Source organism: Rhinolophus ferrumequinum, chromosome 8 (genome assembly GCF_004115265.2).
Source record: "Rhinolophus ferrumequinum isolate MPI-CBG mRhiFer1 chromosome 8, mRhiFer1_v1.p, whole genome shotgun sequence".
NCBI lineage: Eukaryota > Metazoa > Chordata > Mammalia > Chiroptera > Rhinolophidae > Rhinolophus > Rhinolophus ferrumequinum.
This window is the reverse complement of record NC_046291.1, coordinates 7,743,632-8,016,518: the sequence shown is the minus strand read 5'-3', so window position 1 is coordinate 8,016,518 and position 272,887 is coordinate 7,743,632. Positions and strand designations below refer to the sequence as shown.

The following is a 272,887-nucleotide window of genomic DNA, read 5'->3' as shown; positions in this document are numbered from 1 at the left end:
GTTTTACATCCCCATGATTATTTTGTAATTATCAATTTGTACTCCTTAATGCCTTCACTTTTTTCACCTTGGCCCCCAACCCTCTCCCATCTATCACCCCAACAAATCTAGTACCCATCTGACACCATACATAGTTATTACAATATTATTGACTATATTATTTATGCTATACCCTACATCACCATGATTACACTGTAACAACAAATTTGTACTTCTTAATTCCATCCTATTTTTTCACCCACACCCCCATCCCCCCTCCCATCTGACAACCATCAAAATGTTTTCTCTATCTATGAGTTTGTTTCTGCTTGTTTGTTAATTTTGTTCTTAGATTCCACATATAAGCGAAATCACATTGCATCTGTTTTTCTCTGTCTGACACTCCACACAGCACAATACCCTCCAGGTCCACCCATGCTACCACAGATAGCAAGAACCCATTTTCTTCCATGGCCAAGCAATATTCCATTGTATATATGTATCACCTCCTCTTTATCCATTCTTTCATCAACAGACAACCAGGCTGCCTCCACATCTTGGCAACTGGAACAATGCTGCAATGAACATATGGATGCACACATCTCCTCAGAGTAGCATTTTGGTTTTCTTCTTCAGTTAAATGCCCAGAAGTGGGATTACTGGGTCCTTCATTGTCTCTTCTTATAGCCTTTGTTTTAAAGTCTATTCCGTGTGGTATAAGTATTTCTACCGCAGCTTTTTTTCTTTTTTAATTTTCATTTTCATGAAATATCTTTTTCCATCCTTTTACTTTCTGTGTGTGTCTTGCAATCTAATGATTCTTTTGTAGGTAGCATATGTAAGGGTTTTGTTTTCTTATCCATTCAACCCTTCTATGTCTTTTGAGTGGAGCATTTAATCCATTTACATTAAAAAGAATTGTTGATAGATATGTAGCTATCGTAATTTTATTATTTATAATTTTTTTTTCTGTCTTAAAGATGTCCCTCTAACATTCCTTGTAATACTGGTTTGGTGGTGATAAACTCCTTTATTTTTCTTGTCTGAGAAACTCTTTATCCATCCTTCAATTATAAATGATAGCCTTGCTTGGTAAAGTATCCTTGGATGTAGGGCCTTGCTTATCATCACATTGAATATTTTGTGCCAATCCCTTCTGGTCTGCAAAGTTTCTGTTGAGAAATCAGCTGACAGTATTATGGGAGCTCCCTTATAAGTTACCAGTTGCCTTTCTCTTGCTGCTTTTAGAATTCTCTCTTTGTTTTTAACCTTTGCCATTGTAATTATAATGTGTCTAGGTGTGCGCCTGTTTGGGTTCATCATGTTTGGGACTCTCTGTGCTTCCTGGATCTGTATGTCTATTTCCTTCACCAGGTTAGGGAAGTTTTCAGTCATTATTTTTTTCAAATAGGTTCTGTCTCTTGCTTTCTCTCTTCTCCTCCTGGTACCCCTATGATGTGAATGTTGTTACATTTGATGTTGTCCCAGAGGCCCCTTAAACTATTCTCATTTTTTTGGATTCTTTTTTCTTTTTGCTGTTCCAATTGGGTGTTTTATGCTACCTTGTCACCCAAATTGCTGATTTGATCCTCTGCTTCATCTAGTATGCTGGTGACTCCTTGTAGTGCATTCTTCATTTTTCAGTTGTTGTATTCTTCACTTCTGACTTTTTTTTAAAAAAGGTTTCTATGTCCTTTTTTGTGCTTTCTACCTCTTTGCTGAAGTTCTCACTAAATTCCTTGAGCATTCTTATAACCATTGTTTTGAACTCTGTCTCTGGTAGGTTGCTTGCCTCCATTTTGTTTAGTTCTTTTTCTGGATTTCTGTCCTGTTCTTTCATTTGGGATGCATTTCTTTGTTTCCTCATTTTGGCTGCCTCTCTGTGTTTGTTTCTATGTATTAGATAGATCTGCTATGTCTCTGTCATGCAGGGTGTCAGGTGGGGTCTCTGGTCCCACTCCCCACATAAGAACGCAGAACATGGTGAGGCCAAAAAGGAACACCCACGGAGCCATAGATAGGGGAGTCATACCACTATATTCTCACTGGCGGCTGGGGTGGAGACATAGGAAGCAGGAGCCACACTATCTGTAACCTGTCGTCTACTTCTCTCTGCCAACCAACTGCACTTGCTAGCTGCAATCCGCCATGCTACCTGCAATCTGCTCTTGCTAGCTCAGCCACCATACTCTTGGTAGCCCCCATTCTCTGCTAGCATAGCAGTTATATTAGTGGCCAGTGGCTCACTGGTCACAGCTGACGGTCAACTAGCCATAACTGATGGTCATCCAATCACAGTTGATGGCTATTTACTGCCTGAGCCAGCACCTTTCCACGTGAGGACGAGAGCCTGGAAACTGCACTCCTGGCTCTGTCCCCACAGTCTCCTACCACAAGCAGGTGGGGGGCGCGTTCCACGTAGTCACCCCTCCTACCAGTCTCAATGTAGCTTCTTTATATTTTTAGTTGTAGGACTTGTGTTAGGCTAAACTTCAGATGGTTCTCCAGGTTGATTGTTCTATAATTCAGTTGTAATTTTAATGGGTTCATGGCAGAATGCAGGCACAGTGTTTATCTACTCCACCATCTTGGATCTTTCCTCCAATATCATTCTAATTCAATCGTTCAGAGACTAGTCCAAGTTTTTTTTTTTTTTAATATAAAATGTTTTTATTCATTTATATGGTAAATACTGTTCTTTACAAAAAAATGATATGTCTTTCAATTGATCAAGCTTAGCTAGAAAATTCATGTGTCTCTTTTTTATATCGTATGTTGGCATTGTAGAGTTTGCAGTGTGCAAAAATCAATTTAATAGGCATTATTAAATAATTTCAGACATATACAGAATCTTAGATAAATGGTTAAAATTTTGGATGAACATTAAATGTGGGCACATAGATATTCCATATATACCAATGAACTTAGAAGCTGTTTTTTGCACTGATTTCTAATAACCAACTTGCTTACTGTAAATCTTTAAATACCTAATTCCAAATCTTCCAGCTCCTAGACAAGGGTTTCCTCTGTTTGAATTTTCTCCAACTAATTTTTTTCTAGCTGTTTTCCAGTTGCTGCTTGTTCTTTCAATTGTTGGATTGCTTTCAGTTTCTTCTTTAGGTTCTGATTTGTTTTTTGTTTTGTTTTTTCTCGTTTTCTTTTTTTATCTTTTTTCTCTCAGGGTCTCCAGAAGTTGACTGAGAGGTAGTATTTTCTACTGAGCTCTGTGGGGCAGGAGTAGGTGCCAAATCTGGTGGGCTTTTTTTACTTCTTGCTTCCTGCTTTGCAGCTTTCTTAGCCTCATGCTTCCTTTGTTTGGCTGTTTTTGAGCTTATCATTTCCTGGTTGTGGTTTCATATTCGGAGGTGGTTCCTCCTGATGCAATTTGGAATTGGTGACTGGTTTATTTCTTAAAGCTGGGGGTCTATAACCTGTTGCAGCTTTAGGTTCTTCACTGGGTACGTCACTTGGAACTGCTTGGTAAGTTATTGTTTTTGTTGGAAATATTCCATCTAAAAGTGGCTGCCAAGAAACCTGCCATAATTCTGCATTCGATGGCACATCATACTTGTGCAAGATAGCACAAGTAAAATGCCAAATGTTGTACCCATTATTCACACGTAACCTGGGAGCACACGTGGCTGTTAAAATATGCTCACCATCTGGGCATCAAGCAAAATATGTAGAATCAGAGGCCACTGGTTTAGAAATAAGTTTGTAATTTTTAACATCCCACACTTCCATTTGTCTCCTGAGATTTCCAAATCCAGCTAGAACTAATATATGTCCATCAGGGCTATATTAGGCTGCATTATGAGGACCAGTTCCGAAGTCAAACACAGGATCACATTTTACGTTGAACATTGTTGCTTTAGCAGGCATAAAACCATAAACAGCACAGAACTCAGTAGAACTAGAATTCCAAACTACATCATAAATGGGGTCGTGTTTTGGTAATTGCACTACAGCACTCTTTCTGTCTGTTGCAATGTAGTGCCGTGTTTGTTGCCCATAGTCGGAAGCTCCGGTCTTGTCAACATCTGTACTAGCTATTACCAACACAGCGGTAGCTTTTTTATTCCATAACATTGTAACCTTAGCTGCCTTAGAGAAACTTTTATTGGCTAGAGCTGCATGAGGTCTATCAAAGTTGGGATACTGACATACGAGTAATCCAACAGATGAAGCTGTGCCCTTACTTCCTGGAACATAGACAGCCACCTTGTATGTTGCGGTCCAGGTGATAACACAAAATCATTAATTTTTTTGCAAATGCAATGAATTTGCAATTGTATTTAAATTGTTTCCAAAGAAGTGAACTTCATTGTTAACATTTGGGGCACACATAATTTCATCTTCTGACCAGGAAGGACACAAATTTTGCACTTTTTTCTGGATGGAAGACTTTAAACATGTCCCTGTTTTCACATCATAAAGTTATAGGTTGGAAATTGTAGCTGTGCCATCTTTAGAAGTAGTATAAGGCTGCCATGTTGCCAGGACAGTGTTTGTTGGCAAGAACTCAAGGCAAACTGCCTTTGGGAGATCGTGGGAGTTAGTAGTTCCTTGTTAGTGACACTGATAATATTTATTTTTTTTCTGTTGCCCCAGGCAAACAAGGTCCCATGCTTACTAAAAGTATAGACTTTGCAATTTTTCCCACATTCCCTTGGAAACACTGTGATTTCTGTAAAATGTGGTGGTCCGTTCACAGTCCTTTTTTTTGTTTGTTTGTTTCAGGACTTTATTGGGGAACAGTGTGTACTTCCAGGACTTTTTTTCAAGTCAAGTTGTTGTCCTTTCAATCTTAGTTGTGGAGGGCGCAGCTCAGCTCCAGGTCCAGTTGCTGTTTCTAGTTGCAGGGGGCACAGCCCACCATCCCTTGCAGGAGTCGAACTGGCAACCTTGTGGTTGAGAGGACGCGCTCCAACCAACTGAGCCATCCGGGAGCTCAGCGGCAGCTCAGCTCAAGGTGCCGTGTTCAATCTTAGTTGCAGGGGGCAGAGCCCACCATCCCTTGCGGGACTTGAGGAATTGAACTGGCAACTTGTGGTTGAGAGCCCCCTGGCCCATGTGGGAATCGAACCGGCAGCCTTCGGAGTTAGGAGCATGGAGCTCCAAACGCCTGAGCCACCGGGCCGGCCCCTACACAGTCCTTTTGATCCTCGGATTGTCAGGAGCGGCATGGACGGCTCCATGTTGTCTCAGAAAGTGAGAATAGTCCAAGCTTTTGATGAACTAAATGATTGCCCATTTTTATGTAAAGTATCATAAGTTCATTTAAATAATAAGTAAGGAGTGAGTTCTTTAATACGCTCACACACTCTTAGGGAAAACTAAGGATTGAGTAAAGGAGTTGAATATGCCTCACTGGTATGTTAATAACACATTTCTATGAAAGTAACCATATTTTCCCCGAAACATATTTAGTAAGAATAGTGGCATTGTTTTACATTTTCGCAACTCTCTTTAATGTCTCTGGTACTTTTCCAAACTCAGTCCTCTCTTCTTCCTGCCACTTTCCTCCACTTGGGAACCAGTGGAACTCTTACCTCTTCCTGCTTCACCTGACAATGGAAGAGCCTTCCTCAGAATTAATTGGAGACCCTCAACCCAAACTGCTCTGCCTTTCGTTGCTGATGGCCCACACAGTTCATCTGTAGCACCTTTAATGCATTGCCAGCAATCTCTGCTCCCTGCCATGACTCAGTTTCCCTTTCCTAGATGACAAATGCTGCTGCTTTTCGGTCTTTGCAATTCAACATCAGCATTTCTCACCCTATCTCCTGTTCTCTGAATACGTTGAGTTTGGAGATTTCCAGTTCATATAAGCCATGCTCCATTCATCATTGTGTTTAAGGATGGGTCATTAGCTTTCGAAAGGGAGATTAGAAATCTTGCCTTCTTAGCCCACAGCTGCACCATCTAAGCCTAAAGATGCTGAAAAGATGGCATTCAAATCTACTAATAAAAGTGTAAATCTGAAACAAAATATGATTCAAAGGTATCTTTTCCTTGAGTTTATGATGTTAAAATTTTACCTTTTTTCTGCCTTTTTAAGTTGTGGCATCGTTTTGAGAGTATTCATTCAGAGTTTAAAAAAAAAGGAATTGAATATTTTAAATGTAGATGTGATGAGTTCATTAAAAGTCAAAAATTGATCATTACAGCTTTTCAAACCAGCAATGTAACAGCCATTGAAGTACACTGCAGGGTAAGTGAATTGCCTGGAGAAAAGCATATTAAGCCTGTACAGCTGACGTTGCCGAATGTCTGCTGGATGGAGAGTCAGCAGAAGAAATCATAGCAGTACCACTTTCTAATAATACAGTAGCTTGTCAAAGTAAAGATTTAGCTGCAAACATGAAGGCTGAGTTAATATCTTGACTACAGATTTGTCTTACAAATGGACAAATCAATAAATGTGGCTGGATTCGCTGTTTCGCTTCTATGCAACTAGTATCACACCAACTATTAATAGTAAAAGATCTTTTTTCATGTGAATGCTTGGAAGAAAACACAAGTGGTGCTAAAACAGGTAAAATACAAAATACTGAAGAATGTTATTCACTCTCATGGTTAATCCTGGAGCGACTGTTCATGTTTGTGCTGACGGTGCAAAAGCAACGGCAGGTCAAACTGCTGGTGAGTTAGTATGAGTCAAAGCAGTGACACCAAAATGCACTGAAGTCACTGTGTTCTTCACTTTCATGCATTGGCAGTTAAATAATGGCCAGATTCATTTAAGGATGTCCTTGATGAAACAGTAAAAACCATCGCCTTTTATTAAGTCTTTACCCATGAGTCCACATCTTTTTAATGTTCTGTGTGACCGAATGGGAAGTATATATACACGAAGCACATCTGCTTCAAATCACAGAATCAAAGTCTAATGGCCGTCTTGAGGAAAAGCACTTGTGTAACTGAGGTGCAAACTGAACTTCTGCTTTTTTCATGAAATGCCATATTTTTGTTTGGCAGACATGTTACTGAAAATCAGGCTGCCACTTCAAGGAAAATAACTGCAGTATCTGTTGTCAATGATAATATTCAAAAGAAAATTAGAATTTTGGAAAACTTCCATCAACCTCCATACATTTGTCCACTTCCCAAATGAGATATAACTCACAGACCATAAAATTCACTTTTTAGAGGTGTATAGTTCAGTGTTTTTATATATTCACAAAATTTGGGCAACCATCTCCATATCTATTTCCAGAACATTTCCTCACCCTACGCCCAGCAGTCATTTTCCATCCCCCTCTCCTTCCGGACTCTGGCAACCATTAATATACCTTCTATCACTATGGATTTGCCTATTCTGAACATTTCATATAAATGAAATCACACAATAGTCATGTGGTGTCTTAAAATAGTGTGTGAAATATGAAAACATTGGGAAGATCTACAAAACTCAGTGGGCCACTATTTTCCAAATGACTAAAGCATTATGTTACAAAATCATAAATGGGTAAAAGATCCATTCAAAGTGTAAGGCAGGTCAATGGCTTTTAATGTAACATTTTACAAAGTTTATTGATATGGTGTCAGATTCCACACTGCAACTAACCTTTAGAGAAATACCACTTGTTGAGTGTTGGTGTAGTGTTAAAAAAAACTCTACAATTACCTGAAAAGACTATTAAAATACTCCTCCCTTTTCCAACTACATATAAGTATGAGGCTGGATTTTTTTTTTTTTTTAAAAGAGGGCACAGCTCTCAGTGGCCCATACGGGGATCGAACCAGAAACCTTGGTGTTATTAGCACCACCCTCTAAGCAACTGAGCTAACCGGCCACCTGAAGCTGAATTTTCTTAATATATGTCAATCAAAACCACATATCACAACAGACTGAATGCAGAAGCAAATATGAGAATCCAGTTGTCTTCTATTAAGCTGGATATTAAAGAGATTTGCAAAAATGTGAAACAATGCCACTATTCTTACTACATTTTTTTGTGAAAATATGGTTATCTTCATAAAAATGTGTTATTAACATAGTAGGCTCATTATTGTTATTTTAAAATGAAGTAATTTCTCAGTGTTGCTTTCCAATAGGGTAACTATCAATCAGGTAAAACTTATAAAAACAAACTATCTTTTGGTCTTCATTGGCTTTTAGGAATATAAAGGGGACCCGAGACCCATGAGGTTGAGAACTGTAAGTCTAGCACTTGTAGTCTGTAATCTTTCATTTGACAAGTACACAAATAGTGATAGTTCTTCAATAGTTTTACTGAACCTTTCTGTATGTTTTATATTATCAATTACAGTTTCATCTAAACAGGTTGGGAGTCAGATTTCCCTTAGCTCTGTTATTGCATTGTCACTTTTAGTGCCATGCAGTAGCAGCTTACTTCTGTGTGCAGGCTACATGGGGGCAGACACTGGCATCAGCTTGCCTTGTTCTTATACAAACCCAGTTTACATTTGTTGAATGGAAAAGGACCATGGAAACAGAAAGATTCAGCAAAGTAAAAATATTATATACTATGAGTGCTCTGAAGATAGTAACTGACTAGAATGTTGTCTAAAAGGAAATAATCAACCCGAAGAGAGTCAGGACAAGTATTTTTGTCCTGAAATTGATTGGAGTGTTTTAAATATGTTGAGAGTAGGTCTCCAACTTTAGTCTGCATGAAAATCAACTGATAAACTTATCTAAAGGCAGGTTTATTGGCTCCATCCCCCCAAATTCCAATTCATTAAGTTTTTAAGTAGCCCCAGAAATCTGTATTTAAAATAATTTTGGAAACAAGTTTTAAACTGAAAAAACATTGTGTGCATCAGGAAAAAAGTCAGACCCACCCCAGTCCCCAAACTTCTCCCAAGAGCCGACCACTATTAATGTTTTCTTGTTACCTTCCAGAAATGTTCTGTACAAATACCAGCCATATGAATAACCCTCTTTTGTTGTTAACAAAACACAACTGGGAGCAAATTAACCATATTTATCGTGCTATTTTCTTTTAGCAATATATCTTGGATATTGTTTTCTAATTTTACATATGGATCTGTCTTTGTGAAAAAAAAAATTGCGTAAACACCATACTTTGTTTAACAGGTTCATATTGATGGACATTTAAATTGTTTCCAGTCTTATATAAGAAACAATACATAAAAAAATCTTTGTTCATTTGTCTTTGTTCATATGATGGGAAAAATTTTAGAAACGCAATCCCTAGATTAAAAGGTGTGTGCATTGCAAATTTAATAGCTGGACTTGGCACTTCTAACAATCACCCTAGGTGATTCTCTCCAGGTGGTTCTACAACTACACCTAGAGAAAACCTTCCAAGGGAAAGAACCAAACAGATAATCACCAGTTACACTTTAGGAGTTTTCCTCTTAAAACTAAGAAAACAGAGATTTTATATAAAAACTCACTGACCATCTTTAAACAGGACAAAATTTATTTAGTTGTATGTGAATAAAAATTACTTGGACATGTGAGGGGAAAACTACAAAGCACCTAACATAAATATACAACTAACCCTTTATAATATTTTCAATAAACTGTAAATAATAACATTTTAAACAGGAAATATTAATATATTTGCTATAATTCTTTATAGCATTCTCTCTTATTCTAGTGTTAACATGAATATTGCAAGCAGGTTTTACTCTATTTTTGTAAAATAGGAACTTCTGATGTGGTAGAAATTACCACTTCCATAAGTACAGTAAGTCAACAAACAGCTGTACAGACTGAACATGGGTAGGTTTAACTTGGACATAACCAAAGCTGGTTTATTGGATAAAAAGTTCATATGTCTGATGGTATGACCAGCAGTGCAAGCATCAAAACGCATCACCTATAGCACCATTCAAAATATTTAACACTGCCTCTTGTCAATTTGGTGTTTATAGAAAATGCAAGTAATGAAATCATGTAGTCAGTTTTAAAACACACAGCATGTTTTTCCATCTAACCATCCGAATTTTATGGTTAATATATAGCTAGAGATACAGCATTGCCTCAGCATTTAAGTTTACCTTAATCAAAATGGATTCTTTAACAGCAGCCAAAGCTGTAACGATACCAAATTGGTCATTGTGTTGAACCAAACAGAGTATGACATGCAATTATCTATAATAATTTGCAGGCAATCCTTGAATCATTGGAGGTAATATTGAGTGTGTATATTAGTCATGCTTTTGTTTCTCCGTTCCATCAGCTGCCTGTTAGTATTATTGTTATTTTGAGGGTCCCTTTCATTACACAACCCTTCCCCCTAGCCATCAGAGCAGGAAATAAAGGAGATGAAACAAAAAGGACACTTGTCCATGTAATCACTTGTTAACTGCTCTGAAGGGTTTGGTGGAATAAGAGACTGAGAATTGCTGGCTAGTGTTAGGCTTAGGGTACCATTCTGTGATTCTACTTACTGGTACCATTCCTGCCTCTAATTACCAAGGATAACTGAGAATGGTCTATACTCACTTTAGGTAAATTTGACCCAAGACACTGGCAATGATGTTACAGGATTTTTATGTGTGATGAGCAAATTGTGAGTAGAAATTTAAACAGCTCTGAAATATGTGTAAACAAGTAAGGCAGCCAGAAATTTCAAAATGATTCTGGGAAGAACATTCTGCAGTCTGAAAAATGTTTGGCTTAGAAAAATAGAGATCTTAGATAAAGGAAGAACATTATTTGATGTCATGGATCCCTGTTGTCTTCTGTATGGAATCGATCAAGAGAACTATTTTTAAAACTGTGCGGAGCTCAGGCATTGGAGAAGGGCGACTTGCTACCACTACTCCAATGTCAGGTGTACAGACACCTAGACCAAGGGCATTCCGTTTGTTACCCTCACAAGTTCATAGTCTTATATTCTGGATTAGTACCACACTTTATACAAACGATTTAAGTGCCAACTTCACAGACCAACCTGCAATGAGTTCTCTAGTTTATTTACTGGACAGGAGAAACTCAGAAAAAAAAGTTACAGGCCCTAGATTGTGTTAATAAACAGAGGCCAACGACAGGAATAAAAGTGCTTGAACCATAGCCCTTGATTCAATAGTTGTGTGGACAAATACAACTTCTGCTCAGTAAATTATTATTTACTTAGGCTTTGTCTTAAGATTCAGTTTATAACTAGATACTATTGAATTAGGATTGAGAGCAAAAGCTTTTCTTAGAGGAAGATTGATAAACTGTACTCCCTAGCTGCAGAATTCTTTTATAAAAATATAATTTTTTTCTTTAATTGTATTAAATGTATTACCTTTGAAATTGGAGCCAGCATTTATTTTACACTGGGCGAGCAATAGCTCCCTGTAACAATTAGTTTCTGAAATCTAATCATGCTCCTGTGCTTAAAACCCATTTAACTGTGAGCTTTCCAGAAGCACTTTATTTTCACCTTACAGAGAAGTAGTAGTTGGACTGAAAAGCTTTTATTCCTTGTCTTTGTTTTAAAAGCTGTATCTAAAACCCTAGTCTCAGTGGATGGCGAGAGAATAATTTTTACAAGGGCATTTCTACCAATTACTTAATAGGCTGTCTTTGAAGGACATTGTCATCTCTAAAATGTATGTAGTCTTTAATACTGTCCAACATTGCTTCTCCCCAAATGGACAGGCAGTGCTACTTTCAAATAAAGCAATGACAATGGCATTTACAAATGACAGTGACAGTTACCATACAAATCGCTTTCCCACGATGTCATAGGCGCCTCACAGCAACCATGGGAGGTAGGCATGAGTACCACAAAGAAATCCTACATGAAACATCACATGACACTAAACATGTGTACCACCTACGCTTTTTTTCCTCGATTGCTCTATAATTTGAACACATGGTTGAATGAGTAAAAAGAGTAATCCTACCAGGTAAAGTAAACCACATATATAGAAGGAAAAATCATATTTTTGTGTCATGTCGTAGATCCACCCTACAAAACAAAAACAAAGATATTCAGTGTAACGTAGTTGATAAAATAAAGCCAAGAACACCAAGTAAGCATTTATTGCTAATATAAATATTTCTATAATTTATTTATATGACATTTAATGCCCCAAATGTTTCATGTAGTCATTTGTAAGTCCGGGCTATATAAACCAGAGTTCTCACCATATAACCAAGGATGGCTACATTTATCTTTTAAGTCACTAGGGTAGAACTTTCTAAATCACAATGTGCCTGGATCAGTCCAGGTAGTAATGAAAAACAAACATGCTACTAAATTACACATTTATAGTTTTTTAACCACTCAAAAGCTATGAATTCTATATACTTTAAAAGTCAAGCTTTTGAGTTTGTTATTTGATATAAAAAAGAAAATATCAGCCTCTTTAGATGTAGCTTAATAAAATGCTCTACCATCTTTTTTTAACCTCCAATATGAGACAAGAGGAATAAAGAAGATTAAACGTATAATCCAAAAATAATGACTCAGCTTCAGAACTGAATCAGAAAGGCCCACTGACATATGAACAAAAACACACCCAACTTCTGCTCAGTGTCACCATTTGTCAACTGCGACTGTGTGAATTGTGACAAAGTGAATGATTCACTTGCAGATAACGCAGAAAGGTCTGTATATGTAAGCAGCGTATATGACTGGACTATCCTTAAACTACAATTAAATAAAAAATCAGTAACTATAAATGAGGTTCACATATTCCACTCATCCCATAGGAAAGCTGACCTTGTCATTTCAATAGTTAAATCCCCACTTTTTGTGTGATCAAGTGACTAAGAGTAGAAATGATGGCTCTAAATAACAAATACCAATAGCTGAAACGAGCTGAACGATCACTGCTGCTTAACACGGACCTCTGAAATAGGACAAAATTAATTTGTATTTAGTTCAGACTATTTATTTACTTTTTTTGTTTGGAGTGGCTGAATCTAAGCTCCAGGGCTCTGTGATGTCGCCCCAACCCACCTCTATCCCCTACTGCCCCAAACTTAACCATAAGCACAAAGCATATTGAATATTTTGGAGTTTCAAACACATTTCTCTTGGCTCCTTGTCTGTACGTGTACTTTCCCTCGTTCTTAGGGGAATGCTAATAAACACGACCACTCTTAGAATACTCTGGCATCTCCTTCTCACGACTCCATTCTCCTTCTGGTCCCTGCACACTATAGAAAATGTCTGCTAAGTCTATTACATATTGTTACAGTCTTAAATTGAATTTATTATATTCAAAATCTTGCCTCTTTCCCTTAAAAGTATAATCATTCACTATATGGTGATGGAAGGAGAACTGATTCCGGGTGGTGAACACACAATGGGATTTATAGATGATATAATACAGAATTGTACATCTGAAATCTATGTAATTTTACTAACAATTGTCACCCCAATAAATTAAAAAAAAAACACGTATAAACGTTTGTAAAAATATCTCCACACTCCCCAATCTTTAAAAGTAACTCATGTCAATTTTTTACGAGCACCCAACTTCACCAAACAACTTAACAGCACAAATTGGAGGAGTACCCAATTTTATGTTAAACTAATCCCATAGGTTTCTCCAATCTACCTTTAGAATTTATTTTTAAATGACTCTGGGTCCTGCCATCTCTCTCTGGTGCCTGTTTTAATATTTCCACTAGTTTGAACTCAACTTGGTCCCGAGTCAGATGCAAAATCTCACGAGAGATTGTACTTGACCACGTGTTTTGACCCAGCCTGTGTGGATGAAACTTCAGAGACATAGAAGGTTTCACACAAGCTGCCTATCTCATCTTCCTTCATCACCTTTCCCTACAGGTCTGATCTCCGTTCTTTGGTTTCCAACCTGGGATCCTTGGCAACCCTGATCCAACCATCAATTCAAATCAACAGCTTCAAAGTAAAATCCAGCTCCCCATTAAATTGCATTCCCTTTTCATTTGAGTCTGTCAAATGATGAGTGGCAGCTGTTTTTCTTATTTATGAAATGTGTTCCCAGCTCTCGGTGAAAAAACACTGCAAATTGTGTTAGGGTGTTATATTGTATGTGAATGAAGGTGATATGTGTAGATTCTGGGTCAGTCGAATCTGGTGGCTAAGTTTTGCTGTATTTTACACTGGAAACATCTAAAAAAGTATCTACTATTATTGCATCTTTAAAGCAGAAGAAGTGAATGCCCAGCAATATTGTAAATGAATTAGATTAAGGAATTCATGTTGCTAAGTGACATGGTTGAAATGTTGGTTCATCTTTATACATTCTTCTCTTAAGTGGAAATGTGGTTGTCTGGCATGGTACTAAATTGTACGAGAATTTTTGGTGCCAGTAGAAACTGCTTTGAAAAATGAAAAACACATTCATTTCTAAACCCATTAAAAAAGAAAAAGGCAATGTGAACAGTAATTTTCCTTGTAGCAAACTGAGCTAAGTAATAATTTCTAGCCCACCTGGAATTGCTAGCAAGAATTTAATGTGGTTATTTAGTCCCTTATATTGCCAGTCACTTCTGAACTACAGTGCATAAAGGTTGGGTTGCCTCTCATTGGCCTGGAAAATCAATGGATTAGACACATTGCAATTAGCCAGTGGTGACGGTCAGCATTCCTTAGTATGTGAGTTCAGTGGAAGGAGAAGCAAAAAGGAGGAAAGCCCTCTTTAGGTTGCTGGTCTAGAGATGCACATCAGAACATTGAGTTTAGAGTCCCCACAGCAGCATTTGACACACATTCATAGAAGGTTCTTAACCATTAATACAACCGTTTCTGCCATCATGGTGGATCACAGTCAGCTAGAGTCCACTTCTAGGGAGGGACCTTGAAGCAGGCAGAGGTAACGCCTGATAACAGAGGGCTGGTCATAACTCCTTGTCTTCTAGTGGCAATTCATCTTTTTTCCACTCAAGAAAGAATGCCAGAATGCAAATGAGTGACAAGAACAAGACCATAGGAATGGGACAAGGAAACCATGCTGGCAAACTTTGGTGCTTTAGTTAACACTGATCATGAATTCCTTATGCCATACCACACAGCTGTTATGCTGCTATTGAAATCTGATGGATCAGTATAAAACAACCCCAGAAAGAAGCGGAAAGTATCTTGGATCATGCAAAGAACTGTCAATGAGATTCCGTTTCCACATATAATATATGAGCTGAAGGATCTCCAACAAGAAGGTGGATGAACCACTGATACACTGATAACGTACTTATTCCCTTAATAGATATTTCAGTTTAACATCTCTGGAAGATACCGTTATCTGACTGATACAACCCCCAATACATTTTTTCCCCCTTTTCCTTCCTCTAGTACAGAGGCTAAAAGGCAAAATACTCCAATTCTCAGTTCCCTCTGAAGCTTGGGCTGTGTGACACAGTCCTGGCCAATCATATAAGTGGAAATCTGCTGGGACTGAGCCTTTCCTTCCTTCTTCCTTTTTGTTATAAATGAGGCTGCTGTGGCCGGTGCCACAGCAGCCATTATGTGACCATGAGGTAACTACATGAGGAAAAGGCCAAGCGGATCTTGGAGATACTATCCTAATATTATCTAGTCCCTAAACTCTAGATTCCTGGCTATATGACACAATTAAGTCTTCTTTTTAAGCTACCATTGGCAGGGTCTTCTCTTATAGCCAAATGCATCCCTAACTGATAGAGAATTCTATACAATGAGATTATTTTGTAGATAAGGATCAAAAGTTCATCTACATTCTATATGGAAGAATCACCTTTAACTTGCTAAAACCTACAAGTGAGAAGGGGGGGGGGGTCAGGAATGGGGAGAAAAAAAGAGCATGTGCACAAATGGAAACTTCCTTCTTATTAATCTTGGCCTTTATAACACAGATGAGAACACAACCTGACCCTCTACATGCACTCTGAGCTGGAAACCTTGCACGGTTTACCTGCAAATGGTGGGCCCAGCAGTGCGGAGACGCCGTTAGCACAGATGATGATGCCGTAGGCGTTGGCCAGGTGCTCAATCCCCACCAAGTCTTCAGTCACTACGGGCATGAGGGAGAAGTAACCGCTGGAAAAGCCTATCAGTGCGCAGATGACCGCCAGGCCCGCATAGGTGTGCATCAGGGGCAGAATGAAAATGCTGAGGACGAGGGTGAAGTTGGCCATCAGGAAGACATTCCAAACGCTGATGCAAGGTAAGTCGGCCACGGCGCCCAGGATCACCTTTCCAAAGATGTGAACTATTGCTATAATTGACGTCAGAGGGAAAACATCGTTTTGCTCTGATAAATTATACAAATCGACTATTTCTGGGAGGTGAATGAAAGGGATGACAAAGCTGCTGTATGCAAACAAAGCCCAGAAAACAAAGGCTACAAACATGCGATTAGTAAAGAGCGAGGCTGCTCCAAAATAGCCCGAGTACCAGTCCTGGAAGCCCTTCCTGACCCTCATGGTCAGCTGGCTCACGGTCTTCAGAGCCCGAAAGGCGCACATATTCTTCCGGTGGCCCGCCTTCTCTTGGCACGCCTGGGCCGCAAGGTCGTCGAGGGCCTCCTCGTGCCCGGGACTGCCCTCCTTCTCTTCTGCCCTGCCCAGCTGCGCACTTGACTTCACGGATTCAGGGGAGTGAGCCGGGAGGACTTGCGGATCTGTCTCCCCTGGGTCCTTTCCCTCTTTCCCAGGAGAGAGGGGCCTCATGAGCGCGCCACAGACACACAAGTTTAAGGAGACGGCGCCTTGGATAAACATTGCGTTGCGCCACCCGTACTCCGCGCACAGGTACTTCAGCAAGACGGTCATGAGGAAGGTGCCAAAGCCGGTCCCGGTGGTGCTGAGGCCCTGGGCAAGGGCGCGTCGCTTCTGAAAGTACCTTCCCACCATGACCACGGCCGGGAGATAGGCCATCCCGCTCCCAAAGCCTGCGCAGTTGAAAGAGGAAGGCAAAACACACAGCACAACATAAACATATGCATAAACATAAGCCATATGCAGAACTGGCAGCATTTAAACATCACCTGCATGTCATTATATTCGTCTCTGCTGTTTTCTCAAACAAAGAAACAGTAGTGGTTGTAAAAAAGCACCTCGTAGGTGAGCACCGAAGGGTCATCCACCGAACTTTCTAGCCCATCATTTTCTCCAACATGCTTTGCGGCACAGCTTACCGCAGTAAGGGAATAAGGCCCATTCTCACCTCAGAATGTGGTAAGTTCCAGGGCAGGATTTGTCTGTCTTTTCACCCCCGAGTCCCCTTGCTGCCCCAAACACGCAATGTGTGCTTGGTGATTTGCTGAAAGAATGAATGTGTTCTGAGGGCTCTGCCGTCAGGGCTTAGTGCACCAAATACCCAGGGAAGTATTTAGGTACAAGGGATGAAGAGGTGCCCGCAGGCAATTTGCAGAAGCCTCAGGAAGGGGCCAATCTATTCACCAATTAACTGCAAGAATAAAAGGAATTATAATGTTCCCATAGACATACGCAGCCACTCGATGCCATAACCATAGAACATTTATTTGTATCTCTGGTTTTTAATTGTGTCTTTCTTAGCAAATCAGAACACTTTGTGATTTACACAGACAAAATTAAAATGCTGGTGGGGGGTGTTGGGGCCACAGGGTTTGGGGAATTCTCTGTACTTGCTCCTCAATTTTGCTGTGAACCTAAAACCACTCTAAAAAATGAAGTCTATTAAAAAATTAACGGGGGTAAAATGAAATAAAACAAAATGCTGGCCAAAAGGTTGTAGGTTGTGTTCTCAACTTCTAGGTACAGAGGGAAGCCATAAGCTCCATTTCAATGATCATGGTACCCCATTTGAACCTGCCAACGTTAGGATGGCAGCATGACATAAAAGAGTTGACCAATACCACTCCCCAAAGCGGATGCCTCCCTAGTTCAGCATCATTTAATAGTTTCAGAATTACTTTAGTTTGGAAGGAGACTAGAGCGATCACACATGCAAATGCTGTAATAATTACCAGTAACTGAGTGCCCATGATGGGCGGTTGCTTTACAGGCTTTATCTGACTTAATTTTCACCATAACCCTGAAATCTAGCTGTGGTTATGCTCATTTTATAAAAGGAGGTATTGAACCTCCTGGAGATTAAGTTACTTTCCCAAGTCCCTGTAGCAAGTAATCGGAGAATTCACACCCAGCGTCGGAGCCTGGTCCCTTTCCGTTGCCCATGCTGCCTCCAACACTGCACCGCTCACCCCCCACCCCCAGCTGCCTGCAGGTAGTTGCAGAAGGATTTTGCTTTTTTATTGTATGTGTTGTTTCTGAGCTGACCCCTTCTCCCCTTTTGCTAGACTATAAGCTCCATGGGGGCAGGGATCTTCTGTTTTGTTCACTAATGTATCTCCCAAGTGCTGGGAACAATGCCTGGCATACAACAAAGGAATGAAATAAATGAAAGAAAGTTCTATGGGAATGGTCATATCTTAAAATAAGAGCTGCCTTTTTATACAAGATTAATTTTACACGTCCACAGTTAAGGTACACAAAACTCAGCTGCAAAATGGTTGTATCAGTGGCTATTTTGGGGAAAAAAAACTCTTTGTGAAAAACAACAAGAAATTCTTCAATGTTAAATATTGTGGTACAGAATTATTGCCCTGCTCCATATTATTTTGAAGCAAATCCCGAATATATCATTTCATGTGCAAATGTTTTAGTATAGATTTCTAAATATTGATCATGGCCAAACAACTTAATCCTATCATCTTATTTGAAAAAAAAAAAAGACATTATGAAATGTCTAGAAGGTGTTCAAATTTTCATTTGTCTCATAAATGACTATATTCTTTTAAAAACTTGTTTAAGTCAGGATCCAAGAAAGGTCTATACATTGCTCTTTGTTGATTTGTATTCCATCATCAGCACAATTATTACATGAGCTTATAGGAGACGTCTTGAGGACGTGTGGGCTCAAGCTGTCCAGTCCGTCAAAGCCTGGCTAATGTCCAGCCTGTGCAGGACCCTGGAGCAATTCTTCACCACACTCAGGTTTAGAGGAGGGCTTTACAGCCAGATTAGTGAGTGGAGGAAGGAGGCTCAGAGGGGAGAGAAAATTCTGTGGTCCTGGGTCAGCATGTCTTCAGGAGCCAGGCTAAGACACTGGAGCTCTGGCAAAGCTGAAGAATTTTGTCCAGACTCCCTTGGCTAAGTAAAATTGCTCAAACAGACATTAATTTTTAATTTTCTGCTTAATAGGAGGACACTCCCACACAATTGTAATTGCCTAGATGATTTAAAAAAAAAAGATATAAACAAATCTGCCTGAAATGCTTTTAGGAATGAAGAAGGATATCAGTAAGGTTTCTTTCAAACATACATTGTACAGTGATATAAATATATATAAATCACTTGCTTTCTGCCGATTTTTGCACCTAATTTGTTTCTTTTCTATTAAAAAGGGATTAGATTGCCAGTCAGCTTCCACATGCCTCACTAATGACAGCCCAAGAGCATTTTCCATACATAAGCTAACGGATCAAGCTGAAGTTCCCACTTCAATGCAGTTATATATATATATTTGTGGGGGAGGTAGAGGAATTTATTTTCAGACTTTCTTTGGGCTTTTCCTGTATAAAACGTGGGAGCAATACAGTGTCTCAAGAAATACTTTCACCAGCCTCCTAATTTTCTTGCCACATCCTTGGATCCACAAATATTTGTTGAATAAATAGTGAATGAATAAATAAATAATGAATGGATATGGAGATATTTGATGATCAATAAGCAATTAATTACAGGAAACAAAATTCCATTGAAACAAAGAATCTAACCATAGCGATCTCTAAATGACCAGAGTGTATCTCAAGTCCCGATTATTAGGATCACGTCATAGTCCATACAACCAAAAAACACCAGATCAAGTTCATGGTGGGCTTATGTGTCTGCCCAGAGACCCCAGTGTGCCTCCTTAGTCTCAGCAGAAGGAATGTTTATTTCCTCACCTACGTATTTCACAAAAATCCTGGTGCATGCTCTATCCATTGGACTGTTATGGGGAAAAGTTTCTGAAACACTCAGGGAAACTATCTCAAGCTTTTCTTTAAGAGCTACCAGGTCCTTCATAGCAATGTTTTTCAAACGATGCTTCAAAAAGATACAGAAGAGGGGATGAGGGTGAGGGGGATCAAATGTATGGTGATGGAAGGGGAGCTGACTCTGGGTGGTGAACACACAGTGTGATTTATGGATGATGTGATACAGAATTGCACACCTGAAATCTATGTAATTTTACTAACAATTGTCACCCCAATAAATTAAAAAAAAAAAAAAGGATACAGAAGTGCTTTCAGTGTTTATGGGGATAGATGTACTCATACATTACAGAGAACCAGCTTGTCGACTTAAGTGGACGGGTTTTTGTGTTCACCATCTCACACTGTCATAAAGCATGTATTTAAGCTTGTAATGTTATACAATAAGAATGTTATATTACACAGTTGCCCCTTGAACAATGTGGGGATTTGGGGTGCTGAAAATCCACATATAACTATTGACACCCCCAAAACTTAATTACTAATAGCCTATTGTTGACTGGAAGCTTTACAGACTACATAAACAGTTGATTAACACACACATGAATTATATACTGTATTCTAACGAAGTAAGCTAGAGAAAGAAAATGTTCCTAAGAAAATCGTAAGGAAAATACACTTACAGTATTTATGAGAAAAAAATCCATGTATAAGTGGACCCATGCAGTTCAAACCCGTGTTGTTCAAGGGTCAACTGTATATATATAATAACAATGACCTATTGGCTAACATTTACTGAGCACTTTACTATGTGCCCAGTGCTTTATACAGAGTATCTCAAACAATCATTCGACAACGCTGTAAATCATGCACTCTTATTTATTCCATTTTGCAGGTAAGGAAACTGAAGCATAAGTAGGGTAGGTAATTTGCCCAAGTTGCACAGATAGCAAGTGGAAAAAAAAGAAAAAAAGAATTCCCAACTCTAACTTTTAACTCTTAGTCTAACACAGCTGTCATTGTGTCAATTATGAGGATTGCAAGTATGTACTCAAAAAGAAAGTCAGGCTGGACCTGGTTCATTGAAATAAATTGTACAAGTAAGAAACTACTTTGTATCTGTGTGAATTCTGCTACCTGTTGATAAAGGAAATTATGGCTGGGAATATATTTGGCAAAACGGATATGCAAATCGCGCTGCCTGGCAGCCGATTTTTCCCTCCTCACTGGGCACTGCCACTCCAACTGTGTTCTAGATTTGCTTCTTACAGTCTCTACATGTAGGTGGGTTTTGCTGCTATTTTATTAATCTGAATGGGGTGAAGGAGAAAATGATTATTCTATGATTCATACTCGATTCTGTAGTTATTAAATGAGAGAATGTTATTAATTTCCTTAATATTTGGTCTATTCACTTATACCTATATTTTTACCTTCCTTTTCCTGTTCCTTAAAGAGAAAAAAAAGCACTTGGAACCAGGTATGGAAAATTTAATTAAGTTCTATTAGTGAGGCCAAGTACAGTTAGGTTGTTTTGGCACTCTAAGGACATGTTTAATATTTTACATTAAAAAGTATTTCCTGACAGTGGAAATGTATTGGCGATGTCAGAGGGATAGTGGACGGGGGGTTGACACAGTATAAGAGATATAAATGATAAACGTCTAACTAGTACTTTGTTTTATGCACCTAAAACTAATTTTAAAAAATCCATAAAATAAGCAAATTTTGCAAAAAAAAAAAAAAAAAAGTATTTCCTGGAGGATAAATGGAGGTGGGGTGGAGGAGACAAAAGGAGAAAATACTTTAATGGATCTCTTTTCTGCATGATTAAATGTGTTGCCAAAATGCCCAATAAAAACATTTGAAATCAGGTTAAAGTAAAATCAATACGCTTACCAGCTGTCACTCCGAAGGTAATAAAGAGATAATGCACGTTTGCCGCGTAGGCACTTAACACCCAGCCCAGTGAGTTCACCAGTCCTCCTATTATAGCTGTCTGGCGGCAGCCACAGGTGTTAATGAACAAGCCGATGAAAGGACCTGTCACGGAACATTGGAAAAGAAGTTAACTCTAACAGCATTGTGTTTTCCTGCTTTCTTAGTAAATCCTCATACGAAGACAAAGAATAAAACATTACTAGCACTGTTAAACAAAACACACCAAAACCCTCATTGTTTTATAAGCAAAAAGCTGTTAGCATGCACACATGGATTTTAAACATTTCACTGGAGAGCACAAGATTCTAGGTTACCAAGGAAGAGAGACCTGAAATCAATAGACATATTGGTTCACTCTTGTCTAAACAGAGGTCTAAACTCGTGGTCTAGGGGCTCTACTTAGTCAGTAGATGCATTTTTTTTTTTAAATCCCAAAGGTTTAACAGTGTTCTCAATCAGTTGCCACATCTAAAAATTAAGAGAATTCACAAAAAAATTCAATGGTAACGTAAAATATCTTCCCACACAGTCCAAATCAGCTGGAGCTATGCAGTAACTGATCCCATTTACCGTGTTTCCCCAAAATAAGACCGGGTCTTATATTAATTTTTGGTCCAAAAGATGCATTAGGGCTTATGTTCAGGGTATGTCATCCTGAAAAATCATGCTAGGGCTTATTTTTCGGTCAGGTTTTATTTTCAGGGAAACACGGTAGTTGCATCACACCCTCTCTAGCTTGCCACACTTTCTCCCCTTCCTGTTAGTCTTATACCTGGCCTCCTGCCCTCACTTACATTATTTACTTGGCCTCTGTACACATTTTGAGTTTTTGACTCCAGACCTAAAGGGAGTACAGGAAGAGGGTTCTGAGGACTCCCAGGCTTTAGACGAGGAACTTACAGCCTATTTTCATGCAGACACGCAGATGCCAAGCAAGCTGAAAAGGACTCATCGTTGCTTCATACATACTTCAGCCCCTGGTGACTCTCAGCCCCCGACTTGACCCAGCAGGCTGTGCATTCATGACACCACGTGGAGATTCAGGAATATACTTGGTTGTGCAAGATATACTCACAGCAGCACAGTGTTATATGATACACGCTGTGATCGCTTACTGCACTAGGACACTCTAGCTCTTGTCAACTCTTTTTTTTCTTCCTGAGTTGATGGTAATTTCTGTCATTGAAGCTTAACGTTTGCCTTGATTGAGGATTCCTCGTCCATACAGCAATGCAGATTTTAGCAACACAGTGTGAGGCTGTACTCAATATTCAGTAAGATGGTGCATTTTAAACACCATCTTATTTTTTATCACGATTACTTTACATAGTTAGAAGCCCTATATTCCAGGTGGGACTACTTCAGGTTAAAAATTTATTGAACTTTAATTCCCCTTTCAGCCCAAACTGAAATAAAAATTTCCTACAAATTTCTAACTATGTTCATGAGCATCTTTGGGTACACAGTCAGAAACAGTTTTTTGGGATTTTTTTTTTTCCTGGTTTAATGGTTTTGAGAGGGCCTAATTCTAAAAATTATAAAGGTAAAGAACTATTCATTTAATTAACTGTCACATTACAGAAAATAATTCAGTAAACAAACCTTAGAATAGATTTAATATAGCAAATATATTCTACACAATTATATTGTTATAGGTATTATACAAATAAGCACATTATATAAATAATATATAAATGAGGCACACTGATATAAACATCTGAGGGAATTACTGGTGGCACCTGAAATTCAGAAACCATAAGTTGAAGATATTTCTTTGATTTCTTTACAAATATTTTTAAACCCGTGGTCACTTTACTCCTCAAATCTTGAATGAATGCATAAAAAAGAGAAAAATGCATGACTCATGGGTTTGCTGTTAATAGGCTTTTGGGATATGAAAGGTCAACGAATCACAGTTCAGGAGCGTGATCATATTTTCCACACGACAGAAGGGCCCAGAAGCAAGTATTTCTGCAGTACTGCATACTTACGAAACACGGCATTAAGAACGCATTTGAAGAAAAAAGGAGGGAAATCCCCAAGTGCACATATTCTTGTCTGGAAGAATGTTATACATATCAAAGAGAAAGTATGAATTGCTCTACTGATAAGAATATGAAGTCGATAATGGTGTCTGGCTTTTTAGTTCACCAACTCTTATCCTACGCATACTGGAGCTTCAGTCATTTATGATTTGCAGATTGGACAGTCAGACCCAGAAATGCCAGCGCTCCTACAGTTACAAAGTAAAGATATGTCATAAAAAAGGAAGTCAGACCCAAGCTTTCTTTTCATTTTCTAACTTTCATTATCTAACCATTGTTAGAAACTGTTGGTTTCTAACAATGTTGCCAACTGTTGGTCAGTTGGCATCTCCAAGATGGAACTGCCATTTTAACAAAATGAAAAGAACTCCCTAGGCATTCTAAGGAAAGGTGAGATTGAGAGGCAGTGCTTTGGCTATGAGTCCCAATTTTGTAGAGGAACTCAGCATTTTGGAATGAAATTACACTCATTATCAGATTTTCTCCTTTTCAGGAGGAATCTGAATCTCAGCCCATTCCCCACATAATAAAGTGTTACATTGTTGCAGGGAACACCATGAGGAAGTCATAATTTCTTGCCCAAGCCAGCATCTCGTAATTTGAAAAAAGCTTAGGTGAGGAGAGACTCTGAGGTGAGCCTTGGCACAGAATCATGGATGACAGTAGGTAGTCCACTGAACTCCTGGTCTTTTGGAGTCACCCCTCACTGCAGTAAGGCGTTAGGAGCCTCTATTCAATGGCTCTCTGCCTTCGCTGTACACTGGAGTCACTTAGGAGCTTTAAAAACACAAACAAAAGAACTCCCACAAAATCCTGATGCTTGGGTCCCATCCCAAGAGATTCTGATGTAATGGTCCAGGTGCAGCCTGAGTATTATGGTTCTTCAAAGCGCCCCGGGGGGCCTCTGACATGCAGCCAGGATTGACAACCACGGCTCTAAATCTACTTAGCAAGTCACAGGTCTTTTGCTGCCCATCGAGTCCCCTAAAACATGGCTTCCACCAAGAATTACTCTGAGAGCCATCACAAAGGCTGCAACCAAAGTGGTTACATTTTGTTAAAAATTAGAACCTTCTGTAGGAAACTGGCAAAATCCATGCTAGCAAAGAATAAAACAAGAATGAAATTATTGAATTTCCCAGGTGCAGCTCTCTGCCCAAGAAGAGAGGTGGCTTTCCAGTCCGTAACATAATTCACAGATTTTTTTAAAATTTAAAAGAGGTAACCCAATTGTGCTTAGTGATTAGAAAATGAAAGCAATTTATATTTATTCACTTCAAACATATTTTCAGTTCTCATTGGATGTCGTGGCAGGCAGTGTGGCACAAGTATAGTAGACACAATTTTGGAGCCCAATGGACCAGGTTTAAACCTGCCCCACACTTACTAGCTGTTCACCCTTCAGTTAGTTACTTAATGTCTCCGAGTGTTGCGTGTTCTTTCTGTCAGATGGAGATGATAGTCTGGGCCTAGTGTTGCTATAGGATCAAATGAGATCATGTACGTAAGATGCACTTGACACGCAGTAAGTATTAAATAAGGGAGAGCTGTTCTTGATGACCCTGGCTTACAAAAACACTCAACATCTACAGCCACCTTGTACCAGGCAGCTTAAGATAATGAACAGCAATTCAGAGTCATGATAGAGTAGGAGACCGTTCGTTTATATAACTCGGAGCCTTTCTGTGGTATGATTTCTGAGCCCCAGAGCAAAAGATGTTTATCAGGTGGGCACCTTTCCGGTACAAAGGTTAGTCTACAATCTGCAATTCCACTGTCTGGAATTTGGGGACTCTGGATTTTCAAACAGAATCCTGAATATACAGTTACCTCCCAATTAACCATGACAATCGCATTTCACCATCACTATTTTGGGGATCGTCTTTAAAACGATATCCAATAATTTCAGGACTGGATTCCATTGCTTATTTCGGTAGAAATTGTGAAACATAAAATAATGCCTAAGGCAACCTTATTGGATGGTTTGGAAAATATTGGGACATTTCACATTCTGGCTTTTTGCTAAGTCTTTTTTGTTGCAGACACACACTTCCTAGACTGACTCTATAAATGTTTTGTTTCACCTATTAAAAATTTATTTTTAAGAAGGCAACACAACTGGATTTTTAAGTATTCTAGAAGCAAAGTTTTCCTTTACTGATTTATTGAATCATATTCAACAAAAAACCGGCACTTTACCTACACTGAAGTAAACCTACCTGCATTCTTCATACAACAAGCAGTCCTGGTTTTAGCACGTCAACGCGGGGTTGACGGAGTCAGTTCATTCAGCTTATGAGCAAAAATGATTGCTCCACAATTCTCACGCACATATAACGGTCCCCTTATTTAATTTTAAAACCAGATCAGTGTTAGTTCCCTTTGATAAACACACACACCCCACACACATTTTGAGAAATAATACTTTGTCCTTGTTTTCCATCATCAGCACTACCACTGTTATTAGTGTCATGTGTATTATCCAAAATAGCACCGATTGAATGCCAGCCAAGATCAAAAAATCTGAATTGGATTCAAACAATTAATTGCTACTGTGGAAATCACTGAGAAGGCACAGACTCTTACCACACACACATATGCTTGTCATACACGTACTTTCACAAAACCAGAAAAAGATTTGAGGCCATTTATGTTTCCAGTATAAAATAGATCACAAATGCTTTAAATGAAAAAAATTTGATATAAAAGTATCGCTGTTACTTTCAAGTGAAGCAAGTGAACAAAATTAGGGTATAGTGGTAAATTATTAAGACAGTTGAATAACATTAAATGAGACAATGCAAGGGAAAGCACCTGGTATCTAATAAACACTTACTGAATATTAGTTGACAATGAAAGTTGAAAGTTGTTTAATTCCCAAACTGAACCTCATTAGCTGTAGGAACATATTACATTTATAATAATTTTCTGGGTTAGTATCTCCAACTGGCTAAGAATTGGTTTCATAGATGGTTAGACTTAAGTAGAAAATGCAAGAATATAGTATTATTCCTTCCTGTTAGCTGTATCAATAACCTTTCTAAAAACAGTTTAATAGATTTTTTAATAACATATGACCAGTATTTCCAATGTAAAATATTAGAACCCTGAAATAAGATTGTTAGTTGACTTTTATAGTATTTTCCCTAAAATTTTATCTTTTGAAAATATTCATAAGTGTTAAACATATTTGTAATGATATATAATGAATTAAATGGTTAACATGGTAAACTGTGTTATGTGTATTTTACAATAAAAAAACAAACCACATAACATCGACCCATGTCAACAATATAAAACATGACTTACAGTGGGGAATCATCATTTTATAATTATTCAGTTTCACAACAGGTCACAGGCGAACGTACCCACAATCAAGGTGATACCCATGCTGAGGGAGCTGACCCATGCGGTCAGACCGCGGCTCTGATGGAATTCTTCCAGCCACTCCACATTGAGGACTCCCAGGGCCATCTGGGAGCCCATGATCAGGATGTGGACAAAGAAGGAGGAGAGGACCACCATCCAAGCCCATCCGCCATCAATGTTTGGGTCGGGTTTAAGTGTCTTCTTATCTTTGGGGTCATCTTCAAAATCATACCCAATATCTTCATGACTTGCATACATTTTCCGAGATTTTCTGAAATACATGTGACAAATCATTTCACTGAATGTCAAAACAAACTGTTCATCTTCGTTGGCCAGCTCTACCACCCCATCCTAACGAAAGTGGCCCCATTGTCACATCAGACCTGTAGACGAATCTTCGTCATGATGCAGATTTGGGAACACGACTCACTTTTTCACAGGACCAAGTGCTTTTAGGAAACTTGTGTTATCTTTACAGTCATCCTATATGTAAGTACTATAATCCCTATTTTAAAGAGATGGAAATAGAGAAGGGAGGCAACTCTCCCAAGGTCTCACGGCCAATAAGTATCCATGAGTCAGACAAGAGTCAGACAAGCATGGTCAGACAAGAAAGAAAGATTTGAACCCAACTCTTCCTGACTCCAAAGACCATACCTTGGGTCCCTTATCAAGATAAATACTGACAGGTGACGAGAAGGATATCCCAGAAGGAAAAGACCTGGCCTCAGGCAGCCTTCCAGGGTAGGTTTGTCTTGATGGGGCCCCTGGCATAGGATCTGCTTCTCATTTTGCGGGTCCAAGTGCTCAATTGGTTTAGCACAGCATAGCCGCAGGGAGACTGACTCAGGTGTACCCAAGTCAGGAGAGACTGATAAAGTGGAAGGTCAATTTATTATCTTACAGTGGGAGATACAGCTTTCTAATGATGGTGATTTGAGCTTTGCATAGATTTATCCCTCAAAATGTTAGGAGAAGAGGAGGGAGGCTGGATGGCGTTGGGACGGCATTGATGCCAGGTCAGGGGAGGTCTCTGGTTTTGTTTCTCTTTTTTAGGATGACAATTAAGTGTGTGCATAAGAACTGAAAAAAGCAAAAGAAGGAGACAGACAGAAGGAGAGAGGATGACTAATCCTGGAGGTGGTGGGTTAGGAGGGTTTGTCTGGATCAGGGGGAGTAACCCATCCCGAGACTGGATGGAGTTAAGAGGGTTAGTAGTAGGATGGAAATTACACCTGTTGGTCTAATTTCTTTGATGAAGTAAGAAGTTAGGCTGAGAATTAGGAGGATGGTGATCATGAAGGGGCCTCAGTGTTCAGGATAATGGAAGCGATAGCTGCCTATAATACGTGGAAATGATTGTTGGGCAGCTCCAAAGGAGCTGAGCCCTGCAGGGCCCCACAGGTGGTGGAACAAGGAGACAGAACAAGGAGACAGCGGCAGGAGCTCTGTACCCCAGAAACAGGCAATTAGGTGGAGCATCATCAAGGAGAACTTTAAAACACCAATCAACTGAAAGCTGGTCTGCTTCACCGTGATCACCTGGTGCCAGAACTTCTAGACAATGTCACTGATAAAATACTCCTCTCCGAAAAAATCTTATGCAGGTCAAAGTTCCAAACAGTTACAAAGTGTCAGTGTTATAGCCGGAAGCTTCAAATTAGCATGCCTTTATTATTCATGCTTTCTTAAACATTGTATTCTACACGGAAGTTATTTCAGAGATCGCTGGTTATACAGTTGAGCCCAGCACATATGTGGCCCCAGCTACACACAATTTTTTGAGGGAAAGTTCCTAAGAGTTCAGAATTGTTGGTGCTCACCTCGGCTCATCCGGGTCTGCAGCCCCTGCATTGCCACCCATCACTGCCTTTGCCAGAACGTTCCGGATGGGCTGGGAAGCACAGTTATTGTGGAGACGAAGACCAGAACTCGAGTTACTTCACTCCTGCCACTCTATGTGCCCACCTGGAGATTTTATTTTTGTTTAAAATTTAAAATAGCGAAACAGAGTGTAAGACTGTGAGGTGAAAAGCTTTGGTTCGGAGAGTGAAATTTGTAGTCAATACATGAAATGTTGCACTCAATTTGAATCATGTCTTTAAAATGGAAATCTTTCTTTTCAATTAGTTAATTTAAAACAGAAGAACAAATAAGAATATCATGATTATTATGGACCATTACCTATGATTATTACTGAAAATCATTCTTCTGCAATGGAGGAAGTGGTGTACAAAACAATCCCAAATACACTGGGAAAACCTCCAATTGTGGGACTTGTCCCAGCCGTGTTTTGGTGTGGACATGAAAGACAGCAGACAGTGGCAGATTGCACAGTGCCTACAGCCTCTTTCTAAGACTTTCTAAGAATTCTTAGCCTCTGAACTAAGAATTATTTTTACCTTTTTACGTGGTCCGCAAAACCTAAAATACTTACTCTGACGCTTTATAGGAAAAGTTTGCTGATCCGTAGACTAGAGTATTGGTTCTGGTTAAGTTTGTTGGGAAGACATGGGCACTGGGGAACCAGGAATGCCTGTGGAAGAGCAATTTTAATAGATCTGTCTTGGGCTTCATCATGATTTTTCCTGTCTCTCATATCATACCTCATTATTATTTTTTATCGGTTAAATGATTCTATCTTCTAAACAGCCGTCCCCGTTCTCAGCCACTACACTCTTTGCCCCAGATGCCGCTCTTTGCCTGAGGCTGTTTCCACTTCCCCATTATCCAGACAATGGGAAGTGATAAAATGCTATCTTACCATGTAAGTACCCCACCCTGTCAAGTTACCTTTAAAATCAAATCTACCCTCCCACCCTCTCACTAATTCCCTCCCGCCCCCACCTGTGGTTGCCCCAGGCTGCTCCTATGCTCTGGCTGCCGCCAGGTTCTCCTCTACCCTGTTTCCCCCAAAATAAGACCTAGCCAGACAATCAGCTCTAATGCATCTTTTGGAGCAAAAATTAATGTAAGACCCGTTTGCGGATACACAGTAGCACATTTCCCCACACCCACCTGGTCCCTCACCCCGTCTCCCACTTTTGCACTTTGCTCTCCAGCCCCGTGAAGCACCCGCAGCTCCCTAAACTTGGCAGTCTCTTTTAAGCTTTATGCACGACCTTCTCTTTTTCCCTCCTCTCTCCTCCTAACCTCCTGGTCCTCCTCTGCTGCTCATCCTTCAATACTCAACTAAATTATAATAGTGAACCTTGAAAGAGTAAGAAAAAAAATCCTCTGCAAACATGTCAAATATCCAACATCAGGTAGAGCAGGTGTTAAATAAATCAATCATGGTACAGCCACACAATGCAAGTCCACCATCAAAAATAAAATTGTAGCAGACTCTGAAGACATGGAAAGTGTGAATTACACATGGGGGTTACAAAATGGGACACATGGAACGACCCCTTTGTTGTTGTTAAAAATTCTAAATAAACATATATTAACTTTATGACAAGAAAATAAAGGTCCCTTGCTGTATCTTTTAAACATTATCTGGATCAGCTTCTTGCCTCCAGTAGATCAGTGACTAGATTGTAAAAGAAGGGGAAAAAAAGAAAGACAGTTAATTCAAAATTCACTTCCCTTGGGAAGTCTAGTCTGCTTTGGGCTCCAGGCTTGTGTGTCTGTCTGCCACAACCATCCTCTCCCCTAAGGACAGAATAGCCTGCCTGGGGATAGAAAGAGATGGGGAAGCCATTCTCACAGTCAGAAAAGAGTTGCGCTGGGAGAAAGAACCTGCAAAGGGTGTTTGGTGTTTGCCTTCCTGCAGGTCCTGCTCGTTGCATTGAGAATCCCAAGGAGCCAGCAGAGAATCAGGCAGCTTGACAAGGGGTGAGACTGGCCTCTATGAGTAATATTAGGTTGGTGCAAATGTAATTGTGGTTTAAAAGTTTAAAAATTATTGCAAAAACCGCAATTACATTTGCACCAACCTAATAACATTATTTACAATCCATGGGACAGTGCTCAGCTCTGTTTCCTTAAGTTAAAACAACACAACTTGACATTTTCCTAAAGTCTGTCTACCTCTAAGAGTTTGAAATAATGATAAAACAGTTTTTCAACCCATGAGTTGAAATAGTAAGCATTTTTCTAAGCAGTGTTAAGAACTTTCTAGTCTTACTGAATTATTTATTTTGTGGGTTAAGAGATGCAGTTGCCATTGATTTGCTCTTGATATTTCCAGTTTATTTGATCACAAATAAAGGACACTGAATACCATTTAATGGGTACGTTTTATTCAAGAGGCACAACCGTGGATGTAGAACACAGTATCAGATGGAGAGCACAGGTGGGGGTGGGGGTGGGGGCGGAAGTTCTATCAGGTCCTCAGGAGGTCCCTGAATAGTCATCTATGACTCTAGGCAATAAACAGAGCCATCTGTCTCACACCTACATCTCTCTGAAAGTCCTGTTTTGACTAATCACAGTCAACTTACTGTCCAACCAAGTTAACTGAAAAAAAAAACAACCAAATCAGCAGAAGAATAAATGTCTATCCCTTCCACCCCCAAGTTTGCTTTTAGCATTCTTAGCATTAATGGAACTTATAAGGTACAAAATGATCAGTTGAGTATTTTGATTCTCCTGTGTACCTAGAGAGTATTAGAGAACGAGGAGAGGGTTTCGGGACCACTGAGGCCCCAGGCTACACGTCTTTCTCCACCATAAGGCCTTTATGCTCCCCCACCTTTCCTCCACCATTCCTGACACACATGTAAAAGGACAACACGCATGTGACACACTGGGGTAAATGGAGGAGTGAGTGTGGGGCTTCGGGTAAGGATCAATGTGTAAAATGTTACCCATCCTAGTAGGTTCGCCGGTTGGAAGCTCAGCATAGAACATTAGGGCCTCGGGCTAAAAAAGGTGAAGGAAGGAAATGGGAAGATTATAGGACCAATAGCCAACCTTCCACTCCCCAAATGCGTGTTCATAAACCGTGAAAAAAGAAATCATAAATGGGGGCAATGAAGTAATGGGGGCTATGAAACGGAGGTCAGCTACATATATACGTGCTAGCAGGCAGAAATGAAAATAATTTAGGGCCTCTTGGAGCGTATCAGAGATTAAAACGGAATTAAATTTCCACAGCTCTGTTAGGAGAGTAAGTTTCGTAAGCAAGTCGTTCTTTTTTAATTTGGCTATTGTGATTATGTTATCATGCAGTGAGCTCATTAAAAATGAGAAGCAAAGGGGAAAGCGCCAAGTTATAACTAAATCTTCCCCGAAGGAGGGCAGAGCATGTTGGTAGCGGCTCTTCATTAGATCCAAGTGTGGGGCGGATCTACCTTTGATTTGGCTCTGTCAATTTTGCCTCTAGACGTGGTTGTTCAGGAACTCTTGGGCCTTTAGAGGGCGTACGTGAGACCAACAGGCTGAAGAGGACCGAGCAGCCAAAGCTGGGGAACTGAGCTAGGGCAGAGAAGACAACGTCGGAAAACCTGGAACCCCAGCTGGGGGCAACGAAGCATATAAATGCCTTCTATGGGTCAGGGGCTATGCTGGCTTCTCCACAACGTTCCTGTGCAGTTGGTATTAATGTCCCATTTCACAGATGAGGAAACTGAGGCTATTTGTTGAGTGGGAGACAGGAAACTGCGGGGTCAAACTAGCAAGTTAGTGGAGCCCAAATTTGAACGCAGGCCTGAGGGATTCCAAAGCTTATTTTACACCAACACACACACACACACACACACACACACACAACCACAAAGAAGCCAGACAAGGCGAAAAGGAATCTTTTCAATCACCAATAATCTTCACTCATCTTTGCTAATAAGCCTGAATCAACTTTTCTACGGAAGGAAAACGGCTTAACTGGTAAGCGGAGTTGAGTTCCTAAGACCGTGTCAATGGCCTTGGCGGCGTTTGGCCCCGAAATGGCCGTCCCCAGTCCCTTGCCCCATTTTAGTCTCCCGTTTGGTCCCTGGAGGAGCCTTGATCAGAGCCGCTCTGGGAGGACCAGCATCAGCACGCCCTGGGCTTGACCCGCGGGATCCGGCCCCGGCGCTCCCCTCCGAGCGCCCACCGCCGTCCCAGGCCCCCTCCCGTACCCCGACACCCTCGAGATCCCCCATTCCCTGGCACTCCGCGTCTCCTGGCGCGCTCGGAACCTGCAAGCTCCGCAGGGAAGCGGGGCGGATCGCAGTCCCAGCAGCCTGCGCAGGGACGCGTCCAGAACCCGGAATTCCCCCTAGCCCCCGTCCCCGGGTCTCCCCTCCCCCCCTCCGCTCCATCACTGCCTGCTTCGAGTCCCAAACTGGGGCGGTGAGAGAAGGCGGGGAGCGATGCTGGCTGCCCGGCAGAGCGCGCTTCTCGGGCCGGACGGGGGTTCCGAGGGGCTCGATGCTCTCTGGATGACGCGCGCGGGGTCTTGGCCGCCGGGGGAGAGATGCGCGCGTCCCCACGCTCCGCCCTGAACCGCGGTTACCCTGCCGGCCCCGAGATGGCCTCGCCCGCAGCTCGGGAGCCCCACGACCGGCAGCCTGGGCGCGACCACCGCGCCTCTGTGCAATCCTGCCCTCGACTGCCCGGCAGCTTTCTCGGACAATGCCCAGGGCCTTCGCCGCCCGAGGATCCCCGGATGCAGCGGCCACCCACAGTCCCCAACTCTAAGATGCCCCCAGAGCCGCTCCATCCCCTGGGCCCGCGGCGCTGAGCAGCCTCGGGATACTCACCGCCCAGGGCCCGTGGGGCTGCGGCCTCACTCTCCTCCTGGCCGGGATCTCTGAACTTGCTGTTTTCCTCGGAGCCCCCTGAGCGGCTGGGCGTAGAGATTTGTTGCAATGTCGCCTATCATCCTGGATTTGCGGATGCCTGAGGCTCGGCGCTCCGCCTGGCTCCGTGCGCTCGGTGCGGGGCTCTCCAGGCCCTGTGCCGCTTGATACCAGCCAGGTGAGCGTCTGGTAGAGCTTCGAGCTCGAGGCCTCAGTCCGTGTGGCTTTAAAAAGGTCCGTTTGGAGGTGGCCCGGACCTAACCTGAGCTCTCTTCCAATCAGTGCAATTTCAAATCTCCAGGCTCGTTCATTCCTGTACCGGCTAATTCTGGTTTGGCAGAAAAAAATTGCAGTCACCTCACGTGCACACTCTTGTGGCCGGTCGTAGTTTATAGCTTTGGCTGAGGTTCGCTAAAGCTCTGCACATTTCTATAACTGAAGGCAACAGCCTGAATGAAACCTAACCCACGATGCAGGTGAGAACAGAAGTAGCTCCCATTTCTCTGAGATAGAAGGGACGAAAAAGACCCTCACCCAAGTCTGGACCACAAAATAAGGCAGTTTGTAGATGGAAGAGGGCAGGACCTGCAGTATTCTTGGCTAAAGAGGATTGGAAATCCCTTATCTTTTGTCCCATCCTGGATCCCACCTCTCCCCACTTTTTCTCCAGTATGTTTGTTGTCCCTTAACCGACAGTCACAGGCACCATGCACAAATCTCATTTCTACGTGTGACGCCCTTGTTCCCAACACAATGCTTTGCCCATGGAAAGTTTTCAGTATTTGTTAGGTGAATGTGTGAATAAAGGAATCCAGTGTTATTTTACTTCCCTTGAAGGGTTTTACACTGTAGTAGTTTTCTATTGTTGTAATAAATTACCACAAACCCAGTGGCTGAAAACAACACAAATTTATTATCTTATAGTTCTGGAGGTGAGAAGTCTGAAATGGGTCTCACTGGTCTAACCTCAGGTTTTGGCAGGGTTGTGTTCCTTCTGGCAGCTCTAGGCAAGAGCCAGCTTCTAGGAGGTGCCTGCGTTTCTTGTCTCATGGCCACTTCCTCTGTCTTCAAAGCCAGCAACATTGCATCATTCTGTGCCATTCCCCTATAGTCACACCACCCTGTCTCATGTATTCTCCTTCTGCCACTTTTAAAGGCACTTGGGATTACAGTGGGCCTACTCAGAGGTAATTGGGTTATTGGATAATCCAAATAAGCTCCCTGTTTTAAGGTCAGCTGATCAGCAATCTTAATTCCACCTGTGCCATGTACGGTGCCATAATCACAGGTTTCAGGGATTAGGATGTGGACATCTTTGAGGGACCATTATTCTACCACAAATTTCTTCTTCCTTTCTTGTTCCTTTTTCTTTCTTGCAAAAAAAGAATATTCACATGCATTTCGCATTGTCACTTCTCACGCCAAGTCTTCATTAAAAGATAAATGAGAACATTGTGAGAAATTGTGACTAAGTGAGGACGTTTTGATGAGGTGTTGGGCTATGTGGTCTGAATATTTTATCAAAACAGGAGCAAATGGGTGTTAGTGTTCCCCTGGGCTGTCCTCGGATATCACTAATTTCAACCAGGCTTTTGACAGAAAGTCAAGATTGCGGTTCTTGGCAAATATCTCAAGTTCAGATGATTCATCTTGTTTGAAAAGAGGTCTGTAACGTTCCTAAGTCTGTTTTATTCCCTCTGCAACCTTATAGACTTATTGAGGTATAATTGATATAGTATGAACTGTACGTATTTAAATATACAATGTGATGAGTTTTATCATAAATCTGTGGAAACATCACCTCAAATAACCAAAATTTTCCTTGTGCTCTTTGTAATCCAGTCTTTGCCCCACTTCCACACCCTCGGGCAACCTCTCATCAGCTGTCTGCAAAGCCTCTACTCTGGACCATTGGTACTTCACGTCTAGAATGCCCATAGAAGGCTTTTCTTCTCACCCCCACCCCCCAGCTTTATTGAGGTATAATTGACAAGTAATATTGTATATATTTAAAGTGTACAACCTGATGATTGGACACACATATACATTGTGAAATGACTACCACAATCAAGGTAATTAACACCTACATCATTTCACATAGTTACTTTTTGTGTGTGTTGAAAACGCTTAAGATCTACACTGTTAGCAAATTTTAAGTATACAACACAGTATTATTAACTGTAGTCACCACCCTACGCATTAGATCCCCAGAACTTATTCATCTTATAACTGAAAGTTTGTACCCTTTGACCTAAGTATACACATTTTGAGAAAGGAAAATACTGTATTAAATTGTAATACTCAATATACACCAATAACAAAAGATGAATACAAGTCACGTTTGACTTTTGCAATTACAAGAGGTGCTCAAAGTGGTTACCATCAATGTAATGTTAATGCAGTTTTTTCCTTTTTAAAAATGTGTATACTTTTTTTTTGGCACCCTCTATATAAACCACATTTTCTTTAGCCATTCATCCATTGACAAACATTTAGTTGTTTCCATGTCTTGGCTTTGTAAATAACGCTTCAATGAACAATGGGGTGCAGATCTCTCTTCAAGATATTGATTTCGTTTCCTGTAGAAGGCTTTTCTGATAAGTCGTTTGTCTCATCTGTGCTACAACACAGAGTCTTGAAAACATTATGCAAAGTAAAACAGGTCAATCACAAAAGACCACATAGTGTGTGATTCCATTTACATGAAGTGTCCAGAAAAGGCACATCTATAGAGGTGGAAGTAGATTAGTGGTTGCCTAGGGCTGGGGATGTTGGGGAGGAAATAGAGAGCGACTGACTGCTAATGGGTACCGGGAGTGTTTGCGAAGATGAAAATGTTCTAAAAGTGATTTTGGTGATGGTTGTACAAGTCTGTGAATATCCCAATAACCACTGAATTGCAATAAAACAAAACAAAAAACAAATTTAAAATCCTCCCCAAAACTGACTAGAATGGACCATATATGAAGCCGTGCTGAGAATGGGTTATGAACTAAGCATGATGCTGAATCCACTTCTCTGTACCCGAAGTCCAGGACACAATGAACACCTTCCTTAGCCTCATCTTAAGCAATAATATCCACTTAAGATGAGCAGTCATGGTTGGTGATGGTCTAGTTATGCATTTGTCTGATGCACAGCAATAGAAAAGTCTACCTATTTTAGAGTTCACCAGCCTATCCCCTGCTTCGAGGTTCCTGCAGCCTTCCCATTTGTCTCACTGCCCGGACATACCTGTCTGACAGGCATGCTTCAACAGAGCCCTCATGTTTTCCTGCAGGTCTGTGTCATGAGATCGCGTGAGAAGACCATTTGCTTTTCCTTAGGAGGGATGTAGGCAAGGACATGAGAGAAATCCCAAGCACTTCAGGTCTGAATTTTCTTCCTGGTCTAGGAGCTCCTCAGACTTTATCTCAAAGCATGGACAAGATTTCTTCCAGCCCAGGGAGTTTCAAGCTTCCATTTACCATGAATTCAAATCCAAAGAACAGATCAAAGGTGAATAGATACCTAGCAAAATCAGGAACATGTCTCTGTCTTCATATTAGTCTTCCAAGTTTTTTGCATTTTCCTGTCTGATAAAAATAAGCAGTATCCTCATGTAGCAGCCTGTGATTTCCTAAGAGTAGAAGTTCTAAAAATGCCAGTTTTGTCTCTAACATGGAAATTAAACCCTTTTTCACACATGTGTCTTAAAGAAGTAAGGCTTGGTTTGTGGGGGTTGTATCATAGTTTTGTTGATAAATATTATAATTTTTAAAAAAACTTTTATGAAATCCGTGATGTTAGTTGGCAAATCATTAAATTTTTTTCCTGCAGCTATAGGTATTTCTCTTTTTATTTGACATACATTTCCCTGAAAAGTTTCATATGGATCAGGTTTTGAGTGTACAAAAATGGATCATTAGCATTAAATGTCAATATTCAAAAGTCAGCTCCACATCATATGCTTTGAGAATGTCATCCATAGTGGACAAATGGGACTAAGTCTGGGACTCCATGGACACAGATGAGAAAGATTTAGAACTGTCCCTTGTCAGCCGTGACTGCAGTATGGCTTTCTTTGTGGAGCAAATGTTTCTGATGAAACCAGTTGAAGATATGAGATGTGGATGCTGTAAATCTAAGAGGAAAAGAGCTTGGATGGGAGCATTTGAACAATTTATTCTCTTCTTGTGGGACAAGCGTTATCTGGTAAAATTAATACAAGCTATTGCAGGACAATGTATAGCCTAAGGGATAGCTTAAGGGAATGTATAGCTTAAGGGAAAACCAGTAAACAGGTTCTTTCACTTTACATAAGAGGAAGATGGCTCTCTTTTCTATGATCATTTTTTGGTGGGTTTCTTACACTTCTACCCGACACCTGTAAGCCGGACAGAAAAACCGAGGAAACCTGTTAGCCAGGAATCAATCAGAATGAGCTGCAGCTCTTCAGCCCTGCTGTAGCAAGGTCCATAAATCTCCGCTCTATTCTGCCCTCGCCCTTGGGCCTTCCTCCACTCTGTTTTCTCCCTGACTCTTGCTCGTGTTGACTCAGCCTTGTGTCTCCGGGCCCCAGTTTTTCTCTTCACCTGGATGATGAGTTGGATTTCTAGTGCTCTCCCCGGTATATCAGCGGATGTTCCAGCACCAGGCTGTTTCTGTGACCTCGCTCACCAGGCCAGTTCCCCAGCTGGGCCTAGCCTGGCTCCTTTGTAAGAGAGGATGAGGTGATTTCAATGTATTGCGAAGGCCAAAGGTCAGCATTAGGAAACTCTGAGGACTGCGTAATGGGTGATTATGAAAATCAAGGAGCTGGTTTCTTTCTGGGTGTGAAGGGACAGAGCCTGTGTCGCCGAAGCCAAGGGCTCACAATGCTTAGGCATTCAGGTTGTGAGGTCGGTCAGACCTGAGCTGGAAGCCCCGCTGCTCTCCTCCGCATCTCTGTGGCCTGGGCATGGAGCCTAGAATGGATCTGACGACAGTACTACATCCAAGGGTTATCATGAGGATTAAAGAAGATAATGCACGAAGAGTAGCATGCTTGGCATATAATGAGGGGACATTGATAATGGTGTCATCCAAACCCATTCCACTTTGGAGCAAAAACTGCCTCACAGCAGAGCCCTTTGGAGAGGGGCAGAAACGAGTGGTTCAGAGCATACAGCCTCACTGCCTGGATTCAAATCCCAGTGTTCACCACTTGTTCACCTCTTAATGAGGTTACTTAGCATCTCTACATCTCAGTGTCATCTTCTGTAAAACAGAAAGAAGAAGATGGAAGAGGAGGGGGAGGGGGAGGTAAAGAGGGGAGGAAGAGAAGTAGAAGCAGAGGAGGAGGAAGATCATATACTGTTTGGAGTGTTGTGTAAATGATTTAGGGTACTGTGGGGACAGAGCCAGGAGTGCAGTTTCCAGGCTCTCGGCCTCATGTGGAAAGGTGCTCACTCGGGTAGTAAATGGCCATTAACTTTGATTGGATGGCCATCAGCTGTGGCTAGCTGGCCGTCAGCTGTAACCAGTGAGCCATTGGCCACTAATATAACTGTCGTGGCTACGCTAGCAGCAAATGGGGGCTAGCGAGAAGGTGGTGGCTGGGCTGGCAAGCACGGATTGCAGTTAGGACGGCAGGGTGCGGACACTGTGGCTCCTGCTTCCTGTGTCTCCAACCCAGCTGCCAGCGAGAATATAGTGGTATGACTCCCCTATCTATGTCTCCATGAGTGTTCCTTTTTGGCTTCACCCTATCCTGCGTTCTTATCTGGGAAGTGGGACAGGAGACCCTGCCTGACACCCTGTATGACAGGTACACAAAGTTAATCGACAGGTGCCTCCCAGCGTGATGTATAGAGAAGGACACAGCATCCCTTCTGTGAGAGCCTAACCATGAGGAAACAGCAGACAAACCTGAATTAAGAGACAGTCTAAGAAATAATGCCTATACTCTTCAAGAAGATCAGCATCATGAAAGATGAAAGAAGATTCAAGAATGGGGCAAGTTAAAGGAGATGAGACAGACATGACAGCTAAATGCAATGTGTGATCCCGGGTTGCTTTTCCCGACTGCAGCTGGACAATGGGCTAAACCCGATTCAGGTCTGGAGATTAGGTAATAGTATTGTAATTTTGTTAAACTTTTGATTTTGAAAATTGTTACTGTGGTTACAGAAGAGAATGTCCTTGTTTTTAGGAAATGCTCACTGAAGTATTTAGAAGTAAAGAATTTGAAAAGCATGTGACGTCCTTAGAACACTGCCTAGCACATAGCACGACAGGAGTGCTGGCGGTGATTTTCTAGCTGAATTTTTTTGGGGGCTGCGTTCCATTTAGTATCAGTGCCTTTGTGGCCATCATTAACCACGATTAGCCAGGAAACGGTGGCTAATCACACCACTTTTTCTTTTCCTGTTTCCCAGCCTTTGGTTTGGGGTCTTATGCAATCCCAGAAAATATAAGGAAGCTACAATGAGTTTCCTTTGCTCAGACTTACCATGTCTCCATTCCGCTTGGGCCCTCCTGCCCTCTCTAGCTCTCTCCATGCTGCTTTCACGGGCCTCGGTTATGGCATCAAGATTGTGGAAGGTCAGGCGTGCCCCTGGAGCACGAATGGAGCGATTAGACATATCTGCCCCAGCAGAGCAGTCCTGCTGCTGGGCACTGAGAGGGCATCTCAGCAGAGAGAAATGGCATGTTTGCCAAGAAGAGTATGTCCCAGACGTGTTCTTTACATACTTTACTATGATCCTGTCCCCCTTGTGGAATGAGATAAGCAGCTGGCATATGGGACAGGGGTTTTAAAATAAAAATGTCTACCCAAGCCATATGCTGGTTCCCAATTTATTGTGTGAGTAGCTCTGTAGGGACGAGGATGGACAGACAAGGGAAAGAGAGCTGTCTTTCAAAACCCTTGTCATGCGTGGAGGGCTAAATCCGGAACCCAGCCCTCAGTGACCTTTACCTTGGGGTGAATGGACGTATTGACTAGGGTTACCTTGGTTACTTGGCTGCTCCTACAAAAAAATTGTTAACCAGGCTTCATTATAGTGGAGGCCAGCATTTTAAATGGATGTACAAATAACCTGGGGGTTTTCCCACTTGAACTACAGTGGGGTCTTAGGATAGATGTGTAAAAAAACCCGAAAAAACCACACACGCAATCAAACATGCCTCATGTGGCTTCAAACCCCCACGGACAGAGGCTTGCCAATGGGAAGGATGAAAAAATGGCTTGGTTCTCCTCAATTTGTATTCCTGAGAGGGGGGAGAGAGGCTTTGCTCCTATAGGTTGTGTTGGCTGCAGAAACAGGAGGGCGTGCTTCTTGGGTGTCAGGAGTGTCTGTCAGAATGATGTGGGGTAATATTTCACAGTCTAAATTGGTAATAGACATGGGCATGCCCAATTCTTTTTTTAGTACTTTGAAAAGTCAAGGAGAAAGTCTCAGGTCTTTCTAATTTATTATAGAAGAGAGCAGGCTTAGAGGTACCAAGTAGCCTTATCTAGCTGGAATTTACTAACCTTGTTTGTTTTCATTGACTTATTTACGGCTTCCTTCATTTGTTCTTTTTTAACAATAGTTACTGAGAGCTTACCACGTGCCAGCTTAGTTTCAGGTGGTGTAGACTACTACTCTGGACGAAGCTGACAGGAGCCGCTGTATTCACGGAGCATGACTTCTGGGGAGAATAAAATATGCAATATTTGCGGTGGTGACAAGTGCTACAGAGTAAAACCCAGGAGGCTGACGGGAGGAGAGGGCTGCTTCATTCTTTTATACATTTAGGTTGGTCCTGACATATGGTAGACTGGCTTTTCACTTACACTAATGATATGACACTTACTTTTAAAACAAAATGTAAATTAAAAACTGATTTCATTTAAGATAATTATAAGTAAATAATTGTTCAGCACAATAGTATGCAAATAACTAATATTTGGCACAGTTTACTTTTAGGCAGTGGTTCCAAGCCTTGGCTGAACATTAGAATCACCTGGGGAGTTTTTAAAACTTCCAGATGGTCAAACCACATTCCCCAAAAAGGAGCCTGGAAGGTCCTTCCCTGGAGAAATTGAATGGGCCCAAGTAGAATGATTTGCAAATAATGGTGTTTTGAGAGTACCTGCTGAAAAAAGTTGCCTTTCTACCCAATCATAACCAGCAAAGCATGCCCTTTGGCACCGTCTTCCTTGCTCCCGAACACAGAACTTCTAAACAGCTTTCTGACAAAGGACTATAGGAAGGGAGCCTAAATCTATGCATGCTAAGTGAATTGAGTTTTAAGGAGGTGGTTACAGCAGTGGAATTGGAGGGATGGTCCAATCATGAATTAAGTGGCTGGTAGGTGGTGGCACTCAACTGACCCGCCATTGGTGTGAGCTGGCTAATAAGAATCACCACTGTGCTTACAGTGAGCCTGGCGCCATTGTCAGATTATGATGTACTATTTTACTCAATCCTCACAACACCTCCACGAGGGAGATATTATGATTTTCTTGTTTACAGGTGAGTCAACAGAAGCACAGACAGGTTACGGAACTCACCAAGGTGGACATGGCTGAGATTTGGATCAAGGCAGTCTTGCTCTAGAGTACCTGCCTCTAGTTGGGTATACATTTCTAGAGAGAAAAAAAAAAAAATCTCAGGGGCACTCCACCTGGTTCCTGCTGTTTAAGCAGATGCTTAAAGTTCTCCTTGATCTGACCTCAGCTGACCTCTGACGTCATTTACTACATCTGTGCCATGAATGTTCCAGCTAAGTGTAGTTTACTCAGTTCATGTCTCAGTATTTGCATGGGTTTTTTTCTTGGCCTGGGATCCCTCCTACTTCTTTACTTAGCACAAATTTTTATTTTTATTTTTATTTTTTTGTTGAGACTCAACCTAGCATCTTCCCATCAAAATAATGACCAGGACCTACTCTGTGTGCCCCTGGGGTATGTGCACCGCTGGTCCTCTGGAGAGCACCTCAGCTGCCCTCATCTGCCCAGCATCCGCCCTTCTGCTAACAGCAGCCCTGTTCTCCCTTGGTGAGCGATCTCTAGTGACAGGTGAGCTGCTTTTATAGCCCGCATCTGATGGGGGCGTTCTTGCTCCCTGACCATAGAAATTGACTTAGAAATGGACTCATGATCCAAACCATGCCAATCACCCCCGTCCCAGCCCTTTGGCTATAACTGCTGGGAAAGAGGCCTTTTCTGCTGGACTTGTGAAGCTGGTAGGACCTAAACCTCAAACTGCTAAAGGGGAGCATTTGCTATCTCACGGAATATCAGGGGTGTACTATTTAAGGGCAAAGTCATCACAAAGAGAACAGAGCCAAGAGTTGGACAAACAAACAAACGATGCCCTCATTTGAGCAACTGGGCTCAGCCATGCTTTCTGGAATCTTCTGTGCTTCTCCATTACATGAACCAACGTGTGCTCTTGAGCCAGTTGGGGTTGAGATCCATCTCTTGCAGGTGTGAGGGTTCGGAATCACACGTGGCCCAGTGCCTTGTATTACAATGACATCTGTGGCTCTGATGTGTGAGTGATTCTGGTGGCCGCAGGCCCAGAGTGGCTTTCAGTCATGCCCAAGGCACTCTGGGATGAGTCCCACTCCTTGCTCTTGGGAGTGTTAGAGGATCCTGCTCTGTTCCCAGGGCTTTGGGGAGCATCCTCTGGTTGCTGCTGTTGTCCTCTCTACTTCTGGCTCTGGAAATCAAACTTTCATTGCTGACAGCAAAACAGTCACTGTAGAAAACATCTTTGCACTTGTTCAATACAGAATCAGGGCTCATCTGCTCCTTTTTTTAGAAAAGTTCCACCTTGGGGATTAAAAAGGTGTGCTCTTGAAGTTTGCCTCAGGCGTTTTAGTCAGCAGGAGTGACAAGCAGAAAAGATGAGATTTGCAGGGAGCCATTTCTTGAACAGGGGAGGAGCAGAAGAAAGGAAAGCGAATCTCAGTATATGGCCTGAGGTTCATAATTTAAATGACATTTATGAACAGGGACAGTCCAGAGCAAAGTTTTCAAGCAAATTAAGGGCCTTTGAAGCGCAGCTCATTCCTAATTCAGTGGCCTGTCTCTCCCATCCTTCTGTTCCTCTCCAGGTGGCTTCTTGCCCATCAGGTCATGAGGTCAACTGCTCCTCTGATCGTATCCAGCTTGTTCTCCCACACCCTTTACCTTAGACTATTGGAAATTATATTCCTCATCCTCAAGCCAAACTGCCACTTCCTGAGTCCCCAAGGTCTTAGTGATCATTATTTATTTCAGAAATAAGTCCCAGATCGTGTTACACCCCTGTGTACACCACATGTTACCCCACTTGCAGCGCCCACACCCCATCTTTCCTCCCCTCCCAGCCTCAGTCCCCACTATTTGATCCTTGGCCTCTGCCTGTCCTGCGCTCAAGCCAGACTGGATCCTCCTTCCCTTACTCACTCCACTTACATTTTTCTACCCACGTGTCTTTTGTCATACAATTCCTTTTTCCTGGGATGCCTTTCTTCTCCATCTTTTCCTGTTACTCCTCTCCATACCTCAAGGACACCTTGATCCTATTCTGTCACTCAGCAGGGATGTTCTTGATAACCCTTGAACTAACCTGTTGACATAAGAACGTTCAAACCTGTAGAACATTTTTGTAAGAATTTATTTGAGCCAAACTGATGGTAATTGTCAGGAAGTGAGATCTCCATTGCTCCTGAGAATGACAGATTTGCAATTTCTTTTATACATTTGGAATTAATGAGGGAATGTAAGGAAGATTATATGAAGGTGGGAGAAAGCAAGGCAAGGATTGGATTATAGGAGAGTTAACAAGATTGTTTCTCTTTTGAGGGTGTTTATGCTTGAGGAGTCTGAAAAGAGGCATTTCAAAGGTATTTTAACTTAGGTGCACAGAAACAATGGACAGGGCTTGTTTAAGGCAAAGATAGCCTTTTACTATGGAAGTTATAGGCCTCAGGTGTGACTACCCACCATGACCTGCCCAGTTAGGAATTTATGGTCAGATCACTCTGTAAGATTACTTTCCGTAGAACCCCTTTTTTGTCTACAAACCCATCACCTGGTCCCTGCCTTCTCATGGCACCCATCAGATTCGAGCTTGTGATACAGCCATTCATCTTGTGTTTCATATTCCCCACTAGATTTTAAGGGACTAGGTCTGTCTTACTCATCTTTGCAGTGTGGTGAAGTGGTGACGATTGTGGACTCTGGGTTTGAAGTCTGACTCTGCCGTTCACTAGCTGTGTGACCTACCTAACATTTCTGGTCTCAGTTTTCTGAGTGAATGGGAATAATAATTGCACTTGTCTTAATGAATGGTTGTGAGGATTAAATAAAACGATGTATGCAAGGAGATCAGAATAGTTCCAGGTGCAGAGAATCTACTCAAAATGTTAGTTATCATCATCATCATCATCACCGTCATCATCTTAGTCTCATTTGTTCAACAAAAAATTCATGGAATGCTGTTATATGACAGACACTGTTCTAGATAGTGGGATTACAGTGATGGATCAGATCAGTCTTTGCCCTTGTGAGGTTCATGTTTGGGGAGCAGAGAAAGAAGACAAGTAAACAAATAGATGACCTAACTTCAGATGGTGATAAAGGCAGAGATGTGATGAGTGAAAACACAAGATGTTGTGATAGAGACTTGGAGGCTTTGAGATGTATTTTGATTACTCGTAAAAGGTACAAATTATACCAGGGGTGCCAAAAAAAATATATACACATTTTAAGAGATGTTAACACTTTGGTCAACGTTGCTCAAACAGTAGTTCGCCGAAATCAGAAGTATCTGGACGCTGATGTTAACCACTTTGAGCCTCTTCTAATTGCAGAAGTCAAACGTTACTTGTATTCATCTTTTGTTATCAGTATATATTAACACAGTTTTTTCCTTTCTTAAAATGTGTATACATTTTTTTTTGGCACCCTCTGTAGATGTCTTGCATACTCCCAAAGCTCAAAAACTTGGGAAAGATGAATAAATGCATGAATAATGAATTGCAATATTTCCCCAAAGGCGGTGTTTATTCTCATTAATTCTGGAATCTTGAGAAGCTCTTATGACTCAGTGGATTTCAGGTATCTTACAGAAGGCAGGTGGGAGAAGGATATTTTGAGACAGGACTTCTTCTTTGCCCTCCACACACTCTTCCTCATTTCACATGCTGGGGGCTTCCTTGATCTCAGGTCAAGCCTGAGTTGCGATGACGCGGTCCTCAAGTTCAGACACTTTGTTCTGGCCTAGTCCCACAGCCACAGCCAACTGACTGGACTCTCACTGATCAGGTAGCCAGGTGGGGTGAGGTAGCTGCTTTGTGGTTCAAGGAAGGGGGTATGGCCAGAAAAACGCCCCTCTTATTTATCTGACTCAGTCCCACAGAATCCAGTAAGGGTATATTCCTGGGTATTAGGGTCAACCTTATGCACAAGAGATAGAACTAACCCCCATCCCCAACTACATAGCACAGTTTGAAGCTTTTCTCCCTTGAATATCACCCTCCATGGATTTTGTTGTAGGTTACGCATTTTGTTAGAGGATGAAAGTATCAAGCGCATGAGCTGCTTCTTGGTGCAGTGGAGGCATTTCAGGGAATGATGCGTGAACAGAGCACCCAGGTGGGACGGAGGCCTAGGTCAGGAAAGAGTGAGTGTGCAGAGAGGGGGCTGCAGAGACACCGAGGCAAGCTGAGTCCATGTGCTGTCTGGCCCGAGGCTGGCCACGCTGTGCACACTAGGCCTGAGGTTCCTGTACTCTGTTGTGAGCTAGGTACTGAGGCTGAAAACAACTTGGTACCCTTTACCCTTCTGAAGTAGTGCTTTGTGAACTGGTGAACTACTACTTAATTACTAGTCTCAATGGTTCATCTGTCCCAAACTGTCTTCCAGTCCATTTAAGGGACAGCAAGGCTGATATTCACCTGGTATTCCTTGTAGAGCCAACAGGGTGTTAAAATGTTGACACATTTCTATCATGGTTTGTAAATAGGAAAACAGCTGCTTCCTGGCCCCTCGCTACAACCTCCTGGCCCCCTGCCAAGGCTGGGTTCATTCTGATTGGTGATAACTTTGCCTTACCAGATGTGACATTTTGAATATCACTCCTGGGATACCTAAGAATGCTGAACAAATTAGCTATTATTCTACGCCATGTATTTAGACATTTAAAAGTCCTGAGTTAAACCATTTTCTACCAATGCCCACTTTTTGAGTGTCTGCGAAGTGTAAACATCCTGATGAGTGGTACAAGCTGGACTACACAGAATGCAGGAGGGGCCCCTGTGCCCCCACATGGATACACATCACCCCACAAAAGCCCAGATGCTTGCATGCCTCAGTCTCCTGTTTCTCTACAGGAGAGAGAAAAGAGAGAGAGAAAAGGCAAATACTCTGATAACCAAATCGGAGAAGCTCTGTCCTGTGTCCTCTCCTCTCGGTGGGACCGTGCAGGTCTCTGGTCCTGCCCAGCCACCTAGCAGGTAACTGGGGAAACAGGCACCATGTGGGTTTCCCATCTGGAGATCTGGAGGGTCTGGAGCTGCAGAGTGGGGTTGTGAGACCACTGCAGGAAGAATAAACCCATCAAAGGAGTTAACTCACAGGAGACCCACTGGGACCGACTTCTCTGGGGCCGAGTGATGATTGAGGCCTGGCGGGGATGGGTGAGGGGGGCGGGGTGGTGGTGGATGGCTGCATGGCAGAGACTTTGTCATGGGTGGCGGAGTCTACAGGGTGGTGGTGCCTGAAATGGCAGCGGAAAACGGGCCAGCACGTCTCAGGAAGAGACTCCTAGCACCCAGGGCACTCTGGGATTCTCAAGTTTCTGACAAGTGCGTAAGTTCCCTACAGGTAGAGCTCCCCCCTGTCCTGAATTCTCTATTTCCCCTAAAGTGCCTGGTTCTTCTTGGATGATTTCTGTGAAATGTACTCAGTTCAGAATGGCATAAAATGAAGGCAGTAGATGCAAAGAATGAAGAAAAGGGAAAGGAAAAAAAACACTGAATTTCTCTGAATTTTTTTCCTTGTTATCAACCCTCGGAAAGCCTGTTTTTATTAACACTGAGAAGGCCTCCTTCTCAGTGCTGCTTAGACAGCGGATTCTCCTTGTTGAATGGAGGCCCCTACTCTAGGGCCTGGCGGGCTTCGGCCTTCACGTTGCCTCACCACTGGGGTGATGACAGTGGCCTTTGCTCTTGCTGAGAACATGATTGAATGTCATTCATTCCAACACGTGGGTGACTGAAGCAAGTAGCGTTCTCCTTGTTCCTGCTCTGCGTTTGCTGATGGGGGTGGGATGGCAGGGAGATGGGCTCCGGCAGAAGCTGGCCACATAGGGACCCTCTCTGATTTTAGGTCATCTGCACTCTGAAGATCAAGCAGGACCAGAGTTTTCAGTAGCCCTTTTGCCTCCTCCGCACACTGACCTCTCCCGACCATCCCTGGGGTTCACCTGTGTCCATTCTCATGGGCCTGGATCTAAAACCAATTCCAGGCTAAGTTCAAAGTGTTAAGAAATGACTGTTGGGGGTGTTGGCATTTTGAACATTAAGTTATCAGAGAATCTGAGGGTTGAAAAGATGTTGGAGATTACCTAAGCCGGGGGTCAGCAAGTTGGGCCGAACACAGCTTGACACTCATTTTTGGGAAATCAACTTTTGTTGGAATACATTGAAATCAAGTTTTGTTGAAAAATTATAAATGCCCATTCATTTATAATTTTTTCAGTGCACTATAAATCAGCAACACCAGCAGAGTTGAACAGTTGTGACAGAGACCATATGGCCCACAAAACGAAAATCAAAAATATTTACTATTTACTCCTTTACAGACAAAGTTTTCCAATACCTGATCTAACCAAGCCCTGTTTACCTCCCCCACAAGTGACCAATTCTTTTTTTTTTTTTTTTTTTTAAGATTTTATTGGGGAAGGGGAACAGGACTTTATTTGGGAACAGTATGTACTTCCAGGCCTGTTTTCCAAGTCAAGTTGTTGTCCTTTCAATCTTAGTTGTGGAGGGTGCCGTTCAGCTTCAAGTTGTCCTTTCAGTCTTAGTTGTGTCGGGTGCAGCTCAGCTCCAGATTCAGTTGCCATTGCTAGTTGCAGGGGGCACAGCCCACCATCCCTTGCGGGAGTTGAGGAGTCGAACCGGCAACCTTGTGGTTGAGAGGATGCTCTCCAACCAACTGAGCCATCCGGGAGGCAGCTCAGCTCAAGGTGCTGTGTTCAATCTTAGTTGCAGGGGGCAGAGCCCACCATCCCTTGCGGGACTCGAGGAATCAAACTGGCAACCTTGTGGTTGAGAGCCCACTGGCCCATGGGGGAATCGAACCGGCAGCCTTCGGAGTTAGGAGCACGGAGCTCCAACCGCCTGAGCCACCGGGCCGGCCCACAAGTGACCAATTCTTGAACACATTCTGTGACAGAGAGCCCATTTCCTAATACCCACTTCTTAATATTCACCAGCTCTTTAATTTTAGAAGGCTCCTTCTTATGTTAAGCTGCACTAGCTTTCTTGGTTTTCTTTTTTCTACTACTTTGTTGGAAAACTAAAAAGTCAGATAATTCCTGGGCCGGCCCGGTGGCTCAGGTGGTTGGAGCTCCGTGCTCCTAACTCCTAAGGCTGCCGGTTCGATTCCCACATGGGCCAGTGGGTTCTCAACCACAAGGTTGCCAGTTCAACTCCTCGAGTTCTGCAAGGGATGGTGGGCTGCGACCCCTGCAACTAGCAATGGCAACTGGACCTGGAGCTGAGCTGCGCCCTCCACAACTAAGATTGAAAGGACAACAACTTGACTTGGAAAAATGTCCTGGAAGTACACACTGTTCCCCAATAAAGTCCTGTTCCCCTTCCCCAATTAAAAAAAAAAAAGTCAGATAATTCCAAAGAGCTCATTTCTAATGGTAGAATTACAAACACATTTTTTTCAAACTTTTATTTCTTTCAAGTGTGTTTTTCCAGGACCCATCAGCTCTAAGTCAAGTAGTTGTTTCAATTTAGTTGTGGAGGGCGCAGCTCACACTGGCCCATGTGAGGATCGAACTGGCAACCTTGTTGTTAAGAGCAACGCACTCTAACCAACTGAGCTAACTGGCCGCCCCATACAAACACTTTTAATGAAGAGATAGTTGGTAAGAAGTAAAGAGACTTCATATGTAAGTACTTTTCAAACCACGTGACATAGGTACGTGCCTTTTTTCTACCCATTTGCAAAGTCCACCCTTAAAGATTTAGGGTTTCAGTCTTATAGGCTAAGCCAAATCAGCCTTTGGAAGTGGAAGGGACCACACACCAACATTTCCTTTTTAGCTCTTTGAAGAAGGTCACATCATGATCTGTGATCTACACACACGGAGAGTGTGAAATAATAAAAGAGAAATAATTATGCAAGGGAAGCAAAGAGTCTGAGATTTTGTCATTTCAAGGTTTCACTCACATATGGCTCCCTTTACTATTGCTGTGTAACAAATCATCCCCAAACTTAGTGCCTTAAAATAATCATTTAATTTTGCTCATGATTGAGCGGGTCAGGAGCTCAGGAAGGGAGGGCTCAGCTGGGCAGTTCTGGTTTGAGGCTTCTCATGTGGACATAGCCAGACGTCAGCCAGGCTGGACGTGCTAGATGGCGCAGTCACATGGCTGACAACTGACGCTGCCTGACCGCTCGGCCCTCAGCTGGTGCTTCCACGTAGTCTCTCCAACATGGCAGCCTTGGCTTACTTTGACTCCTAATATGGCAGCTCAGGGCTCCACATACAAGTGTTCCAGAGCACGGTGCAAGCGTTTGTTATTGGTTGAAGCAGTCACACACCCCCTCAGACCAAGGGGGAAGGGGACACATGGATCCCACCTTTAAATAGCAGGAGTGGCAAAGTCACATTGTAGAAGAGCAGGTGGGATAAAAGATACTTCCATCTTTGTGTCCTGAAATTGCATTCCCTGCTTCTTTGGGAACCATGCCACATCCAAATTGTGACCCATAAGGGAGAAGCTTTAAAGGGAGGTTTTCTCCACTTCCTATTCTTTAGCTCTTCTCTCAATTGCTTCCTGGCCCTCCATACATAACAATGGTACAAATGAACTATCTGGCACACCCTGGATTGATTTTGTTTTGGACATTGATGGCAGTGCCAGTTGGTTCCACTGGGCTTTGATACTAAATGTATGGCTTTGCACAGTCATTTTTTCTATTGGCGTGGTGCTTAACATCTTTATTTTCCTGATGTTATATCAGGGTTGGATGACAATAGAGGTTATCTGATCATTTTCTGAAAGGTCTTTTGGAAAATTTTCAGAAGGGTAAGAGGACTTATTCTTTACTTCTTCCCTCACTAGCCCTCTGCAGGAAATTGTCTATCTGCTCCAAGAAGGCCATCTGACTCTGGGAACTCTGGAGAGCATGGCCCACGTAACCTCTGCATAGCTCACTGATACAGTGCCATGAGCTGCACACCTGCCTTTCTTCCCTGCTTCCCTATTACATGGCCTCACAACCATCCTATTGGTTCTTAGAGTTTTTGAGTAGTTGTTTTGGGGGGGAAAACTTATGTGAAATATAAAAGTCACAGTTTAATATTCCTAACCAGTAACAGCAGTTCAAATGCTTGGCAAACTCTTTAGGAGATACAGGTAAGAGCCTGTGGAGCAAAAAGTGGATTATTTACTGATAAGTGTCTTACTCATCACTTGTATATGACTAAGAGAAGATCAGATTTCCCAGCTAGGGAGAGAGATTTGTTTTGAAAGTAGGAAATCTCTTTGGTATCCGTATTTGAAATGAGTAAATAAGAGGACATAGACACACTCGTTTCTTTCTTTAGGGTTATTTTGTTAAGAACCAAAGAAAGCAAACAATACTAGGTGACCCAAGATAGACTTGTAATAATTGGCAATCTTTGGGAAGTTGATTCATTACCATTGGAATAAAGCAGGTCAAATGTATTTGATGTTTGTACTTGCACAGAACATGGCTGTGGCTGAGCACTGTTTTACTGGTTTCAAGGAGATTTTTTTTGTCTTAGATTTCTTTGTTTAAGGTACAAAAGGTGGATGAGGTCCCTAGTCACATTTATAGTAAAGATAAAGTTATCAGGAAATGATATGCTTCTCAATGCTTTTCACAGCCTGTTAGCTGTTGGTCTTAAAACAATTAGTAAGACTAGATGAATCTAAATGTGACAACAGTACTGAAGACCATTGAAAAGAAAAAATTAACACAAATTGTTTTTGCTTATTAGTAAGAAATATTTTCAGAGATTTCTCTGGATTCCTTACTGCACCCACCCTGGTCAGGCAGAGGGAAGGCAGGTCTGGAGCCCTAATTTGAGAACAAGTTTTGTGGAGAGGTTCAGACTGGCCATTGGTACTCAAAGAGAACAGCCCAAACAGATCTTTTCTGACATTTCCGCCATTACTACACTCCGGCCAAGATGCTAATTGATGCTCTGAGCCCCGTATCTCTTTTCAATTCAGCTAAACAATTGTGTAAGATCTAATATAGAGAAGCCCTGGGCTGGGTACCAGAGCAATGAGAAAGCAACAAGCTTTGCGATCTCAAGGAGGTGAAGCTCAGCTAGTGGGGATGAGACAGGCCCCAGGGATTCTTGATTTCTTTCACTCATCCATACCTCCCCCCATCAAGTCTATTAGCAACTTACCCTACATCTGTCCGCTGCTCTCTTTCCTTACAACAACCCTCCTGGTCCTAGACACAGAATCTCTCACTTGACATAGGCAATGGCTACCAATCGTCACCCCAGTTCCACTCTAGATCATGTAGTAAGCTGCATCATGTACCTTAAAGATATCAGGTACTTTTCTTTGGAACCTGTAAATATTACCTTATTTGGAAAAAGGGTTTTGAGAGGAGAGATTTATCATAGATTATCATGGTGGGCTCTAAATGCAATCACAGGTGTCCTTATAAGAGAGAGACAGGTAGCTTTGGCACACAGAGGAGAGGAGAAGGCCATGTGATGACAGAGACAGACTTGCAATGCTGCAGCCACAAGCCAAGGAATACTTGCAGCCACCAGAAGCTGGGAGTGGCAACACCTGGGTTGTGGCCCGGTGATACTGATTTCCTTCTTTTGTCCTCCAGAACTGTGAGAGAATCAGTTCCTGTCTTTCTAAGGCCCTATGTTTGTGACAATTTGTTACAAGGAAACTAAGATAGCACCTCAATCCACTCTTCATACACAGAGTGAACTTTTTAAAGGTGAAAATCAGACCATGTCAATCTCTTGCTTAAGCCCTATTCATGAATTATCATCACAATGAAAATAAATCCAAAGTCTCAGAGTGATATTTGTCGAACAACTGGGGAATCTGAATATGGACTGGCTATTAGATGATATTGTACAATTGTTATTTTTTTAGATGTGGTAATGTTATTGTGATTACGTAGGAGAAGGTCCCTACACCTTTGGGAGATGTGTGCTGAAGTATTCAGGGGTGGCGTGTCTGACAACTTATTTTTAAGCAATTCATGAAAAAGTATGTATTGTTTTGGAGTAGCCTGGTTAGGTGGTCCTAGCTCAGTCTGTTAGTCAGGTGTTACCTGGGGCTGCCGTCATCTGAAGGCTTTCCTGGGCCTGGAAGACCACTCATGTGGCTGACAAGTTACTGCTAGCAAGTTTGTTCTCTCCACATGGGCCTTGCCACGAGACTGTTTGAGTGTCCTTACAATATGGTGGCTAGCTCCCTCAAAGCAATTCCAAAGACAAAGGCTGCAATGTCTTTATGACCAACCCTTAGAAATAGTGTACCAACCACCACTTCTGCTTTATTGTTTATGCAAGCCAGGCTCAGGTCCATGTGGGAGGGGCTTATAGATGGGTGTGAACACCAGGAGATTGGGATTATTGGGATCCAATGTTGAACACTGGCTACCATATTGGGGGAAAAAAATCAAACCAAATCAAATTATAACCAAACTCTTTAGCTTATAAAGTCCTACATGATCTGGCTCCTCTCCCATATCTTTTCAAACAGTTCTCCTGTCCACTCTGTTTTAGCCACACTGACTTTTCAGTTCATACTGACCTTGAAATTGCCAACTATTTTTATGCTTCAGGGCCTTTGCATTACCCGTTGCTTTCATCAGATATGCTCTTTTTCTTCCTCGTTACATGGCTGAAGTTAGTCAATTGGCAGCTTTAATGTCACCTCCTCAGAGAGACCTGGTGTTATAGACTGAATGTTTGTGTCCCCCCCATTCATATGCTAAAACCTATCCCCCAATGTGATGATGGTATTTGGAGGTGGGGCCTTTGGGAAGTGATTAGATTATGACGGCAGGGTCCTCATTAATGGGATTAGTGCCCTTATAAAGGAGACCTCAGAGAGCTACCTTGTCCCCAACTGCCATGTAAGGTCACAGAGAGAAGACAACCATTTATGAACCAGGAAGTCCTTACTAGATACTGAATCTGCCAGAGTCTTGATCTTAAACTTCCCAGCCTCCAGAACTGTGAGAAATAAATTTCTGTTGTTTAAAAGCCACCTAGTATTTTGTTATAGCAGGTTTAAGACATTCTCCCTCACCATTCATTGAAAAGTAGATACCTAGTCCCTTGTTGTGTCTCCACCCCCTTTTAATTCTCTACAAGGTAGATATTTGACATATTTCTTATGTATTTATCGGTGTGCTTATTTTTTATCTTTCTTACTTATTATATAAATTCTGTGAAAACTTTTCTATGTGGATTATCTTTGGAGCCCTAGTGCCTAAAATATTGCCTGGCACATATTGGCATTCAGTGAATATTAGGTGAACGACAATGAAGGGCACAAATAAGTGTTCTTGTAGTAGTTTTAAAGAGTGTCATGGAAGCACAGAAGAGAGGGCATTTTCCAGCTTCATAACTTTGACACTTTATCAGGTAATTGCTTCCTGGAGCTGTCACATGGGTTAGATTGATAGCTGTCATATACACTAGATTGATGAATGGCTCCTGTGTGCTCTGTGATGTGCTCTAACAAAACAATCTCCTGACAGAGACTGAAGACACACCAGTCAGTCTTCCTGCCAGCAATCATCCGTTGCTAGTTGCCACCAGAATTCTTTTTCTATTTTTGAAATGGTTACAATCCAGCTCGGTTCTCCTGCTATGAGACACAGAGTATCCTTCACAACCTCACTTAGTGTTCATGGTCCTGAACCTCTTTCACTGGCTGCCCTTTCCCCGCAGCTCAAAGACAGGTTGCAGATCATTGCCCGCGGTAGTGGGGGCGGGGGAAGGGGGGATGTCCCGGAATTCCTGAGGCCTTTTAGCCCACAGACACTCCTCCACCACAGGAATGCCAGCTGAATTCCTAGTCTGGGATGCTCCTGGAGCTTCTGGAGATGAGTGCTTCTGGAGCCTGCCTATGGAACCACATCTTCTCCATCTTATCTTAGCCACATAAATACCCACCTCGGGGTATTTACTCTTGCTCTAGTAGACCAGACTGAGAAGTGTAGTTGTTGTCTTTGGTTAGACTCTGTAGGGAGCTCTGAAAATAGACCTCTGCTGCTTAAAGGAGCTTTTTAGAACTGGAGACTCTAAGATCTCCTGCAGCAGAATCTGCATTTGAACTCAGCCAAGTCATAGGAGCATAAAAGTGGGGGAAGCACTGGTGTAAAATGCATCTTGGCATTGTCTTCAATAGGTGCAAAGGAGCTGAGGTAATTAAACTCTTGTACCTTTATCTGCCTGTCACCACTTAGGGACTGCCCCCAGGGGGAGTGAATTTTTTCCAGAATCATCTGGTTTACCAAGTACAGCAGGCAGGTGGATTTGGGCAGCCTCCAATGAAGAGAAGCAGATGCTGGCTGCTGGGCGAGAAAGCATACAACAGGGAGAAATGGAAAGAGATCAGAAGGAGTGTGGGCAGCATAGATTCCACCTCTCATAGGAGCAGATTGGATCTAATTTTATCTCCCCTGACTTCATCCACTATTGCCCACAGTAACCTCCTCGGAAGGAAGTGAAGCCCTTGAAACAAAACGTCCTCTCACCTAGCAGTCGGGCTGCCAGCCTCATAACAAGTGTGACCAGGTTGCAGGAACAGGGAGAGACAATCTTAGCAAAGCTAATTTCTTTCAAAAAATGTAAGTTAGTCTGTTGCTAAAATTTTTTTTACCAAGCTGGTGATGTGTGAAATGTTCATAGATGCTTAATTGTGTTTTAGAAAATGGTGAATGTAAGTTTTGAGGAAGTAAATGTACCTGGCTTTCCTTCTTCTTTGTGGGAATCTCCCAAAATTAAAAATATAAGTTTCAATAATAATGTAGTTGAGTTTTAAAAATGGATTTATTGAGGTACAATTTACATACAATAAAAACATCACCCTTTGAAGCATATATTTCTCTGAGTTTTAACAAATGTTCACTGTTGTACAATCACTACCACAACCAAGACATAGAACAATTCCATCAAAACATAAAAGCTCCCTTCCACCCCTTTGTGCCATCCCTTCCCCCACCCCTAACTCTTGGCATCCAATGATCAGATTTCTGTCTCTACAGTTGGCTTTTCCGGGATATCATATGAATGGAATTATGTACTAGGTATCTTTTTGTGTTTGGTTTCTTTCATTTGGCATAATGCTTTTGAATTTACGAAATTGTCTGTGTGAGTGGGTATTACTATAGGATAACGATTCCTTTTTATTGCTGAGTAGTGTTCTTGGTATGAATATACCAAGATTTGTTTATCCATTCACCAGTTAATGGACAGTTGGATGGTTTCCACTTTTTGGCTATTAAGTATAATGCTGCTATGAACGTTTGTGTGCAAGTTTTTTTGTGCACAGATGTTTTCATTTCTTTTGAGTGTATACCTTGGAATGAAATTGATGGGTCATATAGTAATTCTTTTTTTAAGAAATAAGATTTCTCTTTAATTCAAAAACTAATTAAGTCTGTATTTTACTTTTAAAATATAAAAACAATCAAGACAATGCCATCTGCCTTACAGTCCCTTTTGTTGTTAGACTGGCCTCTAGGTCATACTTCAGTGAAAAACCATGAAATGACATTTTATTGCATGTACTTTGTTACAGAGGAAAAAATTATACTCCAACACAGGTGTGGAAGACTTGATCAAAAGTAAACTATTTGGTTTGAAGTCTTCACACAGCTTCCTGGGGACACTGGGTCACTGATGCCTGAAGAGTATAGTGTCTCTGTTTCACTCCCAGTGACACAACAATCCTACCTGCTTCCCATTTGTTTTCATGGGTAATCTCTAGTAATTCTGTTTAACCTTTTGAGGAACTGCGAAACTGTTTTCCAAAGCAGCTGCATCATTTTACATTCCCACCAACAGTGTATGAGGGTTCCAATTTCTCCATATCATCTCCAACACTAGTTATTATCTGTCTTTTCGATTATAGCTCTCCTAGTGGGTTTGAAGTAGTATTTCATTGAGTTTTAATTTGCTACTGACTCCTAAGGATGAGCATCTCTTCATGTCTTTTTGGCCATTTGTTTGTTTTCTTTGGAGAAATGTCTATTCACATCCTATACCTTTTGAAAAACTGGGTTACTGGTCCTTTAATTGTTAAATTGTAAGACTTAAAAGAGCAGAAGTTTTAAGTACTAAAAAAAATTATTCACTTTTTATTTTATGGTTTGAACTTTTTGTGTCCTATCTAAGGAATATTTGTCTAACTTAAGGTTGCAAGATTTTTCTCCTAGAAGTTGTATAGTTGTTGGATTTACACTCACGTCTGTGGTCCATTCAAGTTGAATTTTGTATATGATTCAAGGTACGAGTCGAGGTTTCAATCCACAGCTGGAAGACCGTGACGTGGAGGGCTGACGGTATGCATCGATCTACACCATTTTATACCGGGAGCTTGAGCATCCATGGATTTTGGTATCTGTGGGGGGTCCTGGAACCAATCTCCCATGAACACCAAGGGACAAGTCAGTTTTTGGGGAGTCAAAATTTACATGTGGATTTTCAACTGTGTGGTTGGTAGGTGCTCCTAACTTCTGTGTTGTTCAAGGGCCAGGCGTATTCTAGGTCCTTTGCTTTTCCATTTAAATTTAAATTTTAGAATCAACTTGTTCATTTCTAGTGTTTTTTTTTTTAAAGCCTGTGGGGGTTTTGTTTGGAATTGCATTGAATGTATAGGTCAATTAGGGGAGAATTTAACAATATTGAGTTTTCTGATCTACGAACATACTCATGAACAGATAATTTTTAGGAAGGCTCACTGTTTTGCTCAGTTCCTGTATGTTTCTCTCTTGTGGTTGACAAGTAGTCTAATCCAAAAGTAGCAATTCCTTGCCCCTTGCCAAGGTTTGGGAAAGGGCTTGTGACTTAGTTGTGGCCAACGAAGCTGGAGGGAAATTGGCTCTGGGAGTTCTAGGAAAGGTCTCTCTGTCCTAAGAAGACACAGGAAGAAAGGCCCATATCTTTCCACATGTTGTAATGTGTAGGTATGATACCAGAAATCGTTATGATCATCTTGTGAGGGGAGCTGGAATGAGGGTAAGCAGCCATCATCATGTGGAGGATGACAAAGCAAAAAGACAGAAGGACCCTGGACCCTGAGAACCACACTGAGCCAGGGACGTGACCAACCTTGATGTGTACACAACACTTCCTTGTTAGGTGAGAAAAAGATTTTCATGGCTGCCCAAGTCTATTGGAGTTGGGTTTTCTGTTGTATGTAGTGGAAATCATCTTATATAATATACCCATTTTTATCAAACAGCTCAAATATATCCCTGAAAAATCACAAGCTATAGTTTTCATTTAATTAATTTCATTATTTTCATTAAATAAATTTCATTAATTAAGAATATTTTTAGTTCATTTTTCCCACTCTTTATTTAAAATTTTTATATTGTTTTTCAAATGTATAGATTCAATATGTGAGTCAGTCTCATCATAAAAGTACAAACAATACAAACCTGATTAATATAAAAGGTCAAAGTTTACCTCCAACTCCCTCCTTCCCCCTAAACTAACCCAAAACTCCTACTGGAAAATAACCATGATTATAAATTTGTTGTGCATCATTTTGAATCTTTTTCTATGAGTGAAAGGGATATATATATATATATATATATATATACACACACACACATATATATATATATTTTATTTTTATTATTATTATTATTTTTTAAGGAGGGTGAAGCTCACAGTGGGGATCAAACCAGCAACCTTGTTGTTATCAGCACCACGCTCTAACCAACTGAGCTAACCGGCCACCCTATACATATATTTTTAAAATAACTTATTTGAATGTTTATAGGCATAGGTGAATGAATATTTAAAATTTATGAGAACTTTTTAAAATATAAGAACTTTTCACCATATGTGTATTAAAATTATTATAATTATTTTTCCTTGTATAGGAAAAACATTATATTGAGATAGACATTATATGTGATATCTCAGAATCCAGTAGTTTTGCAATAACTTTCCAGTAAACTTTTAAAAAAAATAAAAATGAACATCTGAAAAGAAATAGACAGATGTCATTGGATACTGGTCCATAGTAGTTATAAAACATACATTCACTATTAATGATACAATATTTTTTTTTAAAGATTTTATTGGGGAAGGGGAACAGGACTTTATTGGGGAACAGTATGTACTTCCAGGACTTTTTTCCAAGTCAAGTTGTTCTTTCAATCTTAGTTGTGGAGGGTGCCGTTCAGCTTCAAGTTGTTGTCCTTTCAGTCTTAGTTATGGAGGGCACAGCTCAGCTCCAGGTCCAGTTGCCATTGCTAGTTGCAGGGGACGCAGCCCACCATCCCTTGTGGGAGTCAAACCTGCAACCTTGTGATTGAGAGGATGCGTTCCAACCAACTGAGCCATCTGGGAGTTCAGTGGCAGCTCAGCTCAAGGTGCCATGTTCAATCTTAGTTGCACAGGGCGCTGCCCACCATCCCTTGGGGGACTCGAGGAATTGAACTGGCAACCTTGTGGTTGAGAGCCCACTGGCCCATGTGGGAATCGAACCGGCAGCCTTCGGAGTTAGGAGCATGGAGCTCTAACCGCCTGAGCCACTGGACGGCCCCGAATGATACAATTTTAAATCAGCCAATTCTGTTAGAATAAATCTTTTCCACCTGTCATAATTTTTGCACCCTTTCCTCAGTTACACTTTTCTTCTATCCATAAAGTCTAGGGCTGTGATTTTAAGTGTAGAGGCTATTTTTTTTTAAGGAGAGTGTAGCTCATACTGGCCATGCAGGGATCGAACCGGCAACCTTGGTGTTGTCAGCACCGTGCTCTAACCAGTTGAGCTAACCAGCCACCCCATGAGGCTATTTTTAAAAAATGTTTAATCATTTGGGGTAATGTGAGTTACTGAATCAGAGCTACATGGATTAAAAAAAAAAATTCAATAGTCAACAAAAAGTTCATAACTTCCCCCCAAATTCCTACAATCCCATTACCTGAATTAATTAATGTTAACAGTAATTTTCTCCATCTTCTCTTATGCCAGTGTGTGTGTGTGTGTGTGTGTGTGTGTGTGTGTGTGTGTGTGTTTGTAAAATAGGGTCATGTGTTACTGTTTAAGTTAGATGCAGGTTTGACTCTGTAGTAAAGACCCAAAATAACAGTGACGTGCACAACAGAGAAGTATTACAGTATTTCTCAGTCACAAAACAGTCCAGTTATAAGCAGTGTAGAAGATAAGGACTTGCTACAATGTCAGGCACCCAGGCTCCTTCTAGTTGTGCTGTCTCATCCCTAGGGATCGCACTCATCTATAACATCACCACCATTTCTTTACTCCAACCCATGGAAGGAATGAAACTCAAAGAACAAGGCGTTTCCCTTTCTAAAGAGCACAGCCCAGAAGTTGCACACATCACATCTGCTCTCATTCCATTTGCCATAATTTAATCACAAAGCACACCTCACTGCAAAGGAGGCTAGAGAAAAGCTGTCAGTGGTGGAGGGGTCCAGACAACTCCTGGGATACCTCCCCAGGGTTCAGAATCTCAGGCATCCCAAGCATGGGTGTTGTTGCTGTTCATGCCCGATCACAAGAGCAGAGGCTGAACCTGGATGACTGTGAGTTCTCTGGTTGGAGAATGACACAAAAAGGGCAGAAACAAGAAAGGGAAAGATTGATTGACTAAACTAGAATTAAAATGTCAGAACAGTAAAAAATGCGAGTTAGAAGGCACATGGTGTACTGTGAAAATGATTTGTAACATATATAATAGGCAAATGCTTAATCATCTTAATATGTTAACAGCTCTTGCACATCTTTAAGAAATAAACAAGTGCTTCAATTTAAAATGGGAAAAGGATGTTAGTGGATATTCAGAAAAGGAGAAAAACAATAAGCAATAAATATATGAAAAATAAACACTCTAAGCACTCTATATGGTTTTTTAAAATATAAATTAAACATCAGTGGGATACTATTTATCATATAGACAGAGACTTTATTTGTGTTGAAACGATATGTATTGAGAGTTCTGGACTAGGAGGAGAGAGGGAGTTTTTTGGGCATTCTCATGCTCTGTCGGTTAGAACATAATTGAAACAACCTTTTGGGAGGGCCATTTGGCAATATGAATCAAAAACCTTTTAAGAAGAACATAATCTGACTCAGAAATTCAACATTAGAAATGTGTCCTAAGGAAATAAACATGTTCTCTAATATTTAGGAGACTCAACACAGAATTGTTTATATAATACGGAAAAACCCGGAAACAATGCAAATGCCTCACAATAGGGGATTGGATAAGTAATTTAATGTCTCCCTATAATGGACTACTCTGTGGCAATTAGTAATTTTGTAAAGTGTGTTTATCTTGAAAAGGAAAAATGGTTATGATGTATGTTTAAATAAGAAGTTATAAAAAATATGAACATCTTTATAAAAATATCAACATGAGTCATTTAGGGTGCATTTAGGGTGCAGTTACAAGTAATAGAAAACTCAATTTAAACTGACGTTAGCAAGCAAATTTATTGGTTCATATAACTAGGAACTCCAGAAGTAAGACAGATTTTGGTGTCAATTTAATTTAGCAGCTTAGAAAGTTCTTTAAAAACTGAATTTCTTTTTATATCTCCCTTTTGCCTCCTGAACCATCAGTTTTCACCTGAAAGTGGTTTGTCTTGTTGTGACACGATGGCTGCCAACCGCACCCAGGTCCGTTTTGTGTAAGCCCAGAGAAGGAATGTCTTTGCCTCATCCTTTGTCAGGAATCCGAGGCTTCCCTCTTATTGGACCATCCTGATCCTGTGCTGTTCCTGGCGGTGCTCGTCCCTAAAATAAACACTGTGTCAAGGGCATGAAATGATTGTAATTTAGTGCAGCGGACTCAGGACCTGCATCAGAGTTGGGGATGGGGTTAATCCCAGTAAAATTGCACAGATGTTCCTCAACGGTGTGGGGTGGAATGGATGTTGAGAGCTCATCCTAAGATTCACCTCACCACAGAAAAATGGCCGTAAGGATGTACAGCAAAGTGCCAGCAAGCAGTTATCTTCAAGTGGTGGAATTATGGGGAACTTTAAGTTTTCTTTTTCATGCTTATCAGTATTTTACATTTCTGACAACAAACACATATTACTTGAATAACTTCAAAAAGAAACGAAGGCTATAAATATGAGGAAAGGTTGGTGTAGAACACTTATAATTAGTAGCTTGAGGGATTTAAAGCAGATGTGTTGGCAAACAGGAACTATGAGTTTTCAGAATGATACCAACTGCGCCTTGTAGAAACTTCTAACTTCCTCTTGCCTCTGTTATGAAATTGTGGTCATTTCTACAGGAGTAATCTGAGATCTTTGAAGTCTAGTCTGGCTTAAAACCACTGGCTGCAGTGGCCTGAATTTTCCTTTTATGTTAGGCTGGGGAAACTTTTTAGCTTTCTCTAGAGACATGTTCTCTTGTCACCTTTAAACACCATGAAATGGGTCCCAACCCCAGAAAAGGTACAGAGAGCATGCATCTCTTGGCAGAGGGGTCCCTGTCTGCAGAAGCGGAGGCGCTGGCCCCAGGTTGCCCCACTTCCTTCATGGAGAGAAAGTGCGGAGTGTTCTTTCAGGAAGTGGCCACTGCAGAGTCCCTGACTGTCTCTGAGGTCCTGCAGCTCTTTACACTGTGAATCACAGAGTGACACTGGCTGCGGGCGCCAGTGAAGGGGCCCCAGTTCTGAAGGCTCAGGGTCCTGGCAGAATGCCAAGTGGGTCATGCCCCTTGATTCACTTCTGTTAGATGCTGGGTGTTGGGAGTTCTTCCTGGGATCCACGAAGAAACGCCTTCTTCTCTTCCATGTACCTTTCCCTGGAAAAGAGAACTCAGTTTTCCACTGGCAGGAAAGACCTTCATCGGGAAAGTAAGGTAAGGATTTTTCATGGCAGCCTGGACATCCCATTTCTCATTTTTATTTCTCTTTGGAATTGATTCTTAGCACTGCATTTTCAGAAACTTGATTTTATCTGAGCCTGCCCTTCTGGAATTTTTCCACTGTGATAGTAAGTAATAAGCTGGCATTTTAGTTTCATGATGAAAGCTATACTTACCAAAAAGATTGAAATGCTCCAATATGAGTGGGCAGGGCACTCTGGTCTCAGTTGGAAAATACATGTGGGAGAAGAAATGAGGCCAGAAGGGGGATATTGGATGGTTTTAAGGAACTATTCTGTCTTTCTACTGGTAATGTCATCCATGTCCCACCAGAATGTAAACTTCACTCAAGTAAGGACTTGTTTGCCTTGTTCAGTGTCATATACACAGCACCTAGAACCGTCAGAGGTACTCAACACAGATGGAATGAATGAATGAATGAATGAAAAGCCGGCTAGCTGGATGCATGAATTGTTTTTTTTTTTTAGAGTCACTGTCCTCTGAGAAATTTTCCTGAGCCTGCCAGGAATATTAGACTCCCTCCTCTGGGTTTCCATGGCACTTTGAATTATAGCTCTTCAACTGATCCTATTACAATTATTTGCTTACATATCTATCTTCCCTAAAAGACTGTGAGCTCCACAAAAGTCGGGATTCTGTCTTATGTTTTCTCTGAACTCACTAGAGACACTTCTCACAGTACTCTGACACATAGTGGGTACTCATTGAATAAAATAACAATTCTGTGGCAGCCTCATGAATATCCCTCAGCTCACGGAATCTGCTGTTAAGTGGATCAGGCTATTACATTAATCAGGGCCCCTTTCCTTCTTCAATGTTGGTGATGCATCGTTAGCTTCTTACTCTTTGGTTTTCATGGCTTCCAAGGGGACACGCATCCTTTTATTCTCAGCTGTCATTTTACTATATTCCTGTTGAGCCTACAAATACACTGAATGGTTTCCAGGGATTACATTTCCAGGATCAAATCAGTCCCCTTCTGATGTTATACAATGAGGCATCTTACTTAATGTTGTCAGCACACCATCTCCAAGTCTTAGGGTAGGATGCGTTGTTTCCAGGAGGGCTACCTGGAGATGGCACATCCCTCTTGGGTTATGTGGATTCTTACAACTCTGGTCACACAAACTGAAATCTCCAGTCTGGCCCGCATTCACTCTGACTCATCTTTTATCACCTATGGTCCTCTGTCTGGAGACTGCACTTCCCTCAATAGGTGTACTTGCCTTCTGACCAGGTCGTATTTCCTTGGGGTCCAGGATTTACATGGCACCACTCTGACAACTTTAAAAGAACAAATAGCATCATGTAGCCTCTAGTCCTGGATCATCCAGAACTAATATTCAATGTTTTGAGGCCAGGAATTTATGAAGTCAAGATTCAGTGACAAACACACACTTAAGTTCAGGGCAGGCTGGGAGTCTGAAACAAGGTAGATACTCAAGTTATAGGAAATTAGCAATAACCAGGGAATGGCGATGTGAACCTCATTCTTTGGCTGAGTTTGCTGCAGTGAAGAATTCCATATTCTGTTATTTTGTGTGGGCCTGACCCAATGGATGTGGAGGATTTGAGTGACCAGGCAGGTAGTGAAAAGGTTCTGTTGGAAGGTTCGTTGAGTGCTGGAGCAAGTCTCACTAGACAAGAGTGACACAACCATGCATTTGTTGGGTACACACCACTGAGATTTATACTTCTCAGCTTTATCTAAGGCCCACCCTCACTTCCCAGGAAGCCTTGCATTCTGCACTTGTGTTGTCACCTGGGTTCATCCAGTTGTGTCGTATTCTAAAAATCCCTGTGATGACTGCTGGGGTAGTTTCTCCATATGTCTGCATCTGGATGGTATTGAAAAGCTCTTTATCATTTGGGTCAAACCCCAACATTGACCAGTATCTTGGTCTAGCTAACTGTCTCCTTCAAACATGTATTTCATTTAATGAGATTATTTTTTAACTGTTTTCCTTCTTTAGGCGTTATCTACAAGTTTTCTTTGATCAGATTTGCCCTCATTTCCTATCCACAGTGCCAGCCTTTTTGTGCAGTTGTGATTTTCTAGAAAGCTTCTTTACCCCTCTCTGTGTTTCTCAAACAGCCTTACTAAACTTTTTGGTGTCCTTGCTTTTTCCAGGAATCTTCTCCTGCTAGCCCCTTGTCTATACTGCCTGGGACTCATCTGAACATTTCCCACTCTGGTTGTTCATCAAGAGAAGGAAGAATACCTTCCTTAGATCCTCTTCTTGGGAAAAGGGGAAAGAACTCACCTTTCTCTAACCAGAGGTTTGTGGTTTTCATACATTTTCTCCAATTCAAAAATATGTGAAATTGATCTACATTTTTACCGTCTCATAAATTATACCCATGTTCATTGGTGCTCCCACTTCCAAATCAATGAAGTCAGTTTCTTGAGGACAGAGGCCATATTTCATTCATCTTTGCAAGTCCAGCATTTAGCAGCACAGTGTCTGACACATGTAGATAGGTGCACAACTATGTTTATTGAATGAATGAATGAATGAATGAGTGAGTGAATGTGGACATGGAGACATTAGAATATGGGTGTGGATTTTAAAATTCTGATTAAAAATTTTGGACCATTCCAAAATGGTTTAATGATAATATAGCTGGGGTATTTAAAGTTAATATTCTTCTTTGTCACCAGTACTTAGAATATGAGTTCTTTTGAAAAATACAAAATACAGTTACAAATAGTGTTTGCAAAAATAGCATTAATGACGTATATATATATATATATATATATATATATATATATATATATATATATGTAAGTCTACCGAATAAAAAGATAAGTATAATTGTCATGTTTAAAAATAATTACAAGGATAAGTATTGAAATAGCCATTTTCTCTACAAATGAGATTCAAAATTCTATGCCTATCCTAGAAGGCGAATATAAATGCTAATGAAAATGATCAAGAACTTTCATAACTTGATGTAAGTGGACTTTGCTATGGAAAAATGCAAGCCCATTCAAATGGTAATAGAGAAATTTGCTGTGGCAGATGGGCTTATATCTCTGCCAAAGAAACTTTATAAACAACTGCAGAGGTTCTGACAATTGAGAGAAATCAATTATACAATAATTAAGTAGAAGTTCAAGTTAGTAATCAGTTATGTGCTCAGTAAAAGTTCTCAGAACAGGTAAAAGGTTAAGGCATTCCCTGAATTTTCACTTTCAATTATAAGATTTATTTAAAATCATACAGTTTTCAGGTCTAGAAAGCTGACTTTGCATCACATGTGTAATACGTTTGTACAAAGATACCTAATAAAGACAGGAGCATTTAACCAAGCAATGTATATTGTATGTAGGTGTCAAAACTAAGGGAGTTCTTTTTCATTGGGGAAGCAAATCACAGCACATGAACAAGGCTAGTAAGAATAGCTATAATTAAACTGTACCTTAATTTGGGGAAATAGAATTAAACCTGACAGACAGTTGACAATAATCCCCAGTGCTAAGTCAGGGGGAGAAAACCAAAGCGCTTCTTGGAATCTGCTGGTTTGTACTTTGCCAAGTTGTACTGATGATGAAGCATCTGGTTCATGGTGAAAGCCAGCCGTGGTCTGCTGAGACAGAAAGGGTGTGTCTTACTTCTTAGGATGGGGGCGACTCTCTTAACTGTGCCATGAAAGAAAACCATTGACTCTGGAGTAGAGGATTGCCTACCAGCAAAACGCAAAACTCACCATTTGGCTGCTATGTATCCCTTTGTAAGCTTTAATGATGTTAAAGTCGTACACAGGTAAATTAACTTCTAACTAGCTTACTAATCTCGTTTAACTAGTTTATGTAATGGAGCACTAAAGTAGCTTCAGCATATTTCAAAAGTAAATGCTACAAGATGAACTCTTCTGTTCGAGGAAAACCAATAGATCAAAGACAACAACCTCTCAGATTCTGGGAAATAGTATTGGCAATGAATCATTTTCTCAGCAGTATATGTTATAGATGGCAGTTTGCTCTTTGCGGTTTTTAGATATCATCTTGACCTTTGGCGTCTGAAGAGATGGGGAAGAAAGAAGAAAGGCCAGGTAGTAACCTGCGAGGTAACTGTCAGAAGATTCAGGAATGTGTAAGCGCCATGACGTCAGACACTTGGCCAGGGTTGGTTACTGTGTAACCATGGATCTCCAGCTCTTAGATCCATGCGGGGGGAACAGGTAGCTGGAATTCACCAGCTGATTGAATAAATGTCCATCTCTGCCATTTTCGTTTCTTGGTTAGTCCCATGCCAATGTGGAGAGCTCCAGCCAAGTAGAATTGAATGACTGTTTTATTTTAATCAGTATACCATAATTTCATATAAATTCAGTATTTAAGTTTCTAAGATTTAGGAAAAAGTTATGTCACATATGACATCATTATAGTTAGTACGGAACAGTCTTTGTCTGAAATCCTGGGATGTCGCCTATTCCTTATTTCTGTTTGCAGATAGGACAGTGAGATGTGTCATTAAATGGTGTCCTCTTTGGTCACTCAGATGTCACTGTTACTGTAATAAGGTGGATCATACACACTTATCATTATCTAACTTATAAAATGAAAAAGAGCTTCATGACTATTCTTATGAGCTACCTTCTTTCCAGTACTTCCTTCTTGAATATTTATTTTTACTCCAGGTTAGTGATTTGTTTCATCCTGACTTTGTTCACGTACCTGGTGTTTCAAAATCTCAAAGTGCTTAGTAAACATGAGCATGCACATTGTTTTTTTGAGATGTGTTTTAAAGCATTAAGTACTTTAGAAAAGTACAAGGTTTCATTAAAGTAAAATAGTGGGTCTCTAGATTAATAAATCCTTTGAGTACTTAGATATATAATATCTGTAGATCAAAATTTTGTTCTAAAAAAAATGGAAGACAAAGATGGAGAATTTCCCTTTTTATAAAAAAGGCAGGTTAACACTCAAAAAGTTAACTGCACTCATTAGAAAAATGCGTTATTTTTCTGTCTTCAGAAGTCACACCATATTCCTACATAGGCTTTGTAATTTCACCCAGTTCTCTGTGTCACGTCCCCTGTGAGAGCTGTTTCCAGATGATTAAGGGCTAACACTTACTAAGTGCTTATTCTTGATGTTGAGTGCCTGGCTCTCAGTAAACACGGGTTGCCTCCCTTCCTTCCTGCCCGCTTTGGGGAGAAAAACAGAGGAGATCCCCGAAGTCTCACAGACTAGAGTGATTTTTAAAACACCAATGAAGTAAGGCCACAATAAGAGCAAAGGGGAAGACACGGTTCAAGAGAAGGGGACATGTTTATTGTGGGAAAGGAGGAGGGCTGGTCATTTGGAGAGGGTTTTAAGAGCCCTTCTGGAAGTATCCACTTCTCATTGGCTTTTTGCCAGCAGCCACTGAGCCCTTGAAATCATTTCTGAAGTTTGCTCTCAGCTGATGAGTTCTTTCCATCAGATACTGGCCCTGACCAAGGCAGACACCATGGCACTGACTGAGCGCCCAGAGATCAGACATGGGTTCTTCTTCAGAAATTCCCAGGGGTAGGTATTGGGAGGAGTCTAGCTGGATGCACAGGAAGCCACTGTCAGCGACCTGTAAGTACAGTGGAAGTAAAGCTGCTTTCCCAGGCTGTATTAGTCTGCTAGGTCTGCCATAACAAAACACCACAGACCGGGGCGATGAAACAACAGAAACTTAGTTTCTCACAGTTTTGGAGGCTGCAAGTCCAAGATCCACGTGCTGGCAGGGTTGGTTTCCTCTGAGGCCTCTCTCCTTGGCTTGTGGATGATCCTCTTGCTACCTTTTCACAGTCTTTTCTCTGTGCACGCACATGTCATGGGTCTCTGTCTGTGTGTCCCTATCTCCTCTTACAAGGACACCAGGGCGCGAGTCAGATTGGATTAGTCCCCCTCCCTCGATGGCCTCATTTTACTTTAATCACCTCTTTCAAGGTCCTGTCTCCAAATACAGTCACACACTGAGGTTCTGGGAGTTAGGGCTTCAACATAGGAATTTGGGGCAGGATATAATTCAGACCATAGCACCTGCCCAGTTATTTTTTATTTTTTGAAGAATTCAATTCACATACTTCAATATGGTACTGTTAGGAAAAAAACTCAACAAACAATAATAACAAAACATCATCTCAGAAATCAGAAGAACTCAGTTTGAAGCCAGACTTCACCATTACCCAGCAACAACCTGAGAGAAAGTGTGGGGAGCCCTTCTCAGCCTTTGAATATCAACCCTCATAGACAGGGGCACATGACCCAGTGGTTTAGAGAGTGGCCCCCAGGGCTGGACTACCTGGTCCAAATTCCAGTAGGACTGTCATTAGCCAATTAACCCTGGTTGAGTTACTTCCTTCCTCTGTCCCTCAGTTTTCTTTTCTGAAAAATGGGAATAAAGCTAGTGCCTACTTTAGAGGCTTGTCGTGTGAATTAAAGAAATCAGCCCTCAGCCCTCACTAGACCCATCTCAGGGAACAATAAGCACATGTTACCTACTATTATCTTTTGTCTGTGTCATATCTCTTTTGTATGTTCCTTTTCAGGCCTTCCGCCCACATTAGTACACACCAAAGCTCTCTCGATTTTCATCTGAAGTAGGGCGTCTGTTCAGGAATGGTTGCTTTGTGGACCCTCAGAGGTGAGAGAAGTGGGAAATCCCCTCAGCTCTGTGACCAGATGTCGCACTGAAACCAAAGTAGCAGTCGATCCTTCAGGAACAGGACCTGCCTCACTCAGCCCAAACTCCTGACATGCCCCTGCTGCTGACCAGGAGGGCCACAGGATGAAGAGGAAGCATGGGCTCCCACAGATTCCTCAGCTCCCTGGAGGAGTGGTTCCACACGCATGTCCTGTTGGGGAACCTCTGACACCATCTTTTCATCTGGACACGGAGATAAACAAAGACCAACCAAAGGAGAAAAGCGAAGGCTATTTACGCAGAGCTCGCTACAGCAAGGGAACCAGCGACCATTACTTGCATTTTAGTAGAGACTCAAAGGCACACAGAGGTGTGGGAAAGCTCTTTGGGGGGAAAAGTTCAGGATCCAGGTTTGCCCTGACTGGCAGCTGTGGGCCTAGCGCAGCCCTAGGTGGCCAACTAGATGTGGGGTGTACTATGTGATTGGTTAGGGGTCCATATTTGGCTTTCTCTGGTTGGTCCTAAGTTGGAAGCAGGGACAACAACTAGGGACGAGTTCCGAGTGTTTCCTGATCTTGTAAATACCCAATCCAGCTCTTCCCACACATCTGCTTCCTGCAGGGTTTTTGCAGGGAGTGGTGGTGGCTGATTCATTCTGTTTTTATCAGGGCCGTTGTGGATATAATGTAATTCTTTGCTGAAGTCTCTTAGCTCCAGGGTTTTATTTCAAAGCTGAAGCCAAAATAGCATTTTGGGCTAGAAGGAAACAGGTATTCCCCATTTTAGAATTTCAGAAGAAGAAAAGACTCTAAGAACTGTCCATAAGTGGAAGTAATATGAATAGATGAGGGTTTATTATATGGGTTTGGTTGCCATGAGTTCTTGATATGCTAATATACCTTTGAGAAGGGATTTGAATTTGGAGATTGGGAGATTTCTTTCTGGCTGCATGATCCTGAATAAATTACTGATCTTTCTGAGGTCTCATAAACAGATGAAAAGGCAATAGTCCTAGCCCTCATTGATTTGGCAGATTCGCAGCCCTCCTGGAGATTCCATGTGTATAAAAGGTATTCTAAGCCGCCTGCTATGGGAGCAATGTTCATTGTGCAGATGTCTCTTTTGCCCGGCTACCTGCTGGGCAGCGCTCCTATAAAATGCCATCTCATGTTGGCTCTTAACGTGTGGCATGTGCTGCTCCTAATTTAAATCATGCACGTCTCCTTATTGCCTACAAAATAAATTTTAACCCTGGGCGCAGCATCAGGTCCTGGCCTCAGTCTGTCCGTCCTTTAAACAAACCCTCTCTCCACCGAAGCCCAGTGTTCAGTGTTCATTGTCCCATGAACATAGCAGGGAAGGTCCCACCCTGGCTCCCGTTGTTTTCTGTTGCCCGGAATCTGAACCTCTCCTCTCTGCTCCCCGCCTCACCTTTGACCCTGCTTTGCTCTAGTTTTCATTCTTGAAAGGTCAGATTTGAGTCTCGCCTCCTCCCAGGAGCTTTCTCTCACTGACTCAGCCATCCCCCTATTGCTAAACAACCCTTCAGCAGCACACCCAGCTTTCCATTTGGTAAATGAGTAAAACTAGACATGATGTTTTTGGTTAGTATTATGTATTACATTGTACCCTGCATCTTCCACTGTACAAGAAGCTTGTGTATGTCAGCGACTGTGTTTTACCAGCTTTTCACAGCACTGGTTAGGATTATGCGTCGTATGTTTCAATGCTCAATGAAGATTGGTCAAGAATAATGATGAAACAGTGTGCCACATTGATTAGTGTGTTACACATATTAGAAAACTAAAGAAAAGTAGTCCTTGCCTGGTCTCAATAAATAGTTCCTTGAAAACACTGCAGATCTGGAGGGAGGGGTCTGGGGTCTCACCTTTATCATAGCTGCAGCTGCAGGAACTCGGGGGGATAAAGGACAGTTTTAAACATTTCATTCCGAAGGAATCACAATGACAGTCTGTCATGTTCAGTGTAGGGTTTCGAGTCTTAGAACACAGATGGGCTGAGCCCAACTCATTGCTAGGGGGGAGGTCAAATGAACTAGACAAGTGTGTGGGGGGCAGGGACAGGTGGACCCCACTCCTGTGCTGAGAGGTCATGCTGAGCAGAAAGGGGGAATCCAGCTGGAATGTTACCTGATGACTGGGATTCTGGGAAGAAAGTTGGGTGGGGAGCAAGACTGAGTAATGGGGAATATAACCCATCAATTTGGCCAAATCTGGCAACTCTGAGCCCAGGAGTGGGTGTTGTCGGGAGGCCCAAGCAGACAGGGAGGCTATCACCATTGTGGAGTCGGCCAGCAGTGGCCACTCTAAGTCTGGGGCTTCAGGTCCTGAGAGGGAGCCTGGCAGGATAAGGCAGGCCCTGTCCTAGAGAACTGGGGGTTCTAGTCATGGCTCCAGCATGGGGGAAAAGATGAAGATCTCGTTGTCAAGAATAAGGTAAAAGCCCAGATACTCCAGGCCCAAGTTAAGAGTCGGTCTCTGGGGATGTGGGTGAAGATGACTCTACAAATACAGAGAGAAAAGATGTGGAGCTTGGTGAAGCTGCATGGCTGTGATGTAAGGAACCAAGGACCAGACAAGTGAAATGATTTCAATATCCAGTCACATCCCTTATCAGCAGTAGATCTAGGCGCAGAGCCCAGTTCATGTGATTCCTTTGAAACAGGGCCCGGCTGGGACCCCCACAAAAGAGGCCTTGCAAGGTCCCTGCCCTAGAGCTTAACAATTGATCAATCCCTCCCTGCGGCTTGAGTTTGGAATGTCCCCTGTCCCAGTTCCTGAGCTTAGGATGTCCCCTGTCCCAGTTCCCTGCTTTAGATAATTACCCTGAAACAGGCTTGCTTGCTAGTCACAATGCCCCCCGTGCTTGCCGGTCACAATCTCTATGGCCTGGCATTCTTTCCAGGTCACTGTCATCACTGCTCCTGGGGTGATGACCACATTGGAGAGCCACATGGCCAGAGGGGAGGCTCCATGCAGACCCCCGGAACCACCATGTAGCCTCTGGAGGAATGCCCAGATTTTCCATTTAATACTCCAAGCCCGTGTGAGGATGTTAAGACAGTGTTTGGAGGTGTTAACCCCATGCCTTCTCAGACCACCGGTGCTTTGATAATAAACACTTATTCTATGACTCGACTCATGTGTCGGCCTATTGGCTGAGCGGCGCAGGCAGCAGCAGCCCCGGACTCGTTTGGTATCTGGTTTCACTCTCAGTCCAGGGGTAGAACGTTTGTTCCACTTTACCAGGGTTTTCATACAGTCTTCACTGGGGCCTTCAGTTTCTGTGGTGGTGCCCTGTGGACAGTTACAGGGGTGTGCTATGGGAGTGAGCCCTAAGGAGAAGGCATTCAAAGTGGACAGATGTGCATTTTCTGTTTATTATTGAGGGTTTCTTGTGTAAGATTTTGATTGAAAAATGTGAAACTAAAAGAAGCTTGATGATGAGTTTGACAATGAAAATGACTATTGCAATTTCTGTTCCTCTATGGAGAGCTGGAGGGTAGAGAAAATAAATGCCTGGAATTCAAAAGCACAACAATGGCAAAAAAAAAAAAAAAAAAAATCCATCAGAACTGGGAAAATTCTCCACAAAGGGTCACAACACAATACATAGAAAAAAAATTATGCCTCCAGTGAGGGATTTTGTAAGGAGCTATGACATTTTAGATATTCTCAGGAAGTTGTAATAACTGTGTCTCTACAGTGATATGACCTTTAGGAGATCAATAACATTTACTGTACCTCTCCAGGGTCTGTTTTATATACTTTGGACTCTAGGGGTCAGAATAAAGGAAAAGTAACCCATTTAAACTAGCTCAAATACGAGAAGGGTGTGTTATATTTTTAGAGCCCAAGGACAGAAAGTGCAGAACATCTCTGTGGAACTGGATATTCGGGAGCCAAGGTTGTTCCCTTTGCCTTGCAAGGGCTTTTGTGGTCTCTCAGGGGCTGCCTGGTATCTTTTATCTCTGCTTCTTTCCTACTTCTCTCTGTCTCTTCCTTGTACTAATCTATCCCCTGGTAGGTCACTTACACAACATCACACTTGGACTACATTCTCTGTGTGAAAATCCTTGGGTTGAATTTTTAAGAGACAGACTGATTAACTCAGCACAGTCTACAGAATGAGTCAGATCTCTACCCCAGGTCCAATCCATTCTGATGAAGGAGGAGGTGATCCTATAGGTCATGAGGAAGTGAGGCAGCAAAGCTACGGTGGACTCATGACCTTGGGTGGGATGTAGGTAGGGAAACAACAGTTGGTATCTCTACAGCAAACTTTCACAGAGACGACAAAGATACTGTGATTTGGGGTTTCCCAGCCTGCCACGCAGAGTACCATTTATTGCCATGTTATGCTTGAGAAGATCTAAGAGGCTGCTGCACATGTCATACCATTTCCGTGGTCCTAGTTCGTCTGCAATCCTGAGATACCAGCACCTTCCTGGACATGCAGTCTTCCAGCTTCTTCACAACAGAGACAATATTCCTACAAATGGGGTCCAGTTGGTCAATCAAATGACATTGGCCAAAGAAGACCTCAGAGAATACATTCATTTGGCCTTGCACTTGACATAAATTTCCTTGCAGTGGTTGAGAGAGTGGGCCTTAGTGTTGTACTCCCAAGTGCAAACCCTGGCCCTTTTATGCAATAACCACACAGCATTGAGCAGGTAACTTAGCCTCTCCAAGTCTCCTCCATTTCCCCGTTTGTGAAAAAGCGTAACAAAACCACTTGGTGGAAAAGAAAACATTCTCCCGGGCTAGTGAGGAATACGCTCTGAGACCAGTTTTCGATCCCTAGAAAGTACTCGGTAAACGTCATGCATGATTGTCATCATTATTGCTAATCTCCCTTTCATGTCTGATGGACCCAAATGAAGTCAAGTGTCCACATCAAAGACTCTCCCGCCTTCCTCACAGCTTGCCGGAACTTCTTCCCCAGACCTTTGCATGCACTAGGTGTTCACAGTATTTGGTGGTTAATCAGTTGACTTTTGCAATGTTGTGCTGTGAAATGAAAAAGTTCTCATAATCAAAGATGGACAAGGATGCATAAAAGGTAAAACCTTGACCTGATTTTGAGCCATTTGCTGAGTATTGAGTGTACGTCTTTCAAGCCCTCCTTTTAGATGGTTTGAGTATGGGCCGCTCCCCTGAAATAAAGAGAAGACCCTAGATGATTTCTCGAGTTTCTGTGATCCAGGTCAATACTATCTAAAATTGTCATCCTCTATACTGAACAACATACAATCTGTTCCTTGAGACTGTACACAAGATCACATGGGAAAGCACGTGAGAAGCTTTAAGACAGAGTCACAATTGTTCTTTTCTCCTGTAGGAACCAAGTTGCCCTGAAGATAATGAACTTGTCTTCTGAGCACTGCAACATCTCGGATTGGCTGATGCTTGAAGCAATAGTGAAGGCCTCTGTATACGTTGTCCCTTTCTCCTTTGCCACATTCATCACTATCATCATCGCAATAGTGTTGCAGAATTTGACACTGCAGAAAGGTCCTAGATATCCTCCTTTGTCACCATCTGCTGTACATTTCCTCCTATCTTGGCCTGGGAGTGGTTTGTCACCAGCCCCATGCTGGGTGGTATTTGGGGCCCAGCTAAGTGTTGGAGAAGGGATCCTCTTCACTCTGCCTGTCAACACTCACCTGGCCATTTGCTGGCTGTTGAATTCTGTCCTTTGTAGATTCAGTTAAGTATAGGATTCTGGCTGGGACTTGGATAATCATTATACTCAAGAATGTTTGCCTATTCAGCATAGAGGGCAACCACTCCACTCTGGTTGCTGTTTTAAAATCTGAACCCTTTTGCCTGGTGATCTTGAAATCCAGCCAGAGCCATTGGCATGGTTTTCCTTCTCTTTCTTCTGTCTACCATTCTTATAAGTTACTCTCTAATATACCAAGAAGACATACGGGTTAACCATATCAAAGCAAGGAAAACAGTCCCTATTCATCTATTGAGCTTACATGTAATGCAAACTCTGATATTCATAGGCTTGGAAAAGATGAGTGGAGTGTTTTTCTTTGCTTTAAATCTGGTGCTTTTTGGAATCTTTCCATTGGCCCAGTGTTTTAACCCTCTGATCTGTGGGGTCTGGAATAGAGAGCTGCAGAGCAGATTATACCATCGGGTGTGCTGTCAACTGTGCTGTGGTCATACGATGAACAGCAAAGGGCCAGTTTAAACAAAAACTCAGCCATTTTCAATCAATGACTCTAGTCCTAATGGGCCATTGGCTAGGGTTCAGGACTTGCCTTTTACTCAACCTAAAATTGGTGCCTTGATTTGATTTTGAAAGTAATATGAGTAAGTCAAAATTATTCATCTGGCTTACCAACGTACACTGCTGCGTACATTGATTTGTCCTCATTGAAATAATTTTATGTCTTTAATTCTAAACCCAGATCAGCATTTTTGGCAGGATGCCTTCCTGTGTTGCAGTAGTTGGGCAGCTTTTGAAAATGCACTTGTTTTTAGACACTGAGAAAGAGTCCATGGTTGATATGGAGTTAAGAAATTTGGCTGTTCCCCTTATATTAATTAGAGGTAGCTTTGGCTACATATAATAACAAAAGAACAACCAAATAATAGTGACTTAAAAAAGTTAGAGATCGATTTTTTTTTCTTATGTAAAAGAAATCTGGAGGCGACAGCTCGGCAGCCAACAGGCTCATTCTCTTTTACTTTGCCATGATTTGTGTGCTACCTCAGGACCCAAAATAGCTGTTGTTGCTCCTATCATTACATTCACACTCCAGCCACTAGGAAAGAGCAGGGGGCAAAGAAGGGTCTCTACCCTCCTTCTAAAGACACTTTCTAGAAGTTACACAAAACACTTTTTCTTACATCTAATTGGCCAAAACTTAGTCATATGGCTATGTCTGGCTTTAAGGGAGAGTGGGCATAAATTTTAGCTTAGTAATAGGGTCCCCAGGTAAAAATTAGTGTTTTGAATACTAAGAAAGGAAGGAAGAATGGATACCAGGAGGCAAAACTGTCTCGGGGGCCATTTTCCTCTCAATCAAATAAAGTATGAAGAAAAACAAGGGATGGGTTATGATCACCACAAAAACAGTGTCAACTTTAGGATCCAAGAAAACTTTGTGTTATGTCAACAACTCTCAAGGAAAATGGCATTAATGAGGAGAACAGTGAACTGGTTTAAACAGCTCATTATTTAAATCTAAGCAAGTCTGAGGCAGCAGTATGAAATAAATTCTTTCACAGGAGTTTATATATGAAACTTCTTTACACGGAACATCCATTTCTGAATCAGTCAACGTTCAGTTCTAGAAACAGGAATTGCCACTCTAGGTATTTTAAACAGAAAGGAGTTAATACAGGAATTAGATGCATATAAAGTCACCGGAAGGGCTGAAGGAGTGGAAATCAGGGGCTACCACTGATTGATGTCAAGAGCAAACCACTGCAGCTGTGATCTGGAGGTCAAGCAGCTGCGATCTGGAGGTCAAGCAGCTGCTTCCACAACTGCCCCCGTTGCCTCACGCCACTCATACCTTTGTGACTTTGTTTGCCAAAGGAAACAACAACAGGAAGATGTTGCATTTTATAATTCTTACACGATTGCCTCGAATTGGTGGCACCAAACTGGCATTCAGACCCTAAGAGCAAAGGAGTCTGGGACATATAGGTTTTTTGGTTGTTTTAAAATACCAAATGTTAACAAGTGCTATCTCTTGGTAGTGATTATAGATGATTGTTTAATTTCTTCCTTTTATTTAATTATTCGTATAGCGTCTTTATAATGAACATATGTTAAGGGATAACAATTGTTAATAAAGATAAAAGTTGTTTTTAAGAAATGTTGTTGTAGTTTACAAATTATCTTCTACATTGTCATTTATTTTGCCAATCTTTCTTTTGGAATATAGATACTCCAAAAGACAGGTGACATTTACAGATATAATTTTTACATGTTATTTTGATTGCTGGGGATGCCTTTTAATGACTCAGACTTTATTTTCTAGTTCTTAGAACTTTCTATACATGATTTTTAAAATTATTATTAGTTTCAGGTGTACGAAACAATGTAATAGTTAGACATTTATACCCTTCACAAAGTGATAACCCCTTCTTCCCCAATCTACTACCCCTCTGCCATCACACCGGGAAATGTAGCTGTTAGTTTCAGACTTGGCAGTATAGGATGTAACCCCAAAAGGAGCGTGAAATGAGGATGGAATGAGCCAACTCACCATTACAATATTTTTTGTTGGTAACAACAACAGTGATAAGAATGACAACAACAAAGAAAAGAGATACCATGTATCGGGCAACAATTATGCTCTCGATACTATGCAAGCCATTTTATATACACTGTCAAATCCTCACAACAATTTTATAATGCAGGTGTCATTATTCCTGATTTACAAGTGAGAAGAGCTGAGGTTTAGAAAGGCCCTGCAGGAGCTTAGGAAGTCAGGGCCTTCCCTTTAAGATTTGCTGTATGCATGACGGGGCCCAGGGTGATCATTTCATCGTCACTGAGAGCCGGATCGATTGCTTGGGAATATTGGGCCTTGATTTTCCACTTTGCTTTGGGTGCAGAGACCTGACTTATCTTTGACTACACTCTCCCGTCTCCTTGTTTTCAGATTCTAGTGGCTTCCGTGTTAAGTGTAGATTCTATTTTGGCTACAAGGCCCTCTTGTCTCCTCTAGGTGTTCAGTATAAGGCTTCCCTCTTTCTTCCACCCCAACTCTGAGAATTGAAAGCACCACCTTCTTTTTTCCAATGTGCAAGTCTCTCTCCAGGGCAGGCACCAGGGCTTATTACCTTTGTCTCCTGGCACCCAACACAGGGCCTGGTAGATGGCAGGCACCCCACAAAAGATGAAATAGACTCACCACTCAGTAAGACATAACTTTTGACAACTCCCTCCCCACAAAACTCACGCTATCTCTTTTTTGTTGTTGAAATTTTACGAAATCTGAGAGCAGAGAGTAGAAGAAACCCCCCAAAATTAACAAGCTTAACTCAATTTTAAGTCCTAGGTCTAATAACATACACAATTCAATTTGTGCTTAAAACTTTTAAAGCTCTATTTTCTGATATCAAAAGGTAACTTCTACTTCTAACTTTAATTGAATGTTAGAATGGTAGTTTTTTATTTTTAAATACAAATTATTAATTTTAAAACTAAATTTTTTGGACTGAGACTGTATAGTGTAATATTCAAAAGGTTCAAAATAATATTTAGTGAAAAGTCTCTCTCCTCTCCTTGTTTCCAGGTCCCCACTTCTCTTTTAACAGTCTATAGCTGTTATTGGTTTCTTGTGTTTTCCCCAAGAGAGGACCTACAAAGGGCAAACTATTGAGAATTTCTCATTTGTAAGATAATTTTGGTTTTGCTATCCTGAACTTGAATTGGAAAGTTAAATTGGGATTTAGAATGATAGCTTATGTCAAGAATGACATCTGCAATAATCTCTCTCATGATGTGAAAATCCTTTGCCTCCCTAGAAGATCTTGAACTTGGGCAAGGGAAACGGAAAGAGGAAGAGGTGTCTAAAGTTACTTAGAATTAGTCGAGTTCTTGTAAATCGTTCTTTTCTTCTATAGAAATGGTGCACGGATATTGAATTTAGAGTCAGAAATGGCAGGGCTTTGGGGGAAATGTTCAAAGAAGACATACTTTGCAAATAGCTCTAAGAAAATAAATGACTTAAGGAAAAATGTGAATTATCTCAAAATTCCCAAGTTCTTTTGAAGATTTTATTCACTGTAGTTGCAACCATATTATCACTGCATGAAACTATTTCTGACTTAACAAGTAGATATGCCATATAAACACATGTTGACTAACTAAGAATGAACTTGGACAAAATCCCTAAAAGCAAGAATAGAAAAGTAATTCATAATACCCATCATAAGTAAATGCTGAATGAATCCAGGCTATTGTTTAGAAGAAATTCAAGAAGTAAAATCGGTCACATTAACGAATTTTAAGCTGTTTTTTTTTTTTTTTCCTGAGGAGGCCAAAGGCTGTGGCTAGAATTGCCAAGCAAAGATACATATGCAACAAGAGAAAACTGCACATGTACTCTGGGTGGACGTGGGGAAAGGAGGCCAGAGTGTTCTTGTGAACCCAGAGGACCTGAGGGAAGGATCTGGCCTCGGGATTGTTGGAAAAGACCTGTCCAGAAAGGTTTTATGCCAAAGGGGTGGGACTCTCAGCAGAAGGAGGCTGGAGGTTACCATTGGCTGCAGAGGCTGAAGATGGGATAAGTGGCAGTTGGCCAGAGACAAGGATTGCCCAAGGGCCCAGAGGGGATAACTGACTGAGGATCTCACAACATGCTACAGAAGAGAAAGAATCGGTATTGGGAACCTGCTCCACTAAGAAGATGCAAACATCATGTTGCATCTGCCTTTAGGAAGGGCAGGCCTCCGAGCCTCCATCTCTCCTAATCCTGGAGGAGTCACTAGCAACCTGGGAGGTCACTGGCAACCTAGGAGGAGTTTATTTGAAACTTTTAATTCCACTGGCAACCTGGTAGGTCACTGGCAACCTAGGAGGAGTTTATTTGAAACTTTTAATTCCATCTGCAATCTTACCTCCTCCTTGTAATGTGGCATAACATAACCACAACTTCCAGGGATTAGGGCATCTTTGTGGAGAAGGGGAGTTACTCTGTTTATCACATTTGCTAGAATGAGATTGTTCTTTGGAGCTGAAAATAAGCAAAGGACTTTTATTTAAAAGAAGACAAAATTCAAATCAAAACCACACTGAGATAACACCTCATACACATTTGAATGGATATATATATATATATATATATATATATATATATATATATAATATATATTTTCTCTCTATATATAGAAAATATTTATATAATACATCTATATATCTATATCTCAGAAAATAACAAGTGTTGCCAAAATGTGAAGAAATTGAAATCCTTGTGCATTCTTGGTGAGATTGTAAGATGGTGCAATCGCTGTAAAAAATAATATAAAGTTTCCTCAAAAAATTTAAAAATAGAGCTACAATATGATCCAATAATCCCATTTCTGGGTATATATCCAAAAGAATTGCAAGCAGGGTCTAGAAGAGATATTTGCACACACATATTCATAGCAGCACTAGTTACAATAGTCAAGAGGTGAAAGCACCCCAGATTTCTATCAATGGATGAGTAGATAAACAAAATGCAGCATATACACACAATGGACTATTATTCAGCCTTCGAAAGGGAAGAAATCCAGTCACATGCTACAATATGGATGAACCTTGAGGACATCACGCTTAGTGAAATAAGCCAGTCTCAAAAAAGACAAATGCTGTCTGATCCCACTTCCAGGAGGTATCTGAAATAGTCATATTCAGAAACACAAAATAGCACGATGGTCACCATTCTGAGAGGAGGGAAAAATGGGAGTTGTTTAAAGGGCATACAGTTTCAGAAGAACTTTTTTTTTCAGATAAAAAATTTCTGGAGATCTGTTTCACGTCAATGTGATTATACTTAACACTACTGAACTGTACACTTAAAAATGGGTAAGATGGCAAATTTTATGTTATGTGTTTTTTACCACAATTTGAGAAAGGAGTGATAGGCAAAAGTATGAAATCCAAGATATCACCCAAGGTTTCATCTAAGGTTGAATGAAAGGTTGAATCCACAAGTGGGGTTTGAATGTGCCCCGGGGAAAAGTATCAGGCAAGTTGTTTCTTGCTCATATCCTATCATGTCCTGCTCTTTCAGTGTTATGGTTTCCAGTTAACTATAAGCAAGGCCGATATTCATTATTAAGCATTTGTTAAAGACTAATTTTAAAGAAAATTTCATTTCTAGCTATGAAATATAGGTGTACACATTACCTAAGGCTTAGGATGCTACACATACTGTGTGTGTGTGTTTGTATATGTGTATAGAAGAATTTATATTCCTCTGTATAAACATATACAGTTATAGGACCATTCTTGGCCAGCTGAATCTGATTATTTCGATGAGTTAAGGTCAGGTTGACCCTGGTTGTAATCATTATACCCATAGTTTATGTTGCATTAATTTTTTTTAATCGGCAAAATCACTCAATTATTTGTGCCACAGATCAAATGTTTGTGTCTCCACGAAATTCGTGTATTGAAAGCTACTCTCCAATGGAATAGTATTTGGAAGTGATTAGGTCACAAGTCCGGAGCCTTCATGAATGGGATTAATGCTTTTATAGGGAGGCCTCAGCGAGCTCCCTTACCCTCTCTGCCATGTGAGGACACGTGAGAAGATAGCTTTCTGTGAACTGGAAGTGGGCCTCCACAAGACACCGAATCTGCCAGTGCCTTGGTCTTGGACTTCCCGGCCTCAGCTGTGAGCAATAAATGCTGTTACTAAAGTCACCCACTCTATGTTATTTTTTAATAGCAGTCTAACTGGACTAAGACACTTGCTTTGCTTTGGGTATGAGGGCTTTCTACCCACATTCTCATTTTATCTCCAAACTAACCACTTTGGATCTTCTAATTAAAGGCAAATAACCAAAATGCAGGCAGAAATGACTGCATGTGACCTGAAAAGACAGTGATATACCATTTCTGTTAATTCCAAGATGCTTATGCTTTTTGCATTTTGATATTTCTGAAATCTAGATGTGTTTTCAACAATGGCATTTGAACATTTCTATCCAGCTTCAGAGTCATTGCCTACACATCTATGAACTTGGATATTATTCCTGGTGGAATCTTGGACAATAGCACTGACGTTTCAGCAAACAACCATCTATGAATCATCCGAGGAATAAATGTAAGTCCTGGTTTTTGCCGGAAAACTCCTCATTGGTACCTTCTCGTAAGAGCTGCACATTTGCCAATAACTAGTTTCTGCTATGTTTAGGCCAGTGAGACAGTCGAATTTCCCCATCCCCTTGAGATTAGGTAAGGCCATGGCTCTTAGTTGTCCATTGCTGCATGACAAATCACTCTCAAAACTTAGAGGCTTAAAACAACAATAATCATTTATTATCTCAGTTTCTGTGGGTCAGTAATTCAGATGGGACACAGAGGTGAGGGGGGATTCAGAGGGGGCACAGCCCTATGATGCCTGGGTCCGCAGCTGGAAGACTTGAAGAAGGGGGCACTGGAATCACCTGAAGACTTGACCGAGGCTGGAGGATCCGCTCATGTGGCTGGTAAGTTGGTGCTCCAAAAGATGAATTAGAGCTGATTGTCCGGCTAGGTCTTATTTTCGGGGAAACACGGTAGTTTAAGCACCTCTGAAGAACCCCACCTACTAATATCATCACAACAGGCATTAGGATTTCAACACATGAATTCGGAGAAACAACAGATATTCAGACCCTAGCACTAGGTCATAAAAAGGATACCTTCACCTGGTGCGCTCTCTCTCTCTCTCTCTCACAGGTAGTTCATCTGATGAAGATTAGCTACCATTTTTTGAGGACACTCTTCACCCCTTTGAGAGGTACACATGGAGCAAAGTCCATGTGGAGAGAAAGTCACCATGCCATGTAATTGGTTTTGCCATTAAAAGTGACACATGTCCTGCAACTAACATTGAACACAGCACCTTGAGCTGAGCTGCCGCTGAGCTCCCAGATGGCTCAGTTGGTTGGAGCGCATCCTCTCAATCACAAGGTTGCCGGTTCGACTCCTGCAAGGGATGGTGGGCTGTGCACCCTGCAACTAGAAAATGGCAACTGGACCTGGAGCTGAGCTGCGCCCTCCACAACTAAGACTGAAAGGACAACAACTTGAAGCTGAACGGCACCCTCCACAACTAAGATTGAAAGGCTTGGAAAAAAGTCCTGGAAGTACACACTGTTCCCCAATAAAGTCCTGTTCCCCTTCCCCAATAAAATCTTTAAAAAGAAAAAAAATGACACATGTCACTTCTGGAGGAAATCCTTTAAGGGCTGGTATGTGATTTTCCACAATTTTTGTCCTTTGTCAAAATTAAGGGAGCATAAGTTTATATGGAGGAGTAAAGGTAAGTCATTATGTGGGGATAGCTGTTCTGGAAAGTGGCCCTGACCTTCAGGGGCCCTTGCATGAGTGAGAAATAAACCTTGGTTGTTTTAAGCCACTGAGATTTTGGAGTTGCTCATTATTGCAGCATAACTCAGTCTATCCTGACAAATATGCCCCAGCATCCAAGTTTGTGAAATAGAGTGTTCAAAGGCAACCCTGGAGAGTAGGGTGTGCTATTTTAAAATATATACTGCGTTACTCATGCTCCTGGTGGTATGAGTTGGCTCACCGTGGCTGACGGATCAAACCCAGCTCACTGCCTGTTTTTGTATAGCCCATGGATAAGCAAGGTTTTTTAAAAAAGATTTTTTAACAGTTGAAAACAAAACCAAAAGAATGATAGTTCACAACACATGAACATTATATGAAATTCAAATGCCTGGGTCCATAAAGATGTTTTGGACCGCACCCATGTCCATTTAAGTATCATCTATGATTACTTCTGCATCACAGCGGCAGGGCTGAGTGGGCTGCGAAACCTGAAGTACTTACTATCTGGCCCTTTGCGGAAAAAGTTTGTCAACCCTGGCCTGGAAGATAATCATCTCACAAGGCATGACATTTGATGACTCTGATTTAAAATGTGATTCAGAAAAATTCAACTCTGAATAAATTTACAGAACACGCTAACCAACTAATTTTCTTTGCATATATGTTTTTATGGGCCCATGGGTGATATGGGATAAAAAAGTAAAATCTGTGTCAATAAGTTCAAAATTTCTTTGAATAAGTACGCAGCACAATTCCTAAGAAATAAGAAAGCATTGTAGCATAGTTTCATTTGCAACCTTTTTTTTTTTCCTTCTTCACAATCTGTGGTCTTTTAGGCTCAGTAAAATATGTTAGCATAAAAGACAAAAAGCTAAAGAAACAATTCTCTGGAAAAGCGTTAGAAAGGCTAGTTATGATTAGCAGGCTTTCTGAGTCAGTAGTGCTCTCATGGACCTACTCCACCCCTGGCAGTTGGCAGAACAAACATAATGTAGTTGGCTGTGACTTCTTACAGTGGCTGATAGCGAGTTAGAGCATCAGGAGGAAAGAGTCTGAAGTTTACGGCATTCTCTGGCCTTCATTAAGCCATACAAGGGACCTGGAGCGGTAAGTGGCAGTGGGATGGCCCCAGGCAGGTGCTGTGCCTCGTCTTGCTGGGAAGTGCTTATCTCCGCACTAGGATGGGTAACTGGTGCCAGACAAGTCTGGGAGTGTTCGTTTGTTTTCTGTCATCTCTGTTGTCAGCACTTCTGAGGATGGCAGCCAACATGTCCTCACTTTAGAGAATTCAACCATCGCTTTCCAGTAAAATGAAGGAAAACAAATGCTCTAAGATGACATAGACGGTACTCTTTTTTTTTTTTTTTTTAAATCCTTACCAACTCTGACAATGAAATATTAGTCTGGAGGAGAGGAAGGAACATAGGCAATTATTCTAAATCATTACACTGGGTTAAAGCGGGGAGGGCTTATAATGAGACAGCTTTCTTCTGGGAATTGTGCCTTTAAATGGGCCTTCTACTACCAAGGTATTTGCAGAAAAAGTCTAGAAAACACATCCATTACCTTGGAGAATGCAAATGACAAGGATTATCAATTTAGGGAGCTATGTGTGCCAGGTAGGGTTTGACTTGGGTTGGGGTGCTTGATCGTGTCCTTTTTCTGAAGGTAGGTTGAGGCATAATTGATGTAAAATAAAATTTACCCCCTTTAAATGTAGGTTCAATGAGTTTTGACAAATGTATAGAACCATGTGACACCAGCAATCAAGACAGAACAGTTCTATCACCCAGAAAGTTCTGTTGGGCCCCTTGGCAGTTAGTCCCCTTCCCCGACCCAGCCACTGACAACCACCAATCTGTGTTTTGTCCTTGTGGATTTTCCTTCTTTCTATACAATTAACATCATATAAATGAAATTATACCATTAACAGCTGTTGACAATCACTATTATTTTATATTAATTTCAGGGGTACAGCGTAGTGTTTAGACATTTATATAATTTAAGAAGTGATCCCCCTGATTAGTCTAGTACCCACCTGGCACTATACATAGTTATTACCACATTTTTGACTATATTCTCTATGCAGCACTTTACATCCCCATGACTATTTTGTAGCTTCCAACTTGTATTTCTTAATCCCTTCACCTTTTTCACCCTGCCCCCATCTCCCCTCCCGTCTATCACCTCAACAAATCTAGTATCCATCTGATACCATACATAGTTACTACAATATTATTGACTATTTCTTATGCTATACCCTACATCCCCATGATGACTGTGCAACAATCAATTTGTACTACTTAAGCCCTTCCCCTTTTCTCACCCACACCACTAACCCCCCTCCCATCTAGCAACCATCAAAATGTTCTCTGTATCTATGAGTTTGTTTCTGATTTGTTTGTTTCTTTATTTTGTTCTTTAAATTCCACATATAAGTGAAATCGCATTGCATCTGTCTTTCTCTGTCTGACACTCCACTCAGCACAATATCCTCCAGGTCCATCCATGACACTGCAGATGGTGAGAACACATTCTCTGCTATGGCCAAGCACTATTCCATTGTATACATGTACCACCTCCTCTTTATCCATTCATCCATTGATGGACACCCATGCTGCCTCCACATCTTGGCCATTGTAAACAATACTGCAATGAACATATAAATGCATATGTCCTCTTGAAATAGCGTTTTGGGTTTCTTTGGATAAATAGCCAGAAGTGGGATTAGTGGGTCCTTCTTTGTCCCTTGTTATAGGCTTTGTTTTCAAGCGTATTTTGTCTGGTATAACTATGGCTACTCCAGTGTTTTTTTTGTTTTTTTTTCTCATTTCCATTTTCATGAAATATCTTTTTCCATCTTTTTACAGTCCATCTCTGTGTGTGTCTTTCAATCTGAAGTGATTCTCTTTTAGGCAGCATATGTAAGGGTTTTGTTTTTTTTATCCATCCAGCCCTCCTATGTGTTTTGATTAGAACATTTAATCAATTTGCATTGACAGATATGTAGCTATTGCCATTTTATTATTCATAATTTTGATTCCCTCTTCCCCTCATCTTAAAGAAGTCCCTCTAACATTTCCTGTAATACTGGTTTGGTGGTGATGAACTCCTTTAGCTTTTTTTTTTTTTTTTTTTTTTTTTTGTCAGGGAAGCTCTTTATCTGTCCTTTGATTTTAAATGATAGCTTTGCTGGGTAGAGTAGTCTTGGTTGTAGATCCTTGCTTTTCATCACGTTGAATATTTTGTGCCAATCCCTTCTGGCCTGCAAAGTTTCTGTTGAAAAATCAGTGGACAATCTTATGGGAGCTCCCTTATAAGTTATCACTTGCCTTTCTCTTGCTGCTTTTAGGATTCTTTCTTTGTCTTTAATCTTTGCCATTTTAATTATAATGTGTCTTTGTGTGGGTCTGTTTAGGTTCATCTTGTTTGGGACTCTCTGCACTTCCTGGACCTGTATGTCTATTTCCTTTGCCAGGTTAAGAAAGTTTTCAGTTATTATTTCCTCAAATAGGTTCTCAATCCCTTGCTTTGTCTCTTCTCCTTCTGGTACCCCTATGATATGCATGTTCTTATGCTTGATGTTGTCCCAGAGGTCTCTTATACTATCCTCATTTTTTTGGATTCTTTTTTCTTTTTGCTGTCCCAGTTGGGTGTTTTCTGCTACCTTGTTTTCCAAATCACTGATTCGATCCTCTGGTAATTCCTTGTAGTGCATGCCTCATTTTCAGTTATTGTATTTTTCATTTGTGACTGATTCTTTTTATGCTTTCTATGTCATTTTTCACGCTTGCTATCTCTTTTTTAAAGTTCTCACTGAGTTCCGTGAGCATCCTTATAACCATTGTTTTGAGCTCTGTATCTGGTAGGTTGCTTGCCTCCATTTTGTTTAGTTCTTTTTCTGGAGTTTTCTCCTGTTCTTCTATTTAGGATGTATTTCTTTGTTTCCTCATTTTGGCTGCCTCCCTGTGTTTATTTCTATGTATGAGGTAGATCTGCTATATCTCCCTGTCTTGGTCGGTGGCCTTATGTAATAGGTGCCCTACGTGGCTCAGTGGCACAGTCTCCTTGGTCACCTCCCCGGGGTGCTCCAGGAGTTTCCCTGTGTGGGTTCTGTGTGTGTTCTCCTTTTATAGTTGAGCCTTGATTGCTCTTGGCACATCAGTGGGTGGGAATGACCCTCAGGCTGATTGGCTTTGGAGTTTGGCCACATCCACAGCTTACAGTCTGCTGTGTAGAGGGCTTATCCCACTGAGTGGGATTTGCCCCAGCAGGCTCTGGTGTATGCCTCTTTGTGTGTGCCTCTTGTGGGGCTAATTGAGTGGTGTTCTGCTGTGGTCTGAAGCCAACCTCCAGGTATGTTGGTTCTGGGGCATCTTGGGAGCAGTTCAAGTACATGCCTATGTCACCCACTGCTGGTGACCATCCAGGGACTACCTTGTAGGAGCTACAGTATGATCCATGGTTTTTGTTGACTGTGCTAAACCTGGAGGCACATAGGAGAGGCCGTGCTGCGATATCAAGAATGGCTGCAACCAGTACCAGGCCTGGGGTAGCTCCGCAAAAAGCCAGGATGCCCTGAGGCCTGCTGCCACCTGCCAGCTCCCTTAAATTTTAGCCTTATGTGGTATGCGAGTTGGATGAGGCAAGGTCTGAGGGACTCACTAGAATGGGAAGAATTGTGTTCACCAGATTACTGTAGATTCTGATTTGGTGCCAGTGCTGAGTCTGGAGATACTCAGAAAACATTTCAGAGCACACGGAGGCCAGTTGTTAACCACCTGGGGGCTGTGGACTCCAATAGTTTTCCAAGAAAGAGTGCAATGTGGGCGGGGCTGGCTGCTCTCGGAGAAAGTGCTTCTGGCGTTGGGGGAGTTGAGTGGGTTGCGGTCCCAGTGAGTCAGTAGGACAGAGCCCTGGAGCTCACCAGATCAATCAGATTCATATTTGGCCGGAAGAGTAGGGGGCGGGCTCTATGTTAAAGATGGCGGCCACCTGCCTGGCTCCTCGGGAGAAGGACCCCTCACAGGGAAAATGGCGACTGTCCTCCAGCCCTGGTCTCAAAGCCACACACCTCAGTCTGCCCCTCGTATGTCTCTGATGTTTCCCGAGTCACTGTCCCTCTGCTAGAGCCCAAGGTGAGTACCAGCGAGCGAGTGAGTCTGTGCACAGTTTGTTTAAGAGGGTGTCTGGGTTTTCTGCAGCCTTCCATCCCACCCGGATTGTTGGAATCACCACTGTTTTTCAGCACCAAATGTTGTGGGTGCCCCTCTTTTCGGTACCAGGCTGGGGAGCCTGGAGTGGGGCTGAGGACCTTCTCTCCTCTGGGGGGAACCTCTGTGACTGAGGTATCCCTCCCTATTTTGAGCCACCACACGGAGGTTTGGGACCAGCCTGGGTTGCGTCTCTACCCCTCCTACCGGTCTCGATGTGGTTTCTTCTTTATATCTTTAGTTATAAAATTTCTTTCCAACTAGACTTCGGATGGTTCTCCCAGTTAATTGTTCTATAATTTAGTTGTAATTTTAATGTGTTCATGGAAAGAGGCAGGCGTGATGTCTATATACTCCACCATCTTGGATGTCCCTTGGCTTGGGTTTTAAAATTTTTAGTTTCTTAAAAGTATCCTCAAAAAAAAAAAAAAATCTTCAAAGAACAGATGGTTTTAATTTTGATAGTTCAATTTATCCAATTTTTGCTCTTATGGTTCATGTTTTTTATATCTTATCTAAGAAATCTTTGTCTACCCCAAGGTCTCTTTATTAGTTTTCTGATACTGTCATAACAAATTACTGCAAATTTAGTAGCATTAGACAACACAAATTTATTATCTAACAGTTCTATAGTCCAGAAGTGTGGGTTCCTTGGCTGGTTTCTCTGCTCTGGTTTCTCACAAGCCCAAAATCAAAGTGTTGGTTGGCTGGGTTCTTATAGAGAAGCTCGAGAAGAATCTACTTCCAAGTTCATTCAGGTTGTTGGCAGAATCCTGTTCCTTGAGATTGTAGGTCTGAAGCGCCTATTTTCTTGCTGGTATCAGCTGAGGCTGCTTGTGGCACCTGGAGGCCTCCTTCTGGTCCTTGAACATGGGTCCCTAACTCCCAGAGCTAGTAAAGGAACGTGGAATTTTTCTTATGATTGTAATCTTGAATTTTTCATCATGATAGAAATAAAAAAACCTAACTTGTTCAACAAATAGTTCTAGAACAATTGGAAATCCACATCTAAAAAATAAAAACAAACAAACAAAAATAAATAAAAACCGTCTCCATACTTGGATACAGTTCTTTGCTTTTAAGAGGTCACATGATTTGATTAGGCCTACCTGGATAATCCAGGATACTTCCATATTTTAAACTCTGTAACTTCAATTACATCTGCAAAATTCCTTCTGCCATATCACATAGCATATCCACAGGTTCTAGGGAGTAGGGAGTAGACATCTTTGGGAAACTGTGCTGCTGGCCACAGTCTAAAATATTTTCTCCCATATTTATTCTAGAAGCTTTATCACTCTACTTATTACAATTAGCTCTATGATTCATTTTAAGTTAATATTTGTATATGGTATGAAATTATGGCTGAGGTTCTGTTTTCATTTTTATTTATTTTTTACATGTGCATATACAGTTGTTCTAGAGCCATTTGTTGAATAAGTTTTTGATTTCTGTCATGATGAAAAATTATGATTTTTATAGTTTCAGAACAGAACCATGACTCATGTTTCATAATTTTCATAGTTGATTTCATGGACAGTCCTATCACATTTTTGGCATTTACAAAAAGTATTTTTCTCTGAGAATCTTTACAAATGGGGCATATGGAACCCTGTTATCCTCCTTACCTTCTACACACACCCAGTTTTACGGATGGCCATGGAATCCATGGTTTAGTGGGCTCAGGGGTGCGCTACAATTCTGAGCTTGAACAAAACTACAGAAGATTTGGTTCTCCCGTTTTATTTCTTTCAGGTAGTGCAGGTATTTCCTTGGGAGTATTTAAGAAGAAGGCACCAGACTGGGTAATGTTCAGAAATTGAAGGCAGGGCCGGAACTAGCAGGTCATTTCTAGACTGATTCAATACAGGGGTAGGGGTTTGGGGGTCGAGGAAAGACAGAATTTGATTGGTAGACAGGGAAGGAATATGCTAAAGAAGTACAGCTTCAGACAGATGAAAAAAACCCAGAAATTTGCACATCTGGAGGCTGTGTCCCCACTTGGCTCTCTCAGTGGTGCTGGTATCTGAAGAGATCCATTAAGAGCCTGATACTAATGTGAAAATATCCAGCTTGGCTCACAGACAGGTCCTGTCTTTGGAATCAAAGGGCAGAGGCAGATCAATAGATGAGGTGAGGAGTCTTGAATTCTTAATCTATTTCTCCTGAGTGAAAATGAGAGTTGCAGTGACTAAGCTTACTGAGCTTAAAGCCTCTTGTTTGTTTTTTAAAATCTGTCGGTAAATAGACCAAGGCAATTGTCTCTAAACTGGGGTCAGAACTGAAAGTAGCAATAGGGGCTGGAGAAACTGAGGCAGCCCTTGGGATTTTGCTTGTGGGTATGAAGAACTCAAGTCTTTTAGTGATTAGGTGTTTTTGTAAGGCACCTGGGGTTGCCCATTGGTCCTCCCCTGGGAAACTGTGTTCGGGCTGGGTCATAATTCTCTGGGGATCCACCTGCCTGATCTCAGCCAGGGTTGTGGATTCTGGCCAACCTGTCAGAAGCTGGTCACCTGTGCTCTGCCTGGGCCAAAGCATGAAGCATGATGGGACCTCAGCTCTACTGGCTACCAATGGGCCAGTTGGTAAGGGGGGACCTGGGGCAATGGGGAGGGCAAGGGCAAGGATCTATCACTTATCTCAGGCAATGGCAATGAGTTAGCTTTATTGAGCGGCCACTGGGTGCCAGGCACTTTGCATATGTGATTGGATGAAATGATGCTTCTTCCTATCTGAGAAATTAGAGTAATTAATTTTGGGCCGCGTACCCTCCACTATCTGTCAGTGAAAGACAGCTTTATATACTCCAGGGCTGAGGGCAGGTGTTCTTTTAGCAGAACAAAGCCCAAGTGAGGCTTAGGGGTTCTCAAGAAATGACTTCCGTGAAATAGACAATGTTAACCAGTTAAATAGAAGAAAGTTAAGAAGAAGGACTGCCAGCTAAATAGAACTATGAATCTTTTCGGGAGATCAAGAGCAGGTGTCAGAAGGAAATAAATTCATCAGGGGAAGGTGTGTTTTGATTTTAGGTATTTTAGGATAGAAGCTGGAGCCTAGAGTAGATTTCCCCGCCCCTATACATACTCTCCCCCCTCCACTGGGCACTGCATTCCTCTCCCCCACTCCCACTTCACCCCCTGAAAAGCCCAGACAGTGGGAACTTGAGCCATCGAAGCACTCAGAGGGAAGGGGGGGTTATACTAGGACACTGCCCTCTCCTCCCTCCTGTCTCCCCTCTGCTCTGGGTCCCTAGAAGATGGGTGCCCCAGGGCTTCTTGCAAGGTGTTGCTGCTTCAGTGCTGCCTTGGGGCCTGTGGTCCTCAGCTCTGGGCCCCTCCCATCTTCACTTTTTGTTTCCCCAAGGGGCCACTGCAGTGAAGCGTTTGAATCCAGAACTGTCAATCGTCACTGTCAATCGTCTGACTTCCATGCTTTTCACAACTGCCTGTAGCCCAGATACAATGTGGGAGCCTGGCAGCCAGTTCAGGGTGATTTCACAATCAAATATAATACCAAGCCAACATGCAAAAAAAGCTTCAGAATGCAACTCAAGGGCACATCTCAAGTCTCTTGAGACTGACCCACAGCAAATCCTCTTAAAAATCACCTCTATTTACCCATTTCTGAAGTCCTGTGGACAGATGCTCAATAAGAGTCTTTTTTCCTCTCATAAGCTTGCCCCCACACCCTCCAATCTGGCCCGTTCTGCTGATTTGTCTTAGTTTTCTCCTCCTTACTCTCCACTCATCTCTCTTCCTTGTTTAGTTTTTTGCTTCTGTAGGTAGCTTCATTTTTTTTTCTTACTGTTGTTGCTGAAAACTGGTTATATTGAAATAAATGTTTCAATAAACTACAAAACATTAAATAACCAAACAAACCAACTGCAAAAATCAACCCAATCACAAACACGGGGCAGCCTTACCCTACAGGGTGGGGCAGCCCTCTCTGTTAAGTTGCACGTTCTACTGCTGCCAGCACCATGGACACATTAGTTAAATTTGTTCCTTTGTCAAAAGTTTAAGTCACATAACAGAACAATCTTATCTTAGCGCAATCGAGGTCAAACAATTGTGCCCAAACAAGGGTTATCTAAAAAACTTGTTAAACTTGTTGAAAACACCGCTTCCTGGGCATCATTCCTAGAGATTCTCACCCAGGGCCAGGAACCCCCAAATCTGCATTTTAACATGTTCCCTGGTGATTCTGAATTGGTCAACCGTTTTGTGGGAAAGCAGGATTTTCCCACTCCAAAGTATGTCTCTTTGGCATGAAGATGATTTTAGGCTGATTATTTTTATGAAACAAAAGTCTCAGGAAGACCTTTATACCTCCTCCTTAACTACCTAAAAAGAATTTAGATAGAGGGCCTGTTCCAGGAAGAGATCTATCACGAGAAATAACTACAAAGAAAGTGAACCAATTGTGGTGGGCTTGGGGGGAGGTTGGCAGGGCCTGGAGATCAAATTCCTCCCTGTGTGCCATTGTCTCTGCATGGCATGGCAAACATTCTTTTACCAAACATTTGCCCTTTCCATCTTCCTGTGAATTGCCTTCCTCCCCTTCTCCCTAGTTCAGAATGGCATATAAGCCTCAATTAACTGATGTCTGTGGGGCCCCTTATTTGTATGGAGTGCCTGTACATACAAAATTAATTTTTTCCCCTCCTGTTAATCAGTCTCATGCCAATTTAACTGTTAGACCAGCCAGAAGAGCCTATAAGGGTGGAGGTGACATGTGTCCTCCTCAGCAATTTAAATGGGAAGTGGACAGATGTACAGCCATCTCAGAAAAACCCTTTCTAAACACCAGCTGGTCAAATTTACTTTATTAAGGCCAAAGACTCCTCTGTGGATGCAGCTTCCTCACCCAATCCTGGCCTGCAGCGTCCTGTGGAGCAGCTCATGGGGGAGGGGACGGCCTTCTTGCTAATGGGTCGGTCTGTAATTCAGGTTCCAGCAAATGGGAGATTCTAGAGTCCAGGTCTGAAGGAGTTGTGGGCCATCTCCAGGCGGGGTCCATCACCCGACTCCAAGCTGTTGAAAAACTAGACCCCATAGCCCTCTGTCCAATCCACATTGCTTCGTGCACCTCAGTTGTTGCATTATGCTAGCTGCAAGGTTTGAAACTCATGATAAAGAACAGAAGGGGCTGTCACTGTAAGAAAATCCTCACGTGACTGTCCAACGGGTTATTCTTAGCAAGTCTGATCTGGGGAAGACCTGGCTCACGTATTTGATTGGTTCTGGAGCTCCTTTACATAGTCATTGAGGGCATCTTTGCCCCCTTAAAAGCTCTCACTGCTTCCTTTTAGTTCCTAATTTCCACAGGGGTTTTACCACCTCAGTGCCTTTCAGTCTCTGGAGAGGGTCCACACTGCCCTCTGGTGGCGGAACAGCATTGTACAGTCCCCTGTAGAAGTCCAGAGCGCCTGCTCCGTCCTTTCAGAGCCTGGCTCTGCCAGAGCTGAGCTTGGAAAGCACCTGAAAAATGTACTCAGTCCACAGGCTGATTGCCAATTAAGCCTAACTCTTCCGAGGGTGCATGTAATTGAGCAGGAGACCATGCCTTCTCAGCTCCTAAAAGTGAGTTTTCCGAGGTTGAATTTTGGCTTCAGCTGGAGGTGGGGGGAATATACCTATTTTTACATAGAATGACTCCAGTAACTTTTACTTCTGCAAAGCTTTCCTTTGTTCCATTTTTGCATCTTTAGCTCTGCCAAGTTTCAGGAACCATTTTAAAGTCATATATAACCTTCTGTGTCACAACTTGGGTGGAGGCCGTCCTGAATTGCTCTGGGCTCTCAGCAGCCCTGGCCAGTGGCGGAGGGAAGGAATGAAACCCAGCTGGCCCCGGAAGACAGAAATAACCCGGGTGCAGGACTAGGAGGGGTCCCTGTGAACAGGCAATTGGTATTGTTGGTAGGGGTGTCACCGACATTGGTTTTATTAAGAGTTTTTGATGTCTAAGGAGGTGTGTGCTGAATTTGCTCAGACTGGGCAGCGGGAGACCAAAAGGAGGGTGGCCTGTGCCTATAACTCATTGTAGGGATGGAGTCCCAGAGAGAGGTTTCCAGGCTCACGATCTCACGTGGAATGGTGCTGGCTCGGATAGTAGATGGCCACCAGCTGTGACTAGTTGGTCATCAGCTGTAACCAGTTAGCCATTAGCCACTAATATAACTGCCATGGCTATGCTAGCAAGAGTGGATTGCTTCCAGCAAGTGCGGTTAGCAAGAGGATTGTGAATTTCGGATCGTGTTGATCCTACTTCCTGTGTCTCCCCCCGCCACCAATGAGACTGGGGTGCAGGAAGACCCCTCTTTGGGATACTGGAGGATGTTTGCTTTTGTGTCTCAGGCAGCCACCATCGAGAATGTAGTGGTATGACTCCCCTATATATGGCTCCGTTGCTGTTCCTTTGGGGCCTCACCATGTCCTGCGTTCTTGTGAGGGGAGTGGGAGCTGAGTCCCTGTGTTATACTCATAGAGGTTGGGGGAAGACCAGCTGAGCTAAGCAGAATAAACCAAACCCTGCTCCCGTGGGTGGAAATAGTTTGAAAACCAGGAGTGCAGTGCAGCAACAAAAGGGAGGCAAAGGGAGAGCCTGTTCCAGAGATAGGGGTCTTGGTTGTCTCGGCAACCAGACTGATAAAGGTTGAAACTTCCAACTTGAAAGAAATAAACGACTCTCTAGTGTGTGTGTGTTTAATAGAGTAACCCAGAGCCACGCTAGGAGAGAGCGAGCGAGAGCGCAAGCTCATTAATTCAGCTTATCATTGCCAGAATGAAAGAAAGGATCATATATGGATTCAAGATAATTTAAAACAGCAATTCTGTCCACTGGGAGACCCGTGGGGAGGAGTACCTTTTATCATAATGCATTGAGATTATGCTGGGAAGAGAAACCTCTAGTGCTCTCCTTAGACTGATATGGAAATCTGAAGACTATACCAATGGAATTATCATCTCTAGGACCCATCATTCCCTCCCAGAATGGCACCAGGAGTGGCAGACTTTATGGCCATAATTGTGGTCTTCCCATATAATGAAAGGAATTCTATTTCATTACATGTTTTTCTTAAGTGCTCAAACTGCCTCCACCCTTTTCTGGACCATAGGTGAAGTCAGTCCATTTCACAGCTCACACTATTATGGAAACACTTGGACATAGGAACTAAGGAGATCGTATGCATTTTCTGTGTATCAGTCTGTGACACTAGGTACCTCCATGAAAACTCCAACACACTATTCTCCAATTCCTCACTGGGAAACTGGGAGGTCCTGCTGAACAGTTTCTGCTTTGCTATGGGGGAGAGGGGCGGCTCTGTGATGGTGTCCCTCACTCTTTGTGTTAGTCAGCTCGGGCTGCCATAAGAAAATCCCACAGACTGGGTGGCTTAAGAACAGACATTTATTTCTCACAGTGGAGGCGGGGAGTCCAATGTCAAGGTGCCAGCTGATTCAGTTCCTGCTGAGAGTGCCCTCCTGGCTTGCAGACGGCCACCTTCTTGCTGCATCCTCACATGACCTTTCCTCGGTGCCTGTGTGGGGAGAGGGCTCTGCTGTCTCTTCCCCTTCTTGTAAGGGCACTAATTTTAACTGGTTAAGGCCTTTTTCTTTTTACCGCATTCAATCTTTACATGCCTCCTTATAGGCTCTATCTCCAAATACAATCACCTTGGGGGTCAGGGCTTCCAGATATGTATTTTTGGGGGACATAATTCAGTCCGTAACAATCCTTCATTGACACTAAATAAGAACGAAAACTCAGAATCACAGATCAGGACTTAGTAAGTTGCAATGACTTTTTCTATCTTTGTCTTGAGCAAAGAAAAATACTGTAAAAAAAGTTTATATCCTTTAAGGTTTGGTTAACAGATAGCAAGTAGCATTATTAAAATACTAAAAAAAATTATTCTGTTTAAAATATTGACCACAGAATGCAACCATTTTAAGTTACCATATTTAAGTCTCATACTAATGACCTAAGAGGAGGAGTGCTTTCTGGAGCTTTTTTCTCCTTTTTTAATAAATAATAAATAGGGAGGACAGAGAACAGATAGTCAGCATATAGATTATAGATGTTCTTGAAAGTGAGCCCAGAACAAATGGATCAGATTTAATGGAGCTGAAAAAAGAAGCGGGTAGTTATATGGAGAAGAGTCCGAGTGCCAGGCAAGATCAATGATAAGAATATTACATTGAATCCTATCCAGTCAAAAATAACTAAATATGTAACTACAGAGAGAAAGGGAGAAATTTCATATGTGTCTACACACTAACAAAGAAAAAATATTCTGGCTGAACTCAGACTTCGGGGTTATAGAATAAAATGCCCAAAGATAGTGGAACAAAGTCTAAATCAATTTTGAAGGAGAGAAGACTTGATAAGAAATGTATTGTAGCATAATATGTATTGTAGCACAAAAGTGGATAGACAGGAATTAGGGGATATGAGACCCTAATTGACCCTAATGACCTTAGCTCAAATATATAGCATGTTAAAGATATTTTATTTTTGGTTCCAATATTTAAAACAAATAAGTTAAAAATGCACCTTGAAGCTTGCAGGTATTAGAAGAATTAAAAACTGTTACAATGCCTCTAGAATGGAAGGTGGAAACAAAGAAATACAGACAAAAAACATGGAAGTATTCAAAAAAGAATAAAATAAGACAAAATAAGGCCAATTATTTAAAAAAAATGCAATGGATAACTTCTTAGAAAAATATAAAAGTAGAACTGATTAAAATAGAAATAGAATGTCTGAAGAGTCTAATCACCATGAAAAAGCAGAGAATATCATCAATTTTACCTCCCCAAAGAACTCTAGGCTCCATAATTTTATGAATTGGTTAATTTAAAGCACTATAAGCTATTCCAAAGCATATAAAATGGTAGAAAGTTTTAGGAGTTATTTTTACCAAACCAGGATCACCCTATATATATATCTGATTATGGCAGCATACAAATACTTACAGACCAATCTCATTTATAAATACAAATGCAAAATCCTAAAACATACTCTCTGCAATAGTATTTTAAATATGTAACAGAAACAAAAATAAATTCCATACAAATTTAGAATTCAACTGAGTAAATTTTCATACTGATGCATAGAAATTCTGAAACTTGTTGTTGCAGTTTATAGAGTTGAGCAAGTGAGTAAATACACTGTGGGAGAGAGAGAAATATTGACTAGAGGAAGAAAAAAAGAAACCTGTGGTGCTGGGTGGGAATTACAATTTATGATATTTATAAATCATACCTGTGTCACCCTTATCAAGGAATGTTCTTTGTCGTGGGGTTGGGAGAACCAGCAACATGTGCCCGATTGGATTTCAGAATTGCTATGGACCAATGACTGCTAAGTGCCTCCCAATCCCCCCTGTTTGATTGCAAGTGTCCACAGTGGTTATTCCGTCCTGTGTCATTTACGAATTTTGAGAGTGGGAGTAGACATAACTTGTTTTTCAGTTTCTGTGTCTTTGGTTCAAGAGAAGATGCACCTAAGGAATGGCACATAAAGAATGTTGTCTGGTCTGAATCTGATAGATGATGAGTCCTGGCCTTTGTTCCAATGCTTCAGTGAGTGTTACTTCTGGGAGGATGTACTTTGCATGTGGGAAATGTGAATTGCTGTGGTCAGAGGGTGAACTATGATAGAGTGTGTCTGAAGATGGTGGCAACATTTCTTCATAAGCAACATTCTCCTTTGAAATGTGACTTGACCACTCCTCCCATCAAGAGGTGCAGTCTGTTTTCCCTTCTTTTGCTTCTGGTCCTGTGACTTGAGTAGACTGATATTATGTGGCAGAAGTGACTTGGTGCAAGCATAAGTGGGCTGAGTCAAAACCATGGCAAATGTAAGACAACATCACTGAGCACTGCCTGAATTCCTGAATGCAGAATAGTCAGCAACAAAATGGTTTAAGCCACTAGACTTTGGGGTCATTTGTTACACAGCACTATAAAGCTAATACACCATCAAAGAGTGCTAGGGTCATTCCAAACAACTCAGGAGCCAGCTTGAAGAGACTCTCACTCATTGAAGATGGACAATTTGAGCAGCAATAAAAATATTAGCTGCAATGTTTTGGAGAACATTAAATATATTTACATGTAAATCTATGTGTTCAGGATGCTTTAAAGAAAACGAAACCTCCCTGGTTACTTTTAGATGTTATTAGGGAAACAACTCATTATTTTCAACACGTTAAATGAAGAATGTAGCATTTATCCTGCCTTTCCTGTAGAAACGATATTTCAAAGTAACCAAGTAGTATTGAAAGGAAGCTCTTCTCAGAAGAATTCGACTAATAAATATAGAAGGAATGATAGAATTAGAATATCATTATTTTGCAACCCGTAATGAAATAATGGCTTTAGTCAATGAACATCAGTGGCTGCTAAAATCATTAGGTGAAAGGATGATGTATATAATAAATGGATCAGGCTGGTAACACTTGAAGGCGCTGATCTTAACATCACAAAGGAATCCATATCCTCACTCACAAAAAAACCAAACCAACACCTTTCTCCCCTACCCCAAATCTAAGCAAGCTTCTAGATCTAGTTTACAAAATATCTAGTTTACAAAAAAATGCCACGGGGTGGGGAATGGAGAGAAACATGCCACTAAAGGGATGCAGGGAAGTCCAGAATATGAAAAATTTTATAGGACAAGGACCCCACGTTCTTCAATGAATAGATGGCAAGGATAAAAGGGGGCAAATTTATAGATTAAAAGGGACTTAAGAGACAGATTAGCCAATGCCATGTGTGGAACTTGTTTGGATCCAGAGTCAAACAAATCTACTGTAAAACGATTTATGAGAAACAAGGAGAATATGAACTATGAAGCATATTTAATGGAATCAAGGAAGTATTCAATTTTTTTTAAAGTGTGAGGGATAACTTTTAGCTGTAAAAAGGAATAATAAAAGGGAGTGCAGGGGATGACAACGCTGTGAAGTCTCTGGATTTGTCAAGAGGACAGCCGATCCCATCCCAGGCTCACTGGCATTCCAAGGACGAAAAGGGTCCCATCATCTGGGCCCTGAAGTTGGGGCGCCTCAGTCCTTCCAGGACAGGGTCAAAGAGGAGCCTGGGAACTCTTTTGACCGGTGTCATGAAAACTGAGCAACTCTTTGAGATCCTTTTCAAATGTTGCCTCTAAATCCAGTCCAACCTGACCAAGGTCGGAAGCCTGAAAGAGAAAAAGGAACAAACACACAGATGTCTAAGGACACAGAACCAGGACCATTAAATCACTTCTATTTCTTAGGAGTCACACCCTCCTTTTTCTGGATGCTATGCTTCCCTAGCAGTCAGGCAGACTGGGTGGTAAATTGCTGCTCCTACACCGAAATGGATGAGATTCTGCCTGGTTACCTTGGACCTCACAGGTGGTCTGCACTGAAGAGCTGATTTTGATCACAGCAAAGCCTGAGCTTGGTGCAAAATAGACAGAGGAAAAGCATTTCTTGAAAGCCCACTCATTGAAGGAAGGATGACCCTCCTGTTCTCCAACATCCAGCCAGGCCTGTGGCCAGCTCCACACGTGGACACAATTTATTGCTGGTGGCATTGAGGAAGGGAGGGAGGCTGGGTAGACATGACAGCCTTCCTTAGCTACCTCCCAAGAACTGTCTGTATAAAGGAGAGTAAAAATCAGGATAAACTCAAGAAACTAAAGCTAAGAATGCCTTGGGTTGCGAGAGAGCTGACCTAGTTCTCTGCTAAGGAAGGGCAAAGCCAACATGACCTGCAGGCTTTTCCGGGTGATGTTTGAGTCCACTGGGACATGCAGGTGTAATAAAGTCAAGCATGAGCATCCTGGAAGTTTAATTTACATCATTTTGTTTCATTCACTCACTGATTTCTGTATTTCTGAGGCATGAAAAACAATGGAACCATACACTGCCCTTCCTCTCAGTTTGAATGAGGAGGCTGGACAAAATCGACTCTTTAGTGGCAGCAGCCTGCCAGTATGGGACTGGGGACAGAGTTTTTTCAGGCATCATTTACAAGGAAGCTTCCCTGTCCTACTTGCTGCTCTTTTTGACATCCATCCCTGGAATGCAGAGGGCTTTCTTCTGTAATCCTTGTCTTTTTGACCCCTCTCTGGAAAGAGCCTGGGCACAATTCTTGCAAAGTTCTGCTGTTCTGCTGTCCCAGAAATTAGGGGAAAGTAGAAAGGACGTGAGAAGGAAGCAGGACATGCCCTTTACCTTGTAAAATGTTTTATGGTTGCGAAAGATCAGGCGCATGTCCCGTACGAACCACGCCACAGTATAGACTTTCTCAGTCAGCCTTTCCTTCACCAGGTCCAACCACATGGCTTCCTTAAAGGGCTCAGCATAATCTCGAATCTAGATACAAAGCCACCAAAGGCGTGATGTTAGCATGGCCATCATGACTGAATGGATCCAACTTCAATACAAGCCTTTATTTCCAGGCTAATAATGATAACACCATCTGACACCTACATGCCAGGCTTTGTTCTAAGCACCATATTAACATGTGGCCTCCACAACAACCCGATGAGATAGATACTAGAATTACCCCCATTTTACAGATCAGGAAACTGAAGGATGGAGAGGTTAAGTAACCTACCCAAGAGCTCACAGCTAAAAAGTGGTAAGAGCTGGGACTTGAACCCACAGTTGGGCTTCTGAGTCCAAGTTCTTAAATCCTAAGTTATCCTTAAGAAAGAGATTCCCACCTAAGAGAAGGTGAAAGTAGGACCCAGGGAGGTGAAGCTAGCACGGGGGATGGAGTTGGTCCCCCTCCCGAATCTGCAGCTTACTTCCAGGTCTTTGCTGACAGTAGAGCCTGCAGGACTCATACTTCAAGTGTGTAGAATGAGTTTTACGTAAGGGATACCCGGAAGATGAGAGTCATTAAATGTGACTTACATTAAGTGGGGTCTCCGCAAAGAAGGAGCTTTGTGGATGACAGTAGGCCTTCAAGAGGAGGAATTCACATTTCTGTAAAGCATCAAGAGGACTTTGAAGTGGAGTGCAGCTTGGTGACAGAGCAGCCGGGCCTGTGCCCAGATGCATGCACAGGAGCCGCCAGACACACGGACCCTCCGACCGTGTTTGTCAAAGGGCCATGAGCTGGATTGAATTCTGTCTGGATTCCATGTTTGGGCACTGAATCACCATCCTCCGAAGCGAGACATCAAGAGCTCCTTTGGGTGCCCTTCCCCTGCTGAGTGACTGACTTCTCACGTGTGAATGGAAAGGACAAGGCCTGGGGTTCCCACCTGACTCACCAATTGCTGCTCAGGGCGCATCTGTCTCTCCAGGACCTCAGATCCCTTGTGACAGTCCTGACTTCCTGGAGACGCCTCCATCCTGCAGAAGGTGCAACTCCACGGGCTCCTGAGAGGTCGGGTATCAGTGAGCGAGGGCAAGGCCCCTGGAAACAGCCACATTCCTATGGCTGCCACTGTCAATGGGCACAGCTGATGGACAAAGGAGAGACTTCCCAGAGTCTCCAAGACCCCCACATGGGGAGCTGATGACCACCCCTCCCTGCATTGAGGGTAGCAGCTGGGGGTCAGTGGCTGGAAGGTGGTGTCAGGGTGAGTGGTGAGCTGTCCTTTCCCCATCTGAGCTGCTGGGAGCACAGGAAGCCCCGCCTACCAGGCCTGATTGTGGGAAACTGGGCTTTAACCTCTGAGGACCACAGGCCTCCATCAGCCCATTGAAAACGTAGCAAAACGAGGGAATCAGGCACGATTTCCTCATCTTTCTGAATTAGCACAGAACAGACAACTGGCACTTCTCAGCCCCATCCCTCCTGGGCAGGAGTCTGGGCTGTTAACCTAGGGAAGGATATCTGCCTGGGGCGGAGGCAGCATGGTGGCCCAGCCGCAGACTCACAGACACAGGGCTGTCACCGACACCAGACGGAACGGAGGCTGCTCTGGGTCACACCTGCCCCAACCAGGCTCACAGGTCCTGCTCTGCCATCCGCAGCTGAACCACCAAAGGCAGAGGTGTGCACGTGGCAGGCTGAGTCTCACTAACCTGTCAGCCTCCGCAGGCGGGATGTGACAGTCCTCATGAAAGGCTCTCGGACAAGTGTTGCAGCAGAGTAGGGATCCCCCTTTACAGCACACCTCACATTCATCCGCGTTTTCCCACTGGAAGGGGAGACAATGCAGGCACCGCTGGGATCAGTGAGACCCACGGAACACTAACTGAGGGCCTCTGGGACACACCGTCCCTGCCTGTCCCCGAGTGGGTGCTTTCAACCGCACTGACGTGGCGCTCACACAGAGTGCTGAAGGAGGGCCAGCCTGGCCTTTCAATCCTGGAAGAGCAGGTGGCAAGAATTGTCACAGTGCCACTGAAACCACAGATTCTCAGAGGCGGAAGGGACTAGCAGGTCATGGAAGCCCATGCTACACAGAGTGTCTGAGGACCACTGGCACCAGCCTCGTCAGGGAGCTGCTTAGACACGCAGGCCAGGCTGACTAAAGCAAAACCTGCATCTTAGCAGGATCCCGGCTGGTTTACGTGAGACGTAAGCAAACTCAGCTGTAGGCAACTCCCTCGTTTTACAAGCCTGGAAAGACAAAATGTCTTTTTTCTGAAGAATCAAAGCAACTTACAGTACCTAAGCCAAATGGGCACCCAGGCTGCCCGCACCTGGGGTCAGAGCTGTGCCCACCCACTAGGTGCCATCGCAGGCAAGGTGTAGGTGACTCAGAGAATAGCCCCTGAGGTTGTGGCTGACAAACAGACGACAGTGTAGGGCTCCATACACACAAGACACTGTTTTCTCTGCACTCATACGTCAGCCGCACGATCACCCCCACAGATGCTGGGGGGTGAAATAGACCATCTGGAGTGGGAACAAATGTTCGACGGGTCTGGGAATCTGTCCTGTTTAAGGAGAGAAATCCCACCACTGCCCTCAACTGTCCAGAACACAAGCACGAGGGCCTGGGTGAGGGCACAAAGAAGGAAAATGTTTTCTCCATTCTGAACCTTAGCCACGCAGCCAGAGTAAAAATTCCCTTTGGTTTGGGGATGGTGTTCACCTCTGTCATAACTGGGGAGGCTTCCCAGCAAGCTCCTTCCATGTACCGGCCCCAGGACTTCCCCCGTTCCCCACTAAGGTCCGTGATCTTCCTGGCTTTCCCATCCTGAACTTGCCAGTCTGCCTTTCTTTGGCGTTGGGGTTGGCACTCTACGGCCATTCTTGCCCTCTGACTGGACCCCTGGCCTGTCCTGGTCTAGGGTGCAGATGCCAGTTCCCCAGGTAGCCCAGCTTACTCCTCAGCTCCTCCCAGGTGAGACCATGGTTGGGTCCAGAGCCCTGCGCTCAACCCCACCCCCATGCTCTGGAGTGAAACACTTTCCAACACACATGATATGACAAAGAAACAATCGAGAAAGGACATACAACTCCACTTTCCTTAATTAGGAGGTTGTCTCTGGTTTTTACGTTGACTGCGGACAGCTTTCACCTTCTCCTTTTCTCCTCTATCTACATCTGGGCAAGTTGAAAAGAAAGCGCATGTGCTCCCTCCCTTGGCCCCATAAAGAGTTCAAACCAGATAGGTGCTGTCCAAGCAAGAGAATCCTCGCCCTGCCCCTAACTGTCCTCCTCAGCCCCGTAAACTCCAAGCTATACCGCCGTACAGCAGCAACTGCTGCCCGCACCCTGGGCCCTTGGAGATGCAGCCTCTCAGAGGCCCTGAGCCTGGGGTTCTGCACCAGCTACCCATGTGGCCATGGGTCATGGGAACAGCGCCTCACAGGGCAGCCAGAACATGCATGTTTTCAGTATCAGCATCAGGTGTCTCGATGGTGAACATGTACCGAGCGGCACACGGGTGGAGACTGGGCGTACTACAGGGCAGCAGTGACAGGGGATGACGTGGCTGAGGGAAAGGCCTGCAACCGTCCATTCAGTCAGAATGAAGCTTCACTCCCCTTACCTCACGGTGGCTCCTGATAGGTGGGGCTGAAAGGTTGGGTCAAGTGTGTCCCTGGCTATTATGTGGCATTATGACTAAGAAGAACCTATAATATTGGGGCCATTAATTAATGATCTGGATTTTAAATATCTTTATTTTTTTTTTCCTGGTTACAAAAGTAATAGATGGTCATTATAAAAATACCACATGTACATAAATGTAGAATATGGAAGGCAAATGTCCCCTGTCATCCCATCCCAGAACAGCCAATTTTTTCAGATATTTTTTAGTCATAGACCTGCATATTCACATACACAAAACTGGACTCCTTTCATATATATTACTATCAGTTTAAACTTCCAGAAGCTCTCCTGACCTCAAAACCCTTGGATAATTTTCCATTGGACGAATCCATGCTTTAAAAAGAAAATACCATTCTGTAGCTATCTCAGGAGATTTTATAATACTGATGAACATTTTTATTCTTCCCTAATTTTTTGCTATTACAAACAGCCTCCCTGTACATGTCAAGGATTTCAAATCAGCATGGAAATGAGGGTTTCTACAAGAAATGGCATTGGAGGACCATTCTCTTACAAACTTGAATGGACATGGCCAAGGGTCCAGGACAAGATGGGCGAGGCACCACTGCCCGTGCTGGAGGTTCATACCTCATGGGAAGATCATGAACGGGATTTGTGTCTGGAGGAGGTATCTAAGCAAGTAAAGAAGGCTGAGGACGAGCGGCTGGTACAGCCAGCAGGTAACTGCCATTTCCACCTGGAGGGAGGCTCTGCAGAGACGAAGCTCAGTTCAAACACATTATTCCATTCTGGTGCTCCTCAGACTGAGCATGGGGAACTGAAGATGACTTTGTGTTCAAGCGAGGAAGGTCATCTTGCCCTTTCCGTTCTTGTCTATTTCAAGACCGTATTACTTTTCAAATTAGAGCACTCAATTTCTGACACCTAGTCATCCAAACATCCAGATCTTTGTCTACAACACATGCACACCATCAAGTTAACTATGAAAATAATGGCGGCATGTACAGGTACCAGTGTCCTAAAGCTGTCGTCATGATGATGCAATGTCTAAATGTGAAGGTAACTCAGGGCTGGGAAACTCGAAGACTTGAAGGTAAGCTTTTGGACATGAAAAGTCCGCAACATGGCGCCTGAGAATGTGGTAGAAATTCAACTGCTATTTACCTCTCTCTTGAGATTTATTCTTGGAGGACAGAGCAAAAGTCCTTTCTGAAAGAGATCAGAGGTCAATGAGTTAGGTTATTCAGGAAGCGTCTCATTTATAAATATCGAAGGTTTCACTTCCTAGTGAATATCTGTACCTGGACAGCCTACTGGGTCTCAAACCCAAGGTGTTCAAAAGAAAAATGAGCTCCCTTCTCCAATCAGTTCTGGACTTGGTAAAATCATTTTTCCTCCTGTTACTCAAACCCCAAGACCTGTCAGTTCTTTCTCAGTCCCTTTCCACCCTCTCCTTTTATTTTCCATTTCTTTCTCTCAATAAAATCCTTATGATGTGATCCCAGTGATAATTTTCGAGTATTGAGAGGATCTGTGTTGAGTTCTGGGATCACCAGTACCCTTGTTTGCTGCTCAGAGGATGGGACAGTGTGCTGGGAAGTGCAGAGAGACTGACCATGGACAGCGTGGCCTGGAAACCCTTGACCGAGGGGTCTTGAGGAAACATTTATCGGGTGGAGGATGCAGGGAGGCTGTGGCAGAGGTCTATGTCTTCATCTCATTTCTTGCCAGCTCACCCTACCCATAACTACCAGGCTCAGCTTCTGAAATCTCTCCTGACTTCAGAACCCTTTGCTTGCTCTTCAAGTTCCCCACCATCAGCGCCTACCTGCGTTTTTAACTTGATTCACCCCAGTTTTTTTCTATGAACATTTGGCTCTTTCTCAATCACACTGTGGAATCCTAACGGGAATGTCTTCACACCTCTGTTACTGACACTCCACTCATCCTTCAAGGAATTAAACCCCCCACCTCTCTGCTCCATGTCATTAGAATACCTTCATTAGCTTTTCTATGCTCTGTCCTCCGCAAACCACATGTCGCTTCCAGTGCCCTGAATTTGTGCCTTTTCCTGCAATTTCAAATTCTCTTGGTGTGAGCCAAACTCCCTCCTCATTCTGAATGCACTTCTCTGAGGATCCTGTAAGACAAAGACAGCCCATGCCAGGACCCACTCCAGCCTCTGAATTCGCCCGAACCTCCAACCCTCTGATTGTGGGGTTCCATTTTTCTCGGTCCAGAGAGGCTCCCCGTGTGGTGGGAGCAGGAGCAGGGAGTCCGGAGTCCTTCTTTCTCAGATTGAAGGGAGCCCCAAAATCTGAGTGGTGAAGGAGTGGGAGAGAATTTGCACTTTATGTGACACTTATATGTGGCAAGGACATGGTGATCAGTGTCACAGGGTCTATGGATGCCTTCCATGTGGGAATGGAGTGGCCTGGCCACCAGACGTATGACATGTTTGGAAATCCCTTCTTAACAAGCACTTCTTTCTCTGCAGCCTAGCTCACAGGGTCCATTTGCTCAACAATCACACACATGGGTACGTTCCTCCCTTCTAGTGATTCCTTCACCTAGGGGTTCCAAAGAGCAGAATATTAAGAAACTCACCTTTTCCCATTTTCTCCTTATATAAAATCCCCTTTGCCTCACCACAGGTCACAGGAAGTTCAGGAGAGAGGAAATCCACAGTTTCAGCTTCGTTTTTTTCTGAAAGTAGGAGAAAACAGTTTAGCTTTACTCAGTCTTCATTCTATCTCCCTCGTGAATTCTCCTTTCCCTGAATTCTAATAATAATAATGATATGCAGGAATCTTTTATTTTGAGTGGGAGATTAGATAGTCTACAGAGTGGTCTCTAATAAACAAAACCACCACCACCACCACTACCTCAAACAAAATATTTTGGTAAAACATTGGGCTTCTTCAGTGAATGTGTTTTAATTCACCAGCTAATTGGCCATCACCTAACATTCTTTCATCCCATAAGCATCCTGCTTATCCCGCTGTGGCCTACACAAGACATTTCTTTGTATTTGTGTAGCTGGAGGAAAGGTCTTGTCTGTGAACTTGTTGCCTGATTCAACCCTGGCCGGTCAGTGAGGCAGTTAGCCCTGAGGGGATAGTGTCACGCTTTACTGTTTACTGTCCCTTTTCATTTTACTGCTTCCCCCACTTCTTCCTCTATGAGTAAAAGAAACACTGGAGAACTCTAAGACTAAATTACCCATGGAGAGATTTGACAACTCAAACACAACGAGGGAATCTGGGTTTCTGATTCAGAAGAAGCAGTTGTAAAAGGGCTTAAAATAAATATCATCAATTTCTGCTCCCCCATCTCTCCAACCTCATTGGGAGTAAATTCATTAAAGACAACAGACTGCAGGACCTGTTTCTTGGGGGCCAGGGGAAAGGACTGTCCATAGCTTATGTTGAGTTACACAGGATGTTACATCTGGAAGAAGCTAGAACAACTAGTCTACCTCTCTCCCTTGTGTCCCACACTTATTGAAAGAGCCAAAGGGAAATCTATGACAAAGCAAGAGCATTGCTGGAAAAAGACCAGAACAGTGAAGAAACCGTGATATGAGCCAGACAGAGTCAGAGGGGAAAGGAGAGATCCCTGAGACGTGAGGGGGTGGTTCCCCCCAAAAGAGCTCCGAGGACGCCCAGCCTTGGAGGCACAGGGGCTATGCAAGGCTAGGTAGGAATGAAGGCGTGGGAAGAACTTCGTTCTAACTGCAGCTGGTACGCTTGCATGAAGTGGCCGCCTCCATCACTTATCTCTAGACCGTGCGCACTAACTCTGGCCTAGTGGGAGAGCACAGCCTTCGGAGCCAGGCTAGGTCGGCTTGTAATCCTGGCTTTGCAGTGTCTTAGCAAGGTTTCATAAGTGTGTGTTACTTTTATCCGAGTGGGGGATTTGCCTGTGTGACAGGGCACTCTGGACCACTATTGCAAACCCCAAGGCGGGTAGCATGACAATGGGACCTTCTGTAGTTTTCTGTCTTAGGGAACTGTCTTCCTAATTCCTATGCTAAGTATGGGTCCAATGAATGTAGATACCCCAGATATGCTCGCAAGCAGATTTGGGAGCAGGGGGTGCCTCTGGGAGCTCTGCTCAGCAGGACAGTGTGCAGAGCCATGGGCACAAGCAGCGAGCCCTCCATTACCTGGTGCAGGTGTTCCCCTCCCCCACCCGTCACGTGGGCCCTTGTGTACTTCTGAAGAGACTACCCTGTCCCTAAGGGAGGGAGACAACTTTCTGATCTGTTCCCCCGAATCTTGCGTTTGCCTCAGCCTTCCCCACTCATCTCAGCCAACTGGTCTTTAAGGATGAACCCCGAGGGGAGGCCAGCCTGGAGCTCTCCAGCATCAATTAGATCAACCAACAAGGAGGAGCGTGCTGTGAAAAGTGAGCCATTGAGTAACTAAGGAGAGTCCACAGAAATGGCAAGGCAGGTGGAGGAAATGGTAAGAAAAGCCTACCAGTGACAAGGAAGAAGAGAATGGGAAAAAAGTGAACTAGTGGTCTATCGGGAATTCTTACAAAACACAGGAGAAGGGCACAAGGTGAAAATTATGTACGGAAAGACATAGCCAGGGGCGAAAGATCTCTGATCTGTGCCTGAAGGGAGGTGATGTGGAGAGGTGTGAGTAGAGGAAAAGCAACAGTAAGGAAATGGTAAATCAGCACACACATTGTGCTGTTTATTTTCACAAGAACCTGTCAGCAAGGGAAGGCAGTGATGGTCCCCATTGCATAGCTGGGGGACTCAGGCTTAGATCTGGAGAGAGAATTCCGATGATCACATTCCATGAGGTGGAGCTGGCATTGTGTTCCCTAGTTTAGTGCTCTTTCCACACCCACCAGAAATGCCTCAGCAAGACTCCATATCATGGAATCAATAATAGCGCAGAGATACCTGGTGTTAAATCAGAAGTCACAGCGTGCGGGGGTGGGAGGGGGTGGGGTGGGGAGTGCTAAGGAGACAGGAGAAGCTGATGCTGACAGACACCCGGCAGCGTTTGCTTGGATTCTTGCCCACAGTAGTGTTTCCTCAAAAGACCAGGGGTACTCTTTTTTTTTTTTTTTTCAGTGTAAAGAACAGAGGACTTGAAATTTCAACACCTAGGTTGATTTTAGCTCATGCAAGTCTTTTATGTTCTAATTGACTCTGTAAAATAAGCTGAATAATACTTATTTGAGGTTTAAGTGGTAAAATGTAGAGCAGAGTGCTTCGCCACTAGTATAGTGATGTGTACACTTATATTGTTATAAGGCCCTCTGCATACATTTGTGTGGGTTGTGCACTGAGCAAGGATTCCATCTGCAAGGGGGCTCTGATTTGCATTAGAGGCATAAGCCATTTGTACAGTTCCAATACCAATCTTCCAGCAGAGGGCAGCAAAGGCCCTGGTTTCAGGAATTAGCTCTGAGAGATGTAGGGACAGTATATTGAAGAAGGGGGACCTTTTCCTAGTTCGCATAAGTGCATCACATGGGTAAATGGAGGCCCTGACGTTGGTACTCATTCTTGATAAAGAAGAACGAATAAGGTATTGAATTGACCTGAAAATTATTTCAGCATAAAGTGTGCGAGGCACAGAGGAGACAGGGCCATGAGCAAGACTGACCCACTTACTGCCTTCATTTGATTTTCACGCAGTGAACACAGTGTACAGACGGTTAATCACAGTTGTGGCAAGTGCCCCAGAGGTAAAATGCTGGGCTCCATGGAGGCCTGTCAGGGAGACATACCCCTGCCTGTGGGGCAGAGAATGCTTTCTTCAAGGTGAGGCCTGAGGATGTACAGCCATGGGAGGGATGAGAATGACGGGATAGCTTTGGGGAGGGAGTGTGTGTGCACGTGTGTGTGTGCACGGAGGAGGCCCTGAGCGGGAAGGTGGGTGAAGCATTGAGTGTCAAAGTGAAATCAGGCTGGTGGCGAGCCTTGGGGTGTGGGTGGGGATTGGGTTATGGGTGTGGGTTGGTTCTGTTTCTTGACCTTGGTGCTGGGTGCATGCGGGCTCTTCCTTTGTGTCAGTTCTTCAAGCTGTACACTTATGGTACATGCATTTTTACATAAGCACATTACACCAGTGCTACTCAACATGTGGCCTGTGATGAGACAGGGGCTTGACCAGGACAGAAATCAAGGCACTGCTTTTTCCACTGAGGAGGTCTTGCTATGAAAACAGTGTGTTCGGTGTCACAGTTGATTTACAAGCTCTGTATTTTTGCAGACCTGCAACAAACAGGTTTGTAGATGGCACCAGTCTGTAGACCCCACCTTGAGTAGGACCCGTTATACTTTAATCATAAGTGAAAGAGGAAGAAAAGCCAATGTGGCTTGTTCATAAAGAGGGAAGGGAGACTGACAAGAGAGAATACTGAGGAAGAAAGTTATAAAAGCAGAAGAAAAATGAATGCAGGAAAAGGAGGAAGAAGGCAGGACACTGGCCCCTAGAGGCACAAGAGTTCAGAGGGGCAGAAGCAAGCCCAGGGCCTGACCCACAGAGACCAGACCTGCACCCATGATGAACACAGGAAGAGAAAGCTCGTCCCACCCAGAAATAGGAACACTGCCAGGTTTTTCTCAGATAATTCCTAGAATGAAGGAAGTAGCAATTTATATTAGAACTTGATTCATGGGTTTGGTCATTCTCTTTTGATCATTTTTGGGTCTTTATATAGTTCTTTATTGAAGAATGCTTCCCAGTGCAGAAGTGTGAAGATTGGATATGTGCTGTCATTACCCTGGACTGTGTCACATGTGGTCCCTTGTTAGAATGGAGAAGACACAGGCAGAGCAGACCTAGGAGGAGGAGGACAGGACAGTGGGACGGGAGGCGAAGGTGGACAGGGGAACTGGAGCTTTAAGCAGCAGGCCCAGGCCCTGGGAGCCGAAGGGCCAATCTCTGCTTCTCGCTTACTTACTCTTTTGGGGAATAGTTTTCTGACAAGTTCTCGTTAAACTTGAATGGACGTCCTTTTTCTTTTTGTTCTCTAAAAAATGAAAAACGTTAAGTCACTTATACCTGGAAACATAGATTTACATGCTTTGTATGTCAACTATTTTAATTTTTCCTGTCTTTCTACCAGTTTAAAGAAAGAAAGATATGACTCCTTATGAAAGGAAAATCATAGCATTGATTAAGAAAAAATAACAAGCTCATATTAATATTTAGGCAGCCTAAAAATATTACAGAAGACAAATTTGCAAAACTATTATATATATAAATATATATATAATATGTAACATATATAATATATAAAATAGTGTATACATGTACATTTAATGCAAATACTAAAGCTAAATAAAAGATGTAGCCTTATAAATATTACATAGAAAGGTCTTTTTAAGGCAAAACTACAGGGCATAATTACAGGTTCTCAATGTTAGGCAACTTTCCCTGCCCCCAGGGGATATTTTGCAATGTTGTAAAATCTTTGTTTTGTCTGACTGGTAGAGGCTGGGGATATTGCTAAACATCCCAGGATGCACACTATAGCCTCCAGGACAAAGAATTCTCTAGCTCCAAATGCCAACGTGCTGAGGTTGTGAAACTTTGGCACACACCACACTGGAAAAGATAAATTGATTTGTCAAACTCAAACGAACAACAACATTCTCCACAACCAAAAATTTCCTTAAGTGAGTTAAAAGATTAAAACAAAATAAGAAAAATTGCAATAAGATAACAAAGAAAAAAATTCTATTTAAAACACAGGTATTTTAGTTAAAAATAGGTTAGCGGATGCTGGGGTAATTAATGATCCTCTCAAATCTCAGTGGTATATTGTAGGTCTCAGCAAACTATGGCCTGAAGGCCAAATCAGCCCAATCCCTGTACTTGTAAATAAAGTTTTATTGGAACACAGCCAAGTTCATGTCTTTATATATTTGTCTCTAGCAGCTTTCATGCTATGAAGACAGGGTTGCGTAGTTGCAATAAAGACCACATGGCCAACAAAGCCTGAACTATTTATTATCTGGCCCTTCTTAGAAAAAGTTTGCTAAGTGCTGGTTTAGAACAACATAGGTTTACTTCCTCCTCATGCTACATGTTGATCACAAGTTAGATGAGGTGCCATGTCACTGACTCTCATGGATGCTGTAGACAGAGCAGCCTCTGTCTAGAACATCACTGGTCCCGTGGCAGAGAGGAAGACAACACAAGAGATCTTAAAGCTTTGGTTTGGAAGTGACCCTCTCACTTCTGTCCACATTTCCTTTGCCATTGCAAGTCACATGGCCATTCCGAGTCCACAGTCCATAGAACCTTCTGGAATATGGGGAGCAGTAATACAACCTATCACAGCATGTTTAACCACATGCACAGTGCAAAAAAATTCAAAAGAAAACATTGGTGGAATATCATTCTGTGCTCTTAATTCGTCAAACACAGAAAAGTCTTATTATTTCTAGTGTTGGATGAAGGTGTAGGGAAAAGGGCGTCCATATGTTAATCAGAGTTAAAACTGGCAACAGTTTGATTATCAGTATGAGGTAATTTTAAATATGCAGACTCGTTGACCAATTCACTTCACTTCTAGAAATTAACCAGTAAGAATTACTATTGAGAATGTGTCCACTTTGGGGATGGGTGACACTCTCCCCACTGGGTCAGCTTGAATCGGAGAGGAGTCCCCAGACTCAGTGGAGCAGTGGCAACTCTACTAATGGAAATGTAAACAGTGGGCACTGGGCGGTGGTCATGTGAGTCCACACGGCACAGCTGAGGTGAACTGGGCCCTGAGGACACACTTACTTCTTCCACTAGCCATTGTCCTTGCTCTGGCCTCATGTTCCTCTGGTCTGCACTGATCCTGCCTTCTCCTACTGACTTCCCATATCCACCTGCCCCTGTGCCTGCTGCATGAGAGACCTTCCCAATCTGCCTTCAAATGGCAGATTCTGTCATCAGCCTTACCCTCAGGTCCAGACGTTTGGGCACATTCAGTCTTTGCCTTTTGGGCCCTTGTCATGATCTTTGAGATCCTGGTTGAATCGTCCTTCATTTGAGTTGCCTGATTCACCACTTGGAGCTTCTCTTGGGTTCCGTGCCCAAGTGAGGTGGTTCCTGGGCCAAAGAGTGATTTGTGAATAGTTTTCACTGGGGTCTGCTGCGAAGCTTTCTTCGCCTACTAGTGACTTCCCTTCTCATCCGCCCACCCCCACTCTATCAGAAATCCTATATCCCTGTACCTCACTTTTATCTTTCTATTTCTCTATAATTACTCCTTTTCAACCTTTGTGTATGTTTCTTTTTCTCCCAGAGTCACAGATCACCTTCTAGTTCTTTCTCCCTTCAACTCCTCTTTTTGCCTGTTAATTACGTGTAGATCAGTGAGAATCTAAGCTCCATGCCTGTTTTGCTCACTGGAATCAACAGGGTGTCTGGGTTCTCCATCTTTTGTGAGGAGTCCTTTGACTGGATGGCCTAGGAGACAGGGATGGGACTGGCCATGCCCCAGTGATACCCAGCTGGCCATGTGGCTGGAAAGGAGGCCATGTTTGTCATCTAAGTGAGGACCCTGTTGAACAGCAGGGGAGTGATGACTTCTTGCTTACCTCTCGGGAGATTTTTTTTCTGTTTTCTTTTTGAACTTGACAAGCTATGTTTTTTTCTTGTGTTTTCTAAAATAGGAAATAAAATAATCTGTTATGGCTACAAATATTGATCTATAAGCTTGAGATGTCAATACTTTATAAACCAATTTATATTCTGTCTTCCCATCACTTTAGTGAAGCAGAAAACTATGAGATCTATGTGAAAATTTTATTTGGAAATGAGAAAGATTAAAGAAAGAAGTAACAAAACATATTAAATTCTTAAAATTTCAATTGTGCCAGTTTTTCAAATTTATAACCAGGTCTTTCAAGCTTGAAGGAAATATATAGAATTATTACTATAATCCATAGATATAAAAGATTTTTTAGCCAAAACTCAAGGCCAGAAATCATAAAGGTAAAAGATAGATTTGTCTGTTTAAAAATTTTTAAATATCCACACTTCAAAAAACAACCCCACAATGTTAAAATAAAAAATGGGAAAAATTGCAATATAGTAAAATATAGAGGGTAAATATCCTTAATGAATAATGCAAAAGACAAATACTACACTAGAAAAATGTGCAAAGAACATAAATTGAAAATTCTTAAAAAGAAAATACAAATAACAAATTTACTTAAAAATCATCTTTAAACCACTACTAATAAAAAAGTATCGGGGTACACACTCTTTAAAAAGTTTCATCACATTGAGGTCGATGAGAATATAGCTGATGAGCACTCACTCAAGTATTGTTAAAAAGAATGGGAACAATTACATGTTCTGCAAAACAATTGGGTGACACATATGAAATTTAAGATATGAAGACTCTAACCAAGTAATCTCACCTTTAGAAATTAATTCTGAGGAAATTGTTGAACAAGTGTGCGAAGATACAAACACACCTGCACATGATTTCTATTTTCATACAAAAATTGGAAATAGCCTAACTGTCCACCAACAGGTGCTGATTTGAACAAACTGTTAATCATACAATGTGCTATGCAACTAAAAGAAAGGAAAATAGATATGCGCGTTAAATCCACAATGAAAAAGTGTTTATAGAATAGACTATATAGTATGAGTATATATATATATATATATAATATATGATAAATGCACATTTGTAAGGTATATAAGTAAGGCAGGGGAAGCAGATTAAGTAGACTTAACTTCCTGATTAATACTTTTCCGTACTATGTACAGAATTTATTAGGAACATTGTATCAGACAGGACAGGAGAGGCTAGGCTGCCACACAAACAAGACCAAATCTTGGTGGCTTAATGGAACAGTGTATTTCTCTGCCACACAGACTCTCCTGCAGGACTTGGCGTCTCCAGGGCAGCTGTCCTCTGTGTGGTGGTGATGAGATCCACACTGCCTTGCCCTTTGGCACTTCCCTCTTCCACAGACTTCCACAGTCAGGGGAAGAGAGTGTGGAGAGCTGTGCAGTAGATCTTATGTGTTTTGACTCAGAAGTAAAGCCTATCCCACGAATTCATTGGCCAGAACTGATATCATGGCCTTATCTTTGGAAAGGGCTGGGAAATGTAGCTTTCTGAGTATCCGGGAAGGGGAGGAGAATTGGAAATAGTGGAGAGCACTAGCAGTGCCCACCACACAGTATGCAGGGTGGGTAATGCTGGTTGTTTGTTTTTCTCTGGTCTCTTTTTCTTAGTAGTTAAGCCCCTGATGATGTCGAGCTGGATACTTGTCCTTCTAGAATAAAACTACATTTCCCAGCCTCCTTTGCTGTCAAGTACAGCTATGTACTTAGACCTGGCGATGAAATGGTAACAGAATAACTCAAATGCAAACTGCAGGGAGTGTCCTTCAATGGAGGAGGTGTGCCCCTCCTTGACGCTGCATTTTTCACTTTGGCTGGAATGTAGGGTTACTGGCTGGATCCCCAAGAAGGGGATGCCACATGCTGAGGATGGTGATGTGACAGACAAGAATGAGTGTGGGATTTCGTGGTGTATGAAGCCAGCCCCTGACTTCCTACCTCCATATGAGAGAGAAATAAGCTCTCTTATTTTAGTACTATTTTTGGGGGGGCGTGGTTTGCTGTCACACACAGCAAAAAAAATCCTAATGGCTGTTGCAAAGTATAGAAGATTTTTTCTGTTGCAGTGAAGTTAAATAACTGTTTTAAATAGCACATTTGTTGTTGTTGTTTGTTGTTGTTGTTTGCTTTTCTGGTTTGGAGGTCTTTTTTAGCCTGAGGGGCATAGCAACCAATGAGTAACATCAAATCTACCCTAACAGAGAACATGAAGGTTTTTTACACTTACGCTTTTCTCCAGGAGATTTCCCTAAAGACAGTTTACTTTCATTAGCCAGGTGATCTAGAAAGTAATATGAAAGAAGGTAATTTTTAAAAAAGCAAGCTTGTTGTTTATTGACAGCACTCTTTTCAGACAATATTGAGCTGACCAATCTTTGACAGTATTATTGTAGTCCGTTTCTTTCTGATGGAGAATCACGGCCCTTGAAGCTAATTCTAGGGACCTAGATGTGAGTCCTGTGCCAGCCAACCTTTACCCACAGAGTCTTCTAAAACCCAATAATCTCTTACATGTCTCAATGTCCTCATCTGTAAAATTGAATAAGCCGCTCAAACTTCTCCAAAGGTGGTTAAGAAAATAAATAGAATTTGTCCATGAGAAAATCTGAAGCATTACCACAGAAGGCCGTGCAGCGTGGGAGAAACAGCTGAAATGATTATTTGTTTTAAGGTGCTCAAAATTGAACACATTCTTTCTGACAATAATTAGGTATTGTTGGAGAGTCACATCTGTCATGTGGGAGTTCTGTAGATTTGTGACCCAAAGGCCAAATCACCCACAAACAGAAGAAGGTTCAGATTCCCGTCCTTCCCCGCACCCCCGCCCCCGCCCCCGCCCCAAGCATAGCGGTGGCACCGGGTATCACCGTAGTGTCGTGAGTGAATTAACATGAACCGTTTTTTTCTGCGCATGCCCACAATGACGTCATTTGCTGGCACTCGGTCGTACCATTACAGTTGTGTTTATGAGGAGATGTCCTTTCCCAATTTTCCCAGAAAGATCATGTGAAAAACATGGAGATTGGGACCCTCGAAAAAAACTTGATCCATGGCTTACGCACTTCGAATAAAGTATCAAGAATATGCTTGGAGCACAAATTCTCAGCAGTGGTAATATTACCCAAAAATTGGTTCTTAGGAGGAAAATCTTACTTTTTATGTATAAGGCACAAATAAATATGTACAGTCCATAAATCAATATATATTTGTGATATTCAACTATCATGGGGGGGGGGGTTGTTCTTGATTAGGAAAAATCATCTCCATGGGCTCCCTAGCACAGTGATAATGAAAAGACAAAAAGAAAAGGCTTGAGAAACTCTGGCTTAGAGTAACAGTTCTGAACCTGGGCTCCTGACAACCACACTCTGACACTTGCAATCCCTCATCCGTACCTTGCATGATTTTTAGCAGTGCGCTGGGTGGCTCTCGGGGTTCCTTTCCTTCATTCATTTTTGAACTGTCATCACTGACCTCTGGGAAAAAAAAGACATTTCTTTCAGATCTCAGTAAATACTCCCTGGAAAGTTTCATGGGGAATCTCCCAGAGACCCAGGAAGGAACTTGCACACTCTAGAGCTGAAGGCTGGAGGTTCCAGGTTTTGCTGGAGCCTCCATGAAGCCCTCCTGAGAATGCATCTACCACTGGGTCTGAATCACACTCAGGGGACAGTGGAGCAAGGCTGGTCAGCAGTGGTTCTTCTCTTAATGGAGATGTCCAGTGGGAGAGCAGTCATCTGAACCCCAGGACCAGAGTCTCAAAGTGAGGTCGTGAACCCCTGGGAAGTCCTGGAAACCCTTTCAGGAGATCTTTGAGGTCAAAACTGTTTTCATAACAAGGTATTTGCTTTTTGCACTATGTACATCTTTGTACAGATGGAGCAAGAGCCATGGCAGGTAAAAACTTCTGGTGACTTAGTACAAATCAAAGCAGTGTCCCCAAACCTTAGAGTAGTCATATTCTTCATCATCACTTACCATCAAAAAAAAAAAAAAAAAAATCCAGAGTTATTATAGAATCTTCCTGGTCAACCAGTAAAACATATTAATTTTATTAAAATTCTATCCCTGAGTACTCGTCTTTTTAATAGTCTTTGTGAAAAACTAGAAAGTACATATAAAACTGTCGCTGCATCTTGATGTTCCATGATTATCTCAAGAAAAATACTTGTGTGACTGTTTGAGATATAACTCCCTGTATAAGTCAGTGACCAATATTTTTCAAAAGATATTTACAAATCTTGCATGAGAAGACCCATTCAAAACACAAGATAACATTATGTATTTTATTGCAACAGAGTATGAAAAGTTCACTGATACGGCTTCAGATTCTACATTACAACTAACCTTTAACAAACTATCCCTTGTTGAGTTTTGGCATAGTATGAAAGAAAAATATCCACAGATATCTTAAAAGATTGTTAAAATACTCCAATCTATTCAACAATATATCTGTGTGAGGCTGGATTTTCTTCCTGTACCTTAACCAAAGCAATGTATTCCAACTGATTGAATGTAGAAGCAGATATAAGAGTCCAGCTGTCTTGGAATAAGCTGGACATTAAAGAGATTTGTAAATATATAAAATGATGCTATTCTCATGAATTTTATTTGGAAAATATAATTTTCATAAAGATATGCTATTTATGTTAACAGGTAATTCGTTTATTATTGCTACTTTTAAATACAGAGGGTGCCAAAAAAATGTATACGCATTTTAAGAAAGGAAAAAACTATTAAAATTGTAATACTCAATATATACCGATAACAAAAGATGAATACAAGTCATGTTTGACTTCTGCAATTACCAGAGGTGCTCTAAGTGGTTACCATCAGCGTCCAGACACTTCTGAGTACGGCGAACTACTGCATGAGCAATGGTGACCAAAGTGTCCACTTGTATATGTTTTTTTGGCACCCCTGGTATGTAAATATTTTAAAATGATCCGTTTTCATTTCTGATAAGGTACATATAGGGAGACATAAAGAACATAAACAAAAGCTCCTTGGGGGTCCTTCATAATTTTTAAGAGTGTAATGGAGTCTTGAGACCAAAAAGTTTGAGAGTTGCTGCCCTAGGCCCCAGCTCAGATCAGCTATACTCTGTGAACACAGCTGTTTCTTCAGCAAAAACTCCTCAGATGTAACAGGTATTTGTTTCCTCTCTGTCACTCTGTCACACTGCTCTGTCTTTCCCTGCATTGCTCCCGCCTTCTCCTACTGACTTCCCATATCTACCTGCCCCTGTGCCTGCTGCGTGAGAGACCATCCCACACTAAGCCTTCAAATGGCAGATTCTGTCACCAGCCTTACCCTCAGGTCCAGACGTTTGGGCACATTCAGTCTTTGCCTTTTGGGCCCTTGTCACAATCTTTGAGACCCTGGTTGAGTCGTTCTTCATTTGAGTTGCCTGATTCACCACTTGGAGCTTCTCTTGGGTTCCGTGCCCAAGTGAGGTGGTTCCTGGGCCAAAGAGTGATTTGTGAATGGTTTTCACTGGGGTCCACAGTGCACCTATTTGGACCTATTAGTGACCTCCCTTCTTATGCCCCCAGCCCCCACATGGTGAAATCTTTGTACTCCTGTGTCTCATTTTCATATATCTATATCTATATCTCTATATTATCATATATCTATAGATATAATATCTATAGATATGATTATATATAAATATATGTAATATATACATATCTATAGATATCTATATGTAAAATTTATGTGCACCTTTCTTTTTCCTCCAAACTCAATATCTGGCCTCACTCTTTGTAAAACCTGTTGAAATCAGCCAGATAAATTTGGGGGTATTCCAGAGCAGTGGGGCTTATTTCCTGGTTCCTGTCTGAGTAATGCCTGCTACCAGGAGGTGGCCACCTTCAAGTAAAAATAGCCAGGTGGTTTGCTTCAGCAGAGGAGGGGCCTTCTAAAGTACCTCTCTAGGGTCCCCAGGGCTCATGTGTGGAACCGGAGAGATCCCTAGATGCTTTGAGTGGGGAAAGTGCGAGGTATCAAAGAATTGAGAGGAAGGGACCCTATAATGGAGGATGAAGCTGAGACTGAGAGGATTTGCAGTGTGGGGGCAGAGGTTGGGTAAGGGTGAGGGTGGAAGGTGTAGGGGGCGTGTGCTTCATCGTTGAAAGAAGAGATCACAATTTTCAATGGCTGTGGACTATAGAAGCCGACCCAATAGGCTGACCATGGTCCAGTGTAGAAAGAATATCTCTGTGGAGGCCTGGGAGGATACACATATGGCACAGCCACAGCCCCTCCTAGCAGGTGGACAAATGGGCTTACTATTTATTTATTTATTTATTTATTTATTTATCCATCCAAGCGCCACCTCTGGAAGAAGCAAGAGTGGCTAAAAGTTAGAGAGGAGGTACCAGGACCCGCAGGGAGTTCAGTCAGTCATGGCAGTTTCTGAATACTTGTCCAAAAGAAACTGAGGCAACCTAAAAGCCTAAAATTTGCCTTTAATTGGCAAGTTTAATGTTTTTCCCCTATCACAAAAGGAGGGTTTCAGAGAAATAAGGACTGTTATAAAAAATAAAGAATACAATTTTTTTTTGTTGTTTGCATACAAGAGTGTGGTACCGTGTTTCCCCAAAGATAAGACCTAGGTGGACAATCAGCTCTAATGTGTCTTTTGAAGCAAAAATTAATATATAAGATCCGGTCTTATATTATATTATGTTATATAAGACCGGGTCTTATAGTAAAATAAGACTGGATCTTATATTAATTTTTGCTCCAAAAGACACATTAGAGCTGATTGTCCAGCTAGGTCTTATTGTTGGGGAAACATGGTATGTATATTTTCAGCGTGACTAAGTCTGTGTTCTTTTTTTTCTCTAAATTTTGTATCTTTTTAAAGGTGTTTTTAGTATTTTTAACAAAGGTGATTAATTAAATGTAAAATAATGTGACTCTTAGAAATATCCCTGTAAAATTTTTCATTTAACTACAATAGGAAGAAAGACCTATCTAGAAGGGCCTGGTATCTTCCATTCCTTTTGGTAGGTTAACAGAGGAAAGTCTCAGCAGGTCAGAGGGGCCCAAGCAGAACAAGCTGACACCAACCCCAGGACCCCGGGAGCTCCTCCTTTCTAACGAGGTCACTGCTGTGACCAGGGAGCATGGCCGTTGCATAGTCACATACATGTTTCTGTCCCCTGTCCTATAAACATGTAGAGTAAGCAGGAGTGCGAGGCTCAGTACTGGGACGCTGGCCATGGGGTATGCAGACCATCTATGCCTGTCCTGAACTTGGGATAACAAAAATCTGGAGTATTATGCAGGTTTTACTTCCCTGCTGCGAGAGTTCCCTCCAACAACCCTTAGTTTATATCAGCACCATATGCCGCTCGTGGTATCTGTGACTCCTCTGCATAACTAATAATAAATTCATCAACCAGCCCTTGTCAGATCATTCTCCAAATTATGGAATACAGAAAATATGGTTTCTTTCTTTTCATTTTTCATTCAAGAAATAACGAATGCCTCATTTGTGCTTGGAGATTACCATCTAGCCTCGAAGAGACACATTACATAAGTAATTACAACTGAGTATGTAGAATCTTTCCAAAGGGCCAGTGCTATAGGAACACACAGTGGGACCACTTTAGCTAATTTAGGGGTCAGAGGATGCCATCTCGAGTAGACACTGAAGTCAACACCAGTGATGAAATGGAGATAGCTAAACATTTATGGCAAGTAGTGTAGGATGAAAATGTAGCATTCAAAGAGAGCAGCGTGGGTCGACGATCAAAGAGGAGAGAAATGAAATCAGAGGAAAGAAAGTTGAGTTGGAGTTCTGAGTAGAAAGAGATGGAGTTGGAGGGGAAGGGAAGAGTTAGAGTGGAGAGAACTTTGACCATCACATTAAGAACTATGAGTGTTATGCTAAAAGCAATAGGAGGCCATGAACAAGTTTTAAGCATGGGAATAAAATCATCAGATTTTAGTGTAGGAAAGAGGAGATGGAATTGACAGAACTTGTCAAAGCCCTAAGGAAGATCGTCAAGTAGGCGAGGATCACTTCGTTTTTGGCTTGGCAACTGGGGAACTCACTTCCAGTTCAATAAATTCCTCCGAGGGTCTGCGGGGCCTCTATGATCAGGCTCCTCTCTACCTTCCCCCCTCCACCATTCTTTCTTCATCATCACCCAGCAACACTGGCCTTTCCTCTCAGTCTCAGCTCCTTCACACGTGTGAGTCCCTCTGCCTGGATTGTCCAATCTAAAGTGACCTCCACCCCAGGCTGCAAATCACTATTATAATCCTGTCCTTCATTTTCTTTCATCCTGTCATTACTATCTAAAGTTATCTTATTTACGTGCTTTCTAGCTTTTTTTTTTTTCTCCCCAACCAGCATGTAAGCTCCAGGAGTTTTCTTCCCCTTTCTTTCCTTTTTTGCATCATTTCTTGCTTTCTCTCCTATAAAAAACCCCACCATCAGCTCTCAGAATGGATACATACAGAATTAGTACTCACTGCATATTTGTTGAATAAAGGTCTGAATGATAGCTAAAAGACTACGTTTTAAGTGAAGATGAATTCAATTTCAGGCATACTTAGACTGGAGTGTCTATGGGAAACTTGCAAACAGCGATGACTAGTAAGCAGTTGGCTGTTATGTTTCTTGAAGACAGATCTGAGTTGGAGATGTAGATTTGGGAGTGGTCAGAACAGAGGTGGTGATTGGAGTTGTGAGAGTGGTTGACAAGGCTCAGGGAATGTTGAGTTGAATAACCTGAGTAGTTTACACTAAACCAAGAGGGCCCCACACAACAGGGTGAGAGGTAGGGAGGGAGAGAGCAGCTTGCCCTTCCTCCCTGCCCAGGAAGACCACTTACCTTTGGGGAAAAGGTACAGAACTAAATTACTTCTATGAAATACCTTAAAAGGACACCAACACTGGGATTTTCGACACTGGAATCATGCTAAAGATAAATTATCAGGGAAAAGGAGCTTTTAGGCCATTGGCTTAGGCTGCCCCCTGTTGCTCCGTGCCCCACTTATGTCTATCGTTGTCTATACCTGTTATCACCTCCTGTTCATTATTCAACCCATTGCAGCTGGCTTCTGTCTCCATTACCACACAAATTGCTCTGGAGTCTTCCAGTGTGGCCAAACCCAAGGTCCTCTTCTTTGAATTTATCTTACTCCCTCCGTGTAGTCAACCATTCCCTCTTTTTTTTTTGGTTTTGTATTTTTTAAAAGATTTTTATTAAAATATAGCTAGCGTACAACATTATATTAGTTTCAGGTGTACACCATAGTTATTCAACAGTACCCACCTGGCACTATATGCAGTTATTACCACATTATTGATTATATTCCCTGTGCTAAAGAAGTGGTAAGTCCAACAACCATCGGACACTGTACCATGCTATCACAATATTATTGATCTTTTCCACCCTTTTTAAATTCTTCAATTACAGTTGACATTTAATATTATATTATTTTCAAGCGTAGAGTATAGTAGTTAGACATTTGTATCATTTAGGAAGTGGTCCACTGAGTAGTCTCTATATATACTCATAGTTATTACCATATTATTGATTATATTTCCTATACTTTACGTCCCATGACTATTTTGTGACTGTTTGTATTTCTTAATCCCTCAACCATTCCCTCTTGATTTGCTGATTTGTGTTCTCTCCTGGTGGTCTTCCCTCCTCACTGGTCTCTTCCCCTCGGTCTGCTTGGCCAGATTCCTCTCCTGTTGGGATTTCTGAGGGCAGGACGACTTCCTGAGTTCTCTTCCTTTCTCCCATGGATCTGGGTAACTTCATTTTGCTGACGTCGCTTATATTTGTGTCTTTGGGCCAGAGTTTTTATTAAATGCCAGATTGGCATATTGTGGGGGAATTAAACTTCCCTGCATTCTCAGTGCTTCTGTAAGAAGCCCTAGTCTCCTGAGATACAGAAATGTATACAGGGAACGTTTACTATCACTTCCCCTAGAAACCTTTTACTTGTCACATACCATGAGAATTCGATCTATAGTTATTTATCTAGTTAATGGCTCTGATCCAAAAGAATAATAAACCTCATCTCCTTATATGGCCAAATGGTTATAGCCAGAACTAGGTTCCTCGGTTAAGACCCAAAGTTTCAGGAATACTGGAGCACTCTTTCCTTAGGTAATTACATGTCAAAAGGGATGAAGTACGGAACTTGAAGACATCTCTAAGTAAAAAACAAGACACCTGGGACTGCTATAGCCTTTGGAAAGACACATAAAATTAAATTACAAAAGATTAGGGTGAGGACCCGAGATTTTTTCAATCCTATCTCAAAGTAGCAATTTTTAAAAATCCTTTCAGGAGGAGAGGAAGATGGCTGTCCTTTTTCTCTGTATAAACCGAAAGCCCATCACTCTCCCTTCCCTATCTATGGAGTATCATCTGCCACTCATATAGAAAGATTTTATCAGCTTTCTTCCTGTTGCCTATGGGTCTGCACCTGAGGAATAGATGTTGCAGTGTTACTCTGGCTGTTGAGTTGGTTGTGAGTGTCAATAAAGAATTCTTTTCCCTGACCCAGGTAACTGTGTGTCTACAGTAGTCATAGATATATAAAAAACATGCCTATGCAAGCAGTCGGATAACACCTCATCCCTTCACAGTTCTTGGCAAAGCACATACCAGGCACAACTACATAGATAGTTAGCACAATATTGAAATGGACAAGTCAGAAATTGAATTCTAAAATTTTCCCCCAAATACATTTGCATCCTCTCTCAGCAATGGGCACCACCATTCACCCAGCCATTCAAGCCAGACACTGAAGAGCCAGAGTTGATTCTCTCTCTCTCTCTCTCTCTCTCTCTCTCTCTCTCTCTCTTTCTGTCTGTCTTATCATCAACTTTCATGTTATTAAGTCCTGTCAACTTGACCTCCAAAGTCATTTTGAATTGGCCCTCTTCTCTCCATTTCCACTGCCAGATCTGAATCCAGGCTATTATCAACTCTCATGGCATCTGCCCTCCAAATGATTGCCTTGTTTCCATTCTATTTTATTTCTAGTTCTTTGCACAGCACCAAAATTGGTCTTGTCAAGTTTAAAATTGGATAGTGTCACTTCACTGATTTGATCTCTTCAATGGCTCCCCTTTGCATTTAGAATAAAATTCAACTTCCCACACTTTGACCTGCAAACATGAGATGCCCCCAGCCTCCAGCCTCTTTTATACTTTCATCCTACCTTGTGGAAGGCTTTTGTTCTGTTGTCTCTTTCTAGGAGCTGACTGCACAATTCTTTTTCTTTTCTTTCCTAAAAAGAAAGGATACAGATCATCTTTTATAGCTACACAGATAGATCTGCCAACCTAATATGTGAATAATTTTCAGCTGTTACTTTTGTTCGTCAAACCACAGTGGCCAAGTCATCGGTGACTTTAGGTAATGCTGCTACAGGAAGTCATGGTGGGAGGGAATGTGAGAAGAAATTCTAAAGTGGCAGAGGAGGGAGATATGTGAAGAAAAGGAGACAATGAGCTTAGGTAACTCATTCTCGAAGCTTGGTTGTGAAAAGGACAGGGGCCATGGAGGTAGTTGAAGTGAGGTGAGGATCAAGAGAAAGGTCCTTTTGGAGCTGGATAGGCTTGGGCATTGGCTGTATGCAGATCCTTATGAAAGGAAAAGGATGAATTCTCAGGAGAGACAAGGAATCACAGATACTGTCGGGTGAGGTAGAAGGACTGCCTTAAAGAGGAGGGAACCAGAGGGGCAGCAACAGACACAGTTAGGGTCTGTGGGGTATGTAGCCCAAACCGAGACGATTTCCATCTGATTCCTTTCCATGAAGTGGGAGGCAAAGTAATCTTTTGAGTAAAATGGAGAAGGTGGGAAGGTCAGAGTTCTGAAGAAAGGAGCTCAAGGTTTGAAAGGAACATCACAGGGAGTGGAATTGCCACGCAGCGTGGAGGGATCATGTGCACAGGAATTGTGAAGACATAGTGGGTGCCCTCTGCCCTGCGTGTGCTGCTCCCTCGCAGTGTCTACTTTCAGATGCAGTGTGCAGACAACAATAACGGGTACCTGCAAGGCCCGCCAGAGAGTCCTGGAAGAGACAGAGAGTCAAGGCAGGTGGAGTTTCAGCAATGTCACTGAAACAAAGAATACTGGCCTCTAAGCTGGTATGAAGGAACGTGAAGACAGGCAGATGATGGACTGAAAAAGGGAAAGGCCAGTGCACTGGTCATTCAAATGAGGTTGAAGGACACAACCTACTGAGGAAACATCTTGTGAGGAAGAAATAAGGGCAGGATATTTTCGAATTAATTTTTAAAGATGGGGCTGAGGAGGACACATCAGAGGTTGCACAATAGCTGTAGCAGGAGCAAATGTCAAGGATTTGCTGTCAAGAAAAGGAATTCTTCAATTAATGATTGGGAAGGTGAGCCAGTCGGAATGAAGAAAGGGCCTGTAGATTGCCTTTGGGTATGGGAGGCCCAGAATTGGTGGAGGAAGACGTCCCTGGAAGTGAGCAGATGCAGGATTGGAGAGGTCAGTGTTTTGGATGGGCCTGTTATCCACATGTACCTTGAAGGTGTCCAGGGTAAGGGTAGGCCTTGAAATGACAAAAAAGCGCTAAGTCAGCCTTTGAGGCCTGCTGGGGAGTGGTGGGAAATGTATAGATGACAGTGATGAAGAAGGAGGGAGGGTTTCATTTGAATGGTTAAGCCTCCAAAAAGAGGATGGGGCAGCGAGGGGCTGGCTGGGGGCAGAGGGTCCCAAGGGTGGACATCCAACCTGCCTGCCAACACGAGGCGAGTGATAGCAGAGACTAGGAAGACATGTCTTAAGAGAAAGCAGTGTCCTCTTGGGAAACCAACTTTCAGTTAAAGAAAGAGGTGCGACTAATCCTCTAAGAAGTTGTGGATATAGGCGAGCTTGGTGATTTCACAACAGGCAGTTCCAGTGGGTGCATATTTCAATGGCCCTAAAGGCCTTCTGGTGTCTCTTTCATCTTCATTAAGACCTTAAAGGAAGATGCAGTGAATGAGAACTGCAGAAACAAATCGTACTGAGCATCACGCCTACCATCCCACAGCAGGCGCTCGTGAGCAGCTATGATCAGAAAAGCAGAGCACAGCTCCAGTTCCCCCTCCTGACACCTACAGAAGAAAGGCCATCTTTACCTTTCTTGTTGGCCAGTGTGCTGGATGCCTCCTGGGGCTCTTCTGGGTCATTGGGTTCAGGAGCATCATTTCTTACCACTGACAAAGGAAACGGAAGTCATTTCAGAGGTCAGCACGGGCTGAAGAGAGTGTGCTGAGGGAGATCAGTGGGAGGACAGGAGGTGGAGAACATTGTGGCTCGGGGCTGGGGACATGCCAGTCTTCCCGGTTCCCTGGCTCTGCCTCGATGCGATCAACTTGTGGTTATTGTGATCTTTGTGACCATCACAGAACTAGGGAACAACTGCCCTGCCAAGGAGGGCTCAGTTTGGCCCATTTAGATGGGCTCCCCTTACTCAGTGGAAGAAAAGTACAGGGGCTCTCAGCAGCTCTCACTCGGGTGGCCACAGTCAAGGGGAATGTCTGCCACAGGAAAAATACATGTTACTGCTTGGATGTCTGTAAAGAGATATTTTTAACCTGCTCTATCTGTGATTATTTCACCTTGAAAAATAGTGAAGGAGGCTCAGTGCCTTATATACTTCTGTATACCAGCAGGAGCCAGCCTGTACTTGCTAGCACTTGTTAACAACAAATAAATACAAAGTTCTTAGTTTTGGCTGCACTAAGAAAGACGAAAGGGCTTGAATCTGTAACAAACAAAAGCCCATCTCAGGAAAGGCTGCCACCTTGTTTACACGATACTGTGACATCCGTCTAAAATTCTGGCTGGCTTAGGAACAGGTAACAGAGGCAGGTGGCAAGCAGTTGCTAGATCTTTTAACAATTTGTTGCACTTCAAAAAATTTTTAGTAATATCAATTAAAAACAATGCAAACATAGAAATTTTGAAGGTTGAAAGTGGAAGTCCCCGCAGTTAGGATGGGGGCTGGGAAGGAGGACCGTCCATGCGTGTCCCAGGGCACTAACTCAGTGTTAGGGTTACATGGTGATTTTGCTTGCTTTGCATTTTGATGGAGCCGTTTTGAGCTTTACCGTATTGAAGTGGCCTCAGAGAGTGGCGGAGTCAAGCAGTCCTGCCCTGGCTGTCCTTTGTGCTTCGTCCTGGGTCCCCACCACAATCCCTCTGGCAGGTGAATTTTCTCCCTTTGCAGACCCCTTAGTGGTGTTTGAGTCCAGGTCCAGTGGGTAGCAGTGGGGCTTCTGTCTCTCGTCACTGGTACCCCCTCCCAGTCTACCCACCCTCCCTAGGAACTCTGTCTTCATCCAGGAGCTCGGGTCTCCCACCTGTCCAAGCTCCCAAGGGCTGGGTGAGCAGCCAGAAGCTCGGCCATGATGGTGGTCGAGATCAGTGAGGAGAGCCCTGCTCCTAGAAGATTCAAATGGCTTCTCCTCTTTGTAGACATGAAAACTAAGGTGGGGTTAAGTCATCCAGATCAAGATTACCTGAGCCATGGGCTGAGGAAGCACGGTGCACATGTTGAACATCTTCTTTACCTTTGGTTTGGGAGGTCAGGTTGTCACTGGACACTGAGCGGAGGAAGAAAAAGAATTTCAGGTCCCAGGACCAGCAAGCAGGGCCCAGAGTAGGAGGAACAAGAACAATCTATTCTAGATGGTAAAAATGACGGGGCCAACAGAACACTGAGGGTGGGACAGAGTGGAAGAGTGAACCATCATTTCATTTCAATTGGCTACTTACTAATTTAATGATGGGACTTACGTTTTTCTTTTCAAAATGTAGAAGATGGACTCTTACATTGATATTGCCTTTGTGATTTTGTTAATCTTACTTAGACGGTATATATTAGAGGTGTGGAGGAAACATTATTTGAACCAAATAGAACCCTTTATTCTAGGAACTGAAGAGCTCAGAATTCATGATACAATTTTGGCAGCACTCAATAATATACAGTTATATTTCAGAGACCCTAATGCCTTTATAATGATGGTTTTCAGTAGAGAAGTGACACAGTCTTAGAAACTAAATCAAGTCCAGCAGACCGTTAAACATTTTATCATCTTTTCTAATCATTTCAATAACATTGCTCTTACAATTCAAGCCGTATGAAAACGAATATGGTTAAAACTGAAAGGTCCCGTAATCAGAAGGCAAGCAATTGAGTGAAGGTGGCAGGTCTGTGTGGCAAAAGTTACTTGTCAGTCAGAACAGTGTGTTCTGAGTGTTGGCTGGATGGGGCATCACACTGGCTGTGGTGGTGTCCCTGACAAACAGTCCTGTGCCCAGTCGGTGGTGCATTGGTCCCCATTCCTTTTTCTTTGTCATACCCAGTTCTCAGGGTTCCTGCCACAAGCCCCCTGGTTGGCAGGTGTGTGTTCTCCCTTCACAGCCACCTTGAGCTAACCTGAGCCAGCCCCAAGGACATTACCTGGCACCGTGGTAAGGGGAGTGCTGGGCATCTGTTGTGAGTCTTCTTCATCATTTATGTGGGATGTTAAGTTGGTCATTGAAGCGAAGAAGAAAAACCATTACAGGTTACAGGGATAGAGTGCTGGGGGGAGGGGGAGGAGAGTGAATGGTAAAAATGACCAGGGCAGAAGGAGCACCGTGGTCCAAGGGCAGAGGGTGGGGCTGTTCCAGGGTGGAAGCAGGTGTTCTGGGCTCCAGCTTTACCCAGACCCCTGGCAGTATCCGTAATCCTTCTTGGAAAAGGCTGTGTATGAGAGGTGCGTGCATGGAAGGGGCAGATCAACACAAAGATGGGACCCTGGGCTTCTAGACACAGCCACAGGCATCCTAGGCTGGGGATGCACAAGTGTTGGACAAGATCTCTTTCTCACCTGGAATGGTCCTTCCTTCCTGGATGAAGCTGGAAAAAGCCTTGGCAGCAGGCCTGGACGGCTCAGCCAGCACCCTGAGCTCACTGACTCTGCGTGCAGGGGTCGGGTGCCTCACTGGGGGGCGCTGGGGTGGGAGCAGTGGCAGCAGGGTCTGGCAGGAGCTTCTTTCCGCTGGGTTGGCTGGGACTTCAAGGAGGATCGGCGTGTTTCTATTCCATCCTCCGTAGGAACTGACAACTGGGATTGGGGAAGAAGCACACGTGAGCACCCTAGAAACTCAGAACTATTTTGGGAAGGGATTTCTTTCCACCTGACTTCCGACAGGTCGGGGCACGGTGCATGGAGCCAATGCATCATCATCGTCGTCGTCCACTTGTGGCCTCTTTCTAATTTATGAAGTTGATTTGGGCATTTCATGCTATAATAACTGTATCTAAACGTCTGAGCTAATACCAAAGTAGTTTCACACATAAAGTTGAATTTCACTTTGTATTCAGGGATTTAATTTTCTTTGGTTTCCTTTAATTTTGGTTTCAGAATTTAGACAATTATGTACAATGCTATCATTGTAACAGATGTCCCTGTTTTAATACATAAACATGTCACACCTCTCTGTGACAATAAGATGAAATATAAATTTCTTTGCATAGCATAGTAGGACCTTTATATTTTGGTTTCTGCAGACTCAGCTTCTGTGCCTCTTCACTCGCAGCCTATGATCTGGCCACACCAAGCTTCCTTCCCATCCCCATCTTCCAGGCCCTTGGCTTTTCCCGTGCTGTTCCCCTGCATAGCCAATGTTGGGTTTGTCTTATGATTCTTCTTCATCATTTATTTCAGAAGTAAAGTTGTCTCAACCGGTGAACAGAAAAAGGGAAGTAAGGTTGGATTCTGGAGAGGGTCCCCCATCCCAAACCCACAGAGTCGCAGATCAGAAAAGATGCTTGAGCTCAGCCAGGTCAGGCGACACATAGTGTGTGTTCCCTCTGGCTGTCAGGCTTGCTTAGCACGGCCTTTGGGAACACAATTTCTCCCAGCTCTGCCCCGATGCTGCCAGGAACACAGGCCTACGTGTGGCTATGTCTGCCTAGAGGATGGCTTTGCTCTTTTGCTTTCCTTTTAGCTCAAGGAATAATCTCTCCCTTTGGGGAGGAGCCTCTTGATGGTAAAGTGTCAGAGAGGAGATGAAGAGCTGTCAACAGTGGTGACTCCACTAATAACATGTCATAATTCAGTGTGATGTTGGTCTTTCCCGTCGTTCTCAGGTAAGTGAACTGTATGTTTTGGCCAAAGTGTTTTTCCTTACACCTAAAATGGTTTTACCATCTGCTTCTCTTACTTCTTTCTTCCCAGCTCTATCATTGCTCTTCTTCCTACTCCTTTATTTATTCAGTTCTTGCTCCTTTTCAGGGTGCTTCATGCTCCACTTCTTTCTCATACCCTCTCTTTCCATCTGTGTCCACAATTCCCCTCCTTTCCTTGTCAGCTGCCTGTTCTCTCGCTTCCTACTCTGCCTTCTAACTACCCTTGTTTCAAATAGTGATTACAATTTCAGGCCCTGGTATTAGGGGGTCCAAGCAGGACTGCTGGCTCTGCTCTCAACAGACAAGTAACTTTGCGAAGGTTATTCTGATCTTTAATTTCCTTATGTGTCTCATGGGGATAATAATGATTTCACAAGATTGTTTTAAATGTGACATGAGATAATCATATAAAGTGCCTGAGATAATATCTGGTGCATACCAAGCACTAAAATAAATAAATAAATAGATAAATAAATAAATAGATAGATAGATAAGATACTTATTATCCATCCCTACCCACTTCTCTTCCTCTCTGGCCTCCCTGGCTATCCTTGCCCTTCTATCAGAAAGGGCCTCTGTAACTTTGCATTTCTGTCACATTATGCATTCCCTAAGACTGTCCAGTATGCTAAATTGTACAATTTTCCCCAAATTCATAGAACAAGTCAGACAGAAACATTTGTGTCCTCTAGAAAGTCATCTTAAGACACCCCGGGCCAGAGGCGACTCTTCCTGCCATGTCTGTGAGAGTGCATGGCCCATACCTTCCCAAAGAGAAAGTGGGCAATTAAAGTACATATTCCACAGGGCTGAAAACCAATCCCCACTTTCAGCAAGCAACTGCTCTCATGCGTCTGTAGCCCAAAAGGTATTCGGGAAGCCTCATACCACTTCTGAAGCTCTTGAAAATCTTCATCAGGTTGGGGTATTCACGTAAGTTAATTTGGCTGAACAACAGCTCCAGAAATGACAGATTAAACGTCTTCTCCAGTTTGGTGAGAATGTTGTACACTACTCTGGATACAGGGACCAGGTTGCTACAGGCTTCCAGAGATTCCTTAAGAAAGGGAGTGAAGGATTATTACACATGATTATAAAATGGAGTGGAGGTTTACTAGACATCTGTGATTTTCTAAGTCATAAGAAAGCTACTTTGCTCTTTTAAGAAGAAATTTAACACAACATGTATAGTCAAATTCTGTAATGTAGAGAAGTCACAGATCCACCTGTTTACTTTTGGAACTTCCCATATATTTTGATAGTTAGCCATAGGAATAAATAATTTAGCCTTCTTTAAAATAAGTCTGTTTTGTGAACCTTATTTTAGGTACATTTGCGGGAAGAGAGAAATTTTAAAGAAGGAAAGTGGAGTCAAAGGCTGCTATGGTGTAATTAATTCTCCAAGGCTCTGGGCAGGACACTTCAGCAAAAGACCTAGTGGTTGGTCACTAGTGGCAATTCTATTGATTGCTTGTTAGCCTCTGTTCTCTCTGTCTTGGACTTCAGGTGGCCTGAATGGGTTCCAGCCATAGGGAAATCACCCAGAGAGCTCTCCTTGATGAGAGGATGGCTAAAAGGAGAAACACGGCAGGAAAGAATTGATTGCAAATGCTTATTGAACACCTACGAAGCTAGTCCTTGGGTACAAAGCAATGAAGAAGATCAACACGGTGTTACCCTTACTGGGGGCGGACACTGTCAGGGAGAGAAGATGGGCATTAAATAATAAGCAAAAATTAAGTAAATGCCCAATTATCATTGAGGTAAGTTTTATTAAGGGAAGGCATAGATTTCTATGAGGGAGACTAATGAGGGGGTCTGAATTAGATGAGTAGGTCAAGGAGGCCTCTTTTTTTTTTTTTTATGAGTTTCAGGTGCACAAGACAAAGTAATACTTAGACGTGTATCATTTCTATCCCTCACACTGTGGACCCCCTTCCCCCCATCCACTATCTCTCTGACATCGCACCGAGCCATCCCAATTCCACTGTCTCCACTCCCAATGCTGTACTCTGAAGGAGGCCTCTTTGAGGAGTAACATCTGGGCTATGATTGGAGAAGACTTAGAGCCAACCAAGCCAGGACTATGGGAAGATGTTTCTGCCGCTGCTAAACACTTCCCTTGGCTCAGGAAATGCTTTAAAACCCCAGATTATATGAAAAGAGTGCCATTTTTGTCCACATAGTCATATCTCCCATTGCCCGTCTTGCTTCACGTCTGAATGAACTCTGGGTGACAAGCTCTTAGGAATTAGAATGGTGCCATTAGTGGGTTAAAGCGTGTCCCCTTCCCACGAAAGATATGTCTACTTGAATCCCGTGAATGTGATCTTATTTGGAAAAAAAGGTCTTTGGTGATATAATTAAGTTAAGAATGTTGAAATGAGATTGTCCTGGATTAGGGTGGGCCTTAAATTATAATAAGTGTCCTTAGAAAAGAGAGAAAGGGAGAAGACACAAAAAGCATAAGGCGACCTAGAGATGGCAACAGTGATTGAAAGGATGTTTCTATAAGACAAGGATACCAAAGATTGCTGGTACCACTGGAAGATAGGAGAAAGTCAAGGAACAAATTCTCCCTCAGAATCTCTATAAGAAATCTATCCTGCCAACACCTTAATTTTGGACTGCTGGCCTCCAGAACAGTGACAGAATACATTTCGTTGTTGTTTTAAATCGCCCGGTTTGAGGTCACCCTATGACACCCTGTTTCCCTGATAATAAACATTTGGGGCTGGACCTTCCAAAATCTAGAAGCCCTTGGGGGTTTGTAGTTTGAGACCTCAAAAATCCAGCATTCTAGGTGAGGGCTGGGCTGCCGTGGGAAAGTGGTTAACATGACTCACCCTGTACATACTCTCAGTGATGAAGGATTTGTCGCGGAGGCCTTCGAAGAAGGGAAATGGCTTGTATATGGCATAGGAGATCTCCAGCTTCTGGTACATGAAGTGCTGGAGAAGAGCCTCTTCCAAGGCCCGTGTCGCAGTGAACATCCTGTGGACGGGGCATCAGAAGAGAAGAGAAGCAAAGACTTTGAGGAGCTTGGGAAGCCGCTTTCTGTATTCAATGGGCACCTAACGCCAGGCATTCTGGTCCCCAAGGCATCCCTGAGTAGTCTGCAAAGCAACGTCTGCCTCAAACACTCACGGGGATAGGAAGCAATGACAATGCCCAGCAACAATGGAGGCTGAAAGTGACTGACAATACGGCGCTGAAATCCCAACGGGGCTTCTGGTAAACATCAGGCAGATATTAAAAATAGCTAGTATTTATCAAGTGCTTCCTGGGAGCCAGCTTTTGTTCTGAGGGTTTCAAATGCAGTAACTTATTTACTCTTCACAAAACTCTTGCAAGATTGTTACTATGATTGCCCCCGTTTTTATAGTTAAAGACACTGAGACATAGAGAGGTTTAATAACTCACCCTAAATTGTGCAACTTGGAAGCGGTAAGGTGAACAAATCCGGACTTTCTGGTTCGTGGATCACAGTCAATGAACTATGGTCTGAGGCTACTGAGCTGAGTTGAGATTGTCTGGACTGCAGCTTCAGGCCATCCCCCGCCCAAAAAAAAAATGCTCATGTAAAAGGGACCTCCCCCAAACAGGTAGAAAGAGAGAAACCTGATAATATTTAGAAACTTTAATAAACCATCTACAATCTTCAACACACAAATAGGTGAAACAAATAAAAACACAAAGAATATAAAAGACATGATTAGGAAAGTTGACTTAACAGATTTATGTATCAATTTCATATTTCAGAACAGACATGTGCCTTTTCCCATGCTCATCCAACATTTATAAAATTCACCATTTATAGGTCATGAGAATATTAATAAATTTAATAGGCAGGAAATTTATAGATGACATTCTTGACAAATTGTCAAGAAAAGGGAAGCATTAACAAAAAATTCAAAACCAAAACAAATATGGATCCCATTTTTCCACCTTCATTTTGTGTCAAAGAGAAAATTGACCTGTAAGTAATGACTATTTTCAGGGATTTAATCCCGTTGGCAGATTGAGCACCCCTGTCTTTCTCTCTCCTTATTCCTGAATCCTTTATGTTTGACAGAAAAAATACAGATGTTTAAAAAAAGACTAATTCACAACAATACTGGAAAACAAGAAAAAAATGCCATAGAGGGGGTCTATAATCTTAAAGAAACCCTGGAAGATAGAGAACAGGTGGGAAAGAAGTCTACCACCCATGCTATGCTCGGGGGAGGATATTGCAAAGAGCAGAGAGCCAGAGAAAGTCAGAATGTACACCTGCTAAGAAGAGGAAGGGGCCCTGGGGTTACTCTTAGGAAGATTAATTACACAGCAGTATTCAGAACAGGACACCACCATGTTCCTCATTCTGCTCTTTAAATTTAAAAACATTTTTTTTTTTGTAGGTTCCAAAACATTTTCAATTCCAGTTGACATTCAAATTAAATTAGTTTCAGGTGCACAGCGTAGTGGTCGGATGTTTATATACTGATTCCCCCTGATAGATGTTCCTCATTCTTCGTCGGTTATGATGTCCAAGGATAAAGCACAGAGAGTCTAAGTAACCTGCCCAAGGTATTCGGTGGGAAAGCAGAGGTCATCTGACCAAAGCCTCATTTCTTATACCTCATAGACGAGTGTTCAGATTTTTATTATGTAAAAGAGTCTTAAAAATGAATAAGCAAAAGACAAACATTCACACAGAATAAAAAGCAAAAGACATAAACAGGCAATTACTTCAAATGTGCAATAAATACAATAAAAAACATGGTAACTCACTAGTAGTCGGAACAGCGCAAATGAAGACAACTTAATAACATGTTTGCCTATCAAAATGGCCATGAAAGAAAATAATAACAATAATCACAGACGCTCCTGGTGAAAATGTCAACGGGTCCAATGTTCTGGAGGCTAACTTAGTGATCAGTATCAAGTGCCCTAAAATATCAGTTCCCTTGAGTCCCAAATTCCATTACTAGGAATTTATTTCAAGGAAATAATTATGATATGCTTAAAGAAAAAAATACAAAAAGTTTGTGATACACTATCGAGTAAATTAAATGTACTCTCCTTATTTTCTCTTTTCCACGAGCTTCCCAACTACCTCTAGTCACTTGCACAGTGGATGATGAATAAATTGCCCATTTGGGGCAGAGTGTAGGGTCACATGGCATGGTGAGGAGGATAGAGAGCAATCTCGTGCTGTCCACAACAAGCTAGAATTCTGGGGCGAAAAAAGCGTTGAGCTGTGTGTGAGTATCTCCTCTAAGCCTGGCCCCCTGTTCAGTAGTCTCCTATTAAATCCCTCACACCCTCTCTACCTCTTTGGAAAACACCATTTTACAAAGAAGGGGGCCTCACAGTTTAAGTCGAGTTTCACCCTGCAGCTGCTGCCAGGAAATTAATCATAAAAGCTCAATCACCAAAAATGAACAAAGCAGTCAAATTGAAGACCCACCTGGTTGCTGAGCTTGCTCCCTGCTACTTCCCCTTCGCAGGTCCAAGGGCCAGCCAGGGGACGCTCCTGGAAGACTGGGAGAACGGCAGGGAGTTACCGGTGGCCAAAACAGGAAGTCTGTGCTTTGCCCCACCAAGCAAGGGCTGGGCTTCAGAGGAAAGAAAAGTGAAAGTATTTTGAGCGGATCTGGACGCAGTGCTTGCAGCCTTGCTCCACCCCTGGAAACTCGTGAGATTCTTAGGGTACCTGGGGACCTGAGCTGGGGAGAGGGTTGATGCCCATAGGGACCAGCCCCCCAGGGGTGTGCAGGGGGGAGGAGGCATAGGGGTCCAGCTCCAGGGTCCACCGGGAACTGAGAAGCCACCGTGTGTCGGCTTCCCTACCCACTTCTGTCCTTTTTGTCCTCCTTCTGTACTTTTTGTCGGTGATGAAAATGTTCTAAAACTGGATTGTGATGATGGTGCTAGTTATACAAGTGAATAAATTTACTATAAACTATCAAACTGAAACACAAACAAGGGGTGGCCGATTAGAATGTGGTGCTACCGTGTTTCCCTGAAAATAAAACCTAACCGGAAAATAAGCCCTAGCATGATTTTTAAGACATCCCCTGAAAATAAGACCCGGTCTTATATTAAGTTTTGCTCCAAAAGACGCATTAGGGCTTATTTTAAGGGGATGTCTTATTAAAAATCATGCTAGGGCTTATGTTGCAGTTAGGTCTTATTTTTTGGGAAACACGGTAGTAACACCAGGGTTGCTGGTTCGATTCCTGTGTGGACCACTGTGAGCTGCACCCTCCTTAAAAAAAAAGAAAGAAAACAAACTAGATATTAAAGGGGAGGTGAGGTGACTCAGCAATGTCTCTAATTTGTTAGAATAAATTTATTACCTAAGAAAATTGAAATATAGGGAACCTGAATATAAACTGATATTAGGTAAAGGTAGGCAGACTTCCAGGCAGGAAAGTGGCTGATAACCAGACAGGCAGCTGGGAGGGGGGAGAATGTGGAAGTCAGGTCTAAGGCAGAGCCAGGGCCAGAAGATTCTAGAACAGCCACTCCAGGGGAGGTGGGGAATGTCCCCTGATATACAGCCCTTTTAAAGGTTCCTAATGTATGAGTACACTCGCATGTAGGGGCTGTGAGAAATTCTAAAATATACAAGTCTGTTTAACTTTATTTAAATCAATAATTCTCAAATGTATTTGACCCATGGGTTTCCCCTACAAGGACAACCGACCATAAACCCCTCAGAAAAGAGTTGGGAAACACAATTCTAGGGTGGAGGACGCCTTCCATGGTTCCTATGCAGGCACTAGCACAGGATATCACGCCCAAGCATGTACCAGAGTAACAGGCCTGCCCTGGCAAGCAGGTCACTGCAGTGGGGGATGACAGAGGTATGGAGCTACAGCAGGTCAACAATAATGAAGGGAGGTACAGCAAAAAATGTGATGCTGACTCTGAGGAGAGAGAGCGTGCAGGGGAGCTTCGGCACTCCATGACACACAGCTCTGTAAAACGCAGGGCACTCTAAGAGGGATTAAGACTGTTTTACGCAACGGTCACACTTGCGGATGTCCAGACGATCCAGATCTCTTCATTTACCTGAAGCCCTTTACTTAACCTGGAAAGCCCCTTCATGAACATCTTAGGAGCCTGGATGCAAGAACCTCCCCCTTTAGACTTGCCCAGAAATATACCAGCACAACGGGGACGGGAAGGGTGGGGAGGAAAGAAAGCAGCAGCGGGAACATAATGTCAGCTTGAAAAAAATCATTAAACTAGAAAAAGATGTGAATAAGGATAAAAGATACTTCTCTTTAGAGAGCACAAACTTGAGAATACAGTGATGATGGGAAAAATTCACCTGTGATTTCACATCCAAGAGACATAGTATGTAATGAGAATTCACTAAATTATGGGTCATTCTTTTTCAGCTCAATTTTATGGAATATAACATGCATTCATCTAATGTGTACATTCTGATGAGTTTTAACAAATATAAACAGAACCACAATTAAGACAGAGACCGTGCCATCACCCCTGGAAGTTCCCTTGCACCCTTTGTAGGTAGTCTCCTCTGCAGCCCCCACATCAGACAAGTATGGATCTGCTTTCTATTATGGCAGGTTCGTTTTGCCTGTATTCAAGCTTTACATCAATGGGTACACACGCTATGTGCTTTTGGATGTGTGGTTTCCTTTGTTCATCATAAAGCTTTTGGGATTCATTCCAGTTACTGCAGGTCAGTAATTTATTCCTCTTTAGCAGGCATACTGGCCACCTCTTGTTCATCCTGTCCGATCACCGTGATGTCACCAATGTAATCAATCATTGTGATGATGTATGGGGATGTCCAGACGATCCAGATCTCTTTGAACTGTACTGTGACAAAGGGCAGGTGAGTTATTGTTACCCCAAGACAAAACTGAAAAACAGTATCTATCATGTGAGAACAAAAATTGTTTCAGATCTTCCTTTCTAATCAGAATGAGAAAAATACGTTTACTAAATCCACATGACATGCACCTGGGACCAGTGGGATGACCTGGGCGGGCGAATCTTACTGCCCAGACTACCTATTATCTTATCCCAGTTCTACAGCCTTTCCATAAATTCTGTGAGCTATCAAATGTACTTCCAAGGAATTGATTTTCTGGCTGAGTTAGCCAGAGTCAATTTGGTTACTTATACCCCCAAACCCCAACTGATTAAAAAATTGGCACCAGAGATGGAGTTGTAATCAGTCTGGGGTTGGTAATCTGACCTAATTGGACATAAAAGTAGTGAACATCCATTAGTGTTCTAAGATGGGACTTTGCGAGACTTTGGCAAGCAGGGTAAAGATAGCAAATTAGCTTATACCGTGTTTCCCCGAAAATAAGACCTACTCCGAAAATAAGCCCCAGTTAAGACTGTCAGCCAGACGAACGCATTAAGTATGACGATGTTCCAGAAGAAGAGGATATGACTGTATTTGAATATCATGTAGATTGTTGTGCATGAAAAAATAAGACATTCCCTGAAAATAAGTCCTAATGGAGCAAAAATTAACATAAGACCTGGTCTTATTTTTGGGGAAACACAGTAGCATTGGATTGTGATCAGGACTGTACAATTCACTAGCCAATGCAGTATTAGATCTTAGCGCACTTAGCAAAACGGAGAGAAATCTTTAAGGTAAAAAAAAAGCATCAACTTGCCTTCAGAGAGTATTGCCTACTTGACCTAAAGCTGGGTAGGAGAACAGAGGAAGGATGCAGGCCAGAATCTTCTTACCCGATAGACCACATGGAAGAAAAAGAAGACAACTGTACACTTGCGTTAGGAACCAGGGACCGTCTGATGGTCATAGATGGTCTTGGTCCAGGCATCCTTTATCCAAGAGAGACTGATTCTCTCGTGAATGTTGAGAAAAACATGATAGTGGGAAACAGAACCTAAAATTCCAGCTCAGTGTTATCTGGGCTAATGCATGATATTGCAAAGTAGGGCTTTCTCATCAACTTGAATGGATACCCCTTCAGTCCCAGTCTTACCACCAGTCAGCTGAGGAACCAAAGACCTTGTGCTTATAAGCAAAACAACAGGCACATTTATGTCAGTGCCCAGCTCAGTGATGGCCTGCTGTCTAAGGCAGACAGGGAGGAGAAAGAGCCACACCAGAGTGGGTTGGGCAGTCTGTGTCAGGCCTTGTCTGGGCCACTGTGTCCCATGAAGGCCAAGAGTTGAGGACAGTGGTGACTAACAGAGGCTCAGTTTACCAGCACCTCTGCCCCAACAAAGTCAGGAGATAGAAAGGGAGGGAGGAAGGGTAAGAGGTGGGAGAAAGAGAGAGAGAGGTAGAGAGAGAGGCAGGTAGTCCACACATGTGCAACACCTGCTAAGCACACAGGCCCTGCCCACTGTCCTGGAATCTGTCCAGACTGGTATCTACTTCTGGAATCTGTCCAGACTGGTATCTACTTCTTTGGGGAAAAGAAAGAGCAAAAGTGGGCAGAGACGTAGAAATCTCTTACCCTCTGAGATTTGCAAACACATTTATGCAAATTTTCTAGCACATCTATAATGAGCCCAAAGAAGTGGAATTCAGTGGAACATACTTTGGAAAAATTCTGCTGTGTTTCTGGCTTCCCACTCATTTGTCTCACTGCTGTGACTGAGGCCCTGGGTGTTACAGATACCCTGGCTCCCATCTGCCTCTGTCTTTGACCCGTTGTCCTGCCTGGATTTCTAGTTCTCCAGTTTTATTTATTTATTTTATTTATACTTTGGTCCTATTTCTTTATCTTCCAATTTGATGCTGATAGTGCCTATATAAGTTGCTTCAAATCCTTTACAGAATGAGGGCGAGGTGTAAGTGAAAAAATTCTGTACAAACATAAATGTGATTCACTGGTTAGCTAGCACCACCATGTCCTTTAAGGCCAAGGTCATCAGGCCTAAACCTTTTCTTATCCAATGAGAAGCCTGTTGCTCTCCTTGAGATTTCAGCCACTAGTTAAAGCTCAGTTGTCTCCTAATAACTCTGGTTGCATTTGTACAGTGCCCACATAGTCAAAAAAATTTGGAATTGCATGTAGACTTCTGTGCCCAAATTTGGCACTTCCCCCTGATTGCAGAAGTTGGGAGAGTTCTTTCTTAACTCTGGCTGCTTTCCAGAAATTTGAAGACCACCTTCCCCAGTTTACAGTGCTGAGCATTTGGGCTCTCCCTGGCCATATGTCCAAACACTGGGCCTACCTCGTCCAGTCCAGGCTCACTACTGTGCCCAGCCAGCCCACGGCCCTGAGAGAAGATCTGAAGTGCTTGGCTTTCCCTTTTTCTCTTTATGCCACCTAAGCAAGGGGAAGTCCCCTTGCAAACATGAAGTTCACTTCCTCCCAGTGTAATTACGCCACTTGCCTGAAAACATCTTTGATTCCTTTGAGTTAATTAGACTCTTCTGTCCTCCATTTTTTGCATGAACAAGGGGCCCGCCATCTTCTAACCACATCTGGCCATGCTCCTCCTCCCAGGGGCTAAGAACCGCCTTGGAGGTTGGGCCAAGGGACAATCAGTGTGTCATGGCATCCACATCACACTGTTCTGCAATTTCACTTTTCCTTTTCTAGCCTGTGGTGCTGTACCCGAGAGAATTCGTCTATCAATGGGTAGATGTTCTCGACAGAACTCTGGGAAGGCAGAGAAGCAGAGGAAGTCAACCCAAGTGTGATCTAGGCCAACTCCATGGCCCAGTGGGGCCAGCAGTAGAAGATGGCAGGTGAAGGCAGCAATCTAAACTACAGGTTAGTCCTGGTCTCCTCTCTTGTCCTTCATCTCTGATAAGGTTTACATCTACTTTTGCTGTTTCTGTCTACCCAGCCTCATTCCACAGGTATACAATAGAATGAGATTACATATAAACACACAATGAGCAAATCGGGTTTTTAACTTTGCAGTGGATAAGCCAGGGGGAAATTTAAAGCCACTATGATTCCTGTCACTTTCTTTTTTTGCAACTGCCATGCAGCTGGGCTGGTGCTATTGAAAGTCCCTCGCCCCGCTGGGGCCTTGCTACGGGGTGGAATGATCCCTCATGCCCTGTGAAACCTCTCATTTCCCTCTCACCCCCTCTTTCTCCAGACCAAAGACAACTCTGTCCACAAAAGGTCTTCTTAGAAAAACTAATATCCATGTCAAATGCCTGGCTATTATTCAACTTTTTCCAGTTTCCAGGTATTTTGAGAGCCAGTTCTGTTCAGAGCCCATCTGTGTGGCCTTGAGCTGGAGAGTCAACTCAGTGCCTCTGACCTTGATAGAAAGAAGTGAAAACAGACAGGGCCCAAGGACAAATGCAATCAGATGAGGAGTGAGCATTGCTTTTTTTTTTTTTTTTAAATTCTGGGATGTAATTACATCTGATTAAAGAAGGATGCAAATTGTTATTTAAAAATGCAAGATAAATACATTAATACATTCATGTTGGTAAAAATCAAAGCAATATATAATTGTATGGAAACTCTTCTAACCCTGGACTCTGAGCTAGGGCAATTTCTGGTACTGGCCATGCCCCAGGAAGGCAGTGGCATTGCCACCTGCATCACTTAAGCTTGCTAGGTCCTCAGCACTCATCATTATCCCTCCTGGTGGCAGAAAGCATGTCCTGACCACCACTCCTCCATGGAAAGATGACTGAGTGGAGCTTGAAATCCAGTCAGCCTTTGGCCTCAGGAAGGAAAAGAGGGGCACTGAGATGTGAGAGTGGGGAGATAATGCTGACCTCATAGAATGAGTTGGAGGTTGTTGCCTCTGCTGCCATTTTCTGGAAGAGATGGTAGTTTAAATGGTGTGGTAGAATTCACTGGTGATACCACCTGGGCCTTTCTGGGGAGAAGGCTATTATTGATTCAATTCCTTTAATAGATACAGCCCTATTCAGATGATCTATTTTTCCTTGAGTGTATTTTGGTAGTTTGTGTCTTTTAAAGAGTTAGTCCATTTCATCTTTTATCAAATTTTTAGGCATAGAGTTGTCCATAGTATTGTTTCTTAATTATTCTTTTAATGTCCCTGGGATGAATAGTGATGAACCATTGTTTGTTTCTGATATTAGTAATTTCTCTCTTCTCTCTTTTTCCTTTGTTTCCCTGACTAGAGTTTTGGCAATTTTATTGCCTTTTTTTTTCAAGAAATCAAGTATGGTTTCATTGACTTTTCTCTAATGTTTTCCTGCTTTTAATTTCATTAAGTTCTACTCTATTTTTTATAGTTTCTTCTCTCCTGCTTGTGTTAGGTTTATATTTCTTTTTTTTGCTTTTAGTTTCCTCAGGTGGTATCTTAGGTTACTGATTTAGATCTTTCTTCATTTCTAATATATGAATTTTTAAATAGATTTATTGTAGTGACATTGATTAATAAAATTATATAGGTTTCAAATATGCAATTCTATCACATATCTGTATATTGCATTGTGTATGCATTTTAGCGTTGTACATTTTCATTTAAGCACTGCTTTTGCTGTATCCAATAAATTTTGATAAGCTGTGTTTTCATTTTCATTTAGTTCAAAATATTTTTAAATTTCTCTTGAGACTTCTTTGAGTCTAGGAGTGTTCTGTTTAATCTCCAAGTATTTTGGGATTTTCTAGCTGTCTTTCTGTCATTTCTACTTTAATTCCATTGTCGTCTAAAAACACAGTTTTTATGATTTCTATCATTTTGGATTTTATAGGGTCTGTATTACAGGACAGAATGTGATATAGGTTGGTAAATATTCCATGTGAGCTCAAGGGGTATATGTATTTGTTGTTGAATGGAATATTCTATAAATGTCAATTAGATCAAACTGATTGATGGTGCTGTTCAGGTCAACTATATTCTTACTGATTTTATGGCTGCTTGATCTATCAATTACTAAAAGAGGAGTATTGAAGTTGTTGAACAAACTCAAAAAGAGTCTGGAGGCAATGGCTAGAAATAAATAATACAGATTTATTTAAGGGTTTTGGAGTTTGCAATCTGTGAACACAGGTAAAAACCCAGAAGTGTTCCAGAAAAAGAGAAAAGTCTTTATAGTAAAAAGGACATTCTTGAGAATTATCATCCCTTCATTCTTACCCTAGGGTTGGTCCAGGACAGTTATCAGTCAGATGTCAGGCAGTCTGGATGATGGATGCCAAGTGGTCCAGAAGCTGGACACCAGGAGGTCTGGTCATATCCAGTGGTCTGGATAGTGGATGTCAGGTGGATTATATAGGAGTACTTTAGGGAGTATTCAAGTGGTCTGGATACCGAGTCCTTCAGAGGGTAATCAGAGGGTTATCTGGAGGTTCAGATATATACTCATATCTTGATGTAAGACTGGAAAGTTAAAAAAAAGTTTAAGTTCCTAGGCTAGTTAGAGCAAGAATGAAGTGTTTTCTTATGCCTCAGCCTTCATAATGTTAATAATTTTAACAGCTTTGTTAAAATGACTGCACTTTATATATTCCCTGTCTTTATTCTCTTCCAAGTCTTCAACAACAGTAGTAGATTTGTCTATTTCTCTTTTTAGTTTTATCAATTTTTGTTTCATGTACTTTGATGTTACTTTGTTGGTTTCATGCACATTAAGGATTGCCATGTCTTCTTGGAGAAATTCACCCCTTTATCACTGTATAACGCCTTTTTATCCATGGCAGTTTTTTTTGTTCTGAAGTCTGCTTTATCTGAAATTAATATAGCTTTACAGCTTCCCTTCAGTTAACGTTGGCATGGTATCTCTTTCTTCATCCCTTCACTTTAACCTATCTGTATTTTTGTATTTAAAGTGGCTTGCTTGTAGACAGCATAGAGTTGGGTGTTGATTTTTTTTTTACTCTGTCAAGCTCTCTCTTTTAATTAATGTAATTAATGCATTAATTAATGTGAATGCACATTTAAAGTGATTATTCACGTAGTTGGATTCATATCTACAATTTTATAAGTGTTTTTTATTCATTGTATTTATCTTTTTTCTATTTTTCCTTCTTTTTTGCCTCTGTTTTCTTTTTTTTGTTTTAATTGAGCACTCTATGATTCCACTTTCTCATCTCTTAATATATCAATTATACTTCATTTAAAACATTTTTGTTGGTTTCCCCAGAGTTTGCAATAACTACTTACTACTAGTCATATCCATTTTAAATTATGGTGTACTGCTTCATGCTCAGTGCTTTCATCTTACAACAGAAAGTCAAAAATTCCTCTCGTTTTTTTAAAACACTGCTATAAGTCATTTCACTTAACCAAATGCTACAACCACATAGTTACTATTATTAAAATGAACAAACAACCATCTTTAGATGAATTTAGAACAGGAAAAAATTATTGAGCCTACATTTAATTCCTTCTCTGAAGTTTTCCCTTTCTTTATGTAGATCTGAGCTTCTGACCCGTATCATTTTCCTTTTGCATATAGAATTTTTAAAAGCATTTCTTTCAGAGTATATCCTCAGAGAATTTTCTTCCTTCCTTCCTTCCTTCCTTCCTTCCTTCCTTCCTTCCTTCCTTCCTTCCTTCCTTCCTTCCTTCCTTCTTTCCTTCCTTCCTTTCTTCTTTCTTTCTTTTGACATTCAATATTATTTTACATTAATTTCAGGTATGCAGCAGAGTGGCTAGACATTTATATAATTTAAGAAGTGATCCCTCTGACTAGTTTAGAACCCACCTGGCACTATGCATAGTTATTACCATATCATTGACTATATTCTCTATGCTTTACATCCCCATGACCATTTTGTAACTACCAATTTGTACTTCTTAATCCCTTCACCTTTTATACCTTGCCCCCCAATTCTCCTCCTATCACCCCAATAAATCTAGTACTCATCTGACACCATACATAGTTATTATAATATTATTGACTATACTCCGCATGCTCTACTGTATATCCCCATGACTACTGTGTAACAAAAAATTTGTACTTCTTTTTTTTTTTTTTTTTTGGAGGGGGATTGAAGGAGAACAGTGTGTACTTCCAGGACTTTCCCAAGTCAAGTTGTTGTCCTTTCAATCTTAGTTGTGGAGGGCGCAGCTCAGCTCCAGGTCCAGTTGCCGTTGTTAGTTGCAGGGGGTGCAGCCCACCATCCCTTGCGGGAGTCCAACCAGTAACCTTGTGGTTGAGAGGACGGGCTCCAATCAACTGAGCCATCCGGGAGCTCAGGGGCAGCTCAGCTCAAGGGCGGTGTTCAATCTTAGTTTCAGGAGGCGCAGCCCCACTATCCCTTGTGGGACTTGATGAGTCAAACAGGCAACTTTGTGGTTGAGGGTCCGCGCTCCAACCAACTGAGCCATCTGGCCAACCGAGAGCTGAGCAGCAGGTCATTGACTTCATTCTAGTTGCAGAGGGTGCAGCTCGCTGGCCCATGTGGAAATCAAACTGGCAGCCCTGTTGCCCAGAGCTCACGCTCTAACCAACTGACCCACCATCTGCCCCCCAATTTGTACTTCTTAATCCCTTCCCCTTTTTCACTCACTCCCAAACTCCTCCCATCTGGCAACCATAAAAATATTTTCTGTATCTATGAGTTTGTTTCTGATTTGTTTGTTTATTTTGTTCTTTAGATTCTACATATAAGTGAAATCACATTGTATCTGTCTGTGTCTGATATACTCTCAGCACAATACCCTTCAGGTCCATCCATGTTGCCACAGATGGTGAGAGCCCATTCCCTTCCATGGCTGAGCAATATGCCATTGTACATTGGTACCACCTCCTCTTTATCCATTCATCCATTGACAGACACCCAGGCTACCTCCATATCTTGGCCATCATAAACAATGCTGCAATGGACATATGGATGCGTTCATCCCTCAAAGTAACATTTGGGGTTTCTTTGGATAAATACCCAGAAGTGGGATTACTGGGTCCTTCTTTGTCTTTTTTTTTTATAGCCTTTCTTTTAAAGTCAATTTTGTCTGGTATAAGTATTCCTACTTCAGTGTTTTTTTGTTTGTTTCCATTTTCATAAAATATGTTTTCCCCCATGTCTTTACTTTCAGTCTCTGTGTTTTTTGATCTAAAGTAAGTCTCTTGTAGGCAGCATATGTAACGGTCTTGTTTTCTTATCCATCAGCCACCCATTCTTTTGATTTGAGCATTTAATCCATTTACATTGAAAGTAATTGTTGCTAGATATGTAGTTATTGCCATTTCATTATTCATATTTTTTGTCTATTTTTTTTTTCTTTTCATCTTAAAGAAGGACATCTAAGATTACCTGTAATGCTGGTTTGGTGGTGATGAACTCCTTTAGCTTTTTCTTGTCTGGGATGCACTTTATCTGTCCTTCCATTCTAAATGCTAGCTTTGCTGAGTAGAGTAATCTTGGTTGTAGGTCCTTACTTTTCATCCCTTTGAATATTTCCTGTCAATCCCTTTTGGCCTGCAAAGTTTCTGTTGAAAAATCAGCTGATAGTCTTATGGGAGCTCCATTGTAGGCAACTAACTGCTTTTCTTTTGCTGCTTTTCAGATTCTCTCTTTGTCTTAACCTGTGTCATTTTAATTATTATGTGTCTTGGTGTGGGTCTGTTTGAGTTCATTTTGTTTGGGACTCTTTGCTCCTCCTGGGTTTGTATATCTATTTCTTTCACCAGGTTAGGGAATGTTTCAGTCATTATTTCTTCAAATAGGTTTTTAATTACTTGCTCTCTCTCTTCTTCTGGTACCCTGATGATGCAAATGTTTGTATGTTTGATGTTCCAGAGGCCCCTTAAACTCTCCTCATTTTTTTTTTTTTTTTGGATTCTTTTTTCGTTTTGCTATTCTGACTGGGTGTTTTCTGCTATCTTATCTTCTGAATCACTGATTTGATTCTCTGCTTTATCTAATCTACTGTTGATTCCCTCTAATGTATTCTTCATTTCAGTTATTGTATTCTTTATTTCTGACCGGGTTTTTTTTTTTAATGTTTTCTATTTCCATTTTTATGTTTCCTATCTCTTTGTTAATGTTCTCACTGAGATCACTGAGCATACTTATAACCAGTCTTTGGAACTCTGTGTCTGGTAGATTGCGTGTCTCCATTTTGTTTAGTTCTTTTTCTGGGGCTTTGTTCTGTTCTTTTATTAGGGACATGCTTCTTTTTCTCCCCATTTTGACTGCTTCCCTGTGTTTGTTTCTATCTAGGGCTGCTATGCACTCAGTCTTAGTAGAGTGGCCTAATGTAGTAGGTGTCCTGTGGGACCCAGTTGAGCAGTCTCCCTGATCACCAGGGCTGGGGTCTCCAGGTGTGTCTCTTGTGTGGGTTGTGTGTGCCATCTTGTTGTAGTTGACCCTTGGTGTCTGTTTGCATGTCAATGGGAGGATTGACCCTCAGGCTAATTGGTTGTGAGGACTGACTGTGACTACAGTGGAGGAGCTGTGATGCAAGGGCTGACCCTATAGTGCAGGGTTCACTTTAGGGGGGTTTGGTGCCTGTACAGTCTGCCCAGTGGGTGTGTCATCCTCAGAGGCAGCTGGGTGATGCTTCAGGTTGGTCTGAAGCTGGCCACCAGGCATACCAGCCCTGGGGCCTCCTGAGAGGCCAAGTAAGCTGCAGCCTGTGTCCTGTCGGGGGTCACCTGTTATGAGCCAGAATGCAGTCTGAAGATGGCCATTGCCTGCACTGGGCTTGGAGGTACCTCAAGGCCAATCTGCAAATTGAGGCCAGCTATTGCTCGTGCTGGCCATAGGGCTGCTCAGCCAGAGGTATAGGACACACCAGAGCCAGATATTGCTTGTTTGGGTTTTGTGAACCTTTGAGAAATTTTATGAAAGTTCATAGCATGAGCTAAGATAGGTGTTTGTATGGAAAAGCCCCTGAAAGTGGCTTGGGTATGCCTGAAAGCTGGGTAGGTGAGGTCTCAGGGAATCACCAGCTGGGGGAGGGGGGAAGATGAAAGGTGATAGCCAGTTTGATGGAGACTTACCTATGACATCTGCCTGTGTCTGCATACAGGCAGGGGGAGGGCTCAACAAAGAAACAATGGCTTACATCAGCTCCTCCCTCTGGGAGAAAGCTGCCCCTCCAGCCCTCACCCTGAAGTTAGACAACTCAGTTCCTCACCCATATGTCCCTGGCATCTTTCAAGCTTCTGCCCTAGCACTGGAGCTCAGAGTAAGTGACTCCTTCAGCGAATAAGTCCTTGCAAGGAAGCTTTAAGAGGAGTGCCTAGGACTGCAGCCACCCTTTGGCCCACTTAGCCACAAACTCCACTGGTTTTCACAGCCAGAAGTTATGGGGATTTCTCTCCCCAGCACTGGAACCCTGGGCTGGAAAGCCTGGTGTGGGGCTGGCACTCTTCCCTCCTTTGCGGGGACCTCTGCAGCCAAGATATTCCTCCCAATTTTTAATGGTCACATGTGGGTGTGGGACCAACCCATTCTGTGGCTCTGCTCCTCCTACTAGTCTCGACGTGGCTTATTCTGTATGTCTATAGTGGTAGGGCTTAAGTTCAGCTAGACTTCAGGTGATTCTCAATGATGGTTGTTCTGTAGTTTAGTTGTAATTGATATGATCCGGATAGGAGGTGAGCACAGTTTACGTACTCCATCATCTTGACTGGAAATCTTGAATTACTTCTGTTTTTGTTTGTTTCAGAAAATATTTATTTCTCTTTCTCTTAGAAGGTTAACTTCAAAGAATATGAAAGTGTAGATTGTGGTGGTTTTTCTCCCCCATTACTTTAAATATTTTTCTTCACTTTCTTTACCTGCATGGTTTCTGATGAGAAATCTGATTTAATTTTTATCCTTGTTCTTCTATAGTTAAGATATTTTTCTCCTCCTCCTTCTAACTTCTTTCAATATTTTTCCTTTGTCTATGCTTTTTTGAAGTTTGAATATTACATTACTATGTATAGGTTATTTGGTATTTATACAGTTTGGTGTTTAGTGAGGATCCTGAATCTATGGTTTGTTGTCTGTTAGTAATTTTGAAAAGTTTTTGGCAATTACTACTTCAGCTATTTCCTCTGTTCTCTTTTTCTCTTTCTTCTCCTGATATTTCACTTGCACATTTATTACACTTTTGAGATTGTTCCAGCATTCTTAGTGTGTTCTGTTGTGGCTTTTTTGTCCTCATATTTTCTTTCTCTTTGCATTTTAATTTGTGGAGTTTCTATTGACATACCTTCAACTCACTTATTCTTTCCTTGTCTGTGTCTAACCTACTGATAAGCACATCAAAGGCATTCTTTATCTCTGTTGTAGTGTTTCTGACTTCTACTCTTTTATTTTTTTGTTATTTATTTGAGTTTCTGTCTTTTTCCTTACTTTGTCATTGCATGTTGTCTGCTTTTTCCATTAGAGCCCCTAACATATTAGTTAGTCACAGTTATTTTAAATCCTTGTCTAATAATTAGAAAACCTGCCGTATGTGAGTCTGGTTTTGATGATAATTTTGTGTCTGCAGATTGTGTTTTTCCTTGTCTGTTGGCATGCCTTGTAATTTGTTTTTGAAAGCCAGGTTTGATGTATCAGGTAACAGGAACTGAGACAAGTAAGTGAATAATGTGAGGATATTTTATGTTAATCTGGCTAGGAGCTGGGCCATGTTGAACGTATATTCTGTCAGTGGCAGAGTCTTCGGATTCCTCTATTTTTGTTTGTTTGTTTGTTTCCTGTATTTTCTTTGGGTTTCCTTAAGAACGCTTTCTTAAATAGAGCCTTGCAGCATTTTCAGCTGTAATGCAGTTATTTACTGGAGCCTTTTTGATATAGTAGTGAGGTGTCGGAGGGAAAGAATTATATAATCTTATGATTAAATCTCAGTTTTTTAGTGGAACTGTGTTCTTGGACTGTGCCTCTTAGAATTGTTTCATAGCTATTTTCCCTTCCCCCACCTTATCTGGATAAGACTGAAAGGCTAGGAGGGTCTGTATTTTGGTAATTCTCCTTTTCCTAGATCAGATAAGTTTTAGGTAAAGCACTTTTCTCTGGAGAGTAGGCCTTTGTTATGGAGAATAATTTGGTTGTTTCAAAGGGTTTTTTTTTTTTTCCTCCTCCCTTACCAGAAGCACAATGGGATTTATCTGGCTCTTTACCATGAGTACTTGGTGGGTTTCCTAGAGGAGAAATCCACAAAATGTTAGAGGCTATCCTAAGCCTTGGTCCCAGGAATTTCTCACTCTCATGCAGTCAATAGTTAGCCTCCAGCAACTCGTGAAATTTACCATTTTACTATTCCTACTGGCTTATATAAGGCTGTAGTGACTTCTGCTTCAGGTAGGTGATTTTATCTGTGATTCTCTAAATTTGCCTATCAATCCAGATTTTGGTGTAGCAGTTTGCCCTGTGACCTCAATTCTCTGCTAGGTACATGAAAAGTCATTGATTTTCAGTTTGTTCAGCTTTTTTGTTTTTGTAAGGATGTGAGTGATGATGTCCAAGGTCTTTGCATGTCAGAGCTAAAACCAAAAGTCTAGTAAACTTTAAAAATCTCCATTAGCTTAGATTTTTTCTTAAAAGAAACTTTCCTTTTCTATGAAAATTTGATCTTATTGTACTATTATCTTATAGCCAGAACATGTAACCTGTTCGAGTCCTCCTTATTATTATTTAGATTAATTTAGGGCCAAATACTGGGCATGTTCTTGTGTGTTTAAGATCAAGGGTTATTAAGGAATATATTTTGCTAATTTGTAAAACTTACATGCCATATATCATTTTAAAAAAATATACTTTAGGGGTTAAAGATTGGAAGTTAAATGGTTTTTAATGACCTTGAAAGATTTATCTATTAGTAGTCTTAAATTTTACTTTTAAAATACCGATTTTGTAAATTTTGCTTTCTATCTTGTTTATATTTGTCTTATATAGCTTGTCCTTTAACATTTAAATGTCACTTTGTTTTGGTTGTGTCATTTGTAGTTAGATTCTATTTTGGTCATTTATAATTTGAGATGATAATTTAATCTGCTTTAAATGACATATATCCTCTTTCTTATGAATTTTTTGCACTTTTTATATCTTATGCCTCTTTGTTTTCTCTGTTTAAGGAAAACAGATTGTATTTACTTTTATTCTTTTATAAGATTTATAATCTTATTTTGACTCTGTTTGTTACCCTTAGGTTTTCTAACTAATTCTCTAATGTATATTTGTCTAATTGATAGCATCAAATGTGAAACTATGTTATTTGAGTTTGCTGTCTTTGAAATAAGTCATTTAACTCAGTTTGTGAAACTTGCCTCCATTCAATTTAAAAGTTTTAATACAATTTGATGTTTTACATTAAAACTAGTATAATTTTACTATTATATCTAGTATGTATCCTCTCTTTCTACAACAGGACTTTTTTTGTTTGTTTGTTTCAGGACCCTTTTATATAAATACATATCACTGAGAACCCCAAAGAACTAGCTTTTGTTCATGTGGGTGATATCTATTGATATTTACCACATTAGAAATTAAAACTCTGAACACTCCAAAATATTTATTTGTTTAAAAACAATAATAATGAACTCATTAGCTGAACATAAATGACATATTTTATGAAAAATAACTGTTTTCCAAAATAAAATAAATTAATAAGATGATTAGCAATGCTTTACACTTTTGCAAATCTCTTTAATGGCTGGTTCAGTGGAAGGCAGGTGGATTCTCCTATCTTCTTCTGCATTCAATCTGTTCTGATACCACAGACTATGTTGTCTCTGGAAAATTTGACTACACCTTTGTCAGAGGATGAGAGAGAAAAAGGATAAATAACATCTTAGTATTATTATGATAACAGTTTTGACGTTGGTGACACCTGGAAGGGACTTGTATAATCCCAGACGACTGTCAATGTAGAAACATCCAAACCTATAGAAAAATTTTACAAGTGTCTATTAGAGTTTATTTGAGCCAAACTGAAGATATGGAAGCAAGCTCTAAACAGATTAAAAAACTGCTCTGGAGAGTGGCAGTTTTGCAGTTCTTTTTATACATTTGTAATCCAAGGAGGGAAGATAAGGAAGATTCTTATTGGTGGTGGATTAAGGAGGTTGAGAAAGCAACGTGGGGAAATCTCTAGGCTTGGATGAAAAGTAAAATGGAGAGATATACTTCTTTTACATTGGTGGCTACAAGATAGTTAAGTTAACGTTTAACATTCACAGTAAGGATGGTGTACAGGCAACAAGATCACGTGCTCCCTTAAGGGTGGTTACGCCTCTGAGGGGTCTGAAAAGAGGATTACTCTGGCATTTCAAAGGTGTGTTAACCTACACACACAAGAACAATGGGCAGGGCTTGCTTAAGGCAAAGATAAACCTTTTAGTAAAGAAGTTATGTGCCTGGGATGTATGACCTACCCAGTTAGGAATCTATGATCAGATTACCCTGTGAGGTTACTTTTGGTCATTGATTTTGTCAGATTTGTTATAGAACCCCTTTTTTGTTCACAGGTCCCTGGACCATTCTTTGAGAATCATTGTTCTAAAATAATTTTTGAGATGTGATTTTTTTTGTTCTCAAATAAAATTTAGAATTTTTAGACATCAGTATTTTAACTGAATTTAGTTGTCTGCCATTTCTTTTGTACCAGGACTCTATTGGTATTGATTTCTTGATTTTCTTATTCTAGTACACCATCAACTAATTTGTCCCAGAGAGTGTGTCAATAAGAATGAGATGGATTATTCTATTGGAATAAAGAATTCCAAAATCTCAGTGGGTCACCAGCCTCTGCTTCTGGGAACTCTCACACTGGACACTGTCTCTGGCTGATGGATAGCTGCTATCTGATATGACACCCACTGTAGCAAAGGAAGAGTGAGCATGGATAACTAGATGCTGGCTTTGAGTTATTCTGCTAATGTGATACCCCTCAATCCAAGAAGGCAGGAAGATACAATCTTATTTTTTCCCAGAAGCAAAGAACATTGAACACTGAGAACTGTGTGGTCCACTCAGAGTGTACATGAGCGAAGTATTTTCTGAGCCTTTGCACAACTATTTTTCCTTCACATATGAATACTTAAACAGGTTGTACATTTTGAATCATTTCATTCTATCTTTGAATCTATAGATATGCACAGCTATTTTAAGACATTTAGGGCTTCTATTTTATTTTTCATTGTTCCTTTAGTCTTTTTCTTTCTTGGTTCTACTCCTTCACGTGATAGGTTTCCACAAAAGCTTGTGGCCTGTTGTTTGTTAAGGGTGAGGCATCAAAAAGCTAGCTTGGAACTCCAATTAATGAGGTTGGCTTGAAAACCTGTGGACTTTGCTTGGAGAATCCCAAATGTGTGAAGGTAAAGGTCTATTTTCTGAGTCATTTCCATTTTTCTTAAGAAGAAACCTCTACTCTCCTTTCTGGATGCAGGCATTCTGTGTGGTGGGATCAGGGAGGAGTTAGGGAGTAGATCCTTGTGTGTACTGCCTTTTGAACAATCCTGTTTTTATCCTTACGGCTCACTCCCAATCTCCACTATGTCTCCAGGGTCAGGAAGAGGTTCACATGAAACTCTTTTTACAGTAGTTTTGATTAACATAGGATGAAAACTTTTACTTCTATGTACAAATCTTTCTTAAATTCACTGTTTTCTTCTATTGCACCCTTGATTATTCTCTAAGTAAATAAATTCCATTTATTCTGGTATCCCCACAAGAACACTATTTTACACATGTTGACTCTCCATTGACTATCTTTCATCTCTGAAATCTTCCAGCCACCACAAGCCTCTTGGAAACTCAATGTCTGTTTTACATTGTGTCTTTTTTATCTCAGGATGGTCACAGGAGATGAGTACCCAGAGGACCAGAGCCCAGAGGAGCAGCTTTTCTATGAGTTCATTTTCAGCCTCTTCAGAGAAAATAAGGTGGAGATTGCAAGTGCAATAACGAAGCCATTTCCTCTCCTTATGGGCCTCCGTGACCGTGGCTACATCCCTGAGCAGATGTATGAAGTAAGTGAGGAGAATTTCGTCATGATAAACAGCTGCTCACTATAGGATTGCAAACTTCAGGATGCAGTGAACAGGTTAAAGGTCCGCCTATGAATGAGGACCTTCACCATCTTATAAGTAAGGAGGTGACAGGAGAAGCAGCATCACAGAAAACGTGGCTTCTTCTGTAGTAAATGTTGGTGGAGGGCCATGAGGATGGAGATGCGGTAGGACTGGAAACAGGAATTCTCCATACATGCAGAACATCACCGATAACTGTAATTAATCTAAATAAGTGAGCTGGGCAATGTTTCATTACAAAGCTCTCTTATTTTACACACTTGAACCTGAGTTTATTGAAACTGACAGGAAAGTTGTGGATACATTTAAAAAGCAGATACTTGCTGCTCCCTTTCCAAATTGTTCCATGTTCTTTAGAAATTTCTGGAGCCCTAGAATGCAGGTAACCATTAGCCGTGGGACTTCCTGGGGATACTGAAGACAAGACTTCTATTTCTCTTTGTGAATTTTCTTTGCACTTTGGTCAGATTCACAGCACAGTAGAGTGGTTTTCTGGTTTCCTGGAGCCTTCCGGCCAAGTCAGTCCTGGGAGGCAGGCAGTGGTTACTGTCCAGTCACCAAAATGGCCGCTCATTACCAATCAGGGCCACTCCTGAAGCATCCAGGCGGCTAGGCTCTTAACGCTTCCACATTCAACTTGGAACCCACGTTTATTCTTCAGAATTACTCTGTCAAGTATACAGAGTAATACAATGTCAGAGAGTCAAGTTCACAAAACGATAGTCTATTTTTCTGGTGGAGAATACTTAAGTCATCTAAATATATGTAACATTCTAACATTTTACAAGAGAACAAATACTCTGTGTGTTTTACAATCTGAGTCTTCTATAACCCATAATTACATATCTAAAAAATTGTCTATTCAATATTTTTAAGCATTTTCAAGAAGCTTGTAGAAATCTGGTTCCAGTGGAGAGAGTGGTGTATGATGTTCTCAGTGAACTGGAGAAGACATTTGACAAGACAGTTCTGGATGCGTTGTTCAGCAAGGTTAACCTGAAGGCCTATCCTGATTTACTAGAGATTTGCAGAAACTTCCAAAATGGTAATTATAGCTTTCAATGACATTTGCAGATTGAAGTCCATTTCATTCACTCACTTTTCATTAATGTTTGAAAAATTTTTTATTGAGTGATTACTGTGTGGCAGGCACATGATAATACAGTGTTGAAATAAACTCACATGACCTCTGTCCTCCCGGTGCTGACACATAGTGGGATTGACAGATGTTAACCAAGTAATCCCACAAATGATTCCTCAGCTAAGACCTGAATTCTGTGCTAAGCAACATATGATTTGAGAGTCTACTTTTCTCGGGGGAGACATGAATTATGTTCACTTGTAGGAAAGGAGGAAGCCCTCTCCAATAATTGCAGACATGCTTAAAAATGAAAAGATTTTCTTTGTATTAGAAAATTTGTCATGAAGTGCAATCCTGGGCCAACTTACTTCTCCAAACAAAGAGTGGAGAAGTCAGAAGAGAAGATAAGCACATGCCATGCAATAAGGAGGGGCAGCCTGTGAGAGCTACAAAGTGTGAAAGAAACTGTGGACTTAAAGTATTCTGTGGCTAATAAATAGAGCACGGGAGGGAGTGCTTGGAAAATAATTCTGAAGAGAGAAGTTGGAAGAGATTTTTTTTTTTTGAGCATCTAACACTCTGTGTCAAGGAATTTGAAGTTTATTATTTGGGAAATAAAGAAGCAATAAAGGATTTTTAAGCAGAGCAAAAGTAAAAGAAGTCAGTATAAAGATGGGATGTGTTGATTTGTGAAAGCCACATTTTAATTATAATAAGAGCTATGTCATTTCCGCACTATGATATATCCAAGTCAGAGAAAGGAATAAAGGAAATAAAATACCTTGTCACAAATTTCAAGTCACTATTATATTTGTAACCAGGGTGTCTCCAGGCCATGGACATGAAGAGAATGGCAGTTACTTTTGTTACCTACATCTTAGGGGCTCTAATTCTCTCCGTGGACTGTGGGGATACCCCTACGGAGTCTAGCACCCATATCACACGTGTTAGTTTCTGGAGCTCCCTGTGCTGGGGTAATGCACTTCTCAGGCTCACTGCTGCTGTGGGCGTGTGGGGGCCTGCACTGCCCACTGCTGGTCTCAGCACAGCTGCCCACCTGCCCCCAGTGGAAGTTGCTGCTGGCGCCTCCTAACCCTGCTGTCCATGGGAGCTGCTGGTCAGTAGCCCAAAGCCAAGCTGGTAGTAGGGTGGCATGCAGGAGTGGAGAAGATGCCCCCATTTTGAAATGCTTTTGCTTGGGTCCCCCCCTTATGTTCTCTAGTTCACTGATTCACACAGCATTTACCTACCATGACCTCCTCTAGACGTGTCTGGACATGAAGTCAGCATGTCCTGGGTATGGCAAATGCATCTGTTGTCCTGATAGGTCCTTCTACCTTCACACCCTCTCTACTGCCATGACTACTCAGTGGGATTTGCCATACGCAGGAAGTGTACTCTATCACCTGTCCTTCTGGCTGGCATCTTTTTGTATTTCTTGATTTTTTTCCTCTCATGTCTTGGGAGTCTTGCTTTTCCATCTCTTTGATGAGTCGCCTTGAAGTGCAGCTCTGAAGTAAAGTGCCCAGGGCTGGTTTCCTGAACTTTTTGTTACCACTTCCTGAGTCACTGGTAGAGCTATGATATGTGCACTTCCCATATGTGCCTTCAGAACATACTCACTTTCTGTTTGCATCTTTTGAAAAATATTCAGTTCCTGTTTGTGCTTCATAGGAAGTGTCTTTCATGTAATCCCTCCCACCCAGTCCACTCTGGGATTGTGCTACTTCCTTTTTAGTGTTATGTCTCTTTCTTTGTGACCATCATTTTTCATGAACCAAGATCTCCTTCCTTATTTCCTTCCTCCCTTCCTTCCTTCTTTCCTCCTTTCCTTCCTTCCTTCCTCCCTTCTTCCCTTACTCCTTTTCTTCTTTCCTTCCTTCCTTCTTTCATTTTTTTCTCCCTTCCTGTCTTTTAAATTCTCATTCTTAAAAGATGTTGGATCTCTCTCTCTCTCTCTCTCTCTCTCTCTCTCTCTCTCTCTCTCTCTCTCTCTCTCTCTCTCTCTTCCTTTCTTTCAATATAGGTCAGTTTCTCTATAGACATTGCTTTTCTCCTGAAGAAATTTCTCTGCTCCTTCCCTATTCCTAGTTGCATATAATTTACAAAACAAATTCCCCATATATTATTTATGTTAAATTGGTTTCCACTGTTTTTTGATCATTATGAAGGGGGTTAAACATGATTTACACCTTATCCACTGTCCATCCTTTCTAAATCTTGAGAAGTATATCTCTCTGTGGAACAGGAATTCCAGGAGCAACATTAAGTCACAGGTCATGTGAGAACCCCTGAAGCCCAGGATTCCCTGAGGGCTAGAAGTTTCCCTCTGAACTACCAGAGTCCAGAATGTGCCTAGGTGTGTAATGGTAAGGTGCAGCTCCTGGTCACTGCTGAGGTCTCCAAATGCCTTTTCCTTCCTCTTCGCAGTGATTCATGAAAACTTCCATTACCAACTTATTGATGATGAAGAGACAAAAGAGATGCTCAACTTCCAGTTAAGCTGTGAACAAGGTAATTATGACTTGAGAGAAACTCATTTTTTCATCTACCAAGAGCAAAGGAGGTAAGAGGTCAGGGGCTGAGCTGCTGAGTGGAGAGTGTACCCTGAGGAAGGGATACAGAAGGAGATGGGGAAACCAGAGCAGTGGTGTGTTGTGTGGGTTCCCAATTCACCAGCCCAATGTAGAATCCCAGCATATTGCCAGACAGATATAACAACTAAGAAGATGGAATATGAACCCAAGAGAGAAGATCTCACTGTGACCATGAGGCAGAGTTAAGGGGAAGAATTGACTTTGGTAATTTTGAGTTAGGAATTCAGTGGATCTGAGAAAGAGTAAGGGTTGGATCTTATGTAACAAGTCCACAGAGGAAGCCCTTGGTGTGTCGAAAGAAGGAATTGTTGTAAATATTACTCATAATAAAAGTAAAGAGAGGAAGAGAATGAATAGTAATTGTGTGTAGAAGAGAATGTGGAAGGAGTGGTACTGTGTAGAAAAGAGAGAGGACAAAGAAAAGGAATAAAAAGGGGGGAAAAATAGAGGGCATTAATAATTTCAACAATGATGATAGTAACACCTAACTTTCATGCAGCACTAGGCATATGGTCGATACTTTACATGGATCAATTCGTTTAATTCTCACATATGAACTATGTACTATTGTAACCAGTAACAACTGATTCTAACTTTTCTTATTTATTTATTTTTAATTAAAGTTTATTGGGGTGACAATTGTTAGTAAAGTCACATAGATTTCAGGTGTACAATTCTGTAATACATCATCTATAAATCCCATTGTGTGTTCACCACCCAGAGTCAGTTCTCCTTCCATCACCATATATTTGATCACCTTTACCCTCAACAACCATCCTTTTTTCCCCTTACCCTCTGATAATCACTAAATTGTTGTCTGTGTCTATGAGTTTTTGCTTCTCATTTGTCTTGTTCTTTTGTTGTTTTGGTTTATATACCACATATCAGTGAAATCATATTCTCTGCTTTTTCTGTCTGACTTACTTCGCTTAGCATTATAATCTCAAGATCCATCCATGTTGTCACAAATGGTGATTCTAACTTTTCAATCATCCTTTCATTCATATTATTACTAATAATTATTCATTAAATTATAACATGTAAGACAGTGATACTGAAATCTGTGATCTCTGGCAAAGTTCCTATAACCCAGATATATTGTTACAAGTAGCATCTCACTTAACTCTTATAACAACCTTATCATAAGGGTTTTGTTATCCCCATTTTTCAGGAGAAAAAACTGAGGTGTGAGGGAGGATAGCTAGTGATGTGTGCAGTTCACACAACTAGGAATTGGCTTGTCTTGGACTCCAATGTTCTCCTCCATATCAGCGGAGAGCAGAGATTCTGAGGCCCCACTGCCAGGCTTCCAATCTTGGTTTTACTGCTTGCTTACTTGGGAAAATTACTTAATTTCTGCCCAAGTTTCTCACTAGAAATTTGTATCCATATCTATATGTAACATAAGGTTGTTATGAGAATTAAGGAACATAGTTTATACGAAGCACTTATACTAATTGCTGTATGCTTACTCCTATTATTATAATGTGCATCTCACTCCGCCAACTAGACATTTACTCAATGCTCTACATTTTGAGCTTTTTCTCCTCAGACACCCACGAAAGGAAAAATTATTTTCCAGACTAGAGTAGCAGTGAGTGAAACAGCCTTCAAGCCCATCCTTAGGCCAAATGGTCCACAATAAATTTGTTTATTTGTTAAATGTTGATTATTTTTTTTTACTTGGAAATAGTCAATGTAAGAAAAACCATAAGAATATAATCAGCCTTGTGGTGTGCTATTAATATGTACCCTTTAATTTGGATGTACACCTCAGGTATTATACATTTTAAATGTATTATACATTTATATAACATTTGGATGTATTTTAATAATCATACTCATTCTTTCGAATAAAGACAAATTGCTAAAAGTATAAAGTGTAGATTAAAACATACAAAGTATATAAAAACTACATTTAGAGCTTTTTCTACTACTAAAGGTAGGGGGAAGGAGAAGGGCAGTGGAAGTAATAGTAATAGTTACTAGCAAACAGAAAAATAGGTTCATCATGAAGGGAAGGGAAAACATATTCTTCAACCTTCCTAATGTGATCCAGGTGACGCCCTACCTAGAGCTAGAATCCCAGAGCATCTCAGTGATGGACAGCAGATGACTACACGGAAAGAAGAATCATCTCATGGCGCAAACAATATAGTGCAAACCCAGGAACTTGCAAATGAATGTGCCCAAGAATCTCAACAAGAAGGTAAGGTTGACTGACAGTCCAACATTTCTTGGATGACTCTGAGTGACTGTCACACATAGAGGCAAAGGGGAAAGCGCTGGAAGCCTCACTAGGAAAGAGAGAGGCAAAAACAAAAAGTGACAGCATTGTTCAAAAGAGAGATGCCCTCAGCATCAAGGATGCACAAACAGTTCCTAAGGCAGAGGCTGCAGTGAGGACATGGGTACAAGCAGACATGTGAAAAATGGAGAGAAGTAGAATGAGCTGTAAAAAAACTGAATCAGAGACAGAACAAATAAGGAAAAATTAACGCTTGCTCCTTCTTCACGCCATCCACAAAAAATAATTCAAGGTGGATCACAAATCTAAAAGTCAAGGCAAAAATTATAAAGCTTCTAGAAGAAAACACAGGAGAGTATCTTTGCAACTTAAGTAAGCAATAATTTGTTGTGTAGGACACAAAAAGCATGGGTCATAGGAGAATAACTTGGCAAATTGGACTTCATCAAAATTAAAAACTTCTGCTTATCCAAAGATAGCATTAAGGAAAAAAAGGCAAGTCATAGACTGGGAGAAAATATTTGCAATACATATATCTGACAAAACGTTGTACCCAGAATATATAAAGAACTCTTATAAACAAATAATAAAAAGCACACCTGAAACTAAAATAAAATCAAAAATAAAACAAAAACAAAACAAAAGAAAGACACATCACCAATTCAAAAATGGACAAAACTATTACATTGTTTTGTACACCTGCAACTAATAAAAAAAAAAATAACCCCCCCAAATAAATAAATAAAATCAGGAAATTAAAAAACAAACAAACAAAAAAAACCCAAAAATGGACAAAAGAGTTGAACAGACCCTTCACTGCAGAAGATATAAAATGACCAATAAGAATATAACAACATGTACAATATCATTAATCATCTAGGAAATGCAGATTTAAAACCACAACAGATTACCATTCACGTGCTAGAATTGCTAAAATTAAAAAGACTTACAACACCTAAAGTTGATGAGAATATGGCGCAATTAGAGTCATATGTATATTTTTGATAGAAATGTAAAATGATGCAACCACTTTGGAAAACTGGCTGTCTCTTATAAACTTAATCTAAACTACGACTCAGCAGTCTTCTCCTAGGTATCTGCTCAGGAGAAATGAAGTTGTATGTGCACACAAAGATTTGTACACGAAGGTTTAGAGTAGCTGTATTCCTATTAGCTAAAATCTGGAACCAAAAAAAATGCCCATCAACAGGGGAGTAAATAAACTATGATATATTTATAGAATGGAATACGAATCAGCAATAAAAAGGAATGAACTATGGGTGTATGTAATAATCTGGATAAATCCCAAAAGCTTTATGTTGAGCAGAAGAAGCCAGTCATAAGAGTACATGCTGTGGGATGCCATTTGTATGCGCATGAGTACACATGAGTATAGTACCAGGAAGGAAGGCCTCATTAGTGGTGATAGAAATCAAAACAGTGGTTGCTTCTAATGGGTGGAAACTGACTGGAACAGAAAGCACGAGGGGACTTCCAGTCATGGTGAAACTGTTCCAAATCTTCACTGTGCTGATGGTCGTGCAATGTTTTTCATTTACGATATGTAAAACTCAGGACAAAAGGGGAACAGGACTGTTGGGCCTCAGGTAGGGTGTTTGGTGCTTGAATATCAGAGTGCAGCTTGAGCACTCAGAAGTGTCCTCTCTGGTCACTGAGTTCTGTCATTTTTGGTTACTCTCTTTAGTGCTCCATGAACACTCACCTCCCCAAGTGAATAATGTAAGAGGGTTTGAAGTTAGACCCAGCTTACTGCCACATGATGGACAAGTAACTATCATTTAACTTCTAGATTCTGTATTAAATCTTTGTTTTCTTGTCTTCATGGAAAGAAAGACTGCATTTTTGTCTCTTACCCTAGGCCTCTGCTAGCCCCACTTCTCCTATCTGCCCTTACCTGCCCACAGTTGTGAGAGAGACCATGAAAAAAGGAATCTGAGCTCCTAAGTAGAGAGAGTATCCATTGATGAAAAATATACAAAGAGAAATTTGAAAAGGTAGACAGGAAGTAATAATATGACAAATTACATGAATGGATAGTTTTTTAAAGGGAATATCAAATCCAACCATTCCAAGTTAGGATGGGGATCATTTTCAATTTTACATAACAAGAGGAAGTTGGAAATAATGTGACAAGTCAGGATCGTGTGGGAGACCTTCATTATGACGGTGGCCAGTTGGAGGTCCCTGGACGTGGAGTCAAAGTCCAAGAGGAGAGTTTTGGAGATAATGAGACAGGGGAACTGGAGGATGTAATCACAGAGAGACAAAAGTTAAAATAATATTGGCAGACAGACGGTCAAAGTAAGGTGGGAGAAACAAAGATGGAAAGAGAGCAAGTGTAAGACACTGCAAAGAAGAGATAAGCTGGAAAATATTGTAAGGATCAGAGATAAAAATTGAGAGAAAAACATATGGAAAGAGAAAAATGGCGAGGAAATTAAATACGAAGAAATGGGGAAAGTCAGGGAGAGGTACAAAGTCAATTATCTACAGAAATAGTTAAAGAAGAATGGATGGAAATAGGTTGAGAGTAAAAGAGGATAAAAGGGAAAGAGGAACAGATTGGGACACAGTAAGTCTGACGTGAGGTAACTGTGTATAAGCATCTTTGGGCACAAGAGTTGACAACATCAGTTTGAGTTTTCAGATTAAACTGACCCTAATCATTAAAGCGGCACTTGAAAAATGCACAGATGGCAACAGACCTCTCCCGCAGTATTCCAATGAGTCCCAAGAACAAATCTCCACCCAAATTATCTTAGAGTCCATTTACCCATGGACCTGAGGACCAAGGTTCTGATAGAGATCTACACTTGCATTTTTTCAGGAACTTTAAACTTGGCACTTCCAGTTCTGAAAGCAGCATCTGCATGGCTCAAGCTAGATGTAATCCCCCCTCGGCACTCTTCTCACTGTGAGGGATCACTGTTGTTCAATGGTTTTCCAAGTTGGAAACCTGGAAGTCATCCATGCCTCCTCTTGCCCTCAAATACATCCCTGTTTCTCACTTAACATAGCCATTTTTCTTTCAGAATACCTTCCCCCTGTCTTTCTGTCACACCCCCCAGGCCAAATCTCTAATCAAGATCTCTGTCACGGTTCACAGAGCAGCGGCCATCTGCTCATCTCCTCCCTCTAATCTTGCTCCCATCAAATCAGTTTTTGGTACTTCCAATAGATGGGACATTTGGAAATGAAAATTAGATTGTATTCTTTTCCTCCTTACCTTATTAATAGACTAGGACTAAATAAAAGTTGCTTTCAGTGGCCTCCAAGGTCATCGACAATGAGCTACCTTGCTATTTCCCTAACTTCACCACTTGCCTCTTACACTATTCACGATAGAATAAACTTTCTTCCCTAATAATTTGAATTGTTAAACTTCTCTTTTATATCTGAGCCCTCTCACATGCCTTATTCAGAACAGTCTTTGTGTTCCACTACCCTCCAATTCTATCTCCACTCTGCTTGAATTCTGTTTAAAATTTACTATCTCAGTGAGGCCTTTCTTTATGAAGTGCAGAAAGAACAACTGAGAGACAAAGAATAGGAGAGAAAGAACAGTATCACAGAAAGCAAGAGAAAAAATTGTAGGAACAGAGATGAAGAGAGAACCCAACCAAGAGAAAGGGATGCTCTAAGAGACACCAGCAGAAAGCAATAGCGGTAGAGATTGATAACAATGCACAGAATCAAATGGAAAGGGATGACATAGAAAGAAAACCATGTATAGGAAAAGGAAAATTTCCCCATGATGGTTGAATGTTCTCAGCCTGTAGAGAAAGCCACTGAAGCGAAGTTAACTTTTAGTCAGGTTGTTTGCAGAGTGGGGCATTCCACTTTCTCAGGCTTTCTTGGTTTCTTATAATTTTCTTGCACCTGATTTTTTATTTTTTGTCATAAATTGAGATGTCCGTAGGATTCCATTACTTTCTTTTTTTAATTTTTTTTAAATTTATCGGGGTGACAATTGTTAGTAAAACTACATAGATTTCAGGTGTACAATTCTGTATCACATCATCTATAAATCTCATTGTGTGTTCACCACTCAGAGTCAGTTCTCCTTCCATCACCATATATTTGATCCCCCTTACCCTCATCTCCCACCCCCCACCCCCCTTACCCTCTGGTAACCAGTAAACTATTGTCTGTATCTATGAGGGTTTTTTTTTTTGGTTTGTTTGTTTGTTTGTTTGTTTTTTACTTAGACGTTTATCATTTATATCCCTCACACTGTGGACCCCCCTCCCCCCATCCACTATCTCTCTGACATCGCACCGAGCCATCCCATTTCCACTATCTCCACTCCCAATGCTGTGCTCTGCCTATTGTAAATGTATACATACCTATATATACATGCATATATATAATATTATAGTTGGCATTCATTATTGTTCAGCTTCAGGTGTACAGTGCAGTGATCAGGCATCTACATCTTCCCTGAGATGGTCTCCGAAATGGGACACGTGTCTATCGGATACCCTACAAAATCTTTACAACATTATTGATTATGTTCCCCAGATTAATTTTCAAACCCCGTGGCCATCTTGTGGTTACTGATTGTTTTCTAATCCCCTCACCTTCCCCCTTACTCCCACCCCCCTGCCCATCTAGCAACCCTCAGTTTTTCCTCTTTGTCTCCAAAACTGTTTCTGATTAGTTCATTCACTTATTCTTTTCTTTAGATTCCGCATATAAGTGAGATCATATGGTACTTGTCTTTCTCTGTCTGACTTATTTCACTTAACATAATGTTCTCTAGGTCCATCCATGTTGTTGCAAATGGTAAGATTTCTTTCTTCTTTATGGCTGCGTAGTACTCCATTGTATAAATGTACCACAGTTTCTTAGGGATTCCATTACTTTCTAAAGAGCACAGCATAGCCTTTTGCGAACCTTGCAATGGAGATGAGCCTCCGGAAGCACTGAGCTCCCCACCAAGTTGTGAGCCACGTGAGGAAAGGGGTTTATCAGCCTTGGGCTGCAGGGTTTTAGGTGACAATTCAGAACTGGTGTTTCCTGATGCGTTAAACTGTGAACATACTTCACAGTCAAAACAACCAGTGTTTCCTGGAAACCCATTTTCTTAAGTACATATCCTAGTAAAAATATGCCTGAGAAAGGGGATGTCTTTCACACCCATTAATAGTAAAGATTGGGATTTGCCATAATGAATGCAAAAGATCTAGATAGAGCAAAAAAGAGCGACTCAAGTAGGAAAAGTGATAAAGAGCAGTGAAGAGAAATGAAGAAGGGAAAGACAGAGAGGGAAGCCAGAGATGAATAATCCTTCATGGCATAGAAGCCACAGTGAGAGAAAAATGAGCAGGAGAAAGGAGGTGACTGAGGGCAAACAGGAAGAAAAAGAGGTAGAGCAAAGCTATAGGGGATTAGGTGAAGTCCTTGGAGCACCTGTACCTTTTTCCCAAGGAGAAGGGCTCCTGAGGATTCAGTGTGAGCGGCCTGAGGTCTGCTCCACGGTCACCATGTCTGGTTGGTCATTTCTGCGTTTCTCTTCAGTTTCCCGTGATCACCGAGCTCTTGAAAGGACTAACAGAGATGATTCCAAAGAGATGCCCAAACTGCTACCAGGTGATGGGGATGGTATTTAGGGTTTAAATGACTAATTACCTCCTTAAGTCTATTTGTCTGTCTATATGCAAGGGACACTTATTCCTTCCCCCCGACACAAATCGCACTCTTTGCCTCTTGCTTGCTTTCTCTAGGTATGTGGGAGGCAAGGGGCAAAAGAGGGCCGAGTGCCTTAATGAGGGGCTCCTGGGTACAGAAATTGAGAACGCCAAATAATGAATATGTAGATTGGGGGCACCAAATGGAGTTGCATAAGTGGGCCCAATTTTATCTAAATATATATGGAATTTAAATACTACCAGTTTGGGGTTTGGGAAGAGAGAGAGAATTTTAAACTCACTCCCCAGGGATTACAGGGGAATAATAAAATATATTTAAGAGGAAGTGAGGTAAAAGAATAAACAGGGAGATAATGGAGCAAAAAGGTAAAGAACACCACAGAGGAAGAAAAGGACAAATGCAGAGATGGTAGAAGTTAAGGATAGAAAGTTCTAGTCAAGGAGATCCATAGATAGCTTCATGATGCAGACGCAGCCGTGTGCAGAAACAGGGTTAGAGGGAGAAGAAGAGAAGAGAGAAGGAGAAAGGGGAAGGGGGCCTGATAAGGTGTTCATAGTGTGGGGAAAAGCTCGTTTGATGCAGACATGCTTTTGTTCCCACTCTGAACATCAGAGCTCTGATGCACCCTGAGCACGACGACCCCATCTAGGTAGAGTCCTGGTCACTCTCAATTGTTCATCATGGTTATGTTTCTGTCTTCACTGTCCGTGAAACTTGTAGATCTACAAATGGATGAAGGAGGAAAATCAGAAGAAATGCCTGTGTTACTACCTTATGATGCTGCAGAAGGTAATTAGGATTTAAATACCTATTATCTAACTAAACTTTACTTTCCTGTAAAAAAAAAAATAGAGAAATGCCTGTTCTTTCATCTCTTTTCCTGTCCATCCATCCAACCATCCATCCATCCATCCATCCATCCACACACACACATAGACAGACTATGCCCAGCTTCTGGTTGCTTTCTTCTAGAGTCACAAAAAGAGCCGAGAATGATTGGAATTTCGCTGGGTATAGGACACAGACAAAGAGAGGGAGAATGAAAAAATGTAGATGGAGTCATTAAATGAAGGCGGACTGGAGTGCTGCCAATTTTACTTAAATAAAATTGGAATCTAAGTAATACCAGGTGAGATGTGTTATCAGTAGAGGACACAATTGTTCAGCTACTTTCCACAGGTTGTGCCAGGACCATGGGCATAATGAGTGTAATTGCAAAATAGGAGATGCTTGAGAAAGACTTTTTAAATGGATCTGGCGAGGGGAAGGACACCTCTCTGTTCATCAATGGCAAAAGAAGAGAACTTTGATGACATGGGAGAAGAAATATGTGAGATGAGCAAAATATACAGAAAGGCTGAAATTTAAATTTTTTGATTTAACTTTTAGGTTGAAAAATTAGAAACAAAGAAAATTAGAAACTTTTAGGTTGAAAAATTCTCTCAAAGAACTAGAGAGAGCAGATAGAAGCAGGGAAATGATCACCACAAGAGAAAGGAGAAAAGCTCAATAATCATGGTGCAGAATAAAAAGGTAGAGAACATAATATTAAGAGAGAAACTCAGAGGGGAAAGTGCTAAGAAATAGAAGGAGTGGGGGAGAGGCATTTCTGACACAAACAGAAAAAGATAGAGGAGAATGAGTGAAAAGTGAGTAGAAAGGGAGCCCTGTGTACAAGGGATCAAGAGATGGTTTGGGACATTGCAGGAAGTGAGGATGAGTCACTACACAGAAACAACTTCTGATGCTAGGAATGGAACCTATTAGCCATTAGTTTTCAGATTATGGTGTCCTCAGTTATGAAAGTGGCACCTGTAAGATGCCCAGAGGCAATGGGCCTCCCCCCAGCCATTTTTGTCTACTCCCATGATAACTTAATAGTCCCCAAATTCTAATGTCTGGCCCAGACTTGTCTTAGCTCATTCTTCAAAGGGCCAGAATACATTTCTGCAAGGATCTGAAAGACATCTTCATTTGGATTTTTTTTCTAGGAACCTCAATACAAGATGCTTCTACAGTTGCACGTACCATCTTTCTTAACACCATATCTTCTTTCTTTCTGATGTCCCCTATCTCCATTCTTCAAGCATGAAACTAGGGGTTATCAGTTATCTTGTCCCCCTCCCTCAACTTACACACCAATCAATCATTGAGTTTAGCCAACTATACATTTAACATGTCCCACTTGTCCATTCCTTTCCACACCCAACACAAAAACTCTAGTCAGATCTCTCTTCTCACTGGAACTAGAGCAATGGCCTTTAGTCTTATATCTTCACCCAGTCATGCTCTCATCGCATCCATTTTCTCCAACTCAACTAGATGACTCTTTGAAAATTTAACCTGACTTTACTTTCCTACCTTAATCAATAACTTCTTGTTGTCCTAAGGATTAAATCCATTTTCCTTCCCATGGGTCCAGTCTTACATCTGCCTCTCCCGCAATTACCTCAAAACTTGGTATATCAGGGCAGCTGGTTAGCTCAGTTGGTTAGAGCGTAGTGCTGGTAGCACCAAGGTTGCTAGTTTGATCCCCTCATGGGCCACTGTGAGCTATGCCCACCTTAAAAAAATACACACACACACACACACACACACACACACACACATATAAAACAAAAAAACTTGGTATAAAACTTTGCAGGAATTTAAATTTTCTGGTTACTCTTTCTCATCTGAGCCTTTGCATGTGCTTAGCTCTGTTCCTGGAACAGTTTTCGTGGCTCACTCTGCTCTCCATTCTGCTCACTAATCAGGTGAATTCATGTGCAAAATGTGTACTATTTCAGAGATGCCTTTTCTGACCTGTAGTTTGAGGAAGCAGCAGGAATGGAGAAGACATAAAACATAGCATCAGGAAGCAAAAGGGAAAATCGGGAAGTTGGGACAGAGATAAGGAAAGAAACAAATCAGAACAAAGACAGGTACCAAGGGATTCCAAATGGAAGATACAGAGATAGAAACAAAAGAAGCAGAGGCACGTGGGAAGAGTGAAAATGAGAAAGGACAAGGTGTGGAAGACAGGAGTGCAAGGTTTCTGACAGTCTCCATCAACTTGTTGGATTGTGCAAGAACTTTTTACCTTCACAAAACCTAAGACACAGACACAAAAACTGATGTAACCTCTATTTTATGGATGAGGAAATAACGCAAAGAAAGACATTCAGCTCAGTTTTCAAGGGCAAAGTAGAAATGGAAGAATGGCACAAGTGTCCTGGATGTGTCACTGAGGGTGACAGTTGAGCAAAGCCAGCCCATGGTCAGGGCAGGGTCCTGTGGTCAGAGTAGAAGTAGGAAGTCAAAGAAACCTGCAGGTTCCCAGGGAGTGAACCAGGATCCAAGAGTATAATTTAAGGGGAAAAAAAATAACATTGATTGGGAGAGAAGAGAAACCACTGAGAGAGAGTAGGAATGACCCAACCACTTGGGCTAGGAGAGTTCTAGAATAAAAGCTCTAGAAAGGATAATTGGAGAAATGGTAGATTATCACTGAAAAAAACAAAAAACAAGACCTGAAAACACAACAGGGAGAGAAGCCTAACAATGGAAGCAATGTACAGTGAAGAAACAGAAATGTGTGAATGCAAAGAGAAGGAAATGGAGGGAAAATAAGATGGCAAAAAAACAATAACAAACAAACAAACAAAAAAAACAGAACCAGGTGGCATGGCTCTCAGGAGCAGTGCTTGGGGTAGACATATTACTTTCTACCGTGGTTGGCATGAACACGCTGAGGTCTCTTTCTGATCACCCTCCATGGTCCATCATTTTCTTGTTTCTCTGCAGTGATCTGTGATTCTGAAGCTCCGCAAATGATTCATGGAGGACTGGAGAAGGTGCTCAGCCTACTACCAAGCGAAGGAGAAGGTACTTAGGATTTAAATTCCCAATGACCACAATAAATGTTTGTTTTCTGGTCAGCATGGGAAAAAAATCTCCCTCTCCTCCCATCCTACCATTCTCTTCCTCATATTCACATACATACAGATGGGATTGCTTTGTTTTTTACGAACTGTGAGAGAGACAAAGGATATAGGTGAGCTGAGTTCTTGGGAGGAGAGGGGATCCTTCAATGGAGAATGGAGGGAGACAGAATATGCCAAAGGTAGGCTGAGACACATAGGAGTGCCTGGGTGATTTTATTAAATGCATGCAAACATCCAGCTATCAGCAGGTTATGGCAAATAAGGCAAGGATAACGTTTTCAGCCTACCTCCAGAAGTACCAGGAACATGGAAATAAGTTTTATGAATTACTGATAGGCTTGTAATTTAGAAAGTTTCTGTGGGAGACTGTTAGGATACAGGTGATTAGCAAAGCCTCTGTGGCACTGTGGTCCATGTGAAATGGAAGAATTTTCATCAATTTGGGAGAAAGGATCTGTGAGGATGAGGAAAATACATAAAATAATGAAAAATTTACAGGCATCCAAGAGATTAAGAATTGGAGAAATAGAGATAGAAAAGGAGAAAATGAGAGACGAAGTAGAAAGAAATGAGGTACAGAGATAAAAATTAGAGAATTTATATATAGAGGCAAATAAATACCAAAAAATCATAATGTGAAAGGAAATTATGCAGAGAAGAGGTACCAAGATAATTTCAAAATCAATAAGGAGTGAGCACTGTTGCATAAGGAAGAGAGGTGAGAAGTTGGGATCCTGTAACGCTGAAGTGTGAGTCACTAGACAGGAGCATCTCCCAGCAAAAGGGGTGTAGCTCATTATTGAGTTTTGAGGTTCAGGTCCCCCCAGGTAGAAGTGGGGCCCATAATATACTCAGAGAGTAGTACTTCCCTCTCTGGCTGCCTCAGCCACTCTCAGGTAACAGCGTGAGTTCCAAGGTCATTGATCTATGATCGATGGCATTTATGCCAGGGCCTTCTCCATTTGGATCTCTTTCAGGAACTGATGCTTCCAAAATGGAAACCAGCATTTCTTTGGTGAAACTAGGACCTCCTCCTTCTCCAGGGTTGGTCTTCTTAGTAAAGGGAACATAGATGTCCCCTTTTCTGTTGCTCCTATCCTACTGAGTTTCTGCACTGTAGCACAATTGTTATTTACAATATGTAAATCAGATCATATTATTTTCCCACATATACCTGGGGACTTTTATTGCCTTTGGAGTAAATCAGTTATCCTTCCTGTGGCTTTCTTTGCCTTCCATTCACCATGGCACCCCAGCCATTTCTTCTGTCTCATCTCTAATGAGAGTATAACTATTTTCAGGGATTAGAATGCTCTGATCTCTCTTTTACAAGTGGGCCTTTGAGCTACTTTTCCCTGTGTTTGGTGGTGTTGCCTTGGCCTACTCTGCTCCTTATCCCATTTCCTGATCAGGTTGTATTACCCTATTTCAAGGATGCCTTTCCTGACACCTAGAATGAGAAAGGGGGTAAGGAGATAAGTGAGATGGGGACGGGTGAAAAAGAGCAATGTAAGGAACTCAAGATAAAAAGAGGCAGGAGCAGAGGACACAGAAACACATCAAAACAAAGAGAAGCATCTGGAAGCAGTGGCAGCAGGAAGCAAGGGCAGAGACAGAAGTAAAGTGCAGAGGGGATGGGGCGGGAAAGAAGTAGAGAGAAGATTAGGTATACAGGGAGAGAGGAAGATGGTGGATGCTTCTCAGCCTCTGGCGGCAGTGACAGGAGTGAGTCAACCTGCAGGCCCGGTGAATGCAAAGGGCAGACCAGGATGGACAGGGACAGGGACAGTGTCACCGAGGATGTACCCGAGCTTCCCATGTCTTCACTAGGAGTTTTCTTGCCAAGATTTCCCCATGGTTGCATAGTGAGACCCTGATGGCTTTCTGTTCTTTCTGCAGAGGATGGCAGTGCCTGTTTGGAGCCCTGTGATGAAGAGGAACTCCAGGAATTCTTGAGCTCCCCACCAAGCTGTGGATCAGGTCAGGAAGAGGGAGATTGCCAGCCCTGGGCTGAAAGGTGTCGGGAGCTGGAATCCAGAACTGAACAGCGGGACCCTTATTGTTAGAAATGATGGTTTCCCTCTTTATATTGTAGTGGATAAACATCACAGGAAGACGGCATTATTTTTCTTCTATATTCTTTGTGCCTATTTATACTAAAGACTCAATATTGTGATTTTTAAGTCCTGCCCACACTTTATTTTTTATAAAGAATAAAAGCTAAGTATTTACCTAGGCTTGATAATAACACTATGATGGCATAACCTTAGTTAGGCTTCAAAAGGAACATGGTTCTGAGATCTACTTGTCAGAAGAAAGATCAATAACTCTCAAGCCCAAATTACAGTTTTTGCCACATGTTCTTCCTCAGGTTTTGGGATTACATAGCACCTTTTTCTTTCAAAGTACTTTAGTAAGTGAGATTTCCTCACAAAACTTTAGGACCTAGCCAGGGAAACTGTTGTTATCCCTCCTTAGAGATAAGGAAATTGAAGCACAGAAAAATAATATTTGTTTTTCCCTGAGATCAAAGTAGCAGAATGAGCAGACCCCCGTGTCTCGAGTATCTCACTGCAGGTGGTGGCTGTGTGAGGCTAGTAGGGGTCAAAGTGGTGACACGATCAGAGTCCACAGGGAGACCTGCAGGCTCCCAGGGGGGATGAGAAGAGGGCTTGTTGCAGAGACACTTCTCCTCTATAAATAAAGAATGTCAGTGGGGAGGTGAAGAAATCCAGAGACACAGTGAGAGAACAACTGGATCCTGGTGTAGGGATTGGAGAGATCTGGGAGAACAGAGCTAGAGAGAATAAGCAGAAAAGAAGAGATCAAGGTCACCAATGAGGGGAAAAAAAGACAGAAAAGTAAAGAGATAGGAGAAGTCAAGGGAGTGGAGCCCACAAAATCAAAGGTGCACAAAGATTGTCCTGGTGCAGAAGCAGAAATGTTAGGAGGCAGGTCTGTAGGTAACTGAGAAGCAGAGAGCAGGAATGTGAGGTGAATGAGGTGGAAACAGAGACAGACCAGGAAGGACCTGGTTGGATCTGAGGTGAGGTCCTTGGAGCAGATGTCCCATTTCCCAACGGGCAGCTTGCCTGTGCTCTGGACAGCCTGGTTCAGCTCATTTGCTTGATTCTCTTCAGTGTCCTGTGATCCTGAAGGTCCCCAAATGACCGAAGAACTAGAGGAGGTGCCTAGCCAACGACTATGTGTTGGAGAAGGTAATGGTGATTTCAATTCCCATTTAGTGAACCGCATCTTTGTTTTCTTATTTACAGGGAGGAAAACATCCCCTTTTCTTCTCCCCTGCTATGCTGCTTCCCTTCTTATACCCAGAAAGAAAAAAATGTGTAGAGCTGAGAGAGAGGGATCAAAAAGAAAGAGAGAATTAGGTGTAAGGAAAAGAGCGAGATGGGTCGACTGTTCTCATGCTCTCATGATAGTTGCAGGAGCCAAGTTATAGCCCAGCTCAGGTGAACACAAAACCAGGAGGTCAGAAGGCAGGACATTTCCACCGGGAGCCACATGACCTGCCTTGTTCTTCCTGGGTGTCTCAGGGTCGGCTTCCTGCTTACTTGGTTTATTGCCTTCAGATTTTGAATCAGGCATGGTATAGGTATGCTAATGTTCACATTAGGTATAAATTGATCGTGTGTTACAGAATATTCCAGGCATTCTGAAGTTAGTCCGTGTTTAGTACATTTAATCTGATAGTTTCATTTGCAGAATAGATCCCTACCTATTAAATATATAGGTGTTATTACTTTTTTTCTATAAAGAAAGAAAGTGTTAGATAATGGTCTGAAAGTAATAGTTACTGGTTGGCAAATGGTAACTCTGGGGCATTTCAACTCTTTTTAAATAGAAATACTATCAAATGTATTACATACTTTGGTGTGTTAGAAGTTCCCCCCGTGAGCCTAAAGTCATCTTTCATGAGGTTTTGTCATTTATTAACATAAGTACAAGGGTTAAAATCAGACTGAGAATAAAAAGAGGAAGTAGAGTTCTGCCAGTGGGAGAGTGCAGCTTTGGCAAAGACAAGTCCGTGACGAACCGCAAAGGGGCCACAATACTCCGCCATAAGTGTGAATGGTCTCCTGCATGTGAACAGAGTACGGGGTTCACCCACCAAGCAGAGACTGAAATGTGGACATGTGATCAATTACATGGTAATAGTTGACTCAGGTTACGTGCTAAACAAAATGATTTTCTTTGACAAATTGACAAACTATGAAGTGCCTTCATGAAGGTTTTGGTCAGGTATTTAAGACAAAGTGTGAGCAAGTATCTTTGTACAAACTGGCTCCTTTCCTGTCTAATGGATACACACACCCATTAATTTGTCTTTGGGGCTGGCGTGGATAGGGGACTTATCAGGTCTATGCCTCCATCCATTTGCTTTGCATTACTTCTTAAATTCAGGAAGCACAGACAAAACAGTGAAAATAAACACACATGAAACTATGCTTTCTAAAAATATATAAAAGGGAGTGAGAGTAAATGTAGTCACGGAAGAATGAGCACATTAACGGAATATTTGCTAAATGCTGCACCTCCAAACCAAGTGTCTGACTACTCTGTATCTAACTGCACACATAGATATTTAAATAATAAGATAATTTCAGGACTGAGAGCTCATGAAACACATCAGATTCACTTGACAATGGATCAGGAAGACAATCTGAGTTGGGCACAAGAGGCCGGGAATTTACACGTTTGGTCCAGGAGTCTCGCAGGACCTTCCTAAGTAAGAGTCTTCAAGATGATGTTGGTGGGAACTCCATTTAGAAGGAATAGCCTATCACGCAGTATCTGAAGCTAAAACAGGAATGTATTGCTTACTTAGCAAGGCGTACGGTGGGAGGAGGCACCATGCTTATTGGACACAATTTCTTTAAAAATGGAAGCTTGATGATATATAGAGTTTTGAAAAGCACGTGGTTCAGGGACTGCAGACTTTCAGATACAGGAGTGATTCTGAATAGGCTCCATTTAGCCCCAGGCACAGGCTTTCTGGAGTGTGGCTGTTGCTGATTGGCTGATTTCAGAAGTGTAAGTCTGCCACTGATTAGCAGGCTTTAAATGCAGTTAGTGATATCAGTAGTCATTGGCCAATGGAGATGAGTTTAAAAGTGGTTCTGGTAGTTTCTTTTTACAGTTTTTAAAGAACAGGTAGTTTGTTCCTGGAAAAGTCATATCTTTTTATTGTATTTTTAGGGCTACAAGAGGAAAAAATATAAGTAGAGGAAGCAGAATGAGGTAGAAACCATGCGAAAAGCATGGCTCTGGAGGTTCCCAGATGTGATGACTGGAGCAGGTCTGTTTTTCTGAGGAGCAGTTCATCGTAGCTCAGCGTGTAGATGTGCAGCACAGGAACACCAGGAAAGTTTCCCTAATTACTGTCTCAGGATCCATGGACAGTACATTTCTTGTTTCTCTTTAGTGTCTGTTGAACTAGAAGCTCCCCAATCGAATACAGAAGGAGATTCAGAAGTGCCTAACCCCAGCCTACTATCCTTTGATGGACAAGGTAACTAAGACTTAAAAAATAATAAAAATGGAAACAGAGTTCTGACAAAGAGAAAAAGATAGAGAGGAAAGAGGGAGACTTAAAGGAAGGGTCAGATCTACGGAAGATCAACAGAAGATTTCAGAGGAAGAAGTGGAATACGGGGACCAACAAAGTTACAGAAAAGAGGATCATTGAGGGAACTGATAGGTCTTCATAAACTGTAATTTTGGTCCAGGAGCAGAGCTACCAGCATGTGGTAATGAGATGTGTTTTTATGTTATGTGCTTCTCAAAAGATGTGCCGGGAGGTTCAGAAGCAAGGCCTGAATGTAGCCCAGCACGTGACACAACAGGTAAGTATGTGGAAGAGTCAGGGGCTGGGGGTGGATCCACAGGTGCCACAGACCCCAGGTAGGCGGGTGGCAGGTGGTCCAGTCCATCCCACTATCCTTTTTGTGACCCTTTTGGGAACAGCAGGGGGGCAAGGGATCATTATGAAGTGGTGTTAATGGATCCACCCTGTTGGTTATATATGAATGATGTAGGAGAAATACACTCTTAAAATGGCAGTATCTGGTTTACTATATTAGAATATTAGTAATAAGCCTTGTATTTATACAGTGATTTCCATCCCTGTCACACCCAACAGTCTTGGAAACTGAAAAAAGTCAAAGTGTACTTCTGCTAGTAGATAATAGTGTCATTTTTGTCACAACCTTAGAAAGAAAGGCCTCAAAGAGCAAGTGATCCTGCCACTTAATTGTCAGTAGGGGAGACTTCAGATCAGGTATACTTTTCTTTTTTAAGTTTGAAAGAGTAGTTTATTAGGAAAAAAAGTATGTTTCAAAGAGGTAGAAGTGAGCCTGAGCAGAATGCAGTGGCTGAAGGGTCATTATTAGAAGAGAAAGTACACTCCGAAGAGTTTGGAGCGGGCTGGGCGAAAGAAGGGGCACAAAAGGCTCAGAGGGCCAAAGCGCCACGGGTCCAAAAGGCCGGATCAGGTACTCTTCACCCAGCACTTAGTTTTGTTGGGTGTCCTTCAGAATGTCACGAATTTACATAGTGTTTTCTTACAGACTTTGCACATGAGATCTTATTTAACCCTCCCAAAAAAATCTTAAGACCTGAGCAGGATAGGCCACCTGTTACTATGCATGAGTAATCTGAAGTATGTAGGTATTTAAGAGTCATTTTCAAAGTCCCACTGAAAGATAAAGGAAGTCGTAGGGCCCATTTTAAACCCCTACTTCTCAACTCAGTAGATTTTTAGTTCCTTTAGGAGGAAGAAAAAAAGATAATCCAAACATTTTTATACTCTCAAGCCTCTGTACTATGAATGATCCTAGGATTTGTAAGTTGTATTGATTTATTTCTAGTTTCTCACCAACACCTATTATTTTCTAGATACTGTGGATCTTGAGAACAACTCTACTTTGGGAAAACCCAGGAGGAAAAGAAGTAAGAATACATATGATTTTACTTTTCTTTTGATGTGAAAATGACGTTTTTAATGCCAGAGTTTTATTATTCTTACTTACAATAATAAACTATAACGATATGATGATCCCTGGGAGATGTCCGTATCCTAATCTCTGGAACCTGTATGGTGTTATCTTCCAGAACTAAAGGGACTTTACAGACATAATTAAGGGTGGGGCCTTGAAAGGGGTGATTATCCTCGATATCTGGGTGCAGTCAGTATAATCAAACGGGCCTTAATTCTTTCGCTGCGTTAATTGATTTCAAGTTTTTTTTCCAAAATGTGTCAGAAATCCACAAAAACCAAAAAGTTGATATATTTTGACTTTTTTATGCATTTAATGCTAACAATTTGAGGTGCTTTGTATATAAATGATATTATCTTTATGTATAAAAATTTTCTATTGTTATTCATTCTTGTAAAACACAAAAATAAACAAAAGTGTACATCTGCTTCCCTAAACTTCCTTTCTGGAACACTGACAGGTTTCTTTATATTTCACTTTTGAGTGATAATTCTCAAAACAAGGAACAACACACATTGCTGGATTTCCAGGACACGTAGCACAATAGTACGTGGTTTGTTTTTGTTTGCAAACACCTTTCCCGTTTTTTGCACATTGTGAGGACATAATGTTACCCATGCAGCAATTAGGCTGCTTTTTCTCGTCCTCAAATTGCCTGGGAAAATGCCCCTCTGTCAGCCTAATTTCTTTTGGTGCAGACATCCTGCAACCCCTCTTATTTCCATTTCTTCTTGAAAATCCATCTAATAAGCCATCTATGCCTTTGCCCCTGAATTTCTGCTGGCTCAATTTATTGGTAGGGTTTTGAATGTTGTAGCATATGTAGACATTTACTAGAGCCACTTCAATGAGAAAATGCCATATGGTTTGATACCACTTCTTAGACTTCCTTTCAAAAGGATAAGTGGCACAGAGGAGATCAAAACAATTGACTCCACCCATAAGTGAATTGTGCAGAGTTTGAATATTTGGTTTCAACACAGTTCTCGTTCCCGTTTTTTGATGTTGTATGCACTTTCCTGACACCATCATTCCCGACAGTGGAGATCATGTTAACTCTCCCGGTCTCCTGCCAAGTGCAAGCAAGCATTGTTCGATCGTGATTTTCCCACATCCCTGGAGGTCACCACGCTTCAGCTTGCAAATCCTCATATCTGAAGGTAGTCCTCTCCTATTGGCACACAGTGTACCACATGCTACAATGTTTTTCAATCTTATACTCTCAAAAAGTTCTACACTTGAATAAACATTGTCTGTACAAACTACATGTCCCTTGCCTTCAAATCCATTCAGCAACCTGGACACCACCCTTGCTCCCAACCCAGCTTTAATATCTTGAGATGAATCTTTGCCTGTATATACATCAAACCGCAGCAGAAATCCTGTTTGGGAATCACAGAGTGACCACATCTTTATGCCCCACTTTGTACTTTGTGTACTGGGAACATGTTGCTTGAAAAATAAACGCCCCTTGAATTTCAACATGGACTCATCCACACACAATTCCTTATTGCTATTATAGGCAGAAATATATGTAACCTTCACTAAATCTGTTATGGGCTTGATGTTTTCAAGCTGATCAGTCTTTGAAGTTTCATCATCATTATTGGAAAATGAAGGAAGGAATTAATTAGTGGATATTCATCCTTCTAAAAACAGTGTTAAAACCTGGAGTTGAGGCAGCTAATAGGTATCCTGAAAGTATGACTCTAATGTTGGCTTGCACAACAACCCCATCTCAATTTCAACAGCTACAAACGCCTTAGGTGTTTCCTGTTCTTGCGCGTTGACAGCAGCACTCACGGACTTCTGGTGCTGGATTCAAGTGCCTGAGAATATACTCAAACTCCACAGTAGAGGGAAAACGTTTTTGAGCTTGTGGGGTGAACTAGAATGCCGCAGTCAGCCAATGGAAATACTCTTTTTGATATAGCTGACTGTCATGGCAAAGGGGTTAAAATTTGGAGAGCTGTTTCTGGCTGTATTTATCTAAATAAATCTATTCATACTGTTACATTTCCCTTACTTTAAATCAGTATATCATGCACAAGACATTATAATTGTTTAATATTTACCAACTAAACTGTGAAATGTTTCCTTCTTAGAGAAAATTTACCATGAGTGTATCATTTGATAACTTCTGATGAACGCATTGTCCTGTATAATCCAAATACTATCTAGATACAGAACATGACCATCACCCTGGAAAGGACCCTTATGACCTTTCTGGTGTAGCCTTACCCCTCACTCATCAAAGGCAATTACTAGCTACATTTTCCTCAGTATAACTTTATTTGGCTTATTTTAAAACGATTTTATTGTAAAGTTTCTTTCAGTCAGCATAATATTTTGGAGTTTAATCCCTGTTGTTGCATGTATCAGTGGTTTGTTTTGTTATTGCAAAGTAGTGCATATTATGTGAAAACACCGAACACTGTGTATATATTCTCCTATTGATGGACAACACCAGTATTTCCAGTGGTTGGCTTCATATTGGCCAAAAACGCTGCAATGAACATTCTTGCAGAAGTCTTTCCGTGGCTCCACGCCTGCGTATCTGTTGTATAAATCCTAGAAATGAAAGGGCTGGGATATGGGATGGGTGCTTCAGTCCTTTCGTCCCCCAAACCCATGTGGAGGTGATGGGCACACACAGGCCATGCCAAGCTGAGGACTACAATGCTTCAGAAACTGTTTCTATCTGTCAGAAACCCCCACCCAGGCTTAGAACGGGGCTGTTAGCAAGCTCAAAGCTAACCCCTGGGGGAGACATTATCGTACTACCTGGAACTTTAGCAAATCTCTGAGAGAAGGAGGGAGACTTTCTTTCCCGGAATATTTCTAAAGAAGGAGACATTTTCTGTTTCATACTGGTCAGAATACAAACGTGCCCTCTGACCTGGAAGACTATTATCTCTAGTCTCCAAAGGTGTTTGCTATTCAAACATCCTTGAAATGATATTCTGAGACATGTGCAATGCCATGCAAAATTGCCTCCCAACAAATTCATCTCACACATTCTGGCAATTTCCCCAAGAGGACACCACTCCACCAGCCACTCCAATTATTCTGACTAGTGGGGGCTGGGACCACATCCATTTGACTTATTTCCTGCAGCATTTAACAATCTTCACAAACCATAAGCTTTAGATTTCTATGGCACTCCTAACGTGTAGTGCACTATGTTTGCATAAGGACACAAGTGAAAGAAAGCCTGGCTTTCACCTCAGGAGTACAATTCGAAGGGCACATGTGGTGACTCTGGGAGAGAAGCGTTTATAGTTATTGAGGTCCCTTAACGGGACACCCATCAGCCAGGGGAAAGGTGGTCAGTGCCTCCAAAATGGGTCTCTTGCCAGCTGTAAGCATCATAGTTCCTAGATCCATTCATTGTGTCCAGTCCTTGATGTCCAGAGGGGTTTTGCCTAGGATGGACAGAAGCTGGGGTCAGCCCGTTTTCTCGTGTGTGCTGAGGAATGGCAGACTCCCATGGTGGGAGAGCTGTTCCAGGGCGTTTTCCTTCTGGAAGAAGGATTCAGGACAGTTCTGAAAGACAGATACTGTGAATGCTTCTCCATCCATTGTATGTCCTACGGTATACGGTGTCGCTTCCTCAGATGCCTGGATGTTTGCTCTTCCTTTACTGCCACAAATTCTGTGTGTGCCATTCCAGTGGCTGTCATTTCATCTTTCTCTCCCAATCATTTTATTGTCACTGAGACCTTTCATCCAGGAGGACCAGCTATAAGCAGACAAAGGCAATTTCATAAAATATAACCAGACTTAAATCTGAACCCCCTCGGCACTCCGAGCTTGTGCCCTCCACGCTGGCTCGGGAAAGAAGGAGGCCGCATTCCCAGGGATGCAGGACAGAATCCTGAATTTTCTGAGCCGGTCTGCATAACAGTTTATTCCCTCACCTCTTTTGTCCTGATCAGGTGCAGGAGGGAGCTGATCCCTTTCTGGGCACAGCTGCCTCGGTGAGCAAAGAGCCTCACAGAGGTGTGTGGACAGGAGGAGGTGAGGGTCCCTGGGTCAGACAACCGGTGCATTGGGAGTGGCTTTTGATAAAGGGCACACCATGCTCAGATCGCACATGGCCCTGCCAGCCGTGCTTATGACACCAGTGAGTGTCTCGGGTCACAATGGTGTGGGCGGAGTCAGTTGGTCTAAACTGAAGTGTGGACTGTGTGGATGCCCCACCCACAGCCCCAAGAGGGGCTTGAGGCCGATCAGTGTGGCAGGAGCAGTCAGGCAAAGCCCCTTGTGATGGGGCTCCCTGGCCATGGGAGTAATGCCTCCTCTGCTTCTAGCAGGAGTCAGGAGCCTGGCGCTCAGCCAGAGCCCCGGCAGGAGAATGACGGTGTCAGCCTCCATCAGCAGAGACCAGGCGCTGGGCATTCTCAGGAGGGGCCCGGACCAGTGAATGAGCACACAGTTCATTGCCACAATTGCGTCTTGAGAGACAGGTGCCTTTACTCTGCCAGTCTGTAGTTTTCTATGTGGCAGACGAAGCATCTAGGATACGAGCAGTAGACCAGTCTCTGACTCCTGCCAGTCAGGAGACTGACCGCATCTGCTTTTGGTTCTTCAAAACTGGTCCTGATGGCAAGCAGCCACAGCAGCCCAGTGGACATCGGCCGTTAGCTCAGCCAGGTGTAAGGGCACCTGGCCCAGACCACCGGGGCAATCTTGGTGAATTGAGGCCCGCGGGAGGCTGAGGTTTGCTTCACACTGTGAAGGGTAATTGGTCTACTTAACACCGTTTAGTCCCTCTCCTCTCGGATGACCAATGGCCGGGTGCCATTGGCCGAAGTCCCCGCATGTTGAGTATCCCATTTCCATTGGAAGAGCCAGGCTTTCAGGCCCTTCGTGCTCTAAGTCTCAGAGCTGGATTGACCCACCTCAAAATGGGAATCTCAGGTGGGCGAGTCCCAGGCCTCGGTCCATGAATTGGGGCTTCACTCCCAGCGGTAATAATGGAACAGCTGGCTGTTATGATCTTCACAATAATGATAACAAGATATGATCTCTGTTTACTCAATGCCAATGGTCCTCTCACGTTCACATGTTTTCATATCATTTCCTCAAAAGCAGTAACACAGCACAGAAACCCGCTGTGGTTCTTTAAGTCCTCCTGGAATGCCAGGCACTAGATTCAATACAACTGAGAGGATTTGTGTTGCAACTGCAAGAGTACAGAGATTGTTTCATGTAAACTGTCCCATGAAATTGAGTGTCTCCCAGTTCCAGCACAGTATGTTATCCACGACGTTACTCAGCCAGGAGTGGGTCTCCTCAGTGCACATTTGAAAATATAGAAAACGCTTGAAAAGGCAACATATTGATATATAACTACAATTATCATTCAGCCTGAAGCACCATCTGGAGTTTATTTTCTTATTTTTTAAAAAAGATTTCAAATGCAGGTCATCTCTTATTGTCTCCTAAGTCTACGCACAGTAAAAAAGAACTCGATAATTAACCTCACGTTGCTACACTGGCAGTTAAGAATTTTGCCCCATTTTTATGGACCGAAGTTTGAAAAAACTGCTTGAACACCACTGACCTATAAGCTTTGAGAATTATATTCACAGCTCTGAATGACTAAGTTTATTTTATTTTATTTTTTTGTAGAAAAAAAGAAAGGTCATTCTTGGTCAAGAAATAAAAGGAAGTGTCAGAGTTACATACGTCAAAAAGGTAAGCAGGGAAAGTGAAGTAGTCACACCTTTTGAGTTTGTCATGGCACTGCTTCTGTGTCCATGTGACCTGTAGTCTCCTGAGGGGATTGATAGTTTCCCAGCTACTAGGTCAGCTAGGATAGAGGCTAAGGCCCTGTAACAAAGGAGCTGGAAAATGCAGTGGCTTCAACAAAATGGTTTATTTCTCATACACGTAATTGTCCAGAGCTGAGTGACCCAGGACTAATAGAGAAGCACTGCCAGCCTAAGTATGTGGCTTCTTTCCTGGGCCGGGAAATGTTTATTCATTTGGAAAGATGTTCCGAAGAAGGCTAAATGACGAAAGCAGACTGTACCTGTGTGTGTGTGTGTGTGTGTGTGTGTGTGTGTGTGTGTGTGTGTATCCGTGTGTGTGCGTATCCGTGTGTGTGCACATGCTCATGTGGTAAAAAAATATGTTTTATGTACATATATATTTGTGAAAATATGTTTATATATGTTTAAATGCTTATTTATACATATTTACCAATCTATATATAGACACACAGATATAGATATATAGAACAATCAATGGCAGTTCATCCATAAAAAGATATGCAGTGGTTATGTAGTCATTGAAATATAGATGATGTTTATGTGTTTGTGTTTTTTAAACGTGTGTCTATATTTAAAATAGTAAACATGTTCAACTATTGTAATGAAGAAATATTATTCAAATAGTAACATATGCCACAAAAAAGTCCAAGAGTATATTTTTGAACAAATTAATTTCCAGCTGGTGATGTAATCATACAACTTTTATTTTCTAATTTTTCAGTAATGTATGTGTATTACTTCTAATCAGATACCTGAAATCTTGTGTAGTTTAGGAGTTGTTAAGGAACTCCTTTCTTCTAGACAATGAGGGCAAGACTTGATTTCTCACATGATTACCCATTTTGAATCAGAAAATCTGTGAAATAAGATTTTAGTGTCCAACAAAAAATTATTAATTTTCACCAACCTGCATATCTTATGTTCTCAACAATTTACATGGCTGGCCTGGTGGTCAATGTGTATATTTTTGTTTAAAGAAAAAAAAAGTGGTTATATCCATTTTAAGAACAGTTATTTTCAAAATACCAAATATAGGGATCTAGTCATTATAACATTTTCATTTAGGTCTATGTGTCAGTAGATCAATTCTAAACCGCCTCTTTCCAAAGTACAATGAAATATTGCATGTAATTTTAAAGTTGTCCAGAATATTCTAGAAACCTGAGATTCCTTGCCATTAACTTGCTTTGTCTGAGTGTAGCGTGAAGGTGTTCAAATTGAATGTTGTGTTCTTTCACTTGCTTTTGGCCTCTCAGGTCAGCTGCTGTTGTGCCCAGCTCTGTATTTTTCATGCTTATCCCTAGAGAGCAGGAAAGCTGCTGGCCAATGGGTTTCAAGTAGAAGGAAGGTGAAAATGACTCTGCAGGATCCTGCCAAGATTAGGCATATGATAAAGTTTGTGCCACTTCCATTTTGCCTCGCGGGTCAATACAATGTTTGCTAAGGTTTTGAGGAACAGAGATCCTCCTTAATTTTTTACTAGTCAAGTTTACCAGTCAATTTGAGAAATATGAAATTTAGAAAATGAATCTCTTTGGAGCCAGTGTTGCAAAATGTTTGCATTTATATCATAGCTTGTATATATTCAGTGCCTACAATTTTCCTCTGAGTTTTACCTGCTTTTCATGGAAATCCCTTTACCTTACATCATTGGTTCATTAAAATGTCAGGAATTGGTAAATTTTTTGCATTACTTAGGATGAGTAGTGTGGAAAATGTTTCTGCATGGGATCCTTTTAACCCCAGCCAGCACCACCAAATGGTGGTCATTGTATGGTGGTCATTGAACACTGAAGGAAGGAAATTGTCTTTCTGCCCTAGAAAACAAAACACATCTGAATGACAGCAGCCATTGTCATTCACATTCACAGGTGCACATTCACAGCCAATTAACTTACAAATTGAGGCATGTTCTCTGCTGTCACATCTATCAAGTCAATTCTTAGTTACTGTTTGAAACTAAGGTTTTGGAGGACTCAATTCTACCCATTACTCTGCCTCAGCCTCTTCTGTTGGTTGTGGTAGACAGAATTCCACACAGGGAAAAGAACGAAAGTGCTGCACAAAAATTCCATTAGCTTTATGGGAACTGTTAGTATGTTATCTCTAGCTATATATTGCTCTTTCCTAGGAATATTTGTGTTTCCCTGGTCAGCACGGGATCATAATCTTTCGTTTATGTATTGTCTACTGAGAATAAATTTATCAGTTAAGCTGGCATAACCTACTTTATATCATCATCATTATTTTCTTTGCTCAAATGTTTTGAATTTTTTATTTTATAATAGGACTAACTCATGGCTTCAGAAGTTCGAGTCTCTTTGGGGATTTGATTTGTTTCCTACTTTGTGAACAACTCTCAGAGATGGAGTACAGTAGGGTTTAAGCTGATTCTTACGATCAGCTGAGTCTTTATATAGGAAGTTTGTAGCACCCTTGTCCTGAATGCTTATCAGTAGATATCAGACTAATATTTGTTAAGACTATTTATTCTTGATTAAAATTAATTTAGAAGCATAATTGCAAGTAAAGCCATTATTTTTTTCCCTGGAGTTATCTTAGGATGGCATATTCACAAATTCTTCAAACTGGCTACACTAGAAATATTTTGGAAGAACTGAATTAAAAAGCTCATGTGGTGATCATTCTGCATGAAGATAGTCTAGGAAATTTGTTATTAGTTGTAAAAAGTACACTATGGAGAAGCCAGACATTTCAAATATTGAATTAGTAAATAAAAAAGCTAAATTAACAAGAATAAAGAATGAAAGTGCAAAGGAGAATGTGACAATGTATGTGACATCCAGGAAAGTCTTATTCTGATGATCTCGAGGGGAAGCAGTCTACTTTGTGCAGTGTCTGCACGTTCTGAGGATCTTTGGGTTGTAAAACTACATCAAATAATTCATTTCATATCCACTTTTTATATAAGTACCTGAAGAGATTTAGATCCTATTTGTTTCTATAACATTCAGAAGTTGGGACCTACTCAAACAAAGCATATTGGCTTTCTGTTTTTGCAATGTGATACATCCTAGAGAAGGCCCAAGTTCAGTTAGTTGAGATGGTTTTGCTTTCTGTCAGAGAGTGGACCCTACAAGGGCATCTAGAACAGTCATTGCATAACCAGCCTGGTATTTTTATTTTATTTTATTTGTTTTTTTGTTTTACTTTATTTTTATTTCAGAGAAGACATATCACCAAACAATATTAAGTCAGGATTCAGTATGATAGTATACAAAATAACTTTTCTGCAAGTGGACATTGGAAATAAAATTCTAGGGTTTTCCTTCACTGTGTGAGAATTACAGAGTTGCTGGAAGAAGAGTCTTTTGCCTGTACAGGATGATAGAAGAAAAAGAAAGTAATGATATTTCACAAATAGTTAATTGAAGGGCAGATAACTTGAATGCTTTCAATTAGCAATACAATTATACAGTATGCAATCTATCATATGTAAAGATGATCCAAGTTCAAAATCTAAAAAAGCTTGAACTAATGGCCATTGGCAATTGCTTCGAGGCAACCAGGATAAGCTGTGACTACTAGAAATGGGCTTTTGATGTCTGCCATGTATTGAACTAATACCCCTAGAGCAGGGGTGTCCAAACTTTTTTCAACGTTTTTTACCAAGGGCCATATGCGGTAAAATACACAAATAGCCGGGCCACTCACTCGAGGAGAGGTACATGTTGCCTCACTTGGTTTACTTAAGTAAACTAAATATATTTTTGGAATTTGCTGTGGGCCAATTAAAAATGGATTGTAGGCTGCAGTTGGCCCGCGGGCCACAGTTTGGACACCCCTGCCCTAGAGCATGGCCAATTTTCTTATGTACATATAAAATAAAAGGATTATGATAATTTGGGGGATCCAGTGCAGATGGCTGTTGAAGGAGTGTTTTGAGACCATGAAGGTCTTTTCAATTTCTATGTTCTATGAGAGTGGCTCTAAGATATTTGGTGTAGTCAAATGTAGGGAGACTTACAGAAAAGTTTGACACCCATGGTCTTCAACACCCAGTTAATTCTAGACATCTTCTTATTTGTCTTTTAGTAATTGGCTGTGGGTATTTTGCATACTTTGTAACATTACATAATGTTTTTCTTCAGCCAATAGATCGTAGCTGAAAAAATTGACTTGTTTTACAAACCTGGAGTTTTTCCGTAGAAGTTTTATATGAGTATATTTTTTTCTTTTTTTCTTTTTTTTTTTTTTTTGACTAGCTCAGTGACTAGATCAAAAATTATCTAGACCTATAAGAGTATAAGAAAAGGTGATCTATATGTTGGATCAGAGAGGATGCACAAATGAACTTTATATCCCTTAGGTCTTATTTAAGACTTTGAAAAAAGGATGTCTGTGATAGTTTTTCATTGTTACATAACAAATCACCACAACCTTAGTGGCTTAGCACTAGACCAATGTATTATCTCACAGTTCCTCAGGTTGCAAATCTGGATGGGTTCAACACAGTTCTCTACTTAGGGTCTCACAGGGCTGAAATCAAGATGTCCACCAGGCACTCTTAAATGGATTTATCCAAGTTGTCGACAGAATCCAGGCCCTTGTGGTTGTAGGACTGAGATCCCAGTTTTGTTGCCAATAGTTGGCCAGGAATCATTCTTAGCTCCTAGAGGCCACTCACTTTCTTTGACATGTGGCCCCTACATCTTCAATCCAGTGATAGCCTGAGGTTTTTCTCAATCCTTCTCAATCTTCTTTGAATCTGGTATTCTCTTTTGATACCACCTGGAGGAAAAAACTCTGCTTTTAAAGGGCTCATGTAATTAGCATAAGCCAACCAGGATAATTTTCTTTTCTTTATTTTATTTTTTGACGCTTACAAAATCTTTTCCTTTTTTTCTTTCAGTTTTATTGAGATATAATTGACACACAGCACTGTATCAGATTAAGGTATAGAGCACAATAACTTGACTTACATATACTGTGAATTTACCACAATAAGTTCAGTTAACATCGTCTCATATAGCTATACACAAAAAAAGAAATTTTTATCCCTGTAATGACATTTAGAATATACTCTTAGCAATTTTCAAATATACCATACAGTAGTATTAACTATAGTCACCATATTGTACATTACATTCCTGGTACTTACGTCTCTTTTAACTGGAAGTATGTACCTTTTGACTACCTACGGCCAATTTCCTGACCCCTTATCCCCCATTTCCGGTAACTACAAATCTGATCCTTTTCTATTCCTTTGTTTTTTTTTTTGTTGTTGTTGTTTGTTTAAGACTCCACATTTAATTGACTTCACGCTGTATTGCTCATTCTCTGTATGATTTATTTCACTTTTCATATGCCCTCAATGTTCATCAGTGGCAGGATTTCCTTTCTTTTTACAGCTGAATAACATTCTATTATGTATATATGTACAAATATGTATCTCATTTTCTTTATCTAGTCATCTAGATAAAGGTGGACACATAGGTTGTTTCCATGTTTTGGCTATTGTAACGAATGCTGCAATGAACTTGGAGGCGCAAGTATTTCCTTGACAAAGGTATTTTCTTCCTTTGGATATGTACCCAGAAGCAGAATTGCTGCATCATATGGTAGTTCTAGTTTTAATTTTTTGAGGATGCTTCTTACTGCTTTCTACAGTGACTCTACCAATTTACAGTCCTACCTAGAGTGCTCAAGGGTTCTCTTTTCTTTACATCTTTACCAGCATTGGTATCTCTTGTCTTGATAATCTATTTTATTCTTAACATCATTTCTGCATTATAACATAACCTACAAATGGGATAATATATCATGATATTCACAGTCCCCGTGTTGAGGGAAGGAAATCTTGGAGGGTCCTTTTAGAACTCTGCCTACCATAATGAGGCTTAAGTAAATCTCTAGAAAATAGCGGTCCATATGAGTATTGATTTTGCCAAGCAAATAATACAAGCTATCATTATCAACTGGGGCATCAAACAAAGCTGAGCATAAATATATTAAAGAAAAGATTTGGTTTTAGAAAAGAATGTAGTAATTGGGTTAGGCACTACAAGGAAATGAGATATGCCTATTTTGTTTATTGCCTGCAGATCTTGAATCATGCCTAGTATAGATACACTTCCATACAGATCAATCATAAATTTATCACGTGTAAAGAATTTTTGAGGAATTCTGAAGTCAGTCCTTCTTTAGTACATTTAATCTGGTAGTTTCATTATTAGAATAGATCCCTATCTATTAAATATACAGGTTTATTTTTTTCTTTAAAGAAAGAAAGTGTTAGATAATGGTCTGAAAGTAACAGCTGGTTGGCAAATGGTAACTTTGGGGATTTCCACTCTTTTTAAATAGAAGTACTATCAAAGGTAGTATTTGTTAGAAGTTAGAAGTTCCCCCTTGAAACCCAAAGTCATCTTTCATGAGGTTTTGTCATTTATTAACATAAGTGCAAGGGTTAAAATCAGACTGAGAGTACAAAGAGGAAGTAGAGTTCTGCCAGTGGGAGAGTGCAGCTTTGGCAAAGACAAGCTCGTGACGAACCGCAAAGGGGCCACAATACTCCGCCATAAGTGTGAATGGTCTCCTGCATGTGAACAGAGTACGGGGTTCACCCACCAAGCAGAGACTGAAATGTGGACATGTGATCAATTACATGGTAATAGTTGACTCAGGTTATGTGCTAAACAAAATGATTTTCTTTGACAAATTGACAAACTATGAAGTGCCTTCATGAAGGTTTTGGTCAGGTATTTAAGACAAAGTGTGAGCAAGTATCTTTGTACAAACTGGCTCCTTTCCTGTCTAATGGATACACACACCCATTAATTCGTCTTTGGGGCTGACGTGGATAGGGGACTTATCAGGTCTATGCCTCCATCCATTTGCTTTGCATTACTTCTTAAATTCAGGAAGCACAGACAAAACAGTGAAAATAAACACACATGAGACTATGCTTTCTAAAAATATATAAAAGGGAGTGAGAGTAAATGTAGTCATGGAAGAATGAGCACATTAACGGAATATTTGCTAAATGCTGCACCTCCAAACCAAGTGTCTGACTACTCTGTATCTAACTGCACACATACATATTTAAATAATAAGATAATTTCAGGACTGAGAGCTCACGAAACACATCAGATTCACTTGACACTGGATCAGGAAGACAATCTGAGTTGGGCACAAGAGGCCGGGAATTTACACGTTTGGTCCAGGAGTCTCGCAGGACCTTCCTAAGTAAGAGTCTTCAAGATGATGTTGGTGGGAACTCCATCTTGAAGGAATAGCCCATCACGCAATACCTGAAGCTAAAACAGGAATGTATTGCTTACTTAGCAAGGCGTACGGTGGGAGGAGGCACCATGCTTATTGGACACAATTTCTTTAAAAATGGAAGCTTGATTATATATAGAGTTTTGAAAAGCACGTGGTTCAGGGACTGCAGACTTTCAGATACAGGAGTGATTCTGAATAGGCTCCATTTAGCCCCAGGCACAGGCTTTCTGGAGTGTGGCTGTTGCTGATTGGCTGATTTCAGAAGTGTAAGTCTGCCACTGATTAGCAGGCTTTAAATGCAGTTAGTGATATCAGTAGTCATTGGCCAATGGAGATGAGTTTAAAAGTGGTTCTGGTAGTTTCTTTTACAGTTTTTAAAGAACAGGTAGTTTGTTCCTGGAAAAGTCATATCTTTTTATTGTATTTTTAGGGCTACAAGAGGAAAAAAAAAAAGTAGAGGAAGCAGAATGAGGTAGAAACCATGCGACCATGCGAAAAGCATGGCTCTGGAGGTTCCCAGATATGATGACTGGAGCAGGTCTGTTTTTCTGAGGAGCAGTTCATCGTAGCTCAGCGTGTAGATGTGCAGCACAGGAACACCAGGAAAGTTTCCCTAATTACTGTCTCAGGATCCATGGACAGTACATTTCTTGTTTCTCTTTAGTGTCTGTTGAACTAGAAGCTCCCCAATCGAATACAGAAGGAGATTCAGAAGTGCTTAACCCCAGTCTACTATCCTTTGATGGACAAGGTAACTAAGACTTAAAAAATAATAAAAATGGAAACAGAGTTCTGACAAAGAGAAAAAGAGAGGAAAGAGGGAGACTTAAAGGAAGGGTCAGATCTACGGAAGATCAACAAAAGATTTCAGAGGAAGAAGTGGAATACGGGGATCAACAAAGTTACAGAAAAGAGGATCATTGAGGGAACTGATAGGTCTTCATAAACCGTAATTTTGGTCCAGGAGCAGAGCTACCAGCATGTGGTAATGAGATGTGTTTTTATGTTATGTGCTTCTCAAAAGATGTGCCGGGAGGTTCAGAAGCAAGGCCTGAATGTAGCCCAGCACGTGACACAACAGGTAAGTATGTGGAAGAGTCAGGGGCTGGGGGTGGATCCACAGGTACCACAGACCCCAGGTAGGCGGGTGGCGGGTGGCAGGTGGTCCAGTCCATCCCACTATCCTTTTTGTGACCCTTTTGGGAACAGCAGGGGGGCAAGGGATCATTATGAAGTGGTGTTAATGGATCCACCCTGTTGGTTATATATGAATGATGTAGGAGAAATACACTCTTAAAATGGCAGTATCTGGTTTACTATATTAGAATATTAGTAATAAGCCTTGTATTTATACAGTGATTTCCATCCCTGTCACACCCAACAGTCTTGGAAACTGAAAAAAGTCAAAGTGTACTTCTGCTAGTAGATAATAGTGTCATTTTTGTCACAACCTTAGAAAGAAAGGCCTCAAAGAGCAAGTGATCCTGCCACTTAATTGTCAGTAGGGGAGACTTCAGATCAGGTACTCTTCACCCAGCACTAAGAATGATGGATGTCCTTCGGAATGTCACTAATTTACATAGTTACAGACTTTGCACATGAGATCTTATTTAATCCTCACAAAAATATCTTAAGACCTGAGCAGGATAGGCCACCTGTTACTATGCATGAGTAATCTGAAGTATGTAGGTATTTAAGAGTCATTTTCAAAGTCCCACTGAAAGATAAAGGAAGTCGTAGGGCCCATCCTACGTTTCAACTTAGTAGATTTTTGTTCTTTTAGGAGGAAGAAAAAAAGATAATCCAAACATTTTTATACTCTCAAGCCTCTGTACTATGAATGATCCTAGGATTTGTAAGTTGTATTGATTTATTTCTAGTTTCTCACCAACACCTATTATTTTCTAGATACTGTGGATCTTGAGAACAACTCGACTTTGGATAAACCCAAGAGGAAAAGAAGTAAGAATGCATATGATTTTGCTTTTCTTTTGATGTGAAAATGACTTTTTTAATGCCAGAGTTTTATTATTCTTACTCACAATAATAAAGTATAACGATATGATGATCCCTGGGAAATGTCCGTATCCTAATCTCTAGAACCTAAGGTGTTATCTTCCAGAACTAAAGAGACTTTACAGACATAATTAAGGGAGGGACCTTGAAAAGGGTGATTATCCTCGAAATCTGGGTGTAGTCAGTATAATCAAACGGGCTTTAGAAATTGGAGAGCTGTTTCTGGCTGTATTTATCTAAATAAATCTATTCATACTGTTACATTTCCCTTACTTTAAATCAGTATATAATGCACAAGACATTGTAAATGTTTAATATTTGCCAACTAAACTGTGAAATGTTTCCTTTTGAGAGAAAATTTACCATGAAATATACAAATATTAAGTGTATCATTCGATGCCTTCTGATGAATGCATTGTCCTGTATAATACAAATACTATCTAGACACCGAACATGACAATTACCCTGGAAAGGCCCCTTATGACCTTTCTGGTATATCCTTACCCTCATTCACCGAGGCAATTACTATTTTTGTTTTTTCATGATAACTTAATATGGCCTGTGTTAAAACTATTTTATTGTAAAGTTTCTTTCAGTCAGCATAATGTTTGGAGATTTAGCCACCTGGTTGCATGTAACAGTTTGATTATTTTATTGAAAAGCAGTGCATATTATGTGAATATACCAAACACGGTGTATATATTCTCCTATTGATGGACAACACCAGTATTTCCAGTTGTTGGCTTCATATTGGCCAAAAACGCTGCAATGAACATTCTTGCAGAAGTCTTTCTGTGGCTCCACGCCTGCATATCTGTTGTATAAATCCTAGAAATGAAAGGGCTGGGATATGGGATGGGTGCTTCAGTCCTTTCGTCCCCCAAACCCATGTGGGGGTGATGGGCACACACAGGCCATGCCAAGCTGAGGACTACAATGCTTCAGAAACTGTTTCTAACTGTCAGAAACCCTCAGGCTTAGAAGGGGGCTCTTAGCAAGCTCAAAGCTAACCCCTGGGGGAGACATTATCGTACTACCTGGAACTTGAGCAAATCTCCTCTGAGGGAAGGAGGGAGACTTTCTTTCCTGGAATATTTCTAAAGAGGGAGACGTTCTCTGTTTTATGTTCGTCAGGAAACAAATGTGCCCTCTGACCTAGAGTGCTTTATTATCTCTAGTTTCCAAGACAATTCACTAGTCAAACATCCTTGAAATGATATTCTAAGGCATGTGGAATGCCATGGAGAATTGCCTCCTAACAAATTCATCTCACACAGCACATTCTGGCAGTTTCCCCATGAGGACACCACTCCACCAGCCACTCCAATTATTCTGACCAATGGGGGCTGGGACCACATCCATTTGACTTACTCCCTGCAGCATTTAACAAACTTCACAAACCATAAGCTTTAGATTTCTATGATACTCCTAACGTGTAGTGCACTATGTTTGCATGAGGACATAAGTGAAAGCCTGGCTTTCACCTCAGGAGTACAATTCGAAGGGCACATGTGGTGACTCTGGGAGAGAAGCATTTATAGTTATTGAAGTCACCTAACAGGACACCCATCAGCCAGGGGAAAGGTGGACAGTGCCTCCAAAATGGGTCTCTTGCCAGCTGTAAGCATCATAGTTCCTAGATCCATTCATTGTGTCCAGTCCTTGATGTCCAGAGGGCTTTTGCCTGGGATGGACAGAAGCTGGGGTCAGCCCGTTTTCTCGTGTGTGCTGAGGAATGGCAGACTTCCATGGTGGGAGAGCTGTTCCAGGGCGTTTTCCTTCTGGATTCAGGACAGTTCTGGATTCAGGATTCAGGACAGTTCTGAAAGACAGATGTGACATAGGGTGTGCGGTGTCCCTTCTTGAGATGCCTGGATGTTTGCTCTTCCTTTTCTGCCACAAATTCTGTGTGTGCCATTCCAGTGGCTGTCATTTCATCTTTCTCTCCCAATCATTTTATTGTCACTGAGATCTTTCATCCAGGAGGACCAGCTATAAGCAGACAAAGGCAATTTCATAAAATATAACCAGACTTAAATCTGAATCCCCTCGGCACTCCGAGCTTGTGCCCTCCACGCTGGCTCGGGAAAGAAGGAGGCCGCATTCCCAGGGATGCAGGACAGAATCCTGAATTTTCTGAGCTGGTCTGCATAACACCGTTTATTCCCTCACCTCTTTTGTCCTGATCAGGTGCAGGAGGGAGCTGATCCCTTTCTGGGCACAGCTGCCTCGGTGAGCAAAGAGCCTCACAGAGGTGTGTGGACAGGAGGAGGTGAGGGACCCTGGGTGAGACAACCGGTGCGTTGGGAGTGGCTTTTGATAAAGGGCACACCATGCTCAGAGTGCACATGGCCCTGCCAGCGTGCTTATGACACCAGTGAGTGTCTCGGGTCACAATGGTGTGGGCGGAGTCAGTTGATCTAAACTGAAGTGTGGACTGTGTGGATGCCCCACCCACAGCCCCAAGAGGGGCTTGAGGCCGATCAGTGTGGCAGGAGCAGTCAGGCAAAGCCCCTTGTGATGGGGCTCCCTGGCCATGGGAGTAATGCCTCCTCTGCTTCTAGCAGGAGTCAGGAGCCTGGCGCTCAGCCAGAGCCCCGGCAGGAGAATGACGGTGTCAGCCTCCATCAGCAGAGACCAGGCGCTGGGCATTCTCAGGAGGGGCCCGGACCAGGGAATGAGCACACAGTTCATTGCCACAATTGCGTCTTGAGAGACGTGCCTTTACTCTGCCAGTCTGTAGTTTTCTATGTGGCAGACGAAGCAGGTAGGCCATGTGCTGGAGACCAGTCTCTGACTCCTGCCAGTCAGGAGACTGACCACATCTGCTTTTGGTTCTGCAAAGCTGGCCCTGATGGCAAGCAGCCACAGCAGCCCAGTGGACATCGGCCGTTAGCTTAGCCAGGTGTCAGGGCACCTGGCCCAGACCACTGGGGCAATCTTGGTGAATTGAGGACCGCGGGAGGCTGAGGTTTGCTTCACACTATGAAGGGTAATTGGTCTACTTAACACCGTTTAGTCCCTCTCCTCTCGGATGACCAATGGCCGGGTGCCATTGGCCGAAGTCCCCGCATGTTGAGTATCCCATTTCCATTGGAAGAGCCAGGCTTTCAGGCCCTTCGTGCTCTAAGTCCCAGAGCTGGGTTGACCCACCTCAAAATGGGAATCTCAGGTGGGCGAGTCCCAGGCGTCGGTCCATGAATTGGGGCTTCACTCCCAGCGGTAATAATGGAACAGCTGGCTGTTACGATCTTCACAATAATGATAACAAGATATGATCTCTGTTTACTCAATGCCAATGGTCCTCTCACGTTCACATGTTTTCATATCATTTCCTCAAAAGCAGTAACACAGCACAGAAACCCACTGTGGTTCTTTAAGTCCTCCTGGAATGCCAGGCACTAGATTCAATACAACTGAGAGGATCTGTGTTGCAACTGCAAGAGTACAGAGATTGTTTCATGAAAACTGTCCCATGAAATTGAGTGTCTCCCAGTTCCAGCACAGTATGTTATCCATGACGTTACTCAGCCAGGAGTGGGTCTCCTCAGTGCACATTTGAAAATACAGAAAACGCTTGAAAAGGCAACATATTGATATATAACTACAATTATCATTCAGCCTGAAGCACCATCTGGAGTTTATTTTCTAATTTTTTAAAAAAGATTTCAAATGTAGGTCATCTCTTATTGTCTCCTAAGTCTACGCACAGTAAAAAAGAACTCGATAATTAACCTCACATTGCTACCATTTTTATGGACCGAAGTTTGAAAAAACTGCTTGAACACCACTGACCTATAAGCTTTGAGAATTATATTCACAGCTCTGAATGACTAAGTTTATTTTATTTTATTTTTTTGTAGAAAAAAAGAAAGGTCATTCTTGGTCAAGAAATAAAAGGAAGTGGCAGAGTTACATACATCAAAAAGGTAAGCAGGGAAAGTGAAGTAGTCACACCTGTTGAGTTTTTCATGGCACTGCTTCTGTGTCCTTGTGGCCTGTAGTCTCCTGAGGGGATTGAACGTTTCCCAGCTACTAGGTCAGCTAGGATAGAGGCTAAGGCCGCGTAACAAAGGAGCTGGAAAATGCAGTGGCTTCAACAAAATGGTTTATTTCTCATACACGTAGTTGTCCAGAGCTGAGTGACCCAGGAGTAATAGAGAAGCACTGCCAGCCTCAGTATGTGGCTTCTTTCCTGGGCCGAGAAATGTTTATTCATTTGGAAAGATGTTCCAAAGAAGGCTAAATGACGAAAGCAGACTGTACCTGTGTGTGTGTGTGTGTGTGTGTGTGTGTGTGTGTGTGTGTGTGTATGTGTGTCTGTGTATCCGTGTGTGTGCATGTGCTCATGTGGTAAAAAATATGTATGTACATATATATTTGTGAAAATACGTTTATATGTATTTAAATGCTTATTTATACATATTTACCAATCTATATATAGACACACAGATATAGATATATAGAACAATCAATGGCAGTTCATCCATAAAAAGATATGCAGTGGTTATGTAGTCATTGAAATATAGATGATGTTTATGTGTTTGTGTTTTTTAAACATGTGTCTATATTTAAAATAGTAAACATGTTTAACTATTGTAATGAAAAAATATTATTCAAATAGTAACATACGCCACAAAAAAGTCCAAGAGTATATTTTTGAACAAATTAATTTCCAGCTGGTGATGTAATCATACAACTTTTATTTTCTAATTTTTCAGTAATGTGTATGTATTACTTCTAATCAGATCCCTGAAATCTTGTGTAGTTTAGGAGTTGTTTAAGGAACTCCTTTCTTGTAGACAATGAGGGCAAGACCTGATTTCTCACATGATTACCCATTTGAATCAGAAAATCTGTGAAATAAGATTTTAGTGTCCAACGAAAAATTATTAATTTTCACCAACCTACATATCTTATGTTCTCAACAATTTACCTGGCTGGCCTCGTGGTCAATATGTATATTTTTGTTTAAAGAAAAAAAAAAGTGGTTATATCCATTTTAAGAACAGTTATTTTCAAAATACCAAATATAGGGGTCTAGTCATTATAACATTTTCATTTAGGTCTATGTGTCAGTAGATCAATTCTAAACCGCCTCTTTCCAAAGTACAATGAAATATTGCATGTAATTTTAAAGTTGTCCAGAATATTCTAGAAACCTGAGATTCCTTGCCATTAACTTGCTTTCTTGTCTGAGTGTAGCTTGAAGGTGTTCAGATTGAATGTAGTGTTCTTTCACTTGCTTTTGGCCTCTCATGTCAGCTGCTTTTTGCCCAGCTCTATATTTTCCGAGCTTATCCCTAGAGAACAGGAAAGCTGCTGGCCAATGAGTTTCAAATAGAAAGAAGATGAAATGAATCTGCAGGATCCTGCCGAGATTAGGCATACGATAAAGTAAATAAAAATGCCTAATTTAGAAGAATAAAGAATGAAAGCGCAAAGGAGAGTGTGACGATGTATGTTACAACCTAGGCATCCAGGAAAAGTCTCATTCTGATGATCTCGAGGGGAAGCAGTCTAGTCTACTTTGTGCAGTGTCTGCATGTTTTAAGGATCTTTGGGTTGTAAAGATACATCAAATAATTTATTTCATATGCATTTTTTATACAGGTACAAAGCTATCAACACGTGGAAAAGAGAAGTGTTCCTGTGTTATGTGCTTTTCCCAAGATTCACTAGGAGGTATGGAAACAAGGGCTAAAAGTAGCCGAGCATGTGACACAATAGGTGAAGCTGTGCGAGAGTCAGGGGCTGGGGGTGGTTCCACAGGTACCACAGACGCCGGGTACGGTGGTGGCAGGTGATCCAGTCCGTCTCACTATCCTGTTCTCTGCATTTACTCCACCTGACCCTTTGGGAGCAGCATGGGGGCAAGAGATCATTATAAATTAATGTTAATAGGATCGACTCTGTCGATTACATATAGATGATGTAGGAGAAATACACTCTTAAAAGATGGCAATATCTAGTTGGCTACATTAGTATATTGATAATAAAGCCTTGTACTTATACATTTGTTTCCAATGCTCTCAAATATTATATGGAACCCATGGAAACAAGGTATACTTCTGGTAATAGATAAGTGTCATTTTGTCACAACCTTAGAAAGACCTCAAAGACAACTGATCCTGTCACTTAATTTTCAGGAGGAAAGAAGACATCAGATCAGCTATTCTTTTTTTATTAGAGTGACATTGTTAGTAATGTTACATAGATTTCAGGTGTACAGTTCTGTAATACATCATCTATATATCACACTGTTTGTTCACCACCCAGAGTCATATCTCTTTCCATCACCATATATTTGATCCCCTTTACTCTCATCTACCACCCCCCCTTACCCTCTGGTAACCACTAAACTATCGTCTGTGTCTATGAGTTTTTGTTTCTTCATTTGTTTGCCGTCTTCTTTTTTTTGTTTTCAGTTTTATATACCACATATCAGTGAAATCATATACTTCTCAACTTTTACTGTCTGACTTATTTTGCTCAGCATAATAATCTCAAGATCCATCCATGTTGTCGCAAATGGTACTATTTCATCTTTTCTTATGGCAGAATAGTATTCCATTGTGTATGTATAGCACAACTTCTTTATCCAAGCATCTATCGAAGGACACTTTGGTTGTTTCAATGTCTTGGCCACCGTAAATAAAGCTGCAATGAACATTGGAGCATATATATCTTTATGGATAAATGTTTCCAGATTTTTTGGGTAGATACCCAGGAGAGGGATTGCTGGGTTATCTGGTAATTCTATTCGTAATTTTTTGAGGAACCTCCACACTGCCTTCCATAGCGGCTGCACCAGTCTGCATTCCCACCAACAGTGTATGAGGGTTCCTTATTCTCCACAGCCTCTCCAACACTTGTTATTATTTGTCTTGTTGATGATAGCCATTCTAACTGGGGTGAGGTGGTATCTCATTGTGGTTTTGATTTGCACTTCTCTGATGATTAGTGATGTTGAGTGTTTTTTCTTATGTCTATTGACTATATCAAACTAAAAAGCTTCTGCGCAGCAAAGGAAACCATCAACAAAATAAAGAGACAACCACCAGAATAGAAGATTTTTGCAAACAACGCCTCCGATAAGGGGCTAATATCCAAAATATACAAGGAACTCATGAAACTCAACAACAAAAAAACAAACTACCCAATTGAAAAATGGGCAGACGACCTGAAGAGACATTTCTCCAAAGAGGATGTACAAATGGCCAATAGACATATGAAAAAATGCTCGACATCACTAATCATCAGAGAAATGCAAATAAAAACCACAATGAGATATCACCTCACCCCAGTCAGAATGGCTATCATCAACAAGACAAATAGTAACAAGTGTTGGAGAGGCTGTGAGGAAAAAAAGGAACCCTCATGCACTGTTGGTGGGAATGCAGACTGGTGCAGCCATTATGGAAGGCAGTGTGGAGGTTCCTCAAAAAATTACGAATAGAATTACCGTATGACCCAGCAATCCCTCACCTGGGTATCTACCCAAAAAATCTGAAAACATTTATCTGTAAAGATATATATGCTCCAATGTTCATTGCAGATCAACCATTCTTAACCTAACCCATATTTTTTATGGATGTCCTCCAGCATGTCACTAATTTATGTGATTTCCTACAAACTTTTGCATATATGATCTTATTTAGTCCTCACAAAAATCCTAAGACCTCAACAGGATAGGATACCTGTTCCTATCCATGAGTAAACTGATGTAGGTAGGTACTTAAGAGTGTTTTTTAAAGTCCCACTGAGTGAAAAAAGGTAGACCCGGGGTCTATTCTGTACTCCTAATTCTCAATTCAGTGGATTTTTAGTTTTTTTAGAAAGAAGAAAGAGAAGATAATTCAAACATCTTTACTAACTCAAGCCTTCTGTTTTATGACTCATCCTAGGATTTGTAACTTTTATTTATTAATTTCTGTTTTCTCATCACCCCTGTTATTTTCTAGATACCGTGGCTCTTGGAAACAGCTCTACTTTGGGAAATCTCAAAAGGAAAACACGTAAGAGTGCATAAGATTTTCCTTGCTTTTGATATTAAAAATGAGTTTTTAAATGCCAGTTTCATTATTATTATTTATAATAATAAGTGAGAATAATATTATGGTCCCTCAAAGATACCCATATCCTAATCTCTGGAATCTGTAAGGTGTTATCTTCCTTAGCAAAAGGGATTTTACTGGCATAATTAAGGTGGGGACCTTGAAAAGAGAGATTATTCTTGATATCTGGGTGCAACCAATATAATCAAATGGGCCTTAGAAATTGGAGAGCTGTTCATGCTGTAGGGAGAGGCAAGAGTGATTAGGAAGATACTCACAGAGAGTTGTAATATTTCTGGCTTTGAACATAGAAGAAAGGAACAAAGAATATGGGTCACTTGTAGAAGCTGAAAAAGTTTAGGAAGTAGATTCTGCTTCACAGTCTCCAAAAAGGAATGAAGGCCTACTGAAACCTTCCTTTTAGCCCAGAGAGACCCTTGTCAGACTTCTAACTGACATAACCGTAAGGTAATAAGTTTGCATTGTTTTACGCAACTAAATTTGTGTTCATCTGTTATGGCAGCAACAGAAGAGTAATACAGCTTTTGGATATTGGAAGTGGGGTTTAGCTATAACATTCTTAAAAATGTGGAAGTGGCTTAGGAACTGGGCAATGGGCCAAGGGAAATTGGGCAATGGGAAGAATTTTAAGTAGAACGATAGAAAATGTCTTCATGGCTTTGAGCAGTTTGTTAGTAGAAATGTGGATGCTAAAGTCTGCTAGTGAGCACGCAGAAAGAGGTGAAGAGCATGGGATAGAAAACCTATAATGTCTCAGAGAATATGGAAATCATCCTGACCAGCTGTCAGTACAAATAGGGAAGTAAAAGTGTGACTGGTTAGGTTCGAGAAGGAAATAAGGAACATGTTTTTGGAAACTAGAGGAAAGGGTGTCCTTCTTAAATAGTGGGAGAAAGTTTAGGGAAATTCTGTCCTGTAGATATGTGGAAAGCAGAATTTTCTGGGTATACAGATAAGAAGATTTCTAAACAAAGTGATGAAGGTAAAGATAGTATTATTTATAGCCCACAGTAAAATGTGAGGCAAGATAAATTGAGGGAAGAATTGCTAAACAAAAGAAATCAAGACTTGATGATTTGGAAAATTCTCATCCTATCCAGGTTACAAAGGATGATAAAATTAGGAGATTTACTGTCAGGAAAGTGTACTCTGTAGACTGATCAAGAATCTGGCCTAATGACTTACGGCTGCTGCCTAACATGTAGTGAAAGATCAGAATGTTCACATAAAGGTTGCTTTGAAGTGATTAAGTGTGTGACTCATAGATTCCCTAGCCATCTCAGTCGAAGGAAAACATAGATATATACTTATATAGGAAAGCCTCTTTTTAATAAAGCAATTCTCCATGACATACATGGGAGATCTACACACTTAGGAAGTTTATACCAACAGAAACAGAAATGTCCATGTCTAATCCCTGAAATATGTAATCTGTTTCTTTACGTGGTGAGAGACTTTGAGAATGTGATTAAGGATCTTGAGATGAGGAAATTATACTGGATTATCTGGGTGGTCTCTATCAAATTATATGCATCCTTAAAATCAGAAAACCTTTCTTGCTGTGGAGAGAGGGATACGTACCCATGAAATAATGATCAGAGAGGTGCAATGAGGCTGGCTTTGAAAAGCAGCAAAAGACAGTGAGCCAAGAAATGTGTCCAGCCTTCAGAAACTGCAAAAGGTAAAGAAATAAATTATCCCCTACAGCTTCCAGAAAAAAAACAAAGCCTGTGGACATGTTGATTTAGCCCAGTGAGACTAGTGTTGTATTTCTGACTATAGCACCAATAAACAATGAATACCTTTCATAAAACCAAAAAAAAGGAATATTTCACATTTATGTTTAGATTACATCTTCTAAAATAGCAATTTATATTTTTTAAAAATGCTTACATCTTTATGTTGTTTTTTATTATAATATATATGATCTTTGTAAATTTTGATGTATAGCTTTCCAGATATTTTCTAGGCATGTATTAACACATTTAGAATTAATTATATCACATGCTGAGGTTCTGAGGGACAAAAAAAAATAGAATTAATTATATATCTAAATAAATCTATTCATACTGTTACATTTCCCTTACTTTAAATCAGTATATCATGCATAAGACATTATAAATTTTTAACATTTGCTAACTAAACTGTGAAATGTTTTCTTTTGAAAGAAAACTTACAATGAAATACACAATTTCTTTTTTTTACCCAAACAAATCTATTTTTTACTTTTATTTATTTATTTACTTTATTAGTTTCAGGTGTACAAAACAATGTAATAGTTAAGACATTTACACCCTTCACACAGTGATAACCGCCCTACCCCATTCTACTACCCCTCTGACATTGTATATAGCTGTTACAATTCCATTGACTCTATCTCCTATGTTGTAATTCATCTCCTGTGACTATATAGTGAATGAAATATACAAATATTAAGTGTATCATTTGATGACTTCTAATGAATACATTGTCCTATATAATCCAAATACTATCAAGATACAGAACATGACCATCACCCTGGAAAGGACCCTTATGACCTTTCTGGTGTATCCTTATCCCTCACTCATCAAAGGCAATTACTAGCTACATTTTCCTCAGTATAACTTAACATGGCTTATTTTAAAACGATTTTATTGTAAAGTTTCTTTCAGTCAGCATAATGTTTTGCAGTTTTTTCCACATTGTTGCGTGTATCAGAAGTTTGTTTTGTTATTGCAAAGTAATGCATATTATGTGAATACACCGAACATGGTGTATATATTCTCCTGTTGATGGACAACACCAGTATTTCCAGTGGTTGGCTTCATATTGGCCAAAAAAGCTGTAATGAACATTCTTGCAGAAGTCTTTCTGTGGCTCCATGCCTGCGTATCTGTTGTATAAATCCTAGAAATGAAAGGGCTGGGATATGGGATGGGTGCTTCAGTCCTTTCGTCCCCCAAACCCATGTGGAGGTGATGGGCACACACAGGCCATGCCAAGCTGAGGACTACAATGCTTCAGAAACTGTTTCTAATCTGTCAGAAACCCCCAGGCTTAGAACGGGGCTGTTAGCAAGCTCAAAGCTAACCCCTGGGGGAGACATTATCGTACTACCTGGAATTTGAGCAAATCTCTGAGGGAAGGAGGGAGACTTTCTCTCCTGGAATATTTCTAAAGAAGGAGACGTTTTTTGTTTCACATTGGTCAGAAAACAAACGTGCCCTCTGACCTGGAAGGCTACATTACCTCTAGTTTCCAAGGGTATTTGCTATTCAAACATCCTTGAAATGATATTCTGAGGCATGTGGAATGCCATGGAGAATTGCCTCCCAAAAAATTCATCTCACACAGCACATTCTGGCAGTTTCCCCTTGAGGCCACCACTCCACCAGCCACTCCAATTATTCTGACCAATGGGGGCTGGGACCACATCCATTTGACTTATTCCCTGCAGCATTTAACAAACTTCACAAACCATAAGCTTTAGATTTCTATGATACTCCTAACATGTAGTGCATTATGTTTGCATGAGGACTCAAGTGAAAGCCTGGCTTTGACCTCAGGAGTACAATCCAAAGGGCACATGTGGTGACTCTGGGAGAGAAGCGTTTATAGTTATTGAAGTCACCTAACAGGACGCCCATCAGCCGGGGGAAAGGTGGACAGTGCCTCCAAAATGGGTCTCTTGCCAGCTGTAAGTGTCATAGTTCCTAGATCCATTCATTGTGTCCAGTCCTTGATATCCAGAGGGGTTTTGCCTGGGATGGACAGAAGCTGGGGTCAGCCCGTTTTCTCGTGTGTGCTGAGGAATGGCAGACTCCCATGGTGGGAGAGCTGTTCCAGGGCGTTTTCCTTCTGGAAGGATTCAGGACAGTTCTGAAAGACAGATGTGACATAGGGTGTGCGGTGTCCCTTCCTGAGATGCCTGGATGTTTGCTCTTCCTTTTCTGCCACAAATTCTGTGTGTGCCATTCCAGTGGCTGTCATTTCATCTTTCTCTCCCAATCATTTTATTGTCACTGAGACCTTTCATCCAGGAGGACCAGCTATAAGCAGACAAAGGCAATTTCATAAAATATAACCAGACTTAAATCTGAATCCCCTCGGCACTCCGAGCTTGTGCCCTCCACGCTGGCTCGGGAAAGAAGGAGGCCGCATTCCCAGGGATGCAGGACAGAATCCTGAATTTTCTGAGCCGGTCTGCATAACAGTTTATTCCCTCACCTCTTTTGTCCTGATCAGGTGCAGGAGGGAGCTGATCCCTTTCTGGGCACAGCTGCCTCGGTGAGCAAAGAGCCTCACAGAGGTGTGTGGACAGGAGGAGGTGAGGGACCCTGGGTGAGACAACCGGTGCATTGGGAGTGGCTTTTGATAAAGGGCACACCATGCTCAGATCGCACATGGCCCTGCCATCCGTGCTTATGACACCAGTGAGTGTCTCGGGTCACAATGGTGTGGGCGGAGTCAGTTGGTCTAAACTGAAGTGTGGACTGTGTGGATGCCCCACCCACAGCCCCAAGAGGGGCTTGAGGCCGATCAGTGTGGCAGGAGCAGTCAGGCAAAGCCCCTTGTGATGGGGCTCCCTGGCCATGGGAGTAATGCCTCCTCTGCTTCTAGCAGGAGTCAGGAGCCTGGCGCTCAGCCAGAGCCCCGGCAGGAGAATGACGGTGTCAGCCTCCATCAGCAGAGACCAGGCGCTGGGCATTCTCAGGAGGGGCCCGGACCAGTGAATGAGCACACAGTTCATTGCCACAATTGCGTCTTGAGAGACAGGTGCCTTTACTCTGCCAGTCTGTAGTTTTCTATGTGGCAGACGAAGCATCTAGGATACGAGCAGGAGACCAGTCTCTGACTCCTGCCAGTCAGGAGACTGACCGCATCTGCTTTTGGTTCTGCAAAGCTGGCCCTGATGGCAAGCAGCCACAGCAGCCCAGTGGACATCGGCCGTTAGCTTAGCCAGGTGTAAGGGCACCTGGCCCAGACCACTGGGGCAATCTTGGTGAATTGAGGCCCGCGGGAGGCTGAGGTTTGCTTCATACTGTGAAGGGTAATTGGTCTACTTAACACCGTTTAGTCCCTCTCCTCTCGGATGACAAATGGCCGGGTGCCATTGGCTGAAGTCCCCGCATGTTGAGTATCCCATTTCCATTGGAAGAGCCAGGCTTTCAGGCCCTTCGTGCTCTAAGTCTCAGAGCTGGATTGACCCACCTCAAAATGGGAATCTCAGGTGGGCGAGTCCCAGGCGTCGGTCCATGAATTGGGGCTTCAGTCCCAGCGGTAATAATGGAACAGCTGCCTGTTATGATCTTCACAATAATGATAACAAGATATGCTCTCTGTTTACACAATGCCAATGGTCCTCTCACGTTCACATGTTTTCATATCATTTCCTCAAAAGCAGTAACACAGCACAGAAACCCGCTGTGGTTCTTTAAGTCCTCCTGGAATGCCAGGCACTAGATTCAATACAACTGAGAGGATCTGTGTTGCAACTGCAAGAGTACAGAGATTGTTTCATGAAAACTGTCCCATGAAATTGAGTGTCTCCCAGTTCCAGCACAGTATGTTATCCATGACGTTACTCAGCCAGGAGTGGGTCTCCTCAGTGCACATTTGAAAATACAGAAAACGCTTGAAAAGGCAACATATTGATATATAACCACAGTTATCATTCAGCCGGAAGCACCAGCAGGAGTTTATTTTCTAATTTTCGAAAAAAGATTTCAAATGCAGGTCATCTCTTATTTTCTCCTAAGTCTACACACGGTTAAAAATAACTCTATAATTAATCTCACTGGTAGTTAGAAATTGTCCCCCTTATTTGGACCGAAGTTTAAAAAAAATACTCGAACACCACTGACCTACGAGCTTAGAGAATATATTCACAGCTCTGAATGATTAAATTTATTCTTTTTCCTTTTTTAGAAGAAATAAAGAAATGGCATTCCTGGTCAAGAAATAAAAGGAAGTGGCCGAGAAACATACATCGAAGAGGTAAGCAGGGAAAGTGAGGTAGTGACACCTGTTGAGTTTGTCATAGCACCACTTTTGTGTCCTTGTGGCCTGGAGTCTCCTGAGGGGATTGATAGTTTCCCAGCTACTAGGTCAGCTAGGATAGAGGCTAAGGCCCCGTAACAAAGGAGCTGGAAAATGCAGTGGCTTCAACAAAATGGTTTGTTTCTCATACACGTAATTGTTCAGAGCTTAGTGACGCAGGAGTAATAGAGAAGCACTGCCAGCCTCAGTATGTGGCTTCTTTCCTGGGCCAAGAAATAATTATTCATTTGGAAAGATGTTCCAAAGAAGGCTAAATGACGAAAGCAGACTGTACCTGTGTGTGTGCATGCCCACATGTGGTAATAAAACATGTATAAACATATATATTTGTGCAAATATGTTCTATGTATCTATAAGTCCTTATTTATGCATATTTATCTTTCTACATATAGAGACATGGATATAGGTGTATAGAAACTTCAGTGGCAGCTCATCTTTAAAAATATATGCAACAATTATATTTACTCACTGGTGATGTTTATATTTTTATTTGTTTTTTTAATTGTATTGTGTATATTCAAAGTAGTAAACATGTTCAACTTTTGTATTATTGAAATAGTAACATATGCAAAGAGAAAATCCTAGGAGGATATTTTTCAACAAGTTAATTGTGGCTATTTCTAGATGTTGATGTTTCATACAATTTTATTTTCTAAATTTTCAGTAATGTATTTGAATTACTTCTAATCAGACCCCTGAAATTTTGTTTATTTTGGTAGAAGTTTAAAGAAATCTTTTCTCTGAGACAATGAGGGTAAAACCTCATTTTCCATATCACTGGCCATTTTGAATCAGTAGATCTACATAAGATTTTAGAGTCCAATTAAAAATTACTCATTTTCACCAATCTGCATATCTTATATTCTTGTCAATTTATGTGGCTGCCCTGTGAGTGAATTTGTACAATTTTTTTTAAGGAAAAAAATGGTTGCATCCATTTTAAGAATGGTTATTTTCAAAATATCCAATATTTAGATTTAATCATTTATAGCATTTTCGTTTAGGCCTGTGTGTCAGTAGATAAATTCTCTCCAAAGTCCAGTGAAATATTGCATGTAACTTAAAAGTTGTCCCTCCTGAAAGTAGAGAATGCTCCGAATACCTGCTTGTGGTCCCTTATCATTACCTTACTTTCTTGGCTGAGTGTATAGTGAAGGTGTTCAGAATTGAATCCAGTGTTCTCTCACTTGGTTTTGGTCTCACACGTCAGTTGCTGTTTTCCCAACTCTATTTTCCCTGCCTATTCCTAGACAGCTGTCAAGCTGCTGGTATTTGGTCTTGACTGAAAGAAAGTTGAAAATGCATCTGAAAAACCAAGATTAGGGATAAGTAAAGTGTGTGTTGTTTCTACTTTGCCCCGTGGGTCAATACAAATTTTGCTAAGGTTTTGAGAAACACAAGACTACTTAATTTTTTTACTAGTCATTTACCTGTCATTTTGAGAGCTGTGAAATCGAGAAAGCCAACCTGTGTGGAGCCAGGTTTGTCAATTGTTTGCATTCATATTATAGTTGATCTGTGCCCAAGACCTAAAATTTTTCTCCTCTGAGTTTTATCCACTTTTCGTGGATATTCCTTTGCCTTCCATCATTGGTTCATTAAAATGGCTGGACTTGGTAATGTTAAGGAGAGAGCAAGTTTATTCTCTCACTGCCCTTTTAAATCTACCCTCTAGATGAGTTTTTCCTTCCTGGGTAAGTGTGGTAGCTTTTCTATTCCCTTGTCCAGTAGTTGAGAGTCCTTTTAACTACTATTATTAAAACTTCAATATTTTCTTTGATTCAAAGCACCTCCCCTCTTTCAGCCTCAGCAAGCCTTGATCTGGACCACGTTCAGTTAGAAGGTGGAAAGGTCAGGTTTCTTTCTCATTCTCTCTTGGCTCTAGCCCGACTCAAGGGCTGCTGGTTTGGGCCCATCCAGGATGGGGTGGGGGAGGGTGGGAAGGAGAGGAGAGATAAGAGTACAGAAGTACCTTACCTGATGGGCACAGCTGTGAGGTGACATTGGATATGGATGGTGCACAATCGCTAGCTCTTTCCTCCATGAGATACTTTCATCAGCTCCACAGTGAGTGGGGAGGCAGGCTCAGGAACCACAGCTTGATTTCTTTTGAAAGAAATCAAGAAATCTTTCTTCTACTGCCTGGATGCCACTGAAGGCTTAGAGCCAGAATCACCAGTGCCACCAATACTTTGTATGGTCGCCTCATAGGTGGTTTGGTGCATTGTCTTAGGATGTTGGCTGACCAATTAAACCTGATTTCCCTGGGATCTTTCCAGTTTTGCCACTGAAAATCCTGTGCCCCTTAGTCCTGAACAGACTGGGGTGTTGGTCACCCTTTTATGGGACTTAATGACTGGTTCCCAACTGTTGAGACTTCTGTTAAAATTTTGAAAAAACAGGAAGGAATTAAAAATTCTGTAATACTTCTAAAGGTTAATGAATACCAAGTGTAACAAGTTTTTAAAAGTAGGCTTCAATGTTATTGACTGCCATAGTATTTATTAGGGCTTGTGATGTGGTTTCAGTGTTATTAAATGAGTATTACAACTGGGCACACAAAAATAATTAAATCCTGCCTTGCTTCGTCACTATATTTTGAGAGTAAAACACAATAATGCTATATTATGAATGAACTGGTTTTAAGCTCCAAATGTTCTTATCCCAAAAGCTCCATAGGCTAGAGTGGACTTTCATGTATTTCCTTTTTCTCCCTAAAAATATTAGGTCTAACAGGTTTGGTGAAAGTTAATTCAACATATGCACTAGACTCAGGAAAGGTGTAACCAAAGAGAGACAGAGAGCAAGAAAGAACTCTATTTGCTGGATTGTCCAAGGTTGTGATTAAAGTGTAGTGTCAAGCCTGATTGGGATATAAGATAGGCTAGAACAAGCTGTCTGGGTCTCTTCTTCTTGGACTGTGAGCATGGACTTTCAGAGGAAGAGGGAGAAATGAGAGAAAGCCAGACATGTCCTGGCATTCCAGAGTCCCTCATCACTTTGATATCTTGGGTGAAAGATGAGGCGAGGAAAGCCCCTGGGTGGATGACCTTCCATTGCCTTGTGACGCCACCTTTCAGAGAGAGGAAGTGAAAGGCAGCAAACACTTAATCTGCCTCTTCGAGAACTACATTTCCACCTATTTAATAGTACTTCTTCGCCCATGGCTGTTAATATCCAAGTCTCCTACTTTCTTACACAAGTTTATCAATCTCTGTAGACCTCTTGTTTGAGCCGCTATTATCTTGGTTAAATAATAATAAGGCGACAACTTGCAAGGCTGTAATGTGTTTGATCTTGTTAGAAGGTCTAATTATTAATATTTTTCCCATGGGGCTATTTTGATCTTGCAGAGACAAAAACCCCCTCAGTAAGTGTTAGCCTGAAGACCAGAAAGTGGAAACAACAACAAACACCAGAAAGCGGGATTTTATTTTTTTATTTTTTTATTTTTTTAACCAAGTAATAGGCCCATTTGAGGTTTGATTGAAGGAACTATCCTTTTCACTTTGCTGGTCTAATATGCTCATAATATGCTTAGCGTTTACTGCACTTAGGACTGAATAGTCCAGAAATTATTTCTTCTTGGACTCTACATCACCTCATCCAGCATCACCAGATGGTGGTCACTGGACAGTGGGCATTGAACACAGAAAGAAGGAAATGAATTTGTTACATAAAACACATCTGAATGACAGCAAACATTGAGATGCACATTTATAGCCAATTAACTTACAAATAGAGGCATTTTTTTTTAATTTATTGGGGTGACAATTGTTAGTAAAATTACATAGATGAGGCACATTTTCTGTTGCCACATCGACCAAGTCAATCCTTAGTTATTTGAAGCTAAGGTTCTGGAGGACTCAATTCTACCCATTACTCTGCCTTAGTCTTCTGCCGTGGATTATAATATCTTTGTCCAAAGCAAGGTGGACAAAGCCCTTGGTCACATTTACTTCACTTTTACATCACTTTCTGCACAAATTGACAAATAAGTTTATTCAAGGTGACGTGCATCATCTGCATCTTACCTGTAAGCCCAACGTAGTAGGGTTTTCCTTAATGCATAGAACTTCTATTTTTTTCTGTCTCTCCACCAAAAAAATTCCCTGAAATATCTTCACTTAATTTTGTAGTTTTTGTCTCAATTTTTTTCTGAATATTTTAGTTTCTGTAACGACAGTAATCATCATCTTAATCTCATATATTTGTTGGAAAGACTAAATAAATTAATAGATGTATTATACAATTGACATCTGTTGAGCACGTAATATATGGCTGCGTTAGGTATAAGTGAAAAGCTGATTTCAATTATTTGTTTGTTTTACTAATGTGGGGTTATGAAAAATAAAATAGAAGATGAGCCTAAGATTAGCCATTTAATTCTTGATAGTTTAAAGAGTAGGGATTATATGTTTTTCTTTATGCATTAGACAGGCTTTGGGGAAGTTACATGTAAATGGAAATTTTGAAAAGCACTAATATATGCAATGTAATTGCATGTCTGTGACTGTGATTATATTTTTCTATTTTGTCAGGGAAAAAGAGAGGTAGATCTAGAATCCACTTAACTCATAGTGACAGAGCCCCAAAAAAGACAGTCCAGTCAGAGGCAATGAAAAAAAAAAAGGAGGGAGGGAATATACTTTCAATAACTAAACAAGTAATTTCCTGTGCCCTAGTCTGTGTTTTTAGTAATAGACCCATATACCTAATTGTTTTGTGTAGCTTTACTAACTGTTCAGAAATGTATACAATTTGGTCTATTTTCAAAATGTGTCAGGGACAGAAAGAAGATAATTCCACAAACCAGTAACGTGGTGACAGATCTAAACCAGACTCCAGGGATCCAGGGGCCATTGCAGTGATGCAGTCACCACTGAACTGATAACTTTCAAACTGGAAATAGTCTGTTGCCATATAAAAGGTATATATAAGCCAAAAATTACCTAGTTGACTCTTCTCTTGCTACACGTAGAGTCACAGTTTGCATACCATAAGTGGTCCAGAGTGATGGTCAGAAGTCTGTATCTTTCTCTCTTTAGAATGTGTGGGCTTGGGTCAGTCACTTGACTACTTTTGCCTCAGTTTTCTCATCTGTAAAGCAAGAGAGCGAGTTAGACCAAACATCCTTCTCACTGCACACCAGTTCTAAAAGGCTACCTATCTCAAAACTGACATCAGCACGACGAACAGCTCCACTCTTCCCTTCAGGGCTCTAAAATGCCCACTGGAAGGACAGCCTCAGCTACACATCCTCATAGAGTTAGTTCATTTGAAGATCCTTCACTTCTACTTCTGTGGAATAAGCTCTCCAGCTGCCCTTCCTCCATGCAATTTCCAGATTTTCTAGTTTTCTGAGATTCTTTTACAGCTGATTTGATGGAGAAAGCTGATGTGAGGGAGAAATAAAGCAAAGCAGAGAACACAAACAGCAGGCAGATACCATCTCTGTTAGTTTACCCCATCATTACCCTCTCTCTGCTCACTCAGTCAGAGCTCAAATAGGGAGATACAAGTGCAGTCTCTAACTTTGTCTCCAGCTAACTTTGCAGCTAACTTTGCTGCAGCCATGCAACTGCAGCAAAATAGTATAGGTGGCGAGCTCCCTTCGGAACATGATGGCAGCTGTATGTTTCATTGTCTTGTAAGAATCAGTGGGGTTGACTGGATTGGGAGTTAAGAAAGTTTTATTGAAGACTGCCTTTTCTGCCAAAGCATTCTGTTTTGTGTGAAATTTGAGGGTAGAGGTAGACACTCTAGGTAAGTGTAAAAACTACCACTTGGAAGAATTTGACTCTAGAGATTTGTAGAATAAAGTTTCTTAAGTACCCCATATCTTTATAGGAACAACCTCCACATGGGAAGTGGGGTACCTGTGCAATTGCAAAATAAGACAGAACAAAGAAATCTTCTCTTTCAGGGTCAAGAAATAACAGAGAAGTAAATGTGAATTTTCGCTCTCAAATACTTCCTGTGACCTGTGGTGAGGTCAAGGGGATGTTATATAAGAAGAAATTGAAACAAGGTGAGTTTCATGGTCTAACTGGTGACACGTAAGGAATTACAAGAAGAAATGGAACTACCTATGTGAATTACACATCATTCAAGGAATTGGGGCCACATTTTGGCTTGAGAGAAGGAGGAAGGAATCCCTAAGATGATATTTTCACACATGAAGGAATCATATACATTAGGTGCTCACTACCATATGGAAGTGTCCATGGAAATGCCCAAAGAACCAAAGAGAAGTGAATCAAAAATGAAAGGGGAGAGGCCCTTAGCCTCCATCTTCACGTCCTTTCTCTCTTCTGGGTAATCACCAGGCAGGGTACTTGGTGCAGTGACAAGATCACAGAATTTAGAATCAGAAAACCTCCGTCCCAGCCTCAGCTATGCCAAGAATGACTAATTCGTCTGTGTGAGAAGGAAACCTTTTTTTGAGCCGGAGATTTACCATCTAAAAAAGAGATAATAAAAATTTTCCTCATGGTGTAGCTGTAAGGAATTAATTTACTTAATTGATGCATAAAAATTTAAATTCCTTTACTGAGATATAATTCACCTATCATACAATTCACCACTGAGAGTCTACAATTAAACGTTGAGTTTTATTTTTATATACACAGGATTGCGAATTTTAGAATTCACAGTCTAATTTTAGAACATTTTTGTTCCCCGATAAAGGAAACCCCATGCCTACCCGCAGTCTATGGCCATTCACACCTCGCTCCACCACCCATCCCTAAGCAATCACTAATCTGTTTTATGCTCTGCAAATTGGCCTAGTCTAGGTATTATATATCAATGAAATCATATGCACCCTTTTGTGATTGGTTCTTCCACTTAGCATGATGTGTTCAAGGTTCAGCCATGTAAGAGCATGTATTAGGACCTCATTTCTTTTTATTGTCAAATAATATAATACTCCATGGTATGGATATACCATATTTCTTTACCCATTCATCAGTTTGGGTTATTTCTACCCTTTGGGATTATGAGTAATGCTGTTTTGGACATTTGTGTACAAGTTTTTGTGTGAACACATGTCTTCAATTCTTTTGGGTATATACCCAGGAGTGAAATTGTTCGTATATATGGTAATTTTATGTTTAGCTTATTGAGAAACATCAAAATTTTTTCCACAGTGGCTGCACTATTTTATATTCCCGCCGGCAATGTATGAGGGCTCCAGTTTCTCTCTCCGTGCCAACATTTATTGCCTGATGTTTTTAATTGTGGCCATTCTAATGGGTGTGAAGTGATATCTCATCGTGGTTTTGAGTTGCATTTCTAATGACTAATAATAATATCTAGCATATGATTATCTTTTATACATCACTTAAAATTTCCACTGAATAACATTTCACAATTATTTTTAATATTGGCTTTCCATGAATTCAAGGATAGGAAAACCTCTGCTCGATAATGTCGTTAATGATCCTTTATGATCCTTTTGTAGTTCAGAAGCATGATGATTGGGTGTTCACGCTCTTGTGTGAGATGTGATGCCCTCCAACCTCCTTATGACATTGGCACATTACCTGTCCAACATGAAAAGAGAGAAAACAAACAATGTCATTCAACTAGATTAATGTTGTAATAGACGGCACACATGTTGCCATGGTGCCATTCTGAGCTGCAGGGCCCCCACCTGGGATCTCAGTCCAACTGAAGCTCTGCCTCCACATTGCCCCAGGGCCATCAAAGAGTCTGGACTGTTCTCTTTTCTCAGCAAACTGAAATTCTCTCATCCTTCAGAATCATTGGCTTCTCCTTTGAAGATGATTTTGCAATATGCTTATAAGGTTGAATTTGATGGTAATAATCACTTTTTTGTTGCACAAAGATAAAAAAATGTGCACACAAAGCAGAAATCTCCTCGGAGGGGACTTACAGGTTGGGTTTGGGGATTCTAAGTCTGAAAGGGGAGGCTGGACTCTGCTGCTATTCATCTTGATCCCACATTGGGTGGCTCCAGATCCAGTGTGGTGGGAGGCCACTGTCCGAGTTCTGAGGATAGAGGTTTCAGGATCAACTTACCCATCTTACAGGCATCCACAAGAAGTGTATACAGAGTGAGGATGGAAATTGGTTCACCCCCAGGGAATTTGAAGTCGAAGGAGGCCATGCAAGAGCAAAGTACTGGAAGCTGAGTGTGCGCTGTGGTGGGAGGCCCCTAAAATGGCTGATAGAGGTATTCCAGTGGCAAGGGGCGGGAGATGTGACTTTTCTTTGTTGCACCTAAGATAAGGTCACTATTTGCTCACCAAATACTTGTTGAGTTCTAGCTAAAGCCCCGAGGCCCCTGAGTTACCCTCTCACTGGGGACACTCACACCTCACTACAAGGCAGCATCTCAGTGTTGTCAAGGGGGCTTGTCAGGATAGATGCGGGAGCTTGGAGGAGGGAAAGGTCATTCTGACTGGGGGGTGGTGGGGCCGGAGGGAGGGCTTGCAGACAACTTTACGCACTGAAAGGAAGAAGACAGTCTACAGTCTAACAAGTGGGAAGAAGACACTCCAGAGAAAGAATGGCATGAAAACCAAAACCAGACTAACATAGCTCCGTGGGTTGAGGTAGACAGATTGTGTGTGATATGGCATAATTTATTAATTGGGGTGATTTGTAGAGGGATTTAATGCCAGGCTAAGACATATAAACTCGTAACATAGGTAATGCAGAACCAGTGAGGTCTCCTGAGGTGTGAAGTGACATGTCTTTCAGCCCAACAAACTGATACTCAATGTACAACGCTCAGCTCAGATGTCACCCCTCTCTGTATATTTCCTGACTGACCTGACCTTGGACATCCCTTACTTGGGCCCCTTGAACCCGCTATTAAGGCTGTTTGCACATTGTTTTATACTTCTTCATGCTTTCTGTTTTTCTCTCTAGACCCCTCTTCCTCCAGGGTTTGTCCATCTTTGTGTGCCCAAGACTGTCCAGAGCGTCTGACATCCTTACAAAACAGAAACAGGCTAAACATATATTTGGGTCTTTTTATTTTTCAGGAAGGATTTCTACGTAATCCTCCAAGAATATACCGTAGGAGAAAAAAGGTAATTGTTATATAATTTTCTACAAGTTCTCATCACGTAACTGATGTTACATGTACAGGGTGTTATTTTATGGTTTCTCAATTGGATAATTGTAATTAAGCATCCTCCTTTTTTTTTTTTTTTGCATGTGCCTTCAGAGTTGCTACTTTGAACATTATGTTGTACGCAAAGCCATCTTTGACTAGTAAACCATTTGAGATGGAGATAGTAAGGAGCCACCATAATACATCTCATAGATGAATTTTAGCTATTGATGCAGATGTTGTAAAGTTGTCAAAGTTATAAAGGCAAACATGATTATGGAATACAGAGACATTTCACAATAGAGTCACAGGATCATCTTCAACTCAAACCCAGAATTTTTTCATTAAGGTTATTATTTTCTAATTGTATTGAAATCTGATAGTCCAAATGTTTGCTCACCATTATCCAGATGACCCTGTTCTAGTAGACAGTCTATATTGGGACATATATGAAACCATATACTATTTCATGAAATATGCAACAAAAAGCATATTTCCTTTTTAATCCTTTACATCTTCTTCCACCTCAATAAAACGTACACAGAGACACACAGAATTCTTTTGCCCTTCATGAGGGTGGTGCTGTTGGGGAGGAAGCTTTTGGAACATCGATATATATATATAGGAGGGCCTGACCTGGAAAATCGTTTACTTTGATGCCATCCTTTCAGCTCCAGCAGAGGGGCTGTTTAGTCCTCATTTCTATCAGTGAAAGTGATTTCTCCCTCTATGGAAGAAGGCTATGGAGCCAACAAACAAATACATAAAATGCAGTGTAGATTCAGGACAAGGTGATGGCTTTTCCAAGATTGGGTATGTGTGAGAACTTGAGAAGGAGAGGAAGGTGAGAAATGCTTTTTTTATGTAGCTCAGGTAGCAGTGGTCATTCAAGACATTCCCAGACTCCTTAGATAGTTCACGCATAGCTGGCCACAGGGACTTTATCTTCCATTAGGAATGTGAGATCCAGGCATTTACGTTGTCTGATGTTCTGGATGGTTTGAACTATTAGTACTTGGAACATTTCATCCACTGAATTTTCTAAAGAGAAACTTTTATTAGACCTACTTAGTGAATATGTTAAACATCAGCATTGGTACCATTCCCCAGGTTCAAGAGTTACTCAGTTAGACTACCCAAGTGTTCTGGAAACTTCAGATCATCAGGATCTAACCTCATTTGTGGGTCCAACATTTTTCTAAGCTACTGTATTTTGGGTCTCCTTGATCAAGAACAGAATCTCCCCAAAGTGTCAGAACCCAAGACCCATTACTACCTCTGGGGGTCTTCTGTGTCTCAGAACCTCTCTTGCTGATGGAACCCCTTGACTTCTGGAAACTTCAGTTTGACTCTCAACACAACATGACAGATTCCTGGCTCCTTATAAGGGGCACTAAAATATCTTCTGGTGACAGCTGCTGTGTTATAAATTATATACTCCTTCAGAACAATCATTTATTGGGTGCTAACATTTGTCTAAGAGATAACAAGTAATGTCTTTTCCTAAGTGAAAGAATACTCATTTATTCACTTGTTCAATATATAATTATCAAGTGCATTCTAAATGCCCAATGGCCATTAAAGAAGATTGAAACAATCTGCTTGACCTCAAGAATTGTTTCAACATCATTGTCTAATATAGAAGAATAACTAATGTGTATGGCTCAGGGAATTCCCAGCTATACAAAGAGGTAGGCAGTGACATGGCCACCTCTCAGGTCATTGTCCAATGGATCACACTTATCTATGCCCTCTCAGCCTGGGCTGGAGATAAAAGCTGAGGCTGTTTATTTCCAGAAGGAAAAGTCGCCAAGTCATTCTACTGAATATGCATAAGCAATGTAAATCTAGTGGGTGGTAGTCAGTTACCTCTGAGAAGTCATCTAGCTGACCTCTTGGGATTCAAATGGAGAGAAGAGTGAACTTCTGGAAGAATTGCTGCAGTGCTTGAGCACATTTTGTCTTTAAGGCTATGCCCTAGAAGAGCTGCAGAAGGTGGTCGCGTTCTTCTCTGGGACACTTGTGTGGATTCCTGGATTCTGGACTCGATGGGGGCTGTTGGTGATGAATCCTCAGCTTGATACTCTCATTGCAGCTCCTCCGGTGGGATGACACTTCCTAATATAAAGAAGAATGCCCGAGGGCCCCTTGATAGGAGAACCAGCATTGTTTCTCCAACTCCATCTGTGGTAACCAGGGCCAGACTCCCTCCACAGCTTCACAAAAGCCCACGTTGGGTCTGAGAGCCAGGGAATGTAACTACATTGGGCCAAACAGTGGTACTTTGGCACTTTTCTCCTAGATATATAGGTCCATGAAATAGGGGATATACTGTGGTTTGACTTCCTCAAAAGATGGCTGTTTAAATGAATGATAGATGCAAACATCACGTTCAATATTGTTACTCAGTCTTTTTCTCTTCTCAGCGGAGAATACTGGAGTCTCCTGACCCTTGTGTAAGTATTAACTCGCACCTGACACCCCAGAATAATGCTGGCCTTTCCCTTGGTACACTATCTGTATCTGTGTCGTCTCATTTCCCTGAAGCATGCTCACACTCAGTTGGAGCATGTCGCTGCGTGTGATGAACAGGGAATGGCACACGCATCACCCACGCCAGGTAGATGGTTCTGGGGTTGGGTTTTGGCATGAAAGCATTCTTTCCATTGGTTCAGTATGGGAAGCTCACACCATTTCCTCATTAGCGTGGGAAGCAGAGCTCTAGACCCCTGAGGTCCCTAGAGCTAGGACTTGAGGTGGTAACGGGCAGGGCCAGCCTGCAGATTAGGAGTAAGGAGCAAACCTGAGAGGATAGTCGCATTTTAAATGAGGCAGCAGAGAAGGAAAGGAAAAGCCCAAACATCCACTCCAAGGTGCAGGCAGAGCTAAGATGGTTTCATTCATCAGCTGGAAGGAACAGGCCAGGCTCAGCCGGTGAGTTCAAGATGTCGGCTGCCATCACTCCTACAGAAAAATGTACTCAGGGCAAGTGGGTCCTTTACAGAGGCCCTGCATCCAATCTCGAGGGGGCCATTAGGGCGCTGAGCTGGTTAGGACTGAGATCATCATCACTTAGCAAATCACAGGCATTTTTACTCAGACTGATACCAAATGGCTGCCTGGTGTAAGGACTGCCGAAATTATAGACGACTGCACTCTGTAAGCTAAGTCATACTTTGATTCCATTCATTGCAACAAGATGGACATTTTTTTTAAATTCAACGTTTTAATTTTGATATAAATTATGTAAAATACTTTCTAAAATGTATCTAACATACTCTACTGTAAAACATATAAAAACGGTATCTGAGAAGCCAGAGACCACAGAGAAACCGTGATTAAAGCACAAAGTTTATTTACATTCGTAAATTGCATACCAGACTGTTTTATAATTCATATTTACAATCCCATAAAGCTTTTGTATTCTGAATTATTCCTTCACATTTTCTTATATTTGGCATAATGTCCAAACACACTTCGTACACATTGACCTCCTCTCCCAACACCACTCACAAGACCAAATAAATACTAGAGAAAAAAATGAAAATATTATTTGAAGGCTGGATCTAGCAACAAGATGGACATTTTAAGCAGTCACCTTTGCACAACTCCAGGGGGCAGCACTCACAGACTGTCATGCAGTATATCATCTTCATACATGACATCCAGCAGAGGAGGGGTAGTCAAATAGTTTTTACATCCACTATACCTCCAAAGCAACCTCCTAACAAGATTTAGATCTTGTCCACACTGATTCTGACCCTCGGCCAACTGAGGGAGTCTTCAATCATCTAAACAGCCTGGAGTCCAGTGTTTGTGTGGCTTGTTTGGGATGGATGTAAACACAGAAGGCCAGCTCTCACAGCTCACAGCCAAAGGGGGAGAGGGCAGCTGTTCCAGCAAGAGTACCCTCACCCCTATTAATATTTTTCCTGGGATAGATATTACAGGCCAATTCAACATTGACTTATAGTACTTCTGCCTTAATAAGCAGACTCTGCTCAGGTTAAATCTCAACTTTGGCTGCACCCTGGAATCATCTGAAGACCTGTGAAAAATAGCACGGCCTGGATTCCACCCTAGAGAAAATTCTTTTCCTTCTTAACATTCAATATTATTTTATATTAGTGTCAGGTGTACAGCATAGTGGTTAGACGTTTATATAATTTACAAAGTGATTTGCCCTCGATTAGTCTAGTACCCACCTGGCACTATGCATAGTTATTACAATATTATTGACTGTATTCCCTATGCTGTACTTTACGTCCCCTTGACTATTTCATAACTACCACTTTGTACTTATTAATCTCTTCATCTTTTTCGCGCATCCCCCCAGTCCCCTCCTATTCATCAACCATCAGAATGTTCTCCGTATCTGTGAGTCTGCTTCTTTTGTTGTTTAGATTCCACATATAAGTGAGATCGCATGGTATTTACCTTTTTCTGTCTGACTTATTTCATTTAGTATAATCTTTTCCAGGTTTGTCTAGGTTGTTACAAATGGTAAGATTTCATTCGTTTTTATGGCTGAGTAATACTCCATTGTATATATATGTACCACTTCTTTATCCAGTCATCTGTTGATGGGCATTTAGGTTGCTTCCATATCTTGGCTATTATAAATAATGCTGCAATGAGAATAGGGGTGCATATATCTTTTCAAGCTACTGTTTTGGATTTTTTTGGATATACACTGAAGTGGGAATATCCAGAAGAGGAATTGCTAGGTCATATGGTAGTTCAATTTTTCATTTTTTGAGGACCCTCCACACTGTTTTTCGTAGTGGCTGCACCAATTTGCAATCCCACCAACAATGCATAAGGGTTCCCTTTTCTCCACATTCTCACCAACATGTGTTGTTTGTTGATTTATTGATGATGGCCGTTCCGACAGGTGTGAAGTGATATTTGTTGTGGTTTTTATTTGCATTTCTCTTACGATTACTGGTATTGAGCATCTTTTTATTCGTCTGTCGGCCATCTGTATGGCCTCTTTGGAGACATGTCTATTCAGGTCCTCTGCCTATTTTGTAATTGAATTGTTAGTTTTTTGGGTTTTGAGTTGTATGAGTTTTTTAAAAATAAATTTTGGATATTAACCCCTTATTGGATGTATCATTGGTGAATACCTTCTCCCATTTACTAGGTTGTCTTTTGGTTTTGTTGATGGTTTCCTTCGCTGTGCAAAAATTTTTAGTTGTTTTTTTTTTTTTAATTTTTAGTAGTATATAGCCTCATTTATTTTTCTTTTGTTTCTCTTGCCCAAGGAGATATATTAGAAAAAGTATTTCTAAGCGCAATATCAGAGAGTTTACTGTCTATGTAAGGAGTTTCATGATTTTGGATCTTACATTTAAATCTTTAATCTATTTTGATTTCATTCTTGTATATGGTGTAAGAAGGTGGTTTGGTTTCATTTTATTTATTTATTTATTTATTTATTTATTTATTTATTTATTTATTTATTTATTTTTGCATGTATCTGTCCACTTTTCCCAACAACATTTGTTGAATAAACTGTCTTTCCCCCATTGTATATTCTGGCCTCCTTTGTCATTAATTTATTGACCATATAGGTGTGGGTTTGTTTCTGGGCTCTCTATTCTGTTCCATTGATCTATGTGTCTGTTTTTATGCCAGTACCATGTGGTTTTGATTACTATAGTCTTGTAGTATGGTTTGCTATTAGGCAGTATGGTTCCTCCAACTTTGTTCTTTTTTCTCAAGATTGCTGTGGCTATTTGGGGTCTTTTGTGGTTCCATATACATTTTAGGATTATTTGCTTTAGTTGCCATTGGTATTTTGATAATGATTGCATTGAATCTATAGATTGCTTTGGATAGTATGGACATTTTAACATTGTTAATTCTTTCTATTCATGAGCACAGTATATGCTTCCATTTATTTGTGTCTTCTTCAATTTCTTCTTCAATGTATTATAACTTTCTGAGTACAGGTCCTTCCACCTTGGTTAAATTTATTCCTAGTTTTTTTTGTTTGTTTGTTTTTGTTTTTGATGCAATTGTAAATGAGATTGTTTTCTTAATTTCTCCTTCTGATAGTTTGTTATTGGTGTGTAAAGTGCTCCTGATTTCTAAATATTAATTTTGTACCCTGCTACTTTACCAAATTCATTTATTAATTCTAATAGGTTTTTTTTTTTTTTTGGTGGAGTCTTTGAGGTTTTCTATATATAGTATCATGTCATCTGCAAATAATGACAATTTTACTTCCTCCTTTCCAATTTGTATGCCTTTATTTTTTTTTCTTGTCTAATTGCTTTGGCTAGGACTTCCAGTATTATGTTGAATAAAAGTGGTGAAAGTGGACATCCTTGTCTTGTTCCTGATGTTAAGAAAAATGCTTTTAGCTTTCCTCCATTGAGTATGTTGTTAGCTGTGGGTTTGTCATATGTGACCTTTATTGTGTTGAAGTATGTGTTCTCTATTCCGTCTTTGCTGAGAGTTTTTATCATAAATGGATGCTAGATTTTCTCAAATTCTTTTTCTGCTTCTATTGATATAATATGTTTTTTATCCTTCATTTTATTTACATGGTGTATCATGTCAATTGATTTGTGGATATTGAACCAATCTTGCATCCCAAGAATAAATCCCACTTGATCATGATATATGATCTTTTTAATGCATTGACAAATTTGGTTTGATAATATTTTGTTGAGGATTTTTACACCTATGTTCATTAGGGATATTGGCCTATAATTTTCCTGTTTGGTAATGTCTTTGTCTGGTTTTGGATTCAGAGTAATGGTGGCCTTGTGAAATGAGCTTGGGAACCTTCCCTTCTCTTGAATTTTTTGGAGTAGTTTGAGAAGGATAGGTATTAATTCTTATTTGAATGTTTGGTAAAATTCACCTGCGAAGCCATCAGATTCTGGACTTTTGTTTGTTGGGAGTTTTTTGATTATTGATTCAATTTCATTAGTAGCAATTGGTCTGTTTAGATTTTTTATTTCTTATTTCTTATACAGTCTTAGAAGATTGTATGATTCTAAGAATTTGTTCATTTCTTCCCGATTGTCTAATTTGTTGACATACAATTGTAATGCTTTCTTATAATCCTTTGTATTCCTGCGGTGTAAGTTGTCACTTCTCTTTCATTCTGATTTTATTTATTTAGGGCCTCTCTCTTTTTATCTTGATTAGTCTGGTTAAAAGTTTATCAATTTTGTTTATCTTTTGAAAGAACCAGCTCTTGTTTTCATTCTTTTTAGTTGTTTTTTTAGACTCTATTTCATTTATATTAAGGAAATTCTGATTTCATCAATATGTGCTATGACCTGGACATTAGCATTGTTTAGAAGTCCCCAGATGATTCTGATACACACAATTACCCATTTTATGACTTAGAGAAGAATACCAGTGCCTGTGCCCCACCTAGACTAATTGATTCAGAATCCTGGTGTTGAGACCAGGACATTAGTATTTTATACACTTTCCTTGGATGATTCCAATGTGCATCTGGGCAAATAACCAGAGAAAGAAGTCTGTTAAAAAGATTATATATGTGAGATTCTTAAACATTGGTTACATTTGATGTTTCCTTGCTCTCCTGGGAGAGGAGTCATCACTTTTGAAGAATGATGATGATAATCTGTGAGTCCCTGCAGTGAGGAGAAGGAAAATGGCCCCATGCTTCCATGATGGAGCACTCTGTCCCCACAGGGGGTGTGTTTCAGGAGCCCCCAGAACACCGAGTAAGAGCTCTTGGCAAGACATTGTTTGGGGCTAGGACTTCCTCATATATGGCAATATTTAAAAACTGAAGAAATGACCAGAATCCCAATTCATCCAACACGAGTATTTTCACCCAAAAGCCAAGAAAAAGATTTAAAATAATTGTTAATTAGTGTTTTCTCAACTTTTATTACTTCTCATACTAAGAAATTTATTCATTCTTATTTAATTCTCAATATACCACACTTCCCATGAGTCATTTTAGTCACTGTGGAGTAAGCCAATGCATTTCACACTATTTCAGGACTTTGTTTTATCTGTAAGACAATAAAATTACTCAGATTCCTATGAAGTCATCCTCTTGTTTTGTTGCTAGTTTTTCTGTGTTAGAATCTCTGGTTTTATAGGGAAAACTTTTCTGGTCTGACACACAGATTCCCTCCTCCTGAACTTCACTACAGACCACAATTTCTTTTTCGGAAATTTCTACTCCATGCTGTCCCTTAATAGCTCAGGGAGAAGCATGTAAGTGTCCAGGCAGGTTTGCAAAAGGCTGTGAGTTCTAGATTCCCATCGTGCTGGTCTTCAGGTTCTCACTGGGGATATGGACATTGTTTTACCTTCTAGGCTAGAAATTCAGACGTATGTGAGATCTGCTTGGATGGAGGAACACTCTTCTGCTGTGACACATGTTCGAGATCCTTTCATGAGGACTGTCACCTACCACCTGTGGAAACTGAGAGGTTTGTGAAATGTAGTCTCCTCCTCCCTTATTAGGAATCCTTCTTCCTGCCAGGCACCCTCCCCCTGCAGAGTTCCTACTTGTGTCCTGATGGGGAAAGAGCAGGGCCATAGGCATGGGCTCCACCAGCATGATCCGGGGAGCTGTTTACAGACACTGGCAGCAGGAGGGTACCATTCTCTCTCCTCTGGGACGCTGAGGCCGGTGGCTGCATCCTTTGCCTACATGCTGCAACTGTCCTTTCTTAGAACTTTTCCAGCAAGGACTCCTGTTCACAGGGGTGGCAATGCCACTGGTTTGTATTCTGCTTATTCAGAAAAGACAGAAACATGGCCTGGTTCCCTCATTTTGCCAAATTCTCAACTGGTGACTAAGGCCCCAGGGCCCCAGGGGTTAAGGCCTAGTTTCAAACACTCAGGCCTGGCTGGACAGGGCTCTTTGTGCTCCCAGAAACTCAGATAGGGAAAGAAGAACTCTCTACTCACCTGACACCACCCTCCACCCACCTACTCCCTGCTGCTACCCTCAGTGGTGGATGGGTCATCAGCTCGACCCCACGTGGGGGTCTTGGAGACTCTGGGAAGTGTCCTCTTCTTCTCCTGGCTATGCCTATTGGCCATTTCTGAAAGGAGGACAGTGGCAGCCATAGGAATGGTGGCTGTTTCCAGGTGCCTTGCGCTTGCTCACTTATATCTAACCTTCTAGGAGCCCGTGGAGTTGCACCTTCTGCAGGACGGAGGCGTTTTTAGGAAATCAGGAGTGTCACAGGGAATCTGAGGTCCTGGAGAGGCAGATGGGACCTAAAGAGCAGTTGGTGAGTGAGATTCAAACCCAGGTCTTGTCCTTTCTGCTCACACGTGAGAAGTCAGTCAAAAGGGGAGGCGGAGGCCCCAAAGGGAGCCTGCTCTTCTGAGCCATATTTCAACCACACTGAAATCTCACCAGAACTTGTTTGCAGAAAAAAATGACTCAGCTATTACATGACTGTTTCCTAGAGCCAAACCTGTTTGGGGAAACTTCTGTAAGACTGGTGTGCTCATGCCTCTGCCTGGGCATGCATATGGCTCTTCTCTCCAAGCTGCTTTTTATTCACACTCTCCTTGTTTTGCAGAAATGTGAATTCCTCCTCTTGAAAATCTATAGCCATTCAGAAAGCTCATTTTTTGCGAAGATTCCATATTATTATTATGTAAGTAATGACAACACCCCATGATGACAGACCGCCATGATGTTAGATGATCTTGAGATGGGCTCTGTAGGATTTGTGATCTGAAGCCCGTGGGAAAGTGGATGAGCAGCTGTTGTGTTTACCTTGTGTTTCTGCTAGGTTTTATGGGAATCCACAGGAGGCAGACATTGAATTATGCCAATAATTCTCCCATTGATAACATTTTTTGTTCTCATCAGGATAAAGAGTCTTCTAAAAACATAAAGGAACCCATGTGGTTGGACAAAATCACCAAGAGGCTGAAGGAGCGGAGTTACCCCCAGGTGGAGGGGTTTGTGCAGGATATGCGCCTCATCTTTCAGAACCACAAGGCATCTTACAAGGTAAGTGGCTCTCCCTGCTTCCATTTCATTTTCTTTTCACTGAGTCCCTCTGCCCTCATTTCCTGATGCTGGGAAATTTTAGTTTCCCTCATCCTATGATGAGTCTATATAAGCAAAGTTTATAGAGGTGAGTGACTTTTTATTTTATTTTAATCAGCTTAATATTTATTTGGAATCAAAGGCGTCACACCTAGTTTGTCAATCATATAGTAAGAATCATTCCCAATGCATCTGTTTTAGCATAATTTATGCTAAGTTACTTTTGAGAGTAAAATAAATATTATTCTGTCTTCTCAGTTAGGCATTTTAATGTACATTTGATTAAGTGAGTGACTCTTTAAACTCAGGGTTTAAGCTCACCATGAAGAGTAACAATGAGTCAGAAGGTGTCTCTGCAACCAGAACCCCAGGTCCCTGAGAGGTCATCCCCTCAGAAAAGGCAACAGACACCCATTGAGGACAGTTGTAGCCCGTCTGCTCCAAACCTAAGGAGAAGAGAATTGTGTCCTAAAGTCATACTGTGCTTCTTATCTCTCCCCAATTATACTCACTCAAACTTCTCAGAAATCCCAAACTCCAGATTTCTTTGTGTGTGAATGAACCATATAGTTAACAGGGGTAACCAGAGCGGAATAGAAGTGACAATGTGAAAGGAAGATCACGGATTGCACTTACACATCTGTACTATTTGATTGCTCCCAAGAACATAGATTACTTTTCTAACTCTCCCTAAAATAAACAACCCCAAACCAGTGAGTAAGAGTCCCCACGTGTAGTAATGATTTCCCATTTCTGTCTAGTTAATAAGTAACTGTGCACCTAGAAAACTGCAGTTACTCTTAGCTGCATGAGTTTTTAATGTTAACCTGGTTAATGTAACTTAGGTGTTTAAGGTAAACATTCAGGATTTCAATGTATTTAAACACTGATAATGAATGTCATTACTTTCGTCTTTTTTTTTTCAGTACAATGACTTTGGCCTAATGGGAATTAGACTGGAGAAAGAATTTGAGAAGAATTTCAAGGAAGTGTTTGCTATTCAGGATACAAATGAGAACAGTTCAGATGTAGTAGATGCTGTTGGTACCCTGGAAAGTCCCCTTTTGGGGGCGGACTTCTCCTCCAGCTGCTATGAGAGCGTGAGCGCGAATCCTAACCAGTAGACCACCAGGGAGCCACTGCAGCTGCTATGAGGATTGGCAGCCAGTGCCACCCCTCCCCAGAGTATTGCACTGCACCAAAATGAGCCTCCTTCACCTGGAGGGTACACTTCTTGACCTGGGCTACAGCCCCAGGCCCCAGGGTGGAACCAATGAGCGATGTGATTCATACTCCTTGTTGTCATGCAGCTGCCTGCCCGTCTGTCCCCTCCTGCCTACCCCTAAGAAGAAAGAAGAGTCTGTGAGACTGTTCCATTCAGGGACATTGCTTCACCTTTATGCCATCTCCTTGTTTGGCCCCAAAGGATGGTTGGCTAGCCAATGATGGATAAGAGTCCTCAAGAAAGAAACAACCTAAGACAGGCACAGTCGTGTGGGGACCACCAGGAGAATTCACGGGGTTGATAGCGGTGGGCACAGCCCCCCACCCTCCCCCGTCTAAAGAGAACTTCTGTCTCTGTGGCTGTATTCCTTCCCACAACCTGCTTGGGAAGTAATTCTAGATGTGATAACATCAGTTCTCCATCTCAGTAAGTTTTCAACATGAAGATTTTGTCTCCTGGGGAGTTACAAACAATAATTATTTATATATCATGGGACTGCTGACAGGCAAGGGTGATTGGTTTGACCAGTTTTCTGGTGTGATGTATGAGACTCACAGACAGTAGTAAAAACAATGCTACTTCCTTGTATGTGCATCAATAAAAGCCACAAGGTGGCCCGATTCAGGGCTCTCAGTCCTTTGAGGCTGTGAGACCCTTGGCCCCTGTTTCAAAATTTTCTTGATTTCTATTTCTTTCTTAACCCTTCGCAGCCCCTTCTCGTTCTCTCACTGCCCATGTTGCGTTGGACGCGACACTCCTGGGCTCTCTCTCCACTGGGATCAGACTGGAGCTAGTCTCCACCTTGACCACATCCTTGCTTAGCTTTCCCACCATGCTATCCTGCTTCCTTCACCCCCTCTTGCTGACATAATCATAATAAATCACTTACTTAAGAGACTTCATCTCAGGCTCTGCTTCTTGGGAACCCAGATTAAGGTAATTGTCCTAGCAAGCCAGCTCAAAGAATGGAGTTCTAGAGTTGGATCAATGTCCAGCCAAATGGTGACAGGTGAAATATTGATGTCCCAAGGGTGCTATAACAGTGTCACTGCCCAAATTCCTACCTGTAGGAAACTGGATGAGACAGAGGTAAAGAGGTATACTAGCTGGTAAAATGTATGGGCATTTACAAAAGGCGAAAATAACTGTGAGAACTATGGATGTGGGTGGCTATTCTTAGTGTCACTGATATGTTGGAAGTAGTAAATGACAGGCTTAAATCTATTAGTCACCACCTAAAGCAAAGGGACTCTCGTACCTGCAGCTGGAAGGCAGACGATAAGGTAGGCCTGTCACAGGCCCCAATTGTAAGAAAGATAGAACTTCAGAGAAGACTGAATTCAAAGCTCAGGGGGCCTCTTATTCCAAAGTTAAGGCCCTGATAAAGGAGGAATGAAGCCTTGAGACTCAGAATGGGGCTTTCTGGGTAGATGCACGTGAGAACTCTGAACTCCAGGCCCCCCTGACCTCCTGGGCCTGCAAGAAGTATCCCCCGCCCTTTATTAGAAAGCAGAGCCCTTTCCCTCCCCTCCATCTTTCTTGAATGAAGACTATGCAGAGTCCTCTCAGCATGACCCAATGGGCCAGTCCTGGGGGCTGCTGGGGGAAGAGAGGGTTTCTCGTCCAGGGGAGCTGCAGGACTGGCCACCATGTATCAGCTGGTGCCAGGAGATTGTGTCTGGGAGTAGAGCTTGGACTATGAATGGCGGAATATGAAACAGGATAGGGAGAATTATCAATCCAAGAGCCCTCTTCTGTGCCACAGAGTTTAATTAGCCTGGCAAGGGCCAAGGTGATGATTCTAATATGCCCCTGGGTGGCTCTTCGATGTTTGCTATAAGCCATGGTACACACTAGCTGAAGAGGAAGTAGAGACCTGCCAGGGCAAACTATGGATAAAGGGGATCCAAAGGCCTCAGGAAGATGGCATGGCTCTACTCTCTACAGCTGGAAAACCCATCCTCAGATGACTGTGTCCTCAGGAAGCCTCACAGACACTAACTAAACAAGGTGAGAAGAAACACACTGCTGAGGGGGCACCGCCATCCTTGAAGTTCTCTGCAGGGGCTGTGCTCTGTGGTTTGGAATAATGTAGGAATGTTTTATAGAACTGGATCCTAGTAGTAGCAAAGGAGATGAGAGGATTCCAGAATAACCAAAGCAGGTGCAGCCTTAGCTGTCAGAGCTAGATGAAGTCATTTCTGCAATGGATAGCAAGGTTAGAATGACCGCCAGGGGCCTGGCCCATAGAGATGTATACAGAGAGCTGAGAGGACATGGTTTTCTTATAGGAAGAGAGACGGGCAGCCAACAAGGACTTTGCTGCATAGTTTCATCAGAAGAGATTAAAAATACGTGATCAGAGGTCTGATTTCAGCTTCCCCAGTGCCCAGTTTCCAGACCTGAGCCAATTCTTGGACCCTGAACCTGCTGGTGGAAATGAGGGCAGGTCTCATAAGACAGAACTCTGCAAGTATACATGTAGAGATTTCCTGAACTCTTCACCAAAAGGACCAGTGGCCATTAATTTAAGTAATCATATTTCAAAGAAAGGAAAACACAGATCTTTCAAAGGTGGTTGAATACAGCATCTGATTTGATATTACTCTGAGAATCCAAAGCACCATCCTGGTCCCTGGTAGACCAAAGTATATGGAGGTCTGGTAATGTCCACCTCTCAGTGGGTACATTCAATCCACAGAGCCACCCAATAGTCATTTACCCAGGTCCTGAAGGTATAATCAGGACACTCACAGCAGTTGGCTGAGCTGGTTCTTTAACCTAGTAATACGAGTACTCCATGGATTAACTATGACTGTCTTAAGAAAAGCCCAGTGGAGCGCCTTGAAACTAAAGTTTCCCATGGTGAAAATAGGAAATCGAAAGCAATATCATATTCCTGAGGAATGGCAGATTAGTGCCACCTGCAAAGACTTTCAAGATGCAGCAGTTGTTTTTCCCCATTACATCTCTGTTTGATTCAGCAGCCTCGCCTCTGCAAAAGCTAGGTGGTTCATGATTACCCGAAGCCTTCTAGAACCTTAACCAATAGTGATCCCAATGGAAGCTGTGGTGCTAGGTATGGTATCTGTATTAGAGCAGATTAGCGTGGCCTACGGTATGTGCTATGTAACTATTAACATGGAAAATGTACTTTAAAAATATCCAGTAGGAAGTGGAAAATAGGATGAGAAGCAGTTCATATTCATATACGAGTATATATATGAATTTATTATGTGGAATTAGCTTGTGTGATTATGGAGGCTGAGAAATCCCAAATATGCCATCTGCAAGCAGGAGGTATGACTCCAGTCCAAGTCTGAAGGCCCAAGAGCAGCCCAAGAGCAGGAGGACACTTATGTCCCAGCTCAACTAGGCCGGCAGGAAGAGAATGCATTGCCCTTCCTCCACTTTTTGTTCTATTCAGACTCTTAACGGATTGGATGGTGCCTACCCACTTTGGGGAGTGCCATATGCTGAGTTCACCAATTCAAATACTGATCTCAACCAGAAACATCCTCAAAGACACACTCCAAAATAATGTTTAGTCTGTGCACCCAATGGCCCAGTCAAGATAACACATGAAATTAACTGTCACAATGATTAGTTGGACCTGATGAGCAGCAAGTGTTGAGTGTCCTGACTGTCACGTCATAAGCACTGCGAATGGTTAGAGGTAAACCCTACAAAGATTCAGAGACATGCCATGTAGGTAAGTTATTAGGGCTTCAGTGTTCTGGAGCATATCAGGATATCCCCTCCGAACTGCAAGTTATTGTATTTTGCATATCCTACCACTAAGAAGCACAATGCTTGGCAGGCCTCATCAGTAAAAAGAATAACCATGGTTGGCAATTTGATGGCAGTTATTCTAGGTTTTGTAACGTGTGTTGAGGGTTGGGGGCGGGGTTGTTGGTTACCATGTTATTAATGAAATGTGTTCCTCATCGATGTTACCCATTTAATAGTACACGATGGGCATTGTTACTTACATGTCAATGTAAAGATAGTGCTATGTCATTTGTAGCATAGCTGTTATCTTTCATCAAACCTTGACTGCAGTTGGCTTTATTGATTATTCTTGATGTTGCAAACGATACTAATTTGTACTAGGAGGCAGCAAAACCTAACGTTGGCCGATGTGGGTGGAGATCCAGCTGCTTCATGTGCCTGCTGTGTGTCCTTGGGGAAGTTACTTACCCTCTCCATGCACTAGTGTCATCTGTAAAATGGAGATGCTAGCAGTGCATAGCTCACTGGATCATTGGGAGGATTAATGAGTTAGTATTTTTTATGCACGTAGAAAGTGCTCGACCCTGAAAGTACTGAGAAAGTGTCCACACAAACATCCTTGTATCAGTTCGGGCTCTTTGCCAGCGACACCACCTCTGTCTAGGTTAGACAACAAGGGCCTTACTTCATGGAGGAGATACACTGTGGCTCACAGAAAGGGCAGGAAGGCCGGGCACTGAGCCGGCAGCGCCCAGAATCGGCAGGAAGTGAGCGCCAGGAGCAACCCAGCCATCTTGGTAAGGACTGCTGCAAACGAATGTCTTCCAACGATTGTTTTTAACTTCGTAATGAAGGTCACTCACAGTCCAACTCCCCAAGGAAGTCCTGCGGGCCTGGCTTGCTCAAGGGCCAGCGTATTGATCAACACTCCCTCCACTCCTGCACAGAAAGGCGAGAAGTCATCCACTGAAGGAAATGGGTGCTATTAGGGAAGGGGGAAGGCGGCTAGATGGCCAGGGAAAACATGGCTGGCAGATGACACCTACCCAGGGGACCCCCAGAAGTCCGCCCTGCTGTCTAGTAAGGGGAATAGGGCTGTCTCAGGCCAGTCAGAGGGGCCTCAGAGTCGGGGGGTTTCCTTAATGGAGCAGGTTGATTGTGTTCCCTCTGCCCTGTTCTGTGGAGATAAAGGCTGAGTTGGTCATCATGCTAGAAGGGAGGATGTGCACCCCACCTCGCCAGACAGCCCCGGGCAAGGAAGGCCACTAAGCCTGTCACTCTGCGAGTCCCATTTACCTGGACACAGATGCTAGCTGTTTGCTGTGATGCTGGAGAGCCCAGCTCTGGGGTTACCTGGTGGGAATGCGCCTGTGTCCCGGGCAGCTGCGGAAGAGCCTGGAGCTCCTGAGGTCCTGGGACTCCTGGTAATGACCCCTCAGGCTGAACCTCCCAGTGCGGCTCTTCTGGACGTCAGCACACACCGTGCTCTGCTGTGCTGGAGAGAAGTGCCTTCTGTCTGGGAAGAGGGGCAAGGGGTTCTCCAGCTCTCTCTCAGTGCACTGGGTGGGGAGACATCCCTGTGAGGACAATATTCAGAGATCAGCTGCCTGAGGCTTCTGGAAAGGAAACAAAGGCAGGGGACTTTGGAGGGAAATTGAAATTCAGAAGGAGCCAGCATGAAGTTTCTTGTTACCACCTGGTTATGAGAGCAGACACAGGCTTGCACGGGGTGGCCCAAACTTTGGTAGAAAATCCATTTTCTTCCTTGTCAGCAGAGACACACAAGAAGCCAGGGCAACTAGATTTTCTGGAGAGCAAGGGAGAAATCCCAGAAAAAAGAAAGTCATAGAGCAGGACCCCAAATTACGTATGGAAACCCTCCCCAAGTCTTCCAACCTGAGTTCCAAACTGACAGACAGGCAGATGTAAGACAGATGGGGATCAAAATACCAGCTTTCTTCCTGCTAAAGCTGGATCGGAGATAAGGCTTACATGTATGGTCAGAAAGGATCCCTAAATATGAACCCCAGAATAGGGCTTCACCACAAGGCCTCAGGCTGTTCCACCCACCGCACACCCACACACCCCATAGGCCGCTGTCCCTGTGCACTTGAGCTTGGAGAAGCACAGAGCCCTGGCCTCTGCAGGCAGCATGAGCCCAGGAGGCTCACAAGCAGCAGACTCACCTTTCTTATAACTGCCAATCCTAGAGTCTCCCCAGAAAGAACGGAGGGCAGGAGTCCCGCTAATGGATGCGCCACCTCCTAGAAGGGACATTGGTGAGGACCTGAGTTTCCCACTGAGGTCCCAGGTGCCCGCTCCCTCTCCACTTCTGCATCCACAGAGGTGCTGAGGGTTTCCATCCTCTGGCCCAGTGGCCAGCGTTGCTGCTGTCATTAAATGCTCAGGTCTGGGACTCTACTGCCTCATCTCAGGGACAAACCTCTGTCCCCACAGGGTCTCCCAGGTTGGAGACTCGGCCCCACTACTGAGGTCTGAACGAGGCTGCTCCTGGTGAAGCTTAGGACGCTGGTCCCCTTGGTGTGTCCTCCACCACGTGTCCCTCCTCACTCGCTGCCTCTCCTGCTTCCCAGGTTTCCAGGCCCAGTAGCCCAGGCTGCTTCCCTGTTTGTGGTGTCTGCACAAAAAGGGGGCTCCTGGGAGTGGCCCTGCTCCTCCTCTGGGGTCCTCCTCCTCCGGCCTCCAGGCTCTGACTGTCACTCTTTGTCCTCCATTCCTGCTGCCACATCCCATGGTGGCTGAGAACCACCCAGGGGCTGCAGGAGGAGGGAGATACGTCTGACAACCCACGGAAAGTTACTTTTACTTCTCTTTTCCCCATTTGGGTGGAGCCCTCTGGGATGGGGGGAGTGGGTTCACAGACTTCAGGTTCAGGGCTGGCCAATCACACTGGACCCAAGCAGAGGACACTCAAGTGATGAAGCCCAGGCAGGGCCCAGGGCAGGAAGATGGCCAGTGGGGACAGGGACCTCAGCACCGGGTCAGTTTCTATGTCCCTTCCTTTCTCTCTGACCATGTTTCTGTTTTAGGGGCTGTCATTAGACACTAGTGTAAACCTTAACCTTAGGCTTGCTTTACAAGAACAATCACATGCAGTGTAATGAAATTTAGGAAAATGTAATGAGGAAATTGGATTTTGAAACTGGAGCAGGACAGCAGCTCGTGTAAGAGAAGCTTGCCACAGCCGCCCCAACATGGCTCTTGTTTTGCAACCGCTGCTGCTGAGCTGGCAGGTCCTTTCTGATGCTTTGAGGGAATGATTTGTTATTTTTTTTCCAATTAAAGTTTATTGGGGTGACAATCGTTAATAAAGTTACATAGATTTCAGGTGTACAATTCTGTAATACACAGGTGTACAATTCTGTAATACATCATCTATATATCACATTGTGTGTTCACCACCCAGAGTCAGTTCTCTTTCCGTCACCATATATTTGATCCCCTTTACCCTCATCTACCACCCCCCAACCCCTTTACCCTCAGCAGCTATGGAAGGCAGTGTGGAGGTTCCTCAAAAAATTAAAAATAGACTTACCATATGATCCAGCAATCCCTCTCCTGGACATCTACCCAAAAAAATCTGAAAACATTTATACATAAAGACAAGTGTGCTCCAATGTTCATTGCAGCCTTATTTACAGGGGTCAAGACATGGAAACAACCAAAATGTCCTTTGATAGATGAATGGATTAAGAAGTTGTGGTATATATATGCTATGAAATACTATTCAGCGGTAAGAAAAGATGAAATAGGACCATTTGTGACAACATGGATGAATCTTGAGATTATACTGCTAAGCGAAATAAGTCATACAGAGAAAGCAGAGTGATTTGTTATTTTCTCATGACCTTTGAAACCTTGCATTTCCCTCAGGCCTTCTGTAGGTCATTTCAAAGAAAGTAGTTTAAAAAATATAAAATTGAGGGAAACCACATGAGTCATTTTCAAACACTGGTTGGTGTGGTCTCATACCTGACTTATGGACAGACTTCTACAAGGAAAAGGCTAGAAATTTTATCTTTTTCTCTAGTAATGGGTTCTGAAATAACATTACTTAGTATATTTAACTTTTTGATTTTTTAGTATGTAAGAAATATATTATACACTCTTGGTCATAAAATTTCAAATGACATGGAAGACAAAAGTCCCATTCATCACCCACCCCTCTGCGGCTTCCAATCCTGGTCCTGTTCAGTGTTGTGGGCATACACTCAATATCTTTTTCTGTGTATTTCCACATATAACTTATTTTCCTAAATACATAATTTGTCTTCTTTGTGTTTTTTAATTTAATTTTATTTTATTAGTTTCAGGTCTACAAAACATAATGATTAGACAAAGTGATAACCCCACCAAGTCTGCTACCCATCTGACATCGTACAAAGCTATTTCAATACCACTGACTATTTCCCGATGCTGTACTTTAGATCTGTGAATATATACATACATACACACACACATATATATACACACACACATCTATATATACACACACATATATATACACACACACATATATACTTATATATATATGTATTTATAGTTGACATTCAATATTATTTTATATCAGTTTTAGGTGTACAGCACAGTGGTTAAGCATTTATATACTCTATGAAGTGATCTCCCATAAGTCCAGTATCCATCAGACACCTTACATAGTCTTTACAACATTATTGATTATATTCCCCACAGTATATTTCACATGCCCGTGACTATTTTGTGATGACCAATTTGTACTTCCTAAACCCTTCACATCTCACCCGTGCCCCAGCCATCCTCCCATCTAGCAACCATCAGTATTTTTTCTTTATCTGTGAGTCTATTTCTGTTTTGTTTGCTTGTTTATTCTCTTCTTTACTTCCACCTATAAGTGAGATCATATGGTATTTGTCTTTCTCAGTCTGACTTATTTCACTTAGCAGAATATCCTCTAGGTCCATCCATATTGTTGCAAATGGTAAGATTTCATTCTTTTTTATGGCAGAGTAATACTCCATTGTATAAATGTACCACAATTTCTTTATCCAACCATCTATTAAGGGACATTTTGGTTGTTTCCATATCTTGGCTATTGTGAATAATGCTGCAGTAAACATATGGGTGCATATATATTTTTTAATTAGTGTTTTGGATTTCTTTGGATAAATATCCAGGAATGGAATTCCTGGGTCATAAGGTAGTTTTATTTTATTTATTTTTTTCTTGAGGAATCTCCATACTGTTTTCCATAGTGGCTGCACTAATTTGCAATCCCACCAATAGTGCACGAGGGTTCCCTTTTCTCCACATCCGTGCCAGCACTTGTTTGTTAATTTATTGATGATAGCCTTTCTGACAAGAGTGAGGTGATATCTCATTGTGGTTTTTACTTGCATTTCTCTGACGATTAGTGACATTGAGCATCTTTTCATATGTCTGTTGGCCATTTGTATGTCTTCTTTGGAGAAATGTCTATTCATGTCCTCTGCCCATTTTTTAATTGGATTGTTTGTTTCTGGTGTTGAGTTGTATGACTTTTTTTGCTTGTTTGTTTTTATAAATTTTGGATATTATCTTTTTATCAGATGTATCGTTGGCAAATATTTTCTCCCATTCAGTAGGATGTCTTTTGTTTTGTCGATGGTTTCCTTTGCTGTGATAAAACTTTTTAGTTTGATGTAGTCCCATTTATTTATTTTTTTCTTTTGTTTCTCATGTCCAAGGAGATATATCAATAAAAACATTAAGGGTAATATCTGTGAGTTTATTTGTTATATTTTCTTATAGGAGTTTTATGGTCTTTCATTTAAGTCTTTAATTCATTTTGAGTTTATTCTTGTACATGGCATAAGAAGTTCGTCCAGTTTCGTTTTTGCATGTGTATGGTAGATGTTGAAGAAAATTTGCCTTCGTTGGTTAATATGAGCTTTTGTCTATTAGCTTTTATCTGTTCCTATATGTGAGGTGATTTCTGTGCTGTGATTAGGGGTTGAGTAAATTCCCCCTTTGGTCTCATTTTCTCGAGTAGGGGAGATATGAGATGATGTTTTTTGGGTCTCATTCTCCCGAGCAGGGGACATATGGATGAGGCTGCTTTTCTGTCCCCCTTTGATCTCATTCTTCTGAGCCGGGAAGACATAAGATGAGGTTGCTTTTCTGTCTGTGCTGTGAGGTGATGGTTAGCTTAGGGTTAAAGAAATTCTTGATCAGGGGTTGAGAGAATTCTCTCTTTGTTCTGTCTGTTTTGCCTGCATCAACAGAGGAAGTGAAAAAATAGGTAAGTTATATCAGGATGACATGACAGGCACGTTGCCAGGCTTTGGAAGGCCTTGGGCTGATGGTCCCAGGCAGGAACAGTAGATGTTACTTGTCCGGATGAACTAGTCCTTCAGCCAGATAAACAATATTTTTATCACAGTAACTGCTGGACCCTCCCCAAACTGGCTATTCCCAGAGGGGGAGGCAAGAACAAAGAACTTGGCTCTAAGGTATATTTTTGAAAGGATATATAAGACACACCTCAGTTGACAGTGTAATTTTCGTCATTTGGTTATTTGTCGTTGGTGATTCTTCATCATTTTGACATTCTGGAAACTTCCAGCAACATGCAGCTTACAATACCCGGAGATGTCCTCACTTCCACCTGCAGACCTGGTGAGGTCTGGCTGGTTCCCAACCTTTTCAGTGTTGTTCCCCACAGATAGCCTTCTTGAAATCTGTTAGCATTTTAGAAGCTTGTATACATCTTGCAGCTTCCAACATCAGAAGGTGCCCTAACTTCCAGCAACAACAACGGCAACAGCAGCAACATTCTTCAGATTGTTAGCATCTTAAAAACTTATATGCAGCTTGCAGCTTCTACCATCAGAAGACGCCTTGACTTCTAGCCTCAGCAACAACAACAACGGCAACAACAACGCCAACAGCAGCAGCATTTCTGGGAACTAACAAGCAGCCAGTGTGAGAGACGCCTGAGTTTCTCTCAGCTACAGACCTGGCAAGGTTTTGATTTATGACTTTTCCGGTGCTGTTCTCTCCCAGTTTGGTGAGCTTTTGGCATCTACCGTAATAGTTACTATCCTATAAAGCTTATTACTACTTTTGAATATGCCTTATTAATATTGTTTGTGTATTTAGCCAAGTGATTTTTTGATCAATAGTAAACATATGTTGAGGTCTCTTAAACGTATATGTATGTGCACTCCTTTGACATGACATTGTTATCAATGTATATAGTTTAGTCTTAACCACCTTTACTTTCAGTCATTAGCACATTTTATTAATTGCCTTTGTCTTTTGCTATTGCATATTGCTAAATAAATTGATTAGATATTGCTAAATAAATAAATTGATTAACCCCACTCTAGTGTGTCCCTCCCCTTTCTTTTCCCCACTCGTCATTATAACATGTATCTGTCCAGTTTTCCCAGCACCATTTATTTAACAGACTGTCTTTATCCCAATGTAAATTCTTGCTTCTTTTGTCATAGATTAAATGACCATATAGGCATGGACTTATTTCTGGGCTGTGTTTTTTTCCATTGATGTATATGTCTGTTTTTATGACAATATCATACTGTTTTAATTACTATAGCCTTGAAGTATAATTTGATATCAGATAGTAGGATACCTCCAGCTTTGTTCTTATTTCTCAGGATTGTCGTGGCTTTTATGGTTCCATATAAATTTTAGGATAATTTATTCTAGTTCTGTGAAAAATGCCATTGGTATTTTGATAGGGATTGTGTTGAATCTATAGATTGCTTTAGGTAGTATAAATTAATATTTTAACTATATTATTTCTAACTATAAGCATGGTATATGTTTCCATTTATTTATATCTTCTTTAATTTCTCTCTTCAGTTTCTTATAATTTTATGAGTACAGGTCTTGTTCTTTGGTTAAATTTATTCCTAAGTATTTTATTTTTTTGATGCAATTGTAAATGGGATTGTTTTCTTAAGTTCTCTTTCTGATAGTTCATTATTGGTGTATAAAAATGCAACCAATTTTTGAATATTAATTTTGTATCCTGCTACTTTATTAGATTCATTTATCAGTTCTAATAGTTTTTTGGTGGAATCTTTGGGGCTCTCTATAGTATCATGTCTTCTGCAAATAATGACAATTTTACTTCCTCCTTACCAATTTAGATGCCTTTTATTTTTTTTTCTTGTTTGATTGCTGTGGCTAAAACTTTCAGCACCATGTTGAATAAAAGTGGTAAAAGTGGGCATTCTTGTCTTGTTACTGATCTTAAAGGGAATGCTTTTAGCTTTTCCTCATTGAGTATGATATTAGCTGTGGGTTTATTATACATGGCCTTTATTATGTTGAGATATGTTCCCTCTATTCCAACTTTGCTGAGAGTTTTTTTATCATAAATGGATGCTGGATTCTGTCAAATGCTTTTTCTGCATCTATTGATATGACCATATGATTTTCATTTTTCATTTTGTTTACGTGGTGTATCAGGTTAATTGATTTGCACATATTGAACCAACCCTGCATACCAGAAATGAATTCCACTTGATCATGATGTATGATTTTTAAAAATTTATTGCTGAATTCTGTTCACTAATATTTTGTTGAGGATTTTTGCATCTATGTTCATTAGGGATATTAGCCTACAGTTTTTGTTTTCTGGGTTTTTTTTTTTTTTTTTGGAATGTCTTTGTTTGGTTTGGAAATCAGGGTAATGGTAGCCTCATGACGTGAGCTTGGGAGCCTTCCCTCCTCCTGGAGTTTTTGGAATAGTTTGAGGAGAATAGGTGTTAATTCTTATTTGAATGTTTGGTAAAATTCACCTGTGAAGCCATCTGGTCCAGGACTTCTGTTTGTTGGGAGCTTGTTGATTACTGATTTAATTTCATTGGTAGTAATCAGTCTGTTCAGATTTTCTGTTTCTTCTGGATTCATCCTTGGAAGATTGTATGCTTCTAGAAATGTATCAATTTCTTCCAGATTGTCCAATTTGTTGGTGTATTGTTGCTCATAGTATTTTCTTAACTTTTTTTTTTTCTGTAGTGTTGGTTGTCACTTCTCTTTCATTTCTGATTTTATTTATTTGGGTCCTCTCTTTTTTTCTTCTCCCCTCCCCTTTATTCTGCCTCCCTCCCCCACTCTGGTTCAAGCCATTGTTTCTCAGTCTAGTTGTATAGGTCATTGCTCCCTGGCCCATGCTGGTATTATGAGCCTTGTGGGGGTGGGGGGTGGGTGGGCGCTGCGCTGAGACAGTTGGTCACCAGCATTGGTCAGCTGCTCACAGCAACTCATGGCAGCTCTCCCCCGCTGCAGGCCACTCACAATGGCTGCTGGTCACTCATGGTGGCTGTCGGCCTCTCATGGCAGCACACGGGAACCCACAGCAGCTCATGGCAGCTCACAATGGCTGCCGAGCAGCTCATGGCGGCACACAGCAGCACGCAGCAGCCCGCAGCAGGACACACCAACCTCCGGCTGCTCACGGCAGCCCAGCTCCAGGGAGAGCTGTTGTTCGCTGGGTCTTAGCTGTAGAGGGCACAGCTCACTGACCCATGTGAGAATCAAACCAGTGACCTCAGCGTTAGGAGCTCGGCACTCTAACCACCTGAGCCACCAGTCCGGCCCTCTTTTTTTCTTGATGAATCTGATTAAAGATTTGTCAATTTTGTTTGTCTTTTCAAAAACCCTGCTCTTGGTTTCATTGATTTTTTTTTTTTTTGAAGTCTCTGTTTTGTTATTTCTGCACTGATCTTTATTATTTCCTTCCTTGTACTCACTTTGGGCTCTGTTTGCTGTTCTTTTTTCCAGTTCCTTTAGGTATAAAAAACAGACTGTTGATTTGAGATTTTTCTTGTTTCTTTAGGTAGCCCTGCATTGCTATGGATTTCCCTCTTAGGATTGCTTTTGCTGTGTCCCATAGATTTTGGGTCATTGAGTTTTCATTTTTGTTTGTCTCAAGGTATCTGTTGATTTCTTCCCTGATTTCATTGTTGACCCATTCATTATTTAGTAGCGTGTCATTTAGTTTCCATGTGGTTTGTGTGTTTTTTTCTTGTAATTGATTTCTAGTTTCATACCACTGTGGTCAGAGAAGACGCTTAATATGATTTCAATTTTCTTAAATTTATTGAGACTTGTTTTGTGGCCTAGCATGTGGTCTATCTTGGAAAATGTTCCATGTGCTCTTGAAAAGAATGTATATTCTGCTGCTTTGGGGTGAAATGGTTTAAAAATATCAATTAAATGCATGTGGTCTAATGTGTCATTTAAGGCCACTGTTTCTGTATTGATTTTCTGTCTCGAGGATCTGTCCATTGGTGTCAATGGAATGTTGAAGTCCCCTACTGTGATTGTGGTACTGTTGATCTCTGCCTGTATGTCTGTCAATATTTGTTTTATATATTTAGGTGCTCCTATGTTGGGTGCATAGATGTTTACTAGGGTTATGTCCTTTTGTTGGATTGATCCCTTTATTATTATGCAAAGTCCTTCTTTGTCTCTTATTATAGTCTTCATTTTACAGTCTATTTTGTCTAAGTATTGCTACCCCAGCTTTTTTCTCATTTGCATTTGGATGAAATGTCTTTTTCCATCCCTTTACTTTCAGTCTGTGTGTGTCTTTCAACCTGAGATGGGTCTCTTGTAGACAGCATATGCATGGGTCTTTTTATCTTATCCACTCAGCTACCTTATGTCTTTGATTGGAACACTTAATCCATTTACATTTAAAGTGATTATTGATAGGTACATAGTTATTGCCATTTTATTATATACATATTTTGATCTTTGTTTGTTTGTTTTCTCCTTTCTTCTGCTTAAAGAAGTCCTTTTAACATTTCTTGTAATACTGGTTTGATGGTAATGAATTCCTTTAGCTTTTTCTTGTCTGGGAAACTCTTTATCTCTTCTTCAATTTTAAATGATAGGCTTGCTGGGTAGAGTAGTCTTGGTTGTAGGCCCTTGTTTTTCATCACTTTGAATATTTTCTGTCCCTCCCTTTTGGCCTGCAAAGTTTCTGTTAAGAAATCAGTTGACAGAGTTATGAGAGCTCCCTGGAGGTAACTGCTTTTCTCTTGCCGTTTTTAGGATTCTCTTTTTGTCTTTAACCGTTGCCATTTTAATTATGATGTATCTTGGGGTGGGCCTGTTTGGATTCATTTTGTTTGGGACTATCTGCATTTCCTAGGTTTCTATGTCTATTTTCTTCACCATTTTAGGGAAGTTTTCTGTCATTATTTCTTCAGATATATTCTCGATCCCTTGTTCCCCGTCTTCTCCTTCTGGTACTCCTATAATATGAATTTGGTAAGCTTGATGTTGTCTCAGAGGCCCATGAAACTTTCCTCATTTTTTGCATTTTTTTTTTTTTCTGTTCTGATTGGGTGTTTTCTACTACCTTATCTCCTAAATTGCTGATTCAATCCTCTGCTTCATCTAATCTACTGTTGATTCCCTCTAATATATTCTTTATTTCAGTTATTGTATTCTTTATTTCTTAATGGTTCTTTTTTATGTTTTCTATCTCTCTTTTTTTTATATTTTCTACCTCTTTGTTTAAGTTCTTCCTGAGATCACTGAGCATCCTTATAACCAGTGTTTTGAACTCTGCATCTGATAGATTGCTTGTCTCCATTTTGTTTAGTTCTTTTACTGGAAATTTGTTTTGTTCTTTCATTTGAGACACATTTCTTTGTCTCCTCATTTTGGTTTGTTTCTATGTATAAGGTAGGGCTATTATGCCTCCTGGTCTTAGTAGAGTGGCCTATGTAGCAGGTGTCCTGTGGGACCCAGTGGTGCAGTCTCCCTGTCATCAGAGCTGGGTGCTCCAGGTATGCCTTTTGTGTAGGTTTTGTGTGCCCTACTACTGTAGTTGAAATTTGGTTGCTGTTTGCTCATCAATGGGAGTGGTTAATCCTCAGGCTGATTGGTTGGGAGGACTGTCCTTGACTACAGTGGAGGAGCTCTGGTTCACTGGACGAGCCTCCAGAGCAGGGCTCACTTTAGCATGGCTCTGGTGTCTTCCCATTCTGCCTTTTGGATGTGTCATTTTTGGAGATAGCCAGGTGATGCTCCAGCTTGGTCCAAAGCTGGCCACCAGGTGTGCCAGCACTGGGGCCTCCTGGGAGGGAACCTGCTGCAGGCCAAGTTAGCTGCAGCCTGTGCCCTGCCCAGGACTATCTTGTATGAGCCACAAGCAATCTGCAGTGGGCTGCTGCCCACACTGAGCTTGGAGGTGCTTCAAGAGGCCAATCTGTGAACCAAGGCCAGATGTCGCTAGTGCTGGGCTTAGGGCTGCTCATGCAGAGGTACGGGACACGCCAAAGTCAGATGCTGCTTCTTTGGGTTTTGTGAACCTTTGAGAGATTTTATGAAACTATGTAGCATAAGCTAAGACAGATCGTAGGGAAACGACACTGGAACCCGCTTGGGTGTGCCCCAAAATTGGGTAGGGTGGGGTCTCAGGGAATTACTAGGGCAGGGCAGACAAAAGGTGATAGCCAGGTTGATGGAGACACAGATGTGGCATCTGCTTTTGTCTACATGCATGGAGGTGGGAGACCTCAACAAAGAAGCAATGGTTTCTGCCAGCTCTTCCATCTGGGAGAAAGCTACCTCTCGATCCCTTACCCTGAAGCTAGACAATCCAGTTCCTCCCCATAAGTTCCTGGCGACTTTCAAGCTGCTGCCAAGCACTGGAGCTCAGAGCAAGTGAGTATGTCAGTGAGTAAGTATATGTGGCTCACTCAGCCACAATCTCCACTGTTTTTCACAGCCAGAAGTTATGGAGAATTTTCCCCCCAGCACTAAAAACCTGGGCTGGGGAGTCTGGAGTGGGGCTGGGACCTCTTGCTCCTCCGGGGAGGACCTCCACAGCCGAGATATCCCTCCTAATTTTTAATGGTCACATATGGATGTGGGAGCAGCCTGTTCTGCATCTTTGCCACTCTTACTAGTCTAGAGGTGGCTTCTTCTGTACGTCTGTAGTTGTAGGGCTTCAGTTCAGCTAGACTTCAGGCGATTCTCAATGATGGTTGTTTTGTAGTTTAATTGTAATTGATGTAGTCGTGAGAGGAGATGAGCACAGCATTTACCTACTCTGCCATCTTAAGTTACCAATTTTTTAATTCTTTCTGGAAGCTTTTAAAATCTTCTCTTTGTTTTTTAGATGTTGTCATTTCAAAATGATGTGCCTTGCCTTGATCCATTTAAAATTCATTTTTCTAAGTACCTAATTGTACCCTTTCAAAAAGTTCATGTTCTTCTACTTTGTGGTATCACCTTAAATAATTCTCTTGGCATATTCGCCTGTGCCTTTTCCTTGCACAGATTTCTTGAGTCTAGTTTGGTGGCTATTATACCACCTAAGTGAATCCTTTTTCTTTCTCAAATTTACTTTTTGTTTTCCCATTTGATATGTTTACTTAATTTTCTGGGAAATTTCCTCAACTTTATTTTACAACCATTTTAATTAATTCCCAAAACTTAATTTTAAAAATATCTATCTCTTTCTCTTTTAGTTGCCTTTTATTTTTTTCATCCTGGTACAATATGTATTCTCAAATCTAAGAATATTAGTGCATGTTGAGTACTGGAAATTCTCTTCTGGTAGGACACAAAAGAAAGCTTACACATCTTCGTAACTTTTAGGAATACAAAATGTTCATCAAAACATTATTATCAGAACAATAAAATGACCAACTAAGAACTAGAATTACAGACTCATGTTTACAATTACTTTCACAGGAAACAGCACCCATTTCTGAAATTCAGATGCTAAAAAGATTATATACAACAATATCACAGACATTTATAGTTACACAAAGAAGAAGTTCCAAGAGAAATAATTGGTATTGTGAAAATCTCAGTTTATACCTTATTACACTGTTATTAAAACCACATCTTATCATTTATGAAGTAATTTTACAATATAAGATGGTATCTGCCTTAACAGCTTTATGTCAGAGAGAAGGCACCTCGTTTTTTATCTTTCTGAGATTTATTTTCTCTTAGTTGTTAATTAAGAAGTATTTTCAAGGTTAGATTTTTTTTTTATTCCATTGGTTTTCATTCCTCTGTTTATTTTGATTTTGTATGAATTTAAATTTTTTTATTTAAAAAATGTTTCCGATATGGTAAGATACCTTTATAATAGCTTTGATAAGGACAGACTGGAATGAATTCTTCAGTCCTGTGTTTAAGTCTTTCTGATCCTCCATGCTTTCTTCAATTACATCTTCTTGGTTTATTGCTTCAACCTCATTTATTGTAGTCTGCTCAGGACCACTTATTTTGTATATGTTGGTTCTTCACAGCCTATCTTTTATCTATACAATCTTATAGTCTCCACAAGCATCTCAGAATCTTGATGACCATTTTCACATAATATCTTTCCTCCCTAGGATGTCTACAGAAGACCAGAATATAGACGACGGGCTTTTCTATGAGACTGTATTCAGGTACTTCAAAAGACATAAGATTGAGATTTCAAATGCAATGAAAAAGACATTTTCTTTCCTTGATATTCTTCGTGACCATGAACTCATCACCAATAAAATGTATGAAGTAAGTGAAGTTATTGTGTCATAATTTGGTAAACAGGCCCTAAACAAAATTACACTTTGATATCCTGGAATCAAATGTCACGGCACAACTAGCCGACTGAAGAGTGGGGACCTATGAGTAGGGACCTTTTCAGGTATTGTTGTAAGTGTTCCTATAAGGTAAAAAGGGAGAGGAGAAGCAGGCATCACTGGAGACAGTCCTGCTCCTAATTGAAGGAATGGTGCTTCATGGCACCCCGTGGAGTTGGGGTGAATTGCACTGGAGATAGGCTGGATCTGAAGTGGGTGTGCTCCATAGATGTATAATGCCTTATAGGAATGCGTACAATATAGTATAAACTAGGAGTTAAAAGTAGTTTTTAATGAATGGATGAATAAATGTAATGAATTGACTTAATGAAATAATAATTGACACAACATTTCATTTCAATGAACAGCAATTTAAACACTTAGATCTGAGAACATTAAAACCCACAGAGAATTAATGTCTTGTTAGGACAAATTTGGAAGTAGATCTTTGCTATTATTTCTCCAACAGTTTTCAGTTTCCTTTTCTTTATCCTTTCTTTTGATATCTCTGGTGTCTTGGAATTTAGATTAATTTTAGCAAAAGACATAGATGGAGATACAGAGACGTCATTTTTTTTTCCCCCTATGAATATGTTTTCTCAATGGCCAAGTTCACAAAAAGGGAGAATTGTCACTTGGTTTCCTTGAGCTCTTCCAGGCCAAATCAGCCTTGAGGAAGGGACAAGCGTTGTCTAGTCAATAGAACAGCAGCTCATCACTTGCTAAATTTATTCCTAAAAACTTTGGCCAGGCTCTTCAAGGGATACAACATCATTTAACTTTTAACTCACCTTTATTCTTCAAACTTGCTCCTTCTTGCATCTAATGTAAATGAGGATGAAGATATCAGGTTCACACATTGGTACTTTTACAGAGGAAAAATTTACTTATTTCACTTAGTAACCATACAAATACATAGAAATTCTAAACATTACGTGAAAAGTTACCAATGTAGGAAAATTGTAATACATTAAGAGAATCACTTTCTAGGGCTTTTGTGTATCTTGAAAGTCTGTGTTTACATTTTCTTCACTCAATGTTTTTTAAGGATTGTCAAGAATCTTGTAGAAACCTGGTCCCTGTACAGAGAGTGGTTTACAATATTCTCTGTGAACTGGAGAAGACATTTGACCTGTCACTTCTGGAAGTATTTTTCAGCGAGGTCAACATGCTGGAATATCCTAACTTAAGTCACGTTTATAAAGGCTTTCAAAATGGTAATTAAGTTTGTTACCTACCTTTTGATATATCCAGAGCCAACTTTTACAACAAATACATATTGAACTGCTACCATGTACTTCACATGGGGATATGCAGTGGGGATACAGCAGTTAAGAAAACACACATATCCTGAGCCCTCTCGAAGCTTATGATACGACGGCTATTGGCGCAACACCCACCCAGAGGTCTGCTTAACTAGGCATTTAGACTCACAGGTCAACCAGACCCACAGTGGCATCGCATTTACTTAGAAGGACAAATGACAAGACACGCAGCATCCCAGTAAGGCAGCATCAGTTGCTCCTCCTCTGTGGGCCCCCTTGCAGCGATCCGCACAGCAGTCCACCGAGTTGACTGCCACCGTCCTTGAGTGACAGCTTAGCTGTGGGTGCAGGACCCACCCTGGCTTAGCAGCACCACGCCCACGGGAGTCAAAGTCTCATGTAACAACTCTGTAGTCATAAGTTCCAGGAGCCCCACGAGGGACAGCCAAGTTACAAGCGTCACCACACTGAAGGAAGACCAAAAGTGGCTGATAGTTCACACACAGTTCCTCCCAGGCTACACGCAAGGTACCTACCTACAGTCACAGGTCACTTTTCACCCTAAAGCCAGTGTTGGCCTAGAAACACCACAGAGAGGCCACCGTTAACTGGTTTCCAGAGCAATGGGCAAGAAAGTTAACCCCAGGTCAAATTTGCTCTTAAAGAAGGTGAAGTGGTTACATTAGCCCTTTCCCCACAAGGGGTGAAACAAATACTCAAATAATCAGAAAAATCAATTACTCTGCCCAAGATTGTTTTTGACACTGTACAAAGCTACAGGTTTGGTTCACCACTTTTTCCTGAGACATGATTTTATACTTTTTAATTGGTACTCAATAAAGAAGATGTCCCTCCAATAATAACTTTTGTTTTGACTTGCTTAGGATGCTTTTTATTCCAGCACAGTTTAATATCAAACTAAGACCTCCAAATAAAGATGGAGAATTCTCAAGAAAAATGATTATGTGAACTGAGGAGGGCAGATGCTACGGGCAAAGGCATAGAGTGTGAAAGGGTCCAGTGTGTCTGCAAAACAAGGACAATTAGATTTTTCTCAATCAGAGACTGAGAAGTAGACCTTGGGATTTGATTCAAAAAGGATAAATTTGAAGTAGATTTTGGAAAGTCTGGCATCTAAAGCTAAGGCATTCCAAGTTTATTTACTGGACATTAAAGAGATTCTACAGGTTTATAGGTTTATAAGTGCAGGTTTATTGCCTCAGGAGGTACCACTGTCATCAGCCCTGGGCAATGTGGGCCCACCACATTCCTTGAGTCCTCCTCCCTGGGCTCATCCCCAGAGTCCAATCCCTTGGTATCTGCTTTTTGGATTATTTCTTCCTCCTCACATTTTCTGGGTCACCATTATGCAGGGGCCCTGGGCTAATGGCCTGCCTGCCCTCTCTGGCAGCCTCCCTGGGTCCCTGGTCCAGGCATCTCTGGACTTCCCCCAATGCATGGACTTCCCCCATGCTTTTGAGGCATCAGAGAGTGTCCTTCTTTTTTTGTTCCTGGAATCTGGACCCCTGGGAGGTCTGTCTAGTTCCTCTGGTTTGTCCTCTGATGTCCCTTTGGGAAGCTCTCACCCTCCATGACCCAATTAGGTCAACCCTCCTCTTGTCCAGCCCCATCTATAAAGCTGTTGGACTTGGTCTTTTATACATGTGAACTTTCTAGGATCCTACCCTGTTTCCCTGAAAATAAGACCTAGCTGGACAATCAGCTCTAATGCGTCTTTTGGAGCAAAAATTAATATAAGACCCAGTATTATATTATATTATATTATATTATATTATATTATATTATATTATATTATATTATATTATATTATATTATATTATATTATATTATATTATATTAAAGACCCAGTCTTATGTTATAGTAAAACAAGACCGGGTTTTATATTAATTTTTGCTCCAAAGGATGCATTAGAGCTCTTCGTCCGGCTAGGTATTATTTTCGGGGAAACACGATAGTCCTTCTACCAAAGAAATCCCTCTGTTTCTTCCTTACAGTTTGAACAGATCAGAAAACCCATTTCACTTCCAGTATTTATTTTGATATGTACTTTCCCAGCCATCTGAATTTTTTTTACATGAGTAACAGGCTCACAATATTTCCATGACTCCTTTATCCTGACATTTGAGTGGCTCCCCTCTGTGTGGGAGACATAAAGGCTCCCTTGTTGGGGGTTCTCCTTTCTGTCCCAGGGATGAGGGGGAATCTTTACCATGAGGATTGGGACCCACTAAGCCCTGAGCGACCCAAGGGCTGAAAATTCCTAAATGTGTAAATTTGAGATGTTGTCTGTGGTCTCTAATGAAGACCTTTAATTGTATTCTCTCTCCCTCTGTTCAGTGATCAAAGAGAAAATTTTTCACCAAGCAAGTGACAGAGTTGAGAGGGTGGACGGCCGTAATATCCAGCTAAAGCTTGAACCAGGTGATTGCGACCAGATAAAAACCGATTCTCATCTGATAAGAGGAAAGGAGAAAGGGAGGTGGGGTCCTGTCCTGAGTGGAGATTGGGGGTCAGGGAAGAAACACTGAGGCGCATGGAGAAGGCAGGGAGGGGTGTTCGTATGAGCCTGTGACCAGAGGCCGATCCTGCAGGAGTGGCTGTGACAAGCCACTGTTGACCCAGTGACCAATTCAACAAAACAGTAACCCAGTGTGTGAGTCAGGAAACCAGACTTAAAGAGAATGATGACCTGGAAGTAATTGTGATTTAGCAAGATGCTACGAGGAGAAGATCAGTATGAAACTGTGACGGGCTAAGAGCTATGGGTTCAAGGTCACTGTGAAAGAGGAGAACCTTAGTGACAGCAGAAGAAAGAACTGATTTAAATGTGGGAGATGATGTGCAAGAGCAGGACTATTTAAGGAGACAGGTAGTCATCTAGAGATAGATGACAGGAAGTGGTAGAGATGTGGAGAAGAGGATGTAGGTACTTTGAGAGAGAAGAAGAAAGAGGGGAAGTGAAAGAAGGGAAAGGGGTAAAAAACAAAACAAAACAAAACAAAAAACCCAAAAAACAAATGAGAACGACCATATTATTTGCACTCGCTTATTGAACGTTTACTGTGGCAGTTGTGGTTTTAGAGCTCACAACTGCCATTAGAGGTTAGTATTACTTATATGCCCATTTTGCAGATAAGGAAACTGAAATCAGAGAGACCAGGCGTGTGGATCAAATGAGCAGGGACGGACCCAGGCATTCTGAACCCAGAGTTGTGTTTTTAACCCTGGACACACCCAGGTAATCTCATGGAAAAGACAGAAACATGAGACCAGAAGAGGGATACATATGCAGAGAGAGAGAGATACAGAAAGAATACCAGGAGCCGGAGGAAGTGGAGGAGCATCAGACACTGAAGCTCAGGGAAAGGCCAGCAAGAGAGAGTGAACAGGTGCATAGGGAGGGTGTGGTGTGAAGGGTGGGGAGCGAGGCACCAGGCCTTTGTAGGAAGTAAGGTAAAGCCACTTACCTTATCAGCGGCAGCTCTGGGGACAAAGGCAGGTTTGCTATGGCCGTGGGTGACAAGAAAAGCCATCACCAGTTATCTGAGTGGCTCTTGGAGGACCCACAGTGAGGTGGCCTGTCTGAGGTTAGGGGTACATCTGATGGCAAGAGTTGTGTGGGATCCTCTAGGTTCAGATTGACGCGTCATTGATACCTGAAGAGGGTCTTCAAATCCTTATTATAAAGATTAAAATGGGATTAAGGGAGAATGGCACAGTTTGTACCTCTATTTCTGAAACAAACTTCTAATTTCTGCCCCCCAGTAACTGGAGAAAGCCTAGGAACTGGTGAAAGCCTGACTTCATCAGGAGCAGGCCGCTCATCTTACATAGGTTGTTCCTGTTGACTCTTCTGTGATCTTTGCAATTCTTGTCCCATTCTAGAATGTGCCGTGGAGTGGGAGTTGCTTCTTTTCAGTAATGATTGCCCAAAGTTGTCAGTCTTTGTATCTCTAACTTTTCCTAGATAACAGTCTTTGTACTCTGGGCTTCCCAAGAGGGTTGCTCCTTCCATACTCTTAAACTTACTGTCATTTTCTGATGACTCTGTCCCTTTGTCCACGCTCATGGCTTCACAGTTTTCTGCCTCTGTCTTGCTTGAATTTGCTCTCGACCTTGGTGCTTTGAAGTCACATCCAGGATGGCCAGCATTGCAGAGAGAGTGGGGGGAGGGGGCGATGTGCATGTTCCTAAGGGTCCGTGTACCCTCCCCGAGGACCTTGGACACCGGGTGCCTCCCGAGCAAACCCTCTCCCATCAATCCCCGGGCAGCAGGCCAGGAGCTGTCTGCCAAACACCAGGCTGACCTCTAGAAAAACATGTTCGTAGTTAAACAACAGAAAAAACTGTTTATGACTCTTGTTCTCCCTTAATCCACTACACCCTTAATAATGTTATTAAATTATTTGAATATTATAAATTTAAGCATTAGTTATAATGATTTAATTTTCTGATCAGTCACAGTATCTCTTGTAGTCATACAGACAATATTTCATTTAATCTTCTCAAATACCTTAAAATGATGGTCTATCATGCACGTTTTTCAGAGGACAAAGAATCAGCTCAGAGAGGTGGCTATTTGTGTAAGTTCACCCACTGAGACGAGGTACTGAACTATGCTGTGAGGCAGTGTCAGAGCAGGAGGACTGGTGACCAACCGCCTGACTTCAGATTCTGCCCTGTGACCTTGGGGAAGTGACTGCCCCTCTTTGTCCCTCCTTTTCATCATATATAAAATGGATGTGATAATGGTACCCACCTCACAGGGTGATGGATTTTAAACAAGTTATGTCATGCAAAGTACTCAGAATCATGCCTGGAACTTCATCAGTGTCCCGTGCATTTGTTATTATTGCTACATTTAGTTATCATCCTTATTTGTATCTTGAGCCAGAATCTGACCTCAACCATTCCAGTAAACTTTGGTATTTTTTTGGAAAAACAGTGATAAAAGCAGTACAAATCTCAGGCCCAGGAAAGTAAATTGAAGGCCACAGGTTCCCCACCCTTATTTCACCCTAGTCTATAATAAATGTCATGTCTTTATTACATGATATTCTTTGGAAATGAGCGACATGGAAGAATCTCAGGGAACTTGCCAAACCATGGAGAGCCCTCGTTGTCTAGCTTCCAGTAGGATGTGCTATTTAAGAAAAGATGTTCTCAATTACTAACTTATTTTTATAAAGAAAAACTTATGGAGTGGTTTTTGAAAGAACTGTTATTCTTTTTTTTTTAAATTAAAGTTTATTGGGGTGACAATTGTTGGTAAAGTTACATAGATTTCAGGTGTACAATTCTGTACTGCCTCATCTATAAATCACATTGTGTGTTCACCACCCAGAGAGAACTGTTATTCTTGTGTGTGTGTGTGTGTGTGTGTGTGTGTGTGTGCGTGTGTGTGTGTGAGTGTGTCTTTTTTTTTATTAATTAAAGTTAATTGGGGTGACAGTTGTTAGTAAAGTTACATAGGTTCAGGTGTACAATTCTGTAATATTGCTTTTCTTTTAACAAGTCATATTTATTAAAAAAGATAACATTTAAAAATATAAAAAATCCAACATGCATCAACCCAAATTCTTAGTGCTTCATGTACCAGTGCAGCTGGTGGGAACAGGAAGGGGTGGGTGAGTGGAAGGAAGTATGACTAGTCATGAGCAGAGGAGAAGGATTCAGTGTGTTTGTGTGTGTTGTGTGTGCGTGTGTGTGTGTGTGTGTGTGTGCATGTGTACATGTGTGGTGCATGAGAGGAGGATTATAAATTGCATTACAATCCAAATGATGCACAGCAATCCACCAAACTGTGTCCAAGAGTCTGACCCAGCAGGGACAGCTGACTGACATGCACAGGGAAGAAAGGGCTGTGTCCATGCCCACCACCCCAAGAGGAGGCTACGAGAAACTGAATGTGGCACAAAACATGCACCAGGGCCCACATTCTATATTAAAATAGGGGGAATTAATTTTTAAATCATACTTTCCATAAATTGCTATGCTTAGAAAAATGTCACTAAATAAAAAAATCCAAATGCACTGAAAAAACATTTATCCGTTCATACACTATTGCAGTTGGTGGGAATGAGTGGGATGGGTTGTTGGAATCATAGTGAGCAGAGGGGGTTGCCACGGGGAAGGGCGTGTGCTGGTCCTGGGTGGTTTGCGCAGGGATTCATTCCTTATCGTTTCCTGCTCTGCTTTGCCTTCTCTCTCTGACCACTGGCCCCTGCACACTTGCTTGCCAGCTCTCTTGCTTGCTGGCTTCCTGCTGGGTTCCAAACATGGGAGACACTGCTAGCAAGACATTAGGAGCAAGGGAGAAGCTGGGCATTCCCCCACCACTGCCTCAGCCTGCAATTCTGGCAGCAGCTGCATCTCACCCGACACCACCTCCCACCAAACATGACAGCCATTGTCCAGCTTCTACCTACCTGGTGACCTCAGCACAGAGCTCACCCTGTGTCCCTCCCATAGCTTCCTGTTGACTATTCTTCAAGTTGCCACCTTCTTCCATTTGAGTTTCTCAGAGCTTCTATCAACTATGTAACCAATCCCCTGGATTAAATTCCCTCTGCTTTAAAAGCTTAGGGAAGTTTATATTTTATTGTTGGACCCTGATTGATGCACAGGTCAAATTAAATATCTATGAATCAAAACGTGGTTTAGGTACAACCCCACCTGAAAATGGACTCTCAGAGGTCCTCTGTGAAACAGAGCAGATGAACGCAAGGAGAAAGAATGCAACCAGTGACAACAATGATGCACTAGAAAACCAACAAGCAAGTGAACAACATACCCAAAAGTCTGAGCCAGCAGGTAAGGCTGAGTGACTGGGTTTTATAGCGTGCAGGGACCAATGGGTACTTACTGGTGGTAGAGAATGAAGTAATACATGAATTAAGAGGACACCTCTTAACAGAGAAGGGGAACTCACACAGACACACAGCTTACAGGAATGGAGCCTGATATATTGATAGGAGAGACCTGAAGAAAGAGAGAGAGAGAGAGAGAGAGAGAGAGAGAGAGAAGAAAGAAAAAAAGAATTAAGAGATGAAGGATGAAGAGCCACAGAGCCTCACGAGGAAGAGAGACCGAAGCAAAAGTCAAAAGAAGTGAGCTACAGATTGCTGTATAATCAATGAAGAATACTTTCACTGGCTGGAGGTGGCAATAAACAAGGTGTGATCAAACAATACGGTGAATGTTTAAATAAAAAATTTATTACGGTAGAAGACACATTGTCATTAATCCCCCACAAAATACTCCCCTTCACTTCGAACACACTTATCCCATCATTCTTGCCACTTTCTGAAGCAGTTGCCACTTTCTGAAGCAGTTCTGGAAGTCCTCTTTTGTGAATGTCTTTAGTTGTGCTGTTGTGGCTGCCTCGATGTCCTGAATTGATTCAAAACATTTACCTTTCATGGTCATTTTGACTTTGGGGAAGAGTCAGAAGTTGCATGGTGCCAGATCCAGTGAATACGGTGGATGAGGACACACTGTAATGTTTAATTTGACAGAAGCAATGCGTAACATGGAGTGTTGTCATGATGGAGGATGAAACCATTTGCCCATTTTGTGTTAATGCATTGTTCGTGATCCATGATTGATGGAATACTTTAAAACATACCTCTCAACCATAGCTCACACCCTTGTTTGACTGTACCAAACAAGTTGAAACTTGTCATAAACAAGTTACTAAGGTTCGAGTTGTTGCTTCCTGTATTGAAGATCCCTGCCTTTCGGTTGGATGGCACTCGGCAGCAGCATTCAAAAATATAATAATCACACCCTGTATGCAGACAGGCTATAAGTAGGAGCATGAGAGGAAAAGAGTAGCTGGGTGAAGTGAACAAAATGGTAACAGGGCAGAGTGAGGTGCTGTTGAATCTCAGCTTTTTTCTTTTTTATCAGTGTTCTTTTTTATCAGAACAAGTGCCCATCCAAATGAATAATGGAGGTGCAAGATCAGAGACACCCAGCCCATTGCCTTGTGATGAAGAAAGTAATTATTACCTGTCTTGCCAATTTTCTAACTATATCTTTGCTTTTCTATGAAAGCAAAAGCTTTCCTTTGTTCTCCCATACTGACCATCTCCCCCACCCACCTTAACACCACCCAAAACACATAACCTTGTGCACAACCTCTGACTGCTTTCAACAGATGTGAGATGCAAGGGAGAAAGAGAGCTCATCTTTTCGTGGAGAGATGTCCCTGGGGAGAGAATACAAAGAGAAAGATCGTAGAATAGATGGTTTGGGGAACACCAAATAAAGTATAAGAGTGAGATAGATTTCAGATAAATTGACATGGAATTTGAACAGTGCCATGTTGTGCAGTTGGTGAAAAGAAATAAGTTGCCACTGGGTTTTAGAAGTTAGAAACATGGAAGTCATCCTGCATGATGCTGCTGGTCAGCTTTGGAAGTAAGGAAGTGAAGGACCTTCAGAAATGAAGGGGCAGGTGGAGGGACTTGACATGGTGAACAAAGGCACAGGGGAAGAGCTTTGGGGATGATTTCAATGCTTGAGATGAAGGAAATATACGGAAAGACAAAACTAATATGGAAGAGGCATACACAGGTCACACTGATGATTAAGAAAAAGGGATAGAATGGAAGAATGTAGGAAACATAACAGAGATAGGATAAACTGAAAAATCTGGTAAGAGACAACAGGGCCAGGTCTAGAGTGAGGCATGGAGACCCTAGGGCACAAGTAAGGAGGCTCTCTCTTGGCACCTTCTTGTGTCCTAGGGACTTCCTTTGCCTCACCCTAGACCCTGAGGGATAGTGATTTTAAAAACGTAGAGAAAAAAAAGTGGAGGAAAAGAGTATGAATAGAGAAAGATACAGAGGAAAGTGAATACCAATGAAGAAAAAAGTGGGGGGAGGCACAAAAAGAACTACGTAGATAATGAGGAAAGGACAATGAAGAATTGGTAGAGAGCAGACAAATCAAGACATTGTCTCATTTGAGGGGACAGTCCCAGTAAAGAAGGTACAAGAGGCTGTTCATAACACATCGAGAAGGGTAAGGTATTCACGATGATCAAAATGGGCTTGGAACCCTCTCAGATAAAAATAGGCCTCTTTTCAGGCATCTCATTCTCTCCATGCTTTCAGTCACTATCTATAATCTAGTGATTTCTAAACAGTCATCTACATCCCAGATCTGTCATATAGGCTCATTACTTCAAGTGTCTGAAGATCTTTATTGGAAGATCTGATGGACGTCTGTATTTGGAGGCTATATCACTTATCTACTGCTGAGTAACAAACAGTCCCAAAACTTAGCAAATGGAAACAATCATGATATTAGGAACCCCTCTCTCAGTTCCAACATTAAAATATCTCTAACCTGTCCATTTTTCTCCATCCTAAGCGTACTCACTCTAATCCAGATCCCTATCGCTTCTCACTTCAATAGACGAACGGTCTCCTTCCTCTTATCTTGCTCCCCTCAGATCCATTCTCTGCACGTCAGCTCAATGAATCTTTCAAAAATTCCAAGCAGGTCATATTGCTTTCCTGTTTAAAACCCAGTACCTTTTTGTGGCCCTCAGCATTTACTCAATACTGCATGGCGTGGAGTATTGAAAGATGCCTACCACAGAGTGCATATTTCCTCATTCCTTTCCTTTCATTCCCTCATGCCACATTCCCACCAACCAAACTCCAGTTAGTTACTTGAATTTGCCAAGCTCTCAACTAAATCTCTGAGATTACATGTATTTTTGGAAAATAGTTTGATATAATCTTCCAATGGTTTTATTTTTAATGGATAGTTTCTATAATGGAATACTATACAGCAGTGAAAATAAATATACAAAATTAACAAGATGTATGTCAGACACATAATGTTGAGAAAATAAATCAAATTCCCGTAACCAAATGACAGAGAAGCTGAAGTGGGGCTAGGGGTGCAAAGCTGCCCTCTGTGCATGAATTTCCTCACGTTTTGCGTAGGACCTGGAGCAACCGCAGGTCACACACATTCAGGCACAGACCTGGGTGACCTAGTTAACAGCTTCTAGGTCTTCCTGATACTCGTTATGGGGTTTCCTGTCTGTGGGCTCCATGGTGCCACCCTGAGAACCTAATGGTTTTTGCGTTTCTGTGCAGAGATCACCATTGATGACTTCGTTGAATTCAGTGATGAAGACGCGTCCCCAGGAGCTTAGTTTCCCCTGGGAACTAAGGAGGCCTGGTAAGGAGGTGGGAGAAAAAGGCTTGGGATACAGGAACCTGAATTATGAGCTATTGTTTCCTGAAACATCTTGTTCTGAGCCCCTCCTGTACCATGGATACAGTTTATCCTGGAATCATATTCTCTGAATTAATGTCCCTGGATCTTTTTGGGAAATGCAGAGAGATAAGAATTCATTATATTATACAGGAGATGAAGCCTTTTAATTAGTGAGTCCTGTTAATCAGTATATGTACCCTGTATTGATTATATAGTAGAAATAGGCTAGCAAAGTGTTTAGTTTGTTTTAAAAGTAGCTCCTTGCTATACCCATAAAGTGTCGGATTTTTACAGTTATTTCTGTAAAACAAAAAGCTAAATATATCTCTATTGGAAGGTCCTATTGTCATCTAATCACAATCTTGAATCATATCAAGAGACAACTCATTCAGCTATCAGATCTTAGCAGAAATAAAGACTTCAGATAAAATATTCTGAAACCCAAAGTATTGCTTTTGACAGAGTCCTTCAGGAAGTCATGACATACATGGTCGTTTTTTCAAAGGACCTCTGTAAACAGTATCTTATTTTTTCCTTTACAACAACCCTGGGGGGCAAGCAGGATGGACATTGTTACCCTTGTTTCTCGATGAGAAAACACAATCACATAAATGTTTCAAGGTCTCTACAAAGTCTCATGGAGACAGAGGGAAAGACAAGACTAGCGTCCTGGATTCTCTGTTATTTCCTTTGTAAAATTAGAGCTCGAAAAGGTCATCAAACTGTTGTTTTCTCAATCCTATGTGCTGCGTGAGTTGCCGTAAGATCTGTCGCTCTTTAGTGCACAAATTGGTGATGTTTTCCCTTTCTACTTTCTCAGAGGACATTAGAAACAAACCTATTTATGAAAACACTAGCAAAAGACATATGAACAAATAAAATTTTTATCTGATCTTGATATTACAAAGGACCAATACTTTAAATAATACATTCATTCTAATTGCTCCACTAGATCTCTGAAAGAAAAATGTAAATTTGCTTCAGTTTTTAGAGAGTGTGCATTCTGACTTGTGCCTTACTGTAGGCAAACTACTCTAAATGTAGTTCCAAAATAGGTCTATGGAACAGACACAAGAGAATATTTCTCAGCCTTGCAAACAGTTCAAGGGGCACCCTGGGGTGAAGGAGGCTCCCCATCTTCAACACAAGATTTCCAAGGCCTCCCGGCATGAGAAACAGCAGACACGGGAAGTGTGAAATGACAACAGAAGGGGTAAGAGGCAGAAGAGAGACAAGTATAGGAAGGTCAGGTTCAAATAGAGCAGAGGTGCCCCTGCCAGTGAATTGTGTCTCCTCTGGGGACAGGAAATGGAGCATCACTAACCTGCAAGGCTGGTGACTGAGAAGGGCAGACCAGAGTGGCCTGGGTGCAGGCCATGATTTGCATGGGGTTTCAGGATTCTTCCATGTTTTATTTGGGAATTTCCTGCTGAATCGGTTCCTAGGTCACACACTGAGACACCTGGAGCATCCTATTCCTTGTGCAGAGGTCAATGACCTTGATACGTCAGGATCAAGTGAGAGAGGAGAGACCCATGAAGTTACCCGCTCAGGACTCCAGACTGACCCAGGTAAGAATATTAAGATTGTGTTCCTGGACGACAAATATCCAGAGTCTAAATCCAGAGCTCTGTGATCCCGATGAATCTTGTCCTGACATTTTCCACATGCCTTGATTTGATTACTTTCAGGACACCATTTTCAGCATTTAACTTCTTTAAACCTACTGGAGAATAGAAAGAGGCAAGAAGGCATTATAAATTGTTGTTTAACTGGATAAGCCCAATCAATTGATATATAGAAAATGTAGCAATAACAGCTAGTAAAGTAACAGTCTTTTTTACTACACACTATCATATCTATTAATGCTAAAAAAATGAAATAATGTACTTAGTCTCCACAAACATGCTTTACTGTCTATAGAGCATAGTAAGCACAGTATTCCACTACTGATAATATTGTCACTAGTTCCCAACTTAGAAAGTCATCATAGACTAATTTGTGCTGCTATTTAATTACTGATGGGAAAAACATGGCTTTAGCTCAGCTACTCTTAAACCCAAATTATAGTTAAAGCACTATCTTACATTGTGAGTTTTTTGCAGGGCTTTTGTGAATAAAACTTCATTTTGTTTTCATTAAAAAGCTGAACAGGGAGATAGATTAACCAGATGATCTCAGCTTTATAGATGAGACAACTGGAACAAGCAAAGTTTAAGGGTTATTTACAAAATCAAATAGAGAGTACAAGGGAGAGCCAGAAAGGAGCCCAACACTGTGATCCTGGGCACCAGAACTAGGTTCAGTTCAGCTGTGTACTAGATTTATCGGGAGGGTCAGGTGTGTACTAGACTTATCGGGAGGGTCACTTCATAAGTTATATAAATGTCTAGCCACTATGCTGTACACCTGAAGCTACTATAATATTTAATGTCAACTGTAATTGAAAAAAAGAAAAAGAAAAAATTCACAAGAATATGAGTACATGAATCAAAGGGTTACACATTTGTATTAGTGTCTCAAAGGAAATAAAAAGCATGTCGTAGTTTAAAAAAGAAGAAACTGTAAAACTTATGCAAACAAATAACTGTTTTCTCCCTCTTACTTTACAGAGCCCATGGATTTCAGAAAATCTCCTACACCCAGAAAAAGATCACAGAAAAGAGGTAAGAGCAAATAAAAACTCTTCATGGTTATGAATGAACAGTGCAACAAAAGGTTCATTCTAATCCTTTGCTATATTCTTAAAGTAAAATATAAATTTGCTTTAATTAATATGGTTTGTATTTTAACTTTTGTATTAGTTAGGCTAACAACTGTAACAAATAAACCCAAAGAAGTCAAGAACTCAAACACGATAGAATTTTTCTTCTTCTCAAGTAAACATTCCAAGAAGTTTTAGATGGGGGGTGGAGGGTCTGACTCTGTTTTAAGTGGTCATTCTGGGAAACAGTCAGGTGGGAAATCTGCCTTTTTCAACACGAGACTTACAAGACTGTACTAGGAAAGCAGCAGAGCTACAAATAAATACAAATACAGTTATATAAACAGCAACAAATCCACAAAGAGACAAGTAAAAGAGGAAAGAGCCTTAAGGCGGTGTAAGAAAATGGGAGACCCAAAACAAAGCAGAGATGCCCACTAGGGGTGAAATGTCTTAATCTCAGGCTCCGGGGACAGTGAGATAGAAAATACTGACCTACCGGTCATGTGACTAAAAAAGGCAGACCATGGATGTCTGTGGGAGGGACAGTCTTGCCCTGGATTTTCATAGCATCCCAACTTTTTCCTGTGTTGTTTCCTCTGTCAGACAATGAGACCTTCAAGGGATATTCGCTTCTTCTGCAGAGAGAAGACATGGAGACTCTTCAGGGTCCAGTACAGACGAGGTGCCCCACCCAGCCCAGAGCTGAGAAGTGGTCCTGATGAGAAGAGTAAGGACGGCCATCACTGGGTCCAGGACATCAGGAGCCTCAGTTCAGAGCTCCTGTTTCTCTGAGCACACACCACACCTGGGAGCCCAGTGTCGGCATTGATCTCATGTGGCCATTTTGAAAACTGCAAAGAAAGAAATCATTATGAATTCAGGCTTGACAAGATGGCCCCAGTTGAATGGCAATGCCATCTTACTACATTTTCTCAGACATATTATCCCTGGAAGTATTAGATTATAGAGTAATGTCCATCCCTACTCACCACCTGTTTTGTAGAGAGCAGAGAAAGTGAGATAGTCAGTTATTGTTCAGTTTTGTCACAAACTTGTTCAAAACTCAGTAACTCTGGTCATACTCTCTAATTATTGACAGAATGAAAAGCATCTGTTTACTACCATCAAATTTAATTTATAACTTTTGACAGATGATCCCCAGCATGATATTGGACCGTATAATGCTATTTGAAAATATCTCTGCAAAAAAAAAAAAAAAAAAGAAGAAGGAATTCTTTTACATTTACAACAACCTAAAAGATAGGCCAGATGCTGTAGTTCTCTCCATTCCACATATGGGGAAACCCCATGCAAAAATTTTTTAAAAAAATTTTTAATTACAGTTGACATTCAATATTATATTAGTTTCAGATGTACAGCATAGTGGTTAGACATTTATATAACTTATGAAATGATGTCCCTAATAATGTTTTATTGTTTTAGAAAGACACTATTGCAGAAGAAATAAATAGCAAAATGATAGTATCTTTTTAAATATTCATTAACACTATGATCTTAGATTTATATTGTTCACATTCATGTCATTTTTAACAGTAAAAGCTTAAAAAGAGAGTGCCGGTCCTGGTATGTAATTATAGATAGATATAAAGTTTCTGATCAACCCCTCTTAAATCTTTATATACTTGTAGATTTTGATAGATGTTCTTCACAATGCAATCGGATTACAGTGTTTTATTTCAAAGTACTTTTGCAAATAAGATTTTATTTTGTCATTAAAAATATCCTTAAGACTTAAGAAGTAAACTCTTGCTATTCCCATTCTGGGATGACAAAATAGATGAACAAATTATAAGGGTCCAAAAAACTGAAGGACCAACAGGGACTAGTTACCCAGGGGTCTCACTAATGGTAACTGTTATATGTAAAAGGCAGAAACATAAGAGCTGTGTCAATGATCAATGTCAAAAGAGCAGGGACACAGAACCTGGCATCTTCACAAGGAATGTATCCATTCTTTTTTTTTTTTTTTAATTCATTGGGGTGACAATTGTTAGTAAAATTACATAGATTTCAGGTGTACAATTCTGTATTACATCATCTATAAATCCCATTGTGTGTTCACCACTCGGAGTCAGTTCTCCTTCCATCACCATATGTTTGATCCCCCTTACCCTCATCTCCCACCCCCCACCCTCCTTACCCTCTGGTAACCACTAAACTATTGTCTGTGTCTATGAGTTCTTGTTTCTCATTTGTTTGTCTTGTTCTTTTGTTGTTTTTGGCTTATATACCACATATCAGTGAAATCATATGGTTCTCTGCTTTTTCTGTCTGACTTATTTCGCTTAGCATTATACTCTCCAGATCCATCCATGTTGTCACAAATGTTCCTATATCATCTTTTCTTACCACCGAATAATATTCCATTGTGTATATATACCACAACTTCTTTATCCATTCATCTATCGAAGGACATTTTGGTTGTTTCCATGTCTTGGCCACCGTAAACAAAGCTGCAATGAACATTGGAGCACACGTGTCTTTATGTGAAGATGTTTTCAGATTTTTTGGGTAGATACCCAGGAGAGGGATTGCTGGGTCATATGGTAATTCTATTCGTAATTTTTTGAGGAACCTCCACGCTGCCTTCCATAGCGGCTGCACCAGTCTGCATTCCCACCAACAGTGTCTGAGGGTTCCTTTCTCTCCACAGCCTCTCCAACACTTGTTACTATTTGTCTTGTTGATGATAGCCATTCTGACTGGGGTGAGGTGATATCTCATTGTGGTTTTTATTTGCATTTCTCTGATGATTAGTGATGTTGAGCATTTTTTCATACGTCTATTTGCCATTTGTATGTCCTCTTTGGAGAAATGTCTCTTCAGGTCCTCTGCCCATTTTTCAATTGGGTTGTTTGTTTTTTGTTGTTGAGTTTCATGAGTTCCTTGTATATTTTGGATATTAGCCCCTTATCAGAGGCACTGTTTGCAAAAATCTTCTCCCATTCAGTTGGTTGCCTCTTTATTTTGTCGATGGTTTCTTTTGCTGTGCAGAAGCTTTTAAGTTTCATATAGTCCCATTCGTTTATTTTAGCTTTTACTTCCATTGCCTTTGGAGTCAAATTCATAAAATGCTCTTTGAACCCAAGGTCCATAAGTTTAGTACCTATGTTTTCTTCTATGCAGTTTATTGTGTCATGTCTTATGCTTAAGTCTTTGATCCATTTTGAATTGATTTTGGTACATGGTGACAGATAGCAGTCCAGTTTCATTCTTTTGCATGTGGCTTTCCAATTCTCCCAGCACCATTTATTGAAGAGGCTGTCTTTCCTCCATTGTATGTTTTTAGCTTCTTTGTCAAAAATTATCTGTCCATATTTATGTGGTTTTATTTCTGGGTTCTCAATTCTATTCCATTGGTCTATGTGTCTGTTTTTCTGCCAATACCATGCTGTTTTGATTATTGTAGCCCTGTAGTACAAGCTAAATTCAGGGAGTGTGATACCTCCAGTATTGTTCTTTTTTCTTAAAATTGCTTTGGCTATTCGAGGTCTTTTGTGGTTCCAAACAAATCTGATGATTTTTTGTTCTATTTCTTTAAAAAATGCCATTGGGATTTTGATGGGGATTGCATTAAATCTGTATATTGCTTTGGGCAATATGGCCATTTTAACTATGTTGATTCTTGCAATCCATGAGCACGGAATGTCTTTCCATTTCTTTGTGTCTTCTTCAATTTCTTTCAAAAATGTCTTGTAGTTTTCAGCATATAGGTCCTTCACATCCTTGGTTAAGTTTATTCCTAGGTTTTTTATTCTTTTTGCGGCAATTGCAAAAGGAATTGTTTTTTGTATTTCTTTTTCTGAGATTTAATTGTTAGTATATAGCAATGCAATGGACTTTTGTACGTTGATTTTGTAGCCAGCAACTTTACTGTATTCGTTGATTGTTTCTAATAGCTTTTTGGTGGAGTCTTTAGGGTTTTCTATATATAGCATCATGTCATCTGCAAGGAGTGATAATTTAACTTCTTCATTCCCAATGTGGATGCCTTTTATTTCTTTCTCTTGCCTGATTGCTCTGGCAAGGACTTCCAACACTATGTTGAAAAGCAGAAGTGATAGGAGACAGCCCTGTCTTGTTCCTGAACGTAGAGCAAAGGGCTTCAGTTTTTCACCATTAATTATGAGATTAGCTGAGGGCTTGTCATATATGGCCTTTATTATGTTAAGGTATTTTCCTTCCATACCTATTTTATTAAGTGTTTTAATCATAAACAGATGTTTTATCTTATCAAATGCTTTTTCTGCATCAATTGATATAATCATATGCTTTTTGTCCTTTATTTTGCTTATGTGATGTATCACATTGATGGATTTGCGGATGTTGAACCATCCTTGCGCCCCAGGGATGAACCCCACTTGGTCGTGATGAATGATCTTTTTAATGCATTGTTGTATTCGATTTGCTAGAATTTTGTTTAGGATTTTTGCATCTGTATTCATCAGAGATACTGGTCTGTAGTTTTCTTTTTTTGTGTTGTCCTTACCAGGTTTTGGTATCAGGGTAATGTTGGCCTCATAAAATGAGTTAGGGAGCACTGTCTCTTCAATTTTTTGGAAGAGTTTGAGCAGGATTGGTATTAGATCCTCTTTGAAGGTTTGGTAGAATTCACTAGTGAAGCCATCTGGTCCCGGACTTTTGCTTTTGGGAAGGTTTTGGATGACTGATTCAATTTCATTACTGGTGATCGGTCTGTTTAGATTTTCCAGTTCTTCATGGTTCAGACTTGGAAGGCTATATGTTTCTAAGAACTTGTCCATTTCTTCTAGGTTATTGAATTTGGTGGCATATAGTCCTTCGTAGTATTCTTGGATGATCCTTTGTATTTCTGTGGTGTCTGTGATAACTTCCCCTTTTTCATTTCTGATTTTGTTAATTAGTGTCTTCTCTCTTTTTATCTTAGTGAGTCTAGCCAATGGTTTGTCAATTTTGTTAATCTTTTCAAAGAACCAGCTCTTTGTCACATTAATTTTTTCTATTGTCTTTTTGTTCTCTATTTCATTTAATTCTGCTCTGATTTTTGTTATTTCCTTTCTTCTGCTGATCTTCGGTTTCACTTGTTCTTCTTTTTCTAGTTCTTTAAGGTGTAACATGAGGTTATTTATTTGGGATTTTTCTTGTTTCTTGAGATAGGCCTGTAATGATATAAATTTCCCTCTTAAAACTGCTTTCGCAGCATCCCCAAAATTTAGGTAGGATGTATTTTCATTGTCATTTGTTTCTATGTATCTTTTTTTTTTTTTTTTTTTTTTTTTTTTTTTAATTTATAGGGGTGACAATTGTTAGTAGAATTACATAGATTTCAGTTGTTGTTTCTATGTATCTTTTGATCTCTCCTCTAATTTCTTCTTTGACCCAGTCGTTCTTTAAAAGTATGTTGTTTAGTCTCCATGTATTTGTGTTTTTTCCGGTTTTCTTTTTGCAGTTGATATCCAATTTCAAAGCCTTGTGATCAGAGAATATGCTTGGTATGATTTCAATCTTCTTAAACTTGCTGAGGCTGATTTTATGTCCCAATATATGGTCTATCCTTGAGAATGTTCCATGTAAACTAGAAAAGAATGTATTGTCTGATGTTTTAGGATGAAGTGCTCTATATATGTCAATTATGTACATTTCATCTAATGTACATCATTTAGGGCTGCTATTTCGTTATTTATTTTCTGTTTGGATGATCTATGCATAGCTGTCAGTGATGTATTTAAGTCCCCTAGTATAATTGTGTTTTGGTCAATTTGTCCCTTTTGTTCTGTTAGTAGTTGCTTGGTATATTTCGGTGCTCCCTGATTGGGGGCATAAATATTGATGACTGTTATGTCTTCTTGTTGTATAGTCCCCTTTACCATTATGAAATGTCCATCTTTGTCTCTTGTTATCTTTTTCACTCTGAAGTCTGTTTCATCTGCTATCATTATGGCTACACCTGATTTTCTCTGGGTGCCATTTGCTTGGAGTGTCAATTTCCACCCTTTCACTTTGAGTCTATGCTTGTCCTTGTAGCTGAGATGTGTCTCTTGGAGACAGCATATGTTGGGTTTAGTTTTTTGATCCAATCTTCTACTCTGTGGCTTTTTATTGGTGAGTTTAGTTCATTTACATTTAAGGTGATTATTGATATGTGAGGATTTCCTGTCATTCTATCTTTAGTTTTCTGGTAAGGCTGTGTCTCCATTGTTTCTTTGCCTTTTTGTTGTCTATTATTTCTGTATGGTGATATTCTATGATGTGTCCCTCTGTTTCTTCTTTTATTACATTATATATTTCAGTTCTGGATTTTTCTTGAGTGGTTACCCTTAAGTTTAAGTAAAAGAAAGTTTGATATTTATAGTATTCCATTTTCTTTAGCACGCTTACTTTCTCCATTCCCATATTCCGGTTCAGGCCTTTACACTCCCCCTTTTTATGTCTTGGTTGCCACAGATTGTCCCTGTTGATGGTGGTTGAATAGTCTCCTTTAGTATTTCTTGTAGTGCAGGTTGTGTGTTAGAAAATTCCCTCAGCTTCTGTATGTCTGGAAAGGTCTTTATTCCTCCTTCATATCTAAAGGATATCTTTGCTGGTTACATTATTCTTGGCTCATAATTTCTTTCTTTCAATAGTTTGAATATTTGGTTCCACTCCCTCCTGGCTTGCAGAGTTTCTGCTGAAAAATCTGATGATAATCTAATGGGCTTTCCTTTGTGGGTTACCGTCTTCTTTTCCCTGGCTGCCTTGAAGATTCTTTCTTTGTTGTTGATTTTAGACAGCTTCAATACAATGTGCCTTGGAGAAGGCCTTTTGGGATTGAGGTAATTAGGTGTTCTATTTGCTTCTTGGATTCGAGGATCTAGTTCTGTCCACAAGTTTGGGAAGTTCTCATCAACAATTTGTTTGAATATATTTTCTGTTCCCTTCTCTTTTTCTTCTCCTTCTGGTATGCCCAATATTCTTATATTGCTTTTTCTGATGGAGTCAGAAAGTTCTTGTAGAGTTCTTTCATTTCTTTTAAGTCTCAAGTCTCTTTCTTCTTCTATCTGTGTAATTTCCAGGTTTCTATCTTCAATGTCACTGATTCTTTCCTCCATCTGGTCAACTCTACTACCTAGGCTGGTTATTTCATTCTTAATTTCTTCTACTGAGTTCTTAATCTCCAGAAATTCTATTTGGTTCTTTTTTAAAATTTCAATCTCTTTTGTAAAATGCTCATGTTGTTCTTTGATTGTGTTTCTGAGTTCATTAAACTGCCTTTCTGTGTTTTCTTGCATCTCGCTGATTTTTTTCAGAACTGCAATCTTGAATTCTCTGTCGTTTAAGTCACATATTTCCATATCTTTAAGTTCCTTTTCTGGAGACTTTTCACTTTCTTTCTGAGCTGTCTTGTTGCCTTGGTTATTCATGGCAATTACTGATTTATTATTTCTCTTTCTAGATATCTACAGGAGTGGCTTCTGCAATAGGTTGATAGGAAGAGGTCTTTCTTTTGTTTTCCAGTACTTGTTGGTAGAATGTTTTATTTTCTTTCCGACTGCAGGCTTTTTTCTCTCTCACATGGTAGTGCTATGTTTTCTCTGCACTATTCCATCTTCTCACACAATGGGGGGATTCCCTGGGAGACGGGCTTCTCCTCTGTTAATAGTTCACTTGGGTCACAGGGCGCAGTGTCCGTGTGGGTACTCAGAGAGCTTTTGAAGTTACAAAGCTCTTCCTGCACCAGATTCAGAGCTCGTATGTTTCAGCAGTTCTGTTTACTCCTGCAGAGATCCACCCAGATAGATGGGGCCAGGGGCGGGGTGAGTTGTGAGAGGTGGCCCAGAGCAATGGCAGCGGCCACCACCACAGCCGGTCCTGCTTCCACAGCTCCCTCCCCTCTGCCAGAATTAGTTGGGCTGTGAATCTGTGTCTGTGGTCCTCAGTTCTCAGAACAGCAAATATTCTGTTCTTTTGATCTGACACTGCACTGTTCCGCTTCTAGCACCGGGCAGGTGGGGGCTGGGCTAGCTCTGGGAGTGTAGGGAGGGGGCGGCTAGTCTCAGTGCCTAAGGCTTCTGTTCTCTGCTCGGCAGTGAGGGCTTAAACCACCGTTTCCAGCCTTCTTCTCTCAGTCTTTTCTCCGAGGTATCTGCCGTGAGCATTGGGTTCAGCCGTGTTATATGCTGCCCCCTCAGCCCTGTGGGCCATAAGCGGAGCCCTAGCAGTCCGAGTCCTTCCCTCTCCCGCAGCTGCAGTAGTTCCGGGATGCAGCGAGCTCGGAGCACTGAGCCAGGTCTGGGTCCTGCGCCCGCCTGTGCGGCTCTGTCCCCGCACTTCTCCCTTCCCTCCTCCCCCGCTCGCGCGCACGATTCGCCCACCTTTCGGTGAATTCAGTAGTGGGCTTCTTCGTCTTGCCTGTCTGCTGTGCAGGGAGTCCTTTGTGGAGTTATTGTTGTTCGATTAGTTGTAAATTCCAGGGGAGCTTTACAGAGGCTCACCTCACGCCGCCATTTTGATGATGTCGGAATGTATCCATTCTTAATGGAAGAAAACTTATTTAATTATAGCTATATACGTGTATACACACACTCTAGTGTATGTATATGCATTGGTATATATACACCAATGAAGATGGAAAATTAAAAGTCACAAAGAAAAAAAGGATAAGAATGGAGCCAACTCTATCACATAGGAAATACCTAGAAGGATAGAGCCAAAAGGGATCAACAGAGAAATAAAGAGAAACAGTTATTAAAAGCATCAATGATGAAAGGAGAGAAAGCAACACAGGAGACAAGAGAAATCATGGAATCATAGCATTGGAGACAGAAATGTGTAAGACAGGGAACCATGTGGTTGGACAAAATCAAGAAGAGACTAAATGAGTGGGGTTACTCCCAGGTGGTGGGGTTTGTGCCAGACATGTGCCTCATCTTTCAGAACCACAGGGCATCTTACAAGGCAAGTGGCTCTGCCTGCTCCTATTTCAATTTCTTTCCTTTGAGTCCCTCTGCCCTGATTCCCTGGTGCTGGGAAATTTTAGAGTTTCCCTCATCCTATGACCAGTCTGTACAAGCCAGGGTTGTCGAAGTGAGTGACTCTTTAAACTCAAGATTTAAGCTCTTCATGGAGAGTAACAGTGAGTCAGATGGTGTCTCTGGAACCAGAACCCCAGGTCCCTGAGAGATCATCTCCTCAGAAAAGGTGACAGGTGCCTATTGAGAACAGTCATGTCCTGCCTGTTCCAAACCTACGGAGAAGAGAATTGTGTCCTAAAGTCAGATTATGCTTCTCATCCCTCCCCAAATGCACTCACTCAAACTTCTCAGAAATCCCAAACCCAAACTCCAGATTCCTTTGTGTGTGAATGAACCATATAGTTAACAGGGTCACCAGAAGGGAATAGAAGTGACAACATGAAAGGAAGGTCACCAATTGTACTTACACATCTGTACTATTTGAACTGTTACCAAGAACATAAATTACTTTTCTAACTCTCCCTAAAATAAACAACCGAAACCAGTGAGTAAGAGTCCCCAGGTGTAGTAATGATTTCCCATTTCTGTCTAGTTTTTTTTCTGTCTAGTTTTAAAGAAATAATTGTACACTTAAAAAGCAGAAGTTAGTCTTAGCTGCATGAGTTTTAAGCTTAACCTGATGAACTGTAATTAGGGTTTTTAGACACAATTGCAATGTGTCTAAACACTGATAATGGATGTCACTATTTTCGTCTTTTTTTCCCCCCAATACAATGACTTTGGCCTAACAGAGGCTGAATTGGAGAATTTGAAGAAAGTGTTTGTTCTTCAGGAAACAAAAAAGAACAGGTCATTGGTGTAGTGGATGCTGTTGGTATCCTGAAAACGCCCCTTTTGGGGCAGACTTCTCCTCCCCCAGCCGATGTGAGGGTTGGCTGCTGAGGCCACTCCTCCCCAAAGTTTTGACTTCAGCCAAATGAAACCAGCTTCACCTGGATCTTACACCTCATTGGCCTGGGGGCTGGCCGCCTCCCCTTCACTGGAACCAATGTGTGGAGTGACTCATGTTCCTGTGCTTCCCACTGGCATCAGGCTGGAGCTAGTCTCTAGCTGTGACCATCATATTCTTGCTTAGCTTTCCCACTGTGCTGCTACCCTGCTTCCTTCATCCCACTTCTCCTAATTTAACTTTCACAATAAATCACTTACTTAAGAGACTTCATCTCAAGCTCTCCTTCTAGGAAATCCAACTTAACATAATGGTCCTAGTAAACCAGCTCTAAGGATAGGGTTCTGGAATTGAATCACTGTGCAGCCAGATGCTGACTGGTAGAATATTGATAGTCCCTGCGGTGCTGTAGCAGTGCCATTGACAAAATTTCACCTGTAGGAAACTGAATGAGATATAAATGTAGCGGTGTACTGGATGGTAAAATTCTCTGCCATTTACAAAGGGAGAGATAGTAACTGTAAGAACTGTGGATTTTGGTGGCTGTTTCTGAGCTCCACTAATGTGTTGAAAAGAGTAATGAGAGGTTTAAATCTATTAGTCATGACCTAAAGCAAAGGGACACTCATACCTGCAGCTGGAAGACAGATAGTAAGAAAGGCCTGGCACAGACCCTAATTTCAAGAATGGCAGAACTTCAGACAAAACTGAATTTTAAGCTCAGGAGGCCTCTTGTACCAAGTTCAAGGCCCTGATAAAGAAAGCATGAAGCCCTGAAACTCAGAATGGGGCTTTCTAGGAAGATGCAGCTGAGAACTCTGAACTCCAGGTCGCTCTGAACCCACTGGCCTGCAAAAGAGTGCCTTTGCCCTAATTAGAAGACAGACCACTACCCTCCCCCACATCTTGCTTGAATGAAGACTATGCAGTCTTCTCAGCATGACTCAAGGGGCAAGTCCTGGTGGGGCTGCTGGAGGAGAAGGTTGCTATTCCTGTGGAACTGTAGGCCTGGTCACCATGTACCAGAAAGTGACACAAGATTGTATTTGGGAGTGGATCCTGGATGAATAAAGGGGAATACGACACTGAAAATAAAAAAGTGTTGATACAGGCACACTCTCCTGTGCCATGGAGTTTAATTAGCCTGTCAAGGACCAAGGTGATGATTCTATTATGCTCCTGGGTGGGCCTTCGAGGCTTGCTATAAGGCATGGTACACACGAGATAAAAGTAGAGATACTAGACTTGCTAGGGAAGACTATTAAAAAGTACCTCTGAAAGCCTAGGGAAGATGGCATGGCTCTACTCTCTACAACTCACAAACACATCCATTTAGTGTCTGTGTCCCCAGGAGGCCTCAGAGACACTAACAGATCAAGGTGACAAGGGACACACTGCGGAGGGGGCACCAGCATCCTTGAGATTCTCTTTAGGGACTGTAGTAATGTGGGAATGTTTTACAGAGTTGGATTCCCCAGTAGCAAATAAAATGTTTAGATTTCAGAATAATAGAAACATGTGGCAGAATTTTACTTTCGGAGCTGAATGAAATAATTTCTGTTCTACGCAGCAAGGTGAGAATGACACCTGGGGTGGTGTGAAGAGCTGGGCCATAGGTATCTATAGATATAGCTAATCGGATGTGGTTTTTTTTTTTTTTTTTAAGGCAAGATACTTGAGTGGCTAACAAGAACATTACTTCATATATATCATCAAAAGAAATTAAAACTCTATCATCAAATGGCTGAGGTCAGCTATCCCAATAAAAAGTCAAGGTCCTGTGCCTACTTTCCAGACTTGAGCAAATTTTTGGACCTAGAACCTGATGATGGAAATGAGCATAGGTCTCACAAGAAATGTTCAAAATGTACATAGTGGTGATTCTCTGAGTTTTTCACCAAAAGGACCTATGGCCATTTATTCAAGTAACTGTATGCCAGACAATGGAAAATACACAGATGTTTTAAGAGTTTTTGATACAGCATCTGAGTTAGTGCTAATGCCTGGGGACCTAAAGCACCATCATGGCCCCTGTTAGAGTACAGTGTATGGAGGGAAGGTAATATCCATCTAACACTGAGTCCATTCCATCCATGGAGCCACCCAGCAATCAGTTCCCAACTTCCCAAATGTATAATCAGGACACATGTAGCAGTTGGTCAAAATGGTTCTTTAGCCTGTTGTTCCTTAAGCTATGAAATAGCAATGATTGTCTTAGGAAAGGCCAAACAGAAGGCTCTGAAAATTAATTTCACCATAATTACTATGACGGTAAACATAGTAATTTGAAAGCAACCTCATATTCCTGGGGAAGGAGGGAATGACAGAGATTAATGCTACCAGCAGAGATTTAAATATGCAGAGGTTGTAATCCTGTTACATCTCAATTTGATGCAACAGTCTGGCTTCTGGAAAAGCTAGGCTATTCTTGGCTACTAGATGACCACTAGAAACTTAAGCTTACAGCCGCCAGCACGCAGACCTTGGTGGACTGCATTCCTTCTAA

At 41.4% G+C, this 272,887-nt stretch overlaps 4 protein-coding genes, 1 non-coding gene and 2 pseudogenes across 11 annotated transcripts; 4 read left to right on the top strand and 3 right to left on the bottom strand.

Moving 5' to 3' along the window:
• Positions 1-2,958: 2,958 nt before the first annotated feature.
• Positions 2,959-5,323, bottom strand: LOC117025855 (eukaryotic translation initiation factor 2A-like; annotated as a pseudogene).
• Positions 5,324-9,544: 4,221 nt separating this feature from the next.
• SLC16A14 (solute carrier family 16 member 14) lies at positions 9,545-34,308 on the bottom strand. 3 transcript variants are annotated; one of them, XM_033112152.1, is made up of 7 exons: positions 33,893-34,308; positions 29,644-29,742; positions 29,030-29,174; positions 27,206-27,477; positions 21,751-21,894; positions 15,802-16,779; positions 9,545-11,885 (listed from the first exon to the last, which is right to left on the bottom strand). In XM_033112152.1, exons 3-7 carry the CDS (start codon positions 29,068-29,070, stop codon positions 11,734-11,736), a joined length of 1,587 nt encoding a protein of 528 aa, XP_032968043.1. In that variant the 5' UTR covers positions 29,071-29,174; positions 29,644-29,742; positions 33,893-34,308; the 3' UTR covers positions 9,545-11,733. The 3 variants fall into 3 exon arrangements, with proteins under 3 accessions (XP_032968043.1, XP_032968045.1, XP_032968044.1); XM_033112154.1 differs by lacking the exon at positions 29,030-29,174; XM_033112153.1 differs by lacking the exons at positions 29,030-29,174; positions 29,644-29,742 and having other exon boundaries at positions 33,893-34,307.
• A 40,929-nt stretch (positions 34,309-75,237) lies between these two features.
• Positions 75,238-77,387, top strand: LOC117025856 (uncharacterized; annotated as a pseudogene).
• Positions 77,388-99,853: 22,466 nt separating this feature from the next.
• On the bottom strand, positions 99,854-137,551 carry SP110 (SP110 nuclear body protein). The gene is made up of 21 exons (XM_033111928.1): positions 137,411-137,551; positions 134,805-134,952; positions 132,847-133,015; positions 130,655-130,891; positions 130,243-130,287; positions 129,299-129,382; positions 127,913-127,990; positions 125,974-126,042; positions 120,079-120,228; positions 118,161-118,241; positions 116,993-117,046; positions 114,717-114,782; positions 114,076-114,225; positions 112,079-112,147; positions 107,750-107,848; positions 107,140-107,282; positions 103,198-103,313; positions 102,438-102,546; positions 102,076-102,147; positions 101,389-101,529; positions 99,854-100,364 (listed from the first exon to the last, which is right to left on the bottom strand). The coding sequence occupies exons 2-21, from the start codon at positions 134,949-134,951 to the stop codon at positions 100,251-100,253; spliced, it is 2,193 nt and encodes a 730-aa protein (XP_032967819.1). The 5' UTR covers position 134,952; positions 137,411-137,551; the 3' UTR covers positions 99,854-100,250.
• Positions 137,552-137,596: 45 nt separating this feature from the next.
• Positions 137,597-228,482, top strand: LOC117025761 (nuclear body protein SP140-like). 5 transcript variants are annotated; one of them, XM_033111924.1, is made up of 31 exons: positions 137,597-137,638; positions 139,353-139,816; positions 142,530-142,703; positions 155,614-155,791; positions 156,728-156,896; positions 159,363-159,446; positions 161,589-161,738; positions 167,319-167,390; positions 168,171-168,239; positions 171,237-171,317; positions 173,276-173,356; positions 174,517-174,594; positions 176,820-176,906; positions 177,184-177,240; positions 178,292-178,345; positions 184,030-184,095; positions 192,445-192,501; positions 193,329-193,382; positions 197,300-197,365; positions 199,050-199,121; positions 201,401-201,454; positions 207,422-207,490; positions 213,480-213,584; positions 215,611-215,753; positions 216,571-216,618; positions 219,068-219,097; positions 224,967-225,082; positions 225,787-225,895; positions 226,193-226,270; positions 226,489-226,632; positions 227,598-228,482. In XM_033111924.1, the coding sequence occupies exons 3-31, from the start codon at positions 142,672-142,674 to the stop codon at positions 227,793-227,795; spliced, it is 2,601 nt and encodes an 866-aa protein (XP_032967815.1). In that variant the 5' UTR covers positions 137,597-137,638; positions 139,353-139,816; positions 142,530-142,671; the 3' UTR covers positions 227,796-228,482. The 5 variants fall into 5 exon arrangements, with proteins under 5 accessions (XP_032967815.1, XP_032967814.1, XP_032967816.1 ...); XM_033111923.1 differs by having other exon boundaries at positions 137,601-137,652; XM_033111925.1 differs by lacking the exon at positions 167,319-167,390 and having other exon boundaries at positions 137,601-137,652.
• LOC117026377 (small nucleolar RNA U13) lies at positions 215,007-215,110 on the top strand. The gene has a single exon (XR_004423736.1). It is a non-coding gene; the product is annotated as a small nucleolar RNA U13 (small nucleolar RNA).
• A 9,807-nt stretch (positions 228,483-238,289) lies between the features above and the next one.
• LOC117026081 (nuclear autoantigen Sp-100-like) lies at positions 238,290-261,770 on the top strand. Its single transcript, XM_033112547.1, has 11 exons — positions 238,290-238,630; positions 244,164-244,321; positions 246,013-246,175; positions 247,292-247,460; positions 249,867-249,950; positions 254,193-254,342; positions 255,457-255,531; positions 257,651-257,735; positions 259,220-259,345; positions 260,387-260,440; positions 261,085-261,770. The coding sequence occupies exons 2-8, from the start codon at positions 244,188-244,190 to the stop codon at positions 257,707-257,709; spliced, it is 834 nt and encodes a 277-aa protein (XP_032968438.1). The 5' UTR covers positions 238,290-238,630; positions 244,164-244,187; the 3' UTR covers positions 257,710-257,735; positions 259,220-259,345; positions 260,387-260,440; positions 261,085-261,770.
• Positions 261,771-272,887: the final 11,117 nt, after the last annotated feature.

Excerpts from the sequence above, each read along its gene's own strand:
- SLC16A14 (XM_033112152.1), bottom strand. The coding sequence starts at position 29,070 with ATGGGTGGCAATGCAGGGGCTGCAGACCCGGATGAGCCGAG. Across the intron at positions 16,780-21,750 it reads TACCTTCGGAGTGACAGCTG|GCTTTGGGAGCGGGATGGCC; the intron begins GTAAGCGTATTG and ends TCAACTGCGCAG. Across the intron at positions 11,886-15,801 it reads GCTGGGCCCACCATTTGCAG|GGTGGATCTACGACATGACA; the intron begins GTAAACCGTGCA and ends TTTGTTTTGTAG.
- SP110 (XM_033111928.1), bottom strand. The coding sequence starts at position 134,951 with ATGTTCACTGCGACACGGGCCTTGGAAGAGGCTCTTCTCCAGCACTTC. Across the intron at positions 118,242-120,078 it reads CCAAACGTCTGGACCTGAGG|AGGTCAGTGATGACAGTTCA; the intron begins GTAAGGCTGGTG and ends TTTTTTTCCCAG. Across the intron at positions 102,547-103,197 it reads CCGCCTGCGGAGGCTGACAG|GAGCCCGTGGAGTTGCACCT; the intron begins GTTAGTGAGACT and ends CCGACCTCTCAG.
- LOC117025761 (XM_033111924.1), top strand. The coding sequence starts at position 142,672 with ATGGCAGGTGAAGGCAGCAATCTAAACTACAG. Across the intron at positions 156,897-159,362 it reads TTGCAGAAACTTCCAAAATG|TGATTCATGAAAACTTCCAT; the intron begins GTAATTATAGCT and ends TCCTCTTCGCAG. Across the intron at positions 215,754-216,570 it reads CCCTAAAATGGCTGATAGAG|GAAGGATTTCTACGTAATCC; the intron begins GTATTCCAGTGG and ends TTTATTTTTCAG.
- LOC117026081 (XM_033112547.1), top strand. The coding sequence starts at position 244,188 with ATGGTTTCTGCCAGCTCTTCCATCTGGGAGAAAGCTACCTCTCGATCC. Across the intron at positions 246,176-247,291 it reads TCACCAATAAAATGTATGAA|GATTGTCAAGAATCTTGTAG; the intron begins GTAAGTGAAGTT and ends ATGTTTTTTAAG. Across the intron at positions 254,343-255,456 it reads CCAAAAGTCTGAGCCAGCAG|AACAAGTGCCCATCCAAATG; the intron begins GTAAGGCTGAGT and ends CTTTTTTATCAG.